The 288,358-nt window shown below is 46.5% G+C and overlaps 1 protein-coding gene and 1 long non-coding RNA gene across 2 annotated transcripts; both read right to left on the bottom strand.

Moving 5' to 3' along the window:
* Positions 1 to 96,763: 96,763 nt before the first annotated feature.
* LOC123045026 (uncharacterized) lies at positions 96,764 to 98,602 on the bottom strand. Its single transcript, XR_006420955.1, has 2 exons — positions 97,691 to 98,602; positions 96,764 to 97,532 (listed from the first exon to the last, which is right to left on the bottom strand). It is a non-coding gene; the product is annotated as an uncharacterized lncRNA (long non-coding RNA).
* A 42,688-nt stretch (positions 98,603 to 141,290) lies between these two features.
* On the bottom strand, positions 141,291 to 142,633 carry LOC123045025 (oxygen-evolving enhancer protein 1, chloroplastic-like). The gene is made up of 2 exons (XM_044467932.1): positions 142,277 to 142,633; positions 141,291 to 142,190 (listed from the first exon to the last, which is right to left on the bottom strand). The coding sequence occupies exons 1-2, from the start codon at positions 142,499 to 142,501 to the stop codon at positions 141,429 to 141,431; spliced, it is 987 nt and encodes a 328-aa protein (XP_044323867.1). The 5' UTR covers positions 142,502 to 142,633; the 3' UTR covers positions 141,291 to 141,428.
* Positions 142,634 to 288,358: the final 145,725 nt, after the last annotated feature.

Raw genomic sequence — 288,358 nt, 5'->3', positions numbered from 1 at the left:
AGGTGTGTTCCTATGCTCATGTGAGCTAGTGAGGGTGAGGATGGAATGGATCCGATCTCTCTCTATGGTGGTGGTGCTGCCCTACTTATAGTGGCCTTGGTCCTCTTCACAAATGAAGGCGGGAAGGGATCCCACAACAGCCAAATTCAATGGGAGACAACTAGTATATTTATCCTGACAAAAGTAGTCTTCACCTGCAAAGCCTCTACTCGTGATGCCATGGTGGGCTTGGAGATGACCTCCGTCCTGCCGTCCTGGCGGTCTTGGACTTGTTGCATGGAAATGGAAACCTTTGGCTGATTCCTCGGGAATCCGCGCGTGCGCTTGCCTCTTTAGCACCAAAGAGGAAACTGATGCACTGCGCCCGCTGGCGCCCGCCTGGCCTTGGTTGTCATGGCTCACGTCATCCAAACCTCACAAGGTGAGGGCTTGCATAGAGATCTCCGCCCCTCAGGAGATAGCCTGAGGAGGCCGCTCCCTCTGGGGGTCTTGGCATCGTCCGCCCCGTGAGGCTCGGCCCCTCGCGAGGGGCTTGAATTGCTGGTGCTGAAGATGGGCCGTACCAGGCCATCGATGGAGCCACGCCGTGGGCCGCAGGCAGGCAAGTCTGGGTACCCCCGTTCCCAGAACGCTGACAGTAGCCCCCGGGCCCAAGGCTCGCTCGGACTTGGCTTCGAGGCGAAGCCAAAGGGCAAGTGCAGAGCACCGCGGGACCCAACCGCCTGCAGCCTCGGTCGACGCATGGCGCTTGATGGGATGTTGGTGTCTCCGCTTCCCGACGCTGCCTCGACAACTGCCCTGGGCTAACAAAAAGGCTGGCGCCCGCCGATGTGTCTTCATTACCTCCCTTTTGTCTCGCTCCAGATTCCCTTCTCTCCCTGTTCAGAGCACCTCCAGATTTGCCGCATCTTTCCCCGAGCTCGCCACCGATGGCTTCCGAGAAGGTGAAGCCCGCCGCCTCTTCTGCGCGCTCGGCCTCCTGGTTCGAGCCGGCCCTGAGCGCGTCTACTGTTGCTGAGGAGAAGCACCTCACCACTGTGCTCCCGCTGACGGCGAGCAACGGCAACGAGGGGGGAGATACGGCGCTCCCGGTTGGCTCCGCCAAGCTAGAAACCTTGGGGGAGACCTTTTGCCCCTTCTTTCTACATAATGTCTTCGCGGGGCTCGTCCCCCCTTCTCCAGTTTCTTCTTCGCCATCCTTAACCATTACCAGATCCACACCCTTCATCTTCGTCCCAACTCCATCCTCCTCCTGTTGATCTTCGCCTTCTACTGCAAGGCGTTTGTGGGGGTATTGCCCTCTGTTGCACTTTTCCGCACTTCTTCTACCTTTGGATGGGCGGCTCCCAGTGCTTCGGGTGCGTTTGGTTCATCTCGTCTCATGGCATCAACACGATCTCTAGGGCTGGGAAGAAGGTGGAGGACTTCCGCCACAAGTGGATCTTCATGGACGCCAAGCGCTCACACGCCCGGCTGGAGTTGTCGACCGCCTTCCTGGCGAAGTAGCACCGGTGGGCTCACGAGAAGCTCACCGACCCTCGGGCGGAGCCGCTGCTGGAGAAGATGAAGGCCGACCTGAAGGCGGAGAAGCTAACAGGGGCCATGCTCGTCAGAGAATTCCTGACGCAGCGCCTAGCCCCGCTCCAAGCGCATTCACACCCGCCGTGGAGCATCAGGGGCGCGGAACACGACCTCCGGCTGTGCCCGGATGACCTGTCTGACGAGGAGCTGAGCAAGGACATCCGCACCTTGCTCGAGAAGGACCCATGCATTATCTCGGCAGCCTATCTCCCGATGTACCTCTGCGTCGACGGGGAGAAGGTAGTCGCTGCCATGCCCACCTTCAACGAGCGGGGGCTCTTGCCGCTGAACCTTCCCAGTTGTCGGTGTTCTGGATATGGGGGTTCCCAGACTTGTCCGCCTACGGCCCACTGCGTGGCTCCGTCGACGGCCTGGTACGGCCCAGCTTTAGCATCAACAACTCAAGACCCTCGCGAGGGGCCAAGCCTCGCGAGGCGAGCAACGCCAAGACCTCCAAGGCGATCGGCCTCCTCAGGCTAGCTCCTGAGGAGCGGAGACTTCTATGCAAGGTGCCCCTCATGAGGCGCAGCTGACGTGAGCCATGACGACCAAGGCCAGGTGGGCACCAAGCGGGTGCCAGCGGGCGCAGAGTACCAGTTTCCTCTTTAGTGCAAAGGAGGCAAGCAGCAGACGCGGAGTCCCGATGAATCAGCTAAAGGTTTCCATTCTGGTCCAACGAGACCAATACCGCCAGGACGGCATGACAGAGGTCATCGCCGAGCCCATTGCAGCGTCACAGGGGCTTTTGCAGGCGAAGACCACTTTAGTCAGGATAGGGTGTACTTCTTGTCCCCCTTCAAATCTGGTTGTTGTGGGATCCCTTCCCGCCAACATTTGGGAAGAGGACCAAGGCCACTATAAATAGGATTTAGCCACCACCATAGAGAGGGGACACGATCCGAACGGAGCTAAGCCATTCCTCCTTCACCAGCTCGCCCGAGCTCAAGAAAACCTCACCTCCTAAGGCTATTCATCCACTGTACTAGTTCATCCTCAGCCCCTCAAGGCATTCCACCACAAGTTGGAGTAGAGTATTACACCGCAAAGTGGCCCGAACCAGGGTAAACTGATGTGTCTCTCTGTCCCTTTGAGCTTGACGCGCTAGGCTATGTGGATCGCAAGTAGGCAGGCTGGGTAGGTTGAGATCTCTACACGTACCCCACTGTTCGAACCTCTCAAGGGTTTGTGGAACCCGAAATCCGACATTTGGCGTGCTAGGTAGGGGTGCGTTGGATCTTCTCTTCCGTTGATCGATCCACCGCTACTCTGATGCTTCCATGGCTGACGCACATCGGGCTCGCGCTGAGCGCCGGGCCACGGTTGCCGCCCGTGTCGCTCAGATAGCACTAGCAGGCGACGACTGTCCTCGTCATCCTTCGTCACCAGTGGCCAACTCCGCTACGGGCCCTGCTAGCCACGAGCAGCAGGCTTCCTCACTGCACCCCTCGGTGCGCCACGATGGGCGCACCGCCACTCCGTCGCTGACTCCGGCCGCTTCGTACTCCGGCACGCGTCGCGGCCCGGCGAACGCGCAAGCTGCTCTGCTCATGGCGCGGGAGCTCCTACGCTACCGCCTAGTCGATGACTTCTACAAGGAGTGGCTCGAGCGCATCGCCGAGCTTGTCAGCGGTGCTGGAGACTCCGCTGCGCCGGCCCGCTCACTGCCTCAGCAGCCGCCTGCCTCGGGCGACGTGGCTCACGGGGCGCCTCCACCACCTCTAGTCCATGGTGCCATCATCAAGCCAAGGCGGGCAGCGGCACGACGCGAACTGCAGCGTCAGGCGCCTTCGCGTGAAGAAGCAAGTTGTCAAGTGGTGCAGTGGCCCCAAGAAGATGCACGTGCGCTTCCAGCACCTCCACGTCAAGACCGTGCGCCGCCTGTGATGGTGGCGGTGCGCGATCACCAAGACCAGGCTCCTCCACCCCGGCAGGCGCCCGTGATCATGGCAGGGTGCCGCACATTCACCCCGGAGCTGCGCAACGTCATTTGGCTGGGCAGGTTCAAGCCTGACCTACTCCCACGCTACAACTGCACCGCCGACCCCGCCGAGTTCCTGTAGCTCTACGAACTGAGCATCGATGCGGCCAGCGCAACAAAAAATCATGGTGAACCAGTTCCCCATGGCCCTCAAGGAAGGCACGCGCTCCTGGCTCACGAATCTCCCCGTGGGGTCCGTATCCTCCTAGGATGAGATGCGCGACCACTTCATCGCCAACTTCCAGGGCACTCGCGATCACCCGTCGACCATGAGTAACCTCCGACGCATCAAGTAGCAGCCAGGAGAGACCCTAGAGAAGTACATCCAGCGCTTCAACAACGTTCACCTCAAGATTCCCAAGGTGTCGGACGAGGCCATCATCTCAGCGTTTACTGATGGTGTCCGCGACGTCAAGATGAAGGAGGAGCTCGCCATACATGAGGACCTCTGCATGGCTCTGGAGATGTTCAATATGGCGAACAAGTGCGCGAGGCTGAGGAGGGACGCCTCTCCCTCCTCGAGCTCCCCGATGTCGACCCAAAAGACAAGAAGGCCAAGGCCAATGACGTGAAGCGCAAGGGGCCGGCTGTGCTTGCGGCCGAGCCAGAGATGAAGCATAGCTGCGATCACCCTGAGTCATCCAAGAGCAGCCGACCATTCCGCGTCTTCCACTACGTGCACAACCACAACACCAACGGCCGCCAGAAGCTCAGAACCCTCCGCGATGGGCGTCTCGGTCGACGCCACGAGCGCAACGATCGAGGCTACGATCGTGGAGGTGGCCGAGGTGGAGGACGCTGGGACGGCCGCGACCATTGCCAGGAGTGGCGCGACCAGCCTCGGGAGGACCACTGGCAGGGCCAGCCTCGCGAGGGCGCCTGGAGGGACCAGCCTCGCGAGGACCGGCCTCAAGGCAATGCTGGTCTCCCTCCGCTGCCTCCTCCACCAAGAAGGAACGAAGATCATCACCAGGACGAGGGGGATAGGGGCTTCCAGGAGCCTTGAAACATCGCCTGCATCTTGGGCGGCTCCCAGGCCCCAGCCTCTCATCGGGTCTTCAAGCAGTTTGCGCACGAGGTGAACGCAGCGCTCCCCAAGCTCGAGGTGACACGCCCGCTTAGGTGGTTCAAATACACCATCACCTTCAACTCCTCCGACCAGCTCAAGTGCGCGTCCACTGCCGTTGCGCTCCCAATGCTCTGCTTGCCCATCATCAGCAACATGGTCGTCACCAAGACCTTCATCGACGGCGGAGCAGGGCTCAATGTTCTCTCTGTCCAGATGTTCAACCGGCTCCAAGTGCCATACCAGCAGCTTCAGCCTACTAAGCCCTTCTTAGGAGTGACTGATGGCTCCATGCATCCAATAGGACAAGTCCGCCTCCCTATCACCTTCGGCAAGTGCGACAACTACCACACCGAGCTCATCGAATTCAATGTCACCGACATTCGCCTGCTGTACAACGCCATCCTCGGGTACCCAGGACTGGCCAAGTTCATGGCGGCAGCGCACCATGGCTACAATGTCGTCAAGATTCCAGGGAGCGGCGGCATCATCACGGTCGCCGGCGAGGAAAATAACATGGTGTGCTCTCTTGAGCACGCCTACCAAGCTGCAGCGGTCGAGAACCCTGAATACGAGGGCAATGTCCTCCCTCCTGGGATCTCCCCCAAGACAAAGAAGTTGTAGCTGGGCTAGGAATCTCATGAGGAGGCGTCACCCGACAATGCCGCGCTGAGCCTCGCATACCTATATGGGGCGCCTTCACCTATCGCATAGGAAGGCACGCCCGGCGCCCCTCTCAGGCTAGGCTCAGGGGCTCTCCTCTTGAGGGCCTCAGACCTGGCCGACGTCACGAGGGAGGCGCTCGGGCACCATGTGGAGGCATGCTTCAGCGCACGCTTCCCAGGAGAAGGCACTATGCGCGAGGCACCAGGCGCTCTGGAATTTGTCAGCAACGCAGTCAAGGAGATTCAGGAGGCCAGGGTTCTGCAGGGCGACCGCCGCCCACCATCAGGCGTGGCTCCTTACCCTGGAGAGGGTAAGGAGTTCCGCATCTGCATTGACATCCCAGGGCTCAACAGGGCCGCGTCTCGGCAGCTCTTCTGGCCGTCCCGTGTCGGCCGATGCGAGGGTCTCCCTCACAGCTACGTTCGCATGCCCTTCAGCCTGCCGCGCGCGGCTGTTGCATTTCAGCACCGCATGCGGGACGTCCTAGCGGCTTGGGAGGCTAGGCACCGGGCAATCCTGGCGGAGATGGAGATGGATCCTCAGGAGCCCCCCAGGCCCCCGGAGCCTCCCGAGGCTCACGACCAAGGCGGCTCATGAGGAATGACTTCAGCAGCGCGCGTCTTCAGCTGCCCCGACATCTCTTCAGCAACGGTGCCAGGTGACATCTTTTAGTTCGTTCAGTTGGGGGCGCCCCTCGGCCTGCATTATCCCCAAGTCACGTGGGTCCGTCCCTGCGACTTGTATCCTTCTTGCATTCATCAGAATTGCCTAACCATCTTTCATGACCTATTTTATTACCATCACCTACATGCGTCGATACCTATCCGCCTTGCGGTCCCCTTACATTGCCGACTCGTCCTATGCTCGTCCTGCAACGGAAGCTACTCACGCTGGCATGGTGCTTGTGCTTGGGTCCATCCTAGCAACGCTGATAAACCCGAGAACCGAGCTCTGGCTCGCGACCCGCCTCACGCACGCCACCACACCAGGTCCTCGGTGCCTTCATCTTCCCACGAAAGGTTCAAGGATAGGCGGTCAGCACCATAGGGAGTTGCAATCTCTTTTGCCAGCTAACACGCAGGTTCACCTGAGGCATAGCTACGGGCGGGCCTCGGCGGTCACCACCTTGCCCCGCGAGTCGCTTGCACGTTAAAGGGGGGGCTCCTGAGCATCGCGCCTCAGGAGCTCCTACTAGCTCTCCAGCCCTCACCCCCTGGCCTTGACCACAACATCGCGACCTGGCATACCAGCGGCGACTGAGCATGCTCGAGGGCCGGGACCCGAGGACGTAGAGCACCTACGCAAGCAAGGAAAGGGAATGAGCGTTGTGGGCCCCACCTAGTGACGCTACCACAGAGGCACGAATGGGCCCCATCAAGGGGAATCACAATGAGGCTGCCAAAAGATAACTCGCTCCCGCGATAGCATGAGTCTCGCAACCCGCTCACCCGAGTCTCGCAGTCCGTCTCCGGCAATTCCACTCCCCTTTCCGTTTCTTGGGAAGCTGCATGCATGCCAAGGGGGACCTTGTGAGCATCACGCCCATGAGCTCTCACCGGACCTCGGGCCGCTCACCTCCTATCCTTGACCACGGCATCGCAACCTAGAGTACTATCAATGGCTGAAGCCTACCTGGGGACTGTGTCCCGCCAGCGTAGAGCGCTACGCTACCTAAGGGGAGGAAAGGGGGGAACCATGCCAGATTAGGATACGCAATGTCATCATAAAAACAAAAAGAACAACGCCGGAATCAAAGCATTTTGATCCTTACATGCCCCCATGGGGCTATTCATAATTCCGCGTAGGGAAACAAAAGAAGAAAAGCTTTGACCAGGCCAGCATCACCGACAACGCCGAGCGGCAGCTGCTGCCACGCTCAGGCTACAGCGGGAGCTTGGCAACACGTAGCTGTCGTTGCTAGACTCCGGAGATTCGCTGGGCTCAGGAGAATTGCTGGATTCCCAAGAGTCGTCGCTCCTGCTGGATGAGGCACCAATGGGGACGGAAGCAGGTCCGGCGCCCACGGCCACGTCCTGTGGGCTACTCCCTCTGGGGCAGCATTCCAGCCGCCGACCCTCCTCGTCGAAGACCTTGAAGAACAGGGTGGAGGCGACGTCGTACTGGAAGTGGATCACGAGTGCCCACCCCGAGCGGCAGGCTCGAGCGACCTCGCCCCATCCACGGGTCATGAAGACATTACCAGGGGGAACTACCTCGACTTCAGCCCCGGTGGGCAGGCTGCAGCACCTGGCGTGCTGCAGCCACAACTCAAGTGCCCCCCTCGGCAGCAGCTCATCGGCGAAGAACCTGGGGAGCCGGATCCATGAGGTGGGTGGTATCACCGCCCACACCATGAACTCGCGCGAGCTACCCTCGGCGTGAGTCCGTGGCTCAGCAGGCAGGGCGACAGCACCTCGTCTTTCGCCGCCTGGGGTTGCTCGACGGCGTGCGTCGCTGCCCGGTGCACGGGCGTACAGAGGAAGGGGGAAGCCGGGTGGAGGCCTTGATTGCCATGGTCTGGTCACCTCCTACCTCACGCTAGCATCACAGGGACGGCGGAACCGTTTCTTCAATGGAAGTGGATCAGGCCCCTCCTGAGGGGCTTTCCCCTTTTCTGCCACGGAAAACCTTCTGATCGGCACCATGGAAGCTACAACAGGATGGAGAAGCAGAAGGGACGAGCAGCGGGAAGATGGAGGAAGAGATGAGCGAAGGGGGCTCTGCCTCTCCCTTCATTTATAGCCGGAGGGAGGTCAACCGTCGGGCTCCACGACCTCGCGTAATGATGATCTTCTGCATGCAACATCGACCCGTCAAGTTGAACGGTTGCCGAGGCAGCATGGGGAAGTGGAGACGCCCACGTCCCATCAATTGCCACACGTTGTTCAAGGCCATAGCGGTTAGGGCCCGCGGTGCTCCGCGCTTGCCCCTTTGCTTCGCCTAGAAGCCAAGTGCGAGCACGCCTAGGGCCCAAGGGCTACTGTCGGCATTCTGGATACAGGGGTTCCCAGACTTGCCTGCCTGCGGCCCACTGCATGGCTCCGTCGACGGCCTGGTACAGCCCAACTTCAACATCAACAACTCAAGACTGTCGTGAGGGGCCAAGCCTCACGAGGCAGGCGACGCCAAGACCTCCAAGGGGATCTGTCGGTGTTCTGGGAACGGGGGTCCCCAGACTTGCCTGCCTGCGGCCTGCGGCATGGCTCAAGTGGGGGCCCAGTGCAGCCCAACTTCATCAGCTCAAGCTCAAGACCCTCGTGAGGGGCCAAGCCTCGCGGGGCGGACAACAAGAAGCTTCCTTAGGAGCAGCCTTATCAGGCAAGCTCGCGAGGAGGCGGAGAGATCAAGGCAAGGCACCTCGCGAGGAGTCCGTGACGCAAGCCATGACAATCGAGACCAGGCGGGCGCCAGGCGAGCGCCGGCCTGCGCAGTGTCCTTGTTTCTCCTTCGGTGCAAAGGGGGCAAGCACAGGCCAAGGCATCAGGCAAAGGTTACCGTTTCGGTGCAACAAGACCAATACCAAGAGAACGACAAGATGGAGGTCATCATGGAGCCCAGGACAGCGTCATCGTCAGAGCCTTTGGCAGCCGAAGACCAACTTTAATCAGGATAAGTGTACTAGATGTTTCCCTTCAAAATGGATAATTGTTGGCGCCCTTCCCGCTCATTATTTGGGAAGAGGCCCAGGGCCTCCCTCTATAAATAGGACTAGCCACCACGGAGTAGGAAAAAGGGGGGGGGGAGACGGATCGGTCAGAGAGAGAGAAGCGACTGAACTCACCCAAGCAGTTCATCGCGCCAGCCCAAGAACAGCCTCTCGCGAGGCTGTTCTCCCTTTGTACTGTTCATCATCAGCCCCTGAGGCAATCCACCACACCACACACTGGAGTAGGGTATTACACCACAATGGTGGCCTGAACTAGTATAAATCTCGTGTCCCCTGTGTGTTCTTCTTTATAGCCTAGATTCCTTGCGAAGCATCGAGACGTGAGCTGGTAGGGGAAAGATCTTTGTGCAAACCCCAGAATTCGAACCTCAAGGGTCTACCGGAACCCGAAATCCGACATTTGGCGCGCCAGGTAGGGGTGCGCCGAAGTTCTCCCTTCCGACGACCCGCTCTCCACCAACATCGTGATTCGCCCTCATGGCTGACAACGCACCGCCCGCTCCAGCAGCCAATGCTGCACTGGGGCCAGAGGGCTCCGAGCCTTGGCCCCTGCCTTGCGACAGGTGCAGTGGCCGCACAAGTTCAAGCCCGAGATGCCGCCGCGCTACAACGGTGCGACGGATCCACTGGTTTTCCTGCTGGCGTATGAGGAGGCCGTTCTCAAGGCTGGGGGCGACAACAGGGTGATGGCCAACTGGTTTCCCATGGCCCTCACTAGTGTTCCGCGCATGTGGCTGCTCTACCTACCGACGGCCTCGGTGACCTCCTGGGGGGAGCTGCGTGACCTCTTCCTCGCCCATTACGCCGCGCCAGCGCTCCCGATTGTCGTAGCTCTCCTGGGCGGCTCACAGGCACCACCTTCAAGCCACCACATCAAGCCATTCGCCCGCCAGATCGGCACCACCTCCAGGCGCCGAGAAGCCCCCCCAGGCTGGGTGGCGCCCGAGGCCGATCTGACCTTCAACTCGGACGATCACCCCTCCAACCTCGCCGGGTCGGGTGTGCTCCCGATGTTGTGCACCCCCACCATCTGCCAAGTGGCGTCACCAGGACCCTTATCAACGGTGGTACCGGCCTCAACGTGCTCTCTGTGGAGGCCTTTAGCCTCCTCCACATGCCACTAGAGCAGCTTTAGCCCAGCAGGTCTTTCTCGGGTGTCGGAGTCGGTTCCACCACCTCCTTGGACAGATTCGCCTCCCGGTGACCTTCGGCACCTACGACAACTTCCGCACAGAGCCGATCGACTTCGACGTCGCCCCCATCGGCCTCCCCTACAATGCCATCCTCGGCTACCCGGCCTTATCCCAGTTCATGGCAGCAACTCACCCGGTGTACAACCTCATGAAGATGCCCGGGAGCAGCGGCGTCCTTACCATGTCAAGAGACACAAGAGATGCACTGCAGGCGCTCAAGCTTGCTGATGGCCGCGGTGGCGCAGCCTGCCAGCATTGACACCTTCGAGCCCAAGGGGGCTGCGCCGGCTAAGAAGAAGCAGCTATTCACCCAAGACAAGGCGGAAACGGAGCAGGTACCAGTCGACAAGGACGGGTCCACTAACGCTACCTTCACCATAGGTGCCAACCTCGAACCCGAGCAGGAGGAGGCCTTGGTGAAGTTCCTGCGCGCGAACAAGAAGGTGTTCGCATGGGAACCTGATCAGCTAGCAGGGGTCCCGAGGGATGTGATTGAGCATCACCTCAACGTGTGCCCTAACGTGTGCCCCGTGAAGAAGAAGGCGAGGCGGCAGTCCACTGAGAAACAAGCTTTCATCGTCCAAGAGACCCGCAAGCTTGAGGCAGCAGGGGTTATTCGCAAGGTCCGCTACCCAGATTGGTTGGCTAACCCGGTTGTCGTGCCGAAAAAGGGAGGAAAGGAACGCATGTGTGTCGACTTCACCAACCTCAACAAGGCCTGACCGCAGGATCCATTTCCGCTCCCTCGCGTTGACCAGATCATCGACTCCACCATTGAGTGTGACCTGTTATGCTTCCTGGATGCCTTCTCGGGCTATCACCAGATCAAGATGGCGGTAGAAGATGTGGAAAAAACAGCTTTCCTGACCCCGTGTGGAGTGTACTACTATACATGCATGCCATTTGGGTTGCGCAACGCAGGCGCGACCTTTCAGCGGCTGATGCACATCGCCTTGGGCCGGCAGCTCGGGAGGAATGCTGAGGCTTACGTCGATGACATTGTGGTGAAGTCTTGGGAGGCAAAAACCCTGATACAGGACTTGGAAGAAACCTTCGCGAGCCTCAGTGAAGTGGACCTGCGGCTCAACCCGGAGAAGTGCATGTTTGGAGAACCCTCGGGCAAGCTCCTGGGTTTCCTTGTGTCCCACAGGGGCATCGAGGCCAACCCGGAGAAGGTCAAAGCAGTCGAAAACATGAGCCCGCCGAAGACCCTCAGAGAAATGCAGAAGCTCACCGGGCGTGTAACTGCACTAGGACGCTTCATCTCCAAGCTGGGGGAACGAGCACTGCCCTTCTTCGAGCTGATGAAGAAGAAGGGCCCCTTTGAATGGACTGAAGAGGCCGACAAGGCATTCCAAGATCTTAAGAGGTACCTTACCAGCCCTCCGGTGATGGTAGCTCTGCATCCTCGGGAGCCCCTGGTGCTCTACCTTGCAGCCACCCCCTACTCCGCCAGCGCAGCCCTGGTGGCGGTTAGGGAGGAGCGTTGGACCAAGGCCGCAGCAACTGTCCGAGCCGAAGCAAAGCGAAGCCAAGAAAGCCTCACGAAGATCGCGACCACAACCGAAAAGGATCAGCCACCGCAGGGGAGCGCACCCGGAGCAGAAGAGGCCTCTCCAAGCGATCAAGCGCTGGGGGCTCCGTCGTCTCAGGAGGCGCCCCAACCTCCGGAGGACGCAAGCAGCGCCAGCACCATCAACCTCGTCGAGCACCCCGTGTACTTCGTCAGCACGGTGCTACAGGACGCAAGGGCGCGGTACCCCATGCCTCAAGAACTCCTCCTCGCGCTATTGGTAGCCTCACGCAAGCTAGGGCACTACTTCCAAGGCCATCCCATCAAGGTCGTCTCAGCATACCCCTTGGAAAGGGTACTCAGGAGCCCCAACTCGGCTGGAAGAGTCGCTGAATGGAACATCAAATTGCAAGCATTTCAGCTAGAATTCAGCACGACCAGAGTCATCAAGGGAGCCGCACTTGCAGATTTCATGGCAGAATGGGCAGAGGCGCCAGGCCTCGAGGCAGGCGAGGACCGATCACTTTCCCCGAGAAGCGAGGCACCGGATGGCTGGATCATGTACTTCGACAGGGCATTCTCCCTACATGGCGCGGGGGCCGGCACAGTACTCGTATCTCCTACTCAGGACAAGCTCTACTACACCGTATAACTCTGTTTCCAGCACGGAGAAAAGGTCTCCAACAACATAGCAGAGTACGAAGGCCTGATAGCAGGCCTGAAAGCCGCAGTCGCCTTGGCGGTAAAGCGCCTCATCAACAAGGGAGATTCGTAACTCCTCGTCAACTTCTCCAACAAGATATACGAGCCGAAGGACGAGCACATGGAAGCTACCTCGCGGAGGTTCGCAGGATGGAGAAACATTTCTGGGGGCTGGAGTTGCAGCATGTGCCTCGCGGCACCAATCAGGAGGCTGATGACATCGCCAAGAGGGCATCCAGGCGGCTGCCTCAGGAGCCTGGCGTCTTCGAGGAGCGACTCTTCAAGCCCTCGGTGACACCATCACTATCAAGCACGGCGCAACCTCGGGAGGAGCTCCCTTAGTCGCCTGCCTCGGGAGCCCCGGCCTGTGGCCCGGCCTCAGGGGCACGCCTGCTCCTGGTGTTGGAGCCTTAGGAAGGATGTTGGATCGCAGAGCTCAAGAACGCAAGGGACCCTGCCGGAGAAGGAGGAGGACGCGGAGTGTGTGGCGCGGCAGGCCACGGCCTATTGCGTCAAGGATGGGGAGCTCTACCGGAGGCGACCAAGTGATGTGTCCCTACGTTGCATTTCCAGAGAGCAAGGGAAGGAGTGTTGGCAGACATACACGATGGAGACTGTGGGCATCACTCATCATCACGAACCCTCGTTGGCAAGGCGTTCCGCAGCGGATTCTAATGGCCCACAACACTTAGTGATGCCGTTGAGCTGGTGAAGGCTTGTGAGGCCTGCCAATTCCACGCCAAACAGATCCATCAGCCGGCGGGGGGTCTGCAGACTATACCCCTCTCATGACCGTTCGCAGTTTGGGGGCTGGACATTCTGGGCCCGTTCCCTCGGGCGCTAGGGGGCTGTCGCTACCTCTACGTCGCCGTGGACAAGTTCACCAAGTGGGCTGAGGTGGAAGCTGTCCGCACCATCCCAGCGGGCTCTGCAGTCAAGTTCATCAAGGTCCTCGTGAGCCGATTTGGGGTGCCTAACCGCATCATCACCGACAACGGTTCGCAATTCACCAGTAATCTCTTCAAAACGTACTGTGCTAACCTTGGAACGCAGATATGCTATGCTTCGGTAGCACACCCCCGGAGCAACGGCCAGGCCGAGCGAGCCAACGTGGAGGTCCCGAGGGGCCTCAAAACCAGGACCTTCAAGAAGAAGCTGGAGGCCTGCAGCAGGGGCTGGTACGACGAGCTCCAGTCTGTGCTGTGGTCTATCCGCACGACCGTGGCCAAGCCGACTGGCGAGACCCCGTTCTTCCTCGTCTACGGAGCTGAGGCCGTCCTCTCTCACGAGGTCAAGCGTCATTCCGCACGGGTCCTAGCGTTCGACGAGACGCAGCAGGATGCCATGCGGGGGACGGATCTCGTGCTGGGGAGGAACCCGTCGAGAGGCCGCGCTGCGAGCGGCAAGGTATCAACAGGTGTTGCGATGATACCACTGCCGCAACATCCGCCCCAGAACTCTTGAGGTAGGGGACCTCGTGCTCAGACGGGTCCTCTCCAGGGAGGGGTTGCACAAGCTCTCTCCCATGTGGGAGGGCCCATTTAAGGTTGTTCATGTTTCCAGGCCCGGCTCCGCGCGCTTTGAGACCCAGGAGGGGGTGCCCATCCAGAACGCATGGAACATTCAACATCTCCGAAGATTCTACCCCCTGAGCGAGGCCCAATGCCTATGGAAAAGGCCCGGTGCCTGTGAAGAAGGCCAATGCCTGTGAAGCTGCCGCATTTTGGGGAAGGCCCGGTGCCTGTGAAGAAGGCCAATGCCTGTGAAGCTGCGACATTTTGGGGAAGGCCCGGTGCCTGTGAAGAAGGCCAATGCGTGTGAAGCTGCCACATTTTGGAAAAGACCCGGTGCCTGTGAAGAAGGCCAATGCCTGTGAAGCTCGCCGCCCATGACACTCTCACGTAATAATGAGTGCGGCTGTACACGCCCCGGAGTCTCCGGAGTGCCACCCTCGGGCCTCGGGGGCTCCCGCCCACGCCGAGTGGTAGCACTTAGCTCCGCGTTGGTGAGAACACGTCGAAGACTAGATTAGGTGCCGGACGCGGCTTTTTCATTTGCTTTCTGCAGTTGGCTTGTTCGTTCCTATTTGAAGTTTTATTGGAGCTATTGCCATCTCTAGCTTGTGACTCTTTGTCTTTTTCACTCGCTTGCCTCCTTTTCTCTCGTGCTGGTCTCGCGAGGGAGGTACACGGGCACCCTCGCGAGTGTTTTCTTCCCCGGTCGTTTGAAGCTTTCCTATCCGGGTCCGCCACGGGAGCACCCCTTCCAGTCCGTGCCCCACGGGCATCGCAACGCGAGCAGAGGACCTGGGTCGGTCGCCCCCACAACCAAGACCGGAAGCTACCCCTCCTGACTAATCCTTGCAGGACATGAAGCACACGACGAGGCCTCGGCCTCGGGAGGCAAAGACCGCGACAAGCCTCCCCGAGCTAAGTAATTCCCACACGCGGGCACGCGACACGGAAAGATAACACGGAAATAGCAGAAACAACACGATAATTAACAGCGACAGTTCAACACGACCCCGCGGGGCCCAATACTACTTTCTTTTTGCACAGGAAAGGAAGAAAAACAAAACAGGCACGGCTTGCTCGGCACCAACCCGCGGCGAGGGCTCGTACCGCCTCCGGAGCTCAGCCAGATTCCTGCTCTCACTTCACCGGGGCACGACGGCGGACTGACCCGCTACCTTCCCTCAGGCAGGCGCGACGGCGCGGGGGCTAGTCGCGACCACCGCTGGAGGAGCTGTTGTCCAAAGGAAAGTCGCCGAAGCTTGGCGAGCCTCGAGCACCGCTGCCCACGCGCCTGCCACCATCTTCATCCTGATCAACGCCGAGGCTGGGCACACGACCGCAGTCATCGTCTTCGGGGCAGCACCCAGCACGACTGCCGTCTTCCCCGAAAACCCTCACGTAGAGGGTGGCATCGCCATCGAACTTAAAGTGCAGGGTGCACCTCCGGCTGAGGCCACGCACGCGGGCAAATGTTTGCCAGCCGCGGGTCAGGGCCGCATCCCCGGTGACGGAGACCTCCAGCGAAGCCCAGGAGGCCCTGCTGCAGCAACCGTACGCCTGAAGCCAAAGGCCGCCCGGAAGTTCACCTACGAAGAAGCAGGGGAGCTGGAGCCAGGTACTGGTCGGGTCCGCCGACCACATGACGAACTCCGGCAGAACCTCGGCTGAGCGGAAGCGTGGCCTGAGGGGTCGCGCAGCTAAGGCGTGCCTCCCATCTGCAACCGGGCGCTCATTGCTGCGCGGGGGACCGCCTCCACGACTACCGGAAGCCACTACGGGGGCCACAGGATGCTTGCGAGGGCGGCCCCGACTGCGCTTGGTCGGAGGAGAGTCAGGCCCTTCCTGACGAGCCTTTCCCTTCTCCGCGACCGAGAACCTCTTCGGTGGAGCCATGGGAGTGGTGAGTAGCTGGGATGGAGAGAAAGGAGTAGCAAGAAGGGATAGACTGAAGGGGCTCACGCCGTTCCGTACATATAGCCGGAGGAGGCCAACCGTCGGCCTCCATGATCGCAGGTAATCATGACCCATTTTTGCATGCTGGGACTTGTCAAGTCATGCGGTTGCCGAGGCATCGTGGGGAAGCGGAGACGCCCACGTCCAATCAATCGCCACATGACGCTCAAGGCCGCAGGCTATTAGGGCCCGTGGCGCTTCGCACTTGCCCCTTCGCTTCTCTGCTAAGATAAGTCCGAGCGCGCCTTGGGCCCAGGGGCTACTGTCGGTGTTCTGGGAACGGGGGTCCCCAGACTTGCCTGCCTGTGGCCTGCGGCGTGGCTCAAGTGGGGGCCCAGTGCAGCCCAGCTTCATCAGCTCAAGCTCAAGACCCTCGTGAGGGGCCAAGCCTTGCGGGGCAGATGACAAGAAGCTTGCTCAGGAGTAGCCTCATTAGGCAGGCTCGCGAGGAGGTGGAGAGATCAAGGCAGGGCACCTTGCGAGGAGCCCATGACGCAAGCCATGACGATCGAGACCAGGCGGGCGCCGGCTTGCGCAGTGTCCTTCTTTCCCCTTCGGTGCAAAGGGGGCAAGCATAGGCCAAGGCATCATGCAAAGGTTACCGTTTGGGTGCAACAAGACCAAGACCAGCAGAACGGCAGGATGGAGATCATTGTGGAGCCCAGGACAGCGTCATTGTCAGAGCCTTTGGCAGCCGAAGACCAACTTTAGTCAGGATAAGTGTACTAGATGTTCCCCTTCAAAATGGCCAATTGTTGGCGCCCTTCCCGCTCATTATTTGGGAAGAGGCCCAGGGCCTCCCTCTATAAATAGGACTAGCCACCACAGAGTAGAAAAGGGGGGGGAGACGGATCGATCAGAGAGAGAGAAGCGACTGAACTCACCCAAGCAGTTCATCGCGCCAACCCAAGAACAGCCCCTCGCGAGGCTGTTCTCCCTTTGTACTGTTCATCATCAGCCCTTGAGGCAATCCACCACACCACACACTGGAGTAGGGTATTACACCACAATGGTGGCCTGAACTAGTATAAATCTCGTGTCCCTTATGTGTTCTTCTTTATAGCCTAGATTCATAGCGAAGCATCGAGACGTGAGCTGGTAGGGGAAAGATCTTCGTGCCCACCCCAGAGTTCGAACCTCAAGGGTCTGCCGGAACCTCAAATCCGACAGGATCAACCTCCTAAGGCTGGCTTCGGAGGAGCAGAGACTTCTACGCAAGGTGCACCTCACGAGGGTCAGCTTACGTGAGCCATGACGACCAAGGCCAGGTGGGTGCCAGCAGACGTAGAGTACCAGTTTCCTCTTTGGTACAAAGGAGGCAAGCAGCAGGCACAGAGTCCTGAGGAATCAGCCAAAGGTTTCCATTCTAGTGCAACAAGACCAAGACCGCCAGGACGGTAGGATGGAGGTCATTGCCGAGCCCACCGCAGCGTCACGACCAGGGGATTTTTTAGGCGACCACCTTAGTCAGGATAGGGTGTACTTATTGTCCCCCTTCAAATCTAGCCATTGTGGGATCCCTTCCCGCCAACATTTGGGAAGAGGACCAAGGCCACTATAAATAGGACTTAGCCACCACCATAGAGAGGGGAGGCGATCCGATCGGATCTAACACTACAAAAAAATACACTTCCGTGATGATACGTGTTTGTCACAGTAGGTCGCATTTTTTGTCATGCATGCATGTACATCCATGACAATTTTATGACAGAATCAAGATAGTCATACCTGTGTTGTCGTAGAAGTGTTCCATGACATTACCAAAATTATCATCACAGAAGTTTCCACTTCCATGACGATAAATCGCGTGTCACAGAAGTCCTTTTGTCAAGGGTGACCGACACGTGGCATCCACCGTAAAGGAACGTTGTTAACCTATCGGGTCCGATTTTGGATCTGATAACCCGTTAACATCCCGGATCAATGGGGATTTTCCACGTGTAAAATCATCATTGGTCGGAGGAAACACGTGTTACCTCACCGTTGGGACAGATGTCATCCACTCATTGGACATGAGGCGCCTATGATAGGTCGACACATGGCACGGCCCAACAGTGGCCCATTCCGGTGAAAAAGGCTGGCCCATATAAGGCCTACTTGCGTTAGGTCCATTTAAGCCCACGGCCCATACGAGATGTGCCAATTCGGCCCGTCAACGGCCCGTTAAAGATTTGACACCATTGTAGCCCATTGTCAGTTCGAGCCTGTTAACAGCCCGCTATATATTTGTGCTCAATATCGGCCCGACGAGATTTCGGCCTGTTAATGGCCCATTCAATGGATGGGCCAATTTTCAGGATGTACATCTTTCGGCCTTTTAGCGACCCATTTAAATGTTGGGCTAATTTCCGGCCGGTGTGTCTTTCAGCCTGTTGACGGCCCATAAATCAGTTGGGCCATTTGTAGTCGGACCTGAGTTTCAGCCTTTTAGAGACCCATTTAAGTGTTGGGCCAATTTCTGGCCCGGTGTCACTTTCAGCCTATTGACGACCCATAAATCAGTTGGGCCATTTGTAGTCGGACCTGAGTTTTGGACTTTTAGTGACCCATTTAAGTGTTGGGCCAATTCCCGACCCTGTGTGCCTTTCAGCTTGTTAACGGACCATAAATGAGTTGGGCCATTTGTAGTCGGACCTGAGTTTTGGCCTTTTAATGGCCCATGCCCTTCATGGTCCAATACCATCCCGGTTTCTCTTTCGACCTGCTAAAGGCCCACAACACAGTTGGGCCATTTACAATACGACCTGACTTTCGGCCTGTTAGCGGCCCATGCTCTTCATGGTCCAGTACAAGCCCGCTCTCTCTTTCGGCCTGCTAAAGGCCCACAGTATAGTTGGGCCATATGTAGCCCGAACTTAGTAACGGCCTGTTAACGACCTGTGAAATTAATTGGGCCCACCAGTTGCCCCCTTCGATGTCGGCCTGTTAACGACCCGGGAGGTAAGAGGGCCGACCATTAACTTTCGGCCTAGCAACGGCCCATTAACTTAATGGGCCCACTAAAGTTCGTATATGTCTTTAGGCCAAATTAGATAATTTGAGCCCATTACGATGAGCAATTATGCACAGGACCAAAGCCGATCAAGCAAAGGTACAACATACAGGAAAAAGTGTTGCACATCCAGCATATATTACAGGAAATTACATCCACTGGGAAATCAAAGATTGATGCCAGTGCAAATAAATGAATAGAACTTAACGATCTACAACATCACAATCTGCAACCTCAGCACGAATGACGCCCATAAGCATGTGGGTAAGTTCTTGCTGCTTTGCTACACTGTCTCTGAAAACATTGACCAGTTGTTGTGTTGCACAACTCTGCACCTCTGATTCCTCCACCATTTCCATCATTGCTTCAGCCATTAATTGGTTCACAAACATACATTTTTTCCGTTGGATTCAAGATAGAGGATACTGAACAGATTTAGATGGCGATTTTGGCAGGCTTGTATTATTGATAGTGGAGAGTGTCTCGACCACTGCATCATAACATAAATTAGGAGGGGAACCAAATAGATTAATCATGATTTATTGGCATATTACCTGGCCTAGATTTATTGGAAAGAAACAATGGGGTTGCGTTGCTGTTTTCAGAGTTTGTCTTCTTATCTTCAGCAGCCTGCACCAAATTAACACACTAGCATTTCTATCATTGGCCAAGTCAGATAATAGGAAAGCAACATTGACACAACGAACGTTTGGACAACTAGCCTACACCAAATTAACACAATATGGCACAACTATCATCAGTCAGGTAAGGTAATACGAAAACAACATTGACACAATGAATGAATGGGCAACCAGAGCATCACTACAATTCAGTAATGTGCATGATATGAGATAGTATACTCATGCAGCTCAGTATGCAAAACTACCGGGTAGTTTTCTTTACAAAAATCAACATTCGCGCCTTTAACATTTTGCTATAACTAATTTTAGATAAGATAAAGGTTGGATTCACGCCGATTAACAAAATACATGCTGATGTAAAAATATAGTGATATGCAACAGGTACTTACATCAGCATTGGAGCACAGAGAATTCCCGCAAGATATTTTCCTCAAATACAATCCCAATGAAGGAAGTCTTCTATCATTTAACCTTATTTTCTAAAAGAGAGATGGGTAAGAAACATGTAGAAAATATGATCAGAATGCTATAAAATTTCATGATGCAAGGATACGCACACGCTTCTTAGAATGGAGTTGACATTCTTTTGCTGGACTGGAGCGGACTAGTTCTTTGGCCACTGGAATCTGCTTATTATCAGTGGGAGTTGGGTTTCTCTATGCTGGAGCAGTATCTATGAAAAATGGAGTTGGTTTATTATCTCCTGACATTTGGATCTTTTGCAAAGACCTGGTTTGTAACCCTTCAGAATCTAACATAGCCGTCTTCCCCTTGCATGCCTTATATAGAAAAATGGTGCTTCAATTATAAAACATGCTACAACAGAGATGGAATAGGTACTGAAGAATAGAAAGGCATGGCATATTGACATGTATTCCCTCCATCCGAAAATAAGTGGATGGGTCTAGGCGTATTTTAGTTCTAGATACATCCAGTTTTATCCATTTATGCGACATGTAATCCGGATGGAGGGAGTATGATGTAAGAGCTAGGGATACGACAGGACAACACAGTAAAAAAACACTGAAAACCCACTTCAGAACCAAAGTATTCAAACCCACTGATATGAGATAGTACACTCATGCGGCTCAGGATGCAAAACTACCAGACAGTTTTCCTTACAAAAATCAACATTGTGGCCTTTAATCATACATTTTGCTACAACTAAATTTAGATCAGATAAAGGTTGGATTCACGCCGATTAACAAAATACATGCTGATGTAAAAATATAGTGATATACAACAGGTACTTACATCTGCATTGGAGCATAGAGAATTCCTGCAAGAATCTTTCCTCACAGACGATACCAGTGCATAAATTCTTCTATCTATTAAGCTTGTTTTCTAAAGAGAGATGGGTAAGAAACATGTAGAAATATGATTAGCATGCTTTAAAATTTCATGATGCAAGGATACGCACACGCTTCTTAGAATGGAGTTGACATATTTTTGTTGGACTGGAGTGGACTAGTTCTTTGGCCACTAGAATCTGCTTATTATCAGTAGGAGTTGGGTTTCTCTGTGCTGGAGCAGTATCTATAAAAACTGGAGTTGGTTTATTATCTCCTGGCGTTTGGATCTTTTGCAAAGGCCTTGTTTGTAACCCTTCAGATTCTAACATAGTCGTCTTCCCCTTGCATGCCTTGTATAGAAGAATGGTGCTTTCATTATAAAACATGCTACGGAAGAGAGATGAAATAGGTACTAAAGAATAGAAAGGCCTGACATATTGACATGTATTCCCTCCATCCAGAAAAAATGGACGGGTCTAGGCGTATTTCCGTTCTGGATACATCCTTTTTTATCCATTTCGGCAACATGTAATCCGGACGGAGGGAGTATGGTGTAAGAGCTAGGGATACGACAAGACAACACAGTAAAAAAACACTAGTTGAATGTAAAATTGTATGCTAGCGGAATACGTACAGAAAAAACTATGGCAACATACACGTGTATGATTGGGAAACTAAGACGGCATTGCAACAGAGCACTAGAACAAGACTTCAATGTAAAAAAACATGGTATGGTAGACAGATGAAGTACATACTGATGAATAACAATGCATAAGATATTCAAAAGCATGATGTCCAAATTAAGCTGATGGCATTGCGATAGAGTAGAATGATAGTACTTGAATTTGAAAACATGTTATCATAAATGGAATAGGTACTGAAAAACAAGAAGGCATGACATATTTACATGCATGACCAGCATGCTAAGCACATGGCATTGCAATAGAGTAGATACACTCTAGGACATTATATGCATGTTGTACCCATATCACAGGCCAAGTTAGAGCAAGGACCTTGTGTGGTGAAGAGGATTCATCATCTTTCTGCAAATCTTCTGAAGAACTGCCTTTACATGTTCCATCATATTGGGTATCATTGACATGAAGTTTATTAGCATTTACATTGCTCCGTGAGGTTCTTGTGGATATATCAGTGTGTGCAATTATATCTGACATGCATGGAAGACAGCTAGTAGTTAGATTTATGTAATGAGTGCCTGTAGGAGACGACATAAATAGTAGGACTGGGGTTAACTAGCAGCAACAAGTCTCAAAAACTAAAGGGAGAACACAGATGAAAGCTACATAATATGCATCGTTTGTACTCAAGATTAACTAGATGGCACATAAAAGTATTAAAGAACAACATAGGAAATACTAGAAGTGGTATAATACTATAATCACCAGCATGTGGGATAGGATTGGCTGATGGCTGATAACTATGGAATAGTGTTACCTAAAGAACAAGTATCTTACCTTAACTATGGAACAACGTTAACTCCTGAACAAGACCCGTAAGAGATCATCATGAATATACAGTGAAATGTGATAATCTATTTTCCATGCTTAGATGAATAACAAAGCCATAAATGTTGCACACAAGTAAGATGAGGGTACAACCTATCTGTCCGCCATCCATAGGAGTGAGCATCATGTGCTGACTTGTCGATGGCCCTGTAGTTGTTGTGGCTGTCCATGTCGGGCACGCGCATTCGATGCAGGGAACTATTGAGTGGGGACTATAGCTCCCTTCTGGTGTATGCTTCCCTTGTTGGAGCAGTTGCGGTGAGTCAGAAGACGGTGTGGCTGAAGATGCAGATAACGCATAATGTTAAGAACGACACATCTCTTTGATCTGAAGAAATACACTAAGAGATCAACAACAAGGTACGAGAGTGGTCACACGTCTGTTGACTAAAGACTAGATTGGGGCCACACGATTTTATTTTATTTTGGTATTGTCCGATCTACGCAGGATGGCTTGATGACCCTCTTGTGCCTCCCGGCTGACACTATTCGGAATCTTCCCCGAAGAGCCAGCGACCAACGGTAGAGCAACCTACCTCCGCCGTCCGTGGCCCCGGCCAAAACGCCACTCCCCGCCCCACCGCACTGCCGTGGTTGCGCCACCCCCGGGCCAATCCACAAAGACACCCCGTCATCCGTATCTGGCGGCGGTAGTACCTTCGACCCACGCAACTCTAAGATAGCCATCTAAGCGCTGCTTCGCGGTGAACTTGTGGCCCCGCACCCTTATGTTAGACACCAGCCAATCAGCAGCCTAGGAGCTCCGTCGCCTCGAGGGGTGCTGCTTCCCATTGGGAATCGATTGGCCCAGAATAAAAATTCAGACAACTAACGCCTAAATAAAGTGATTTGAGATGAGGGTGCAACCTATCTGGCGGCATGATGAAGTAGGCAGGTCCAGCTGCCGAGTCGGTGAGGCTGGCATGGTTGCGGTGGCGATTGGCGGCAGGGAAACAGTGATGTCGCGACGGTCGACGGCTATGGGGAAGCAGTGCCGGGACTCTGGACGGATCCGAAGTTGGAGCCGCTCCGGCACCGTGAACAACGGCGGGGGTGAATCGGCTCCGGTACGGTTCACGTAGCCGTCGTCGAGGCAGCTCTAGCAGCACGGAGCAAGAGGCACACGGCCCAGTGCACGATGGCAAATGGACAACGTCTCTGGCATTAGGGAGGAGGGCAGCTGTGAAATTGGTGCGGTGGGGGCGGCATGGAGGAGGGGCTGAGGTTTCGCGGCTTGGGAGAAGGGAGCTTCTGGGGAGAAGGTGATTTGGCGCCCACGAGGTATGAATGGGGGGGGGGATGGGAGAGGAGTTGAACCATGTCTTACGGACGCATTTGTCTGAAATGTGAGGGGAAGTTACAGTTTTACCCCTGCCTTTAGGCTTCTCGGCTTGGGTCTGTGTACTAAGGGTCGGGGATAGTAGAGTAACTTTGCTTCTCCCCAAATAGTGGGCAGGAGTGATTTCGGGCGAGGAGGGCGTGTTTTGAAATATAGTGGGTGCGAGCGATTTCGGGCGAGGAGAGCGTGTTTTGAAATAGTGGGCGCGAGCTATTTCGGGCGAGGAGAGTGTGTTTTCCCGACCATGGTTTATTAATTATTCGGCACATGTCATTTTGGCCAAGGAGAAGGCGCGCTTGGATGAAGTTACGAACCTACCCTCGATGTACAACGGGCCAATTGATGCGCGTCCCACATAGAACGGTAATTTCACGTCTCCCATTTATTTGCTCGAGTGAATTCCACCAAGCAGAGGATGTTTAACGGTTCATTCAAATTTTGGGAGAATGAGCATCCACGTCTACCTTACCAAGTCGATTCGAATCAAATTTTGAAATATTAGATTGCCACTTCTTTTTTAGATGGAGAGATGATGCTTGGGAGTAATGTGTTTTTACTTGCTCGTTGCTAGCGATTTACTATATGGCAAATAGTTGACCCACTCAAAAACGGGAATCAAACCCAAAATGAAATATCTCGATTCAATGAAATAGCTTGTTCACTAGGTCAAAATAGTGAACTAAATCCAAAATTGAACACCTCAACCGAGTAGCATGTTGTACAGTATTATTGTACTCCATGAACATGTTGAAAGTCAAATTAATGAACTTGTTTGATATACGCATATATCCGTTCATGTGTGGATTGCAGACAACATGTTCTCCAATTTAAATATTTGAATGCAAGTTTATATCGAAACATATATCAGTCTTTGATGCATAAAACGCGACCTCCCCCTCTCTCGGACTCTCTCTCTCTCTCTCTCCAACAATCTTCAATTCTGTCACACGCATCTGACATACAAACCTTGTTGGTCCCTCTCCCTTTCTCTCCATCTCTCTCTCTCTCTTTGTGTGTGTGTGGGGGGGGGGTCTTTCTAGTTTGCATGCATATATACTCCATCTATAGGTCTCTCTCGCACACTATGTATGATACTCTAGTCCAAGCTAGATATCTTGGGTGCACTCATCGTACGCACACAAATTCCTTGGCTCGTAGCCTGTAACTCTCTCATGCACCACTCTGTCGTCTCGGAGCTCTTCCCCCTCTCTCTCAAACTCACCATCTACCTGGGTCACACATACACATGCACATCTCACTGGCACATGATAGGCCCATCTAAAACTCTATCTCTCTCCCTCATTCTCTCTCCATCTCACACGCACACGCACACACACACACACAATCTCATGCCTAGCTAGCCAAGTATGATGGTTCTCACTCAATTGTAGGCACACGTAGTCCCACCTATATGTATATGACTAGCTAATCTTAGTCTCCATCACAAACATGTGCATGGTCTATCTCGATTTCTCTCGGGGCATCTTTCGATCGCGCACGCACCTCCCTCGATCTCCCACCCATATAGTCCCCTCACGATCTCGAGGGGATCTCTCTATCACAAACACACCCTCTCTCCCTCCCCATGCGTCCATGTTCTCCATGTGTCTCTCTCGACCTTTGTTCCTTGTTGACCAGACCTCTATTGGACATGTGCTATAGGGGTGTCTCTCTCCGTTGCAAACAATCACACACTAGCTATCTTCGTGTATCTCCTCACCTCGCTTTTCTATATCGGAGATGCATGCGTGATATGTTCGCATAAGAAACGAAAAAACACACACTCTCTCTAATTTATCGTTTGTTGTCACTTTCTCTTTCACACACATACTCTTTTTGCACACTTACTCATTCTCCTTCACACGCACTTGATCTCTCTTGACTTAGGCACTCTCCTCGGTCCATAGCATATAGATTTATTGAAAAGTCAAACATCACAAAGTTTGACCATGTACATGGAGAAAAACAATTACATATAGAACGACAAACATATACCATTAGATTCACCATGAGATGTAGTTTTATATGATGTATCTTTGGTATTGTATATATAAATAACATTTGCGTAAACCTGATCAAAGTTTCCAAAGTTTGACTTCTAAATTTTTTACATGCACTACATTATCGAGCGGATGGAATATCTCTTTCCCCCTCTCAGCTATCTGACGCACCACTCAGCCTTATCGGGGCTCCTCAATCTCTCTCAAACTTTATATCTCCCTGGTTCACACATACACATGTCTCGCTTGCACTATACATATAGACCCATCCAACACTCTTTGCCCTTGTTCTCTCTTCATGTGACACGCACCCCCCTAAGTACCATAATCCCTCACTCCATCATAGGCGCAAGCACTCCCCCCCTAAGTATGACTAGTAGAATGCCCGTGCGTTGCTACGGGCTACGATGCATGAAGAAATCAAATAAATGGTTAAGGTCGTCTTGAAGGTCAAAACTCATTTCTCCCTCATACGTACATTTCTTGCTCAGACGTCCGAACGTGTTAGGACGTCCGGACATCAAATGGGCGCCCATCACAGTGATTGCCTTCTCGTCGTTGGTGCCGACCGCTCGAGGTCGCCACCACCACTCACCACTCATAGTCTCCGCCAGCTCCCCGTCGCCTCTTGCGCAATGTGCACGCGCTGGTCGACGACCACCCCTCCCCTCACTGTCCTTGGACTGGTCAAATAAGGCGTGCCTAGAGCTAATGGCAAAGTGCAGTTATGCAAGAGATCCTTATACAGTAGCTAATTATTCAAAGCTTCAATCGGGTATTTGATGTTTCAGCAATTTTTGTGCTCTAATCTCTAGTTGCGGATATGCTCTGTTGCTACGATGAAAGCAGGATCCATGTATATCAGTAAGAACTTGTTGTAATTCCATATGAAGGAATGAAATATTGTGATTTGGAATCATTTTCTTCTATCATTTGGTACAAATCAGCTGGTTAATCTTAGAAAAAGATCAACCGCATGTACAGCTGTCCGATACAGCCGTGCGTGACCCTTTGATTATCTCCATCTTCCCATCCTACTCACACAACAGGCAACACCCCGTACCCTTCCTCTCACCTCACACACTCTTCCACTCGGCCCGCACCAGCAAGCGTCCAGCACGTCCGCCACCATTCTAGCACAAAAAATACACCATCAAGCAAGCCTTCACAGAACAGCGGACGGGCACCCGCCGGTCGTCGAAGCACACCTTGTTGCCGTGGCCAGGCGAAGCATCACCGTGAAAGCATGCCTCACAGCATCGCGGTTGTTGTCAGCGATATTGTCGTCGTAACACGTCTCATCGTCGTGTTTGTTGAAGCACATGTCACAACATTGAAGTGTCCATCAATACCATCGAAGCACGCCTTGTCATCATGGCCGTCAAAGCGTCGGTGCGGCTGTTGAAGCATGCACCGCAACATTGCCACACACGTCAACATCATCGAATCATGTCGAGGTGAGATGAGTACCTGCGCGACAGAGTGTCCCGCCGATTCCCTAAGACATGGATGTGCATGTCTCCGCTCCCCATCGCAGCCTCGGCTTCGCCGCTGCGGAAGCTTACAGCCGCGAAGATTGTCGCGTCAGGATGTGTCGCCAGATCTAGGAAGCTGTAGGATTTTTTTACTCACGAGAGAAATGTGTGATGTAACCGAGCGTCTAGGTGAGACATTTTTGCCAGCAAGGAGGACCGTGGCGCGAGACAAACCAAGCGCCGCACGATCACGACCGATCAGACAGCTCATGAGGCAGATGACGCAAAAAAATAAATGAAGCATGCTTCCATGAGTGAATCATAATAAACAAGATATCTCATGTTCTTTCAAAGGAAACCAATATGATCATGGGTTCATGGTCAAGTCTCGGATTCCAATAGATCAAACAATAGTAAAGTCCAGACTGTTTATCTTCGGCTACCAAATCATTTTTCCCTGCTAGAATCTCAAACTTTGGAACTCTAAATTCATTTGAAATCACCTCAACTTTAGTGGTGAAACAGCAAGGAAGTAATCTTCAATACTACTAATTGTAAAGAAAAAGAAGCCAATTCCAGTTATTGTTACCAATATAGAGTAATAATTGCTCGAGGGCACACACCTTGCAGTGGGTTGGCTGCCTACAACAAGGGATACATCCATGTGAAACTGATAAAACTGTGAAGAAACTGCTGATCTATTTATTTTGAACCGGTCATTTAGCAGCATCGGTAAATGTTATGTTGTTTTGGACATTTTGAACTCTAACAGTAGTGACACAAGAAACAATTGTGGAAGATAAAACAATTGTGGACAGGACTTACTTGATATGCATCATGCATACCTTCTTTAGTAGCAAGTTTAGTGTAAGGTTTGAGAGAACGATAGTAAATTTTTGTTCTATTTTCATTGATTTTGAGCATGCTTTCAGATTGCGTCGGACAAACACCAACATCTTCCTCCTGCTTCCCCATCTCTATTTGCACCTTGCACATGATTAGTTTTATTTTTCCCAGGTGCACACTTAACCTTGGCAAGACGAAAAACATATTTAATATCAAACTGGTTTCGCTTTATTTCGAGCAGAAGGGAAATAATGGACACAATGTTCTAAAGTATTGGTGTTGGTCACTACTATACAACATCTATACAAATGTTCCAAAATAATACTTTTGCTTGCAGCAATTGATTTTTCTTCTGCATTTTGCAGTCACAACTAATTCTGGATATATTAACAATGCGAACTTGATAAATGAGTACAATAGGTTTATAGGGAGGGTAACTAACAAAAACAATTGTACTATACACTACAAAAATATCTGTTCTCATGAAGAAAAACATCGGTTGCGTTAATTACCAAACGAGGAAAATAGTTCATTCATACATCAGAAATAATGTAACTGAAATTGGAGCACAAAGCACTACCAAACGCTCATTCAGCTGATTGTACTATGTGCCCATGGCTTCAATGTCTCTCCTGGTCCATCCATCATTGGGACTGGTACTACCGGCCGGTGCCGCTCGCCATCACTACAACAATAATATCCTCGTGGAAGAGGCATGCAGTAGCACCAGTCCTCCCGTCACAGTGGAGACCACAGCCACGACGCGCTGCTCCTACGAGTGGCCCTCGGCCAGGCTCTACGCAGCACAGCCGCATCATGCAATGGAGGAGGCCCCTAGCACCTGCCGCTGTCGGCGACCTCAACGACGTCGATGCGGCTCGACTCCCGGCCTGCACGCGCAAGCGGCAGCCTCGGCACGCTCACCGTCCACGACGACGTCGACCCGTGACGCCCGCACCCGCACGTTGCCCCCGACGAGACGACGACCTTGGCTGCACCGACCCACTGGAGGCACGGCTAGCGCATAGTGCACGCCGTGGCCCCCAGCCCCGATACCTCTGCTCCTGGCTGAGACGGGCCCGGTGCACGTGGCAGCCAGCGGTCTGCGTTGCGCGGTGTCGCTCCCCGGCACACGGGCGTGAGGGAGCAAGGCGGCCAGGTCCGACTGGCAGAGCCCCCTCGCGTGTGGCATGGCGGCGATGGGCAGCGGTGCCATGGTCGTGTGGTCGTGTGTGAAAGGGGTCGAAGCTGCTGGGAATTTCCTATTCGTGGAACGGGAGCCACGACAAGGGAATATGTGGTGATTTGCGATGTAGGAGTATTAGGAAAGTTCTGATTCCATCATGATGCAGGAGTATTAGTAAATTGGATATTTTTTCCTTAAAGTCAGTTATTTGTTTCTTTAAAATCTGTTATTTGTTTCCTCTAGCAAATTGCATTGATGAGATGGATCGCTTGATTTGGATAAGTTAGGAAAGTTAGGATCTGTCTCTTTTTGTACAATAGGAAAGTGTTCGTTTACAAGGAAATAGTGGAGAAAAAGTAAACCGGTCGGATGGTGGGAAGGGAGACGAAAAAACCAGAGGAAAAAAAACCAGTCGAAAGTGGAGGGACTATTCAACCAACTCGTCCATTAGGAGTAGAGATTATATCTCACTAGCCATCAGGAACACATGTATTGTCTCCTTCCATCCATACGTCTATCTTGATATATCTCGGGCATCTTCTATCGCGCACACACCTTGTCACTCGATCTCCCACCCATGTAGTCCCCTCACGATCTCCAGGGGATCTCTCTATGACAAACATACACTCTCTCCTCCCCATGTCTGCATTTTCTCCGTACGTCTCTCTCGACCTCTCTCCCTTGTTTGTCAGACCCCTCCTGGCCACATGCTAGGGGTCTTGCTCTCTCGGTTGCAAACCACCATACACTATCTCCTCACCTTGCTTCCGTTGTTGAAGATGCATGTGTGATATGTTTGCATAAGACACACATGCTTTTTCACTACTTTTATCGTGTGTTGTCCATGTCTCCTTCACACACGCACACACACTTTTTTCACTCACTCTTTCTATTTCACTCTCTCTCTCTCCCTCTCTCTCTCTCTATCTCTCTCTCTCTCTAGTTAGGGACTCTGTCACGTCCATAAGCATACGGATTTTTTGAGAAGTCAAACCTCAGAAAAGTTTGACCAGGTATATGTGGAGAAAAACATTTACATCTAGAACGATCATTAGATTCATCACAACATGTACTTACTTCATATTATCATTTATCTTTGGTATTGTAGATATAAGTAATTTCTTTATAAACTTGTTCAAAGTTTCAAAAGTTTGACTTTAAAAAAAATGTTGGAACTACATTATCGAACGGAGGGAGTAGCTCTTTCTCTCTCTCTCTCTGCTATCTCTCACGGGCCTCCGCTCTCACTCGAACTCTCTATACCGACGGATTATACGCTCACTGTGTCAGCGTATGGCTCCGTATATTGTTTAGTTGACCAGTCAACCAGTCCACATGCTGCCTTGTCAGCTCGTGTTCTGTATCTTCGTGTGCTGGCCCATGTGGCAGTGGGTGAAAATAAGTAAACTAGAGGCCCATCTGACACGCGGTAAAGTAAACAAAGTTGAAACCACTTGGGGTAGCACCCCGCACGCTAGTAAATTGAGGGCGCGTTGAGGACACACTTCTTCCGCGTGAAGGATGCTCGCGCACAATTCACCACTGCGCGACGGCATGCATAGAAGGACGCACTCGCACACACCCAGCACACAACACACACTAGCACACGTGTACACCGGCGTCACCGCCGGTTGAGATGGACGGCGAGGCAACCAACAAGCGGAGGCGGCTCAAGCCAAAACCGCATCCGGCGAGCCTGGACTTCATTAGCAGCCTCCCCGATGACATGCTGCTCGTCATCATCGGCCTCCTCCCCACCAAATCTGTCGTGCGGACCGCCCTGCTCTCCCGGCGGTGGCGCCCCCTCTGGCGCCGCATCCCCCTCAACCTCACCGTCAATAGCTGCATCTGCGACGGGGATTGCAAATGCATGGCCGCAGTCTCCAAGATCCTTTCCTCGCACCCTGGGCCAGCCAGACGCCGTGACATCCGCATGTTCAGTACCAACTGCAAGGTCCAACCGAAGTTCGACGAGTGGTTCTTATCCCCCGCCCTAGATCAGCTCGAGGAGCTCAGCTTTGAAGCTGGACAATGTTGCTCTCTGCCGCCGTCCGTGCTCCACCTCATGCCAACACTGCATCGCGCCAGCTTCAACTCCTGCTATCTTCCCCAGATTAATGTCGCACCCGCCTTTATTCTCCCTCAACTCAAGCAGCTCGACCTCTTCGACGTTGTCATCTCGAAGAAGGCTACAGAGCACCTGCTTCGCAGCTGTAGTGCGCTCGAGTACCTTCGTCTTGAGCAGATCCACGGGTTCATTAGCCTCCACATCGCCTCGACGAATCTCCGATTGATTTTTGTGTCTTGCTGGCCCCGCAACAAGACATCAATTGGGAAGATATCACTCGAACTGTTCCACGTTATGGTCATTGAGAATGCGCCTTTCCTTGAGAGATTGCTTGTATCGGATCTAGAAGGTCCAACAAAAATCAGGGTCATTGACACGCCGAAATTGACACCGTTGGTGTACTCGTATGCCAAATTCTCCGAACTCTTTATTGGATCCGTAATCGTTCAGGTACAGCACTCATCTTCTTCTCCGTCTTCTTGAAATTCACATTTTTAAATTTCTTCTTGATGTATTTATGACCGTCTTCTAGAAAATGATTCCCACAAGCTTGACCCAGTCTATGCGCACGGTGAAGATCTTGGCAATAAAATATATCGGCCCCAATCTGGATCAAGTTGTTGGATTCCTTACATGCTTTCTGTGCACGGAGAAGCTACTCATCGAGGTGAAACTTCTTTCCTATTAGGAAACGGTAATCACAACGTAGCACAATTTGTTTGTAATTTTCCCAAATTACGATGACAAGTGTAGTGTTCAAAACTGCATCTACGCACTGCATTGAAAGAAATGTTTTTAGTATTTTTTCTCACGTGATCACCTGCATCTTTTTTTGTTGTACTACTATAGTAGCCTAGGCTAGTCATAGTGGAAAGTAACTTAGATTACTCCAGTAACTCTATGGTTACCCTAAGAGCAAGTACTACCTCCGTCCTGGTTTACTCTTCCTATTTTGTAGTATCAAAATCTGACCATAGATTTATCTTACAAAATGTTAATGCATGTCACTAAGAACTATATAGTTGGATTCGTATTTGAACATAATTTGAAATGGTGTAATTTTTAGTGACATGCATTGGCATTTTCTTAGGTAAATCTATGACCAAAATTTTATACTAAATACGAGGTAGTACTCCCTCCGTCCCAAAATTCTTGTCTTACATTTGTCTAGATACGGATGTATCTAACACTAAAATGTAACTACATACATCCGTATTTAGACAAATTTAAGACAAGAATTTTGGTACAGAGGGAGTACAAAAGGGGGCTATGTAGGCCAAAACATGTGCCAAATTCACTTGTGATGCATTTGGCATCGATGCCCCTCCATTGCTCACCCGGTGCCCCAATCTGGATCACCTACTTTGCTCCGGTGCCAAATTAACTCATGGAAAGAAAAAACACTTGCGTGGGAGAGAGAGGACGGAGGCAATAAAAAAACACTTGTTTGGGAGAGTGAGAGGCTGGTGTAGTTGGTTTGATTGATTTGTTTATACATGTGGGTCTGTGTGCACAACGGTGCCAACTCTCTCACATCGCGAGAGCGGTGCCAAAATCTTTTGATTTAACATCGATGCATATTATGTGGCATAATTTTGCGAAATATGGCATCGGCCACATAGTGGAAGGCAACAAATGCCCAAGCTCTTCACGTGCTCCTAGGTAAATGAGAGGAAACAGAGAGAGAGAGAGAGAGAGAGAGAGAGAGAGAGAGAGAGAGAGAGAGAGAGTGAAAAAATATCACTAGCCAGCCAACCCTATCGTATGAGCGAATGATATTGGTACCTCTTGATGACACGACAATCTTATACAGCCAGCTGCTCTAATATGTTCTCTTCTTTTGCAGATACAAAAAAGACCCGAAAGTGAAAAATGTGCTGCACTATAACAATCTCATCGAATGCCTTGATCTCCATCTTACAGAAATTGATTTGATCGACTACCGAGGCAGCACATCTGAGATTAAATTGGCTAGGTTCTTTGTTCTGGAGGCAAGTGTGCTCAAGGTAATGAGGTTTGGCGTTCTCTGGCGCAACAATGAATGGCGTGCTGATCGCCGCAAGCGTCTAAGCCTAAATGACAAAGTCTCCGCAGAAGCTGAATTTGTTTTTGAAACATCAAGTGGCCAGAGACTCGAAAACTTATTTACCCATTAGTGACTTGTCAGGGTGGTGGATTTTAGTTTGTATGATAATGCTGCATCCACCTAAAGTAACGAAAGTTCTTACATAAACTTCCTAGTAATTCCCTCTTTGTAGGTGCAGCATTACTCCTGACATTTGTAATATCAGTTTGAAACTTGTAATATTGCCGTGTCCTATTCATGCATTTTCAAAATCCTGCGAATCAAACAGGTCCTGAGTTGGTGATGATGTTGTGCCTCCCATCTTTCACCAATAGCCGTCGGATCTAGATCTGACGCATACAAACCAAACTTCTCCATTTGTGCAAAAAGATGCCCGCACTTGTTCCCTATTTACAAACAACTCCTTGTCTCTCACAATCAGCCTTATCTCCTCCCCACCACATCTAGAAGGCCATGGAAAAATCTGGCGTGATGGCCGCTGCCGGGGCCGTCCACCCCCAATCTTGGTGTTCCGTGAAATGCGCGGGCATCTACGCACGGGAAATTATGTCGAACAGGGCTAGTTGTAAGCAGGCTAGCTCTACAGCCATGATGATAGTGACTGCAGACGGTGAGGATGACTATGGTATGCCGAACACGGCGCCTATACTCAGGTGTCATCTCTGGCGCAGGGTCTTGTAACTTCACTGTGAGGAGCAGCACGTAATAATTTGACCAACGGGTAATACAATGCTAGTACTACATCGGTAGTACTACTAGTACCTCCATCTGGATTTAGGAGTACTACCACGCCCATCTGGATTTTAGTATTTGACTACCAATATCTAGTAATGCATGTCACAAAAAATGTACTACTCCCTGTGTAAATAAATACATGGTGTATTGTTTTATTCCTATCAGCGAGAGAACTTAATGTCTTTTTGCTAATTAATATGATTACATGCAATGAACTAAACACTGCATGTCATGTTTGGTAGTCTCAAGTCATTGAAAGCATGCACGACCCACATCTCTCATTGGTTGATATGTCATGAAATAAGAAACGAGGAGGGAGTTAATGTACCGTGCCTAAGTGTTTTGGGATTATTTGGTTTTCCTAAGGTGACTAACACAACATTTTTGTTTACATGCATTATCATTTTATTAGTTAAATCAAAGGTCAAAACTTGGCGCAAAATGCAAAGGGGACCAATAAACCAGTAAAAATCAAACTTCTCTCCTTTGGCCCCAACTAGAGGTCCGGTGAGATGACTATACTGCACCGGCACGGAGGGGGACGCAGCTTCATTGACTTACTGCAACTGCCTTTGGGTGAATGACACGTGGGCCCAACGGGTGGTTGGCCCACCTGTCATATAGCCAAAGGCAGGTGCAGTAGAGGGCCGAGGAGTAGATGGCCAACACGCACGTGAATTCAACGCAGTCTGCACTTCTCCTGGCCAGCCCAATCTAGTATCAAATCCTACGCACCTACACACGCTAACCAAGGGCAAGAGTGATCACTCGAATTGCAAGATCAGTTGACTAGAAGCTAAGCTAGACCCATGGAGGCGATGAGCGCGAGCATCAGCCGGCTGTGCCAGATGGTCCATGACGCCGGCCTGTGGCCCGGCATTGAGGAACGTCTCCATGTAGTGTTTGAGGCCACTAGGGAGAGGGGCCGCTTGATGATAGCTTCGTCTCCTTGGTCGACGAGGTCCTCGTTGGTTTCCTCGACAAGTTCACCATCATCAAGAAGCTTGCGGACGACTTTGACGTACGCCTCTGCCGACGTGCCCAGGCTCTGCGATGCCCGCCACCCTCAACGGCCACTATGGTGACAACCTCTTTGACGCACCGGTGGCCCTGCGACTGCCCACCGTCGTGCCGGAGAATGTCCACCTCGAGGTCGCGCTCACCGCACAGCGCCTGGTGCAACAAGACACCATCGACAAAATCACCCACGTCTACGAGCAAATCATCCACAAGGACTACTACATGCAAGAGGAGGACGATAGGACGCTAACCTTCTTGGACCGCAGGGCAACCTTGGACGACATTTTTCAGAAGCACATTGAGCTCGCCGCCAACACCGCTGCTCCTCACACGTCGGTTGGTGACCCGGCGCACTAGGGCGTGAGGACGTCGTTGATGGATCTGTATGCATTTTTATCTTTCCGCCAAATCCATATAGTAGTATATGGTACTACTAGTAATTATCTTACCTTCCGCATCAACTTCATAATTTTTGTACATACTCGATGCATGAACCGCGCCAGAACCAAACTTCTCATTACTCTAGGGAAAATCGTTATTTCTATCTATCGGTCGCGCCATGGAGCAGAACCAAATTTTACAAGTTACAAGTTCAAAAGGAAAAGCCTGCCGTGTTCGCGTCGCACCCCCACATGGTTGGTCCGGCACGCCGCTCAAGGGGGAATGCGTGCGGTGTTGCATTTTCACTTACAAGTGGGACCGCAGTTGAGAAAACCGACTATCGGCAAACCCCCACCCCGCCCACCGCGCGATGGCTGAGAAAACAGGAGGGAGAAGAGATGGCTGTAGCACAGACTCCAAGAAAATTGGTGTTGGATGGGACTCGTGTGGGTGGCGTGTGCCGTACTGCTAGACGTGAATGCTAGTTATGTCCCATGCCACCCCACTATATCGAGCCTATATCGAGGTGCTGGTTACGTAGAAAAAATTTCCTGGAGTCCGTGCTCAGCTCTCCTCTATCTCTCTTCTCAGCTAGGCAACGGATGCACGGTGCCCATCGTCTGTTTGCTCATATGCGGTCCCACATGTCAGTGAAAATGCAAGAGGACCCACTGAACCTGCACATCTTTCACCTCAACGTGCTGGTGATGAAAAACAAATCCAATAAAGATCTTCGGTGGCCGCTTTTGGAGTTACTCAAGAGTAGTAAGATTCTATTTACAGTTTAATCCAAGATGCACATCACATGGCTTCAACTACCACTTTATTTTCTTACATGACATGACCTGGATGCTGGATGTCCCACGTGTCGGCAAAAGGAGGAAGAGCCCGACCAAATCTTGTTGTGCTCTCGGATTAGACTAGTTGTGCTAACTTAAAATTTTATTGTGTAGAATGGATGCAAGTTTTGGTGTTGGGAAGAAGAGCACATAAATATAGTGATAGAGCGCAATTTAGTAGATGTTCTAGCACTTTTAGCTAGCATAGAGGCTAGAGATGAGACTAGTGCACTTATTGATAGAATAGAGGCTAGACATGAGACTAGATGCGAGGAAGCAACGTCTACTTCTTTACACTCGAAGAAGAAAGAAGCACACAAGATCGAGCCTCCGTAGATCAACAATGAATGCATCGAGAAGGCACTAATCCAACTTACAGGAGCAGTTATGGAAGTTGGATATCTCCTAAAATGTATTCTTATGGTTCTTGTTTTCTTTGGTATTGCTTTTCTAGTCAAAATTTTGGTGATGTATTTCCATGTACTGAAAAATCAATGATGAAAAAAAGATATGTGTTTGCAAAGAAAAATGTACGCGGTCGGGATGTGTCCGCCCGTTCGGCGCACGGCCACCGCATCCGAGAAATGGCCTGGACACGACCCCATTGCCCTACCCAAACGGACAGAATCCGGGCAAAACGGAAGTCCGTTTGGGGTCGTGCATTGGAGTTGGCCTTACAAGTGGGACCGTAGTTGAGGAAACCAACTATCGACAAACCCCTACCTCGCCCGCCGCGCGATGGCTGAGTTAGAGAAACGACGAGGTTGAAGAGATTGCTCTAGCACGGACTCCAAGAAATATGGTGTCAGATGGAAGTCGTGCTGGTGGCTGTGCCGTACTCCTGGACGTGAATGCTTGTTCTGGCCCATGCCACCCTACTACTCCTACCACTTATATAGTACTAGTAGTATCGAGGATTCGAGGTGCTGGTTACGTACAGCGAACACATTAACATATGGCTACAGTAAAACCACCCGCCCGACGCGCGAAGCATGTGAAGCTAGTACAAATAGTGTACTAGTATTGTTGATTGGCCTCATCCGATAACCTGTTGCAATGCACGCACAATTATGTATTCGGAAATTATTATTTTGCTTGTCGCAGCACTCACTCAGAGAAGCGACTCAAAAGCCATTCATAAATTTAGTAACTTTATCACAGGCATATCATTTTATTACATACAACAGGTCATCAACCCACATCGACAACGAGGGTACATTATAAATACTAAAGTTTTCATCACACAACAAATAACAAGCAATAAAATGAACTTCAACTCAACCAATCCTCGGCATTGGAAACACTTGCTTTGAACCACAAGTGATTCTCTGGGAAGGGCCATCCATTGTTGATCTCGAGACCAAAGCAGTACTGATCATCCAGGCTGAAGCGGCCTACTATATCAGTACCAGGGTAGGGAACCACCAAAATGTCCGAGGTATAGATACAGTTGCTTCTCGTAAATGGTAGTAATGTTGTGTGAACAACAGTTGGATCGCCTTTCACCATCATTGGATAGTTTTGTCCAAGGAAGAGTGAGTTTTCTCCAAGACTATCAATTCTGTACCAGGGAGAAGGTGTTGGTGCTAGCACACTAGTATCCATCCCGAATACCATGCAACGGGTGTTGGAATAGGTCCGGAGAGTGCGACCATGGGAGACAACACCTACTTCCTTAGTAGTAACATCAGCAGTGGGCTATATACAGACAAGAAGGGGTGATCCATCGGAATAAGTTGCCAGGCACCACTTAGTATATGGGCCCTGCTTGTCCTCATGCTCGTGATCATCACCATCTCCCCCTTGGTTATAAAAAATTTCAAGTATAGGTGGTGGAATGTTCACAAGACCTTGGAAACACAAGAAGAAGGTTAATTAGTAAAGTGAAACTTGCTAACCCGCATGCATGTGGATGAAACAATTATAATTACGGTGGAAGACAAACGTACCAAAACTACGAGGATCCCATGCAAAAACAGTGCCATGAGTGGTGGAAGCAAACACAAGACCCTCGTATTGAATTGCATCACAGTACTCATCCGTGTACAGAAACTAATTTTTGAGCAATATCCATCCAGTCGAACCACGAAGGACGGCAACAAGCTTGTCGAAGATAGCAACAACTACATAGTTCCTGTAATTCCAAGAGCGGTTGGGAACTCGGCAAATTGCTATCTTCCGTAGAAGACAGTCACCATGATCATATTTGAACATGCGTAGAATACCAGTGTGCTCAACCTCTGGGCAGTCTGCTGAGATTTTTGGAAGTGGAACCCGGTAATGAGTGTACACATTCACAAGTTCCCACTCGCAGTTGTACCCAATATAAACAACCCAATCACCATTTGCGCCTGCCCAAGCCTTGCCCTCAAGCGATGGCATCTTAACATCATGCGTATCATTATCAAGCGTCATCAACTTGCACAAGGCGAGGCCTCCGTCGTCCCCGCGCCAGTCATCAGGGTCACGGCGAAGAAGATAGGGGAGATCAAACCGCTCCTGGACCCTTGGGTTCCTTGTAATGATGTTATTAGTTGAGTCGAGAATGGTCTTGAACGAACCTTTCATGCTAGCCGAGGTGATGATGTCGCACAGATGAATTAGTTCTTCCACCATGTCATCTTTTAGATCGGGGCAAGAATAACGGGGTCGTTTCCGGCCTGTTCCCTCCATGGAGAAGACGATCGAACGATGGCAGAAGGAAGGGTGAAGGCAAATGGAGGAGGGAGGAAGATCGTGCGATAGCAGTTCCAAATCGAGAGGGAAAGGCGAAGAGTCGGTGGACGGTTGCCAGTTTGCTACGATACACGAAGAGGCGCCCCGGCCTACACGTCCGTTCGGAAATACTAGTAGAAAAGGACTCGTCGTCGTCTCACTGACATGTTGGAACGAGACCACATGTCAATGAAACATGGTGTGTAATTTCTCGTGCAAAATGTGATCTAGCCGTGTTGGCCCGAGGTGCCACATTAGTTATCGACCTTTATTTTTTTAATGGCGTGCCGTTCAGTTTTGAAGCACAACTAACTGGTACTGTATGCAGAGAAAATATAAACTACTCTACCACTACTCCACCTCTAGTACTAGTAGTATAAAAAAGATATATAGGCTGGAGCTTCAGCGCTTTCTTGCTAAGGGCTGCCCACTTGCTTCTCACACTATCACCCTCTCTCCAGATTTAAAAAAGATGGCCTCCCTCTCCCTCCTCACCGGTGGTCATAGATCCGCTGGGGAAGAAAAGGACGTGCAGCGTTGACGCACCTGTCGTCGGCGAGCGAGGTCACGCACTGACGACAAGGCCGTCCTCTCATACCTAGCGCCCGCGCGGGATGACCTCTGTCCCCAAGCTCGCTGCCATAGTGTGTGCAGAGGACGACGACCACGAGCGAAGCAACTATCGGATTTCGGGTTCCGGCAGATCCTTGAGGTTCGAACACTCGGGTGCGCACGAAGATCTTTCCCCTACCAGCTCACGTCTCGAAGTCTCACAAGGATCTAAGCAAGAAGGAAGAACACATAAGGGACACGAGATTTATACTGGTTTAGGCCACCATTGTGGTGTAATACCCTACGCCAGTGTGTGGTGTGGTGGATTGCCTCAGGGGCTGATGGTGAACAGTACAAAGGGAGAACAGCCTCGCGAGGGGCTGTTCTTGAGCTGGCACGATGAACTGCTTGGGTGAGTTCAGTCGCTTCTCTCTCTCTCTCTCTCTCTGATCGATCTGTTCTCTAGCTGCCTCTACCCTGTGGTGGCTAGTCCTATTTATAGAGGGAGGCCCTGGGCCTCTTCCCAAATAATGAGCGGGAAGGGCGCCAACAATTGGCCATTTTGAAGGGGAACATCTAGTACACTTATCCTGAATAAAGTTGGTCTTCGGCTGCCAAAGGTCTGGTGATGACGCCTTCCTGGGCTCCACGATGACCTGCATCCTGCCATTCTGCTGGTCTGTGTCTTGTTGCACTGAAACGGTAACCTTTGCCTGATGCCTTGGTCTGTGCTTGCCCCCTTTGCACCGAAGGGGAAACAAAGACACTGCGCAAGTCGGCGCCCGCCTGGTCTCGATCGTCATGGCTTGCATCACGGGTTCCTCGGGAGGTACCCTGCCTTCATCTCTCCGCCTCCTCGCGAGCCTGCCTGGGGAGGCTACTCCTGAGGAAGCTTCCTGTCGTCCGTCCCGCGAGGCTTGGCCCCTCGCGAGGGTCTTGAGCTTGAGCTGATGAAGCTGGGCTGCATTGGGCCCCCACTTGAGCCACGCTGCAGGCCGCAGGCAGGCAAGTCTGGGGACCCCCGTTCCCAGAACACCGACAGTAGCCCCCAGGCCCAAGGCGCGCTCGGACTGGGCTTAGCAGAGAAGCGAAGGGGCAAGTGCGAAGCCCCGCGGTCCCCAACAGCCTGCGGCCTTGGGCGCCGCATGGCGGTTGATTGGACGTGGGCGTCTCCACTTCCCACGATGCCTCATTATACGCCCGGCTAGGCGGACCCGTGGTTGCACACAGCTATCCCCCTTTCGCCATCCATGCGCTCCCCACCCTTCCTTCTTCCTCCGGCTCCAACCTCCGCCTGCAATCCGGCTCGAGCTCTCCCCTCTTTCGACCACCATGGCGCCAACGAAGAAGGAAAAGGGGAAGAAGCCCGCGCCTTCGTCCTACTCGCCTCCGACGGTGGCCCCCGCCATCGATCGGTCAATCATACTCAATCCCAAGGCTTTACGCAAGATCCGTTCTGCTCTCGCCACCATCTTCAATGAGTGTGGCCGGACCACGGTCTGGCCTGCGTCCCATGCTTCCATTGATAGGGTCGTCACAGAGGTCCGGTTCTTCGCCGACGCCTTGTGGGCGGGTCTGGTTCCCCCTTTCTCCGCTTTCTTCAATGCGGTGCTCTCCCATTATCAGATCCACATGATGCACCTCGGACCTGAGTCCATCACCCTCCTGGCTGTCTTTGCTTTTGTTTGCGAGGCAATGGTGGGCATTCCTCCTTCCGTTGCCCTGCTGCGCCACTTCTTCTCTTTGCGCCTGAGCGACCCCACTCAATGCTCGACATGTGTGAGCTTCCTCGCCGTGCCAGAGACGGCTGCTTCAAGGATCGACTTTGGCCTTCCTCCCTTTGAGGCCAAGTTCAGAGAACGGTGGCTGTATGTGGATGTCGGGGTGCCCAGCCCCTGCTCTCGCACCCAACCTCGCCTGCTGTTCCCAACTCAGGCTGGGGTCATGAGGCGCTCGTGAGCCCCTGGCTCGTCTTCGTCTGGCGCTGCTTCGAGACCTTGAGGGCGCTCAACGTGACGGCGCCCAAGGTGGTGAAGGAGTTCCTCCAGTGTCCCATTGCTCCTCTCCAACGCCACTCTCGCCGGATGTGGGACTTTGCGGGGCACAAGGACGGCATGCGGCTCCAGGAGGAGGACCTGGCGCCTGAAGCGCTGAGGATGGTGCTCAAGGTCCTGACTGGCGATCCTTCCCCAAGCAGCCTTCGACATGATGGTGCCCTCCTGTATCTTTGTTCGGGCAGGGCCGATTTCGTGAAGCAGATGCCCAGCTTTGACAAGTGGGGGCTGCGCCCGGCTGGCCTCAGGGGCCCCCGTGAGAATCCTGTCACCGTGGTTGCTCTTCCGGTTGCCCAAAGCGGCCCTGTCTTAGGCGATGGAGCAGGGAGACAAGAACCGCCGGGAGCTGAAGGGGATGATGTTGAGGTGCTAATGCCGTGTGGGGTTTCGGAGGCGGCATCTCCTGAAGCCCGCCCTGGAGCAGTGGCAGGCGAGGAGTTGCGGCCTACGGCTCCCGAGGCCCCGGTCGTTCCTCATGAGGTGGTGCCTAGTGATGCTCCTCAGGCCGGTCCCCTTAGCGCTGATTGCCTTGATGCCTCCTCCATGCCATAGACCGACCCCTGCGCCAAGCACTTGGGCCGGTTTCGCGTGGATTTCGAGGCCCTCCGGAAGAGAAAGGAGACCTTGGGAAGTGACGATCGCCCTTGCCGTTTGTTGAAGCGCAGGAAGTACCTTGCCATGGACGAGTAAGTCTTCTTCTTTCTTTGCTCCTTTATTTCTCTATTCTTGTAGCTGACCGCGGCCTCTCAGGGCCCTTCCTGCTGAATTCGCGGAGACGGCCAAGGAGACATCCCTCCAAGCTTTGTCCTCGCTGCTGACCCTTGGCGCGCCAAGCACGAGCAGCGCCCCTGCCGCCCGAGCAGTCAGAGAAGTGGCCCGTCCCGCTGGGCATCTTGAGCCTGCACGCCTGCTGTCCTCCCTTCACGAGTTCTCCTGGGGCACGACCAGCTTGCCCCGTGCTCCTTCCTTGATCATGAGTGGCGACTGGCTGAAGTCAGTCTTGAGCTCCTCTTCTGGGGACGGACTGGTGCCAGGCCGAGCTCCTAGCGAGGCCCGTCCGGCGATTGCTGGGGCACCAGCCCCCAGCCCTAAGCCGGGAGGGGGCATGCCGTCCCAGTGCCCTCCGCACTCGCCAGTGGCGGAGGGTGATGCGCATGACGTACTCAGGCGTGCTCGCAAGCACCGCGCCCTTCGCCAAGAATTCCTCCAGGGGCGGCGGATGCGGTGAGCCGGATCGGGGCGGAGCTTGCTGGAAAGGATGCGCGCCTCGAGGCCGAAGGCTTGCGCCTTGCTGAAGAGAGGCGCAAGCTGAAGGTAGCCTTGCCCTTGCGCGTCACCAGAGTGACCTTGACAACGCGAAGGCTGAAGCGTCACTAGCGGCCTCGCAGAGGCCTGCTCTCAAGCCGTCAAGGAGGCTCGGGGAGCAGACCGACGGCACAAGGATGCGGAGGAGCGTGTGTGGGAGCTCCAAGCCTGGAGAAACTCTCTGGAGGAGCAAGTGGAACTATGCCAGGCGACCCTTGTTTCGCTGAAGGAGGCTTCCGTCGACCAGGCGGAGCTTCAAAAGCGCGAGGAAGCACTGACGCTGGAGGCCGTTGAGCGCAACCTTGACCTTGAGCGGTTGGAGACGAGGGAGCGCCTGGTGGCTCAGGCGGAGGATGACGTCGCCGTGCGCGAAGCCCGAGCCCAGGCAGAGGTTGACTGCCGCATGGCGGAAGCTCGCTCGGATCTCGAGCGCCAATATGAAGCGAGGTTGGAGCTGATCAGAGCCGAAGCTGAGGGTAGGACCGCGGCCCTCAGGGGCAAGGCTGACCGAAGTGACGTGGGGTGCGGACTCCTCCGCAGCCGCCCTTGGTGCAGCGCAGGCGGAGCTGGCCTCTTCCCGCGTCGAGTTGCTTCTTCTCCGATAGAGGGTTGATGGCGCCGAGGCCATCACACGACAGAACGAGGACAAGATCCGTCAGAGGCGGGTTCTGGAGCATGAGCATGCCCCCATGCTCCGAACGCTCAGGGAGCGGGCTAACACGACCCTGGGCAACATTTGCGAGGCCGCTGCCGAGGTGCCGCATGAGACCAACTATGCCGGCAACCTCCAATATTTCACTGACGTGGTGATGCTTCTGGAGAACCGCTCTGAGAGGTCTCGTTGGCTTGTCGAGGAGAGGAGCCGAGCCTTTCTCGGGCGTGCCTTCTCCCGTGTCTTCAGCCATCTGCAGAACAGGGATCCCCACTTCGATTTCGATGCCTCCATTGCACCTGTGCCCATAGCCATTCGGGGCAACCTGGCGCAATGGGTGGAGGACAACATGGATGCCCTCGTTAGGGCCTTCGCATCCGATGATGATGGCATGATCGTGGCCGCCGATTAAGGCGGCGTGGTGGACGCGCCTGGCGTTGGCGGAGGTGTTGGTGGGGATGGTGATGATTCCAGCGATGCCTCTGGAGGCGCCCCAGATGACGCGGCGAGTGATATGTCCGACTGATCGTACATCACCGTTGTTCAGCCTGCGTGAGGAAGTTTCGGGCTTGGCCCTGAAGACTATAAGAGCATTTTGGGAGGGGAAGCCCCTCATGTAAAGGTTTGCGATCGATATCCTTGTAAACATAGCGCTGCGTGTGAGCTTAGCTACTGGCCCGGTGATGGGTCAGCTGACCTATTTACCCTTTGACCCCGACGAATCCCGAGCGGGCCTGCAGGGGCCGCAACGCCTCGAGTGTCTTCTGGGCGACCCCATTGATCCTGCGATGAGAACCTCCGGAGAGGGTGCGGCGATAGCGGTTCGGATTGTAGACGTGCTTGGCCTAGCCCGGCTCGCGAGGGGCTCGCGAGGGGAGGCAGCTGACGCTAACTTGGACGTAAAGCCGAAACCAGATCACGAGAGATTGCTCAAACGAGACTAAACACCCCTTCCCCAGACACACGCAAGTCTCAAGCTCAAATCCAACTTAATTTCAAATCGAAGAAACTTGTCGACAGAGGAAAAGGCAAAAAGCAAAAGAGCCGCGTCCGGCACCTAGTCTAGTCTTCGACGTCTTCTCACCAGCGAGGAGCTAAGTGCTGCCACTGGGCGTGGGCGGGAGCCCCCGAGGCCCGAGGCGGCTCTTCGGAGACTCCGGGGCGTGTACAGCCCCACTCATTATTACGTGAGAGTGTCACGGGGCGGCGAGCTTCACAGGCGCTGGGCCTTCTTCACAGGTACCAGCCTTGCTTCATATCGCCAGACGAGGGCCCCGCCTTGCGCCACACTCTACCTCCATTGACGGCGACCAGAAACCAAGGACGACGCAAATGAGATGGAGCGGTCGCCAGCGGTTCCCTCGACGACCACGGGTCCTCTGCCGGGGGCAGGCCCTATGGCACCTCCCCGGCAGAGGGCCTACCTCTGGAGAACGCCTTGCGCCGAGCACCGGGGGGACGAACCCGGATCCCGGTCCCTCTGCTGCAGCCCCCGGTGCCCTCCTCCAGAGGGGTAAGAGGCTGCAGCATTGGGGCATCCCTCTGCCGCGGCGACCTATACCTCCTGCGACCCATGGTTAGCATAAGCTTGCTCCTGAGGGATTAGTGGTACCAGATAGTTGCTGCCACCGGCACGGCCGTCGAGGCCCTCTTGGGGCTCCTGAAGGAACTCAGCTTTTGGTGGCTCCTCGCCCCAGCCTGGGTCGAGGAACGAGCCATGGTCTTCTTCCATTGCGCACTATTGATCCACCATGTGGGGGCACATAAGCCTCTGGGACCACCGCCCCACCGTTCTCGCCGTAGTATCCCACATGCCACGCAGTCCGGCCTGGAGCGTTGTCTTGGGGGTGATGGCGCGGTGGCCCGCTGAGGCCGAAGGCCGCGGCGTGCGCTCCTTCGCCGGCCAGAGATGGGGCCGGCGTGACTTGGCGCCTGGTGCTGATGGACGGGTTGGCGTTGAGTAGGGCCTGGAGTCCGCCTCATAGTTGTGTGGGCATGTATGGGGCCGCCATACGGCCCGCCCTGGACCTGGGATGGCAGCTGGACGCAGAAAGGAGGTGCTCCCGAGGCGGCAGCGTCCAGGAGTTCGGCTACTCGCTCCAGCAACACGTCATGGCCGCCCTCCAGCAGCCGGCACCGTAGCAGCTCTCGGGCCACCGTGAACGCGGCCCTGGAGTTCGCCTACTCCCGTCGGGTGTGCGGCGCTGTGGCTGCGGCGTGGTTTGAAGCTCTTGCTGCTGACCGCACCTGCCGTGGTGTGAGGGCAGATGGTGTTTGGCCGCGTTGCCCGCGCCCCGCAGCGCCCTGCGGAGCGCGAGCTGCCTGAGGCGCAAGGTTGAGGTCGCCCTGGGCCGGCGACACGGCATGGACGGGCCACGCCGCCCAGCGGTCGGCGTTGGCAGTCGGGTCACTTGACATCAGGGCGGCAAGGCGACGAAACGCGAGGCGGCGGAAGAAGGATTCCGGTGCACCCCTACCTGGCGCGCCAAATGTCAGATTTTGGGTTCCGGCAGACCCTTGAGGTTCGAACACTCAGGTGCGCACGAAGATCTTTCCCCTACCAGCTCACGTCTCGAAGTCTCACAAGGATCTAAGCAAGAAGGAAGAACACACAAGGGACACGAGATTTATACTGGTTCAGGCCACCATTGTGGTGTAATACCCTACGCCAGTGTGTGGTGTGGTGGATTGCCTCAGGGGCTGATGGTGAACAGTACAAAGGGAGAACAGCCTCGCGAGGGGCTGTTCTTGAGCTGGCGCGATGAACTGCTTGGGTGAGTTCAGTCGCTTCTCTCTCTCTCTGATCGATCTGTTCTCTAGCTGCCTCTACCCTGTGGTGGCTAGTCCTATTTATAGAGGGAGGCCCTGGGCCTCTTCCCAAATAATGAGCGGGAAGGGCGCCAACAATTGGCCATTTTGAAGGGGAACATCTAGTACACTTATCCTGACTAAAGTTGGTCTTCGGTTGCCAAAGGTTCTGGCGATGACGCCTTCCTGGGCTCCACGATGACCTGCATCCTGCCGTTCTGCTGGTCTGGGTCTTGTTGCACCGAAATGGTAACCTTTGCCTGATGCCTTGGTCTGTGCTTGCCCCCTTTGCACCGAAGGGGAAACAAGGACACTGCACAGTCCGGCGCCCGCTTGGCACCCGCCTGGTCTCGATCGTCATGGCTTGCGTCACGGGTTCCTCGTGAGGTACCCTGCCTTGATCTCTCCGCCTCCTCGCGAGCCTGCCTAGGGAGGCTGCTCCTGAGGTAGCTTCCTGTCGTCCGCCCCGTGAGGCTTGGCCCATCGCAAGGGTCTTGAGCTTGAGCTGATGAAGCTGGGCTGCATTGGGCCCCCACTTGAGCCACGCTGCAGGCCGCAGGCAGGCAAGTCCAGGGACCCCCGTTCCCAGAACGCCGACAGCCACTTCCTTCCGACCCTCAGGTATGCTACCTCTTTTCAAACCATACCCTTGTTTTATTGCCCCATCTTCCACGTCACTGCTTGTGGATCTTTTTCCACTCCACCATATTCCCAATTTGCTATCCTCTGCTATGTTGGTCATGCAAATGAAAACCTTAATTTGCACTATTAAAGGAAACCCTACTTCATGCAGACTAATCCATGTCTGGGTTGAATAAGGAAAGGAAGGGAGACCTATACTGTCCAAGAGAGTAGGCATCGAACCCGCATCTAGGTTGAAAATGGGAAATCAGTAGCTAAGGAACGAGTCTTGTGTCTTTTGGTTGAAGAAGGGTAGAAAGGCATGACAACGCAATAGAGAATGACTAGGTCGATCGGTTTGTTGTCCTCACATAGGAAAAAGGTAGCTAAAGAGAACAAAAATGGGATGTAATCCACATATGCTGCCTGGATATTTGTTGCTCTGGGCAACCATACCTCCCTCACCACTCTGCGTCCGTGGAGGTACATCATACTAGTGCGCCCACTGTCCAAATGGGCCTCCCATGCTCTTAACTACTAAAGTGATGCCACATTTAACTAATGCCACACTCAGTCTAATGCCACCGATAAATTTAAGCAATGCCATTTAATGTCACTGGATTATTTCAAGGTTAGCTTTTGATTATGGATGTATTAAAGATTTTTAGCTAAGGCATTCTAATGCTGTTGCACAGCTAGTATACCAATGATGAAACTTGTTACTACCTTCAGATTTTTGCACTGTTAATGCTTATAGATTACACACCTCACTTTCATGAGATAAGTTAATTTTTTTGTACAGTGTCATCAAAATTCCAAGGCGCCGATGTCATTTTATTTTGGTTAAACTCCACAAAAAATTATGAAGACAAGAGGAAAGGTCAAGAGTGGGCACCTCCTCCTCCGGCTTTTCTCTTGATTCGTTCGATCAAGTTTTTATGTTTGTTCGATTATCAAGATTGGGATAGCAATTTTTAAGGTCCCCCCGAGTTCGAAATGATATTTACCTTGGAGGTACATGGTTTGCAATTTTTTTATACTGTCATTAGTTAATAATGCTAGTTACCTTCAGACTTTTGTATTTGGTTTAATGCTCATGCACAGCTAGTATACCAATGCTGAAACTTGTTACCTTTACATTTTGTATTGTTAATTCTTATAGAAATCTTGCAGTGCTAGAGTTTATTGAAATTTGTTCAGTAAAACCATTGTACTGTACCCTGTAATAAAATAACTAGTCTACTGTTGCACTAGCCACTGGATTAGTGTATATTTGTAGTATTCGAATGGTGTTGCATTAGTGTATGGACATAAATAAAGTGTGGCAAGCTTTCCCAGATATGTGCTTAAGAAAACTACTACCTGTTTTTCTAAATACTAGATGTTTGGGTACTTGAAATTGAACCGCAAAAACGTCTTATATTAAGGAACAGAGGGTGTAGAGTTCACTCAAATTATCCCGATAAAGCTAGTCACACCTTTGTTAAAATTAATGTTCATTATGTATCGAAGGAGGTCTGTATGTTTGTCTCTAATGCCTGTCGACTACATACCCGGCATCATGATGTAATGTTAAGTCATTTCCTTTTGTACAGTGTCACTGAATTGTCAAGGCGGTGATGGCATTTTATTTTAGCTGAACTACACAAAATATGCTTAAAAGAAGAGGAAAGGTCAGGAGTCAATCATTCATTCAGAAAGAACTATATATGCCTTTCTGACATCAGCCGCTGTTGCCTTATTTATTCCTTCAAACAGGTGGTTAGAAACAGTCTTGCTACCTTTTCCCATTAAGAAATTGGAGTGCTTATATTTGTGAGTCTATGCTTCAAGTAGTGTCATTTTTATAGTAATCACACTTTCAATATCTATGCAAACAGGGATGCTCGGTTTTAGTGGAACTGCACAAAAAGTCCAACTGGTTCAACATTAGGAGCATGTTTTCTTCCAAACCTTTATATCCAATTGGTGGCATTATGTGTTGGAAATATGCCCTGGAGGCAACAATAAAAGGATTATTATTATATTTCCTTGTTCATGATAATTGTCTTTTATTCATGCTATAATTGTATTATCCGGAAATCGTAATACACGTGTGAATACATAGACCACAATATGTACCTAGTGAGCCTCTAGTTGACTAGCTCGTTGATCAACAGATAGTCATGGTTTCCTGACTATGGACATTTGATGTCATTGATAACGGGATCACATCATTAGGAGAATGATGTGATGGACAAGACCCAATCCTAAGCATAGCACAAGATCATGTAGTTCATTTGCTAGAGCTTTTCCAATGTCAAGTATCCTTTCCTTAGACCATGAGATCGTGTAACTCCCGGATACCGTAGGAGTGCTTTGGGTGTACCAAACGTCACAACGTAACTGGGTGACTATAAAGGTGCACTACAGGTATCTCCGAAAGTGTCTGTTGGGTTAACACGGATCGAGACTGGGATTTGTCACTCCCTATGACGGAGAGGTATCTCTTGGCCCACTCGGTAATGCATCATCATAATGAGCTCAAAGTGACCAAGTGTCTGGTCACGGGATCATGCATTATTGTACGAGTAAAGTGACTTGCCGGTAACGAGATTGAACAAGGTATTGGAATACCGACGATCGAATCTCGGGCAAGTAACGTACCGATTGACAAAGAGAATTGTATACGGAGTTGCTTGAATCCTCGACATCGTGGTTCATCCGATGAGATCATCGTGGAACATGTGGGAGCCAACATGGGTATCCAGATCCCACTGTTCGTTATTGGCCGGAGAGCTGTCTCGGTCATGTCTGCATGATTCCCGAACCCGTAGGGTCTACACACTTAAGGTTCGGTGATGCTAGGGTTATTAGGAAGACTTGTATGTGATTACCGAATGTTGTTCAGAGTCCTGGATAAGATCCCGGACGTCATGAGGAGTTCCAGAATGATCCGGAGGTGAAGATTTATATATGGGAAGTTGTCATACGGTCACCGGAAAGGTTCGGGGGCATATCGGTATTGTACCGAGGCCACCGGAGGGGTTCCAGGGGTCCACCGGGAGGGGCCACCTCTCTCGGAGGGCCTCATGGGCCGTAGTGGGCAGGGAACCAGCCCCTGGAGGGCTGGGTGCATCCCCCCCTTGGGCCCATGCGCCTAGGGTTGGGGGGGGGAAACCCTAGTGGGGGCGCCCCCCTTGTTTGGGGGGCAAGCCCCCTCCCCTTGGCCGCCGCCCCCCTCTAGATCTCATCTAGAGGGGGCCGGCCCCCTTCCCCCTTTCCCTATAAATAGAGGGGCGAGGGGACGGCTGCATACAACATCCAAGGCGCAGCCCCTCCCCTCCCCAACACCTCTCCTCCTCCGTTAAGAGCTTGGCGAAGCCCTGCCGGAGTACTGCCTCTCCACCACCACCACGCCGTCGTGCTGCTGCTAGAGCTCTCTTCCTCAACCTCTCCTTCTCCCTTGCTGGATCAAGAAGGAGGAGACGTCACGCTGACCGTACGTGTGTTGAACGCGGAGGTGCCGTCCGTTCGGCGCTAGGATCTTCGGTGATTTGGATCACGACGAGTATGACTCCCTCAACCCCGTTCTCTTGAACGCTTCCGCTCGCGATCTACAAGGGTATGTAGATGCACTCCTCTCTCTCGTTGCTAGATGAACTCATAGATTGATCTTGGTGAACGTAGGAATTTTTTTATTTTATGCAACGTTCTCCAACAGTGGTATCAGAGCTAGGTCTGTGCGTAGTTCTCTATTGCACGAGTATAACACAAATTTGTTGTGGGCGTAGATGTTGTCAACTTTCTTGCCACTACTAGTCTTATTTTGCTTCAGCGGTATTGTGGGATGAAGCGGCCCGGACCGACCTTACACGTACGCTTACGTGAGACAGGTTCCACCGACTGACATGCACTAGTTGCATAAGGTGGCTAGTGGGTGTCTGTCTCTCCCACTTTAGTTGGAGCGGATTCGATGAAAAGGGTCCTTATGAAGGGTAAATAGAAGTTGACAAATCACGTTGTGGTTATTCGTAGGTAAGAAAACGTTCTTGCTAGAACCCTATTGTAGCCACGTAAAAGATGCAAACAACAATTAGAGGACGTCTAACTTGTTTTTGCAGCAATTGCTTTGTGATGTGATATGGCCAAAAGTTGTGATGAATGATGAATGATATATTGTGATGTATGAGATCATGTTCTTGTAATAGGAATCATGACTTGAATGTCGATGAGTATGACAACCGGCAGGAGCCATAGGAGTTGTTTTAATTATTGTATGACCTGCGTGTCAATGATTCAACGCCATGTAATTACTTTACTTTATTGCTAAACCGTTAGCCATAGTAGTAGAAGTAATAGTTGGCGAGCAACTTCATGGAGACACGATGATGGAGATTATGATGATGGAGATCATGGTGTCATGCCGGTGACGAAGATGATCATGGAGCCCCGAAGATGGAGATCAAAGGAGCTATATGATATTGGCCATATCATGTCACTACTATATAATTGCATGTGATGTTTATTATGTTTATGCATCTTGTTTACTTAGAACAACGGTAGTAAATAAGATGATCCCTCATAAAAATTTCAAGAAAGTGTTCCCCCTAACTGTGCGCCGTTGCTAAAGTTCGTCGTTTCGAAGCACCACGTGATGATCGGGTGTGATAGATTCCTATGTTCACATACAACGGGTGTAAGACAGTTTTACACATGCAAAAACACTTAGGTTAACTTGACGAGCCTAGCATGTACAGACATGGCCTCGGAACACAGAGACCGAAAGGTCGAACATGAGTCGTATGGAAGATACGATCAACATGGAGATGTTCACCGATGATGACTAGTCTGTCTCACGTGATGATCGGACACGGCCTAGTCGACTCGGATCATGTAACACTTAGATGACTAGAGGGATGTCAAATCTGAGTGGGAGTTCATTAAATAATTTGAGTAGATGAACTTAATTATCATGAACTTAGTCTAAAATCTTTGTAAAATATGTCTTGTAGATCAAATGGCCAACGCTCATGTCAACATGTACTTCAATGCGTTCCTAGAGAAAACCAAGCTGAAAGATGATGGCAGCATCTATACAAACTGGGTCCGGAACCTGAGGATCATCCTCATAGCTGCCAAGAAAGCATATGTCCTAGAAGGACCGCTAGGTGAAGCACCCATCCCAGAGAACCAAGACGTTATGAACGCTTGGCAGTCACGTGATGATGATTACTCCCTCGTTCAGTGCGGCATGCTTTACAGCTTAGAACCGGGGCTCCAAAAGCATTTTGAGAAACACGGAGCATATGAGATGTTCGAGGAGCTGAAAATGGTTTTCCAAGCTCATGCCCGGGTCGAGAGATATGAATTCTCCAGCAAGTTCTATAGTTGTAAGATGCAGGAAAATAGTTCTGTCAGTGAGCACATACTCAAAATGTCTGGGTTGCACAACTGCCTGTCCCAGCTGGACATTAACCTCCCGGACAAGGCGGTCATTGATAGAATCCTTCAGTCGCTCCCACCGAGCTACAAGAGCTTTGTGATGAACTACAATATGCAGGGGATGGTGAAAACTATTCCTGAAGTATTTTCAATGTTGAATTCGGCAGAGGTAGAAATCAAGAAAGAACATCAGGTGTTGATGGTCAATAAAACCACAAAGTTCAAGAAGGGCAAGGGTAAGAAGAACTTCAGGAAGGACGGCAAAGATGTTGCCGCGCCCGGTAAGCCAGTTGCCGGGAAGAAGTCAAGGAATGGACCCAAGCCTGAGACCGAGTGCTTTTATTGCAAAGGGAAGGGTCACTGGAAGCGGAACTGCCCCAAATACTTAGCGGACAAGAAGGCCGGCAACACTAAAGGTATATGTGATATACATGTAATTGATGTGTACCTTACCAGTACTCGTAGTAACTCCTGGGTATTTGATACCGGTGCCGTTGCTCATATTTGTAACTCACAGCAGGAGCTGCGGAATAAGCGGAGACTGGCGAAGGACGAGGTGACGATGCGCGTCGGGAATGGTTCCAAGGTTGATGTGATCGCCCTCGGCACGCTACCTCTACATTTACCCACGGGATTAGTTTTAAACCTCAATAATTGTTATTTAGTGCCAAGTTTGAGCATGAACACTATATCTGGATCTCGTTTACTGCGAGATGGCTACTCATTTAAATCCGAGAATAATGGTTGTTCTATTTATATGAGATATATGTTTTATGGTCATGCCCCGATGGTCAATGGTTTATTCTTAATGAATCTGAACGTAATGTTACACATATTCATAGTATGAATACCAAAAGATGTAAAGTTGATAACGATAGTCCCACATACTTGTGGCACTGCCGCCTTGGTCACATTGGTGTCAAGCGCATGAAGAAGCTCCATGCTGATGGACTTTTAGAGTCTCTCGATTATGAATCATTTGACACATGTGAACCATGCCTCATGGGCAAAATGACCAAGACTCCGTTCTCCAGAACAATGGAGCGAGCAACCAACTTATTGGAAATCATACATACTGATGTGTGTGGTCCAATGAGCATTGAAGCTCACGGAGGATATCATTATGTTCTCACTCTCACTGATGACTTAAGTAGATATGGGTATGTCTACTTGATGAAACACAAGTCTGAGACCTTTGAAAAGTTCAAGGAATTTCAGAATGAAGTAGAGAATCAACGTGACCGAAAAATAAAGTTCTTACGATCAGATCGTGGAGGAGAATATTTAAGTCACGAATTTGGTATGCACTTAAGGAAATGTGGAATCGTTTCACAACTCACGCCGCCTGGAACACCTCAGTGTAATGGTGTGTCCGAACATCGTAATCGCACTCTATTGGATATGGTGCGATCTATGATGTCTCTTACCGATTTACCACTATCATCTTGGGGATACGCTCTAGAGACAGCTACATTCACTTTAAATAGGGCTCCGTCTAAATCCTTTGAGACGACACCATATGAATTATGGTTTGGGAAGAAACCTAAGCTGTCGTTTCTAAAAGTTTGGGGATGCGATGCTTATGTCAAGAAACTTCAACCTGAAAAGCTCGAACCCAAGTCGGAAAAATAGGTCTTCATAGGATACCCTAAGGAAACCATTGGGTATACCTTCTACCTTAGATCCGAAGGCAAGATCTTTGTTGCCAAGAACGGATCCTTTCTGGAAAAAGAGTTTCTCTCGAAAGGAGTAAGTGGGAGGAAAGTAGAACTCGATGAAGTACTACCTCTTGAACCGGAAAGTAGTGCAGCTCAGGAAAATGTTCCTGTGGTGCCTACACCAACTGGAGAGGAAATTAATGATGATGATCAAGGTACTTCGGATCAAGTTGCTACTGAACTTCGTAGGTCCACAAGGACACGTTCCACACTAGAGTGGTATGGCAACCCTGTCCTGGAAGTCATGTTGTTAGACAACGGTGAACCTTCGAACTATGAAGAAGCGATGGCGGGCCCACATTCCAACAAATGGCTAGAAGCCATGCAATCCAAGATAGAATCCATGTATGAGAATGAAGTGTGGACTTTGATAGACTTTCCCGATGATCGGCGAGCGATAGAAAACAAATGGATCTTTAAGAAGAAGACAGACGTGGATGGTAATGTTACCATCTATAAAGCTCGACTTGTCGCTAAGGGTTATCGGCAAGTTCAAGGGGTTGACTACGATGAGACTTTCTCTCCCGTAGCGAAGCTGAAGTCTGTCCGAATCATGTTAGCAATTGCCGCATACTATGATTATGAGATATGGCAGATGGACGTCAAAACGGCATTCCTTAACGGCTATCTTAAGGAAGAACTATATATGATACAGCCAAAGGGTTTTGTCGATCCTAAGAATGCTAACAAGGTATGCAAGCTCCAGCGATCCATTTATGGGCTGGTGCAAGCATCTCGGAGTTGGAACATTCGCTTTGATGAGATGATCAAAGCGTTTGGGTTTATGCAGACTTATGGAGAAGCCTGCGTTTACAAGAAAGTGAGTGGGAGCTCTGTAGCATTTCTCATATTATATGTAGATGACATACTTTTGATGGGAAATGATATAGAACTTTTGGACAGCATTAAGGCCTACTTGAATAAGTGTTTTTCAATGAAGGACCTTGGAGAAGCTGCTTACATATTAGGCATCAAGATCTATAGGGATAGATCGAGACGCCTCATAGGTCTTTCACAAAGCACATACCTTGATAAGATATTGAAGAAGTTCAAAATGGATCAGTCCAAGAAAGGGTTCTTGCCTGTATTGCAAGGTGTGAGATTGAGCTCGGCTCAATGCCCGACCACAGCAGAAGATAAAGAAGAGATGAGTGTCATCCCCTATGCCTCAGCCATAGGATCTATTATGTATGACATGCTGTGTACCAGACCTGTTGAAAACCTTGCCGTAAGTTTGGTAGGTAGGTACCAAAGTAATCCCGGCAAGGAACACTGGACAGCGGTCAAGAATATCCTTAAGTACCTGAAAAGGACAAAGGACATGTTTCTCGTCTATGGAGGTGACGAAGAGCTCGTCGTAAAAGGTTACGTCGACGCTAGCTTCGACACAGATCTGGATGACTCGAAGTCACAAACCTGATACGTGTATATGTTGAATCGTGGAGCAGTAAGCTGGTGCAGTTGCAAGCAGAGCGTCGTGGCGGGATCTACATGTGAAGCAGAGTACATGGCAGCCTCGGAGGCAGCGCATGAAGCAATATGCATGAAGGAGTTCATCACCGACCTAGGAGTCATACCCAATGCGCCGGGGCCAATCACTCTCTTCTGTGACAACACCGGAGCTATTGCCCTTGCCAAGGAGCCCAGGTTTCACAAGAAGACCAGGCACATCAAGCGTCATTTCAACTCCATCCGTGAAAATGTTCAAGATGGAGACATAGATATTTGCAAAGTACATACGGATCTGAATGTCGTAGATCCGTTGACTAAACCTCTTCCGCGAGCAAAACATGATCAACACCAGAACTCTATGGGTGTTCGATTCATCACAATGTAACTAGATTATTGGCTCTAGTGCAAGTGAGAAACTGTTGGAAATATGCCCTAGAGGCAATAATAAAAGGATTATTATCATATTTCCTTGTTCATGATAATTGTCTTTTATTCATGCTATAATTGTATTATCCGGAAATCGTAATACACGTGTGAGTACATAGACCACAATATGTCCCTAGTGAGCCTCTAGTTGACTAGCTCATTGATCAACAGATAGTCATGGTTTCCTGACTATGGACATTTGATGTCATTGATAACGGGATCACATCATTAGGAGAATGATGTGATGGACAAGACCCAATCATAAGCGTAGCACAAGATCGTGTAGTTCGTTTGCTAGAGCTTTTCCAATGTCAAGTATCCTTTCCTTAGACCATGAGATCGTGTAACTCCCGGATACTGTAGGAGTGCTTTGGGTGTACCAAACGTCACAATGTAACTGGGTGACTATAAAGGTGCACTACAGGTATCTCCGAAAGTGTCTGTTGGGTTGACACGGATCGAGACTGGGATTTGTCACTCCGTATGACAGAGAGGTATCTCTGGGCCCACTCGGTAATGCATCATCATAATGAGCTCAAAGTGACCAAGTGTCTGGTCACGGGATCATGCATTACTGTACGAGTAAAGTGACTTGCCGGTAACGAGATTGAACGAGGTATTGGGATACCGACGATCGAATCTCGGGCAAGTAACGTACCGATTGACAAAGGGAATTGTATACGGGGTTGCTTGAATCCTCGACATCGTGGGTCATCCGATGAGATCATCATGGAACATGTGGGAGCCAACATGGGTATCCAGATACCTCTGTTGGTTATTGGCCAGAGAGTTGTCTCGGTCATGTCTGCATGATTCCCGAACCCGTCGAGTCTACACACTTAAGGTTCGGTGACGCTAGGGTTATTAGGAAGACTTGTATGTGATTACCGAATGTTGTTCAGAGTCCCGGATAAGATCCCGGACGTCACGAGGAGTTCCGTAATGGTCCGGAGGTGAAGATTTATATATGGGAAGTTGTCATACGGTCACCAGAAAGGTTCGGGGGCATATCGATATTGTACCGGGGGCACCGGAGGGGTTCCGGGGGTCCACCGGGAGGGGCCACCTCTCTCGGAGGGCCTCATGGGCCGTAGTGGGCAGGGAACCAGCCCCTGGAGGGCTGGGCACATCCCCCCTTGGGCCCATGCGCCTAGGGTTGGGGGGGAAACCCTAGTGGGGGCGCCCCCTTGCTTGGGGGGCAAGCCCCCTCCCCTTGGCCGCCCCCCCTCTAGATCTCATCTAGAGGGGGTCGGCCCCCTTCCCCCTTCCCCTATAAATAGAGGGGCGAGGGGAGGGCTGCATACAATATCCAAGGCGCAGCCCCTCCCCTCCCCAACACCTCTCCTCCTCCGTTAAGAGCTTGGCGAAGCCCTGCCGGAGTACTGCCTCTCCACCACCACCACGCCGTCGTGCTGCTGCTGGAGCTCTCTTCCTCAACCTCTCCTTCTCCCTTGCTGGATCAAGAAGGAGGAGATGTCACGCTGACCGTACGTGTGTTGAACGGGGAGGTGTCGTCCGTTCGGCGCTAGGATCTCCGGTGATTTGGATCACGACGAGTATGACTCCCTCAACCCCGTTCTCTTGAACGCTTCCGCTCACGATCTACAAGGGTATGTAGATGCACTCCTCTCTCTCGTTGCTAGATGAACTCATAGATTGATCTTGGTGAATGTAGGAATTTTTTTATTTTATGCAACGTTCTCCAACACTATGAGCTGTTCATTACGAAGGTACATGGTTTGCTACTATCTTGCTACTCTTTTTGTACTGTCATTAGATAGTAACTAGTGGTTTGCATATGAATTTATTGGCATGGTGGACCTACATTAGAGGTGCAGGACATGATTGAATGATTGGATGCTCAATTTCGGTTGTACCGATTTCACCTCTTCTATCACTGCGAACATGGATATCCTTGGTCTGGTGAAGAATAGGTGCTGTATTTCTGCTCTGAACCAGCAAATTAATTCAGTATGAAATTGTCCAGTTCAAAACATAACTGTATCAAATTGTCCAATGCAGAACATGACATATGCTAAGCGGAAGACACATGTTTAAACCGAAAATACAAGGTGGGGTATATGTTTACTAGCTGCTTGATATTTGTGCAGACAGAGATATCTACCCATTGCTATTTGGCAAACAAACAAAGTGACCGCAATTTTGGTTGAACTGCACAAGAGAATAGTATAGTCACTACATGCAGTGCCATTTGAAAATAGACACAGAACAATTGGATAGTCACTTCATGGACTGCAGAAAAGTAGTACTGTACTATTTATTGGCCAACACTAGGTGCTTCATTGCTTTGGTCTGATTATACAATGGGAATCATTTTTCCTAAGTTAAAGTTTGTATTCCGAATATAGTCTCGCCGTGTGATCGAGAGAAGACCAAATCATATTGAAGTGGATGTTCCTCCATCATCTGTGGTTCATTCTCATGGTTCCAGCTGTTGGTGAAACCACTTACGTTTGCAAGAGGAATTGTAGACTTCACAAACAAATTTGTCTTTCAGTCTATACTGAATGTTGGCCAAGAGAAGCACCCATGTTAGTAGGAAGAACAAATGTTTTTTCTAGATGCTTGCTTTTGGAGCAACATATTTGTATATGATCTGTGAATCATTGAGATGCATTAACATGTTGATCTTATGTATGGGAATCATACTAGTTGGTTTTAGTTGCCACGCAAGATCCGAAGTAGCTGATCTTTGCTTTTGGAGCTACATATTTGTATATGATCTGTGAATCATTGAGATGCATTAAAAGTTCCTTATTTCTGTTCGCTCAGTGTTTACAAGTTACTGATCGATCACTAGCTAGCCTACTAATGCGCTCCTGGCAGTTTTAGTTGCAACACAAGATCCGAAGTGGTAGTTTTTTTGAATAAAAATGCATACCTATAAAGAAACTAACAAGATACACTATCCGACCTACTCGATCCTACACGGATAAATAGCGGATCATGCACGTACTACCTCCTTTCCGGTTTGCAGGGCTCAATTCAAGAAATGACCTACTCGATCCTACACGAATAAATAGCGGATCACACACGTACTAGTACCTCCTTTCCGGTTTGCAGGACTAAATTCAAAAATCTCACCAACCACGGTACTCCCTCTGTCCGGGTTTATTAGTCCCGTGAGCAAAGCAGCAAGACCAAGGCATGGCAATAATTAACTGCATGCAGAAGTTTAAGCCTAATTAATTCCAGCGATTTAAGTGGCTGCATGCGTGCCCTCATCTGTGACTCGTTGCATGCTGCTCCGCGTACTGGCTGCGAGCGATTCTGAGTGCCTGCATGCAGTCGGCCATAATTAAGGCAGCTAACTGATGCAAAGAAGATACGCTTTAATTGTTGCGGGCCTTTTAAATCCGTGGAATCATTATTAACAAGGAGGGAGATGATTCGAGTGCACTCGTTTGACTGTCATGCCGGCGTGCGACCCAGCATGGATGGGACGGGATGACACCGTCATAATTTCAGTTTCTCTAGTTTTCCACGACAAGCTGGCGCACTAAGCCATGCTTGCTTATGCATTGAATTCTGATGACCGTCACGCTACCTTCCGCCTATAAGTACTGTTTCCCGGCCTTCTCCAGTGGCACCGTGACCCAACTCGCCATATCCTCATAAGCCCCCACCAGCCGGACGTCGCTCGCCACTTATCCTCGCTCTCGCCACGTCCGCCATGCCCCCGCCCATCTGTGATAGGCGAGGCCGGAGGCGGTCACCGCCGGAACTAGTGTTCGGTTTTTCACCGGAAGGTGGACGAAGGGAGGAGTCATTCTATCGGTCTTTAGATGGCAATGTGGAGATCGAGGACTTGTTGGAGCATGACCACCAGGCAGAGGAGCAGGAGTTGTTGGAGCGCCACCGCCTGGCGGAGGAGCAGCGTATCACCGATTTGCCGCTATCAGGACATGGAGCAGCAATGGACCGATGCTCTGAGTCGCAAGGAGAGCGCCCGCAACTGGGCCGACTACGTGGAGGCCGGCGCCCAGCAAATAGCCCTGGAGGCTGTCGGGCACGCACGCGTTCGCGATGCTGATTTTACTACCAGCTCGTCAAGTGGGTTCCCGCTTAGAAGCCGAAGCTTTGGTGGACCACACCGGCATGGAAAGGGCCAACGCGCGCAAGCAACACGCCCTATTGCACCTCTGGCAAGTCCGAGGCGAGGGGGAGGACGCCAGTGCCGGCGTTTAGTGTGTACCGCAGATGGCGGTCGGCATCATCTAGTTAGCTTAGAGTAAGTTAGTACTTGTACGGTACTAGAGTATTAGTGGGAGTAGATAGTTAACTTGGCTATGATGGTTGTCAATGTGGAAGTTCAGTACTCTATATGTGGATCAGAGCTATTACTTTGCTCTGAATGTTGAACTTTCCATTTGAATGAATGGAATGGGCTGTTGTATTTTTAAATGGGTTGTATTTGTCCTCCACGGGTTTAGAGGCTGACTTGTGCGCCCACCAAGTTGATGCGTACACAATTAGGAGATGATTGTACGTGGAGAGGATGACAGCAGGGACCCGCCAAGGTCATGGCAGTACGCAAGCAAGTGCCTCCTTATTTCAAGCCAATAAAAAATGGCTCCTCCTAATGGATTTCTGACATCTGGGTCCCATGCCATTGTCAACATAGTCAATAAACGAGAGAATTGCACAATGAGTGGCTGACACCAGGGACCCAACAGCTCGCCCAGTTATTTTTGTTTTGGGTTAATTTGATAAATGCCACTCCAAATCTAGTGTTTATGAGAAATGCCACTGCAATTTCCAAACTTTGAAAGATGCCATTTCATGCCATTTCTAGTGGCATTTTTTGAAGTTTGGAGTGGCGTTTTTTAAAGTTTCCAAATTGCACTGGCGTTTTTGAAAGTTTGCAAAAATTGCAGTGGCATTTTTCAAAGTTTGGAAATTGCAGTGGCATTTTCATGAATTGCCATAATTGGAGTGGCATTTATCTAATTTGTGTTTTACACAGAAGCAGGGTGTCAACTGGGCTGTGCGGGGCACTCTAGCCTGTCTAGACAGCCTTCTCTTTTATGTTTACCATAGACCAGCCCAGTAGTTTTTTTTCTTTCTGAAAATGGCCAGCCCAGTTTTTTTGTGATTTGTCAAGTAAGTCGCTTTGTCAGGCCTGTTGGGCTGCAAATCTTTCAAGATGAGGAGAGCTTCATTCGGCTGGCCGAGAAAATGGCCTATCAGTAATGAGAAATGGGTTGTACATTTTAAAACACATCAAACCGGCAATTTGTTTCAAATTTCTTTTTTTCATTTCGAGATTTTAAATTGCATTGATTTTTATGCGTGGAAAATTTATTGGACTTTATATTGATATACATTTATTTTAAAAGTCAGTTTGAATGTGACTCGAAATTTGGGGATTAAAAATAGTTCAGACCGCACAGACATATGCAAAATTTCGTATAATTTTTTAACCGTGGCCACAATATGGGCTGTAATGCTAACAAAAAGAATATGGGCTCCAAAAAACCCGTAAGAATTAGCAAATGGGCTATACATTATTAGAAATAATGGCAGATGGCCTGGATGCTGTTTTCCACAGATTTGAGGCTTTCCTAAAAAAAGGTTGACGCACAAGCAGTGACTGTTGGATGTCCATCCAATGGCCGTCGTGCTTCTTCAATGTCTGCTCTTCCTGCTCTAGCCGCTCAAACAATCGCCGACGGGACTTCCTGCTCCCTCCTCCCCGCGGCCAGCTGTGCTGCCGCGCGGGCCTCACCGCCCCACCATACTCCCATCGCTGACCTAGCCATCCTTCTACTCACCCACACCTGCTATTATTCTCCGGCGATGGCAGACGAACCAGTAAACCCCCGTACAGTCATACTCCCCTTCGCATGGGAAACAACTGTCGAGTCTTCCCAGGCTCCATGTTGTTCCCTTCCTAGGCCTCGCCAATATAGACAAGCTCCCCATAGATGTGTCCATTCTATAGATGTGCTTTGGACTGCACAACACACCCACTAGGATCAACACTCCCCCTATATTTTATAGACAAGGCAATCCTAGCAAAAATAAAAGTGACACCAAGCATGGAAAATAATAAGACAAAAGAGCATAATCTCACGTACATAGGGACATAATAAGGATAACCAGCGTAGCATATGTCTTACACCATATGATAGAGTCTCACACCAAACCAAAGCAAACGAAGGAAAAGAGTTCACAAGCAAAAACACACAGAAGCAATAAGAACCAAGCTTGTGACTCAACAACACCCTGCAGAAAGACAAATTGCCAGTCCTAAACATCTCCCCCTTTGGCATCGAGACACCAAAAGGGGGGCAAAGACTAACCTAACGCAACTCCAGATGGAACTAGTCTCCTCCCATGGACTCGTCATACTCCTCAGAATCAGACCCATCAACAGACTCCTCCTCAGACTCGTCGGTCTTCTCCTCGATCTCCTGATCCTGAGCTGGAGCAGATATAGCAGCATTAGACTCATCCTAGTCCGTCCAGTGAGAGTGCGAAGAAATCCACTTGTCCTCCGGAGTGATACGGTCCTCAGAGGCATCCTGAACTAGGATCTCAAGCTTCCTCATGATAGCCTTCCTCTCTCGACGAGCCTTATTAGCATCCACATGTGCCAAGTACATCTTGTGCTGAACATCGGTCTGAAGGCAAAAGAGCTTCTACACCTTGTGCTTGAGCTTAGCCGCCCAACTTGAGTGACCAGAAGAATTATCTGTCCGGGGAGCAAGACCACCATCATCACCCTGATCCTCTCCATAAGCAGACGACACTGCCGCCTCAGAACGAGTAGTAGAGGCCCAAAGCTCCTTTTCAAGCAAGTTGAGGACGTCATGAGGAGTCAAGGGTCCGGTCTCAAGAGGCACACCAGGGAAAGTGGAGCTCCAGGTAGTCTGAATCAACTTGAAGATGAAGGGAGCATAAATTGGGCAATGATCTCCATAGGTAGCATTCACTAGCTCCTTCCACCTGACATGAGAGAAATCCAAGACCGCATTCGTGCCCTTCTTAGAGTGGCACAACAGGAGCATATCCACAAGGTGCCCATGCACCATGTCCAAGTTGCCAATGCGAGGAAAGAGAGTTTACCGGAAGATGTGATGCATAATGTCAAAGAATGGCTTCAGCTCCTTCTTGACTCCTTTCTATGTCTTAGTGATAATCATATGAGGCTTCAGCTCATCCTTGTGAGTAGGCCCCCCTCATGGTGATGGCAAATGCCAAGAGCCTTCCTCAGCCCCTCGTTAGGATATCCCAGAAGCGACATAAAAGCACTCCAAGTGGTGCGCAACTGCCTGTCATTGGTCATCCAGATCAAAGTGCACTCTCGGTTTGTGCCATACCATATGGTTGCAAAGAACTGTGCAACCAACTCTGCATTGAAATCATAGTTGAGGGTCATGAGGGGCACGATGTTGAGATGATCACAATGGGCACGACCTTCTCCAAAGTATGCCTGGTACTTCTCCATGTGATCCCGGTTGATTGACTTGGTCTTCACAAACAGGTTCTTCATTCCCTTGATTTGATCAAAGTACACTAGAGATTGGTCCTTGTTCTAGACCGGTGAGCCAACAAGAGAAGGATCCCGAGGAAGGATGTAGGGGTTTTGCTCACGGTATTGCCGATACTCATTTTGGTTCAATTCAGCACCGTCTTGACCGGTTCCTTCTTCTTCTTGCGAGCAGCAGTTGACTTGACATTGGATTTGCCCTTGTTCTTGGCAGACTGACGACGAGCAGGCGGTGGTGTGGGGGCAACCTCTTCTTCATCTTTGGAATACACAACTCACCTTGTATGCAAGACACAAGGCCTTTCTCAAGTTGCTCATTCAAATTGGAATTCTCCTCCACAAGATGCACATGCTCACAACATGGGTTAGTAGCATTTTCATTATCAATTAAGACCATATGAGGAAATGTGGCTTTCTCCTTGGTTAGCTTCAATTGGAGTTGATCATGAGACTCCTTGAGGCTAGCATGAGTACCCTTCAAGGCCTTGTGAGCCTTGTCAAATATATCAAACTCCTCCTTGAGTTTAGCATGGTCAACCCCAAGTGTGGCCTTCTCAGAATTGAGCACATGAGACACAACAAGAGCATGATAGAGATCTTTCTTTCATTTAGCATGACCATCGTTGTGTGACTCCTCAAGAGCCAAACAATGACCATGCTCTTCCTCAAGTGCATTAGAGAGATCCGATATCTCATCGGCATAGTCATGACTATGCCCTTCCATCTTAGAGATGGTTTCTTCATGAGCCTCGATCATGTCATTGGCTTCACCAAGTTGTTCCAAGAGAGCAATGAAGTGCTTCTTGGATTTTCCCTTGAGCTTACTCATAAAAGACTCAAAATTCATTTTATTTCTCTTTCGACCCCTCACTTTCATCAATGCAATCCGTCAAAGAAGGATTAGTAGTGATGGTAGTTTGATGTTGGGGGTTACCTTGTTGGTGGCTTTAGCCATGAGGCACTTGGCGGTGATGTTCTCGTTGGGTGAATTGAAGAGGGACACCCGTGGCATTGTCGCTATGGAAAACAGAGGCCATGGAAACCGTTTCACCGTCATCATCATCAACATCATCCTCATTGTACTCTTCTTGTGCCACCAACCCATTGGGAGGAGTCTTCTTGGTGAAGTTGTTCTTGTTGGGGAAGGACTTGGCCTTGTCTTTTCGGATAAGCTTGCCACTATTGTCTTCCCTCTTCTCGTACGGGCAATCCGCAACAAAATGGCTCACATTGCCACAATTATAGCATGTCCTCACACGTTGCTTGCCCTTGGCGCCACTTGTGTTGTTCTTGTTGAAGTTGGGCCTAGAGTTCTTCTTGCTCCAAAATTGCCGAGAAGCGAGAGCCATGTGCTCATGATAAGCACACTTAGTGTCTTCGGGGCAACACTCCTCTTCTTCCTCTTCACCCTCTTATTCCACATTAGCCTTGGCCTTCAAATCAAGGTTGGGCTTGTTTGATCATTGGGAATGCAACATCGTGTTTTCGGCGGTCTTGTCCAAGATCCTCATAGCAACAAACTCATCCAACACTTTGCTTGAGGACAAGGCGTGAAAGTCCAGCCTTTGACGCATGACAAAGGACATGGCCTTGTGGTAGGGCATCATGGCCTTGAGAAACTTGTGCTTGATCCAATTGTCATCCATATCCTTTCTCCCATGATCTCGGAGTGAGACCTCGAGAGTGGTTAATCTCCGGTAAAAGCTCATGAGGTTCTTCATCTTCATTCATTGCAAACTCATCGGCTTCATCTTGCACCACTTCAATGTTGGATCGTTGAATGCTTGCGCTTCCCTTGTAAATGGAAACAACATGTTGCCATGCTTCCTTGGCCACGGTGAAGGGTCGGAGGTGTGGAATATCTTCGGGAAGAATTGCTTCTTGGAGAATGAAGAGAGCGAACTCATTGAATTGATGGTCCGCGGCTTCTCTAGAAGTGAAGTTGCTTGGGTCGTGCGGGTAGAAACCTTGCTCAACAATTCTCCAAAGATTAGTAGAACTATGATTTAAATGGCGTTTAAAGCGATACACCCAAGAAGCAAAATCCTCATTTTTCACAAGCTTAGGAGGACGACCAACATGATTCATATGCGTGGAGGGAACCGGTCCTCCATAAGTAAGTGGAGGTTCAACATGGGCAAAGATGCCGCTCCCAATCCTACCACTAGGCAAAGGAACTTGCTCACTACTAGCTTCCCCCTTTTGGAGTTAGCATCCACCACCTTGTTAGAGGGATCAACCACTTCCAACAGTTCGGTGAATAATTTAAGCCCATCAAGAAACTCCTTAAACATGCCTTTAACCTCGGCCGTCATGGAGGTTTTCAATGTGTCCATAGCCGCATTGAACTCCTCACAAGAGACCGAGGATCCCCCATCGGGTGCAGACAAAGTGGGATTCGCATCGGGGTGCTCCTCCACCTTGTCCGTGGTGTCAACCATACTCTTCGGACGGCAAAGTCCTTAATAAAGAGACGAGGCTCTGATACTAATTGAAAGGATTGATATGGTTGACTAGGGGGGTGAATAGGCAAGTAACAATTTTTGTCTTTTCTTAACCAATTTAAACTTAGCAACAAAATAGGTTGTCTAGATGTGCAACTAGGTGAGCAACCTATATGGTGCAACAACAACAAGCTCACAAGCAAGCAAGGGATACAACATAATAAAAGCTTGCACAAGTAAAGGTAATAGATAACCAAGAGTGGAGCCGATGGAGACGAGGATGTGTTATCGAAGTTCCTTCCCTTTGAGAGGAAGTATGTCTCCATTGGAGTGGTGTGGAGGCATAATGATCCCCAAGAAGCCACTAGGGCCACCGTATTCTCCTCACGCCCTCACACAATGCGAGATGTCGTGACTCCACTATTGGTGCCCTTGAAGGCGGCGACCGAACCTTTACAAACAAGGTTGGGCCTCTCTTCACAACTGAATTGGAGGCTCCCAACGAAACCACAGAGCTTCACCACAATGGAATATGGATCTGAGGTGACCTCAACCGTCTAGGGTGCTCAAACACCCAAGAGTAACAAGATCCGCAAGGAATTAATGGGGGGAATCAAATTTCTCTTGGTGGAAGTGTAGATCGGGGCCTCCTCAACCAATCCCTAGAAAATCAACAAGTTTGATTGGCTAGGGAGAGAGATCGAGCAAGAATGAGCTTTTGAAAGGCAATGGAGCTTGGGGGAAGAGGTCAACCCTAGGAAGAAGAAGACCCCTCCTTTATATAGGGGAACCAAAATCCAACCGTTTTGTGCCCAGGCCCGCAACTAAGCGGTACTACCGCTCCTAGGAGCAGTACTACTGCTTAGGCGGTACTACTCCACACAAGCCTATAAAGACACATAGTGTATTACGATAGTGCCGCTGGAGCGGTACTACCGCTGACCCCGGTGGTACTACCGTCTAGGGTTTTAGACCTGGGGAGGCAGCGGTGGTAGAGGGTGCCAGGGGCGGTAGTACCGTGCGAAGCGGTACTACCGTCCTAGTGCCGCTCTACTACTGCTTGGAGCAAAATGGGAACAGAACCTTGCAAGAAGAAAACCCCGCAAGCGGTAGTGGAGACGGTAGTATGAGCTGTAGTACCGCTGGAGCGGTACTACCACGCTACTACCGCCCAACTACCGTGAATTGAAGACCGATAACAGAATGTTGCACGCTCGGGGAAACCCTAAGAGGTAGTGCCACGGAAGTACCCAGTGGTACTACCGCTGGCAAGATGCTGAAAACACCACAGAAAACATTAGAAAGCTCGAGAGAAGGGAAAGGAGGTTGTGGGTGCATATGGGGCTGTGTACGTGTTGAATCCACCCATACCTTTCCGAAACGGACCCCCTCTTAATAGTACGACTTTCGTACGACTCAAATCCATAGAAAAGAAACATAGAGAACCACCGCCTTTGATAGGCTCCGAGGGGCATTGAATCGTCTAGTGCCTAGACATGAGATATCTTAAATGCTCAATGCACACGATTAGTCCGCAAATACATTGTCATCAATCACCAAAACCACTTAGGGAGAAATATGCCCTTACAACTGCTGCACTGCGCCTGCTGGCACCTGCTTGCGCCTGCTTGGCCTTGGTCGTCATGGCTCATGTCATCCGAACCTCATGAGGTGAGGGCTTGCATAGAGATCACGGCCCCTCAGGAGCCAGCCTGAGGAGGCCGCTCCCTCCGGGTTCTTGGCGTCGTACACCCCGTGAGGCTTTGCCCCTCGCGAGGGTTTTGAGTTGCTGGTGCTGAAGATGGGCCGTACCAGGCCGTCGATGGAGCCACGCCATGGGCTGCAGGCAGGCAAGTCTTGGTACCCCCGTTCCCATAACACTGACATCATGAGAGCCCCGCCAACATACTATAATCGCGACCTCTTCAAGTGACTACAACTCCTGAAGCAAGGAACAAAGAGCGTTGAAGAGTATACAAAGAAATGGAGATTGCCATGATACGAGCTAATGTCATGGAAGATGATGATCAAACTATGGCACGTTTACTACCAAATCTTATACCAATGCGCTCGTATCAAGGTGGTGAATGGAAAACCGCTTTTAAAACCAAATCCGCATACAAGAAGGTGATGAATGGAAAACCAATTTTAAAACCAAGTTTGGCTTGTATGAATGGTTGGTCCTGCCAATGGGCTCATCCGAAGCACCCGGTACTTTCATGCGAGTCATACATTTTGTTCTTGTGGTCTATTTCAACAATATTCTTGTACTTAGCAAATCTCTCAAAGATCATGTCACCCATCTTAGAACTATTTTGCAAACTCTTAGAAAAGAGTGCGTTTATGCTAATATGGACAAATGTCTTTTCGGTGTTGATAAGCTTGTTTTCTTGGGTTTCGTTATATCTTCTAAGGGTGTTCATGTAGATGAATCTAAGATCAATGCTACTAAAACTTGGCCCCAACCTACCAACTTACAAAAAGTGCGTAGTTTTCTTGGTTTAGCCGGCTTCTATCGTAGATTCGTTAAGGACTTTAGCACTATTGCATCCCCTTTACATGATTTGAGTAAGAAAAATGCACCTTTTGTTTGGGGACCATCTCAAGATACCTTAATGAACTTAAGAATTTTCTTACTCATGCTCCCATGCTTGCATTACCCAACTTTGACAAAACTTTTGAAGTTCATTACGATGCTAGTGGTAACGGCATAGGAGGTGTGTTAACGCATGAGAAGCGCCCCATAGCTTACTTCAGTGAGAAACTTTCCGGCGCGCAACTCAATTATCCCATCTATGACAAAGAGCTATATGCTTTAGTGCGAGTTTTGCGTGAGTGGGAACATTATCTTTGCCCTCATGAATTTGTCATTCATACCGACCATGAAACGCTTAAGTACCTTAAGGGTCAAACTAAGTTGAACAAGCGTCATGCTAAGTGGAGTGAATTCATTGAGTCTTTTCCCTATGTCATCAAGTACATCAAAGGCAAAGAAAACATTGTCGCGGATGGGATTTCCTACAAATGCATGCTTGTTACTAAACTTGAATTGAATGCCATTATATTTGAGCACATAAAAGACTTGTATGCGCATGATCCTACTTTTGCTATCCCTTATGCCAAATGTTTGACGCATACATCTTGGGAACGCTATTATATCAAAGATGATTATCTTATGAGAGCTAAGAAACTATGTATTCCCGAGTCTTCTCTTTGTTTGTTACTTTTGCAAGAATCTCATGGAGGAGGACTTATGTGACACTTTGGGCGTGACAAGACATTTACCATGCTCTCCAAGAACTATTTTTGGCCCAAGATGTTCCGCGACGTCTCACGTTTCACCAACTGATGCTCTACATGTCGCAAAGCTAAGTACAAAGCTCAATCCCATGGTCTCTATATGCCACTTCCAATTCCATATAACCCATAGGAAGATATTAGTATGGACTTTGTCCTTGGGTTGCCTAGAACTAGAAATGGCAAAGATTCCGTGTTTGCTGTGGTGGAACGATTCTCTAAAATGGCTCATTTCATCCCATGCAACAAGATAGATGATGCTTCACATGTTGCAGATCTTTTTCGTAGATAAATCTTGCGCTTACATGGAATGCCAAAGACTATTGTCTCAGACCGCGACGTCAAGTTCTTGAGCTACTTTTGGAAGACCTTATGCGCCAAGCACGGAATCAATCTCTTGTTCTCTTCCGCATACCATCCTCAAACCAACGACCAAACAGAGGTGACAAACCAAATTCTCTCCACTCTACTACGCGTGGTGATCAAGAAGAACATCAAGGAGTGGGAGGAGTGTCTACCCATCGCTGAGTACGCCGACAACCGGGCAAGACATAAGACTACCAGCAAGTCCCCCTTCAAGGTCATCTATGGTTTCAATCCGTTGTCCCCATTGGACATTCTTCCTCTACCACTATAAGAGCGCATCAACATCGATGCGAGTGCACAAGTGAACTACCTCAAGAAGATGCATGAAGATACAAGGCACACCATCGAGCGCCAAGTACAACGAATCGCGACCAAGCTCAACATCAACAAGCAACCCATGATATTCAATATCAGAGATCTTATTTGGCTACACCTTCGCAAGGAATGCTTCCCCAACAAACACAAGTCCAAGCTTCTACCTCGAGTCGACCAACCCTTCAAGGTGCTAGCATGCTACAACAACAATGCTTACAAGATCGATCTCCCGTGCGACAAGTCCAACATGAGTGACGTCATCAATGTCAAAGATCTCTCTACCTACCACGGTGATGAAGATTTTGATCCGAGGTCGGATCTTTCCCGATGGTGGGGGGATGATACAGAGCATCCCAAGGTCATCCCCATGGTACTACCTATGTCTCCCATGACACCACTTGGACCAGTGATAAGAGCTCGAGCAAGAGCTATCGAAGATAAGGTGAACTTGCTCCTATCCGAACTACCACTTTCTACACATGAGCCATGACTACTACCTCAAGCAGAGACCTTATGTGTGATCAAGTGCTTGGAGGAAAGCCACGGAACAAGTACACCCAATGGACAAGACGGCGAGGACACCAAGTACAAGGACCAAGAGAAGAAGTTGCCTGAAGCTGACAGCCATCGAACGACCGGTACTTGTCGGACGTCTGACGCCTGGGAGCTCCAGCCAGCTAGCCGAGCCCCAGCCTGCACACGCTCTAGCGGCCGGACGACCGACACCAACCGGACGTCTGACACGCTCCAGCCCCCGGATGATTGAGCCCCTCCGGACGACCGACACCGCCGTCACAGAACCAAAGCATCAGAAGTATGGAGACTACTAGACGACCTACACCCCGGACATCCGACGCCGGCCAGAAATTTGACACCGGCCATCCCGAGCCAATACGTCGGACTTCCGACAAGTACCGGATGTCCGGACCCTCGTGAGTCACCGGACGACCGGTAGTTGTCAGACGTCTGACACCTGTGTGTTGACAGCATATTAGGCCGAGGCCCATGTACCCCTTTGTCCACTTAGACTATATACACTCCTCCTCCTCGCTCTTTGTAGGGTGAGCATTGTGATAGCTCATTTGAGAGATAGAGCTTTGCTCATCCATCCGGATCTACTCCATCGAGAGAGACCGCGACCTCTACGGAGAAGATCCATCTTGGATTCAAGACCCCTGACGGGAAGACCCTCAAGAACTCCTCACGGAGAAGAACTTGCTACTTGTAGCATCCCTTGTTGATCGTGGATTGTGTATCTCTTTGTGTTTCGAGGATCTAGCACATGTGTAATCGAATCTTGTTGCACATGTGTAATTGAATCTTGTTGGTTTAAGTGACTTCTCTCATTTTCCCCTCATTTTTCCCTTGTGTTCTTCATAGGACCCGCTACAATCGTGAAAGATCACCCCTAGGGTTCCACACTACATCAGTTCATGTTGATGAGTCTAAAATTGAAGCAATTAAAACTTGGCCACAACCCACTAATTTGTAAAAAGTGTGTAGTTTCCTTGGTCTAGTAGGATTTTATCATCGCTTTGTGAAAGACTTTAACACTAATGCCGCATCGTTGCATACTTAGAGTAATAAGAATGCACCCTTTGTTTGGGTTTCATCTCAATTTACCGCATTTGATGAGCTCAAATCTTTGCTTACACATGCCACAATTCTTGCATTGCCTAATTTCAACAAAACTTTTGAGGTTCATTGAGATGCTAGCGGTAATGGAATTGGTGGAGTTTTGAAGAAAGAAAAGCAACCCATTGCATACTTTAGTGAAAAACTTTCCGGTGCTCAACTTAACTATCCCATATATGACAAAGAATTGTATGCTTTAGTTTGAGTATTGCATGTTTGGAGCATTATCTTCGCCCACATGAATTTGTCATGCACACAAATCATGAGACACTGAAGTACCTTAAAGGGCAAACCAAGTTGAATAAATGACATGCTAAATGGAGTGAATTTATTGAATCTTTTCCTTATGTGATCAAGTACATTAAGGGTAAAGAAAATGACGTGGCAGATGCTCTTTCCCACAATCGTATGTTAGTTGCTGAACTTGAGTTGAATGTTATTGGCTTTGAGCATCACTGTTATGCGTCGGTGCTATTTACACGGTTTGTACTGCAAGGTCATTTACAGTGTACATCGCTAGCATGTTAAGAGACCTGCAACACTGAACTATTGAACCTCTTTTTTGTTTGTGTGTTGGTGTTCTGATCTAACTAGTTTCAATACCTGGTTTGGTACTGAAGAAAAATAGGTGGAACTATCTAGTCTTAATAGCTAACAAATCTGAACAACAATACAAATTATGTTTGTATATGTTGATACTACCGAACAAATTGATGGAAATATACATTCAGATGTGGATCTGCAAGCTAGAGTGTGTCAAAACTTGCGAGGGGGAAAACACACCCAACTTTCCTTCATGTCTGCAGGTTTGAGGCGATGAAGAAATGGTGTCTGAAACCCCCTGTTGGGTATCATCAGGCACCCGAGCATGTTGCGCCACTCCTTGTTGTTGAGATCTAGACACTCTGCGTACATGCATGTGTCCGCTACTAGTGCCATCCTTGCCAAACACCCGCACGAACAGTCCATGGCGGGTTGAGTGGAATTTCAGAGAAAAGCTGGGGATGGGAGGAACCCTAGGTCTATGATTTGAAGAAAAAGAGGAACGGGGGGAAGAGTTGTATCAGTGTGGAGCATGAATGGATAGGTTTTTATGCAGCCAATCGAACAACGGAAGTAATAAATGTTGTGGTTGGTGTTAGGTGGTGGATTGATTCTGATTCAGTCTACGCGAATGCGTTTGAGAAGCAACAGCACTGCTTATTTGCATCTAGCAAACTGCACCTGTCATATTACAACGAACTACAGAATGCGTGGATTGTGTTTGTTTTTTATTTGTCTAGTTATTGTTTATATTTTTATTGGGCCGTGGTTTTTTGTGGTATGTGGGAATTTTAAAAAAAATTAGCGGCCTCTCTTTTGCGTGTTGGGCCTGTGTTTTGGTAGCAAAAATGCATTCGGCCTGATTAGGCCTGCCAGCATGGCTCGCTCCCGGTGCGTTGTGTGTGGGCGGTATAGTTTAGTCCCACCTCACCCGCGGAGAGTGTGCTCGACCTGTTTATAAGCATTTGCGAGGCAGCCGTCTCAAACTCCTCTGGTTACTTATTTGGGCGCTTATACATGGCACTCGCTGCAATATCCTCTCTGACCTGTGGGCCCATGTGTGCCCGGCCCTATGGATCGTGGCTCATAATGACTCGACTACTGAGGGCGCAGACCTACTACGAGACTGGTTGGGGCCGGTTGCACTTGGGTGGTCAATTTTTTTTAAAAAATCCCTCTTACGTATATTTTTCAAAAGTAGGGGTGTGCACTGCTTAGTAAATCATCTTGCACTTATTTGATCTTGCACTGGATTGCTTATTTATTCATGTATGTATTCAGAAACTGTATTTTCTAATGATACGACACTGATTCCTCTAACCAAATGCACTGCATTTGTCAGAGCTGGGTGCTGCATCTGGTTTTGTGTGTACTTGCTGCAGTCCTTAGCACGGGAGGGGGGGTCCCCCACATTTTTTTAATTTTGAGCGGCCTCTCTTTTTGCATGTTGGTCCTGTTTTTTCCTCTTACGTATTCTTTTCTAATATACGGTATGCAGTGTTTTCTTAGTTCTATGTGTACTGCATTCATCATATTCATGTACTGCATGTGCCCACATTCTTGTTGTACATATACAGGAGCATTTTTGCTCTGAGTTTATGATGTTATGTGTACTGCATGTGATCACATTTTCCGCATTTATACATGCAGGTGCATTCTTTGCACTGCATGCATTCTATTTGTGCACTGCATACTTATCTAATTATTCTTGTTTTTCCCCTCTTACGTATTTATATTTCTAATATACAGTGCAATGTTGTGTTTAGTTTTGTTTGTACTGCATTCATCAGAGTGTCGTACTGCATGTGCCCACATTTTGCACTACATGCATCCTATTTGCGCACTGCATCTTCGTGTGTTTTGTGCACTACTCGAAATCACATACTTTATGTGCACTACAGTATATTCTATTAGTTTCTTGAACTCTACTTTTGTAATTGAAATAAAGTTCTTCATAACGTAAGCAAAGTTCATCCTTACAGGCCATTCTGGATTACAAGCAAACTAAGTTCAGCGAAAGCAAATGATCACAAGAAAACTAACCATACATAAGCAAACAACATAAAGCAAATTTGATGATAAATCTAAAACGAGTCCAGCATTGTTGGCTCTTGGCCGGCACCATCTACTTCTTCACCAGGCGGAGTCTCCCCAGCCCCAGCTGCTCCTGGCGCTTCTTGGGGGGCTCCTCCTTCTCCAGCTTCGCACGACGAAGCCCGTCCTGGGTGAGGGTGATGCGGTTCCATATCTCGAACGTTGCACATGCGTCCTTTGCAGCGTACTCGATGTGCCTCATGGACAGAGGCGGGTCGGCCCAGTGCTTGTGTTCTTGGTCAGTGATCTTCTTCTTCATGTTGTTGTAGTAATCGTCGATGAGCATGCCGGAGACGTCTCCAAGGGAGTCCAACTCCTTGGTGGCCTCGGGTACCCTCCACTCCTTCTGGATGTCAACGAAGTTGGCGACCTCCAGATTGACGTGCTCTAGCCTGATTTTGTCATCGTCGATGGAGAAGCCAGCAAAGGTGTACCTGTGGTCGGCGAGGAAGTTGTCGAAGACGGTGCGCCTTTCAGCGGTGCTCAGTTGGAAGAGGAGCACCGGCTAAGTCTTGCCGACGGAGAGTTGGACGAGGGCGGGTTTCTGCGTCACTTTAGGCTCGTTGTTTTACTCGAGATCAATCCCGACATTGTTGTGGCGCTGGAGCCTGAGGTGGCGGTCGTACTACACGATGGAGGTTGCCATATGCTTCTTGTCATTGGTGTAGATGACGGCAACTTGGTGTTGCCATGGGCCTCCACCTCCCTGTACTCGTCGGAGAACACCATCGCCGGCGGTAGGGCTTGGTGTTTTCCGTGGAGATCAATGTTATGGAGCGATTTAGTGGCAGCGCAATGGATGAGGAGGCCTTTGGCAGGGGTTTGAATTTAAGGGGGGGAGGGGGCGGGATGGCCGCATCGAATGAACTACACGATCTCGCTGACGATGTGGTTGTGCAGATCGTGGGTTGGTGCTGCGTCTATGATCATGGGTTTGTGGCAATGGAACCGCTCGGATTGGGTGGTTGTATGCGAACATGCAGTTTTTTTGACGTGGATTTATTTTATTTTTCATTAGTAAAATCTTTTTAAGCACCACTTTCTGTGCGAACGGGTTGTTGTCACGTTTATATGTAATCGCCCGTGTTCTTCAAACTGCATTGATTATTATACCGGACTGCATCGTCTAAAGAAAAGAACTGCATTGCTTATTTATTCATCTATGTGTTCCGAAACTGTATCGCTTATGATACCACACTGCTTCGTCTAACCAAATGCACTGCATTTTGTCAGAGCTGCGTACTACATATGTTTTTGCATATAGTTGTTGCAGTCCTTGGCACGGGAGGGAGGGAGGTTGCCCCCCCCCCCACACACATTTTTTTTATTTTTTGTGACACTTGTTTGAAGGTAGACTTATTTCGGACGTGGTATCTTAACACGTGCGTTGTTTTTGAATTTAACCTTTTTATGAACCGCATGTTTTTATTTGTTTTACTGACTAAACTTTGTTGTTATTCAGAGAAAACTGCATCGTGTATTAACTTATTCGTTTGGATGTAGCCCGCCTTATTTGGTTGGGCTATTTTGGGCCGACCCATTTTATGTAACCCTTTCCCACGCGGGCCTCGTATGTGGCCCTCCCAGGCTATCCCATTGCTACTCTCACAGGGAGAGACCAAGAAGAAACCTCTCCCCCTCTCTTGCAGCGGCTTCCAAAGCATCTCTCCCTCACCACCGCACGCAGCAACCGCCATCGCTCGCGGAACCGCTGTCCGCAAGAGGTCCTTAATCCTGCAATCCGCGTTGCCGTCCGCTCCGCCAGCCTTTCATGCTGCGCTTCCGCAGTCCTTTCCTGTCCGTTCCCGCCCCCGCTCCTCATCGCCGTTCATCCCCTTTTTTGTGGTATGTTCCCCTTCACCTCGGTCTTGATGGTCTCCTTGTCTAGTTTTGTGATTCTCTTAGTTGCTGCTGCGTTTTTTGCTTATGTATTTTTTTCGTAAGCAGGTGATTTTATCTTGATTTGAATTCGGTACTCATTTATGCTGTGTAGGCAGAGCAAGGTTCATCTAGGGTTTCATGATATTTCGCCGATTTTGTTGCTTATATTTGTCACTTTGTCCTTGTGCTACAGGCAAACGCCATGTGTTCACCGAGCAGAGTGGAAGGAGGAGTTCAGGGTACGTGCACTGCTTAGTTTGGCTTTGTTTATTTTGTTTATTTTTTATCTAGTTTCCTAGTTCATCCTGCATATTTGTTTATGCCGTGTTAGTCGTCAGCGTTCCTTTGCATTATTTGTCATGTGATGATGTTTTGTAATTTCTATTTCTGGTTTTTATTGAATCAAGTAGGTGATTGCAGTGGTCATAATGATACCCCAATTGGCTCTTGTTCTCCTAGTGGTAAGGATCATGGTGGTGAGGCAGGACCTCAAGTGAATTCGCCAATTGAATCTTCTCCCATAAGCGTGGCTCCTCATTCTAGTATGTTTTTGTTTTTTTTTCTTATTTTTAATTTGCTAATTTTTTTGTGTATCCCTATTTCTGTTCTAAATTTCACGTGTGTCTTGTGAGTTTTCTAGTGGGTTTTTCTTATAAATACCTGCTATTTTTAGATGTGAATGCTTTTTTTATTTTTGTATATGTTGCTTACTTTATGTTGTACAAATTGGTGTTGCCTTACTATATCTAGTCTGGCATTTTGTTGGGAATAAACGTGAAGTTAGTGTATGTAGCACTGCATTTATATGTATATGTGAACTCCACTACATGTTTGTGTGAACTGCATTATTGTTTTGGTCAAGTCTTTATTACAATGCATTGTTTTTTATTTAGCTTAAGATTGGAGCACTGCATTTATATGTTTAAGTGTACTGCATTTGTGCTTTTTGTGCACTTTTTAACGACCATAGTTAAACTTCATTTTGACACAATGTCTGTTTTTCATGCTGGGGCGCCTGGGTTTGAGGAGGTTACTCAATTGATTGACCATTATTTTGCAGAGGGTGATGTTGGTGTCAGCTTTCACCAGAAACGCCCCGTCTTGCGTGAAACACGATCTCAGTGTATTGATGGTACAGAGGAAGTTACACAGGATTGGATGGTCTCGGAACATCTTCATGCATATGAATTGAAGCAAAGGAATAAGAAGTTGGGGTTTGAAAGTGACTGAAAAGAGTATGCAGAGAAGGGGAAGCAGAGGAGAGCTATAGATGGTGCCAAGAGTGCCAAATTTGTCAAATACAAGCAACCTGCTATGTAGAAGAACTGGTTGAGTTCTGTTGCTGAGGAAGGTGGTACTCCTAGGCGGAGTCCACGTGTTGCTGGCATGAACAAGAATGTTGGTAAGAGAACTGCTGAAGCTGGTGCAAAGGATCCTCAGCGCAAGCGGCTACATGTCAGTGAAGGTCCAAACCGTGATGATGACGACTTTATGCTTGCTGATTTTGTGAAGGATGTTCATGCTGGTAGACGGAAAGATTGTGGTTCATCTAAGAGTGTACCCAAGCGTGCCCATGATGATGATGATGAAGGTGTTGGTGCTGAATCTGGTGGGGAGGCGGATGTTGTTCCAAAGGTTTGTTGAAGTGGACTGCATTTGTTTCCTTCATTGTTATGCTATGTATGTTTTTTCTCTTTCTTTTTTATGGATAATCTTCTAATGTGGACTGCATTTTCCTTTACACAGAGGAAGAAGTCTAGTAGGAGCAATGCAACGGAAGCTGATGCCTTGGGAGATGATTCTCGATTTAACAAGACCATACGTTTGTTGCTACCCACTGTTTGCAAAGCTACTACTTTATTGAAAGACGCACACTGCAGACGTGTTCCGGATGCTGGACTCGGTGTTGTCTTTGAACTGTCAGTAAAGAAAAACGTGTCCCGCATTCTTATGTGCTATCTGATGGGAGTGATTGACCCTGCCATGATGATAATGGACTTTGGGAATGGCAGGGTTCTTCGAATCAATCATGATGCAGTTCATCACATTTTTGATTTACCTATGGGACGTCACACTGCACCCATGCATGCTGCCAGCAGCCATGATGACTCATTGACTGCCCTCAAGGATGAGCTTGGCTTTGACCGTTCAAAAAGTATAGGTGTCAAGGACTTGCTTGAGAAGCTGAAGGTGTTGGTGGAGGAAGATGATCATGTTACTGTTGATCTTGCTGTCAAGGTGTTCTTCCTGATACTTTATCAGAATTTGGTGTGCCCTGGGCCTGCAGTTAGCTTGGGTAGGGTTGCTGCAATGGTTTAGAACATGGATTATGCGGCTATGGTGCAGATAGACTTTTGTCAACTTGTTTTTGATGAGTTGCAGGCAGCTGTGGTGAGGTGGTAGACAGAAGGCAGCAAGCAGAATTGTGCAGAGGGTTGTGCCATTGTCCCCCTGATTGTGTATCTTGATTGCTTGAAGCTTCACAAATTTTCAGTTATGCACACGTTGAGCCACGTGCGTCATACCTGACGACCAAGGACCTGATGAAGTTATACAACGAGGATGTGCTTGTCAAGGGAAAGATTTATTTGGAAACTTACAAATTTGGGAAGCTGCCGGTTAGTTCATCTGAGTTCTTAATATCAAAGTTTAAAAAAAAAAGTTGTAGTCATTATGAATCTGAACTTTCTACTACTTAGATGTGTACTGCTCTTCCCTTTTTTTGTAGTGGAAGGCTTGGGGTGATATTGTGTACAACAATTTTGCTGCAGTTCTATGTGGCAACTCTGATGCGGGGCCTAGTACTCATGCTAGGTTTAATGAGCCTATCTGTAGATAGCTTCCTGCCTGTGATGATGAGGCGCCGCATACTCGTGGTTTCACGACTCGTCGTATGTTTGATGATAGAAGCTCTTCTAAACAGACATTTGTTGGCGACAAAAAAACATGAGGAGATAGATGAACTTCTTCTGAAGGTTTTGAAGTTAACTAACGACTTGCCAACCTCTGGTGATAGGTTGAGAATAGTTGCTGGTTTTTTCCTGTTGGCCATGGCCCACAAGATGAAGATATTGTTGCTGCGCACAATTTTGATTGCGGCATGGTTGAAAGCCTGAGGATTGCAGTGACGAATATTCGATCTTCTTATGCTCAATTGAAACATTCACAGGAAGAAAAATGCGCTCGGTATGAGAAGGATGCTGAGCATATTTTGGATGAAATAAACCATCAGGACGCTAGCGTCGGCGCTTATAATGTATGTTCTAGGTTTTTTGTGCATTTGAACCTCTTTTCTGTATTATGTTGACTGCTCCTCATTGTTTGTTTTTATTTTTTATTTTTTTGTGATAGGCTGGGGTGGAATCTTTTGGTGTCCATGGGTCTAAGGACGATGGAATTGGTCAGGTACAAATACTTCTGACGTGTCTGTTTTGCCTTGTGCCTCTCTTCTTGTACTTGCATTTTTTGCTTTCCATTTATTGTTTTTTTTGTACTCACGATTGTAAATTGTGTACTGCTTGTGCATAGTTGAAGTTTTTTTCTTTTTTTTGTCGTTACCATCTTATTTGTGTTTCTGATTTGTTCTATGCCTATAGACTGGAGTTGCTGCTTGTGATGTGCACAAAGATTCCTACAATGGCTCTGGGAAGGATGAGGACTTGGCTGGTGCATCGTCCCCTCCGGGTGTTGTAGCTGATAAGATATAGTGGAATTACTTTTTCTGTTAGTGGGTTGTAATCTAATTTTTTGTTGTTGTTCTAAGCTTGATGTATGAAGTTCTATTCACTCATGTGCATTTCTTTTACATGTGTGAGCTGCATAGTTTTACATGTGTGAGTTACATAGTTTTTCATGTGTTTGCTTCAGTCTTTGATAGAAGTGAACTGCAGTTCTTTTTGCATACGTGGGCCGCAGTCTTTTACATTTGTAAGCTTCAGTATTTAACAGAACCGGAGTGCAGTTCTTTTTTTCATATGTGGGATGCAGTGTTTGACAAAGTGAACTGCAGTTCTTTTTTCATATATTTACTGCAGTTATTTGACACATGTGGGCTGAAGTGTTTGACATAAGTGAATTGCACTTGTTTTGCATATGTGTACTGCAGTCTTTTGTATAAGTGACATGTGTGTTGTTCTGTTAATTATTCTCCATGCTCATTTGTGACATTGTGTCTTTAAAAAAATCACAACCTGGACATGAAAACGTAGAAGTTCATGTTGATGTGAACCAGGGGGATTGTGCTGTTGTGGGTGGTGGCAGTGTTGAAGCTTCTGTATCGGTTGTCGTCGTCAATGCAGAACCTTCTGTAGCTCGGGAATCCCACGATGTTCTTTCCCCTAGTGGGCAAGAAGATTCTGATTATGGCATTGAAAAGCCGGTGGAGATTGTTGTTCCTGTTGGTAGAGTTGCTGCTTCTCTTGTTTGTCTGGTGCCCAGCGATGTTCCTGATGTATTTAGAGCGGAGCCCCATGTAGCTGAAGTATCTAAGGACGTTGTGGTTGACCATACTGTCGTAAATCCAGACAATGTTGATGTTGCTACAGAAGGGCAGTCTAGTGTGGTTGTGGTGGATTTGTCGCAACCTAGCCAAGTAAATGTTTTGGTCAGCTCTGAAGAACAATAGCATGAAGACTCTGACACTGAAGGCAAGGGTTTTGTTTCAAACAGTGAACTTGAAGTTTTTCTCATTCATTTTTTAATTACTATTGTAGTTGTATTAGATGTTTAATGATAAGTGAAACTTCATCCTTTTGTTGCTGATGTTCCTGATGTATTGTAGTTTTGTTTCCTTTATCTTAATATTGAACTTCATTTCTTTTGATAAGTGAACTTCATGTATTTATTACAGATGACGAACTTCCTGTTGTGACACCATCGAGCATTGATCCAGCACTTCTGAGAAGATACAATGAGTTGTATACTGCTGTTACGAGGTCTCGGAGGGACAAAAAGAAGAAGTATGGCTTTTTAAAAATTGTTTTGTTCATATGTATTTACTATTTTTGGTATTTACCCTTTTTGTTGTGGTTATTTCTTTATTATCTTATGCTTCAGATTTTCATGAAAAATTCGGGGACATGATTGCTTTTAAAACTGAGGTGGTTGATATTACCATTGGCAAAGTTGGTCAATCTTTTTGGGATAATGGGATGCTCACTACAAGCCTTGTAGATCTTGGGGTTTCTTTGTTGGTAGATAAGTTTAAGGGATCTCCGACGATGGTTGTCCTGTACCCTATTTGTGTAAGCATGCAGAAATTTTTGTTTTATTTTTTTATTTTCTTTTCTGATTTCGTGTGATAACCTGTTTGCTTGAGCACTATTTCTTTTTGTGTTTTCTTTGGGTACACAAGTATATGGAATGGTGGTACTGTAGGCAGGAGTGTTAAAATGATGTTCTCTTCAAAAGCCGAGGAGCGTGTTGATACAAAAGATATGGTGAGTAACGTTTTTATGTGTCGAAAACCAATTTTTTGTGTTGGTTTTTATAGTGTTCAATTTCTTCTTCTTGTAATAGTTTTATTTATTTTTTTACTTCCAATAGGTCCTGTTTGCAACATTTGATCCGTCAGAGATGAGGGATGGCGTTGGTCATTATTGGGCAGTCGCCTTAAATTTGAAAGAAAAGAGGTTTGAATTTCATGACTCGCTCAATAAACCTGGCAGCTCTAATGCGATTAGGATTGTTAGGAGGATGGTTAAAAATATCAAGCGTGCATGGAAAGAAGGTAGCTCAAGTTCTGACAAACCGCTAAATCCTCCGACACTTGATGGATTTGTTTTGAAACATGTCATTGTCCCACTTCAGCCAAATGGGTATGTTCCTTACAATCCCTCACCATCATACTGATCAACTGTTCTTTTTATATTTCATTATGTGAAACTGATGGTTTTTTGTTCTTTTATTACAGGCATGATTGTGGATTCTATATGTTTCAATTCTTGCAGACTTGGGATGGTTTTCGAGTTGCTCAGTTTGGGGGGGGGGGAGCACGTTGGCTACATCAGAAAGGCGATGCTCTATAGTTGGCTCACATCGACAAAGTGTTGCCTTGATTTATCGTTACTTTTAATTTTTGCAGATAAAGGTTGTTTTAGTGAACTTCTTTATTTCCCTAATTTTTTTCTATTGCTTGCTTCAGGCAAGTGAGTTGCATTGTTATAGGAATGTGAGCTGCATTGTTATAGATACGTGGGATGCATTTTTCTTTATAGGTGGGCTGCATTGTTCTTGACAAGTGGGCTCCATCCTCTTGTTTAGTGAACTGCATTTTTATATTATTGTGATACATTCAATTTTTTTGGGTTTTGTTTTTTGTGCTGAGTGTTTCCATGTTTTTTGTCCATGATTTTAGGTTTTGATGGGGGTCTTCATGGAGGTTGTACATCACTGTTTGAGTCCCAGGATTCTGAGGTAGTTATGGAGGATTGTACCATTGAAATCTCTCCAGATAATTCTGGTTCTTCGGCTGGAGATGGTTTGAGCATAGATGTGGCGTCTGCTTCTCGATCTGGCTCTCCGCATGATGTAGTTGATGTTGATGATGATTATTTCGTTATGCCGTTGCTACGCGTCACTAGGACTAGGAGTGCAGCTATCATTCGTCCTCGCTTAGATGAGGCTGAAGTATTCTCAAACAAGAGGGCAGGTGAGAGGGCTTTTAAGCTGAGAGGATCTTTAGAGAAATTGAGGCCTCCGAGGTTCAGATATATTGATGATGCGAGGATAATAAAGGATCTCAGTCTCAGCAAAGATTTTGTAAGCAAATACTGCGAGTAAGTTTTATGTGTGTGCTCTTCATTTCATTTGTGTGTTTTGTTTTTAACTTTATTTTTTGATCCCATCAATGTATGTTTAATGCAGAAACATGTTCTTGATGGGGAATAGTCCTTTTGGTGATGTCGAATCAATCAAAGTTGGCTATATCTTTAATACATTTGGCAAAGGAGCTTTAATGGACTCGTATCTCATGGATTATGTCATTAAGTACTGGAAGCAAGACGATGAAATGAGTTCAGTTTATCATTCTGGTGAACGGGTGCTACTTTCACCTTTATTTATCACGATAAATGTGTTTGTTGTTATGTTTATTTTTGCTTTGGTGCATTTTTTTGTCTTGTACAAAATTATTTTATGTCCATGCGTTCATGCAGGTTTTACTCTTTTTTCATGTCCTTTTTCTTCTTTTTCTATCCAGTATGTCCTTCAAATGGAAACCAATGTGAAGAAAGATGAGGATGAACATCCTCTGTTGCCAGTTGTGCATAACCCATTCGTTTTAGAAGATGAAGTTAAGCATTTCAAGGTTTTTGTTGACGACGAAAACCTGTTGGACGCAAACTGGTAAGTCCATCTTTTTATTTATTTTCTTTGTTGCATTTCTTTTTATAGTTATTTAAAATAGTTAATACGGAGAATCCTTCGACCATCACCATGGACATCACACCACCATCGCAAGCATGGAAAGGACCTACAACGAGAGATCGCGCACGTGTTGTTGAAACCGAGGTGAACTCCTTCCTCTTCGAGTTTCATTCGGATTCACACAGGAGTCGGATTCTACCTCAAATGGAAACTCTATGCACTCGTAGGTACCAAGAAGAAGATCGTGAAGAGGCAAGGATGGAGACACAAGCAACTATGGAGGAGAAGAACGAGGAGAACCGGAGTCCCCTGGACACACCGAGTGCCCGGCCCCCACAGCCCCGGGTGCCCGGCCCCTCCACCTGGGCGCACCCCGGGTGCCCGGCCCTCCTCCTCCCAGGCGACGCCCCGGGTGCCCGGGCCCTCAAACCCCGGGTGCCCGACCCCTGCCCCAGCCGCCAGCCACCGCACCCGGGTGCCCGGCCCCTAGGCCCCGGGTGCCCGCGCCACCTCCCGCGTCGGCCCAGTACGCCCCCGGGTGCCCGGCCGAAGCCGCCCAGCCCCCTGCACCGACCCCGGGTGCCCGGGCCTAAGTCCCCCGGGTGCCCGCACCACTCTGAGGCATGTGTGCCTTTTGGGCTTTTTGCCCTTGTATCCCTCTCCCCTCTCCCAACTCGTCCCTAGGCTATATAAGGACATCCCCTAGCTCATTTAGAGGATAGCAATGCTCCATGGATCAACTCCACTAGGAGATCAAGACCTCCTCTTGGAGTGACCAAACATCAAGACCTCCTCCTTGGGGAAGGATCCCCATCATAGGATCATCAAGCCCTCATCTCCTTCATAGGATTTGGGATGAACTCTACCATGTATCTTATTTCCCTTTAATTTTTCATGTACCTTGTGGATCTTGTGTGATTGTTAGTCTAGTGGATGTGTGATTGGACTTGTTCTTGAGTGTTCCTTTTGTTTTATCTCTTGTGTTCATCTTGTTCTTGGGGATTCCCCCTCCAATTCGTGAAAAATCTTCACTTAGGGTTCCACCCTACAACATCTTGGTATCATGAGCCATGGTTTCTCACAAAATTGGAGCCCCCCTTGTTGTTCTCTAGCCTAATTTTGTTGTGTTCTTCCCCAAATTCGAAAATTCCTCACCAAAAATAGCCCCAATTTTTTTGCGATTTATTGCTTTGATGAGATTTTGTTGGATTTGATCCATGGATTTTCTTGGTTTCAAGTGGATCTAGCATTCCCCCATCCATCTCCACCTTTCCCTCCACAAAATCCACCAATTTCTTGCATCTTCCCACGAATTTCCGCCCAAATCCGACACCCCCGGGCACCCGGACCCCCCCACGCATCCCCGCTGACCCCCCGGGTGCCCCTGCACCCCAAACCCCGGGCACCCGCACCCCCGGGCTGTTTGCCTCGGACCACCCCGGGTGCCCGCACCCCCAAACCCTAGGCACCCGCACCCCCCGAATCAGCCCACTCCCACTCACCATTTCGGCCATAACTTTTGCTTCCGGAGTCCGATTTTCACGTTCTTTAGCTCGTTGAGTAGCTATTGACATCCCCCATCCATATAGATAGGTTCCAACACCATTTGACTCCATAAAAAATTAGCATTTTGGCATCTTTGCATAGTGCCATCCACCATATCATATGCAAAACCACCATCGCTTTCCGCAACCTAACCCGTTTTGGACCCATATAGCATTTGTGGTTGCTTAAGTGGTGACTTGAGTCTCCTAAGGTGTTTCGAGTACTTAGGGATGGTTGCTTTGTCATCAACCACCACCACCATTTCCGTATTGCTAACTCCGGAACCACCAACGCATTTCGCTACCACCATTTGATATTTTCCTTGAGATTTTGAGTTCACGGTTTTTTACCGTTTCCTAAGGTGTTTCGGCTACTTAGGGACGGGTCTACATCATCTTGGTATCTACATCAAGAACACCGCCACTCATCATCGCCACGAGGTCGTCATCGACATCGACCACTTCACCATTTTGACAACCTAACCGTAAGCAAAAACGGTAACCTCCATATCACCTTGGTATTGTGGTATCCCTTCATTGTACATTCTTGCCATTACATTGCTAACCCCTTAGCCCATTTTGCGTCACTTGCCTATCGAGACTAGCCATTTGAGTATTGTCGGCAACGTTACTTGTGCACATTAATGATCCATACCTTCCATTGCATACATACCATATCATATTGGTATCATCGTGGTATCATCATATCATCCCTTGTGTCACAAAATCGTTCCTGCATATACACAATTGCTATCTTGGTTTGTGCATTTCACATAAGTGGCCATATCAAAAAAAAGAATAAGCTTTTAAGCAAAAGGAAAAGAGAGCAAATAGCTCGTGCGCAAGAGCCATAGCATCATACCACATTGCACATAAGATTGTCATATCCGATCATCTTGGATCATCTTGAGAAGAACATCGGGAACATCATACACATAGCATACTTGGGATAGAAAGCTCATACATTTTGCATCTTCAAGGTTGTGCACAAGTGTCGTATCCGCCTATTGAGCAATCGTGCTAGCGTCTCTCTTGAGTTGTGCAACATGAGCGTTTTCCGTGGATTCCACATTTTGTGCTCATTCCTTGGTTGCATGACCCCATTTATCTATATGTGTGTGTGTTTCTGTGTGCCACATATTGCTATTGGTCTACTTGTTTCACTTGCGAATTTGTGAATCTTTTCCAACATTATTGACTCTTGCTAACATTTTGCATCAAATTTTTGTGCCACTATCCTCACTGAGATCCACCATAAGCTTTACTTGATAGGTGTGAGTGAACAAGTCCGGTACCAATTCCACTATTCTTTCATCTCACATTGAGTGAAACGGGATACATCCTCAACTTTGGGAAAAGGTAACTTGGTATTGTTTATCTCATTTCCTATTCACCTCTATCGAGTCTTGTGATGGATAGGCAAGGCATTTCATCACCGGTCTTCCACGACAACAACGACATGAACAACTACATCACCAAAATGTCCATCTTCGGACTACAACGAGCAATGCAAGGCATTGAGCGACTCGCCATCGACATTCGCCAACACGAAGCAAGGATAAGGGACTACCTCGACACCAAGTTAGCCGAACAAAGGGATCAAGTACAAGACATGATGGCCAACTACAAGTCTTCTTCCCCTTCGTCATCTTCAAGGCGGCGACGCTCAAGTGGCCAATCTTCGGAACGTCATCAAGCTCAAGCACTACAACACCATCAAGATAAAGCTGCTCGCGATGCGTACACCTACAAGTCCCAAAAAGCTCTACATCAAGCTACGGCCAGACATCATGAGCACAAGAGAAGACCGCGAGACAAGCACCACCAAGACGGAGCTACAACTACTACGACCACTTCGGCATCTTCGCCAAGTGTCATCAAGGCATCTTCGCCTTTCGGCGTATGGCATGTTCGCCTACCTCCGACGAGTACGCCTACTTCGGCCTTCCTCCACGACGACGATGACAAGATGATCGAGCATGGGATTTTCCCTTCGGTCATGGAGGAGAGCGATGATGTGCCATCTTCGGCCTTCATCACGGTGACAACGACGAGATGGTTGAGCATGGGATTTTCCCTTTAACCACGGCGACGTATGATGACTTGAGTGACTTGTGCCACCATATTGAGAGTGAGAGTGACTTCACCACTAGCCCCATATATGATGAGTTGCCACAATTTCCATGTGAGGAGAGCCACCAACACCACAACTTGAGTGATTTGAGTGACTCCACCATATGTGACACTGAGTGCACCTACCTTGAGGGAGTGAGTGAGCCACCACCACATAGAGAGAGTGAGGAAGTTGATAGGGAACGTGAGGCCATTTCGATTTCTAACAACTTAACCTCTACCTCTATTGTGTCTTCTCATTTGGTGCTAGGTCCCATATATGATGATGCGCCGATCCACGACGACTTCGTCCTTCCTATGGACAAGACAATGGCCATGGTGGAATATGATGCACCCCCCACATGGTTCCATCAAGATGAAGATGATGACCACCATTCTGTCTTTCCCACCTCACCTACACCACTTGAGTGGAACGAGAAAGGTAACATAGGTGAAGGTGATGCTCTTGTCCCACTAGTGGACATTCTTGACATTGATTGCTTGCATGATGTTGATCCACCTATTTCCATGCTTCATGCTAGTGCGATTATCCCATGCGATGATTTGCCCATTTATGATGAGTATGATGATTCTCATGTGGAGTCTATTAGTTGTGATGCCATGTTACATAGGATTTCTTGTGATAATTCTCTTGGTCACAACATGTTTGATAATCCGCTTGACTTGCCATATGCTATGCATGAGATCAATCATATGTCTTATTTTCAATCTCATCATAGTGACCATGCATATGCCATTAAAATTAATCCAATTTGCACATGTGGCATAGATGACAAGCCCATGGTTATTGGCATTTGTTTTTCTTGTGATGATATTGATATGCTTCCTTTGCATCATTTATCTCATATGCCATTCCATGACCACCTAGCTTCGGATATGCATTATTTTGGATGTTCTCCATTTTCTCCATATGATGTTTCCGCTATTACTCATGAGGAGACCCCCATAGTTTCCTCATACATTTTAGGAGATTTTGATCAATCCTATCCTTTGCATAATACCAATACTTGTGTGCACAATATGCTTCCCATGAATAAACATGATATTGATGTGCCATATACTTTTCATACACAATAACTATTCTTTCATGATGGATGACATGTTCTTATACCATGCATCAAATTTCTTTGAGCGATGCTTATCTTGTGCTAACTCACATGTGCACATACACATCATGATGGATGATGTGTACATTTACCACGCGCACAATTTCTTTGGTTTGTGTTTCTTTTGTGTAGGTACCCATGAATACTTGTCAACCTCACAATCCCATGAGTTGACAATACGAGCTCTAGAGAGCAATGATGACTTGGGATGACATGGATTGTCTTTCCCACCACTCTCTTCGCGCAAGGACTTCGCGCATTTCTTCTACATGGCTCTCACTTGGTTATGGGTTATTTACCACTTCTCACTTTATGCCCATATTGCCATGTTCACTTTGCATGATATGCTCATTCCTAGGCCTTTGCCATGCATTTGTGACACATGCTTTGCATTACACATGATGATTGACTCTACTACTTGTATGTGTATTTGCAAGCTTGGTGGAGATATTGCTTGTTATTGTCATGTTTGCTATGTGCCCCATGCCTACGATGATACTATGATCTTGCTTTGTGTTCGTGCTCGCGATATGTCATGTGCATTGCCTATGCTTATTAAATGCTCACATGACATGATTGCCATGAGTTCCTCTAGTGTGATGCATCTGAGCTCCACTAGTTCACATGACTTGATTCCTATGCTTTCTCATGTTGCATCCAATTCTTGGATTACTTGGTCCTATAACATGCTTGGTTGCAACAATGTCATTACTTCACTTATGCCATGTCCCATTGCTTGTCACATGATTGATTTGATTGCCTCACACATGATGAACAATTGCTCTTGCTATTGTGTTGAGTGCCACTTGATTTTCACTACACCCTATGCACATTATGCTTGGATTGTCTTACACTTGACCCATGTGTTTAGACATTGCCTTTCATTTGGTATTGTGAATGATTATTATGCATACCATAGACCATTTATTGAGCACTTTATGCATGTTTGCTATGATCTTGAGGTCGATGCTTGCTATCTTGTCAAACATATTTGCATCGCTACCTCATATTTCCATGCTTGTTTCCATGATGTCCTTGATTGTGCTAAATTTATGTGCTTACATGCTATGCCACACTCCCTTGTCACACCATATGCTATGCTTGATGACAACACTTGTTGGGTGAATCACCTCTTGAATGCTTGGTTTTGCTTTAATGCCAATCACATTTGTTTTTCCAAGTGCTTGTTATCTTTGCTCCTTTTGAAGGAACTATAAGACGGTGAGACATTGGAGAGTGCCCATTTTGAGCTTCCACATGACAAGTGCTTGGTGGTTATCCACTTCTACACGGCGATGCCATCTCCTTACCATGGTGATGAAGATCACGATCCGTGGACGGATCTCTCCCAAGGGGGAGGAGATGATGTGGAGCATCCTTCGATCATCACCATGGACATCACACCACCATCGCCAGCATGGAAAGGACCTACAACGAGAGCTCGCGCACGCATTGTCGAAACCGAGGTGAACTCCTTCCTCTTCAAGTTTCATTCGGATTCACACAAGAGTCGGATTCTACCTCAAATGGAAACTCTATGCACTCGTAGGTACCAAGGAGAAGATCGTGAAGAGGCAAGGACGGAGACACAAGCAACTATGGAGGAGAAGAACGAGGAGAACCAGAGTCCCCTGGACACACCGGGTGCATGGTCCCCATAGCCCTGGGTGCCCGAACCCTCCACCTGGGCGCACCCCGGGTGCCCGGCCTCCCAGCCCCGGGTGCCCGGCCCTCCTCCTCCCAGGCGACGCCCCGGGTGCCCGGCCCTCAAACCCCGGGTGCCCGGCCCCTGCCCCTGCCGCCAGCCACCGCACCCCGGGTGCCCGGCCCCTAGGCCCCGGGTGCCCGCGCCACCTCCCGCGTCGGCCCAGTACGCCCCCGGGTGCCCAGCCGAAGCCGCCCAGCCCCCTGCACCGACCCCGGGTGCCCGCACCACTCTGAGGCCTGCGTGCCTTTTGGGCTTTTTGCCCTTGTATCCCTCTCCCAACTCGTCCCTAGGCTATATAAGGACATCCCCTATCTCATTTAGAGGATAGCAAAGTATTTGATAGACATTTGTGAGCTTTGCTCCATGGATCCACTCCACTAGGAGATCAAGACCTCCTCTTGGAGTGACCAAACATCAAGGCCTCCTCCTTGGGGAAGGATCCCCATCATAGGATCATCAAGCCCTCATCTCCTTCATAGGATTTGGGATGAACTCTACCATGTATCTTATTTCCCTTTGATTGTTCATGTACCTTGTGGATCTTGTGTGATTGTTAGTCTAGTGGATGTGTGATTGGACTTGTTCTTGAGTGTTCCTCTTGTTTTCTCTCTTGTGTTCATCTTGTTCTTGGGGATTCCCCCTCCAATTCATGAAAGATCTTCACTTAGGGTTCCACCCTACAACAGTAGTGGTCCTAATGCTACGAGCCGAATGAACTTTTGTTTAATTTGTTTTTTGATGTGATAGATTATGATGTCGCGCTCCAAGGATGGGCATTATTCATTATACATGATGAACCAACATCACCAGACCATCGATGTCCATGACACCGGGAAGTACACTGGGCATCTTGATTTCACGACAAAGTGGCGCAGGACTGACTACCATTCAGATTGCACTGAAGTGGTATGTCATTTTTTAAGCCAAGTGGAAAGCTTTTTTTTTTTGTTTCTTGTTATGCATATTTTTTTTAAACTGCTCATGCATTGTTAGCACACGTAGCACCACACTTTGTTTATATATTGCACTACAACATATGCGACACAGAACTGCATTTTTGTCCAAACACACCCATTTTTGTGTAAAAGAGTAATAAAACAAAATGACCTCACATGCATTTAAAAGAGTGACCGTCTATAGGTTTAGAAGAACTTGTACTTTTGCTTTCGTGTGACCTCATATGCGACGTGTGTTTTTTACTTTGTGATGCCTTTCCACTTTTCGCCAGATAAGGAGGATGACTCAACTGTTGAAGAGCATTTATGGTGATAAGTTGTAGAACTCCAGGAATTACCCTGACTGGATTAAATTGGCAGAGAAGCCCTCTTACCCGACTGTGCCAGTGCAAGGAACAAACGAGTGTGGAATCTATGTTCACAGGTTGACACAGGTGTATGACGGTGTGCGTCTGATGAGGACATCAATACCATTGTTACACCCATAGCCCCTGCTGCTATACATACTGGACCAATTACTAGAGCTCGCGCACGCCAACTAAATTACCAGGTACTTTCGTTTCTTGGTAATGATTCTAATGTTCATGAGAATATGATGCTGCCTAAATTGGATACATTTGTTTTGCTTACAAATGAAGGGCCTAGCTTGGAGAAGGATGAACATTGGAGCAAGAACAAGCCTAGAGATGATGGCATGCGCAAGGGGAACAAGAACAGAGTTACAAGTGATGATTTCAGGTCTTTGAAGCCACCATAACGACTGCATGAAGCCTTGGACGAAATATACAAGATGTCACTTCATAAATTTCGTCCAGAGGCTATTATAGGTGCTGCGTCACCTTTTTATTGGGCCAGGCCCATGTAATTTGAAATACATAAGTATAGGCTATTTTTAGAGTCCGTGTGTGTGGGGAAACAAGAGATAGGGTTGATTTCGGACCCCTCCACCAAGGGCCACGAAATTCCCCCTCTCTTCCTCCATATATACAGCCCTTAGGGCACCGTTTAGACTTTGGGTTTTGTTTAGATTAAAGTTTGCCATAGCTGCAACTTCGCGTACTTCGTTTGTGTTCAACGACCAGACAAAGGCGTCACAGAACCCCACCTTGATCAAAAAAAAGCTTTCATCTTATATTCGCAATATCCAGATTGGAATCTCAGATCCTTGCTTGTTCTTCGTTTGCTCGCAGGAATCAGACCCTCGTGGTCAGGTTGATCGTGCTTCGGCGTGGTCAATAACCTCTCGGAGTTGGTTTAGCGATTGCTAAGGCGCGACGTCCTCGCACGTTCGTAGTTGGATCGTCAAAGTCGACTTCCACCAAAGCGAAATCCATCATCTCATCGAAAGACGGGACACCTCCGCCTCTATCAAGTGGTATCAGATTTCCAGGTTGCTCGGTGAGATTTTACAGTTTTTCGTAGTTTAGATCGAGTCTTTTCTTCATACCGATAGTCCACGAAAAAGCCACAAAAAAAATTAGGGTTAGTTCATCATATCCGAACCAGTCTGAGCCATTGCATAATCTTTTTAGGGTTTTGCTTTGTTGGATTTGCGGTTGCATCGTCGTGTCTAGTTGCTGGTCTTAGAGTCTAGTCTTTTAGAGTTTCGAGTTCTGGTCATAAGTTGTCACACCGCCGCCGCACCATCATCATCGCCCCTGCCTTCTACCACCACCGTTTATCCGCCACCGCTTCAAATCCGTATCCATATACCACCACCGCTGCCATCTACCACCATATATCCACCACCAATCCGAGTTCTTGTCATATTAGGTTTGTTTTCGAGATCCATCTAGATTCCGATTCGTGTTTCCTTGCCGGAGTAGGTTTCGGAAAAAAAGCACCCTCCGTTTAGGCCCAAAATTTTTTGAAAACGCATTTTTCGAAAAAATTTCTAGCTATCCTATTTTTAGGTGTTTCTGAGCGTATTGAGACAGGTGCCATTATAGGAAGTTTTTTTGAGCCGTTTCCAGTTTTTGGGTCCGGGCAGTCGGAAAAAAAAATTGGTCAACAAAAATTTCGTGCCCATCCTGTCAGTTTGACCTGGGAAGAGTTTTGAGACAATCGCCATTATAGTGATTTTTCGCAAAAAAAAAAGCAACGCAAAAAAAAAGAGCAAAAAAAACCCAGAGTGTGCTTTTCCCTTGTTTACGTGCAGCGCCGTGATTTTGTTAGTGTTCTAGGCTCGCGTCTCTAGTACAGTCTAGCCTAGGACCAGCACAGTACCGTCGTTGAGCGTTTATTCAACTTTGCATCTCTGAATTGATTATTGCTGATCCTTTTTTTTGCTACCATATTATAAGCCTTCCCAGCTCCACATACATCTACGTCATGCGTTTAACTCTCCCTGGTAATCGCTCTATCCAAGCTTTGAGAGTTTTGACTACAACGGTTGCCGATCACCACCTGCTGCTGGGTAAGAACTGGTAAGAATTTGAGATTTGCTTGACGGGTTTGTGATACACCACCACCACTTCTTAGTAGTCTGTAGGATCATATTCTTGTGTGTTTCTATTTGCTGCTAACCATGGTAGGATCACAAGCCGATGAGACTGATTGGGAGAACCTGATGAACAAACAGCTACATGATAAATTTCAGCAAATGATGAGTGGACAGGTGCAAGATGTGCTAAACAGATTTGACGAGGCCATGGAGAAGGTAGATGGCATTGAGAAGACGTTCGAAACGAAGCTTGATAGCAAGTTTAATGAATTGCTCGCGTGTTTTCCACCACCACCGCCGGCTGCACCTATCGCACCTCTGCAACAACAACAACGCCTGTTTCCAAATCAGTATGGACGAGCGAAGCGTGTTCCTATTGTGGATGGCCAAACTTCTGGTGTTGCTGTTCCTATTGTTGATGCTTCCTTGGCTCCTTCTACTGTTGCTGCTGGTACCCAGGAGGATGATGAGTATGCGGGCGATTATGAGGATGAGGTTGATCAAAATCAGCACTACGTGCAGCCACCTGCACCACCACCAGCAGGTCGACCTCAGGTATATATTCGTAATGATAGGCCTGCACCACCACCTCAGGTACGAGATGATGTCCATATTCCTAAACTGAAATTGAATATTCCACCATTTGAGGGTAGATATGTTCCTGACTTGGGTCATGATAGTGTGTATGAATAGATTCAGACTTGGCAGCGGCGTATGTGGATGAAACTGTGTGTGTTTTATTTTATATAAATTCCTAATATAAACACTATTTCAAGTCCACCATATATATAAACACTATTCTGATCACGGGGTCGGAATAATATTCTTATCACAACATGAACTTTCCGAGTAACGCGCCTGACCTTCCCCGAGTGCTAGGTTGAACTTCAGCTAAAAAGTGTCCAAATTGGGCTTGCGATATACGGTTGGAAAGCTATGGACACGACTATCATGACCCAAGTTGAATTTTTGGCAAAATGTAAGCGGTTTAAGAGCAGTTTTGAAAACCGTTTTTTCCTTCATACAAAAAACGTGAATCGTATTTTCAATCGCATTTCTAAATAGTTTTATTGGAATGAGACAAATAATATGGTGTTGGAAAGATGATGCAAAACCGCTCCTTCTACATGTTAATAGTTTTCTATAATTCCTTATGGTTAAAGAGTAATTTGAAAAACCGCAAAATTTCACAAACCAAACAGCCGAGTTCGTATTTTCGATGTCATTTCTAAACGGCTAATCCGATTGAGCCAAATGATATGGCGTTGGAAATCTTGTGAAAATGCGCTACTTTTTCATGTTGAATGTTTTTTCTAATTTTGAGAGGTGTAAAAGAAATTTAGAAAATAATACAAGTTCTAACGAATTTGTATTTTCGAGCTAATTTTTTGACCGTATGTTCGAGTACAGCAAATGATATAGCGTTGGAAAGCTTGAGGAAATGCGAAAAACTTTTGTATCTATTATTTCTCCCGATTCCTTATGGTTTTAAGTCATTTTTTAGAATGTCCAAAAACATATTTTTGCCGTAATTTCTACAAACTTTATCGGATTGGGGCAATTAATATACTCTTGAAAAGCTACGGAAAATGCGTAACTTTTTGATGTTGATGGTTTTCTCATATTCCTAGCCGTTTTTAAGTAATTTCAAAAACGGACAGATCATTTGTTCTGCCTCTATCGCGGAACAGATTCTTCGAAAATGCACCACATGAAGAACTTGAACTTCTCGGCATGCCTACTTGAACTTCACTCTGTTTTCACGTGCTTTTTTTGCCCGAAGCTCTCCATCCACTCATCAGAACACTCACCGGAATTGAGCAAGTAATATACCAGTGGAAAGCTGTTGTGAACACGCAACTTTCTCGTGTTGAACGTTTTTTCATACCCGCGACGATTTTAATAGTTTTTCATATGAAATTCATCCATTGTAGTAGTTGAACTTCCTGTTGTTTTCAGTTGAACTTCTATGACGTATTTTGTTTGTAATTTTCTCATCCATTCGTCAGTGTTACACAAATGATATTCCTTTTGTACAAATCTCTCTCACAATAATTTTTTAACTTTCTCCGACGAAGGACTTGAACTTACAACAACAAAACTTTCAGACTTTGCTTTTTTATTCTTTTTTTAATACAAAATCACACCGTGTAGTACACGAACTTCTGGCACTTATCAACCTGATCTTCTCTCGGTTACGTGAAAATATTTAAGTTTTTTTTATGAATTTTTAATTTGATTTTCTTAATCTTTTTTTATGAATTTTGAAGCGCTCTATTTTTAGTAGTTGAACTTCGAGTTATTTTATTTTTGAACTTCTTGTTTCCATTCTTTAATAACGAGGAAAATCTGAGTTTTCGATAATCATCAACTTCTCCATGTTTTTAATATGGACTTCCTGGTTTTATTTCTTAATCCTTTTTTATGAAATTTTGAAGCATTATATTTTTAAAAGTTGAACTTCTTGTTTTTTATTTTTGAACTTCTTGTTTCCATTCTTTAATAACGAGGAAAATCTGAGTTTTCTATAATCATCGAACTTCTTCATCTTTTTAATATGGACTTCCTAGTTTTATTTTCTTAATCTTTTTTATGAAATTTTGAAGCACTCTATTTTTATTAGTTGAACTTCTTGTTATTTTATTTTTGAACTTCTTGTTTCCATTCTTTAATAACGAGGAAAATCTGAGTTTTCTATAATTATTGAACTTCTCCGTCTTTTTAATATGGACTTCCTGGTTTATTTTCTTAATCCTTTTATAAAATTTTGAAGCGCTCTATTTTTAAAAGTTGAAATTCTTTTTATTTTATTTTTAAACTTCTTGTTACCATTCTTTAATAACAAGGAAAATCTGAGTTTTGTATAATCATCGAACTTCTCCATCATTTTCAGAAACATGGAAAAACCCATTTTTATGAACCTTTTTTAAATTTGAACTTCATGCTCTTATTTTTTTAGAAACATGAAAGAATGATTTTTATAAACTAGTTTTACTATATGTGAATGTGTGCTTTTTATATTCAAACACCTCACATGATTTCCACGTAAATGGTATTTTTTAGTGTGATTGACATCTTGATATTTTTTTCATGAACTCCCCGGAAATTGAAACATTTATGCTTCACTACACATTTTTATCGTTCTTTAATTGCAATAGTTTTTACTATGTGTGAATGTGTGCTTACATTTGAACTTCCCACATGATTTTCATGTGAACTTTAAAAAGAAATTGATTGGGATTTTTTTGTTCTCATTTTAGCTAACATTAAAGGCAACAAAATTACACAGCTCACACTTTTGTGCTTGTTTGTACATCTTGCATGCATTCGAGAACAAAACTGGGTTGCAAACATATGCCATTTATTTGTCCAAATTTTCTATAGAAAACAACAATCATCTGGCCAATGCACCACCTGTCGCATTCATATAATGAAGATGTTTTTCTATCATTTGAATTGCTCAAATATACGCACAAGAACTTCTGTCAAGAACATGTTGACAGGTACATATACAAACAACACCCACGTGCCCCAAATGCTACACATCCTTAGTAGCTCAATAAGCATCATTTTCTTTCTAAAGTTTTTTTCTTCTATTTCCTGTAACTTGATTCACGTAACTCCGGAGATAAAAAGAAGAAATAATAGCAATGGCAGCTAATCTTCTCCCCTTGCTCACCTCACCATTCAGCAGCAACAAACGACAACACTTTATAATCATAGAAACATGCAGAGATCACATGCAGTGTATACAGAAGAGAAACAAAATATGGGCGAACAATCGGCTATTCTTTGGCACAGCAATGATTGGGGCACTTCAGGAGTGGTGCTAGCTGGAGTAGATGTGAACATCAGTCTGAAGAAGTGGCCGGCCGGTCTGAGTAGAAGGCCCTCCTCTCCTTCTGTACCTACGTACTTAGACCAAGTTACATAGTTCTACGACTATATATACAGAACTGAAGAAATGGAATACGCCCCTGAGTGAACACTGACGGCACTAGACATGAGTACATCGCCTGGCAAAAACCACCTGGGGAGAGGGCCTTATTTGTATGCTTCTAAAAGTATTTCATCTCTGATTAAATGGACCGTCGGCTGTCATGCATTTTGGAGATAAACTTCTAAGAAAACTCAAGTTTTCCATTACTGAAGCTCCTGTTAAACTGAAATCAACGGACCAAAACACCAATTTCTTTGCAGCTGCAGATAAGGTTGACCTTCAGATATCAAATCACTTAAAAACAATACATATTGGCCAGGAGGAAGGAACCAACGCTTGGCTGAAGACGCACATGTGCCAATGGCTAGAGCATGAGGAATAGTAGAAAAGCGAGATGAGGGAGGATGCGAACATGTACCAGTGGCTCGACGGAACGTTTGCTGAAGACACACCAAATGATCTTCAGATTTCTGCACTTCTACTGGCAGAAGCTTTGACACAAAGGAGCACGGACAAAGGAACTCGGACGGACATGGGTGGGGCACTCGGACTGCCGAAGAAGCGGCCGGAGCAGCATCATACGGCGGTGGCTGGGACATCCTAGATCGAAGCTGCATGCACTGGATCAGGGCCGTACGTGCACATCGCTCACTGGAGGTACAGGGGCTTGAAGGCGGAGGATCCGGTGGCACGACGGTGGGATCCTAGCGCCGCCGTAGCGAGGCATGGTGGAGGCGCAATGGCTTGACGGTGATGGTAGCCGGATGGCAATGCTCAGGGGTGCACGGATCCGTGCACGAAGGAGCTCGCCGGAGCAGCAACACCTCCCACGCGTGAACATCCGCGGATCCAGCGGCTAGCGCTCAGATCCGAGGCCACCATTGGTGTATCGATGCAGTACATGGGCAGGGGCGACGTGTGGGGTCTGACAGCGATTTCAGGCGGATGTGGATGATGTAGCGTGCGAGGGTGGGGATGCGGGCGTCACGGCGGCCGCGTCGGCTGTTGGAGGCGATGGCGTGGGAAGAAGCCGTGGGCAGGGAGTAGGCTGGAGATGGGCCACAACGGCGTCCTGACGGCTGTGCTGTCGGTGGTGGCGGATGGCCGCGGCCGGAGAAGCTGTCGGGTGGCCGCGGCGGCCGGGGAAGCTGGCGGATGGCCGCGGTGGCCGAAGAAGCTTGCCGGTGGTAGCTCGGTGGCTCCGTTGGAGCGGGAGATTGGCGCCAGAATTGGGGATCGAGGCGGGTCGACAATGGGCGGTCATGGGTGTGATTTCTTCTTTTTTTTCTGTGGGTTCAAGAGTTCGGGAACGACCGGATCGCTCCTATATACGGCGCCGCATGATCAGAATAACTATTCTATCTCAAAATAGTGTTACTCTCTATATATATATATAGGATAAATTTTTCCTACTACCGGATGTAGTTACACCCATTTTTATTTTGTATGTTTTAGGTAGTATCTACCATACCGCAGTGTATGTATGCGTAGTATGTAGTATGTAAGAATATTTAGGTAGTATGTAGTATATTTTTAGCATACTTCTTTTTACATACAAATATGTACGTATTTTCACAAATATGATAAAAACATGGGCTCACATGCAATTTTTTCACATAACTCGCTTTGGAGTATCTTAGATATAGTATATGAACATACTAAAAATGATAAAATAGTATATATACTACCACATAGTAGTATATGAGAAATGGATGTAACTACACCCGGTAGTAGGATGCATTTTCCATATATATATATATATAGACGGTCTATTCTGCTAATATTAGCAGAATAACTATTCTGCACACCACTTCCGCACTGCACGCTGAACGCAAGTGCACGTCATTCTTCAAAACAAGTGTGCTGCAGTACTGGCACGAGTGAACTTCTCGTCGGAAAAAACTGCAAGCGTTATTCTTTTAGTACTGTTTTCGCTCTAATTTTTTAACCGTTTATCGGAATGAGGCGTGTAATATACCGTTGAAAAGCTATGGATGATGCGCAACTTCGACATGTTGCACACTTTTCGAGATTCCACACATTTTAAGAGCAGTTTTGAAAATGGTGCGGCCCATGACGAGTGGCAGCGAGCATTTTTTTTGTGATTTCTTATAAACCGCTCATCCGAATGAATCAAACGATACGCCGTTGGATAGATATCATCGAGACACATCTTTTTCATATATAAATGTTTCTTTAATTCCTTACAGTTTAAGAGCAGTTTCAAATTTACTAAATTGCGGAATTCTGTTTTTCAAAAAAATTCAAATTTTCGGTACTGTTTTCACTCCAATTTTTGAACTGTTTGTCAAAACGAGGCGTGTGATACGCCGTTGGAAAGATAAGAACGAGGCGCAACTTTCATATGTTGAAATATTTTTGAAATTCCTTACGGTTTTAAGATAATTTTGAAAATTGTGCGGCGAACGACGAGTGGCAGCGGCCGTTTTTGGCAAAAAATTTGCAAAACGCTGGTCGGAATGATTCATACGATACACCGTTGGAAAGATATCGATGATACGCAATTTTTTCATGTAGAACACTCTCTCTAATTCTTTACGATTTAAGAGGAATTTCAAATTTACCGAAATGCGGACACTCTGTTTTTCGCGACACCCAAATCGATGTGGGTACTTCATCCAACTGAAAACCGCACTGCAACAGACGAAAAACCGCACTGCATCACATGGGTAAGAGAACAGCTTGGTTTTTTTATTCAAACGTAATTTTTTCAAGAACGATAAAGTATAGTGCACTTCACATCGGGTGTAAATGAGCCACAACACTATCAAGAAGTGAACCGCATTACTTTTTTTTTGCTTTCGTAACAATTTTTTTGCTCTTACGGGATGAACAACATCATATGGCCAACCGCACTGCTTCAGAATGAAAACCGCACTTCATCAGATGGGCAAGCGAGCTGCATAATTTGTTTTGTCGGACGTTTTTTTCTCATACACAAGTGAACAACATCACTTTCAAAAGTGAACGACATTCGAAGACCGAACGCACTGCAAGTGTTGATGTAATCGACTGAATTCTATGACACACGAAAACATCTTTGCAACACTCTATTTTTCGTGACACCAAAATCGGCGAAGAAACTACATCAAACAGGAAACCGCAATGCTTCAGACTGAAAACCGCACTGCATCATACAGTCAGGTGATCTTCATGGGTTCTTTCGTTATTTTTCTAACTTTTATATGAAACATGAAACACCTTTGTGGGATGAGTGCAGTGCACATCAAAGGTAAAGTGAACCACAACACAAATCAAAGTGAGATGCACGACTTTTTTGTCATTTTCAAACTACTTTTTTATAAATACTTTCGCACTGAATTACCAGGCTAGGGTAATGCATTTTTTAAACGCATTTTATGAAGTTTGCATGGTTGAGAGTAGTTAACTGCACTATTATTTTTCATTTCTTCTTCTCACTTTTTTATGAATGCCAAACACACACACATACATACATACAAAAAACCAACACTGTCGCTAGCCAAACTTTGAAATTGAAAGCCCATCACTCGTGAACCGCAGCTATGGGGGAAAGCAAGCTGCTATTGGGAAAGAAGATAAGCACACACACCATCGTAGTCGGTGAATTTTCTAGGCTGCACGTGCACCCGCAAACGAACTGCACACAAATATATTTTTTGGTCTGCACGATAACATGCAGAGAACTGAATCAAAATCTACGACACAACAGCCAACTGAATTGCACTAGGCAGAGAACTACACCGAGTAGTTTATCTTTTTACATTTCTTATTCCTGTTTTATGTCCTCCCGCTAAAAACGACAAAACTGAAATTGGTTAATACGAACTACGGGGTCGAGAGCAATGGATTGCACTGGCTTTTTTACTACTACAAACTTTTTATAGAGGGAATAACTGTGAATTTTAAAACTGATACCGCGATGAGGTGCCCTGGGCACACGACCAGGGCAACACTTGTTTTAATCATCCACATCGACTTATCAGAACTGCACAAGCGACACAAACGACATGCCCAATGCACCGCGCGCACCACCCCGGCGAACTGCACACATGGTGGCACAGGATGCGGCACTCGCGCGCGACATGATGCAGGCGAGCCTTCGCCGGCGTATCTCCTGCAACAGAGAAGATTTGGAGAGGTGGATGAAAGGAAAATGGGGAACAGGGGCGGTGGTCACCTGAGGATCCCCACCGGCCAGTACTAGGATTCCACCCACTACTGCACTGTCCCGTGTTACTTACTTCTTGCCCCCGTGGGTTGAGCTGCACGCGGCGCCCGTAGCGGCCGACGCTGATAGCCGCGCCTGGACACAGACAAGACGAGAACAAGGGAATGAGCAGGACTCCGGCCGTCACAGATCCAGTTTCGGTGGCCGATGGCGGTGGTTCCGGCCAAATCTCGTGGATCCGGCAGGGGGTGGTGATGCCCGGTGCTCCCGTCCAGGAGAGGAAATAGAGGGGAGGAGGGGGCCGTGGACCGGCGAGTCTGACGACAGAGGAGGTCGCAGGATCGACGGATCCGCCCATGATGGTTGGTAGAGGAGGCCGCGGGAGCCGCTCCTTCCCGTCTCTGACACGCGGGACCTCATCGGCCCTGCCATCCGGCCACCTCGCGTGGGAGGGCATGGATCCGTGAGGAGGGAGGGGCCGCGCTGCTCCCGTGCTGTTGATGGTGGAACGCGGTGGCCGCGACCCGGAGCGGCGCGCGCAAAGGAAGGAAGGGGCTATGGGGGATCCGTCAACGGAGGGAGTTGGACGGGCGCTTGACCAGCACCGGCATGGAAAGGTGGAGGGTAGGTGGGAGGGAGGGGGTCGGTGATGGAGGGAGGCGTTGATGGGAGATGCGGGGGCGCACGATGGGGGGAAGACAGTGGGCGGAGTGGTGAAGTGGAGGCGCGGCGGTGCAGGCCGGGAGGAAGAGGAGGCACAGCGGCGCCGGCCGGGAGGAAGAGGAGGCGGGGCAGCCTCGGTCGCGAGGAAGAGGAGGCGGGGCAGCCTCGATCGCGAGGAAGAGGAGGCGGGGCGGCATGTGGCCGTGGGGTGGGGGGGCTGCGCGGGAGGATGCCGGCAGGGCTGGGCGGGCCGGCGCGGGGGGAGAGGTAGGAGGTGGCTGTGGGAGGAAGGTGAGGCGAGGGCGTGGGGAGTGGGGATGTGCGCTGCAGGGGAGAAGAAGGTGGGTAGGTGGAGGAGTGGGCAGGGGTGGTGAGGGAGTTGCCTCGGGGTGGGGTTTGACCGAGCGCGGGTGGGAGTGTGTTAGCAGAATAAGGTTTTGAGGTGCATAATAAGGTCTTAAGGGGTGTTATTAGAATAGACCCACCCTATATATATATATATATATATATATATATATATATATATATATATATATATATATATATATGCGAACCCTGTTTTCTTTGTTTTGTATGTGTGGTTTCTGTGCGAACTACATTGCTTCTAATACCGAACTGCATTGCTTTTTTATTCATGTATGTGTTCCCGAAACTGTATTGCTTATGATACCGCACTGCTTCGTCTAAGCAAATGCACTGCATTTTGCCAGAGCTGCGTACTGCATCTGTTTTTGCGTGTAGTTGCTACTGTCCTTGGCATGGGAGCGAGGGGGGTTGGGGGGCCCACATTTTTTTGTGACACTTGTTTGAAAGGTAGACTTTGGGGTTGCGTGCAGTGTTTGGATGGAAAATAGAGTAACTACACTGCGCCTGTCAACCTAGCCCACTGCGTGCGTTAGGGCGAGGCTGAGCAGGGGGGAGACTGTGACCCCCCCTCCCCACCCCGTGAGAGGTTGAACCTGGAACAATCCGGAGCAGGCGGCGATGCGGCGTGCCGCGACGCCGCATGCGGAGGCGAGTCCGTCACAACCCGTCGCCCCTGTCTATCTTAGGGGTGTGGCTCTAGGGTTGCATGCGTTGTTTGGAGGGAAAATAGAATAACCGCACTGCGCCTGTCAACCAAGCACACTGTATGCGTTAGCGCGAGGCCGAGCAGGGGGGAGGGGGTCATGACCCCCCCTCCCCACCTCCTGCGAGGCCGAGCCTGGAACGAGCCGGAGTAGGAGGCGACGCGGCGTGCCGCGGTGCCGCATGCGGAGGCGAGTCCGTCACACCCCATTGCCCCCTGTCTATCTTAGGGGCGTGGCTCTCGGGTTACGTGTGTTGTTTGGATGGAAAATAGAATAACTGCACTACGCTTGTCAACCTAGCGCACTGCATGCGTTAGCGCGAGGCCGAGCAGGGGGGAGGGGGTCGTGACCCCTCTCGCCACCCGTACGAGGCCAAGCCTGGAACGAGCCGGAGCAGGCGGCGATGCGGCATGCCGAGGCGCCGCGTGCGGTGGCGAGTCCGTCACACCCTATCGCCCTGTCTATCTTAGGGGTGTGGCTCTAGGGTTGCATGCGTTGTTTGGATGAAAACAGAATAACTGCACTGTGCCTGTCAACCAAGCGCACTACATGCGTTAGCGCGAGGCTGAGCAGGGGGGAGGGGGGTCGTGACCCCCCTCCCCACCCCCTGCGAGGCCAAGCCTGGAATGAGCCGAAGTAGGCGTCGCATGCGGAGGTGAGTCCGTCACACCCCGTCGCCCCCCTGTCTAACTTAGGGGTGTGGCTCTGGGGTTGCTTGTGTTGTTTGGATGGAAAACAGACCCCCTCCCCCCTGCTTGGTCGAGCCTGGAACGAGCCAGAGCAAGCAGCGACACAGCATGCCGTGGCGCCGCATGCGGAGGCGAGTCCGTCACACCCCGTCGCCCCCTGTCTATCTTAGGGGTGTGGCTCTGGGGTTGCGTGCGTTGTTTGGATGGAAAATAGAATAACCGCACTGCGCTTGTCAACCAAGCGGCACTGCGTGCGTTAGCACGAGGCCGAGCAGCGTACTGCAGTGCGTTCTTCTGGGATCAATTTTTTTATCTTTCCTTATTACAAGCATTTTTTTCGTTTGGCACTACATGTCTTCGTGGCAGTACAAATTATATCATTTGCACTGCTTGTACCAACATTGCGCACTGCAGTACACGTATTAAGTCTGTGATTGTGCATTGCATGAAAGTGACTGCAGTCCCTCTTGTGCTTCATTTATGTATGTACTACAGTTCTTGTACACACATTCTGAACTTCCTGATTCTATTCTCTTGAACTGCATTCCCATTTGTTTAGATTGTTGTGCGTGCTATAAGTTTTCAGAAATATGAATATTAATGATTTTTCTTTAATTACTATTATGGACTGCATGTACACACTTGGCGTTCTGCTTATATTTACCAATGTGCACTGCATTCATCTTTCTTTTTATGTCATGAGTTGCAGTCAGAGTGCTTAATTTTTTTGTTGAACGTTGTTTATGAATCAGATATTGTTATGTTTTGGTATCACACATCATATTTTTCAACCTTGTATGTATACTTGTTCTAATACATAGTCAACAATCTTTACCTAGTGCAATGACATTGTTTTACAAGGAAACATTCGATATGAAGCAACGTACATAAGCAAAACCTAGCTGATAGGAAACAAGGAACAACACAAGTACTAAAGTAAAATGAAACTAAACATAGCCCTGTTCATTTCTAGTTGCTATATGGGATTACAACGTTGCTCTTGTTCTCCGCTTGTTTTTCTCTTTTTGCCATATATAGTCCCATTATCATATCGTAGATGATTCTCCATGACTCGTAGGTTGCAAATGCATCTATTGCTGCATACGTGATAAGCTTGTCTAGCAACGGGCAAAACCCCCACAGAGTATGGTCCTCCTTGCGGTTGATTTTGTTCTTCATGTCATGGTAGTGAATGTCGATCAGCCTGCTGGCAACATCAGCCAAAGAGTCAAATTCATTTTTGTTGTATGGGTCTCTCCATTCCACCTGAATATCAATGTAGTTGTTGGAGTTGATCTCCAAGCCAGATAGTTTTAGCTTGTTTTTTTTCTCCTTCAATGGCGAATCCGGCGAAGGTGTATTCATCATTCATGAGGAATTTGTCAAGTTCCATTGGCCTGCAAGATGTTTGTATGAACTGGATATAGTGAGACAGTACCATTTATTGTTGAGAACTACCAATGTTATTTTTATTCTGAAACTGAAGTGCAATATGAATCCCCTGAATCTGTTGCAGTGAGTAGCTGTTAATACTTTCTGCATGTTTGTTGTCTTGAATTAAATTTCATACATGTTTTAAATTGTTTGGACTATGATCTTTTTTACCTCCAAATCCATACAGGATTGAATGTAGGCATTAGTGGAGTAGTTTTTTATTGTTCAGGTAGATAATTTGTATTTGTAAAACAACATAAAACTATGTGGATTGCTAGATCATCTAATTCAAGAATTGAACAGATGAGTAACATGGAGCCAGATGAAAACTGTCAATGAATTCCTATGCCATGCTTTTGAAATTGACAACCAAAGTTTATATAATGGAAATTGCGATGAAGAATTTTTTAAATCAATATTGACAAGCAATAGTACAGATTGATAATTATTCTCACTTGTCTTTAGCAGCAGAGATGTCGTAGACAAGGCATTCTTTTTCTACGCATAGCTGGAGCACTGCTGCCCGCTGTGGCTTCATGTTGTGTGTGTGCTCAACATCAACGCCGACTAGTTTTACGGGCATTCCGCCGAGCTTCCTCCTGAGCGTGGATAACATCTTGTCCACGTCTTGACCCTTGCTTGTGAAAACGACGTGCAACTTGTGGTTGTTGTGGAGGTCGATGTTGTGGAGCTACCTGGTGTACCTGCGGCGCTGCTTGTACAGAGGTGCATCCGCCATCGATCTCCTTTGCTCTCTCGCGTTTGTTCAGGAGAGAGAGGTAGTGAAAGGAAGTGGGGAGAAGAAGATGCAATGGGTTTTGGGGGGATGAAGCAGTTGTGTTTTCTCCTCTGCTCTCCTCTACTCTCTGTGAAAGGACGTGGGAGTGGTGGAGCGGGGTGGTAGCATGGTGGAACTGTGTTTTCAGTTACGTGGCAACTAAAGTGAGGTTCTGCTATGAGGAGGCTGTCTTCGTGCATTGGAAATCCGGAACGTCGTCGCCTCTTTTTTTGTGACAACTTCAGGAATGCACGCAACTGTCAGAAAATGTGATGATTGTGTTTTTGGTGAATTTTCCTATTAAGTGCACTTCTTTGGTACCTTGATAGAACTGCCTATGTCCACAACTTGTACTGCATGGAAGTTATTTTTATTCTCTATATACTATATTATATCGGATCAAGATTCATACAGATGTATGCACATTACTTTTTTGATGGAGTACTTTTTTATTTTCTCTTTTTTATAGGTGATGGTAATGCAACTTTTGTGTGTATGGAGGGTAGTGTTTAATAAGGGTACCAGACTGCTTTGCTTACCTAAATGTGCTGCATTCTTCATTTTTAGCCCTACTACAATATAGCAGAAAGAGAATTGCATTTCAGAAGTAGCAATACTTCATGCTTCGACGTGACGAACTGCATTGTTGTAGGTCGCGTACTGCATTTGTACGTTTACTTCGAGCTTCCTGCATTTTATTTATGAGAGCGAACTGTAGTTTCTGGCAGTGCCCACACACATTTTTTTGGTTGTTATTCATTTAAAAATGTTTCTTATTTTTCTTCAATCTTTTATTTTTGTAGTTATTGTTTTTTTAGTGGCCATGTTATTTGAACTACTCTAGTGTGTTGGGCCTGTGTTGTTAGAGGCCTGTGTTGTTAGAGGAGTGAAAATGCATTCGGCCCAAGTAGGCCTGCCAGCATGGCTGACTCCCGGTGTGCTATGCGTGGGCGGTATTGTTTAGTCCCACCTCGCCCATAGAGAGAACGCATGACCTGTTTATAAGCCCTGGCAAGGCATCCGTCTCGAACTCCTCTGGTTACTTATTTGGGCGCTTATACACGGCACTCGCTGCTCTATCCTCTCTGACCTGTGGGCCCATGTGTGCCCGTCCCCATGCATCGTGGCTTAGAACGACTCGCCTACTATGGGTGCAGACCTACTACGAGACTGGATGGGGCCGGTTGCACTTGGGTGGTCAATGTTTTTTAATTTTTCCCTCTGACGTATATTTTTTAAATGTAGGGGCATGCACTACTTAATAAACCATCTTGCACTGCATCCATCTGGTTTGTGTACTGCATGAGTACACATTCCGCACTACACATTTTTATGTGCACTTCATGCTGGTCGCATTTTTCTTTATAGTTTTTCCTCTTATGTATCCTTTTTCTAGTGTACGGGTATGCACTACTTTGTTCGGTCTGTTGCACTGCATTCGTCAGAGTCTTGTGCTGCAGGTGTACGCATTTTGTACTGCGTGCATCCTTTTTTGCGTCAATGTTGTGACTGCTTGTACCAACGTTGCGGACTGTATTTCTTGTATTTACGGACTGCATTACGCGCACTAAATCTATTCGTTTGTGCACTGCACGAAAGTGCATCTCTTGTGCTTCATTTTGAGCATGTACTGCACTTCATGCACACATATTTTGTGAACTGTCTGATATTACTTTGAAGAACTGCTATCACTTTTATTTAGAATGGTCTGCGGATTATAATTTTTTAGGAATATAAATTTTTAATTATCTACGGTTAGTTTGTGGGAAGTATTGAAGTCAAAGTACACCTTTTTTGGGTCCTTTTTCTTTGGTAACATAAGCCTGCATTGATTGTCCTTCATTCTTGGTAACATAATTTTCATTAACTCTTGTTTAATTTTCAGTTTTGACCTTTTTGTATTCCTCTTCTATAAATGTAGGCCAACTTCTACCCTTCCTTTGCAGTTCATTTCTCCTCTGGCCGCAACTTCTCTCCTTTCTCCAGCCTCTCTTTATTTATTTTCATTTTCTAGGTTTTTGTTGTGATGACTCCAGGCCCCTGCGTGAATCTCTCCTGCTACGGTCATGGTTATGGTGTGCCGACGGACTGCGATGGCTCAGCTTGTTCCCAGGCCCATCGTGCTCGCCAGGGCGGCAAGGTCTTGTGCCGAGTTGGGAGAGCAGAGCAGCTTGCATATGGCACAGTATTCACGGGAGGATTGGATATGGGCTACATCAACGCTGTTGTGTTCTATTCCACCCTGCTTCGACATGGCCTTGGCCGCACAAGTCCTTTTGTCTATCAGCTTACGCCAACAGACGTGGAGACTCACTACAAGATGGTATTTTTCGTTAGATATGATTTTTTTTCTTTGTGTTTTCTACTTTTTTTGGTTTCCATTCTATTCTGAACTTCTAGTATGTTAGGAACACACTTTTTTTTGAAGTGTACTGCACTGTGTTCTTATTTCTTGTTTTTATTTTTTTGCTTGTGTGCATGGAGCTTGTGTTTAGTTTGCATGGTTACAGTATGTGAACTACTTATATATTAGCTGAGCACTACATGTTTCCACAATTTTACCCAATTTGTACGGTGTGTACTACATGCAGCTAGTCTCGAGAACTGCATGATAGTTCAAAGCGTACTACATATTTGCAAGTTCTGTACTGCATATTAAATTGTGTTTTATCTGTACTGCTTGTTGGACTATTGTGCACTTCATCTAGCTCGTGTCTGTACTGTGTGTAGGTTTTTACTGCTCTGTGCACAGTATGAGAATTGTACTGCTAGTATCGTTCTCAAACAGTTTTATTATTTTTTTTGCAGAAAATCCCCCAACGAGCTGTTAGGTATCTCCGGCTGAAGAAGAAGGGAATTCTCCAAGTTGTTCTTGGCAATGGACACCTAAAACCAGCCAAGTACCATGTAGGCGTTGATGGGCGGCTGTATCTGCAGAAAGGCTGGAAGGAATTTGTCATTGAAAGTGACCTGAAGTCTGAGCAAGTTGTTTTCCTCAACTTCTTTGAACTCGAGGATCGTACGGTTAGAATCACATTTGACATGATTGGTTAAGGTTTATGAGGTTAATTGTAATAAGTACTTTTGCGTATCGAATGCTTCAACTTTTCATGTGTTTTCTAATAAATACTTTTGCGATCTGAACCGCTTGAATTATAAGTCAGAACTTCGTGCTGCTTGTGAGCTAACTGCATTTTTTATGGGTTGTGAATCAAAATGTGTCAATGTTTACTCTATACATCATTTATCTCAATATGGTTTAGCCTATGCATCATTTCTCTCAATATGCTTTAGTTAAAGAACTCATAGTCAGTGGGAGATTTGTGTTTACACAAAATTTAAACTGATACATAAGTCGTACAGATATGCAAACTGCTATGTATATTAGTGATTCATTGAACTTCATCTATTTGGTCGTTAATTTGCTGCTTCTTCGCGGTGACTGGAGTGTGTCTAATGTCGCACTTTCTTTGGTTTTCCGTGGCGGTGTTGCTGGTTCTTGTCTTTGCACCATTGTGTTTGTAGTCCCTCGCGTGCTTGTTGATGGCGGCTTTTGTTTTCCAGCACTGTGAACTGCATCCTTCTTTGCTCCTCGCGTATTGGTTGATGGCGTCTTTTGTTTTCCAACGCTATGAACTACATCCTTCTTTGCTCCTCGCGTGCTGGTTGATGGCGGCTTTTGTTTTCCAACGCTGTGAATTGCATGCTTTCGTCCTCCTACCTGTTTTTTTGTATGTGGTGTTGTTCTCGGTTGTTTCTGTACAGCAACATTCCCTTGTGTTTTTTATCTTTTGTTTGGTGGTCTTGTGGGCATTGTTTCATCGTGTTCTTCGTCATCTTCACTCTCTTCTCCCTCTTCTTCTCTCCTTCATCTGCTTCTTCACAACCCTCTCTTTCTTCAGTTTCTCCACGTTCTTCGTCCTCTTCACTCTCTTCTTCTTCCTCCTGTTCTTCATTTGCTTCTTCATAAGCCATTTCTTCTTCAGTTGTGTCACCATCTTCTTCTGTGATTTCATCTTCTTCGTCTTCCTCGTTTTTTGATCTTGTTATTTTGGGCCAGGTTCTTGAATTGTGTCTCTTCCTCTTTTTGCAGATGCTGCAACATCTCGGTTCCATCCATTTCTTAATGTTGTGACTAGAATTTCTGTTTGGTTGTGCATCGCCATGTTCTCAGTTTTCTTGTTCATGTCTTTTTTTGTACATGTCCTCGAATTGTGGCCGCTGATTTCGTTACATGTCTTACACCTTCTTATTCCTAGTGGGTGACCATCACTGTCCAGCTCAGGCTGTGGCTTACTGTTTTTGTCATCATTTTTCTCCTTGCATGCAACCTTTTTCTGGGTTGCGTCGCCCCCTTTCTTCCTTCCTCTTGTGTTTGAAACGGGAGACAGAAGAATTGTTTCTTTTTTGATAGCACCAGTTGCATTGTGTTCTGTATTTTTCTACTAGCTCGACATTATTGTCATGTTGGGATTTCTCTGCTTGCTTTAGTTTTGCTTCTTCTTCTTCTTCTTCTTCTTTGTTGAGCACATCAACTTCCTTGATCAGTGCCCTCATACCAGACAACGCTTTGTGGCACTTAGCGTCGGACCTTGTCGCTCTGTTTCCAAGGTCCATTGCTGTTTCTGTCAGCAATTTCCTACGGCAAAAAAGTGAGCTTCCATCTGGTGTTGTTTGTCCATAGTCTCTTCCGTCAAAAGTTGCATTTGATCTTGCGTTCTGGGTGTATCTTTTCATGATGTACACCTCAGGAATCTTGAGTACTCTTGGATGAGAAATCATGCATAACACATGGACGCAAAAGAGCCCTACAGATAACACATTTTTTCTTTGTTTTGTAAGTGAACTGCATGAAATTAATAAACACTTTTGTTGTTGTTATTATTTGTTAATTCTTAATGAAGTGAACTTCACTTGGTCTTGTGAAGTACTCATGCATGTGTAATTTTATAGTTCAGTAGGTGAGGTTTCATGCATGACTACCAGAAATTAGGATATTTTTTTGTTAGCGAGTCGCACCTGTGTGTGTCCAGAGCTTGCACTCACATTCATAGACACCTTTCTGTTCGCTGGCGACCACTTGGAAATTATGCCTTGCCCGGTCAAATGAATCCGTTCTGTTGTAGTGGTGTACAAGGTACTTTGTCGGGTTCTCAGGGCACCGTTCTGCTCTGAATGCGGTGCTGCGGTAGAGTGTTTCTTTGAAATCCGCAAAAACTGCTCCTGTATACACTTTTGATAGCTGAACTTCGAACCAAAACTGGGTTGTTGTCTTTACCTCCGACTGCATGATCAAAAATGCAGCGTTACGAATAAGAGAAATGAAAATTTTGTTAGTTTTTGTAGTTATATTTAGCAGTTTTTGATGGACATTTTTATTTACCTCATTTGCTACTGTCTCTGCGTGCTCGACGACCTTCCTGGTCTGAATGCACTTGTCCACCTGTTGAGCAAACAGATGGAGATCATGCTTCTCTTTGACTAAGTTTTTCTTCAATATGCGGTTCATGCTCTTGCTTCTCTGTGTGGAAGTCATCCGAGAACAGAAAATTTCCTTGTAGTAAGCTGAGATCCACTCGTGCCTGTAATCCCACAGCGAATTCATCACTTCGTCGTTTTGCAAGTTGTAATTCTGAATGAGGACCTTCCATGCCCGTTCAAATTCTGACGGCATTAGTGGGTGGTTCAGCACCGCATTGAGTTCATCCTTTAGTTTCTCGTGCGCCTTATGCAGCAAGGCGAGGTAGTCTTTGTACTTCTTCATGATATACCACCGACACAACTTATTAATGTATCTGGGAGGATAGTTTTTAATGATGCCTTCATCAAAGAACATTGGTCTGAAAAGGCACAAATAGTGTTTTTTCATTAAGTTGTTTTGTGTGTAAGAAAGACAGAAGAAATAGAATTGTACAAAACAAACGTAAGTATATAGGTGTTTTTTTGTACCTGCGAGTATGCAGATTGGCGGCTTGTTGTTCATACAGCTGAGGAATGTCTTGAAAACCTACTGGAATGACGGTATTGTTTCATCTCGCACAAGGGCGACAACAAATATGGTACTCTGTAGATGGTGGTTCACTCCCACGAAGACTCCAAGTGGCATGTGGAATTTGTTAGTTTTATATGTCGTGTCAAATGTAACGCAGTCTCCAAAATCTTCATACGGTCCTTTGCAACTTGCGTTGGCCCAAAAGACGTTTCTTACACGGTTATCTGCATCAACGTCTTAATCTTAGAAGAACTCTGGGTTTATCTTTTGCATCTTCTCAAAGAAATCCAGAAGTTTCTTGACGTCATCTTTCGACTCTTCTCTGGCAAACTTTTGTTTCCTGCATTTCAAATGCAATGCAAACTCAACTCATCAAACAAGAAATATTTACCGACAGAATGCTCAAGCGATATGGTCTGTGACGTGCTTACTTGTTGACCCAGTCACGGCTAGTATGTCACATATACTGCAGACCACCGGACATACACGACAACATTGACATCATCTGCGCGTGTGTGTGGTTGTCTAGCTGCATGTCCTTCACCAACTGGTCAATCAAAGGATCCTCTCTTTTGTGCAAGCGCATGTGCAGAAGCATCCCGGGGCTTTCCAGCATCTTGTGATTGTGATTTAGTTCAACCATGTCTATCACAAATTTGCCATCCTTCCTCTTTTTGACTCTTATTTTTGCCTTGCAGCCAATCCTTTTTGATGTCTTCTCACATTTCCGGTCATAATCTGACACAGTCTGCTTGTGCGCCCCTTCTCTTAAGCAGACAATGTAGGCATTTGTCTTGTATTTTGCCCTGTTGCGTATGCCAAACCCTGCATATCTTGCATATGTGTTGTAAAAGTCCCATGCTTTGTCGTACGTGGTGAACTTCATTCCAGCGGCAGGTATGAGGTTCAGCGGCATGTTTTTATCCTGCATCAAGTGCAGTGCTCTATGAGATAAAGTGTTATGTTCTATTTAAATATGAGGAGTGCATACGAGTTTAATAAAGCACTGCAATGTTCCTAAGTTTCCAGAAGAATCGGCTATATTAGATGTTAGGCCAAACCTCACAAGAAATATTAGTGTCCACTTCAATGTTATCTGAATATACTGCAAATATTATTTTCAGGACATAAATTTACATGCGTGTAATATCGTTCATCTGATGGCGTTTGCAGCTAGCCAGGTTGTATTGGATATGGCGGGGTTATAGCAGATCTGTGTAGTTGAGGATCTCGCAGCGGCAATAGTGAGGAGGATTTGTACCTGCCGTCGACTTTTGACCGAGAAGCCCTTGGTGGTTGCATTGTCAAAGTTGATGCAGCAGGTCTTCTTGGAGCTCTGTTTTTCGGTGCGGCAGGTGGACAGTGAGCTCTGTTTTGTGGTGCAGCAGGTGGACACGGTGGTAATCCTGTCACACCCTGCATTTTGTAAAATATCATTTGCATTATTAAAGCATGAAAATTTGGACCAACAATTTTTTTGCATTATTTGGCTTTTATTTGGAGTTGGTTTTCTCTCTGTGATTTTTTAAGTGCTCTTTAAAGTCAACACAACTCCACCCTATATACTTCATCTCCTTGCCCCAAACTTCTGCCCAATGATCATGCCATGTGTATAGTGCAATATAATATTTTCATACAAAAATAATTTGGCCAAATAGTATTTTCAAAAATTAGTCTTTCCAAAAACCCCTAAATTGAGGTTTGCACTGCAAGTACTTGATTTGGGATATGAAAAATATTTCAAAGTGTATATTTGAAACCTATTAGATATAGGACTCCCATGAACCACAAAAATATAATTTTTAAAACTTATTTTCCTATTTTATTTAAAAGCTTCTTCTTAAGGCCAGAAATGGTCTTTAATAGGGAAAAATTATTTTATTGTTTCAAAAATATTTGACAAAAATCAGGAAAACTCAGTGGACATATATTATCCATATATAAGAGTTTCAACACATGGTCATGTTAAAAATATTGGACAAAACCTCCCAAAACCATTTCTGCCCATTTCAAGGATTTGAAATATTTCTACAGGAAATATTTTCATAAAAATCCAAGGAAAATCCAGCAAGTCACAAATGAATATTGTGATCACCTTGCAAAGACTCATGTCAATTAAAGTCTTTTTGGTTCACCAAAATGCCCCAAAACCCTCTCTGACCAGAACCAAATTTGAACAACTTTGTACTACCAACTTTCTCTCCTTGACCCCAACTTTTGTGAACATGATCACCTGAATAAATGAGGCCACCACACCAAGTGGTGCATCAAGGAGAAGTGATTTGCTCAACTAGATCTGCACAAGTTCATTGCTGCCAATTTCTAGGGTTTACAAAAGTTGCATTGGCAACTTTGCCCAAATGAGCTCAAAATGGGTGAAAGGCCCTAATTATATGTGCCATTTAACCCTGTGGAGTCACATGACAAATGGGAATCATCTACTTGCCCAAACCAGCATCAAACACCTTCTGCCACTTTACCAGAATCCCTTTTTTGGCCTCTCCCACTAATCTCCATGAGCCTGCTTTTTATCACAACCCCTCCTAGTTCCCCTCTATCACCTGGATGCTTTCCTGCCCGAGGAAGCAATGATGAAGGGAGGGGGAACCCCATTTTTCTTCTATGGACAACAGATTCCTCCCTCTCTCTCAACCTCCTTCTCTCCCCTTAGCTTTCCAAAGCATCCAAGGCTCTCTCCAGCTTTTGCCCATGCCCCCTCCAGTTGCCAGACACAAGTGGACGCGCGCGGACGCGGGAAAACCGCGGATGCCGGCCAAAGTCGCGCTCTGGAGCGCCTGGCAGGGCACCCGACCGTTGACGCCGCGTCCCCCGACCACCTCGAGCCTCCCCCGCGCGCCAGTCGATGCCCCTCGATGTCCGCTCCACGCCAGCAGGCTGTCCACTTGCTCCCGCGCCCTCCTCTCTCTCCTGCAGCTCGCGCCAGAGCGCCGCCCTGATCGGCCAATGCTCGCGCCGCTCCTATGGCCCGCCCGCGGCTCGTCCCGCTCCTCTTCCCTCTCCCTAGCACCCTAGACCACCCCCACGAACACCCCCGAGCCCTCCATTCCCTCTCTAACGGCCACCCGAGCCGATCCCGCGGGCACCGTAGGCCACGCCTACGGTGGACCTCGGCCAGCCTATATAAGGTGACCCCGAGCCCCTCTCTCACTCCCTGTCGCTCCCCCACTCCTAATCAACCTCCCGCACCCCCCATTCACCTCGAGAGCCGCCCGAGCTCGACATCGAGCTCGAGCCCCGCCGCCTCGGCTCGTCGGCGTTCGCGCGGTACATGCCTCCTCCACCCCCATTTTCTCTCGATCTGGAACCGCGCGGCAACGCTGGCCCTTTCCCCTCTCTTCGCCACTCTTTTTGCAGCCGGGAACATTCGGAACCAACGACGCCCGAAGCACCTCCACCGTGTGACCTCGTCACCGGTCACCAGGCTGCTCCGGTGACCATCTCCACCACCACCCGAACGTCGACACCTCCCCGAGTCCAACGGTACCACCCACGCATCCCCTCGTGCCCTATATCACCGCGGGCGAGCTCGCCGTCGCCTCTGGACGAAGGTAGACAACGACGATCGTGGGCCCTGCCCGTCAGCCTCACGCCCTGATGGGTGGGACCCACCTGTCAGGTTTAAAAACACATGCGCGCGCACCGGTTCGCCCGTCGGCTGAAGGCGTACTCCGCCTTTACGCCTTCGACGTGGCGGCCTTGCGTGGGCCGATTTCCCCCTGGGCCTGCTGCACTGTGGCCTTTCTGGCCCAGTGGCACAATGCCATTTTTCCTTTTTCTTTTCGGTCAAACTTACAAAAATTCCTCTGGACTAAATATTAATCCAAATGAAATAATTCCAGTTCCTAAATTCTTGTAAAAAACCACCTTTTTAATGGTGCAACTTTCATTCAAATCCAACAACCTTTTCTTCACTGTAAATATTTAAATGTGATTTTAAGCATTTAAATATACCTTTGTAAATCCATTTCTCCTGTTATGCCACTCAAAATCCAAAACTAAGAATTTTTCTCTTCTTAGTTTTCACCCCTAGTATTTTACAAAAATAAGTTGACATTTTTTTGAGCACTTTGACTTTTCTGCTTTATTATTGTCTTATTTTTCCGTTATTTTCTTGCGACGTTTAGATCCCGTATTTGACAAAGTAGCTGAAGAAGAAGGAGGAGAAGGATTTGAAGACCTCGAAGAACAAGCCAATCAAGGCAAGCAGCCCTTTGACCATGTCTATGGAACCCTTTTTATGCATGTCATATAGCACCATATTGTTGTTGCAACGGAATCATGATGAGGTGGTAACCACTTTAATGGTTTGCCACCGTTCTTCCTCGTTGATACTTGCATTGTGCATGACCCTACCTTCTTATGAGGGTTATGCCGGTGGGAGTAGATAGGATGCTAAAGTAGTTGTTACGCAAAAGGGGCGGGAATATGCATGGTGATGGAGACAAAGTATTTTCAAAAGACTTATCGAAAATCCCATCGGGTGCCACTTATGCCCGGGGGGAGATGATGAGTTGGGTAGCCACTTGATGACGGAGTGGTGTACCGAGGCAAGTGTGTGTTGTTTTCAAAACGGATTGGTTTAAGTTGCGACTGTTATTCCAACCTTACATGTGCAACCACTCTACCCTTGTATGGGAAAGGGCATTATTGATTACCTAGGCCGATACTAGCTTGGAGCCCGCATTACTAGTGACGGGGTAGAGTTGGTGCTCTCTCTCGGGACGGGGTCGTGCCAGGTAGGGCGGCCATGACTGTTTTCACAGGGCACCGGATACACCGTTGTGTCCCCTCTCGGGTGTTACGATCTCGAGTGAGTCTCGTATGATGTACATCATGAGGGTATGGAACAATGAGGGGACTCCTTGTTAGTGTCGTCTAGGGAAAGGTAGTGATCGGGTGCTTACCTCGGGTACTTGAGGTATCGCGGGTCGTGAATGACACGGAAGTTCCCTGGATCTTGTGGGTAAAGTGTGCAACCTCTGCAGAGTGTAAAACTATTCGAATAGCCGTGTCCACGGTCAAGGACAGTTGGGTAACCGCTCTTGGGCTACGTCCACATGTTTACAAACCAGTGTGTGTTTGGATAAGTGGGAAGGTCTACTTGGGTCAAGTCAAAGGACTTGACATGATTGAGTTGGGTTGATGCCCATTCTATTTATGTTGATATCTGTAACATGTCCTCATGGTTACTTGAATCCTCCGGATGCATGTCTTACAAGTTGTTGAACATGTCATTGCACTCAAAACTAGCTTTCTGCAAAAATTTACCTATATCATGCATTGTTTCATCTTGGACCAAAACATGGGTTGCTTGCGAGTACATTCAAAGTACTCATTGGCTTGCCACTGGTTATTTAATTGGCCAGGCATGGAAGAACAGGAGTTCGAAGAAGAGTTCTTTGGAGACGAACATGCGAACTAGGACGTTTCCCAGTCAGAATGCCTGTAGGGTTAAGGCAGATGGCATGGGTTCTACTTATCGACGAAGATTTCCGCTGCTTAAGTTTATTTGGTATTCAGCCCTTGTGGCTTATCTATGTAAGACTTGACCATAATGGTCATAATTTGTGTAAGACGGTATGTATGGATGTAAGACTCTTGTTATTCATCTTCTGTGTGTTCAGTGAGCATTGATCTCTGGGATCACTGTACATGTGCATTCGGTGATGTCGACTTATGGTTCGGGGTCCCCACAAATCCAGTGTTGTGTTGATCTCTCACTGGATTGGTTTGAAAATTTGGAGCGGCAGCACACCATCATAATCATCATCTGCTGCAACATCATGTTCCACTGCATCATCATTGTCTGTTCGGACATGATGTCCAAATGTAGTGAACTCGTGCTTGTACTCTGGTTTGAGAAGTGTTATTGGCTTATCTTCATCGTCATCATCTTCATCATCCCGTCGGTGAGTGCACTCCCACACGAAGGTGACATCATCGTCATCTTCGACTACCTCTTCTTACCTGGAAAAAACCTCTTCCAGAAAGTATTGCACCCTGTTTGTTGTAGTGTAGAATCCTCAAGGAATCTCAGGTGTAACCCAGCCAGTGTCTCTTTCAGAAGAAGTTTTACTCTTCTGAAAGTTGTTGTTCCCAGGGTTGTCAATTATGCATGGCATTTTGTATCTGTTGAACATCATTTCCTGCACAAAATGGTTGAGCTGCATCGTCAGGTTAAATGAACTGAATCATCCGAACTGCAATGTGTTCGAAATAGTACTGCAAACAAATGCACGCTGACTGCATAACCCCGCAAGGTGAACTGAAGTAACCGCACTGCATCATTGTCCATAATGAACCTATACAACCGTATTGCATGTCCCAGCAAGCGTACTGCAATACCGAGAAACTGCACTGCATTTTTTTTCACGGCGAACTGAAGTAACCACACTACATCGTTTTTGGAGGCGTACTGTACTCCTTTGTCTCGAATAAGCAAATTGAGATAGTTGAGGAAGTGTACTGCTTACCTCATGTTGCAATGCTTCCTTGCATTTGCAGGAAGAAGTTCCCTTCTCATCCGCCTGCAGAACTTTTGCATTCACCCGTGTAGTCCACTTGCCCTTCAGAAGTTCATGGGCGGTATTGACGTTGCTCAAGGTGAGTGGTGACGGAGGATTTGCTCTTAAGGTGGTTGCAGCCTTAATCCAAGAAGATGTAGTGGATGAATGAAACTTGCGCACGGTCCTCCTTGCTCGAATTGGTGCAATGTCGAGGCAGCACCAATCCACATCTGATGAAGTGCAGTTAATTGAAGATTCTCTCCTCAATGTTGTGGTACTTGAAGGCCCGGAGGAGATCTGCGGTGGCGCTCCCTGGCCGCTACCGCGGTAGAAGGCCGAGAGGGGAGGGGCGGCGGCGCCCCCTGGCTGCTGCCACAGAAGAAGGCCGGGAGGGGAGGGGTGTCGGCGCTCCCTGGCGGCTGCCGCGGGAGAAAGCGGGAAGGGGAGGGGCGGCATCGGTCCTAGGCCGCTGCCGCAGAGAAGGCCGGGAGGGGAGGGGCGGCGGCGCTCCCTGGCCGCTGCCGCGGTAGAAGGCCAGGAGGGGAGGGGCGGTGGCGCTCCCTGGCCGCTGCCGCGGTAGAAGGCGGGCAGAAGAGGGGCGGCAGTGCTCTGGTGGGGATGTGCAGAATAAGCCAGGTGTTATTTGAATAAGGTCTTAAGGGGGTGTTATCATAATAGACCATATGTATGTATGTATGTATGTATATATATAGGGTGGGTCTATTATGATAACACCCTTAAGACTCTTATTCTGCACACCGAAACGTCTTATTCTGATAACACCTCTATACTCCGACAACCACTGGCATGCCCCACTACCCACCACTCCCCACGAGCCTGAGGGCCACAACCTCCCTCCCCTTACGCATCGGTGCCCCGCACCACCACCACCTACCCCAAGCCCGGCCGCCCACCACCACTCCCATAGCCGGCGGCCACCGCGGCGCCCCACCCCACCACCACCACCAGAACCCCGCCCTTCTCCCACCCCACCCCGCGCACCACCAGCCTCCCCCTGCTCTGCCTTCTAATCCCACGCACCGCTTCCAGACCCCTCTCCTGCAGCTAGACCGCCCCAAAGGATCTGCCACGGCCACCAGCAGCCACGGATCTGTCGGCCGCGAGCACCCAATCGGCGACCAGAGCCTTGCCCGCATCGGATCTAACCGCCCCGGTCCCATGCGCTGCCATCTGGCTTGCCGGTGCATGGCATTCAGCCGAGCTGCCGCCCTCCCCTGTGGTGGACGGATCCGGCATGATCCCAGTCATCGTGATGGATGCTCACCGGCCAATTTCTTGTCACGGCGGCCATCCCTGAGACCCAACGCCCAACGCCCGCCTTCCTATGGTGCCTGGAGAGGCCCTCGTGGCAGCCCGCCTTCCACCACCGGCCTCCGTGCCATTCACGAGGTGAAGCCACCTCCCAGTTTGCAGGGGTGTGCGCGTGCAGCATGACAGGCGTGATGGTGCAGTCCGGCAGGGTAGCTCATGCAGTGCTCACACGCCACAGCAACACCACCTCCGCCCCCACACGGTGGGGTACTATCGTGCAGTTCGCCCCATCCTCTGGATCCGCGGCCATGGGCGTCGTCCTCGTCGTCAGCAAAGGACGAGGGAGGCAACAGAAGTCTGAATCGTTGGTAAGAATCGGCTAAGCTCTCTGCGATTTCTATTTTGTTAGTCTTCCTTCCGTGCTCAGGTGTCAGTTCTAGCTATGATGTGCGTTGATTTCTGTTTGACTGGCTTTCCCGCAGATGAGGGGGATGGATTTATGATTTGTACTATGGTCATCTAACCATGTCTCCAATTTCTGTTTGGTTGGCTTTGATCAGGAGGAAGGATTTGGAGGCATGGAGCCTGCAGCCGACCGTCAAGGCCGGGCTGCTGGCTAAATGCCGAACAAGCCACCCGGGAGGAGCTCCTCGAGTCCGACATGTCGGACACACTCGCGGTGAGCTATCCATCCCTCACGTTTCCGCCTCTGAAGGTTTGCAGCTGCTCGTGGCACGAGGAAGAAAGGCCTATCTGCCTTTGGAACTCTATCGCCAGACCACCCCGTCGCAGCTTTGTTCTCCCCAACATGTACTTCACCCTGTCGTAGCTCGCGGCTCCCTCCTCCAACTGCAGTTCATTTGATTTTAGTGTTGAAGCTCACTGAATCTTGTTTTGTAGTTCGCTGGGGGGTGGTTTGCCGTTTGCACAGCTCGGGTCGGGCTGTCCGCAGCATGTGGAGTCGCGAGCATGGGCGTGCAGTGCGACACGTCGGTGCGTGCAGTGCAGCGTGTGGGTGTGTGTAGTGCTCAATGATGGTTGTGGAGCACCAGGGGACGAGCACCACGTCCCCACCCCCTGTGTTGATGGCCAAAGTCGAAGGAACCCCTGTGCACTACGGTGCTAGTTGTTCTTCTTCTACGGGTCAAACGAGCTAAGAAAAGTTGGGGTCAACACCACTCTTCCGCATGCAGTGCACTTCACCTCATGAGTGGTTGCAGTTTAGAGCGTGTGTGCGAGCAGAGGAGGACATGTGCTTGCAGTTGAAAGCGTGTGTGCGTGCAATGCGCCCGTTTTGGTTGACTTATTCATTTTTCGATGGGGTTCACTTTGTTTGTAGCAGCTCACTACCCCTTTGTATGAAGTGCAATTTATTTCATGTGTTCCAAAACTCACTTGGCTAAACTCAACACCTGCAGTGCGTTTGGTCCTCGGATGTGGTTCACTTTTGAGAGTGATGCTGTTCACTTGCGTATGAGAAAAAAAACGTTCGACAAAACAAATTATGCAGCTCACTAGCCCATCCGATGCAGTGCGGTTTTCATTTAGAAGCAGTGTGGTCGGCCGTATGATGTTGTTCATCCCGTAAGTGCAAAAAAATTGTTACGAAAGCGAAAAAAAGTAATGCGGTTCACTTTTTGGTACTGTTGTGGTTCATTTACACCTGATGTGAAGTGCACTCTACTTTCTCGTTCTTGAAAAAAATCACGTTTGAATAAAAGAAATCATGCAGTTCTCTTAACCGTGTGATGCAGTGCGGTTTTTCGTCTGTTGCAGTGTGGTTTTCAGTCGGATGAAGTACCCACGTCGATTTGGGTGTCGCGAAAAACAGAGTGTCCGCATTTCGGTAAATTCGAAATTCCTCTTAAACCATAAAGAATTAGAGAGAGTGTTATACATGAAAGAGTTGCGTATCGTCGATATCTTTCCAACAGCGTATCGTTTGAATCATTCCGACCAGCGGTTTGTAAAAATTTCGCCAAAAACGGCCGCTGCCACTCGTCGTCCGCCGCACGACTTTCAAAATTAACTTAAAACCGTAAGGAATCCGAAAAATATTTCAACATATGAAAGTTGCGCCTCGTTTGTAGATTTCCAACGGCGTATCACACGCCTCGTTTTGACAAACGGTTCAAAAACTGAAGCGAAAACAATATCGAAAATTTTAAAAAACTTGAAAAACAGAATTCCGTGATTTAGTAAATTTGAAACTGCTCTTAAACCGTAAGGAATTAGAGAAAGATTTATATATAAAAAAGATGCGCCTCGACGATATCTATCCAATGGCATATCGTTTGCTTCATTCCGACGAGTGGTTTAGAAGAAATCACGAAAAAAACACTCGCTGCCACTCGTCATCCGCCGCACCATTTTCAAAACTGCTCTTAAACCGTGTGGAATCTCGAAAAGTGTTCAACATGTCGAAGTTGCGCCTAATCCATATCTTTTCAACGTTATATTACACGCCTCATTCCGATAAACGGTTAAAAAATTAGAGCGAAAACAGTACCGAAAAAATAACGCGTGCAGTTTTTTTCGACGAGAAGTTCACTCGTGTGAGTACTGCAGCACACTTGGTTCAAAGAATGACGTGCACTTGCGTTCAGCGTACAGTGTGGAAGTGGTGTGCAGAATAGTTATTCTGCTAATATATATATATATATATATATATATATATATATATATATATATATGATACTAGCTAGCTAGTCTATGATATACTAGCTAGCTCTACCTCACTAATGCATAGTATCATAGAGTAGTATCATCTAGTACTTTATTTATTGTCATGCATGACACATAGTAGCATAGCATTTATTATGACATGGTTTCATGATATGATACTTAACCCTCTCTTTCTTCATTTAATTCTATGACAGCTCATCAAAATTGCCTAGTTGGTATGACACTAGCTATGATATCCCATTACGACCAGCCTAGCAAAGAAGGTGTACAGATCATTTGTGCGTCGCTTTGCAAGTTTTCATCCGTTTGTTCAAGAAGCGGGAGAAGTTTCAAACATTTCGGGCGCGAGGTGCGGCCACTGGCGTAGGGCTAGTTGATATTTTAGTTACAGTAAATTCAGATGGAGTCTGGACATCATCAAAATCGATGCGTGCCTGTGGCGTGCTATCACGACCTCGTGAAAAAAATTTAGTAAAGTTTGGCACAAGTTTTGATGATCGCTCCTTCCAAACCGGAGCATCTCACATGAAGGATCATGGTTTCCCAAAGGAGACGTGTCAATTCAAACTCCTATGGCCGGTGACTTCATCGTTTGTCCTCATAAATATTTCCATGGTACGCAATCACCGTTATACCACGGGTTTTATTTTCTGGCGCATTTCAGGTATCGTTAGCTATATTTAAGACATTTTTTGAATTTAACGTGCATTTTGTGCATAAAAATAACATTACAACCGGAACTGCCTGTGCTGTCGAAAGGGATGAGGATCGTAGTTCGATCTGGGAGCATCCAATGGTGTAGACGTATGATCCGTGGGGTGTGGATTCTGGCCAATCAGAACGCACGACTCAGATCATGGGCGGGGTTTTGTCGGCACACGACTTTCATCAACAAACCATGTGCTATTCGCAAACCAGATTGCATACATATTTTTGTTCATACATACTGTAGTGAGATCAATTGAGTGTGTACATCAACAGAAAACCAGACATAACTCACAAATTTAGTACACGCGGCAGTTCTAAATTGAACGAATTAAGTTGCAGGGTAGGCATAAAGACTAGTCTTACAGCTTAATTCCCATGTACATGGGGGAACTGGGATCATTACGTTGACCCCGAATGAACTTGGGTTTTCTGATGATTTTACGCTTCTCTGTTACACGTGTGCGTGATCCCTTGGCTGGCAACTCATCAAATTCATCGTACTCGTCCTCATCGGCAACATCGTCGACACCCAGTACCCTCCTCTTCCCATGCATCACTACATGGCAGTTCTTATGCAAAGGGTCTTCCGCAAAGAAAATCTGTGTAGCATCGCTGGCAAGAATGAACGGCCATCGTTGTCCTGTGAACACAAGTCTTCCTATAATCATCAACCTTTACTTGACCAAGAGGGATCCATGAGCACCTAAATAATGCCACCTTAACTTTCACATAGTCAAGCTCCCAAATCTCTTTGATTGTTCCATAGTATACCCTTTTATCAGCTTCATCTATAGTCATGCATTCTATTCGAACAGAGTTGTTCTGATGTGAGGTCTTCTCATCACATTCATCAGTGTAGAACGTGTATCCATTTATGCCATATGCTTGGTTCGTCAACACCGCAGGTGATGGCTTTTGTGCCTACCACGTAGCAATGTCATCGATGGATCCTTGTGCCAAACGCTTCTTCAGCCATTCGTCGTAGTTCTTAGTGTGCTCCTTCATCTCCACATCTGATGAAGGCACCATTGGTAAGAAGCTTTGGCGTATCTCCGCCAAGTGTTCTTTGGCGTAAGCGCTGAGAACTGGGCTGTTAAGCAGTATCGTCAAATGGGCTTTCTTTGCCAATTCTCCGGGTGCAGCCATTTGCGTGCCAGCAAGGACCGGCTTACCTTTCAGCCTTCCCTCGTGGCGAGAGAGGGGCAAACCTATAGGTCATTGTTTCATGTATTCGGTGCAAAACTCAACCACCTCCTCTGTGGTATAACCTTGAAGGATGCTTGCCTCTGGATGGTTTCGGTTATGACAAAAGCGTTTCAGTATTCCCATGAACCACTCAAAGGGATACATGTTGGGAAGAAACACAGGACCACAATACTTTATCTCGTCGACAAGGTGCATAGTGAGATGGACCATGACATCAAAGAATGACGGTGGAAAAAACATCTCTAGGTTGCACAATATTCTTGCAATATCATCTTGCATATGATCCAGCTCTTCAGGATCTACAACTTTCTGTCATAGTGGGTTGAAGAAATCACGGAGCTCAATGAGTGTGTTCCTTATATGTTTGTCCAACAGTTCCTGATGGCCACCGGGAGAATTTGTGTCAACATTACGTGGAAATCATGTGACTTCATGTGTCCCAACTTCATTTTACCTGAGCTCACATCCACGAGACTTCTGATGTTTGTGGAGTAGGAAGAGGGTGTCTTAACTAACAACAAATAGGTGAAGAACTGTGTTGCTTCTTTTGTACTGAAATTGTAACTCTGGCGAGCTTTGATGAATTTGTCATCATCTTCTGCGTCACTCTTTCCTTTTGATTGATCAGCAAGCATCTCGAGCCGTGAACCCTCACCATCCTTTCTTTTACCTTTAATCTTGAGCAGAGTACCAAGGATGCTTTCACATATGTTCTTCTCAACGTGCATGACATCGATGCAGTGACGTACACATAGAATCTCCCAATAAGGTAATTTCCAGAACACCAATTTCTTCTTAAACACTTGACCCTTGGGTGTTTGTTTCACCGTCAAAGCGTGATTCTTGCCAAGCACAACATTAATTTGTTTAGCCATGTTGTGGGCCACCTCCCCATCATAGGGTCTTGGGCCCACTTCTACCTCTGCCATACCATCAAATTCAGCTTTCATCTTTTGGTATGGGTGATTTTTCCGTAAGAACCTACGATGACGCAAATACATGGTTTTGCATGAGTTGGGAAGTCTTCTGCTAGCTATCCTATCCATGCATGTGACACACCCTACATCTCCCTTTGTTTTCTGCCCCGATGTGTTGCCTAATTCCGGCATATCTTGAATGGTGTGCACCAGCATCGCATGTAGATCGAAAATCTCCTTTTTGTAAGCATCATAACATTTTACATTAGGTGCATCTATCCACACTGTCAGCAATTCTTCTACCAGTAGCTGAAAGTAAACGTCAATGTCATTTCCAGGTTGCTTCGGCCCTTGGATAATCATTGACATCATAATGTATTTTTTTCTTCATACACAATCAAGGAGCTAGGTTATATATGCACAGAAGCACCGGCCATGTGATGTGATTGGTCCTAATATCGCCAAAAGGATTCATCCCATCGGTACACTCCCCGAGCCGTATACTTCTAGGATCCTTGGCAAAGTCTTCAAACTTGTTCTCGATTAATTCCCACTGAGCCCCATCTTTCGGGTGCGTCATATACTTATCCGCAATTTGCTCATCATGATGCCACCGCAACCTCTTTGCCTCTCTAGGGTTTGAAAACAAATGCCTCAACCTTGGAATTAAAGGCAAGTACCAAACAACCTTGAACGAGATTCCTGTCTTGATCTTGTAGTCCAATCTGTACTTGTCCTTTGCTCTCTTGCGCTTGTATCGTGCATGCTTTTATTCGGGACATGCACGCAAATCTTTGTACTCACCAAGGTACAATATACAATCATTCACACAAGCGTGTATCTTCTGTACTTCAAGTTCCAATGGCAAAAAAAATCTTCGCTTCATTCGTGCTTCTGGGGAGCACATTATCTTCCGGAAGAATTTCTTTGAAAAGACCTAACATATCTGTGAAGCCTTTGTTTGATAAACTGTTTGCTGCTTTAAATCTGAGAAGCGCCAGGGTGGCACTCAACCTGGAATATTTCCTTTTGCAACTTGGATACAATTTTTTCTTGGAGACCGCATCAATGGTTGGCAGATCCTTGTACCCAATCCTATCCTTTTCTGGGCCCTTGAAATCTACAATCATAGTAGCAAAATCTGGCATATCAAGATCGTCGTCATCTGCATCGACGTCTTGGTTTTCCAGTGGGCGTTTCGGCTTTCCGATGTTCCATTGGTAGCTTGACGCCTCTGTCCCGATGTTAGATTCAACACCCATGTGACACTGATCGGGGTTTGGCATCTCGTAGCCCTGGCTATCTTCATCCGTGACCTCCTCTTCACCGTGTCTGGTCCAACGTGTATATCCATCCATGAATCCCAGAGAGACTAAGTGTCATTGGACATCTGCAACTACATGTGACTCTGTATTGGCACAATCAGTACATGGGCACATGATGTAATCCGCATAACCAATTCTCCTCTTTGTACTTTCAGCCAAATTCATGAACTTTGTCACGCCACTGATAAAATCTGCGGTTTTCCAATTCTTCATCCATTCAGATCGTTCCATCTGCACCACACGAATGGTAATTAAAAACAAAACAACAACATTAATACACAGATTAACTGCTGCCCAATGATGCGTGCATAAATCATAAGGCTTTATTTTCATAATTACTGAGGGCGCTCCATATTGTCATCCAGACATGGAATGACAAAAATTAATGGCCAGTCAATTTACACGCAGAGTACTAGTACAAAACTACCCTTAGGAATTGGATACCTTAATTAAGTGACTCACAAAAAGAATACCTTAATTAAGTAGCCGCGCGGCGATGTCAACCCAACAGAGAGAGAAGCGCGATGCGGCGGCATGCCGAGACAGCAGGGTCGAGGAGCAAAGCTTAGTGCGGCTGCCGCCTGAAGTTCGACCTCCACTATACCGCCATCGACCGCGATGGATGTGCTCGAATCACGCCGACGACGACCTCGACAGCTGAGCTCCTCCTATCCCCCGCCATAGACCAAGGATTGACCTCCTATGACGCCACCGCCCACCGACCGAGGATTGGCCTCTTCTCTGGTACCCTTGCTTAGGCCGCCGCCGCCATCTCTAGATGCATACCGGCTGTTTTTTTACGGATATCCGCAGAGCGGCTGTTTACACGGTATCACTCTAACTCAATTATATGCACAGGGTAGTACATCACATACGGTTATGTAACGATAACCGTGTCTCACCTACGTTGTCTTCTCTCACACGGTTTGGTGCACAAATCGTGTGTGACGTTGTAATACCTGACACAAACGACATGTATAAACAATGTGACGTATACTCCAACATATAGTGCCATAAGTAGTTCCTGACCGTTAGCTTATCCCCACAGTTTCCCCATTTCCCCCAAATCCATACATAGCCTCCAAATTCCCTCGCGTGGAGCTGACATTGGGGGAATGCGGGCGAGTGGTGCTGATGGTTTCGGTGCAGCTGCTCCTGCTCGTATCGTCGCCACGACGGCGGTCGCCGCCGGGCACTTGCCTAAGGTCATCAGAAGGTAGGTGTACTAGGGATCCAAATCGTCCTGTCAGGTTCCAATCTATCCCGATCTTTTTTAGCGTGCCCAAAGTAGCTCCTTGCAGAATCCGTCCTAAATTGACCCCCCCCCCAGGAAAGCGATCGCCGCCCGATCCGGAGCATGACTCCAGACTCCCACAACATGAGTTGGACTCCGAGTTTTGCGCCACCGAGAAGTAAGAAAAGCTGAGTTGTGTGTACGGAGACACTCCTGCTCGACGTGTACGCACGAAGGGATTCGACATCGGCAGGCTGATTCTCAGTTGCCCCTTAGAGGTTAGTGCTAAGTTCATCATTTTACTTGAGTTAATGCCACCGCTCATCTTGAATACTACTTAACATTGGCAGGGATATGAGGCTTGTGCCTTTGTTAACTGGATGGATGAAGAATGGCATGGCAGGGCTCAGAGAGTTATCACCAAGCTCGCAAAACATAACGTTAAGTTGAAGAGGAAACTGGTTGATCTGGAATGTACAATCAGTACGACGAAGCAAGAAAGAATCAATCACAGGCAACAGATGAAAGCAAGAGACAAGAAGGAACAAGCATATGTAGTTGTGGTTGTCATTTGCCATGTTATATGCGCTGTTTGCAATGATGATTAAGGGTTTTGTTTGTGAAAGCACAAGTGCTCCCTGGGTGATTTTGGTAATTAATGTCAATATATCTCTTATTGGACGAATACTTTCATCAAGTATATTTCAGATAATCCCAATAGTGGAGTGGCATGGACAAGAGGATGTGGAACCCCTTCAAGATGCTAAGGACAAAGGATTGGCTCAAGCTCAAAGCTCAGGACTCTACATCTTCTATTTTCAGTGATCCAAGATCACATTGAGTGTATAGGAAAGCCAATACTATTAAAAGGGGATGAGGTGTTGCCTAATGGCTTGCTTGCTCAAAGTGCTTAGTGATATGCTCCAAAGCCCTCAGCCATTTTCTCATATCCACATATGTCCCAAACCAAAAGTCAAACTCGGCCCCACCGATTTGATCCATCCGACGCCACCGAGTTCGTTTGACATAGCCACTGCCAAAAACCCTAAGCCATTCGGTCACACCGATGGGATCTCGGTCTCACCGAGATGGGCTTGCAATCTCTCTATTGTCTATTACAACATTTTGGTCCCATCGAGTAGATGTAATCGGTCACACCGAGTTTGTGTGACCAACTCTCTATTTTACTTATTACCAAATCGGTCTCACTGAGTTGTGTAATCGGTCAAATTGAGATGAGGTTTTACCCTAACCCTTGCACATCGGTCCCACCGAGTTGATCATGTCGGTCCCACCGAAATTGCCTAACAGTCACATATGTACTAAATCGGTCCGACCGAGTTTTCTGATTCGGTCCCACCGAGTTTGGTATAATGTGTGTAACGGTTAGAATTTGTGTGGAGGCTATATATACCCCTCCACCCTCTCCTCATTCGTGAGGGAAGCCATCAGATCGTGCCTACACTTCCACTACCCATTTTCTGAGAGAGAGCCACCTACTCATGTGTTGAGACCAAGATATTCCAATCCAACCATATGAATCTTGATCTCTAGACTTCCCCAAGTTGCTTTCCACTCAAATTATCTTTCCACCAAATCCAATCCTATGAGAGTGAGTTGAGTGTTGGGGAGACTATCATTTGAAGCACAAGAGCAAGGAGTTCATCATCAACACACCATCTATTACCTTTTGGAGAGTGGTGTCTCCTAGATTGGTTAGGTGTCACTTGGGAGCCTCCGACAAGATTGTGGAGTGAACCAAGGAGTTTGTAAGGGCAAGGAGATCGCCTACTTCGTGAAGATCTACCCTAGTGAGGCAAGTCCTTCATGGGCGATGGCCATGGTGGGATAGACAAGGTTGCTTCTGCGTGGATCCTTCATCGGTGGAGCCCTCCGTGGACTCACGCAGCCGTTACCCTTCGTGGGTTGAAGTCTCCATCAACGTGGATGTACGATAGCACCACCTATCAGAACCACGACAAAAACATTCGTGTCTCCAATTGCGTTTGCACAGTCCTATCCCATCCCTTTACTTTCTTGCAAGTTGCATGCTTTACTTTCCACTGCCAATATACTCTTTTCATGCTTGCTTGATTTGTATTGTGAATGGTTAAACTTGTGCTTAAACTCCACCTAAACTTGAAAACTTAAAAACTGCCAACTTTGTGTGTTAAGGGTCTATTCACCCCCCTCTAGACACCTCTTCTCGATCCTTTCAATTGGTATCAGAGCTTTGGTCTCCATTGCTTTGGTTTAAACACCATTGGAGGAAGATGGATGAGTCTACTTTGGGGAGTCTTAGACATAGAGTGCCTATACTTGGAGAGTACTTTCATGAGTGGAAAAATGAGATGCTTGAGATTTTAAATGAATATCATTTGAACAAGTACATTACTAGACCTTGTGTACCTCATGTTGATCCTATGAATCCTACCCTTGATGAGTCAATTGACATGATTCACAATCTTAGAACTGTTAGTCTTATCACTAGAGGTTTTCCTAGAAACTTGATAGGTTGCTTACCTACTCTTAAGTGTGCCTACACTATATGGAAATTTCTTGAGGAACGATTTCCAAATTATTCCTTGCAAAATCTAGATGAGATTCTTCATAAGTCTATTGCCTTGAGTAAGATGAATTCCAATGATCCTAAGTTTGGTGATTGTCTATTTGAGCTTAGAAATCTTATGCGTGCTAAAGGAGATGTTAGAATTATTAGCAATATTATTTCCGAAGCTATTAGAATTCATAAAGGAGATCATTGTCAAACTCAACTATCTAATGAATCACCCTCTCTAGGAATTGATCCACCACATGACTATGTTGAACATGGATACTATGATGAGGATGATGATAGTGACTTTGATCTTGATGATGCAATGAGACACTTTGGTCTTATGGAAAATCTTCGGGGATACATGGCAGGAGGAAAGGAATGGGTTCTTGATAGTGGATGTACCGATCACATGACCGGAGATAAAGATATGTTTCGTGAGCTTGCTGAAAACGACGGCCCTTGAAAGTATGTCACTTTTGGTAATAACTCAAAGGGTAAGGTGGGTGGCCTCGGTAAGGTGGCCATCTCACATGATAGCTCCATACAAAATGTCATGCTCGTTGAATCTCTTGGCTATAATCTGCTTTCTGTTTCTAGACTAGCTGACTTTGGCTTCAATGTTCTATTTACCAAAGTAGATTACCAAGAGTTTCATAGAGAGTCCCCTTCTTCATGGACATAATAATACTTAGCTCATGGGCTATTTGGATTTCCAGAAACAACAAGATCTTTGAACATATCCACCCCACATTTCAAGGATGGAAGAACATTTTCTTGATGGAGCTGAAGTTACTCAAGCACAGGATGAGAACAAAACATGCCAACCAATTCAACTCATGGTTGGATTTCAAGGATAGTTTTGTTCTTTCTCTTTGGCAGCTCCTTCCTGCCTAGGTCTTTAGCTTTAGCTTCAGTTATAGCCTTAGTCTTAGTCTTCTGTTTTGTTTTTCTAGCTTCTTTAGTTTCTTCTCTTTCTTCTTCTTCTTTTCTTCTTCTGCTCTTTTAGGGTGCTTCTCTCAAGCCCTTGCTGTTTTCTTCTTTCTTTGTAGCTCTGGACCTTGCACTTGCTTAGTTATTTATAAAAATTGCAGTGGGGTGTTTTACCCTACTGTTTATAGTAAAAAAAAGTGTTTCGTAGAGATAATCATAAAATGGTCTTTACCAATATACGCAAAGGTGATCTATACATTGTTGATTTCACTTAAAAGGCTCAACCCAGAACTTTCTTAATTGCTAAATCCTCTAAAGGTTGGTTGTGGCATAGACGGTTAGGTCATGTGGGCATGCGAAACCTTGACAAGCTTATTAAACGAGATCATATCCTTGGTGTTAAAGATGTCATATTTGATAAGGATAGACTTTGCAGCGCTTATCAAGCAGGTAAATAGGTTGGAGGAAGCCACCCCGTGAAGAACATCATGACCATAAGGAGGCTGCTGGAGCTGCTTCACATGGATCTTTTCGGTCCTAATGCTTACAAAGGTCTCGGTGGAAACTCATTTGGTCTAGTTATAGTTGATGATTTTTCAAGATTTACGTGGGTGTTCTTTCTCGATGATAAATCGCGGTCCAAAAGATCTTCAAAAACTTCGCTAGGAAGGCCCAAAATCAATTTGAAGTGAAGATCAAGAAGGTTCGCAGTGACAACGGAACGGAGTTCAAGAACGCAAATGTGGACACCTTTCTTGACGAAGAAGGGATTTTACATGAGTTCTCGGCTACATACACACCGCAACAAAATGGAGTTGTTGAGAGGAAGAACCGGACGCTCATCGAAATGGCACGAACAATGCTTGATGAGTACAAGACGCCAAAGCACTTTTGGGCGGAAGTGGTTGAAACAGCTTGTCATGCGACAAATCCTTGTATCTTCACAAGCTACTCGGCAAGACGATATACGAGCTCCTCACCAGTAACAAATCCCAAGTTGGATACTTTCGAGTATTTGGCTCAAAGTGCTACATTCTTGATAAACTCGCCGTTCTAAATTTGCTCCAAAATCTCATGAAGGTTTCCTACTTGGTTATGGCTCAAACTCTCACACTTGCCGTGTCTACAACAATTTCACCCGAAAGGTTGAGGAGACGGTAGATGTGAAGTTTGATGAATCTAAAGGCTCGCAAGTAGAGCAATTGCCAATTGATGTAGGAGATAAAGATCCTTCGAAAGCAATCCAAGACTTGTCGATTGGCAAAGTTCGTCCAACAGAGGTGAAGGAGAGTACCTCGTCCATCGAAGTGGAAGCTTCTACCTCACGACAAGGTGAACCAAGAGTTGATATGGAAGCATCCACAAGTGGGACACACCAAGATGAATAAAACAAGGAAGTACACCAAGATGAACCACATCAACCTCCTTCTCCACCACGACAAGGGAATGACAACGTCAACCATGATGAAGGCCAAGAAGAAGAACGAGATGATGAAGAATATGTTCCACCCCGATCAAAGCAAAATCTCTCATGAGTTCGAGCAAGAGTTGCTAGAGACCATCCCGTCGAGCAAATCTACAATGGTATCCAAACCGGGAGAATCACTCGCTCTAAATCTCGTTTGGCTAATTTTTGTGAACATTATTCATTCATCTCTAGCATTGAACCTATGAAGGTTGAAGAAGCATTGGAAGATCCGAATTGGATAAAAGCCATGCACGAAGAACTACACAATTTTGAGAGAAACCAAGTATGGACATTGGTCGAGAAGCCCGACAACAACCACAACATCATCGATACCAAATGGGTGTTTCGCAACAAGAAAGATGAAGATGGACAAGTAGTTTGCAACAAAGCACGCCTCGTCGCCCAAGGCTACACTCAAGTTGAAGGTATGGACTATGGTGAGACATATGCCCCCGTTGCTAGACTTGAGTCCATTCGCATATTACCTGCCTATGCTAATCACCATGATATCACTTTATACCAAATGAACATTAAAAGTTTTTTTTCTAAATGGTGAAATTGAGGAGGAAGTTTATGTTAAACAACCTCCCGGCTTTGTCAATCCTAAGAAACCCAATCATGTTTACAAGCTTCACAAAGCTCTTTATGGTCTTAAACAAGCTCCTAGAGCATGGTATAAATGCTTGACCAAGTTCCTCATTAAAAAAGGCTTTGAGATTGGAAAAATTGATTCTACTCTTTTCACTAAAAGGGTTAGTGGAGAATTATTTGTGTGCCAAATGTATGTTGATGATATAATATTTGGATCAACTAACCCTCATTTTAGTGAGAATTTTGGGAAGCTTATGTCGGAGAAGTTTGAGATGTCTATGATGAGTGAACTCAAGTTATTTCTTGGTTTGCAAATCAAGCAAACTAAGGAAGGCACCTTCGTCTCTCAAACGAAGTACACCAAAGACTTGTTCAAGAAGTTCAATATGCAAGAATGCAAAGGTATGAGTACACCCATGCCTACTAGTGGACATCTTGACTTGACCAAAGATGGTGAACCCGTTGATCAAAAGGTTTATCGCTCTATGATTGGTTTACTATTGTATCTATATGCCTCTCGTCCCGATATCATGCTAAGTGTGTGCATGTGTGCACGATATCAAGCGGACCCTAAAGAGTGTCATCTTAAGGCCGTGAAAAGTATAGTGAGATACTTAATCCATACACCAAACTTTGGCATTTGGTATCCAAAGAGGGCCTCTTTCAATCTTGTTGGCTACTCCGACTCGGACTATGCCGGTGACAAGGTTGATAGAAAGTCCACTTCGGGTACTTGTCAATTTCTTGGTAGATCTCTTGTATCTTGGTCCTCCAAGAAACAAAACTCGGTATCCTTATCCACCACCGAAGCGGAATACATTGCCTCCGGTTCATGTTGTGCTCAATTACTTTGGATGACCCGAACTCTTAAAGATTATGGGATATATGTGAAACATGTTCCTTTGCTTTATGACAATGAAAGTGCTATTAAGATTGCTCACAATCCCGTGCAACACTCTCGAACTAAGCACATTGAAGTTCGCCATCATTTCATTCGAGATCATGTTACTAAGGGTGATATTAACCTTAAGCACGTTCACACCGACAAGCAGTTGGTGCATATATTCACTAAACCACTTGATGAGAAAGTGTTTTGCAGGTTGAGAGGTGAATTGAACATCATTGATTCCTCAAACTTGGAGTAGGAACTCCATTTGGATATATGCAAGACATGAGCCTATGACTAATCCTTGATATTTCTCTCATGATGATGATCATATATCTTGGATACATTTGCACCCTTGCATGTTATCTAACCCATGTAGGTACTTGGATGGATCTAAATCTATGAGATTGCAACTCATTCACATCTTGAGCAATCTCTACATCACCAAGTCTCTACTTTACGGTGGTTGAAGACAAGGAAGCATGAAACCCTTCAAATATATCCTTTGACAAATTCCTATATCAGATTTCATGATTATCATTTTGGATACACAAGTGCTTTTCCTTGCAAATCTAATCCATGTAGGTAGATGAACTCCAATTACAAGTGGTGCTCCAAATGAACTACATCAACATTGAGCATCCCACACAAGTTCAACTACATGATTCAACACCACCACCCAAGGTATGTTATTCCATCTTAGAGAAGCTTTACCCCAAGACATGGGTCCAAGCAACTCAACAAGATGTGAATACATCAAGATGCTTAAACGAAAAATGGCAACCCCATTTTGAGCTTAAACAATGAGTATGACCTATGATCAAGTGTCCTCACTTGACTCCTAAGTAAATATACTCTAACATAGGGGACCTTGTCGCCGACCAATTCTAGATGAAGTTCTCTAGTATTTTCTTTTCTTGCATTCTGTCTCATGCATTTTTGTTAAAAAACATCATCTAGATTTCTTCTTTTTTATTTTTGTTCTGCATTTCTCTGCATCCAATTCATTGCAAATCCTTGTGAGATCATTCTTGCCTAGTGAGCTAAGGTGAATAGTATTTTCTCTATGATGAACTCAGACAAACCGATTTGCCTCTTTCGGTCAAACCGAAATTTTTGGTGCCACCGAAGGAACCAACTCGGTTTACCCGACTTCAATACTGAGAAATCACTCTGTCACATGCATTCTGTACACTTTGTTCCAGCTCCACTTGATGATTCTTATCCTCTACCAGCATCATATTCCATGTGCTTCTTTGCTCTGTGACTCAAGGACCAAACCTATTTTGACTCACACTCCAGAAGGCCCTTCTTGGAAATTGATGTCAAAGGGGGAGAGAGAGTTCACATCAAAGCTTAATTACTCCATCAAAGGGAGAGAGCAATAGGGGGAGAGAAACATTCTTATCTAAAGAGAGACCCCAGTTGTTTGTTGTTTTGCATTCAAAGAGGAGAGAAGTTACATGTCTTTAGAGGGGAAAGACATGTTTATGCTGTTTTGTGTTTGCTTTGCTCTGATTTTCTTTTCCTTATTTTCTCCCAACATCCATTATAAGATTCAGGGGGAGTAAGACATCTAAGGGAAGGAAATCTTAAAATTCATTGCACATTTTTACCTTTGGGGACATGTCTACACTCAAATAGAGTACCTAGTACTCACTCTATACATGTCATCCCAATCTTGGTACTCTTGTGGTTTACTGCTCTTGCTCTGCTTAGTAAATGTTTCTGTGTTGTCTAACCTTGTTTACTCAGGTTCATCTCTTCCAAAGCTAGTTATAGACCACAAGGTAAGTATATTCATCACACTCATGTACATGAGGATCTCTTGCTGATGTACATATTATTTGCAAGAAGGACTGATGAGCATGAAGGTACATTTCTGATGTTGACACCATTTGCTCTGATGCATATAGCCAAGATACATGTAACTCATTCCTTGCTCTTTCATGATTATGCACTCACATGATCTTATGTTCTATATTTACATGATTGCATACATGTAGGGGCAGCCTATGCATGTTACATGTCTTTCCAAAGCTTTACTTGCCTTTCTCTATATCTTTATCTAAAGCTTTGATGTATGTTGTCATCAATTACCAAAAAGGGGGAGATTGAAAGAATAAGTGCTCCCTAGGTGATTTTGGTAATTAATGTCAATATATCTCTTATTGGACGAATACTTTCATCAAGTATATTTCAGATAATCCCAACAGTGGAGTGGCATGGACAAGAGGATGTGGAACCCCTTCAAGATGCTAAGGACAAAGGATTGGCTCAAGCTCAAAGCTCAGGACTCTACATCTTCTATTTTCAGTGATACAAGATCACATTGAGTGTATAGGAAAGCCAATACTATTAAAAGGGGATGAGGTGTTGCCTAATGGCTTGCTTGCTCAAAGTGCTTAGTGATATGCTCCAAAGCCCTCAACCATTTTCTCATATCCACATATGTCCCAAACCAAAAGTCAAACACGGCCCCACCGATTTGATCCATCAGGCGCCACCGAGTTCGTTTGACATAGCCACTGCCAAAAACCCTAATCAATTTGGTCACACCGATGGTATCTGGTCTCACCGAGATGGGCTTGCAATCTCTCTGTTGTCTATTACAACATTTTGGTCCCATCGAGTAGTGTAATCGGCCACACCGAGTTTGTGTGACCAACTCTCTATTTTACTTATTACCAAATCGGTCTCACTGAGTTGTGTAATCGGTCAAATTGAGATGAGGTTTTACCCTAACCCTTGCACATCGGTCCCACCGAGTTGATCATGTCGGTCCCACCGAAATTGCCTAATGGTCACATATGTACTAAATCGGTCCGACCGAGTTTTTTGATTCAGTCGCATCGAGTTTGGTATAATGTGTGTAACAGTTAGAATTTGTGTGGAGGCTATATATACCCCTCCACCCTCTCCTCATTCGTGAGGGAAGCCATCAGATCGTGCCTACACTTCCACTACCCATTTTTTGAGAGAGAGCCACCTACTCATGTGTTGAGACCAAGATATTCCAATCCAACCATATGAATCTTGATCTCTAGCCTTCCCCAAGTTGCTTTCCACTCAAATCATCTTTCCACCAAATCCAATCCTATGAGAGTGAGTTGAGTGTTGGGGAGACTATCATTTGAAGCACAAGAGCAAGGAGTTCATCATCAACACACCATCTATTACCTTTTGGAGAGTGGTGTCTGCTAGATTGGTTAGGTGTCACTTGGGAGCCTCGGACAAGATTGTGGGGTGAACCAAGGAGTTTGTATGGGCAAGGAGATCACCTACTTCATGAAGATCTACCCTAGTGAGGCAAGTCCTTCGTGGGCGATGGCCATGGTGGGATAGACAAGGTTGCTTCTTCGTGGACCCTTCATGGGTGGAGCCCTCTGTGGACTCGCGTAGCCGTTACCCTTCGTGGGTTGAAGTCTCCATCAATGTGGATGTACGATAGCACCACCTATCAGAACCACGACAAAAACACCCGTGTCTCCAATTGCGTTTGCACACTCCAATCCCATCCCTTTACTTTCTTGCAAGTTGCATGCTTTACTTTCCGCTGCCCATATACTCTTTGCATGCTTGCTTGATTTGTATTGTGAATGGTTAAACTTCTGCTTAAACTCCACCTAAACTTGAAAAACTTAAAAACTGCCAACTTTGTGTGTTAAGGGTCTATTCAGCCCCCTCTAGACACCTCTTCTCGATCCTTTTAGTTTGAAAGTATTGCTAAAGCACATCTAGATGTGCTCTAAGTAATGCACATCTCGGTCCTATGCCATTGATGTTACGCGAAGATTCATGCAGATATTTTCCTTTGTCCTTTTCTTTTCCTTTCTAGTTTGGTTATTACTGGCTTTATCAATAATAAGAGCTTAATGTATTGCTTGCCAACTGTCCTACTCCGTTCATACTGTTACCGGTGCATAATCCCAAAACCCGTTCCTTGTTTTTGTCCTGAAAAAGGATACCAGCCAAATAGCCAATAGGAGTCCTGCGCAACCCCAGGAATTTGGAGTGACTGGGTACAAATAATTGCGGTTAGATAATACGTCAACCCCCGCTTCAATTGGCAGTTCCTCTTCTCTGCATACCTCTAAGTGTCCACCATCTTCATCGTCCCCGGCAGGCCGCGCTACATAGTGGCACACACTCTGTAGCCATGTCGAGCGACAGGGAGGACGACAGTTCGGCCAGTAGTCTGGCGCCCGATGAGAGGTTAACATCGGAATCATCCCGCTCGTCTTCCATGAGTCCGACGTCGAGCCCAGACCTCGATTATATCCGGTTCATGGAAGGGACGCCACCTCCGGAGTTGTCAGACAACAACTAGCCGGATGAGGAGCTGTTGGAGGACGAAGAAGAGGACGACGATGAGGAGGAGGAGGATGACGACAGCAACGACGATGACGACAGCGGTGGCGATGAAAAGCCAACGGTCAGCGACAAAAAGCGTCCTCGCCAAGACGATGTCGTGGGGCCATCCAACAACAACAACAACAAGAAGGACTAAATTAAGCAGACTGTATATATCTTTATTTATCCTGTCAATCTCATCGCAGACGATTAGTAGTATGTATTCGACAGAGATCTTCTACATTATCGCCCATAGGTTGGTTTGTTGAACTGTGTGCCCTGACAAACACACAATTCACAAAAAAGACCATATGGGCTGTCTATAATGATCGCACACAATTCTGATTACCGACTTGTTTGCCGGGTATCACACACATCTTGTTATGCCGAATCGTTTGTGTTCACCTCAATCATCGCAAACGGTTCATCGGAGCAAACTATATGTCGTATATTGCACACACCTTGATCTGGCTGCCCGTTTTCTGTTGTTCTGTCTCATCGCAAACTGTTCGTGCAGACCAACCGTATGCGCCTCATCGCACATGCAACTAAAATCTGAACCGTGTGATATGCATTCGTCATCGCAAACCTTTTGCCCATTTTTGACGGTTTTCTTGCACCATCGTTTGCGATTATTGCATTGCACACAGTTTCTTGAAGGGTATCTCATCGTAGTGTCGCGTTAGCAGCATCCTGCAGTAGTGCATGTTAAAGATCTTTATGCACATGATCCTATGTTTGCGACTCATTATGCCAAATGTCTTGCTAACACTGGTCGGGAGAACTATTATCTCAACAATGGCTACCTTATGCACACTAACAAGCTTTGTATACCGAAGTCTTCGCTTCATTTGCTACTTTCGCAATAGGCCCACGACAGAGGACTTTTGGGATATTTCAGGCGCGACAAGACCTTTGCCACACTCTCCTTCAAGTACTTTTGTCCAAAGATGTTCCGCAACGTGGCACGATTCATCAACAAATGCTCTACATGCCGCAAAGCTAAGTCACAATCTCAATCTCATGGTTTAGATATGCCACTACCAATTCTGTATCAACCATGGGAAGATATTAGTATGGATTTGGTGCTTGGTTTGCCTAGGACTCAAAAAATGGAAAGGATTCCATATTTGTTGTTGTGGACCGATTCTCAAAAATGGCACATTTCATCCCATGTAATAAGATAGACGATGCTTCACATGTTGCAAATCTCTTTTGTCGGGATCTTGAGGTTGCATGGAGTGTCAAGGACCATTGTGTCGGACCGCGACGTCAAGTTCCTAAGCTACTTTTGGAAGACAATATGCGCCAAGCTCGGCATCAAGCTACTATTCTCGACGGCCTATCATCCCCAAACCGATGGCTAAAGGGAAGTCACCAACCGGACGCTATCTACTCTCTTACGCGTGTTGATAAAGAAGAACATCAAGGAGTGAGGGGGGATGTTTACCCATCGCCGAGTACGCCTACAATCGAGCTCGGCACTCTACTACCGGCAAGTCCCCCTTCGAGGTTGTCTACGTCTTGAACCCATTGTCCCCATTGGACATTCTACCTCTTCCGCTCCAAGAACACGCAAACATGGATGCAAGTGCAAGGGCAAGCTTTCTCAAGAAGATACATGAAGATACAAGGGCAACGATCGAGCGTCAAGTACATCACATTGTCACCAAGCTCAACATCAACAAGACACCAATGGTGTTCCAACCAAGAGATCTTGTATGGCTTCATCTTCGCAAGGACCGCTTCCGCAACGAGCGCAAGTCCAAGCTACTACCACCAGCCGATGGACTCTTCAAGGTGCTAGCACGCTACAACGACAACGCCTACAAGATCGACATCCCACGCTACAAGTACAACGTAAGAGACAAGTGAATTCCTCTTTGTGTTCTTGGTGTTCATCCCTCTTTCCCCTCCAAGTGTGAAAAGATCCATCTTAGGGTTTCACCCTACAACAGAACGTTTCCTCCTAGTGACGCACGTTGCTGGAAGGCCTGAAATAAATCTGGAAAAATGCGAACACCAATGTAAGTCTAAAACTTGAACTCTGTTGGGTTAGAGATATCACTGTCCTCCTAACCATCCAATTACATGTTGGTTTGGCATAAATCTTTTTTTTATCTATATGAAATGACAGTGCCGTCGTCTAACAAAAGATGCTAGCTCAAGTGAAGTGCATGAACATGCTCTCAAAATTAATGGCCCATTTATATATTTATATCAATGTCCCTTTACCTTTATTTCTACTAGTCTTAAATTATCACAAATAATAAGTACCACATGTGTGGCACAATGCGCTCCAGCCTGACGTTTTTTACAACTAAAGTTGTCATTTAAAAGAAAACTTACCATTCGAAAAGAAAGTTGTCATGCTTGACCATTAAAGTTATCATACTCGCATCAATAAATTTGCCGTGAAAATATTCAGAGTTGCTATGTGTTTGACCATTAAAGTTGGTCATACTTGCATCACTAAACGAAGAAAGTGTCAACAAATAATTTTGTGAACATTCATGGAGGGTCAATATCATGAGTTGGCGAGGAAGAAACAATAACAGAAGCTAAAATATAAACCGACACCCTGGGTTTAGATTACTAGATACACACACAAACACACATTGTTGCCTCGATTGTTTCCTCTCCAACGATCAACCCACGTACGCATGCACACAAGATGAGCATCTTCACTTCTGCTCTGCTCTAGTTAGACTCGAGCTGCGCGTACCACACACCCTGGATCTTGACATCCTTGGGCGCCTTGGCGCCGAGGTCGGTGTCTGACGGCTGCACGCTCTCGAAGACGCCGATCACCTCGCCGGTCTCCGGCTTGCTCTTGGTCACGCTGAGCGTGATGTTGCCTGTGGAGGAGGACGCGTTCTTCACGTTCTCCTTGGCCAACTCCTCCTCGTCTCCTCTGCCTCCGGCGGGTAGCGCCACGGCGTTGTCGTAGCCAGTAGAGCCACCACGGCCCTTTGGGTCGAGGAAAGACGAACCCCTGTAGCTGGGCACAAGGAAGGGCCCGCTGAAGCTCTCGGGCTTGCCGGTGGCGACGAGCTGCTTGACGGTGAAGAGGAAGGGCACGCGCTCGCCTCCGGGGAGCTGCACGGTGACGGCCGCATAGTCGATGCCGTCCTTCTCCTCGAACTTGAGGGTGCCGTCGGCGCCGACCTCGAGCGGGCCTTCCATCTCGTCAAGGGTGTAGGTGAGACGGGTCATGAGCTTGGTCTTCTGGAAGGCCGGCGGCTCGTTCTTCTGGATGCCCTCGGCCTTGACGGTGAAGGAGGTGGGCTCCAGGCAGAACTTCTTCATCTCGTACTTGCCGGCCTTGAAGGGGAAGGAGTCGACGCCGCCGTCGATGGTCGGGCACTGGTTCGCGGTGCCGGTACCCTTCACCTCCATGTAGGTCTTGCTCTGGATCTCGTCGAAGGTCAGCCTCTTGGGCGCCCCCTCCGCGCTCGCGCCCTGCACCCACGCGCGTCACTCTAGCTAGCTGGACTGGAGTGGAGTAAACGGCCACGGACGGCAATAGAACGGATTAGTCAGCTTACGGAGACGAGGAGGGCAGAGGTGGCGAGGGCGAAGCCGGCCATCTTGGCGGCGTCGGCGCACTTGCTTGCGACCTCCCTGATGTCGGACTGCAGGGAGCAGGTGATCCTGGCGCCAGCGTCGACGCCGAACGCCCGGGCGACGTGCGACGACGGCCGCGCGGAGGAGGCCCGGCCGCCGATCTTGGCCGGCATCAGCGTAGCCGCGGCTTGGAGAGACGCTGCCATGTTGGTCGGTGGCTTGGCACGCGGGAGGATCGATCCCACTCGTGGTTGAGAGGCGTGTTGTCAGGGCAGGCAAGTGTTATCTATGCGAGGCGCGGATAAGAGACGGCCTCCCATTGGTGGCTTCCGGATAAGAGTATCCATTTGTTCCCATGCACGCATACGCACCAGCCAGTCATTCCCCCTCTGCCGATCCAGCACCAGTCACAAGGTTGGGCCGCGCCCAGAGCGCGCGCCGGCGCACTTGGCCCGTCGCTATCACCGTCCTTACATCCCGTACTCATCATTGTCAGCTCACCAGCTGCGAAGCCGCTATTGTGCCACGCACCAGCGCACCAGCGCGCCACCTGCTCGGCACGGCCGAGGTGCAGTGATCTTTGCCGCCGCCCAGCACGACGCACAGCGTGTTCCCTTAATCCATGAATGCACATCCGCCATGAACGCCACTGTGCGGAACCGCCCATGCCGCCGGCCTGGCTTTAGGACCTCCATCCTCAGTCTGTGCTCTGAACAGCCTGGCTTTAGTGACGCAATCGGCAAAATTGACAATTTTGACATGTGGACGCAATGAATTCACGAAATGAACCGAGCGTAAAACTATTTCACGCGCTTGACCTTTTCGTGTAGCGTTCGACACGCAGCCGCCACACCCTACGGTGCAGCGCCCACCTCTGGGGCGTTGCACACCTGTCCACCGTGGCAGCCCTGGGCCCGCACCAAAGCAGTGCAGCACCTCTGAGCTAGGCGCCACAGTTGTAATGTGCAGCGGCTAGCCCTTAGGCGCTGCACTGTCTGTTACTAATTGCCCAGGCCCCCCTCCCCCACTCCCCCCACACACACCCCCACCCCACACACAGCTCACCCGAGATCTGCCCCCTCTCTCCCCCTCTCAAATCCTTTCCAAACCCTACAAATCTGAAGATTTTGTTCGTGGATTTCGAACTCCTTCGCTCGCTGAAGGTAATCTTCTCCGATCCCTTTCTTTTGATCCAAGTAATGTTAACAAATTGGTCATTTGTTGCTAGTTTGGGGGAACCCTGGTTTTGTATGGATCTAGAGATTTGCATCGATATGTGAGATGCTTGTTTGCCAATTTCCTATGATTAGACTTGTTAGTATGTTAGGGTTATGGTTAGAGTTAGGGTTATGGTTAGGGTTATGGTTGTTGTTTCATATATATGTTGGTGCTAGGGTTAGGGTTAGGCTTATGGTTGTTGTTTCATATATATGTTAGGGTTTCTATTCCGTGTTAATCTTTGGATTAGTACTCATGGAAGAAATGTTACGTTGTGTTGTTTGAATGCTTATAGGGATGGGTAGAACATGTGTGTTCGTTTATCATGGGGACAAAGACGCCTTCTTAAAAGGCAATATTGAACCGGACCCGGATGAGGTTGACATGGTGTTTGATAATAGTCCTAGCTATCCGGAGCTTTTGCAACAAGTGAGGAAAGATTTAAATTGGATGGACCCTAGTGATATTATTGAGTTGGAGGGAAGGCATAATGTAGGTTTTGGAATGCACCTTCGTTGGAAGACAATGCATGTCAACTCGGAGCAACGTTGGGTTGCATACAAGGAGACGGTGGCCGAATCACTAGACAAGGCTTTGAAGTTATTTGCAACGAAGAAGGTTGATTCAAGTTTGCATTTGGACTTGAACCGGAACCCCTCCCCTTTGGTTGCTAGTAGCCCCCACCCTTGAACCGAGATGAAATTGTTGAACCTCATATGACCCAAGAAGTGAGGCCAACATTGAGCCCTTTTCCAATACAAATAAACTAAACTAGGCCTACTTCATACAAATAACTTTTCCATAATAAAAACATGCCGATCTATGTATCCAACCATATCTTTTCAATAAACTAAACTAAACTAGGGTTCCACAAATCAAACAAACAAGGGTTGTAATACATGCAAAATTCTAATACATGCAAGATTCAAATCTAATCAAATGAAACAAGGGTTCCCCAAATCTTCAAAATACCATATTTTCTATGGATAGAAAGTAGGGGATCGGAGGAGAGTACCTTCTAGGATGGATTGGTCTAGAAATCCACGGACCAAATCGTCGGATCTGAAGGATTTGGGAGAGGGGATGAGAAGGGGAGAGGAGGAAGCCGCCGCCGCGCCTGTTCTGTAACCCCCTCCTGGAACGAATGGGTGGGTGGGGGGGAGCGGGCGGCTAGCATCTAAGTCATAGTGCATCGCCTATGGGCTAGGCGCTGCACATTACAAGTGTGGCACCTAGCTCGGAGGCGCTGCACTGCTTGGGTGCGGGCCCAGGGCTGCCACGATGGACAGATGTGCAACGCCCCAGAGGTGGCGCTGCACCGTAGGGTGTGGCGCCTGCGTGTCAGGCGCTACACGAAAAGGTCAGGCCTGTGAAATAGTTTTACGACCACTTCATTTCGTGAATTCATTGCGTCCACAGGTCAAAATTGTCAATTTTGCCGGCGCAATCACCACGAACACCACGGCTACGCACTCATGGTCCGCAACAGCAATCAAATCGATCAATATACACAAACATTAAATCTTGCTGTATAGTTTCTCTTTCTCTCTCTGCCATCCGTCGCTGACGTGAGCCACCGGCGTCCCGCGCCAAGCCGCGGCACAGAGGGAAACTGAGCACATCAACCATCTACAACCATGGTAACGTAATTTGGTGCCCTCTATGCCCGTGGGAGTGTCGGGGCGTGTCCGCTGACAGTGCCCGGACAATATCCAATTTGCCCTCTCCACAACCACAACCATCAAATTCAGATACCCTATTTCATACAACACCATACGGTCTACGTAAATCATAGAGATAGCATAAAAACGTAAGCAATTCGGACATCGGAATGCAATTTGTTCATCCAAAAGGGTCGAGATAATTCAAAATCAAACTAAAACGAAAATAAAACAACTAGAATATAAATATACCAAGACACGCGGCTGGAGTTCACCACTTCGCCGGTCCTTGCCCTTACGGTCGCGGCATGGCGGTCCGTCTTCTTCGTTTAAACGTCAGCGGTAGGAGGGTCATCGTTGTCCATGGTGCCGCCGTTCTCCAATGCGGACAAAATGTAGCCGAAGAGGCGACGGAGGAGGCACTGTTGCTCCTTCGCATTACGGGCGGCCTTGGCGGTGGCGGTCTCCTTCTCCCGTGGGAAGCGCTCGGGTGCGAGTGCCTTAGCATTCTTGCATAGGAGGTGCCGCGCATTGGATTCCACCGTGGTCAGCGACAGCGACATGATCTCGCGGAGGAGTGCCTCCTCCGAGTCGACGGGGACGGAGCGCGCTTGTTTGCGGGAACAGCTGGCCTCCGCCGTGGCCGCCTTCGCCTCTGACTCCGGCATGAGCATTTGCACGAGAGCCGCGGGCACGAGTATCCACCGCTGCCTGGGCGGATCTGGACGTGCAGGCGCGGGACAGATGGGCGCGGCCCGCATTCCATCGGTGGTACATGGAGTAGCTAGTGGCGGATGCAACAGAGCTCAAGCTCCAGCTAATGTCCACGTGCGAGCAATGGCGATGTGGAGCGTGAGATCCTCCTCATCCGGCATGTCGCTGCTCGATCCGCCATCCACCTCCTTCATGAGTCCGTCCTAGTCCATGGGATCAGGTTCGCTGTCAGAGTCCTGACCGGAGTTGGCCATGGCGAGGGGAGGTGATGAATTTGGGAGGAAGCGGAGGCGACGAGGGAAGTGGAGAAGATGAGTGTGGAGTGAGAAAGTGAGGGTTTGACTAGGGTTCATTCGATGTGGTGGGTATTTGTGGGGGCATCATCAGGGGAGGGGGCTAGCGGGACAGTCCGATGTATTGGGAGTGCCAGTCAGTTCGGTCGTGTGGGCTGGATATGGGGAGCCCGGTTGGGTGGCATTTTTTTGCTCGGACACTGAACTGGCAGTCGTCGGGCGTTTGGGGCGGGTATGGGCCCCCGGTTGTAAATGCTCTAGCCAGCTAGGTTCCTACCTCTATTACTTAGTAAGGGCATCTCCAATGGTGACACCCAAAATGGACGCATCCGCAGGCGCGCACGATGATACGAGAGCAGGCCATTCAACCATGCCCGCATATATTTCAAACTGTATTTGAATGAACCAAACAAATTACACAGGAACTGGATAATTTTCATCTAAGCTGGAGCACATTCATTAATTTTCAACAAGTTTCATTAAAAAAGTGACCATACCTAAACCTAGACTAAATCTAAGACGATGCACGTCCTTTGAGTCTTTGTTATTCCCATTCATTCCCATGTCGGGCGCGGGTGTCCGTGTCCGATGGCCAGCTCAGCCCCATGGAGTAAAGGTGCGGCCACCGACAAGGAAGAGTAGGACATGGAACACGAACATGCTCACATGACTTGAGGCCTAACTGTCTCCCATGCCCTACTCCTTGTTGGAGTACACGACATGTCTGTCACCGGTGGATGTGAGGCCGATGATGTATGTGGATGGGCCGGCCTCGTTAATGTGCCCGTTCCATTGAAGCGTCATTGGTGGCGTGAATGACGCGCAACTATGTTCTAGTCCATGATCGCCAGCGCCGCCAGCACCGTCAACGTTTCCGACTATACTGTGACCGCATTACAGGCGGCACGCGGCCTCGTACAGCCCATGCTACTCGGAGATGAAGTTGGGGTTCCCCGCGGCCATGGCTACCACGACCTTCTTGCTCTCGAGCTCATCATAGATTTGGCCCTCTGCCAAGCTGTGTTGCTCAAGGTGAGAGAGGTCGTGTCACTACTCCTCATAGGCCGACGGAAACACCGACAATGGTTGTGGTGCCGGCTACTCCTCCGCCATGCTATTGTTGATTGAAGTGCACATGTGTTTGTCGGAATCAGGGATCCGGGGACCCTATTCGTAACTCTGGGGCACACTCGTTCGTGCCGCCCTATCCTACCTTGCAGCTAGCCACTGCGAAGCTACAATGAGAGTGAGCTAGCGAAAGCAGACCGAAGACACAACAGTTACCCAGGTTCGGTCCACCCTTGCGGTGTAAAACCCTACTCCTGCTTGGTGGTTGGATTGCACTACCGAAAGAGCTCGAGTGCAAGTGTTGGGGAGGGGGAATCGTGTACCTCCTCTACGACGGTGCCCTGCCCTCCTTTTATAGGGGGCATGGGCGCAGTCTATCCATACGAAAGGTGGTCTTCGCTTGCAAAGCCGCCGTCCATGACACGCCGGTGGCCTCGGTGATTACCTCAGCCCTATGCACCCGTCGTCTTGGTCTTCTTGCACCGATCATGCAACCTTTGGGGATCGCTTTAGGAACCTGCGTGTTGGCCCTGCTCCCTTAGCACCCAAGATGAAATCCTCCTCGGGGCCTGCTAGCACGATGTCTGGCGCATTTGTCGTTGCGTGCGTCACCCACGTGAAGGCACGAGGCCAGCAACCGGCTAAGCAGCTCCTAACTTGCTTGCCTCCACGAGGGGGCCTCGGGAGGCGGCTTCGAGAGACTGCCTTGAGAGGCTCTAGTGCAGCCGCCTAGTCATCTCAGGGCGCCTGCCAATGGGGGCATCCCGAGGCAAGGGCCCCACGAGGGGTCTTGCTCATGGTGTTTGCTGGTGGGCCACTGGTTGGACTTTTTGTCATGCGCCGGCCCTGGGCTGAAGGAAGATGGGTCTGGTACCCCCGATCCCCCGGGCCCGACAGTAGCCCCCGGGCCCGTGGCGCGCATGTATCTGCCCGTTAGGGGGGGGGGCAAAACAGCACGGGCCCGAACCGCTTACGGGCCAGGCGTGTCGTGTGGCGCCCGATGAGCGGGGGACGCCCCCACTTCTCCCACGACGCCTCTGCAACCGCCTGGACTGACATAAATCCTGCCCGCGCCAGAAGCCATCATTGCCTTCCTTACCCCACATATGCCTTCCTTCTCGTGCACAGTTCCTTCTTCCTTCTTCAGGTCCCCGTCGCCTCCGCCCCAGCCGCTTCACCATGGCACCCCCTAGTAGGAAAAAGAAAGCAGCGAGGGAGATGGCCGGGGAGGCGGTGCCGGAGCCTGCCCTGGGCAGGTCCACGGTCATCAATGTCAAGGGGCTTGATAAGGTTCTCCCAATGACCGCAGCCGCCTCCAATGAATGGGGGCTACCTAAATCTGGTCAGCTTCATGCCCGACCACCGAGCTCGACGCTACCTGCATCGTTGTTCCCCTTCACACGCTCTTCACCGGCTTGCTACCTTCATTCTCTGATTTCTTCAATGCTATCCTCTCTCACTACCAGGTCCATGCCTGGCACCTCGACCCGACCTCCGTTCTTCTTATTTTTGCCTTCACCTTCTTGTGTGAAGCCATCGTGGGCATCCCCCCTTCGGTGGCACTCCTTCACCATTTTTTCAGCATGTGGTTGACCGCCGCGAACCAACGCTCTGGATGCGCATTGTTCTGCATCACTGAGGATACGAGAAGCGATGGTATCAACATGGAGCTTGCCCACGAGGCGGAGGGCTTTAGGCGACAATGAGTGTACGTGGACGCAACCCAATGCAGCACCCTACTGCTGATTTCGATGTCCCCAGCAGCGAGGAGCTCTAGATGGGAGCACAAGATGCTCGTCGACCCGAGACTAGCACATGTCTGAAAGAGGTCGACCGTCCTGAGGGTGGCGGAGGTAACGATGGTCACGGTCGTGAGGGAGTTCCTCCACTGGCGCATTGCCCCCCTTCAGCGTCACTCCTGCCCGATGTGGGCTTTCACTGGCCTGGAGGACCCAATGCGGCTAAAAAAGGGTAGCCTGGCGCGTGAGGTGTTGAGTGGGGTGCTTCGCATCTTGACCGGGGAGGAAGAAGCGGACAAGCCTCCCGAGGCGGGGCTCCCCCTGTATCATTATCAGAACAAGGAGGCATTTGTCGGTGTGATGCCACACTTTGACCTGTGGGGGGGCCTTTCGGAGGACCACGAGGGGCCCCGGTGAGGGAGTCCTGGATTATGGGGTCCTCGGGGAGCCGACCTATGTGACATGGGTCGGACTGATGGGCCGTGAAGATACGAGACAGAAAGCCTTCTCCCGTGTCTAGATGGGACTCTCCTTTGCGTGGATAGCAAGCTTGGCGTCCGGATGTGTAGCTTCCTTCCTTTGTAAACCGACTTTGTACAACCCTAGTCCCCTCCGGTGCTTATATAATCCGGAGGCTTTAGTCCATAGAGGTAATCATAAATCATATAGGCTAGACATCTAGGGTTTAGCCATTATGATCTCGAGGTAGATCAACTCTTGTAACCCCTAAACTCATCAAAGTCAATCAATCAGGAAGTAGGGTATTACCTCTGCTACGTCTTGAGCTTGCGTTGGTTTTCCTTGAAGAGGAAAGGGTGATGCAGCAATAGTAGCGTAAGTATTTCCCTCAGTTTTTGAGAACCAAGGTATCAATCCAGTGGGAGGCTCCTCAAAAGTCCCATGCACCTATACAAACAAACAAGAACCCGCAACCAACACAATAAAGGGGCTGTCAATCCCTTCACGGCCACTTGCGAAAGTGAGATCAGATAGAGATAGTATGATAAGATAAATATATTTTTGGTATTTTATAATATAGATTAGAAAGGTAAAGATGCAAATAAAAGTAGATTGAAATATTATATGATAAAAGATAGACCCGGGGGGCATAGGTATCACTAGTGGCTTCTCTCAAGATAGCATAAGTATTACGATGGGTGAACAAATTACTGTTGAGTAATTGATAGAAAAGCGAATAATTATGAGATTATCTAGGAATGATCATGTATATAGGCATCACGTCCGTGACAAGTAGACCGACTCCTGCCTGCATCTACTATTACTCCACACATCGACCGCTATCCAGCATGCATCTAGAGTATTAAGTTCATAAAGAACAGAGTAACACATTAAGAAAGATGTCATGATGTAGAGGGATAAACTCATGCAATATGATATAAACCCCATCTTTTTGTCCTCGATGGCAACAATACAATACATGCCTTGCTGCCCCTGTTGTCACTGGGAAAGGACACCGCAAGATTGAACCCAAAGCTAAGCACTTCTCACATTGCAAGAAAGATCAATCTAGTAGACCAAACCAAACTGATAATTCGAAGAGACTTGCAAAGATAACTTAATCACACATAAAAGAATTCAGAGGAGATTCAAATATTCTCATAGATAAACTTGATCATAAACCCACAATTCATCAGATCTCGACAAACACACCGCAAAAAGAGTTACATCGAATAGATCTCCAAGAAGATCGAGGACAACATGGTACTGAGATTCAAAGAGAGAGAAGAAGCCATCTCGCTAATAACTACGGACCCAAAGGTCTGTGGTAAACTACTCACAAATCATCGGAGAGGCTATGGTGTTGATGTAGAAGCCCTCCGTGGTTGATTCCCCCTCCGGCGGAGCGCCGACAAAGGCTCCAAGATGGGATCTCGCGGATACAGAAGGTTACGGTGGTGGAAATAGTTATTCGTGGTTGCCTCTGATGTTCTCGGGGTACGTGGGTATATATAGGAGGAAGAAGTAGGTCGGTGGACTCCCGAGGGGCCCATGAGATAGGGGGGTGCCCTCCACCCTCGTGGCCTCCTCGATTGTTTCTTGACTTCCACTCCAAGTCCTCTGGATCACGTTTGTTCCAACAAGATCGCTCCCGAAGGTTTCATTCCGTTTGGACTCCGTTTGATATTCCTTTTCTTCGAAACACTGAAATAGGCAAAAAGACAGCAATATGGGCTGGGCCTCCGGTTAGTAGGTTAGTCCCAAAAAATGATATAAAAGTGTAAAGTAAAGGCCATAAACATCAAAAATAGGTAATATAATAGCATGGAACAATAAAAAATTATAGATACGTTGGAGACATATCAACCTCCATTAAGAGGGCCCGAACCTGGGTAAACATCATGTCCCTGCCTCCTATTACCTTTGATTCTCAGACGCACAGTTCGGGACCCCCTACCCGAGATCTGCCGGTTTTGACACCGACATTGGTGCTTTCATTGAGAGTTCCTCTGTGTCGTCGACAGAAGGGTTGATGGCTCTCCTTGTCATCAAGGACAGTATCACTTCCGGAGGAGCCCTAGCTTCAGGGCAAACCTTCCGGCTTGGCAACTTCACCATGGGCACTCGTTCGGCCGTTAAGCCAAAGGTAGCCCAGCTTGTCACCGAAAATCATCTCCGCGTCGGCCCCGAATACTCCGATAAGATGGATCCGGCAGATGTATCATCCTTGAACGAACTGCTAGATTGCATCACCGCCCTGGGGGTCGCAACTGACTATGATAGGATTGGGCTTAAACCTGATCAGAGAGAAATCAAATCTCCACCGATCACCCATCAGGTGGCGGTTGTGGAGGAACAAGCTGACAATAACTCTCCTCCTACGTTGAGAACAAACTATGTTCGGATTTCTGAGGTCGGAGATCCGGACACCCATCTTCGGGAGGACACTTCCTGTCCTCCGAACATAGAATCGGGTGTTGAGCCTGAGAACTCACCGGACACTCCAGAGCCCGGGCTGGTAGCCTCGGAAATTCTTCAAACTCCGGACTTCACAGTGGGCCAGGGTTCGGATTTAACCCCTTCCACCCACCATAAGCAATATTCCCCAAGAAATTCCGGTCCTCCAGATATATGCGACCTAATGTACGTGCGATAGTAGCCTCATGAAATAGTCCATCACTTCTGGGCCAGATTCCTCCTTGTTAAAAACAAGATCAAAGATTGTTGCGACGACAATGCGATCTCAGTATTTTGTAACAACTGTACGGATGAGAGAATCCTTAATGCCCTCAACCACCATCGCGTACTACACTTTACAGATTTGGCACACGTAGTACAGAAGTACTGCGCAATGGAAAGTGCCTGGAAAACCCAGACAGCCTACTGGGAACTGCAGGCCTTCAGGCCATCTCCCGGATAGGCAAACAGGATGCACCCTCGCGGGGCACCTGATCATCATCCCGGGGACAAGAAAATCAAGGCCTTTACGGGACATAGAACTATCCTCGAGGAAAGGCTCGACAGGCCTTGTCCAATTCACATGACGCCGAATACTGAACCAACGCACAGCCTCCGAGCATGTTGGATACTCTGGCAAGTGGCCAAGAGCGGCGAGGGTATCCTCACCAACACTACCCTAGAGAACTACTCTTCGAAGGACGACGATCTCAGAGTATTCACGGTCTTCGAGACCTTTTCATCAAAGAATCTACGCAAAAGGGCACTTCGCGACCTTGCCGAAGTCTGCCAAGTGGCAGCAATAAATCCTTGGAACCATACGACGATCACTTTCAATGCCGATGATGAACCAAGATCCCGCTTAGTCCGGGCACCAGCCGCTTTGGTCCTAAACCCAATCATGGACAACTATCGGCTCACTAAAGTGCTAATGGATGATGGCAGCGGACTGAACCTCATTTATGAGGACACGCTCAATAAAATGCAAATGGACGGGAGTCGCATTGAGCAAAGTAACACAACCTTTTGAGGCATTATCCCCAGTCGGGAAGCAAGATGCTCGAGGAAAATCAAACTCGACGTGGTATTTGGCATGCCGAAGAACTATAGGTCCGAAGAGTTACTCTTCCATGTGGCACCTTTCAACAGCGGGTATCACGCCCTGCTGGGGCGAGACACATTCAGACGCTTCCAAGCCATACCCCATTACGGGTATATGAAGCTCAAAATGCCCGGACCCAAAGGAGTTATCACTATCGCCAGTGATCCGGACATAGCACTCTGTGCCGAAAACAAAACCGCCTCCCTGGTCCTTGAGGCATTATCCGAGGCCCTTGGGGCTGAAGAATTAACCACCCTACGTTCCACAGTGGATAGGGACAACGTAATCCTCGATAAGAGACCTAAGTCCACTTCCTTGAAATCAGCAGATGAAATAGTCAAATTTCAAGTCCACACGACGGACCCCAAGAAGACAACTTCCATTAGGGCACAGCTGGATCCGATACAGGACAACAGGTACTAACAAGAGAAAAGTAGCGGGCAGCATATTTGCGATATCCTGTAGTTCTTTTCAAACCGGAATTCTTCTTCGAGCAGATTTCCTGCAAAAAAGATCCGTATGGCACATGTGGAAAACTAGAAGTTCAAATTGTCATGTGATTTCATATACAATACCTCATCCTGGGAACAAGACCAGTGCATAACAAGGTTTTTCCATTCAATGTCTTCTAAATTTAGAACAGGAGACTTCACTAGAAATTTGTTTATAGACTTGCCATCAAACTGTGATTTCCTCAGGTAACACCGATACTGCTGCAATGCTTCCTTGAAAAGCAGAAGCAAGCTTTGCTCGTCATGACTATCCAGATTGACCCTCGCCTACTTACAACAATGTAATGTAAATCATTGATGCATTCAATCACCAGAAAACAGGAAAATAATAACCATGAATAATAGCACTTACAAGTAAGTTGGACAGGAAGATGTGAAAATGGTGTTTGTCTTCACTATAATCTTCCCATGATGGGAATATATGCACGTAGTCCCTAACAACATTGAAAGCATTGTCTTTTAAACTGGGAATAACTAGAATGGGGTTCCAATATACAGGAATTGGCCGTCTCTGCAGTTGGGATAGGTCTTCGGCTGGTGGACTTGCTGTACTTTTCGCTGGAGTGGAATTTTTCTGTGGTACGGCTGGTGCTATGGCAACTGAAATCGGTATACCTTTTGCTGGAGTGCAGGTCCTGTGTGGTGGGGCTAGTGGTGTGGCCAGTGAAGTATGGGTACAGTCTGCTGGAGTCGGTCTTACATTTTGTGTCACTTGTTGTACAACCAATATAAGTGGGGTGTTGTCTGATTTCTCCGACACCACCATGTTTTTCAAGGACTTTGCTGGTGCTCCTTCAGGTTCGGCAATCACCCTCTTCATTTTTGATGTCTGATGCACAAGAACAACATTTGAGTGGAAAAACATGGTATGATGACACATGGAATATGTATTTATAGTGGATGGGCATGGCATCTCGACATATATGATGAGTAAACTAAGCAGATGGTGGTGCAACAAAGTAAAAGAAATGCAAGCAAGATACGCGCAATCAATAAAACCTTGCCAAATTAGAACATGCACCTTGATGGGTGAACAGGACAGGCCATCTGCCTTTGACTCCTCGAGGTTAGAATAGTCATTAGGATCATATTGTGAACAAGAATCAACAGGTGGGGAGCGTATGAGTTTCATTGCATCCAGAATGGCACTCAATGCCTTGGTGCCAATTTTGTAAGCCATTGCAGTGTTTAGCTTCAAGAGTGGACTGCTGCTAGTGTGACACAAGTCAGCTACACAGATCATAGTGTAGATATAATGGGAAACCGTAAGCATCAGAGTAAAATCAGCAAAGTGGAACTTGCTGGAATATATGTGCTAGTATTGCCGGTATGGCTAGAAAGGCTTCGGATACTAGCTCTCTTCAACTGAAGGTGCGGTACTATTAATATCAGTGTAACTCTCAAAGGCGACACAACTCCCCGCATTTCCTTGCTATTCTTATAGGATTCAAGTGGCAGGCCACTACAAATCCTATTCCTATGTTTACAAAATCCTACGAACCAAAGAGGCCCGAAGAGTTCAAAGTGTCCATCACAACCGACCGTATAGACCTCTACACTGCAAATGTCCCTGCTCATCTTCACTACAAGGAACATACTGTACTACTATCATACCCCCTCCATTCCAAAATATAAGTCTTTGTAGAGATTTCCACTATGGATCACATACAGATGTATCCAGATACATTTTAGAGTGTAGATTCACTCATTTTGCTCCATATGTAGTCCATGGTGGAATCTATACGAAGACTTATAGTTAGGAACGGAGAGGGTACTTATTAAAGAAGAACGGAAGAGGAACATGCTAAAGAAGAGCAAGCAGATTTTGGATAATAAAATGTTCATTGCGCAGTGCCCACACATGATGAACCAGAGCGCATTAAGAATGCAACTCCCTGCTGTCTCTCAACCATTTCAGACGGTTGGATGAAGATCCTACGTCTCCTAACCCTTCTTCTTCCTCGTCTCCGATTCTTCCCATACAGAATACCGCACGGGACGCCGGCCGGACCATCGGCCCCCACCGCCTGTGTTCCTCCGCCACCCCCACTCCCCACCCGCTCCCCCACCCGCGTCGAGTTTTCTTCGTTCAGCGAGGCCCCACCACCGCCCCCCCACAACCACCGTCCCCACCCGAGCACCTTTCTTTGCACCGGCGAACTCCGACAAGCTCTGAAAAATCGATCCCAATTTTGAAATTTAGTGTACTGTGATTTAACTAGTGTGGAATATAAAAGGGGAAAACTATAAGCATTGAGAGTATAGTGTTGAGCGTGCCATGGTGGATCCGAAGGTGCAAACCGGACAAAGGCAACTTCACAACCAATGTTTGCTTTCAACTAGCAAGTAAGTGATGGACAAGAAATCAGAGTAAAGCAGTGGTGATCTATTTTCTTGCTGCGATAAATAAGTTGAGCAGATACGAAAGAGTACCGCCTCTGGTGCGGCGCCGTGTATGCATCTGCTGAGAATTTGACGGTGCTGCGGTAGCGATGGCTGTCGGCGGCGTGGAAGCAGATCTAGGAGGGTAGACAGTGGCGGCGGGGCACGGTGGACAAGACAGTCGTAGGAGCAGCGCCGGCAAGGTGGACGACGGCGGGGATGAAGCAAGAGGACGGGATGCAAGGATCCCGGTCTGAAGCCGTGGATGAGAGAGGTCAATCTCTTGTAATGGACAGCGGCGTCGGGGTATCAGCTCCGGCATGGTGGAGGAGGACGGCGGTGTATGGGGTGGCGGACGGAGGAGGCTGGGGTGGAGAGGGTGTTTTGGCACCCACGGAGTATGAATGGGGAAATGGAGGTAGAGAGGAAGGGGGGAACCATGTCTTCAGGGCGCGCTTGTCTCAAATGCAAGGAAATTTACAAACTTAGCCCCCGTTTCAAATTTCCTACATCACAGCAATATTAGTCGGTTGGGGATAGGATGGTAATCTCGCATACACCGAATATTTCCCGATGAGAGTTTGTTTTTGGCGCGCATCGTGTATGAATCGGGGAGGGAGTCGATTTCAGCCGAGGAGACACTGTGTTTTGGCGCCCACCGTGTATGAATCCGGGTGAGAGGCGGTTATGTCATGTTGAGTGAAATTACAAACCTACCCCTATCAAAACCTATAGAAATCGAGCAGATAGGCTTTGCGTGGCAGGGATAGGCAGTAGTAATTTCCATCTCGCAGATTTTGGTTTCGGGCGGTTAGTGCGACTTTCCCCGCTTTGTTCAAATTTTGCAGAGTGCACGTTTACCGTGCCAACTCAATTCAAATCCCGTTTGTATTCTATTTTTTCGGGCAGGATCCATTTTCGATTGGAATAAAATTCTATATACATCATTATATATATATACTTTAAAAAGCACAACAAAAAATCTGCTCCTTTATATGTATAATACGATTTACAAATACAATGATCTCAAAATCATAAGGTTGAATTCATGAAATTTAAACCAAATTATGTTCTACTAAAATGTATGGATCAATAATATCTACATATTAAATAACATAGATGCGCGTGAATTCATATGAGTATGCATGTTTGATAGATCATTTTTTGTTCAAAAGTATGGATTACATGTATCATCATCTCAAATTCAATTATTTGAATCCCTTTTATGTTCACTCCTTTCACGTCCATCTCTCTCGCATGCATGCTCCTTCATGTAGCTGTCACGCTCTTTTCTCCAGCTCACCCGCACACTCAATTCATGTTTCTCCTATCCTCGCAAACATGGTCTCTCGACGTCTCCCTTGAGAAGTGTCACACTCTCCCTATCATTATACATTACACAGTTTTCATTATCTCTCACGTCTCTACCGTTCTCTGGTATCACTAGGTACCTAAGCTTTCTTTTTCACTGCCACACACATAGTCTCCACTCGTCTTTCACTTTGTCTTTCTCTCTATGTGATTCTCTCACACACCCTATATGTCTCTAGATATGACTCATACCACTTAAATTACTCTCTCTATCCTGTAGACACAACATTTGTTGCGGTCTCCTTTTCGTCTCCATCCCAGACTGGCATTATTCATTTGTTTACCCATCAGACAAACTCCGCCCTCTCTCTCTCTCTCTCTCACACACACACACACACACAACTCCTGCTTCCACTCCCCTTCCCGACTACCGTCTCTCTCTCACACACACAAAACTCTCGCTTTCGCACCCCCGACTCGTATTTATCTCACAAACATTTATCGACTAGCCTCTAGATAGGTTTATACACCCGCACACTCATGCTTCCACTATCGCATACATGTCTCTCTCCCGCTCCTTGTATCTATGTAGATTTTTCTTCCCTTCTTGAGACACGCCCTCTCGATCGTGAACACACACACTATCACCTCATTTTAAGCTGATACCTCTCTCACACACACACTCTTTGTGTCTTTGTCACACATGCACTCCGTCCTCCTCCTCTCTCCCTCTCTCTCTCTCTCACATGTGCTTTTTGCAACAACTAGCAAGATGCCCATGCATTGCACCGGAACATCAAGATGTATTTGTATGAGTAGTTTATCTTGTGGGAGAAAAGGATGAACGAGGGAAGGACTTATTTGCAAATGTGGATAGGGGTGTGGGATCTTTTTGCAAAATTGCCATAGTTTCCGCTAGATATAGATCGGACGGCCTATATTGTAGGATGGCAGGCACACGATCATCGCCGACTAAGCTTTTTATAAGAGTAGGGATAAAAACAGAGTTGGTGATGATGGTGGGCCTACCATCCTGCAATATAGGCCGTCCGATTTATATCTGACGGATAGGAAGGAAACTATGACAATTTACCCGCACTCCTTTCCACATTTGCAGATATGGCCTTCCCTCATTCATCCTTTTCTCCCACAAGATCTTGATGTTCCGTGCAATGCACGGGCATCTTGTTAGTAAGAGTAGAAATTAGACATATACCACTTCTCGAATCTTGAAACCAACAACATTCCTCCCTTATCTCATCAAAACCGCCAAAGGAATATATTTTGAGTGAAACATAAAATATTTTTGGTGATATACGTATTTCAAAACTAGACTTTTTATCTATCAAATTGGTGAATATGTATTAATCTACTTTGATCGTGTGGCAACGCATTGGCACATTGCTAGTAGTTATTATAATTTTTTGGACACCAAACAAATGGTGGAGTACATATACGAAGAGAAGAGGCATGCGCACGCAGTCGGTTTCTCGCTGTCTCGCACACATGAGAGTTATGTAAAGGCAATGTTAACAAATAAACCCTAAAACCCTAGGTGCACGATTGCTGCATTCGCGGGTACCGGGTACGTGGTGGAGCGCACCTTTGTAGGAATAGTCAGCTCGCGTGATAATTTGATCCATAGGAGTTGATGGTCGGGACCACAGGTGAATGACTTGGACGTGGTGGCCTGCTAGTTGCCACAGATCGAGTAGCCACATTTAAAATATCCATTTTTAGCACGGTTAAGAGTTCTGATTTTCAATGGCGCGTTATAAGTACTAAGTAGTTTTTAGAACGATTGGTATGGAGCGAAAATGGAATTCATAACTACTACTACGTACCTCCTTGGTGTATGGTTGTATGGGTTTATGTTGCGAGATGTTGAACCTGATAGTTCTAGGGCAAATACTATGGTTTAGATTTAGAAGTTGGTTTTCAGTAATGAAAATCAGAAGGGGGAAACCCTTTTTTGATTAAAAAAACTACTACCTCCGTTCTGGTTTACTAGTCCCCATCGTATTTTGGGTCAAAGTTTGTCCATGAATTTTACTTGTAAAATGTGAATGGAAAACAAGATATTATTATACCCAAACAAAAAAGGACTGGAGGGAGTGATTGCTCTGACACGGACGCGACCTCTCATAGCGCAGGCATTGAACCGACACGCAGTCCAAGAGGACCCCACTCGCTGCAGGCCCGGCTGAACACGCCACCTCGCCGCATGCAATCGGCTTCAGACTGCCTCACCTGCCTTCATTGAATCCGCGCGTGTGCCGACAACACGTCGTTCCGCGAGCTGGACGGCATTTTAGAACACAAAAAATGACCAAAATATAATTAATTACGCATGGTCTTGACTTGTTGTGCTCACACTGGTAGCAGGAACTAGAGGTTTTTATTTATTTATAACTCTCCTCACATTTTTGTTTGGCTTTGAAGTGAATCATGGTTGTGGACATTATGTATGAATGTGCAGATATCTATGGACACGAGTTTGATGTGGAAGTTGAACTTGGAATGTTGGGCTTGTGCGTGAACTATACCATGTCCAATGCTTCGTCTGTTATTGTTTGGAAACTAATTGTTGTTATTACATGACCCAAAAAAAGAATATTTTGTGCCACATCAGTAGATGCACGAACATCACAATAGGCATGCTGACTGGATAAACATTTGAACCTCGCTATTATGAAGGAAATTTTGTATTGGCAACAGTTTGAGATAGCAGGAGATGCCAAGCCTGCTCTGCCTCTGCTAGCTTATTTCTGGCTTCTTCCATCTCTTCTTTGGCTTGGGTGAAGAGAGCATCTGATTGCTCTTTTCGCTTCTTCAGGAACTCAACTACATTCTCAAGGGTTGTTGCACGCTTTCTTTCAGCCTTTACTAGAGCCACGAGGACACGAATAGCTGACGACTCCACCTGGCTTGTGTGTAATCCAGCATCATCTGGGAATTTGCACCTTGTGTCTAATCCAGCATCACTAGGGAACTGGCACCTTGTGTGTAATCCAGCCTCATTTTGGAAACATGATCTCGAGGTTGACCATACTTCCCTCCTCCCAGGAACTGCATCCTGACATGAAGTTACTTCTTTTTTAGATCAATACTCATAGCAACCCAGATCCATTTAGTAGAAGCCAGATAAACAGAACTCGGGGAAGTGAATTCAAAAGGAAAAAATAAAATAAAAACAGACTACAAGGTGACACCACCCACTTCCTACATCAAGCTAAAAATGGAAGCATTAGCACGATTAAGACTCTTCTTATTACACATCGAGGAACACGAGGCTAAGAGAAACAGAAACTACAACATATACATATCGAAGAACACGAGGCTAAACAAAAGTAATTGAAAGGGTGTTACTTACCAAAGCTCGTTTTACAGATTCGGTGCAGCTCCTCTTTAACTTGCCACGCTCCTTGAAGATGTACCCAATATCCCGTGTTTGGTCCTCATTGCTCCTCTGCATGTTCGCACTCGTGATTTTAAAATCTCAACATGGCAAAAAAATATATTACTAGTAATACTCGCGCATCTTGTGGGCACATTAAAGCACTCGTCTGCCATGTTAGAGCATCTCCAACAGAATCGCAATGCGCAACGCTTTAAAAAAACGTTTACAGTGCTGAGATCGAGAAGTAGAGATAGAGGGTAGAGACTAGAGAGTAGAGGGTAGTTCTCAGCATAGATAGATAAAAAATAGATAATTCAACTACTCCTCATCGTCCGACTCCTCCTCGGTGATGTCCTCCTCCGACGTCTGACTGTAGGCGTGAAGATACCGATCGTCACTGGATTCCCAGGACGACGCTGCTCCTAGCCTCATGTTGAATTGAGCATCCGCTTTTCACCTACGCTTGTCCTCGTGATAGGCGGCTTGCTCCTCCCTCCTCCTATCCCTCTTCGCCCTCCTTTGCACGTAGAACTCACGCTCGTTGATGATGTCTCACGGGAAGCGTTGGCACCACAGTGCCATGGCTTCCTCGTCCATCTCAGCGATGCCGACACGGTGCTCCCGCCGTCGGTTATCGCGACGATACTTGTCGGTGATAAGCCATGGCAGAGGCGCGAGATCCTGTGCCCATTCCTGCGTCGGCACGTTAGGGAAGTTTAATGTACTATGAGGCCACTGGAGGCGCCGCGCTGCCGCGTCGTACGCGCGGGTGGCCTCGTTGGCAGTGTCGAAATTGCCGAGGCCGAGGCGCATCCCGCAGAACCAAATCTCAGCGGAGAAGCCGCCTAAGGGGTGTGCGCGGACTCCCTCGGTATCCCCAAGTTTCCCGGCGACACGGCGGCATGGTGGTGCGGCGGCGGCGAGGCGAGAAAGAGCGGGGAGAGAGCGGTGGCGAGGCACAGAGCAGGGAGAGAGCGGTGGCAAGGCACAGAGCGGTGGGAGGGCTATGGATTTTATAAAGTGGGCCGGACACCGCGCGCCAAAACTAGCGAACTCCCGACCGCTTTTTCCCTCGCCCGCGCGATCCTTTCCCGACATCTCTGCTATGTCTACTCTCTTCTCTACTGCTATATTTATTTTATATTTAATAATCTATCTCTACTTCTCTACTCTCTACTTTTTTTCTCTACTCTTATAAAAAACAGAGTTGGTGATGATGGTGTGCCTGCCATCCTGCAATATAGGCCGTCCGGTTTATATCTGACAGATAGGAAGGAAATAATTGCACTTTTGCAAAAATATACCCACACCCCTCTCCAGATTTGCAAATAAGGCCTTCCCTCGTTGATCCTTTTCTCCCACAAGATAAACTACTCATACAAATGCATCTTGATGCATGCAACACATGGGCATCTTGCTAGTTCTAAAAAACTTTCCATCATTTGCCACACTACTGGTTGCAGATGAAAAACCTACCCAAGCACAACGCGATACAGGAGCAACACACAATTACAAGCTGATATTCTGTTGGACAATGGAGGCTATAACTAATTACTTTTATGGGAACAATAGCAACCAGGAAATTTGAAGGGTAGGTATCAACAAAATTGGAACTGCACATGTATTGCTAAGTGATTCAATACACACATTACCAATCGAGGAGGAGAACGATGATCACAGTGGCCTTTGTGAGTCATGGTCGGCAACGGGAGTCAGTTCATTGTCCATGATGATGGTGCTTATGCGCTTGGCGTCGGCTTTCGGGAAGCAGATCCGAGACTGTGGAAGACGGTGCCAGGGAAGAGGCTCCGTGCACGACAACGACGGTGGACCGGCTCTAGTGCGGCGTACGAGGTCGTCGATGAGGCAGATGCGCTGCGGTGGACGAGTGCGCCGATGTAGAAGGGAAGGAGCATGAAGGCTGCGGTGCCGTGGAGAAGTCTATTTTACGGTGGGGATAAACAATGGGGAGTATTCATGTGTACTACTCTGGGTGCCGGGGTGGGGTTGTCTGGGTAGGGTGAACCTGAAGTTACGAAAACAACCCCCTACCAAGCGTCATCCGTAGGCCTGTTCCAAAGGCTATGATGGTAACTTCCCACTGCTCGAATCAGGGCCGCGGGAGATTTTCCCGCCGACCTAAAAAATTTGTGAAACTGAACTCCCTGTGTGGCGTGTTGGGTGATTGGCTAAGCAACTAGCAAGTAGTACTAGTAAACTCTGCATATTAGGTTTGACCGAAGTCAAACTTCCTAAAGTTTGACCAAGTTTATAGAAAAATATAAACATTTACCATAACAAATATGTATGATGTGAAAGTACATTCAAAAATGAATCTAATGGTATTTATTTGTTATTGTATATGTTAATATTTTTTGTTGTAAACTTTCTGAGAGTTTACAAAACTTGACTTTGACCAATGCTAATACGCGCACTTAAATAAAAACCGAGGGAGTACACATTTATTTTCTTAGTTTGTAGTGAATTAATCATTTGTTGAAATTGTGAAATAAATATATCAGGCTACTGACTTCGAATGTAATGTTCTATACAATTCAATAGTTACAATCATTGTCGAATTCCAAGATGTATACGAGGTCTATAGTACTTCACAACATGCTCAAACTCACATAATCCCAGTCAAATGAGAATCTAAATGCATTTCATAGTTATTACTTTGTAGGATGCAACAAAACCAACCATAACTCTACATCAGCCATTATAAAAGCAACATTTTGAACATATCCCAATGTGTGAACGAAACGTGTAGAGAGAGCTCGCGAAGATGGAGCAGATAGTGCGGGAAAGATTGTAAGTATGAGGACGAGAGAGTAGGAGACAAACCTAACGAGAGAAAGAGAGAGAGAGAGATAGAGAGAGAGAAAGAGAGATGAAGAAGTTAGGTCTGTGAGAAAGATGGAGACATGTAATATACGTGAGATGCATGTGCATCCAGATTTTGTACACATGGAAGGAGAATAGACAACAGGTTTGATGAGAGAGCTGAAAAAACATGGACGAGAGGGGAAGGATCTCATGGGTTGAGGGATTGATAATTTTCTGCGGGGGAGAGAGGGATTGGTAATTTTGTGCGAGAGAGAGAGGGTGGGGGGAGGAGTCAATCAGCCGTCGTCACATCATCTTGCTTCCAAATCGCCCCGCATTCTCTAGCGCAGTGTGGTCGCCGTCTTCGATCTCCTCGATGCCCTCTTTGAAGATTGAGGTGTTGTGCATGCTGGGTGCAGAGAAGCACGAGCGAGATTGGTCGCCATATAACCTTGGATGGGGATGAATTGTGTGCTCGGGGGAGGGGGTGTGTTTGTGTTGTGTGGGTGCGTGTGTCAGATATTGAGAGAAAACAAACCTAAGGAGAGAAATGTGTGTGTATGTGACGGAAAGCTACATGCTAAATAGGGTATTCACGAAGAGATTGTGCGTGCGAGATAGAGAGCGATGTGCGGGCCTTGAGGTGGGCAGGGGCCGGGTGAGGGTGTCAAAATGTGCGCGTTGATGCATGTGTTACATGCGATCGTGCGAGGGACGGACGAATCGAGAGAGATGGTTGTTGTGTTACGGATACTCCTCTCTCTCTCTCTAACACACACACACACAGACAACTAAAATAGAAGACCGTTCTCTCATGTATACACAATGTATCGGCATCTATCTATGTCTCACTCATGCATGATCATTTGCACATTCACACCTCTCTATGTCTCTATCACACGCACACGGTCTCCACATTGCCCTTCTGCCACAACACACATATGGACACATACACATGTTCTCTCTCAGTCGCACACACAAAATCAGTATTAAAAAAATAGGGCGCACCTAAAACGCCCAATAAACACGACCTGGAGCTAAATTCAAATATATGGAAATATTGTAGCGTCAAGAACTTTTCCAGGAAAAAAAAGTTGAGTAATATTCAGGGATTGTTTTCACACACACAAAAAGGTTCAGTGGATGTCCTTCGAGCGCGACACGGCGATGCACCGTTCGGTCGACCGCGCGGCCGCGGTTCACGCGCTTGCACAGGATTCCGTGTCATGGCTATGGTAACTAATATAAGCGCTGCCTAAGTCTAATGTGTTTTCTTTTAAGTTTGACCAACCCTATATAAAACTAAACTAAGCTCCTATACGCGCACTCATCAATATGTCGCCCCGTTGCACATGCCGGCGCCTGCCTGCTTCGGCCAACAATTTCTCGCCCATCACCCCGTGTCGCCGCCATCCCTGTGCCATGAAGCTGAAGGCTCGCCCACTCACGTCGTCTGCAGTCCCTCCTCGTGATGCCGCCGCACTGCCAAGCACGTGAGCAGCTGGTGGAGCCGCGTCTATGCACGCAACGTATGAAGAGGACGACGAGCATGTGATCCAGCACGCCGGCGAGGAGGAAGTAGCATGTCATTGTCGTCTCCCCCTGCGTGGAGGAGGCGCGCATGGTGGCTGTCGCGACGGAAGCCGGTCGCGCGCGCGTCGGGCCCACATACCGGGTGCGGACGCGAAATCTACCTTCGAGACCTTGAATACCACGTGGATCCTGCAATCTGAAGGAGCAATTTGGGTCAGTCGACTCTTGTGAGCCATTTGATGCAACATGGATGGCTAGAAGGGCTTCTTCAACCTCCGAAATTGATGCACGATTCATCTTCTCAACCCGCCACACGCCTAACCGCCTGCCGCCGCTCCGCCCTCACCCGAACCGCCTGCCATCGCCTTGCTCCCCCTACCCCTGCCATCCGTTTAACCCGAGCACGATCCATTTTTTCCGGCGAACTGCATTCCACACCGAACACTCATAAGATAGATCATGGGCACCCTGCCACCCTAATATCAATACTAGGGTAGCTTCTCTGTCGTCTTATTCCTTCGCTCCATCGAACTTCTTTCACAAATCGACTGACCCAATTTATACTACTAGTACGAACGTATTAAGTACAGTAGGAACACGAAGATACGAGCAGTAGTACCAACTGCAAGAAGATCAGTAATAATACATAGTACTAGTACTACTGTACATACTAAAGAGTTCAAATAACGAGAAAGAACATAAACATAGTTCTGCTGGGGCCTCAACACAACACACCCTTGAAAATAAACTAAGCAACTAGTCCGCTTGACACTGTAGTAGAACCAGCATGAGCGGCGACACTGCCACCTACTCGGAGTCCGAGTCCACGTCCTCGACTTTGTCCTCGTCCCTCTTAATCTTCCTCTTCATCGACGCTTCTTTGCTTGAACCGAACACTGGGCTCTGCTTCTTCATCCAACCCTTGTAGGTATTTAAACAAAGGTAGGCATCCATTGCTGCGTACATGATGTGATCTTCATCTAATGTCTTTGACTCCCATGCATGATGAAACTCGTGGTGAGGTTTCTTTAGTTTAGCATACAAAGGATCAATCATGGCTACTGCCAGGGTCAGCATTGAAGGCTGAGAGGGGGACACCAGGCTTGCCTTCTAGAGATCGAAGGGTTGGCCTACAACAAGGCCTATGCGACTCAGGACATCCCTGTAGTTCCGAAAGTCTACAGTAACGAATTTCACTCTTTCGTCCTTGAGGAAGTTCTTAAAATCCTGGCACTCAACGTCGACATGGCATATGTGGTAGACCAAGCACGCATTATGTACGCAAACCTGGATCATGGCGGGCTTCTTCTTCTCTGCCTCCTTTAGAATCTTCTCTCTTTCCAGGACTGTGGTGTACTCAACATCTAGCCTAGCGACCCACTCATCCGTTGAATTGTTGAACATGCGTAGGAAGCAAGCAAGGCATGCTTTCACCGTCGTGGATCCACGTGTGTATATGACGATGAACTCATCACCGGTGATGGCTCTAACCTGGTACTCAGCGGTGACCATGGAGATTTGGGAGGCCATGGATTTTGGAGGAGGGTTCAGAGGAGTTGAACTGGTGTAATGTGAAAGGACGGGACGACTAGGAGCGAACTGTTGTAAGGTACTGTACTAGTAGAAGATGGGGACAAGTAGGGCGTGCGAACGGTGTGGGGTTGCTGGCTTGCCCGGTGGCTAAACGGCTGCAAGCCCCTAAAGTGTTCTCGAGAACTATGCGAGACCCACTAGATGTCATGTCTACTAGACCCATATCGTAGGCCTGACGGTATAGCTTCTACCTATTCGCACGCCATGCCGGCGCGTGGATGTAACTTCACTTAATTCCGTCAACCGTCGTGCCTCCCATGACCTTTGCCTCCCTCTCGCAGTCGCGCCCTTTGAGACTTCGACCGACTATAAATGAGCACTTTTTTTGCCTACTCCGCTTGCATGATACTCCCTCTGGTCCTTTTTACTTCCGTCAACCGTTTGCAAAGTGTTTGACCAAATTTATACTAAAAATATCAATATCTACAATACTGATTATAATGAGTATAATAACTACGTTTATAATGAGTATAAAAATATTGATTTGACATTGTGAATGTTGATACATTTTTCTATAAGTTTGGTCAAAGTAGAGGTACATTGACTTCAGACAAAACTTAGATACACAATGCAGACTAGTTCCTCCGTCCAGGTGCGTGCCATGTCCTATCTTGTCATCACAACGAGGTTAGCTATTAGAGTACTACTACCTCCCTTCTAGTTTAAAGGGCTCGATTCAAAATTTTCACCTACTCTTAGCAAGATAGAGGTGGTGGAATAGTTTTTGTAGTCTGCAAAAGTACTCAACTAATGCTATCGTTCTTCACAAAAAAATGTGTTTACAATTCATGCATGAACACTAGTTACTCTAACCCCCCTCTCTTCTTTAATTCATTGCCACATTAGCATGTTTGATGTTCCTGTGTGCATGATACCAGCTAAGATACCACCATTATGGCTAGCCTTAATCATCGCATGCAATAATTTAGTGCACCTTGAAATATGAACATGTGTGGGGCGCGTATGTTTTTAATGACTTGAGACTATACCTAGCCCGGCATGCAAGATGACTTATTATGCACCGTTCCCCATACCTTCAGGAAGCCCGTTCATCTCCAAATCTTGTCCTCTCCATGTGTGGAAGCAATATGCCTGCCAGACTCTCCTTCTCCCTCCGGCGGTCCCACCACTCCACCCCGTGTGGAAAAAATCTGCATGCATGACTCTCCTCCCCCCACGCTCGTCCAATCCGTTGTGACCAGCAATACTTCCACCCCTTCCCTCCCTCGTAATTTACTCCAACAAATATGCCCATGTAGTTGTTACGTTAATCAGGCAACATATCTTCCGGGACGCTGCTTCAATTACTTAACTACAGGTGCATTGGGTCACTGACATATGGGCCGAACAGGAGTCTGGCCCACATGTCAGTGACGCAACTGGACCTGCAGTTAAGTCAGTGCAGCTCAATCCATATCTTACGTAGGTGTGCCATTGCTCGCTATAAATACTACGCCTCCCACAACATTCGTAAGAACGCTCACGTTGATCGCTATCTCCCCCCTCCCTCTCACGTCGACCACCATGGCATCGCCCCTCCCAAGCCCTAGGCGCCCCTCGCTGCACCGCCCGGACGGTCACGCGTCGCCATTCCATTCCTCGCCGCTGCTAGTCAAGGAGGACACGTCGGTGTTCCACTCCTTGCCGCGACACATCGACATGGATGCGTCGGTGTTCCCAATCTCGCCAGCACGCGCGTCAGAGGACGCGTCGGCTCCCCGCTACGAGGAAAATGCCGCGCCGCCCGCCGAGCCCCCCCAGCCTTGAGGAGCTTTGGAAATAAATGGATGCTGCCATGTGGGAGGCTTTGCCGCCGGCAGAGCATGCCAAAATAGAGGCGGAGAAGAAGGCCGAGGAAGAGAAGCGCGCCGCAGGGCAAGCTGCCTGGCAGGTCTATGTCGCGTCCGAGAGAGTCATGCAATTGGCTCTTTGGCAGAAGGCTCGTGCAAGGGCCGTGAGGGTGGCAGAGGACACCCGTGACAAAGCCCTGAGTGTAGTCGGGCCCAAGCGCCTCATCTACGCTTGGCGGTATGTGGACCGGGTGCACGCTTCAAGCGAGTAGGAGTACCTGTTAGCGCTGGATCACCACACCGGTGAGATCGCGCTCACCCGCCGGCAAGCCGCCAGTAAGCACCTCACGAGTTGCGAGGCTAAGGAAGAGGCGTTGTGTCGGCGCGCTGGGAAACGGCCGCGCACCAGGGCACTCGTGGCGCGCCGCAAGTGCTCCTGCGAGTGTCGTGGCTTTTAGTAGGAGTATAATTTAGTTTCATAAGGTGATCTCATTAGTCATGGAACGCAAATGATAAATCCCGAACGTTCAGGAATTATTAGCGTCCTTAATTAAGTATGTAAGAGGGAAAGTTTGGATACTTGTGTATCCGTACGCATTTTGTAAGTAGGTGCATATAGCACAAACTTTACTATATACTATCGCAGTACACGTCTCTCTCTATATATGCTTGCAGACTGTGCTACCCCCTCCGTCCAGGTGAACAAGTCATCTTTGGTTGTGCACCATGACTAAGAAGGAGGGAAGACTTTATACACCTAGACGGAGGGAGTACTACTATTACTTATGTACGTGCAAATGCACGTTTTAACATTACGATGCGGTTTTTGTAAAAGTAGAAAAATAGTACTAGTCAAGTTTGTGAAACGATTCAATGCAAAACAAATGCAAAAATGCTCGTTTGATTGTTTACTTTTATCTTCCTTCTCTGTGGTCATTTCTCTGTCGTACTTTGCATGGAGTATCTCACTGGTCGGGAAGGCATGCAAATTCCCAAACCGCTTCCTACACCATGTATCGAATTTTTTGCCTAACAAGTTGTGCCGTGCAATTGGAATTCCAACTTGAGTACTAGTACTACTAGTAGGAGTACCAGGGGCCAGTTCGTTTAGGCTTCTAGATTAGTAGTAATCCTATTACTACTAGCTCTGTCCTGGTTTATTGGTCCCCATTGTAATCTGTGTCAAATTTTGATCATAAATTTAACTAATGAAATGTTTGTGCATGTCACATGCACTAACATTTTATCAGTTAAATCTTTGGTCAAAATTTACCAAAAATTACAATGGTGATGAATAAACCAGGATGGAGGTACTAGTAGTAGTTTAGAAGCCCAAATAAATGAGTGAGGCACCTTAATGTTACTCTCCAGTGTGACTAGTCTTATGGGAAAAGTTGGCGAAGAGATGGCTTATTTTTTAAGCCGCCAAAAGAACTGGCCCTAGGAGTAGTAGCGGATACTAGGAGTAGTATCTAGGGATCGAGTGTGCGAGATGAACCGGAGACAGTAAATGCAGAGAGATGAAATGCAAAAAAGGCGGAGGGATGTGATGGTTGCTTGTCCGTTTATTTTACTAGGCCACTTATTACTGGCAGTGGTTGGGTTTTGTGATATGACGGCTTTACTGCCACGCCACGAGCGGGGTGAGACTCCCGTGCAGCGCCGCCCTCTACACTTGTACTACATCGTCGTGGTTTATTAGTCCCCCATTGAATTTGACTGAAGATTTAACTGACAAAATGTTAGTGCATGTCAACAAAAACTATATCGTTGGATTCGTATTTGAATATAGTTTTCAATGATATAATTTTAGGTGACATGAATCAGCATTTATCGTACTATATATAATATTAATTCAATTTTTGGTCGTACTAATCTATAGTAGTAAGGTGCCTGTGCGTTGCACGAAATAGTGAAATGCATTGATCGGGGAGTTGTTTATTTTGACAAAGGATGTGGGTTCATCTCATGTGTAACGGGTATCGATAGGTTTCTTCGGATATTATTTCATCTCTAGAGCTCACAAACATCCGGGTGAAATAGATAAAAAGGTATCTTTTGCAAACAAAAGCGTTCAACTGTTCAACCTGCATCCAAAACTCGTGAAGAAATAACACTTATTGTGCTTTGCAAGAAATGATCTTTAAGAATTAGTTTTTGAGTATCAATTGTTATACATGTTGGCTACAGATGACTTGGCACTTTCTTATAGTCAACAGTTGGCTATACTATTAAGTATTAACCAAGCCCTTATACACCTAGACGGAGGGATTAAATTAGGATGACTTGGAAGGGGCAGAGGAGATGTAAGAAATGGTTCATAGTAAGTCTTTCACCAGTATTGTAGTAAAAATTCATACATGGAAGATTCTAGACTAAACTATAAATGGATAGACTTTTATTCATGCGGGATACTCCAATAGAGCAAGATCATGCATGGAAGTCTCCACATGCTTAAATAGCGGATTACATTGAGCAAAGACTAATGATCAACATTTAACGTGATAATGTGTATGTCCAGGTGAACCTCCTTGGAGTCCCCGTGCACCACGTTAGGGGTAAATAATACCATGCGTCTTCCATGTCCACATCGGCGGGAAGGTCCCAGCTCGGCAGAGTCCAAGTCAGTTTGATTTAGCCGGTGTTGCCGCCCATGTAACTCAGAGGGGTAGTAACAGTGAGCACGCACCCATACATCGGCTTCGTGTCAGTGTCAGCATCAGCGCCGTCGCCCCTGACGCACACTACAGAGACAGGGCGGCGGCCTGCGCGAGCCTCGCCGGTGCCCACGATCAAGAGGAAGACGCTGATGTCCTCCTCCAAGACTAGCAGGCGGTGGTGATCCTCCAGCGACTCCGGCATGGTGAACGGGTAGCACGTCTCGTACTTGATGTTCTCCGCCAAGGGCCAGTAGTGACCCCTGCACGCATCCGTGAGGTGATGCACGATGTCCGCTGGCGAGCCCCAAAACAGCATCGGGCACTCATAGCAGTAGACGAAGGGCTCCTTGGAGACATCGACCAGGCCGTCCATGAAACGGGAGTGGCTGTAGGGGACGTTGCGCCAGTTGAATATATGAGCAAGTTACTATGAGATTTAATCCGAATAAGCACAAAATAAATCATGACGGCTATAATAGAGATTAAACTAATCATGTGGACTAGCATAGTAGATGAACAGATAGAATGTAGTAGGATACAGAGTAGAAACATGAATTCTACCATGATTTCGAACAGGAAGGATAGAAACACATATGCTGCAACGGGAGCAGCACCGTGGCATTGAGGTTGTCGCTCATGTCGTTGCGGAAGAGGTTGCCGAGGTTGGGTAAGAAGTCGTCTTCGGTGAAGTCATGGCTGCTAGGAGTCGTGAGAGTGCGCTCCCCAAATTTCAACAGCGCCCGCCGAATGGAGCGCAGGAGGGAGTGGCTGTAGGGGACGTTGCGGCCGCCGAATGGAGCGCAGGAGTAGCACACGAAGCAGTAGATGGTGCTCCTCCCTAAGTCTCTATCTCTACTCTTATCTCTATCTCTACTACTCTTCTTTGTTTTTTTATAACAAATCGAATAGTATTGCACCGTCCGCTGCACGCCTGGCTGAACACGCCTCCTCGCCTCCATCATCACCAACTGAGTCTTTTATAGGAGTAGGAGTAGATAAAAAACCGAGTTGGTGATGATGGTGTGCCGTGCAATGCATGGGCATCTTGCTAATTTTTTTTGCGTATAATTCCAAACACCACGTAGACACGGTCTTTGACCATTCTACAACTATGTTATTATCACTGTTAGTGGCGAGCCGGTGCAAGTTATAGCCTCGGGTGTTTTAACCTTTTTTTCCAGTAATGATATCTGGCGATTGTTCGGCACGAGCTCAATCCTGGCGAATCCCACGTAACCGTCAGATTTCCATCCGACAGTGGCCTGTTTTTAAGCCATAGTATTTGGCAAAACCGCCACCCTTACACACGTACTGTAACTACGTCGCGGGCATTTGCAACTGCCATGTCTCCCAGCAAACGTTTGCTAGGGATTGGAGTTAGCACCGATGGTGGTTCGTAGTCGTTCCACGCTCGGGCATTGAAGTTTATAACTATTTTAGATTAGAATATACTACTCCTCTGGTGCTAGTTGTAGAGAAGAGTTCTACTCCACTACTACTCTACTCAAGTAAGTTAGGGCATAGTAGTAGGTACTATAGGGAGTACCAGTACTGTGATCACTCAAGCTAGTTGTCTGACTTCAATATGACCCTACGCTGCTGGTATGTGTCTCGTAAGTCAAGCGGCATGCTGTAGTCATCATCACCTATCCACTTCCTGCAGCACATATTCGCTTCTCCATCTTTGTCCGCACATAATCTCGTCCAATCTTCCATCCCCGCTAAGGCGCCTCCTCCCCTCGTTCGAAACCCAAGCACTAGCAATGGCAGAACCGAGCAGCGTCCGCCAAAAGAGTGGCTGGAATTTGCTCCCCACAGAGGTAATCAAGCTCATTGTTTCGCGTGTGGACAATCTCATTACCATGCCGCTCACCGCGTGCTCGTCGGGGTTGTACCTTTTACTCAAACCCTTCAGGACGGAGCTTGTTAAGCCAGCTCCTTGCTTGCTGATGCCACCTAATCTTCAGAAACGGTGTGTCACGCAACATAACGATCGTAGGGTGGCGAGCATCAACCCCCTTGACTGCGATCGATCCCCGTCACCCTCAACTACATTAACGGTATGTACTGGGTCGGCATGAACACGTCTTGGATGGTGCTCGTCGATGGTCGCGGCAGTTGGATGCTCGTGGAAGTATACACCCGGTGATTGACCCCCTTCCTTCGATTAACACTTTACTACTTTGGCACCGCGGCCCAGAATACTCGGAATCTTAAGTAGCCAACATGATACCAAGTTTGATTTGCTCAAGGTTGTAATTTGCCAAGTTTCCACAAGATCTGCAAATTATAAAGACTTTAGGCTAATTGCGTTCTTCAACCGCGGTATCGCCTATCTGACAGCTCACTGCGGTAAGTGGATAAATCTGCACGTCCATCGCAGGATCATACATCCTCCATGGTTCTCTGATGCCATTGAACATAAGGGCTTCATTTACATTGTCGACTCCTTCTATGGCTGGACGTATTGCTGGCCTACTCCAGTCATCACTACAGACGGTTGTTACAGCAGTATGTTACTTTCCTATGATATCATGATGGCTTGCTTATATTACTGTCAACATTTACTGAAAAAATATTCATGCTCATAACATGTTGTTCTTAAGATTGACTACATTAAGAGCCCTTTTTTATTTGACTCCAACTTGATATGATGTTGTAGGCGCCTGGTGTCCCTACCATTCCTAATCTCAGAACCTTTCAAAGAAAAGCGGCATGGCAGTTGCAGGTGGTTCCTGGCTCGATTAGATGATGGTGAACGATTGATGATCGTTTGCACGTACCGGACGTGTTGTTTTGCGGAATACAATCACAGTCACTGCAAGGTCTTTGAGCAGGATCCCAGCTTCTCCGGGCCTTCGGGAATTTTTGACTGGAGGCTGGTAAGTAGCCTTGGTACATGCTCTCTGTTTGTCGGACTAAATTATCTAATTAACCAGGAGATAACCGACGACAAGGATCGTGATGGCAGTGCAGTTTCGTTCATCAGGCAAAACTGTGCGTACACACCGTACCATGCATCTCTACATGCTCCATACCCTGATATGTGCCGCCACGCTCTGCAGCCCAAAGTAGGAGAGAGGGTCGCAAGTATCAGACTTCGACGTGCTGGTTGGAGTTTCCCCCGTCAGGCACCCATCTGGTTCAAGCCGTCAGCCAATCTCCACAGCTTAATAAATAGTAACGTCTAACTAAGCTAGTTAGTTAGATGCGTACACTTGGTGTAGTAGGATCTTTATTTAGTTTGATGCATACATTTGTTCTTTTTGGTAGCCCTTTTCTAATGATGGTTCATGTTTGGTTTGGAAGAGAGAGCTGTGTCTTTACTCTTCTGTCTTGCTTGCTGCTTCTGTTGCTCCCCCAGCACTGGTTGCTGCTACTGCTGTTTTCAATGTACGATTAGTAGTACATTTCGTCTGTTGGTTGAATAAATGTGTTGTTAGAACGACAAACACAATGTTTTGGAAGTCGTTGCACGGTTCGATCCTTTAGTGCCCCATACCGTAGGTAGCGCATACTATTTTTCGTATGGAACACATTTTCCACTTGTTGATAACATGTAGCCCACTGATGAAGGCCCAATAGAGGAGCCCATAATTAACTGGAAGGGAGGCTCTCACATGAATCCGGCCCAGGTACATGCTCATGGTCCCCTAAACATAAATAAGTAAATAAATAAGTAAAGCTAAATGCTCATGCACTAGTTCTTTAAATTCACGATTTAATAGGAGGATATTATTTCCTATGATAGTGTCGTTACATTCAGTCGATATTATTCTTAGGCAAAGATAGCGACCAGTCTTCTTTGTCCCAACATTTTCTTCCTGCAACCAGCAGACCCATGCAAATCGTAGTCAATGTCGTAAATAGTTCTGGTCCATTTTTTCTAATAAGAATGTCCAACCCAGCCCAGCACATTGGCGACAGCACTTTATCCTCCGCCTTGGTGCCCTCGCCGCGGCGCCACCATCCGGCCCTGTCAACATAGTTTTTTTCGAAACGGTCCCTGTCAACATAGTGAATCAGGAGAGGACTGTAGTTGTGAGTATGACAGTACGGACCCACTGAGGGAGTCCTGGATTAGGGGGTCCTCAGATAGCCGGACTATATACTTATGCCGGACTGTTGGACTATGAAGATACAAGATTGAAGACTTCGTCCCGTGTCTGGGTTGGACTCTCGAAGGCAAGCTTGGCAATTCAGATATGTAGATTTCCTTCTCTGTAACCGACTCTGTGTAACCCTGGCCCCCTTTGGTGTCTATATAAACCGGAGGGTATAGTCCATAGGACAACAACAATCAGAATCATAGGCTAGCTTCTAGGGTTAGCCTCTATGATCTCGTGGTAGACCAACTCTTGTAATACTCATATCATCAAGATCAATCAAGTAGAAAGTAGGGTATTACCTCCATAGAGAGGGCCCGGACCTGGGTAAACATTGTGTCCCCTGCCTCCTGTTACCATTAGCCTTAGATGCACAGTTCGGGACCCCCTACCCGAGATCCGCCGGTTTTGACACCGACATTGGTGCTTTCATTGAGAGTTCCACTGTGTCGTCACCATAGAGGCTTGATGGCTCCTGCAATCGTCTACAACGATGCGATCTGGGGCGAGGTTTTCCTCCCCGGACAGATCTTCATATTCGGCGGCTTCGCACTGCGGGCCAACTCGATTGGCCATCTGGAGCAGATCGATAGCTACGACCCTGGCCATCAGGTCAGATTTGGAAGCCTGAACTACACTGCCAACATCCGCGGAGACTTGATCTTCGGCGGATTCGAGCCCAGGACAGGTGCGCCCCACGGTTGCGATGAGCATGACTTAGATCTGTCATCGAACGGTGTTTGGGAGATCGCACCTACAGCTGCCCCGGCTTTAAATCCAGAGCAGATCGTGCCATCCGAGGACGGGTGGATGGACCCCGCCATGGAGGCCGCACACTCAGCGGCGATAGAGCCGAACACAGATCTCACTTCCAAGGAGGTTTGTGTCTTCGGACCCTTGGACTCGTCTCCGGCCGTAGGCTCCGAACCGTGTACATCCGTTCCCATTAGACCTAGCTGGGCACCGATCATGGAGTTTAGCTCCGCAGATATCTTTCAGCACTCGCCCTTGGGCGATGTGCTAAATTCTTTACAATATCTCTCCCTATTAGGAGACTTTTGGCCGAACTATTTCCGGCTTGAGTGGGAAGCGGAAGACAAAGGAATTCGTTACCCACCCACCAACCACTTAATAGCCAATGTCGATGACGTAACCGACATGCTTGATTTCGACTCCGAAGACATCGACGGTATGGACGACGATGCCGGAGAAGAACAGGAACCACCGCCCACAGGGTGCTGGACAGTCACCTCATCATATGATATATATATATGGTGGACACACCTAAAGAAAGCAATGGCGATGAGGCAATGGAGGATAATCCCCTTGAGAAGCAATCTAAGCGCCGGCGTCAGTGGCGCCGCTCTAAGCCCCGCCATAGCAAAAATAGCGATACCAGCACAAGAGACAATAGCACTCCGGATGATGCCAAAGATGAAAACAATCCCGCCCAGCCAAGCTTCAAGCCAGCGGACAGGAGGATGGGCAAGCTAGCCCTGATGAATAGGCAATGGATAGAGACTCGGAGGATGACAATTACATGCCCCTCTCCGAAGACGAGGTGAGCCTAGGCGACGAAGAATTTATCGTGCCTGAGGATCCCGTCGAGCAGGAGCGCTTCAAGCGCCGGCTTATAGCCACTGCAAAGAGCCTGAAGAAAAAACAGCAGCAGCTTCAAGCTGATCAAGATCTGCTTACTAACAGATGGACTGAGGTCCTGGTAGCCGAGGAATACGGACTCGAGCGCCCAACTAAAAGCTACCCGAGGCACAGGTTGTTACCTCAATTCGAGGATGAGGCACTGGAGCCTATACTACCAGCGCATGATGCAGCTGACAGGCCACCTCGTGGCCGAGACAAAGCGGGGTATCATCCCGAACACCAGCCTGCACCCCGTCGCCAAACAAGTAAAAACACGAAGGCTCGGGGCTACACGCAGGACCCGCGAGATGAATTGGAAAATAAAGCAGGACAATCAAGATCGACCTACGGATCACGGTGGGGCTCCCCAACGCATGACGATGACCGCCACGCCGGATATACTAAATACAAATCCAGCCATGCCGAAAATAGCAGACCAGACTCATCTGAACTGCGTCGTGATGTAGCCTGGCATAGAGGCGCCGCACACCGCGATGGTTCACTGATGAAGTAATCGAGCATGAATTTCCAGAAGGGTTTAAGCACATGAACATAAAGCCATATGATGGGACAATAGACCCCGCGGTACGGATCAAATATTTCCTTCTCCATATTCACATGGCCCGCGGCGATGATCTACATGCCATCAAGTACCTCCCACTAAAACTCAAGGGACCATCTCGGCATTGGCTGAATAGCGTGCCGACAAACTCCATTGGCAGTTGGGAGAACCTGGAAGACGCATTCCTTGACAACTTCCAGGGCAGGGCACTTATGTGTGACCACCAGATGCTGATGATTTAAGTCACATAACCCAACATCCCGGAGAGTCAGCCAGGAAATTCTGGACTCGGTTCCTAACTAAAAAGAACCAAATTGTCGACTGTCCGGATGCCGAAGCCCTAGCAGCCTTTAAGCATAACATCTGTGACGAGTGGCTTGCCAGACACCTCAGCCAAGAGAAGCTGAAGTCCATGGCAGCCCTCACGACACTCATGACCCGCTTTTGTGTGGGCGAGGATAGTTGGTTGGCTCGTAGCAACAACACATCAAGAAATCCTGGCACCTCAGACGCCAGAGATAGCAACGGCAAGCCCCGGCGCAACAAGCACAAGCATCGCAATAATGGCGATAACGCTGAAGACACGGTAGTCAATGCCGGATTTAGTGGCTCCAAGTCCGGTCAGCGGAAAAATCCATTTAAAAGAAACAATCCGGGTCCGTCCAGTCTAGACCGCATACTCGATCGCTCATGTCAAATCCACGGCACCCCCAATAAACCAGCCAACCATACCAACGGAGGATGTTGGGTATTTAAACATGCCGTCAAGTTGAATGCTGAAAACAAGGAAAAGGGGCCGCATAGTGATGACGACGAGGAGCCCCGGCCGCCGAACACAGGAGGACATAAGAAATTTCCTCCCTAAGTAAAAACGGTAAATATGATATACGCCACCCATATCCCCAAGCGGGAGCGGAAGCGTGCACTAAGGGACGTCTACGCGATGGAGCCAGTCGCCCCAAAGTTCAAGCCATGGTCTTCTTGCCCGATCACCTTTGATCGCAGGGACCATCCGACCAGTATCCGTCATGGCGGTTCGGCCGCACTGGTCCTTGACCCTATCATTGACGGATTCCACCTTACACGAGTCCCCATGGACGGTGGCAGCAGCGTGAACCTGCTCTATCAGGATACAATGCGCAAAATGGGCATCGATCCCTCAAGGATCAAACCCACCAAAACCACCTTTAAAGGTGTCATACCAGGTGTAGAGGCCTGTTGCACGGGCTCAATCGCATTGGAAGTAGTCTTCGGATCTCTGGACAACTTCTGAAGCGAGGAGTTAATCTTCGATATCGTCCCCTTCCGCAGTGGCTATCATGCACTGCTCGGACGAACCGCATTCGCCAGATTCAATGCGGTGCCGCACTATGCCTACCTTAAGCTCAAGATGCCTGGACCTCACGGGGTTATAACAGTCAATGGAAACACAGAGCGCTCCCTCCGTACGGAGGAGCACACTGCAGCCCTTGCAGCAGAAGTACAGAGCAGCCTTCTTAGGCCGACCTCCAATTCGGCAATAAAGCCTCCGGACACCGTCAAGCGAGTCCGAAGTACTCTGCAACAAGATCATCCGGCCCGTCCAGAGCTCGCCTAGCAATTCGGCCTCCGTCCCAGTCCCAGTCAGGCGATGAAATTTGTGCTGCGCGTACATAATTATGCACTTAAAATACCATGGGCATAGATGGAGGCACAACTAGAATGTGGTCCACAATGCGACTCAACCGCCCCAGGATCCCTATACCTTCACGCTTTTCTTTCTTTCAGGTCCCTATCTTCTTAAGGCTATTCCGATAACCTGATTATCGGACCCATCACGGGACGAAACACCAAGGAGGCAAGGAGCTTTGCCGTACAATCGAATCCCCAGGTGGTCTCTGATAACGATCGCTATACCTGTTTTACATGCCCATATGCAGCTCGCTCTTGGTTAGGACGTGTCAAATAGTCCTATTTTGCTTATCGCACTACTTGTATACATATGCCTTGACGTATCATTCAACTAACAATGGAAAATAATGTACAACATCAGCTTATTATTACATTTATTTTTCTTTTTCCTTGACTGTTTATTTATTACAAATCACACCCGTACAATCTGGTACGTTCAGTTCGCCAGGGGCTTCAGTGTACCCCATAACACGGCAAGAAAGTCTGAACACTTTCGACAGTGCGGCACCCCGAACTTATAGCATTGTATGCATCAGCTCTGAATCATGTCTTGGTTCAATAGTTGTGTTGCCCGGCTCCTGTGCTTTCTACCCTATGTTCTGCTATATCGGCTAGGGTAGTAAAGGGAGAACTACTGCGATTGTGTCCCGGTTCTTCCGGACGAGCACCTCAGTAGAGAAAGCCGAAAACTGATTGTCATGATGCGGTGAGAGCTGGTCGCTGTTCGAGAGGTTTCAAATCCTTAAAGATTTTTTCCGCTTCAGGCGATGAATCGGTCTTTGTTCGATTTAGGCGTGCATATCGCCCCAAGTTCGGCCTTCCGAATACCAGGGGCTACGCCAAAATTTAAAATTACAGAACTTCTATGGCTAAGTGAGGGTGATAAAGCTGTATAGTCCGATTGCCTTGTTCGCTGCGCTAAACACCTCCTTAAAGGACCAAACATTTGGGTAAAGTGTGTTTAGATTTATCCTGAACACCCCTGTACTAGTTACATGGGGGCAGAAGCTGACGACAGGCCAACTCTCAGATTTTATAAATGGCCGCACAGGAGGTAAAATTTTAAATCAACAAGCGTTATATTGTGCACATGAACTTGTTTCATATTACAGGATAAAATGAGTGCATTCACTCAAAGATTACATCCTTAGCACATTGCTCTGCCACAAGGCGGGAGCCCTTGAGGACACTGTCATAATACTTTTCGGGCCGGAGGTGCTCCTTGCCCTTCGGTGGCCCCTCCGTCATCAGCTTCTCGGCATCCATCTTCGCCTAGTGCACTTTTGCGCGGGCGAAGGCCATGCACGCACCTTCAATGCAAATTGACCGCTTTATGACTTCAAGCCGCGGGCAGGCACTCACAAGCCGCTTTACGAGTCCGAAGTAGCTGTTGTCCATAGGCTCGGCAGGCCACATAGGGACTATGAGGTTCTTCATGGCCAGTTCGGCCGCCTTGTGCAGTTCGACCAGTTGCCTCAGCTGGTCGCTCAAGGGCATCGGATGTTCTGTCCCAAGATACTAAGACCAAAACAACTTCTCCGTCGAGCTCCCTTCTTCGGCTCGATAGAACTCTGCGGCATCAGATAGAGGACATCAATACCATTGTTACACCCACAGCCCCTGCTGCTATACATACTGGACCAATTACTAGAGCTCTGGCACACCAATTAAATTACCAGGTACTTTCATTTCTTGGTAATGATTCTAATGTTCATGAGAATATGATGCTGCCTAAATTGGATACATTTGTTTTGCTTACAAATGAAAGGCCTAGCTTTGAGAAGGATGAACATTGGAGCAAGAACAAGCATGGAGATGACGGCATGTGCAAGGGGAAAAAGAACGGAGTTACAAGTGATGATTTCAGGACGTGGAAGCCACCATAATGAGTGCATGAAGCCTTGGACGAAATATACAAGATGGTACTTCATAATTTTCGTCCATAGGCTATTCTAGGTGTTGCGCCACCTTATTATTGATCCAGACCCATGTAATTTCGAAATACTTGATTATAGGCTATTTTTAGAGTCCGTATTTGTGGGGAAACAAGAGTTAGGGTTGGTTTCACACCCCTCCCTCAAGGGCCACGAAATTCCCCCCCTCTTCCTCCATATATACAACCCTTAGGGCTAAAGTTCGCCATAGCTACAACTTCGCGTACTTCGTTTGTGTTCAACGACCAGACAAAGGCGTCACAGAACCCCACCTTGATCAATAAAGCTTTCATCTTATATTCGCAATATCCAGATTGCAATCTCAGTTTCTTGCTTGTTCTTTGTTTGCTCGCAGGAAATAGACCCTCGTGGTCAGGTTGATCGTGCTCCGGCGTAGTCAATAACCTCTCGGAGTTGGTTTAGCAATTGCTAAGGCGCGATGTCCTCGCACGTTCGTAGTCGGATCGTCAAAGTCGACTTCCACCAAAGTGATATCCATCATCTCATTGAAAGACGGGACACCTTTGCCTCTATCAAGTGGTATCAGATTTCCAAGTTGCTCGGTGAGATTTTACAGTTTTTCGTAGTTTAGATCGAGTCTGTTCTTCATACCTACAGTCCATGAAAAAGCCACAAAAAAATTAGGGTTAGTTCATCATATCTGAACCAATCTGAGACTTTGCATAATCTTTTTAGGGTTTTGCTTTGTTGAATTTGCGGTTGCATCGTCGTGTCTAGTTGCTGGTCTTAGCATCTAGTCATTTAGAGTTTCGAGTTCTGTCACAGTTTGTCACGCCGCTGCCGCACCATCTTCATCGATGTTGCCATATACCACCACCGCTGCCATATCCCACCAACGCTGCCTTACACCACCATCGCTGCCATATACCACCACCGCTGCCATATCCCACCAACGCTGCCATATACCACCGATCCATATCCATATACCACCATCGCTATCATATACCACCACCGCTGCCATATCCTACCACCATATATCCACCACCGATCCGAGTTCTTTTCGTATTAGGTTTGATTCCGAGATCCATCTAATTTCCGATTCGTGTTTCCTTGCCTGAGTAGGTTTCGAAAAAAAAGTCTGGAGACCCCCGGGCAGTTTTTAGGCCAAAATTTTGGCGACCGAAAATATTTTTTCCCTATCCTATTTTTATGTCCTAGGGAGTGTTTTGAGACATTTGCCATCATAGTGATTTTTTGTCGCACTTTTTCGTCGTCGCTGCCCTGATTTCTGAAAAAAATTGTCAAAAAATTTGCATGCCCATCCCGTCAGTTTGACCTGGGAAGAGTTTTGAGACATTCACCATTATAGTGATTTTTCGCAAAAAAAAGAGCAGCGCAAAAAAAATAGAGCGCAAAAAAAAGCAGAGCGAAAAAAAATTCCAGAGTGTGCTTTTCCCTTGTTTACGTGCATCGCCGTGATTTTGTTAGTGTTCTAGGCTCGCGTCTCTAGCACGGTCTAGCCTAGGACCAACATAGTATCGTCGTTGAGCGTTTATTCAACTTTGCATCTCTGAATTGATTATTGCTGACCCTTTTTGCTACCATATTATAAGCCTTCCCAGCTCCACATATATCTACGTCGTGCATTTGACTCTCCCTGTAATCGCTTTATCCAAGCTTTGAGAGTTTTGACTACAACGGTTGCCGATCATCTCCTGCTTCTGGGTAAGAACTGGTAAGAATTTGCGATTTGCTTGACGGGTTTGTGATACATCACCACCACTTCTTAGTAGTCTGTAGGATCATATTCTTGTGTGTTTCTATTTGCTGCTAACCATGGCAGGATCACAAGCCGATGAGACTGACTGGGAGAACCTGAGAATAAACAGCAACATGATAAATTTCAGCAAATGATGAGTGGACAGGTGCAAGATGTGCTAAACAAATTTGAAGAGGCCATGGAGAAGATAGATGGCATTGAGAAGACGTTCGAAACAAAGCTTGATAACAAGTTGAATGAATTGCTGGCGCATTTTCCACAACCACCGCCAGCTGCACCTATCGCACCTCTGCAACGACAACAACAAGGCCCCCTTCCGAATCAGTATGGACGAGCGAAGCGTGTTCCTCTTGAGGATGGCCAAACTTCTAGTGTTGCTGTACATGTTGTTGATGCTTCTTTGGCTCCTGCTACTGCTGCTGCTGGTACCCAGGAGGATGATGAGTATGCGGGCGATTATGAGGATGAGGTTGATCAAAATCAGAACTACGTACAGCCACCAGCACCACCACCAGCAGGTCGACCTCAGGTATATAATCGCAATGGCAGGCTTGCACACCACCTCAGGTACGAGATAATGACCATATTCCTAAACTGAAATTCAATATTCCACCATTTGAGGGTATATATGTTCCTGATATATATCTTACTTGGGAGTTAGAAACTAAACAACGTTTTACATGTTTGCAATATCCCAAGGAGAGATGGGTTGCTGCTGCTGTTTGTGCTTTCACTAGTTTTGCATGTGTATGGTGGTCTGAACATTGTAGATTATATCCCATTCTAGCTACTTGGGCTGCTTTCAAAACTGCTATGCGTACTCGTTGGGTTCCACCATATTATCAACGTGAATTGCTTCAAAAATTGCAGCGTTTAAGACAAGGAAAAAATTCTAGAAGAATATTATCAGGAATTACAAACTGGCATGATTAGATGTGGTATTGTTGAGGAGAATGAAGCTATGCTTGCATGTTTTATGGGTGGATTAAATGGAGAGATTCAGACCATTCTAGAGCATAAGGAGTATACTAATATCACTCGTTTATTCCATCTTGCTTGTAAAGCTGAACGTGAAGCGCAGGATCGACAAGCAATGGCGGGCACTAACTTTTCTGCAGGTCGACCTTCCTCATGGACACCGCGTGCATCTTCTACTTCCACTGCACCAGCACCTCCATCAGGTGCCACCTCCAACTGTGATACAAGAAAGCAGGCACAACCACCACTATCTACCAAGAGCGCACCTGCCGGACCTACACAGAGCTCTTCTTCTTCCATGCCATCAACAGGGCACACAAGTGATATTATTTTTCATCGTTGTAAGGGAAGAGGTCATTATGCGCGAGAATGCAAATCTCAGCGTGTGATAATTGCTACTAAGGATGGTGGGTATGAGTCCGCTAGTGACTATGATGAGGAGACTTTGGCCCTTATTACACATGAAGAACATGGTGGATATGATTCTGATCATGAGACACAATACATGGCTCCTGAAGACGCTGACAGGTATGAATGTTTAGTTGCTCAACGTGTTTTGAGTGTGCAGGTCACACAAGCTGAGCAAAATCAGAGGCATAATTTGTTCCATACAAAGGGAGTTGTTAAGGAACGTTCTGTGCGCGTTATCATAGACGGAGGGAGCTGCAACAACTTGGCTAGCATGGAGATGGTGGAGAAGCTATCTGTCACCACAAGACCACATCCACATCCTTACTACATCCAATGGTTCAACAACAGCGGTAAGGTTAAGGTAACACGTACTGTTCGTGTGCATTTTAGTATCTCTTCATATGCTGATTATGTTGATTGTGATGTGGTACCTATGCAAGCATGTTCCTTATTACTTGGTCGACCATGGCAATTTGATAAAAAATATGTCCACCATGGTAGAAACAATCAGTATACTCTTGTTCATAAGGATGAAAATATTACTTTGCTTCCTATGACTCCTGATTCCATTTCGAAAGATGATATTAATAGAGCTAATAAAGAAAATCAGGAGAAGAATAAGAGTGAAAATGAGATTGTGGCAAAAGAATTTGAGCAAGAAATAAAGCCTAATAATAAACCATCTAGTGTTGCTTCTGAAATTAAATTGAAAAGTGCATGTTTACTTGCCACTAAATTTGATATTGATGAGCTAGATTTTAGCAAATCTGTTTGCTATGCTTTTGTGTGCAAAGAGGCATTATTCTCATTCAAGGACGTGCCTTCCTCTTTGCCCCCTGCTGTCACTAACATTTTGCAGGAGTTCGCTGACGGCTTCCCACAAGACGTGCCATTGGGATTACCACCTATTCGAGGGATTGAGCATAAAATTGACTTAATTCCCAGTGCATCGCTACCCAACCGTGCACCATACCGTACCAATCCAGAGGAGACGAAGGAGATTATGCGTCAAGTACAAGAGCTTCTCGACAAAGGTTATATACGCGAATCCCTTAGTCCTTGAGCTGTTCCTATTATTCTAGTGCCGAAAAAGGATGGTACATCACGTATGTGTGTTGATTGTAGAGGCATTAATAATATTACTATTCGCTATCGTCATCCTATTCCTAGGCTAGATGATATGCTTGATGAATTGAGTGGCTCTACAATATTCTCCAAAGTTGATTTGCGTAGTGGATACCATCAAATTCATATAAAATTGGGGGATGAATGGAAAACAACATTTAAAACTAAGTTTGGATTATATGAGTGGTTAGTCATGCCTTTTGGGTTAACTAATGCACCTAGTACTTTCATGAGATTAATGAACGAAGTTTTACGTGCTTTCATTGGACGATTTGTGGTAGTTTACTTTGATGACATATTGATCTATAGCAGATCTTTGGAGGAACATTTGGAACATTTACATGCTGTTTTTATTGCTCTACGTGATGCACGTTTGTTTGGTAACCTTGGGAAGTGCACCTTTTGCACCGACCGAGTGTCTTTTCTTGGCTATGTTGTTACTCCACAGGGAATTGAAGTTGATAAAGCCAAGATTGAAGCTATGGAGAGTTGGCCGCAACCCAAAACGGTCACACAAGTGAGGAGTTTTCTTGGCCTCGCTGGATTCTATAGGCGTTTTGTGAGAGATTTCAGCACCATTGCTGCACCTCTCAATGAGCTTACAAAGAAGGATGTGCCTTTTGTTTGGGGTACCGCACAAGAAGAAGCCTTCACGGTATTGAAAGATAAGTTGACACATGCTCCTTTACTCCAACTTCCTGATTTTAATAAGACTTTTGAGCTTGAATGTGATGCTAGTGGAATTGGATTAGGAGGTGTGTTATTACAAGATGGCAAACCTGTTGCATACTTTTCTGAAAAATTGAGTGGGCCTAGTCTGAATTATTCTACTTATGATAAAGAATTATATGCTCTTGTTCGGACTTTAGAGACATGGCAACATTATTTATGGCCAAAGAATTTGTTATACATTCTGATCATGAATCTTTGAAACATATTAAAAGTCAAGCTAAACTGAATCATAGACATGCTAAATGGGTTGAATTCATTGATACTTTCCCTTATGTTATTAAACACAAGAAGGGTAAAGAAAATGTTATTGCTGATGCATTGTCTCGTCGCTATACTATACTTCCACAACTAGACTTCAAAATATTTGGTTTGGAGACCATCAAAGATCAATATGTGCATGATGCTGATTTTAAAGATGTAATCCAGAATTGTAAAGAAGGAAGAACATGGAACAAGTTCATTATTAATGATGGCTTTGTGTTCAGTGCTAACAAGCTATGCATTCCAGCTAGCTCTGTTCGCCTTTTGTTGTTGCAGGAAGCGCATGGAGGAGGATTAATGGGACACTTTGGCGTGAATAAGACGGAGGACGTACTTGCTACACATTTCTTTTGGCCAAAGATGAGACAGGATGTTGAGCGTTTTGTTGGTCGCTGCACTACATGTCAAAAAGCTAAGTCACGACTCAATCCTCATGGTTTATATATGCCTTTGCCTGTACCTAGTGTTCCTTGGGAGGATATATCGATGGACTTTGATTTAGGTTTACCTCGAACAAATAAGGGGAGGGATAGTATATTTGTTGTCGTGGATAGATTTTCAAAAATGGCACATTTTATACCATGTCATAAAAGTGATGATGCTACTAATGTTGTTGATTTGTTCTTTCGTGAAATTATTCGCTTGCATGGTGTGCCAAATACAATTGTTTCAGATCATGATACTAAATTGCATAGCCAGTTTTGGAGATGTTTATGGGCTAAGTTGGGTACTAAACTAGTTTTTAGTACTACATGTCATCCTCAAACTGATGGACAAACTGAAGTAGTCAATAGAACTTTGTCTACTATGCTTTGGGCTGTTTTGAAGAATAACAAGAAAATGTGGGAAGAATGCTTGCCTCATATTGAATTTGCTTATAATCGTTCATTGCATTCTACTACTAAGATGTGCCCTTTTGAAATTGTGTATGGTTTCCTACCTCGTGCACCTATTGATTTGTTGCCTCTTCCATCTTCGGAGAAGGTTAATTTTGATGCTAAACAACGTGCTGAATTGATCTTAAAAATGCATGAGGTAACTAAGGAAAACATTGAGCGTATGAATGCTAAATATAAACTTGCTGGTGATAAGGGTAGAAAACATGTTGTGTTTGCACCTGGAGATCTTGCCTGGTTACATTTGCGTAAGGATAGATTTCCTGATTTGCGCAAATCAAAGCTAATGCCACGTGCTGATGGTCCTTTTAAGGTGTTAGAGAAAATAAATGATAATGCATATAAACTTGAGCTGCCTGCAGATTTTGGGGTTAGTCCCACTTTTAACATTGCAGATTTGAAGCCTTATTTGGGTGAGGAAGATGAGCTTCCATCGAGGACGACTTAATTTCAAGAAGGGAAGGATGATGAGGACATCAATACCATTGTTACACCCACAGCCCCTGCTGCTATACATACTGGACCAATTACTAGAGCTCGCGCACGCCAATTAAATTATTAGGTACTTCCGTTTCTTGGTAATGATTCTAATGTTCATGAGAATATGATGCTGCCTAAATTGGATACATTTGTTTTGCTTACAAATGAAGGGCCTAGCTTTGAGAAGGATGAACATTGGAGCAAGAACAAGCATGGAGATGATGGCATGCGTAAGGGGAACAAGAACGGAGTTATAAGTGATGATTTCAGAACGTGGAAGCCACCATAATGAGTGCATGAAGCCTTGGACGAAATAAACAAGAGTCAGGGTTTTTTCGCACCCCTCCCTCAAGGGCCACGAAATTCCCCCCTCTTCCTCCATATATACAGCCCTTAGGGCGTCGTTTAGACTTTGGGTTTTGTTTAGATTAAAGTTCGCCATAGCTGCAACTTCACGTACTTTGTTTGTGTTCAAAGACCAGACAAAGGCGTCATAGGACCCCACCTTAATCAATAAAGCTTTCATCTTATATTTGCAATATCCAGATTGCAATCTCAGTTTCTTGCTTGTTCTTCGTTTGCTCGCTGGTAACAGACCCGCATGGTCAGGTTGATCGTGCTCCGGCATGGTCAATAACCTCTCGGAGGTGGTTTAGCGATTGCTAAGGTGCGACGTCCTCGCACGTTCGTAGTCGGATCGTCAAAGTCGACTTCCACCAAAGCGATATCCATCATCTCATCGAAAGACGGGACACCTTTGCTGTGTGGCAGATCTGCGAACGCTCCTGGAGAGCTCCAAATTCAGGTAAGTAAAAGGAAAGTCTCCTTCACATGCTTGCTTTGCATAATGAATGCCTTACCCGCCGCAATCTTCTTGGCCGCCTGAATCTCCTGGAGGGCCTTTTGGGCTTCGGCTTTGGCGTCTTGCATGCTCTGGAGGGCCTTAGCAAGCTCGGACTCTTGAGTCTTAGAGTCATGCTCCAAGGACTCGTATTTCAGGACGAAATCCTGGAGCTCTTGCTGGACCTCATTGACCCGGGCCTCTTGCTTCTCGCGCACAGCGCGTTCCTTGGCCGCTTTGTCTTCGGCCTCGGTCAGCGCCTTCTTAAGGGCCGCCACTTCGGTCATGGCCCCTATTAAAGTTGATGACGCTTCTGTCAGCAGAAACCATTTTTCCTTTATAAATGTACAGACGGGGTATTACGTACCTTGATTTTCCTCGAACTGTCTCTTCATGAGGCCGAGCTCTCCCTCGGTCCGCTCCAGGTCCCGCTTCAGTCCGGTGATCTCCACAGTACGAGCGGCAGCGGCCAGCAGCGACGCCTGCTTATTCACATAGACATCTTTTGTTAGTCTACTACGAATGATATTTGATCCTCTGTTTGGTTTTTCTTTCAGAACACCAAACAGAGCATCAGGTGCTACTGTCTATACTGTGATATTCTCTTACAAATTCAATTACTTACCTCAAAGCCTGTTAGAAGGCTAGCGCAGGCTTCGGTCAATCCGCTCTTGGCGGACCAGACCTTCTCAATCACCGTACTCCTAAGAGTATGGTGTTCTTCATTAATGGAAGCGCCGCGAAACACTTCCAGCAAGTTGCCCGATGCCTTTGGATGGGCAGAGGTCATCGGTACAGGCGGCTCGCCCCCCTTAGAGAGAGGCTGCCGGCCTGAATCCAGAACCACTTGGGTTTTCGGAGCCGTATTCGGCTAGGGGCCAATCTTGCGGCGGCCCCCATTATTGGAGTCCATGGGGATCTTCCCTCCCATGTGCCCGGCGATTGGGATTTTTCCTGGGGGCGTCTCCAGAACTGTCTCCCCTTGGCCCGATATCCTTTGAGACAATACCTCGGCGTCTTCCATGGGTCTGGGGGAGGAGGTTGTCGGGAGCGAGTCGTTGTTCATCGCCGACGGGCCTAGAGACCCCTCCGAAGAGGAGGATACATCGACGCTGGATTTGGCTGGACTGCAAGTACGCATCTGGCATGACAAGAAGCAGTAAAATAAACATACCGGAAATGCTATTGTGTCCGGATACTTATGATTTGGCCAGGGGCTTGTCCCTGGGCTCCCACTCCTCGCTGCTGTAGGTGCCGATGGTGGAATAGTCCGGGAGGAGGGTTTTCCCCCTCTTGGACACCTCGGCCTCCCCATGCGGGTCGACCTTCCTCTTCTTCCTCCCCCGGTGGGGGGGGGGAAGGTATTTCCTCTTCCTCCTCCTTGTCTTTAGAGGAGGAGGGCGTCTCGACATCGTCGGACGTCATGTCCGACGTGACCTTGCGGCGGAGACCTTCTCTGGTCCCCGTGGTTTTCTTCTTGGTCTTCTTCTCCGGCACCTCATAGGGCACCGGAAACAACATCTTCATCAGAAGAGACGACTCTGGATCTTCAGGTAGCGGAGCCAGATAGTCAATCCGCTCTGCTATCGCTACCTAGTCCTGTTGAATTGGCATGGGGGCTTAGATTCCTCCCGCAAATGTGTTGGTAAAAGGCACATCTTGCAAAATATAAAAATTCACCGGATTGGCGGGGCGTTTTGCGCTTAGTCCGCGATCTTCGGTTATGGGCGGTGGTACCTCGGTGGCCTTGAAGAGCACATTCCATATGTCTTCGTGCGTCATGCCGAAGAGCTCCTGCAGCATCTGGTGTTCGGCTGGGTCGAACTCCCACAGATTGCAAACCCTTCTCTGACACGGAAGGATCCGGGGGAGTAGCATAACCTGGACTACGTTCACGAGCTTGATTTTCTTGCTTATCATATTCCGGACGCAGGTCTGAAGTCCGGTTAGCTCCACCGCTGAGCCCCAGGCTAGGCCCTTCTCTTTCCAGGAGGTGAGCCACATAGGGACGCCAGATCGAAATTTAGGGGTCGCCTCCCAGTTGGCGTCGCGCGGCTCGGTGATGTAGAACCACCCCGATTGCCACCCCTTCACGGTCTCCACAAAGGAGCCCTCGGGTCAGGTGACATTGGGCATCTTGCCCACCATGGCGCCCCCGCCTCCGCTTGTTGGCCGCCCACCACCTTTGGCTTCATGTTGAAGGTCTTCAGCCATAGGCCGAAGTGGGGCGTAATGTGGAGGAAGGCATCGCACACGATGATGAACGCCAAGATGTTGAGGATGAAGTTGGGGGCCAGATCATGGAAATCAGCCCGTAGTAAAACATAAGTCCGCGGACGAACGGGTGGAGGGGGGAATCCCAGTTCGCGGACGAAGTGAGAAAGAAATACTACCCTCTTCTGGGGTTTCGGGGCAGGGATGCTCTGCCCTTCATCCGAAAGCCGGTGCGTGATGTTTGCGGGCAGGTATCCGGCCTCCCAAAGCTTCATGATGTCTTCCTCCGTGACGGAGGAGGCCATCCACTTGCTTCCCACTCCAGACATGTTTGGAATGATTTTGTGGAGAAGGTGAAAGCTTGGGCGCTAGAGCTCGAGCGAGAGAATGGATGAGCAGAGGAAGAGGAAGGCGTGGGTGAAAAAGGGGGAATCCTTATCCCTTTACAAAGGCGGTAGAAACTATGCGCCTCCCCACTTGCCCTATAAACTCGCTTATTCCCCAAGCGCCGTGTTGATGGCGCGGTTGGGTTACCCACACCCGTATTGATGAGAATCTCGTGATAAGGGGACACGATCTCTGCTTCGACAAGATGTGCCAATAAAACTGCCTCGCAAATTGTGCAGTAGCAGGTTGAGAAAAACGGTGCGTATGATGACCGGGCCGCGGCGTGATGTGACGCTATGAAAAAGTTGTCAGCAGATTAGACTTGTGGAATACTATGCTCTCTATGGTGGTATGTGGAATTTGTTTTACAGAGCTGAACATGATCCTTGTGTTCAAAGATCTTGATGCGGAGCATCCTTCGGTCATCCCCATGGACCTTCCATCGTCTCACCAAGCACCAAGGGGACCCATGACTAGATCACGAGCTAGAGCTCTCGAGACCGAGGTGACTTCTGTCCTTAGTGATATATCACATGATCCTCTCAATACATCGATACTACCTAAATCAGGAATGTTGTGCATGATTAGGTACCAAGAGGACCCTCCCGAGGATGCACATGAAGATGGTCAAGACCCCAAGTCCACGGAAGAAGAGAACCAACAAAAGAAGGCAAGAACAGCCTCCAGGTACCGGGCATCCGGCCAGGATCCCGGACATCCGGCCCCTGGAGATCTACACGGCCAGGAGCCTGCAGACGAAGCTACACGGACCGGACATCCGGCCCCCCTCACCGGAAATCCGGCCTCCGGCCCGAACATCCGGACAAGGCGTCCAGGGAGCACAGAAGGTTTCCCCATCAGCCCGGACATCCGGTCGCCACCCCGGACATCCGTCCCCTCCGCCCGGACATCCACCACCGCCCATCCAAAGAACAGCATGGCCATCTCCACTAGCCCGGACATCCGTCCCTTCAGCCCGGACATCTGGCCCCTCGCGAGCCACCGGACATCCGGCCTGATGCCCGGACATCCGGCCTTCCCTGTCTGCGAACAGTGTAAGGGCTGAAGCCCATGTACCCCCTTCGCCCCTAGACTATATATACTCCATCCCCACCTACATTTTAGGGTTAGCATTGTGATAGCTCATTAGAGATAGAGCATTGCTCATCCGTACCGGATCTACTCCTCGTGAGGGACCGCACCTCTTCGGAGAAGATCCATCCGGATTCAAGGCCTCCATCCGGAGAAGACAATAAAGACCTCCTCACGGAGAAGAACGGTTACTATTGTATCATCCCTTGTTGACTTTGGATCTCGTGTTACTTTGTGCCTCGATGATCTAGCACTTGTGTGATCAATTTCGTGTCGGTTGAGTGTTTCTCTTGTTTTCCCCTCGTGATTTCCCTCGTGTTCTTCCGCGCGTTCTTCGTGTTCCCCGTAGGATCCACTCCAAACGTGAAAGATCGGCCCCATAGGGTTCCGCCCTACATCATCTTGGTATCATGAGCCACGTTGATCACGTTTTTGGAGCCCCTACACCGTGTTTTCTAGCTTGATTTTGTTGTTTTCGTCCTAAATCCGAAAATTCCCCACCAAAAATAGCCCCAAATTTTTTTGTGATTTATTGATGTGATGAAGTTTTGTTGAATTTGATCCATGGATCTGCTTTGCGTCGAGTGGATCTAGCTTTTCCCCATCTCTCCTGCGATTTCCATCCACCAATTCGTCCGAATTTTGCCCCGGAGTTGCCCTTTTTCCTGTGGAGTTCATTGTGTTCATCCCCGATCCAGGAGCCCGGACATCCGCCCGTGTCCACCGTACATCCGGTGTCTCGGACATTCAGCCACTGGCCCGGACATCCGGCCTCTGGCAGCAGCAACTCCATCTGCCGCGTCCATTTCCGCCTAGTTTCACCCAATTTTGCCCCGGTGCCCACGCTTACTTCCGCATACCACCACCGCTTTCCACAAGCACCACCACCGCTAACCGCTACATCCTACGATGATTTTGACACGCTTGGGTCTTTGAGATTTTGGGTTGTGCTTCCCGTGTCCTATTGTGTTTCGGCTATATAGGTACGGTTCGACGTCAACATCACCACCGCTCATCTCCATCGACTGCTCATCATTGCCAAGGACGGTAACTTCGACCACATCTTTGTCATACCTTGCAATTGCATTGATACCCACATGGCCTTACATTTGCGTAGCTTACCCATCGAGACTAGCCATTGAGTATTGCCGGCAATGTGACTTGTGCACATTAGTGATCATACTCCATAGCATACATACCATACCACCGTGGTGCATATCTTGGCATCAACTTTTGTGTCACAAAGTTGTCATAGCATACACAATTGCTATCTTGGTTCGTGAAGTTTTGCATGACAAAAGAGCTCAAAAGTGAAAGAGCCACCCAAGCTTTTAAGCAAAGAGGAAAGATAAGCAAACAGCTTTTAAGCAAGAACCATAGCATCATACTACATTAAGATTGTCATATCCGATCATCTTGGATCATAGCACCGAAATACCATACATATAGCATACTTGGGAAAGAGGTCGTTGCATTTTTGCTTAGTAGGTTGTGCACAAGTTCCGTATCCGCCTATTGTGCAATCGTGCTAGCGTCTCTCGTGTATTGTGCAACAAGAGCATTTTCATGGATTCCACATTTTGGCTCACTTTTGGTTTGCACAATCCCACTTATCTATTTGCGTGTGTGTTTCCATGTACCACTACTTGCTTGGTCTACTTGTTGCATTTGCAAATTTGTGAATCTGTTCCAACATTATTGAAGCGCACTTAGAATTGCATCAAATTTTTGTGCCACCATCCTAACCAAGCTCCACCATAAGCTTTTAGTTGTGTAGGTGTGAGAACCGACAAGAATTGGTACCAATAGTGCTATTTCATTGTCCGCATTTGAGTGAACTTGATTCATCGTCAACATCGGTCAAGGTACAATTGGTATAAGTTCTTCTCCTTCTACCACTCACATTTTTTCTTGGAATGATGGATAGGCCAAGTACTTCTACCAACCCACTCTTCATCGAGCAAGACAACGACATGTCATCATTCGTCACCAAGAGCCACCTCTTTGGTGCACAAGGAGCGTTGCATCAAGAGCAACAAGCTATGACCGACCGCATCGACAACCTCGCCACCAACTTGCACCTCTCCGAGCAACATACCAAGGACTACTTCGACAACAAGCTCGACACTCACAAGCAAGAGAACGATGCAAGAATGGACGAGATCCGCGCCTTCTTTGTGAACCGTCCTCCTTCTACATCTTCATACTCAAGACAGAGCCACTCAAGTCGACACTCCGACGACACCTTCTCCGGCTCAAGTACACCGACATCGAACAGTCTTCGACGAGCCGTGCGTCAAGACCGTCATGCATCTCGCAATCTGCTACATGACAAGCATTCACAAGAGCAAGTCGACGAGCCAGAACTTCGTCTTCCACCACATCAAGTTGCGTTTGCTCAAGCTCAAGAACGACAATGTCAATGTCGCCAAGAGGAAGAACGAACGCGTCTACACCAAGAGGAACAAGACGCCGAGGCTCAACGTCTTCAACAACAACAACAACGTGAAGCACAAGCTCTTGAGGCGCAACGTGCCCTTCAAGAATCAAGTCGAGCCATTGCTAAGTGCAACCGAGACCGGCGCAATCAAGAGTAAGCACTTCGAGAAGAAATCCAAGAGCGGAACTAGCAACCGCGAGTGCAACATCAAGTTCCTCAAGCTCCTCCACAAGCTCGACAAGATCCTCCTCAACCTCAAGGTCAACAAGAGAAAGTTGATCATGGACTTCCTCCACGCCAAGAGAAACATGAGGATGATTATCCTCCACGTCAAGGGCGTCATCATCACCATCGCCAACAATGCAATGAAGAGCAACGCCATGGCAAGCTAAAGTTTACAATGCCCAAGTTCAATGGAAGCAATGGTCCCGAAGAGTACCTCTCATGGGCATTGAAGGCCGACAAAATCTTTTGTTTACACAACTATGAGGAAGAGAAGAAGATCGCTATGGCATCACTTGAGTTCCAAGACTATGTGCTCGTATGGTGGGAACAAGTCCTTGAGCGCCGAGAAACAAGAGGTGAACCACCAATCACCACTTGGGCTCAAATGAAGGAAGTCATGCGAGCACGTTTTGTGCCCACATACTACAACCGCGATCTCTTCAAGAAACTCCAACTCCTCAAGCAAGGAACAAAGAGTGTTGAATAATACTACAAGGAAATGGAGATAGCCATGATTCGTGCTAATGTCATGGAAGATGATGAGGAAACTATGGCACACTTCTTGAATGGCCTCAATCATCCCATCAAGAAGATCACCGACTTCCAACCCTACTCCAACCTCATTGAGCTCGTGCATCAAGCTACAAAGGCGAAACGTCAAGTGCAAGATGACTTCAAGTACGCCAAGTACTCGTCCAAGACCTACGGCTTCTCCAACAACCAAGCTTGAACGACTCCTCCAACTTCTACCTCAACCAAGCCATCTACAACCAACAACGACAAGTCAAGTTACAAGAAAACTTCGACTAGCTCAAGTCATCTTCCTCCTACTACAAGCAACTTCAAGTCGCGTGCTTCATCATCTACTCCGACCGATGAGACCGTCAAGACAAGCTCCTTCAAGTGTTTCACTTGCGGCGGCCGAGGACACAAGTCTTTCGAATGCACCAACAAGCGCACCATGATCCTCAACGATGATGGAACCTATGACTCCATGAGTGACGAGGAGATGGAAGCCCTTGAGCAAGTGGCCATGCACCGGCGTATGAACGAGGATGAAGATGATCAAGTCTTTTGTGATGAGGATTCGAGCCCCTCTCTTGTTGTCTCCGAAGTTTTGACTCTTCAACATCAACAAGAAGAAGACCAACAATGCCACATCTTCCACACAAAGGCCGGCATCAATGGAAGGTCCGTCAAGGTCATCATCGATGGAGGTAGTTGCCACAACTTGGCAAGTGAAGAACTATGCTCCAAGCTTCAATTGGTCAAGATGAAGCACCGCACCCATACAAAGTCCAATGTCTAAGTGACTCCGGCACTATACGAGTTGAGCATACTGTCCAAGTCTCCTTCAAAATTGGTGCACATGAGGACACTTTGGAGTGTGATGTCGTCCCAATGTCCGTTTGCCACCTCCTTCTTGGTAGGCCATGGCAATTCGACCGTGGTGTCATCCACAACGGGCGTACCAATCACTATAGCTTCAAGATGAAAGGGAAGGAGTATGTGCTACGACCTATGTCTCCTAGTTAAGTGATAGCCGACAAGCAAGCCACCCATCATGGAGAGAAGAGTGAGAAAGTGATCCACCAAAAAGTGAGTGAGAGACACAAGCCAAACTTGAGTGCCTCTTCGCCTAGAGAGAAAAACCTAGTCCTATTTGCCACCCAAAGTGAGATGAGAGAAGTGTGTGAGAACCCATCGAGTGTTATGCACTTTGTCCTTGTGTGCAAGGATGGGGACCCTAAAACTAGCACCTCTCACGAGCTACCTTTAGTGTTTCAATCTCTTTTGCAGGAATTTCAAGATGTTTTCCCTGATGAGCTACCTCCAGGTCTACCTCCTCTACGAGGCATTGAGCATCGAATCGACCTCATCCCCAGAGCGCCCCTACCAAACAAAGCTCCATACCGCATCAACCCCGAAGAAACAAAGGAGATCCAATGGCAAGTCCAACATCTAATCGACAACGGTCATGTACGTGAAAGCCTAAGCCCTTGTGCCGTTCCGGTTATACTTGTCCCTAAACAAGATGGAAGTTATTGCATGTGTTCCGATTGTAGACCCATTAATTCCATCACCGTTCGCTATAGGCATCCCATTCCTCGCCTAGATGATATGCTTGATGAACTTAGCGGTGCCGCCATTTTCTCAAAAATTGATCTTAAAAGTGGCCATTATCAAATCCGCATATAGGAAGGTGATGAGTGGAAAACCGCTTTCAAAACAAAATTTGGCTTATACGAGTGGTTGGTTATGCCCATGGGTTTATCTAAAGCTCCCGGTACTTTCATGTGTCTTATGCATTTTGTGCTTCGACCTTATATTGGAGTGTTTGTTGTGGTTTATTTTGATGATATTCTTGTGTTTAGCAAATCCATGAAAGAGCATCTTAATCATGTTAGGTCTGTTTTGCAAACGCTTCGCAAGGAACGTCTTTATGCCAACATGAAAAAGTGCATGTTTGGTGTTGACAAGCTAGTTTTCTTGGGTTTTGTCGTTTCTTCCAAGGGTGTCCATGTTGATGAATCTAAAATTGAAGCTATTAAAACTTGGCCCCAACCCACAAATTTGCAACAAGTGCGTAGCTTTCTTAGTCTTGCGGGTTTTTATCATTGCTTTGTGAAAGATTTTAGCACTATTGCCTTTCCTTTGCATGCCTTGAGTAAGAAGAATGCTCCTTTTGTTTGGGGATCTTTGCAATCCACCACTTTTGATGAGCTCAAGTCTTTGCTTACTCATGCTCCGATTATTGCTTTGCCCAACTTTGATAAAACTTTTGAGGTTCATTGTGATGCAAGCAGTACCGGAATTGGTGGAGTTTTGATGCAAGAAAAATGAGCCATTGCATATTTTAGTGAAAAACTCTCCGGTGCTCAACTTAACTATCCCATCTATGACAAAGAATTGTATGCTTTAGTGTGTGTGCTACATGTTTGGTTAAACAAACGTCATGCCAACTGGAGTGAATTTATTGAATCTTTCCCATATGTGATCAAGTACATTAAGGGTAAGGAAAATGTAGTTGTGGATGCACTTTCACGCATATGCACGCTTGTCACTAAACTTGAGTTGAATGTTATTGGCTTTGAGCACATAAAAGACTTGTATGCTAATGATCCATCTTTTGCCACTCCTTATGCTAAATGTTTGACGCATACATCTTGGGAACAATATTACATCAAGGATGGTTATCTTATGAGAGCTAACAAACTATGCATTCCCAAGTCTTCTCTTCGTTTGCTCCTTTTGCAAGAGGCTCAAGGAGGCGGACTCATGGGACACTTTGGAGGCGACAAGACATTCACCACGCTCTCCAAGAACTACTTTTGGCCCAAGATATTCCGCAACGTCTCACGCTTCACCAACCGATGCTCTACATGTCGCAAAGCTAAGTCTAAAGCTCAATCACATGGTCTTTACATGCCTCTTCCTATTCCTTATCAACCTTGGGAAGACATTAGCATGGATTTTGTACTTGGTTTGCCTAGAACTCGAAATGGAAAGGATTCCGTGTTTGTTGTTGTGGACCGATTTTCTAAGATGGAACATTTCATTCCTTGCAACAAGATAGACGATGCTTCACACATTGCAAATATCTTTTGTAGGGAAATCTTGCGACTCCATGGAGTACCAAAGACAATCGTCTCCGACCGCGACGTCAAGTTCTTGAGTTACTTTTGGAAGACGCTATGCGCCAAGCTCGGAATCAAGCTCTTGTTCTCATCCGCTTACCATCGTCAAACCGACGGCCAAACGGAGGTGGCGAACCATACACTCTCCACTCTACTTCGTGTGTTGATCAAGAAGAACATCAAGGAGTGGGAGGAATGTCTACCCATCACCGAGTACGCCTACAACCGTGCAAGACATTCGACGACCGGCAAGTCCCCCTTCGAGGTCGTCTACGCCTTCAACCCGTTGTCCCCATTGGACATTCTACCTCTCCCTCTACAAGAGCGCACCAACATGGATGCGAGTGCCCGCACAAGCTACTTCAAGAAGATGCATGAGGATACAAGGCACACAATCAAACGCCAAGTACAATGACTCACGACCAAGCTCAACATCAACAAGCAACCCATGATATTCAACATTGGAGATCTCGTGTGGCTACACCTTCGAAAGGACCGCTTCCCCAACGAACGCAAGTCCAAACTTCTACCTTGAGACGATGGACCCTTCAAGGTGCTAGCACGCTACAACAACAACGCTTACAAGATCAATCTCCCACGCGACAAGTACAATGTGAGCGACATCTTCAACATCACTGATCTCTCCCTGTACCATGGTGATGAGGATTTCGATCCGAGGTCGGATCTTTCCCAAGGGGGGGAGATGATGCGGAGCATCCTTCGGTCATCCCCATGGACCTTCCATCGTCTCCCCAAGCACCAAGGGGAACCATGACTAGAGCACGAGCTAGAGCTCTCGAGACCGAGGTGACTTCTCTCCTTAGTGATATATCACATGATCCTTTCGAGACATGGCTACTACCTAAATCAGGAATGTTGTGCATGATTAGGTACCAAGAGGACCCTCCCGAGGATGTGAAGATGGTCAAGACCCCAAGTACAGGGAAGAAGAGAACTAATGGAAGAAGGCAAGAACAGCCTCCTAGTACCGGACATTCGGCCCCTGGAGATCTACACGGCCAGGAGCGTGCAGAAGAAGCTACAGGGCATCCGGCGTCCAACCCAGACATCCGGCCCCCCTCATCGGATATCCGGCCTCCGGCCCGAACATCCGGACAAGGCGTCCAGGGAGCACAGAAGGTTGCCCCATCAGCCCGGACATCCGGTCGTCACCCCGGACATCCGGCCCCTCCGCCCGGACATCCGGTGCCGCCCATCCAGAGAGCAGCACAGCCGTCTCCACCAGCCCGGACATCCGGCCCTTCAGCCCGGACATCCAGCCCCTCGCGAGCCACCGGACATCCGACCCGACGCCCGGACATCCGGCCTTCCGTGTCTGCGAACAGTGTAAGGGCCGAGGCCCATGTACCCCCTTCGCCCCTAGACTATATATACTTCATCCCCACCTACATTTTTGGGTTAGCATTGTGATAGCTCATTTGAGAGAGAGCATTGCTCATCCGTACCGGATCTACTCCTCATGAGGGACTGCACCTCTTCGGAGAAGATCCATCCAGATACAAGGCCTCCATCCGGAGAAGACAATCAAGACCTCCTCACGGAGAAGAACGGTTACTCTTGTATCATCCCTTGTTGACTTTGGATCTCGTGTTACTTTGTGCCTCGATGATCTAGCACTTGTGTGATCAATTTCGTGTCGGTTGAGTGTTTCACTTGTTTTCCCCTCGTGATTTCCCTCGTGTTCTTCCGCGCGTTCTTCGTGTTCCCCGTAGGATCCACTCCAAACGCGAAAGATTGGCCCCACAGGGTTCTGCCCTACATCAGATCTTCTTTGGAGTATTCGGAGAAGGAACCCGCCTTGCAATGTCGAAGACAATTTGCGCGCTGGACTCATCGTCATTGAAGCCTGGTTCATGGGCTACCGAGGGAGTCCTGGATTAGGGGGTCCTCGGATAGCTGGACTATATACTTATGCCGGACTGTTGGAGTATGAAGATACAAGATTGAAGACTTCGTCCCGTGTCCGGGTGGGACTCTCCTTTGCATGGAAGGCAAGCTTGGCAATTTGGATATGTAGATTTCCTTCTCTGTAACCGACTCTGTGTAACCCTAGCCCCCTTCAGTGTCTATATAAACCGGAGGGTTTAGTCTGTAGGACAACAACAATCAAAATCATAGGCTAGCTTCTAGGGTTAGCCTCTACGATCTCGTGGTAGATCAACTCTTGTAATACTCATATCATCAAGATCAATCAAGCAGGAAGTAGGGTATTACCTCCATAGAGAGGGCCCGAACCTGGGTAAACATTGTGTCCCCCACCTCCTGTTACCATTAGCCTTAGAGGCACAGTTCGGGACCCCCTACCCGAGAATCACCGGTTTTGACACTGACACCCACCAGGTCCACTCCCGAACACAAGCAAGCGCCTCTTTTACTACTCAGATGCACCCCTCGTTTTTTTACTCTAATCCACCCTGCTGATATCTGGGACCCACATCATTTTCAATGTATACTCAATTAACGACAGAATTGCACAACTTTTTTTGAGTAGTAATTCAGAGGAGTAGGCTATAAACTGGGTTGTGCGGTCTCTGTGGCCCGTCTAACAACATGACCAGCCCAACAGTTTTTTCTTTGGGAAAATAGGTAGCCCGGTATTTCTTTTTGAAGAATACCCAAGCTAGGCCTATTTGTTTTCTCTGAATTACTGGGCTGCAAATCTTTCAAGACAAGGAGGGATGCATTCCGGCCTGGCCAAAGAGTATGGTCAGTCTTTGTTAAAAGTAATATCAAAGGGGTTGAAAATTCCAAAAAAATTATAGCAAATGGGATATTAGTTTCTTTTTTTGTTTTTGTTCTTCACTGATATTTTATACTCCCTCCGTCCCAAAATTCTTGTCTTAGATTAGTCTAGATACGGATGTATCTAATACCAAAAGGTGACTTGATACATCTGTATTTAGACAAATCTAAGACAAGAATTTTGGGACGGAGGGAGTATTTCATTGGATTTAACATGACATTGTACTAATTTACTTTTAAATTTGTTTTAGTATGGCTACTAATTTTTGGATTAAGAATATTTTGTTCCCTAGCAAAAATTTGCGAATTTTCAAAATTTCGCACATATTTAGTTAATTTGTTTAACCCTAGTACTGACCAGAAAATGGGAGCGATTCTAAAAATGGAAAATGGGCTGAATAAATTCCATATGAATTAGAGAATGAGTAAAAATTATAAAAATAATAGTAAATGGGATGTACACGCCATAGATTTCGAGGCTAACTTGTTTACGCAAGGCTTTGTCAGTCAACACACGATTCTAGGAGCAGTGACTGTTGGATGTCCATCCAACGGCCGACGTGCTTCTTCAATCTCTGATCTTCCTGCTCCAGCCGCCTAAACTAGCGCCGACGGGACTGCCTGCTTCCTCCTCTTGTGGCCCGCTGTGATGCCGCGCAGGCTACACCGGCCCACCCTACTCCCTCTGCTGGCCTGGCCGCACGCAATCAACTGCCTCTTTATTACGCGAAAAAATGATTCCACCCACTGACATCTGGGGCGCACCGGTTGGGAGGCTGACTTGTGGGCCTACTAAGTTGATGTGTACACAGGGCTTGTCAACTTAGTCAACAAATGATTCTAGCAGCAGTAACCGTTGGATTTGGATCGAATGGTCCTGCTGCTTCTTCAATTTTTGCTCTTCTTGCACCAGCCACCCAAACCAGCGCCGGCGAGACCGCCTGCTCCTGCCTCTAGTGGTCGGCTGTGCTGCCGTTGAGGCCTCACCGCCCCTACTACTCCCACCGCTAGCCAGGCCCTGCGGCGACGACAGCCTCATACCGCAGCCGAACCAGTGAACCCTCGTACTCCTCTTCGCATGGGCATCCACTGCCGCGTCTTGCCCGGCTCCGCGTCTTCCCTGGCTCCGTGTCGTCCCCTTCCTAGGCCTCGTCGTCGCCCACCGCCTGGTGCTCTCGGTGCGGCGTGGTCAACGTGGTCAAGGAAAGACTTCCATGGGACGTGGACTGTACGTGGACAGCTGGGTCCACGGCCACACACAAGGAAATGCCTCCTTATTGTGCGCAAAATAATGATCCTCCAGCTGACATCTGGGACCGACCGGAAGGGCCTCTGTATTTCATGAAAAAACGTTCCCCCCGCTGATAGGTCGGACCCACCAGCTATACTTTGCATGCAAGGAAGTGCCTCCTTATTACGCACAAAAAAAATGAATACTCCCCTGCTAGCTGGGACCCAGCATAGTGGGATGCTGACTTGTGGGCCTGCTAAGTTGACGGGGATGGAGGGCTTTATCACCTTGGTCAATATGAACAATTCTAGCTCCAGTGACCGTACAATGTCCATCCAACGGCCGTAGTGCTTCTTCAACCTCTGGTCTTCTTGCTCCAGTCGCCCAAAGTAGCGTCGGTCGGTCTGTGTGGCAACAAGGAAGTGCCTCCTTATTACGCGGAAAATAATGATTCCTCCACCTGGCAGCAGGGACCCACCGGACGGGCCACCATATTTCGTGAAAAAAATGTTCTCCCCTGACTGCTGGGACCTACCTGCTACATCTTCGCACGCAAGGAAGTGCGTCCGTATTATGGGGAAAAATGATTCACCCCCTGACTGCTGGGACCCACCAGCTACATCTTCACACTCAAGGAAGTGCCTGACAGTCAGGACCCACCTGGTCAAAGCGTACGTAGCATTGTGATTCAGGTTGCGAACGTCTATGTACATACTGGTCGATGTAGAGGCGTGCACGTGTCGTAGTAGAGGCCCTCCACAGGGTCGTCCTGTTCATCCAGCCCTCCACAGGGTCCTGTTCATCCATCCCAAACTGGCTCGATCGATCGGTGTCCTGTTCATCCAGCGGCAACACCACGGGGAACTGTTCATCCCAACCCCCAAGCAATACTCACTATTCATCCACCCCCCCAGCAACACTCACTGTTCATCCAGAGGCAGCATCGATCGGCTTCAGTTAGCAACAGTAGCGAAGGAATCGCTCTATCGCTTGGGTTCAGTAACGTGTAGCATGCAGTGCAATCGCTCGAGTTCAGTTAGGCGATGCCTCGCTCGGGTTTGGTTAGATCCCAACACCTCGCACACACGCGCGTATGTGTACGAGAGAAACACGCATCACTCGGCCCCGACTACCCACCGTAACCGGGAACTCCCTGACATTTTCCTTGCCCTTGCTTCTACCACTGTTTTTTCCGTCATGGACGGCCCAAAGAATGTCATGCAGCTGCGTCTCCGGCCCGCCCAGGACGAAAAGCCCATTTTCCGTCATGATTTTTTGTCATAGAAGTAGGAGCCCGCCACATCTATGATGATACCGAGTTTTGTCACAATTATCATCATAGATGTGTCATAAGTATGGCAAAAAAAGTTTCATTCGACCCAAAATGTCACGGACGTGTATTTTTTTGTAGTGCTCATATAAAATTGCAATAATGATTACTGGTGTAGTCATCAATTGCGTAGGGACAAATCCTTCTCTTGTGTTACAAAAAGTGTTCAGCTAAACAACTAACTTTTATTGTCTTGCAAATTAGTCGTAGTTTTATTCCAGATAAGTACTTCTAGTTTTATTCTTGCAAACATATCCTATTACACCTACAAAGTAGTTTTGTTCTTGTTCTAGTAAAGTTAACCTTAAGTGTGTGTAGAGTTGTATTGGTGGTCGATAGAACTTGAAGGGTATATAAATTCTACCTTTAGCTCCTCGTTGGGTTCGACACTCTTAGTTATCAAGAAAGGCTACAATTGATCCCCAATATTTGTGGGTTATCAAGACCTTTTTCTGGCGCCGTTTCCGGCTAGCAATAGAGTGGCATGAATACTCTTGTGTGTGCTTGATTGCTTTATCTCTAAGTAGTTTTTATTTTTGCTCTTGTTTTCTATCTTTAGTTATGGGTAGGAAATGCAAAACACCAAAAAAAATACTTGTACTTGCTAACCTAGTGGTTGAGGAACCACCCAAAATCTACCAAACTACTGAAGCTTTTTTACTTGGATCATTTGTGCTCGTGTTGAAAATCCAACTAGCTTAGTTGAGGGAAAATCATTAGATGAACATGCTTATTTTACGCGACACCGCTTGTCTCAAAAAGGAAAACTCTTATGGCATTAAAATAATAGTTTGCATTTCTATGCTTGGAATTTGTGCGAATACATGATTTTACTTGTTGCTTCGAAGACCCTAAAAACACCTTCCCTTCCAACGTGAACTTAGGGATAATGGAATCTTATCTTCTTATGTCAAAGGTGTTTATAGTTACTAGGATGAACAAACTGAAGAATTTGTTTCTTTCAAGGGTGCCAATGAAATTGCTTCTTTGATTGAAAAGTATGATGCTACTCTTTACAAATTGAAATTTTGCCATACTTAAATATTGGCTTGAAAACTATGCTTCTCATGCTTATGCTAAAGAATATATTGAGGGAGCCTCTGTTGTCCAAGAAGAGATTAACATTTCGTATAAATCTATGGAAGAAGAAATTGCTGAAATTGTGAGCTCATTAGATGAAAAAGATGAGGAGGAGAGCCAAGAACAGAAGGAGGAAGAGCGGATTGATCACCGTGCCCACCTTCTAATGAGAGTAACTCTTCAACTCGTATTTATTTAATTTCCCTTCATGTTTATCGAAGGATGAATGCTATGACGATTGCTATGACCCCATGGATTCATTTGAAATACCCTTTTTTGATGAAATTGATGCTTGCTATGCTTGTGGCCATGATGCCAACATAAATTATTCTTATGGAGATGAAATTTCGATAGTTCCTTATGTTAAACATGAAATTGTTGCTATTGCACCCACACATGATACTCCTATTATCTTTTTGAATTATCCCAACTACACTATATCAGAGAAGTTTGTGCGTATTAAGGATTATATTCATGGGTTGCGTTTTACTATTACACAGGATGATTTTGATGAATATAATATGCATGCTCTCGTTTCTCATCATTGCAATTATTATGAGGGAGGAACTACATCCGCCTTTCTATGTCTCCAATACAATAGAATTGTAAGAAACTGTATATGCTATGTATCGACCTTTGTTATGTGTGCATGAATTGTTCTTTATGACATGTAGATGCATAGGAAGAGAGTTAGACTCCGTTGTTATGTGATATATGTTGCTTTCACTCACTAGTAAACTATAAATCATTGTTAATTAAAATTGGCTTTGATATACCTTGGGATCCATGTGGATCAATTACTTGAGCACTATATGCCTAGCTTCATGGCTTTAAAAAAAGTGATGCCTAGGAGACAACCCAAATGTTTTAGAGGTCATTTTATTATGTTGTGTGCTTTTATAAAAGTTGAAAAACAAAAAAAAGAGGGGAACCTAAAACTGCTAGAAAAATAAAAGTGGAAGTGTCAGAGATGAGCAATGTGGAAGTTGGGGCTAGCCTTGAACTTTGTTCATGCCCATGGAAACTTTGTGAAACTTGATTACAAAAACTTTTCAAAAAAACTAATTATCACTTTTACAAATCCATTGTATTATAAAATTAATGTGCCAAGATTTACGTTTAGGGTGTTTAAATTGTTGGTTTAGTGTGTCTTGTGCAAAAATAGAAACTTCCTCTCTGTAGCATGGATTTTGGTAATTCACTGGAACGTCGAAAAATTCTGAATTTTTTACACAGTACAACTATGCAAATTTTTTATTTTGTTCAGAAGTTTCAGAATTATTTGAGTTACAGAAGTATATGTACCATCTGCATCTTTACACACTATCCTGTCTTCGTAGAATGTTGTTATAGTTTCTTTATTTGATTATGTTTGAAATCTTGTTGACCCCCATTGACTTGGAGCCATAGAATTGTGATAGAATGCAATGGGTAATTGAAACATCTCCAATGTATTTACAATTTTTGGTTGTTCCATGCTATTATAGTATCAATCTTGGATGTTTTATATATCATTTTTGGGACTAACCTATTAAATTAGTGCCCAGTGCCAGGTGATGTTTTTTTGCCTATTTTTGGTTTTTCGGAATGTCAATACCAAATGAAGTCCAAATGCCATAAACCTTTTTTGAGATTGTTTTCGAGACAAAAAAGACACTAGAACCTTCGGGAGAAGACCAGAAGATGAAACACGGGCCCATGAGCCACCAGGGCGCGCCCAGGGGGGTGGTCGCGCCCTGGTGGCTCGTGGGGCTCACGTGGCTCCGTTTGACCTAGCTCCGCTTCTATAAATTCTCTAAAATCAAGAAACCAACAAAGACCCAGCCAAAATATTTTTCCGCCGCCGCAAGTTCTAGAACCACGAGATCTACTATGGAGGCCTTTCCCAATACTCTGACGGAGGGGGATTCGATCACGGAGGGGCTCTACATAAACCTTGCTGCCCTTCCGACGATGTGTGAGTAGTTTACCACAGACCTATGGGTCCATAGTTAGTAACTATGTATCTCTCTTGCTCTTTTTGATCTTCAAGACAATGTTCTTCTCAATGTTCTTGGAGATCTATTTGATGTAATGACTTTTTGTGGTGTGTTTGTTGAGATTCGATGAATTGTGCGTTTATGATCAGATTTGTCCATGAATATTATTTGAGTTTTCTCCGAACTCTTTTATGCATGGTTGCAATAACTTCGTATTTCTCTCTGATCTATTTATTTGGTTTGGTCAACTAGATTGCTTTTTCTTTCAATGGGAGAGGTGATTTGTAATGGGTTCTGTTGGATTTAGGGCTCCACGGACCCAAGAAAGGTTCGAACTCTAGGGCATGTGTGAAGAACTCAACCTATCCAGCCAACCAGCTTGTCGCGCCATAGCCTAGCTTGATGAACAAGGAAGAAGGTGGACACTGCAGTTTACCCTGGTTCAGACCACCTTGTAGTGTAAAACCCTACTCCTTCTTTGTGGTGGACTGGCCTCACGAGGGGCTGAGGATGAACTAGTACAAAGGATGAACAACCTCATGAGGTCTGCTCTGGTGAGGGAATGAGTCGACCCCTTCTATAGTGGTGGCTAGCCTATACTTATAGTGGCCTAAGTTATCTTCCCCCAAACATAGGCGGGAAGGGATCCCACAATGGCCAATTTGAAAGGGGACAAGTAGTACATCTTATCCCGATGAAAGGTGGTCTTTGCATGCAAAGGCTCTAGTCGTGACGCTACGGTGGGCTCGGTGATGACATCCATCCTGTCGTCCTGGCGGTCTTGGTCTAGTTGCACTAGAATGGAAACCTTTGCCATATTCCTTGGGAACCCGTGCCTGCGCTTGCCTCCTTAGCACCAAAGAGGAAACTGCCTCTTCTACGCCTGCTGGCGCCCGCCTGGCCTTGGTCATCATAGCTTACGTCAGTGCAACCTCATGAGGTTGGGCACCTGCATAGAAATCTCCGCTCCTCTAGAGGCCGCCTGGGCTGGCCGCTCTCTTTGGAGATCTTGGTGTCTACCGCCTCACGAGGGTCTTACCTTGATGGTCTTGTAGATGGGACGTACCAGGCCATCAATGGAGCCACGTCATGGGCCACAGACAGGCAAGTCTGGGTACCCTGGTTCCCAGAAAACCGACAGTAGCCCCCGGGCCCAAGGCGCACTCGGACTTGGCTTCGAGGCGAAGCCAAAGGGCAAGGGCGAAGCACCGCAGGCCCCAATCGCATGCGGACCATGCTGACGCGTGGCACTTGATGGGACGTGGGGGTCTCCACTTCCCCACGCCGCCTCGGCAACTGCCCGACTTGACAACTGCCTGGCGCATGTAGAAAGGTCATCATTGCTTGGAGCATGAGAGGCCGGCGGTTAGCCTTCCTCTGGCTAAAAATGGGGGAGTGGGCGAAGCCCCCAGCCCATCTTGGTCTTCTCGCCGCTCGCTCCTTCTTCTTCTTTGCTGCGATGCCAACTCGCTAGAGCATCCATGGCGCCAGTAAGGAGGTTCTCCACCCCAGAGAAGGGAAAACCCCGCATGTGGAACTAGAGCTGCTCCTGCTGAAGAAAAAGGTGTGATTTCCCTGGCGATGCCACTGCAGTGCCCATGGCAATGCAACCCTGGAACGACCGTGCTCCACCGGGCTTCCCGGTACGCGTGGATGTTCACACGCATAGCCCCGCCCATGGGAGCAGCCGCGGAAGCCGCGGGGAACGGAGTCGTGTAGGGGAACAAGCGGTGGTCGCACGGCCACCTTGCCCGCAAGACCATGCGTGCGACACGGCCCGCGAGTTCATGGTGAGGATCGCAATGCCGCCACGCACGTGGATCCGGCTCCCGTGGTCCCTGACGGGGGAGATACCACTGAAGGATCATGTCGAGCTGTGGTTGCAGCAAGATGACTGCTGCAGCTGAGCTTCAGAGGTGTAGGTCAAGGCCGTCCATTCCGGCGTCGTCTACATGACCTGGGGATTGGGCATGATCGCCTGCGCTTGCCGCCCGGAGGGTAGGCACACCATCCAGTTCAAGATCTTCGGGGAGGATGGCCGACGTCTGAAGTGCTGCCCCAGGGGAGGCGATCGAGACGACGACCATCCTTTAGATCGGCTAGGCGGCGAGGCCCCTCGCGGTGAACTTGCCCTTGGCATTGTCGACGACTCCTCTGGCAGTAGCAGCGCGCCCTCCAGATCAAGCTCAAGCGACGACGACAGCTACAAGCCGCCGCGTCGCTGCGACCGGGCCTAGGGGAGGAATGGTTCTACCCTGACATCGTGCGTGATGCTGCCCGAGCCGTGATCCTCAGGAGGCCTTTTTTCCTTTTGTTTCATTCCTGCGAAAAAACCATGAAGGGCCCTGTGGGGGTGTATAAAAACCGTGATACTTTTGCCTTAATGTTTGTGTCCCCAACTTATGTTGTGTTTGTGTCTCTCGCTTTGGCATGGTTCCCCCCTTTTACTCTCACGATAGCTTAGTGCTCTACGCCGTCCTCAGGCAAGCTTCGGCCATCGCTGGTATGCCAGGTTGCGATGCTGTGGTCAAGGCCAGGAGGTGAGCGGCCCGAGGTCCCGTAAGAGCCCCCGAGGCGCGATGCTCAGGAGGTCCCCCTTAGCACGCAGGTAGCTCTCGAAAGACTAAGAGGGAAGTTTCCTTGCCCGAGTGAGATCACACAAAACAAGAGCGTCGGTCATGAGGTTCGCGCCTGTGCGTGTGAGGTGACTTATCTTGGTGGATCTAAGGTGGTTCCCTTGCTGCGATGGCGAGCTTCTTCTGCGACGTCAGGCTGCGCCCTTCTCCTGATGGTGCCCCCCTTGGGGCTCCTACCGACTCCATCTCCCCCGCTCATATGGGTGCTCTACGTCCTTGGGACCCAGTTCTCGAGCGAGGCTCGGCTGCCGCTGGTATGCTAGGTCACGGTGCCATGGTCAAGGCCAAGGGGCAAGGTCTCGAGAGCCGGTTGGATCCCATGAGGCGTGCAAGTGACCTGTGCAAGAAAAGAGTAGCTGGCTCCGAGGGGGTGCCTAGGAGGGGTTGCGCCCCTTGGCACGTAGCCTGGCGCCCTTCCATGGTGACGAGGTGTTGGCGAGGCCTCTCGTGGTCCTGCCTCTGAAAGCTCCTGCGAGTTAGCCGTAAAATATAATAGGCTGCCACGCTTGCTATCCTACCGGTGATCTTTCCGCGAGAAGACGAAGGCACTAAGGACCTGGAGACGTGACGTGCGTGGGGCTGGCCATGAGCCAGAGCTCAGTCTCTTAGGTTTCTGAGCACTGCAGGGACGGACCCGAGCACGGGCGCCGTGCCAGCAGCCCTCGAGGCGGGATGAACGAGAGGCGGGTTAGCAACGCGCCGAGACCGCAAAGGGCAACTTCATAGACAATGAGTCGACAGACGTAACATTAATAACCATAATAACTTGAGCATGCATAACTGATCCGGGTACATGAGTCAAAATGACGCAACTGTAGGGGCGAGCCCTAGCAGCCTGAGGATAATGCAACCTGAGGGGAGCCCTCAACTGAACAAACCAAAAAGTCACTTGGCTCCATCATTGTAGAAGCGTTGGGGTAGCTAAAGGTGTGTGTTGCAGAGATTGCTCCTCACGGGTCACCCGACTCCTAAGGCCCGGGAGGCTCTGGATGTCTGATAACCCACAAGTAAAGGGGATCGCAACAATTTTCGAGGGTAGAGTATTCAACCCAAATTTATTGATTCGACACAAGGGGAGCCAAAGAATATTCTCAAGTATTAGCAGCTGAGTTGTCAATTCAACCACACCTGGAAACTTAGTATCTGCAGCAAAGTGTTTAGTAGCAAAGTAATATGATAGTGGTGGTAACGGTAACAAAAGTAAAGACAACAAAAGTAAAGTTTTTGGTATTTTTGTAGTGATTGTAACAGTAGCAACGGAAAAGTAAATAAGCGAGAACCAGTATATGGAAAACTCGTAGGCACCGGATTAGTGATGGATAATTATGCCGGATGCAGTTCGTCATGTGACAGTCATAACATAGGGTGACACAGAACTAGCTCAAATTCATCAATGTATTGTAGGCATGTATTCCGTATATAGTCATACATGCTTATGGAAAAGAACTTGCATGACATCTTTTGTCCTACCCTCCCGTGGCAGCGGGGTCCTATTGGAAACTAAGGGATATTAAGGCCTCCTTTTAATAGAGAACCGGAACAAAGCATTAACACATAGTGAATACATGAACTCCTCAAACTATGGTCATCACCGGGAGTGGTCCCGATTATTGTCACTTCGGGGTTACCGGATCATAACACATAGTAGGTGACTATAGACTTGCAAGATAGGATCAAGAACACACATATATTCATGAAAACATAATAGGTTCAGATCTGAAATCATGGCACTCGGGCCCTAGTGACAAGCATTAAGCATAGCAAAGTCATAGCAACATCAATCTCAGAACATAGTGGATACTAGGGATCAAACCCTAACAAAACTAACTCGATTACATGATAAATCTCATCCAACCCATCACCGTCCAGCAAGCCTACGATGGAATTACTCACGCACGGCGGTGAGCATTATGAAATTGGTGATGGAGGATGGTTGATGATGACGACAGCGACGAATCCCCCTCTCTGGAGCCCCGAAGGGACTCCGGATCAGCCCTCCCGAGAGAGATTAGGGCTTGGCGGCGGCTCCGTATCGTAAAACGCGATGATTCTTCTCTCTGATTTTTTCTCCCCGAAAGCTAATATATTGAGTTGGAGTTGCCGTCGGAGGGCCACCAGGGGGCCCACGAGGTAGGGGGCGCGCCCAGGATGGGGGCGCGCACCCCACCCTCATGGACAGGGTGTGGGGCCCCTGGTCTTCATCTTTGGCGAGGATTTTTTATTACTTATTCTAAGATATTCCATGGAGTTTCAGGTCATTCCGAGAACTTCTGTTTTCTGCACATAAAACAACACCATGGCAATTCTGCTGAAAACAGCGTTAGTCCGGGTTAGTTCCATTCAAATCATACAAGTTAGAGTCCAAAACAAGGGCAAAAGTGTTTGGAAAAGTAGATATGATGGAGACGTATCAACTCCCCCAAGCTTAAACCCTTGCTTGTCCTCAAGCAATTCAGTTGACAAACTGAAAGAGAAAAAGAAAAACTTTTACAAACTCTGTTTGCTCTTGTTGTTGTAAACATGAAAAGCGAGCATTCAAGTTTCAGCAAATATTATGAACTAACCATACTCATAATAACACATAGGTCTCACAATTACTCATATCAATAGCATAATCAGCTAGCGAGCTATAATAAAAAAACTCGGATGACAACACTTTCTCAAAATAATCATAACATGATATAACAGAATGGTATCTCGCTAGCCCTTTCTGAGACCACAAAACATAAATGCAGAGCACCTTTAAAGATCAAGGACTGACTAAATATTGTAATTCATGGTAAAAGAGATCCAGTCAAGTCATACCCAATATAAACCAATTATAATGAATGCAAACGTCGGTGTGCTCTCTAGCGGGTGCTTTTAATAAGAAGGATGATGACTCAACATAAAAGTAAATGGATAGGCCCTTCGCAGAGGGAAGCAGGGATTTGTAGAGGTGCTAGAGCTCGGTTTTGAAATAGAGATACATTATATTTTGAGTGGCATACTTTAATTGTCAACATAACAACTAAGAGACGACGATATCTTCCATGCTAAACAAATTATAGGCGGTTCCCAAATAGAATGGTAAAGTTTATACTCCCCCTCCTCCACAAGCATCAATCCATGGCTTGCTCGAAACAACGAGTGCCTCCAACATTCAACGGGTCCCAGGGGGAGTTTTGTTTGCAATTATTTTGATTTAGTTTGCATAAAGCATGGGACTGGGCATCCCGAAGACCAGCCATTTTCTCGTGAATGAGGAGCGGAGTCCACTCCTCTTGAGAATAACCCGCCTAACACGGAAGATAAGGGCAGCTCTAGTTGACATATGAGCTATTCGAGCATGCAAAACAGAATGTTTATTTGAAGGTTTAGAGTTTGGCACATACAAATTTACTTGGAACGACAAGTAAATACCGCATATAGGTAGGTATAGTGGACTCATATGGAACAACTTTGGGGTTTAAGGAGTTTGGATGCACAAGCAGTATTCCCGCTTAGTACAGGTGAAGGCTAGCAAAAGACTGGGAAGTGACCAACTGAGAGAGCGACAATAGTCGTAAACATGCATTAAAATTAATTTACACAGAATACAAGCATGAGTAGGATATAATCTACCATGAACATAAATATCATGAAGGCTATGTTGATTTGATTCAACTACATGTGTGAACATGTGCCAAGTCTAGTCACTCAATTCATTTAAAGGAGGATACCATCCCATCATACCACATCATAATCATTCTAATAGCATGTTGGCACGCAAGGTAAACCATTATAACTCATAGCTAATCAAGCATGGCACAAGCAACTATAATCTCTAAATGTCATTGCAAATATGTTTACTTCATAATAACTGACTCAGGAACGATGAATCATCATATTTACAAAAACAAGAGAGGTCGAGTTCATACCTGCTTTTCTCATCCCAATAAGTCCATCATATATTATCATTACTGCCTTTCACTTGCACGACCGAAGGATGTGTATAATAATAAGAGTGCACGTGCATTGGACTAAGCTGGAATCTGCAAGCATTCAACTCAAGAGAGAAGACAAGTAATATGGGCTCTAAGTTAAATAAACAATCATGCATATAAGAGCCACTAAGCATTTTCAATATAGTCTTCTCGACCCCCAAAAGAAAGAAAAGAAAATAAAACTATTTACACGGAAAAGCTCCCCACAAGCAAAAGAAGAACGGGAAATATTTTTGGATTTTCTTTTTAATTACTACAGCAAAGAAATAAACTACTACTAATTTTTTTTGGTTTTTCCTTAAGGTTTATCAAACACACAAGAAGAAAGCAGGAAAAAGAAAATAAACTAGCATGGATATTAACAGTGAAAGAGTATGAGCACCGACATCTAGCAATGAGTGTGTGTGAACATGAATGTAATGTCGCTGGAAAATACGTACTCCCCCAAGCTTAGGCTTTTGGCCTAAGTTGGTCTATTGCCAGAGATAGCCTGGTGGATACCCGTAGGTTAAGCTGGGGTCATACTGCGATGCAGCGGCTATCACCGTCTGAGCTGTAGCGTGGCGTCGAGCAGCCTCCGCTCTCATCTCGTACTCATCTGCCTCCTCTCTGGTAATAATATATCTTCCTTTTGTCTGAGAATCAAAGAAGGCAGGAGCAGGAAGAGCAATATGGACTACATGTCGTTTGTTAAAGATTAGTCAATACTGGAGAGGTGGTTTAGTCCTCTTAACAAACTGGTGGGAAACCATAGAATCAAAATCTAAATAAGTAGGGGGTAACTCCATATCACCCTCACGAATGTCTATCTCAAGAAAATTTGCTAAGCGGGTTGCATAAATTCCTCCAAAGAAATCTCTGTTATGTCTAGTCTGATGCAACCTGCGAGCTACAAAGGCTCCCATATGATAAGACTGGTCTCCTAACATAGCACTCCTGAGAATGTTGAGATCAGGGACACACATGTGACATGCTTCATCCTTAGCATTTATGCATCTACCTATGAAGAAAGCAAAATAATGTATAGCAGGAAAGTGAACGCTCCCTATAGTGGCTTGTGTTATATCTCTAGATTCCCCCACAGTTATTCTAGCAAGAAAGTCTCTATATTCAGATTTAGGGGGATCCCTGACACTACCCCAAGATGGAAGTTTGCAAGCAGAAGTGAAATCCTCTAAGTCCATGGTATAAGATTTGTCATAAAGGTGAAACATGACTGAAGGAGAATTATGCGAAGATGAAAACTCAAACCTCCTCACAAATGAACTTGTGAGATCATGATACTGGGGCATTTGTCAGCTTCAAAGTCCTCAAGACCGGCGTTACGCAAATATGCACTAAATTCTTCTTTGATTCCTGCTTGATTCATAAAAGTTTTCGATGACCATTCACAGGGCCTCATAGGAGCGTCTCTTGGTGGTTCCTCGTCAGCATCACGCATTGCAAGCCTGGGACCTTGCTTCCTTGAAGAACCACCTTGGAACATCTTCCTAAACATATTGTTTCCTCTGAAAGATTTTTGAAATTTTTAGTAACTTCAAATAAAAGTGAACCAACTTCAATAAAATTGATAGCAACAACTCCCACAAGTGCCTAGAGCCTATATCAAGCATTAGAACTACTTAGAACCATATAAATTTGACATGCAAGCTCAAGAACATGGTCACCTATGCAGCACAAATTTGCAACCAGTAAAGCACTAGAACAAAAACTAATTGGACCAATGGAGGAGTTACATACCAAGGAACAATCTCCCCAAGCAGTTTTGCGAGAGGTGCTTTGAGCAAGGAGATCGAAAATCACAGCAACGAGGGCTGGAACTCGTGCTTGAGTTGGTTTTTCGTGTTTGTGTGAGGCATAGGAAGAAGATGGGTGCAGGGATAAGTGGAGGAGGGCCACCGTGGCCCCACGAGGCAGGGGGGCGCGCCCAGGGGGGTAGGGCGCGCCCTCCACCCTCGTGACTAGGTGGTAGCTCCCCCCGCGGTAATTTTTTCACAGTAAATCCTCAAATATTCCCGAAAAATCATATTAAATTGGCATGGCATTCTGAGGACTTCTATTTTCGGGATATTTTTATATTGCACGGATAAGTCAGGAGACAGACAAAAAAAATACTCTTTTACTTTATTTCTACTAAATAACAGAAAATATAAAAAGGGTACAGAAGGTTGTGCTTCTAGTTTCATCCATCTCGTCATCATCAAAATGAACCCACTAACAAGGTTGATCAAGTCTTGTTAACAAACTCATTCCGAAACATCACGGAACCGGAGAAATTTCGAATAACACTAAGTTACCTCAACGCGGATATGAAAATCCCCAACAATAAGAATATCATACTTTTTCTTGACAGTAGGGAGAGGAAATTCAAAACTTCCAAATATAATCGATGGAGTTTTTCCAATAGAGTTGATACTATAAACTTGAGGTTGCTTCCTTGGAAAGTGTACCGTGTGCTCATTGCCATTAACATGAAAAGTGACATTGCCTTTGTTGCAATCAATAACAGCCCCTGCAGTATTAAGGAAAGGTCTTCCAAGAATAATAGACATACTATCATCCTCGGGAATATCAAGAATAACAAAGTCTGTCAAAATAGTAACGTTTGCAACCACAACAGGCACATCCTCACAAATACCGACAGGTATAGCAGTTGATTTATCAGCCATTTGCAAAGATATTTCAGTAGGTGTCAACTTATTCAAGTGAAGTCTATGATATAAAGAGAGAGGCATAACACTAACACCGGCTCCAAGATCACATAAAGCAGTTTTAACATAATTTCTCTTAATGGAGCATGGTATAGTAGGTACTCCTGGATCTCCAAGTTTCTTTGGTATTCCACCCTTAAAAGTATAATTAGCAAGCATGGTGGAAATTTCAGCTTCAGGTATCTTTCTTTTATTAGTAATGATATCCTTCATATACTTAGCATAAGGATTTGTTTTGAGCACATCAGTTAATCGCATACGCAAAAAGATGGGTCTAATCATTTCAGCAAAGCACTCAAAATCCTCATCATCCTTTTTCTTGGATGGTTTCGGAGGAAAAGGCATGGGTTTCTGAACCCATGGCTCCCTTTCTTTACCATGTTTCCTAGCAACGAAGTCTCTTTTATCATATCGTTGATTCTTTGATTGTGGGTTATCAAGATCAACAATAGGTTCAATCTCTACATCATTGTCTTTGCTAGGTTGAGCATCAACATGAACATTATCATTAACATTATCACTAGGTTCATGTTGATCACCTGATTGTGTTTCAGCATCAGAAATAGAGATATCATTTGGATTCTTAGGTGGTTCAGCAATAGGTTCACTAGAAGTTTGCAAATTCCTAACATTTTTCTTTTTCTTCCTTTTAGAAGAACTAGGTACATCAATATTATTTCTCTGAGAATCTTGCTCGATTCTCTTAGGGTGGCCTTCAGGATACAAAGGTTCCTGAGTCATTTTACCAGTTCTAGTAGCCACTCTAACAGCATAATCATTTTTCTTACTATTCATTTCATGAAGCACTTCTTTCTGAGCTTTAAGTACTTGTTCTACTTGAGTGGTAACCATAGAAGCATGTTTGCTAACAATTTTAAGTTCACCTCTAATATCAGCCATAAAATCACCCAAGCGTTTAATCATAAAGGTATTCTGTTTTAATTGTCTACCAAAATAAGCATTAAAGTCATCTTGCTTAAACATAAAGTCATCAAACTCATCCAAGCACTGACTAGCAATTTTAGTAGGAGGAACTTCAGCTTTATCATATCTATAGAGAGAATTTACCTTTACTACCCGTGTCGGGATATCGAGATCAGGAGGTTCTTCAGTGAATAAGTAATTGAGATCATATAGTTCTTCAACAGGCGGTAAATTAAGATCATGTATTTCTTCAATAGGAGGTAAATTCTTAACATCTTCAGCTTTAATACCTTTTTCTTTCATAGATTTCTTTGCCTCTTGCATATCTTCGGGACTGAGAAATAGAACACCTCTCTTCTTTGGAGTTGGTTTAGGAATAGGCTCGGTAATTGGCTCTGGAGCTGGCTTAGGAGGTGCCCAATTATTTTCATTTGTCAACATATTATTCAATAGAATTTCAGCTTCATCCGGTGTTCTTTCCCTGAAAAGAGAACCAGCACAACTATCCAGGTAATCTCTGGAAGCATCAGTTAGTCCACTATAAAAGATATCAAGTATTTCAGGTTTCTTAAGAGGATGATCAGGCAAAGCATTAAGTAACTTGAGAAGCCTCCCCCAAGCTTGTGGGAGACTCTCTTCTTCAATTTGCACGAAGTTGTATATTTCCCTCAAAGCAGCTTGTTTCTATGAGTAGGGAAATATTTAGCAGAGAAATAATAAATCATATCCTGGGGACTACGCACACAACCAGGATCAAGAGAATTAAACCATATCCTAGCATCACCCTTTAATGGGAACAGAAATATTTTGAGTAAATAAAGGTAGCGCGATCTCTCATTATTAGTAAACAGGGCAGCTATATCATTTAACTTAGTAAGATGTGCCACAACAGTTTCAGATTCATAGCCATAAAAAGGATCAAATTCAACCAAAGTAATTATATCTGGATCAACAGAGAAATCATAATAATCCTTATCGGGAACACAAATAGGTGAAGTAGCAAAAGCAGGGCCGGGTCTCATTCTATCTCTAAGAGATTCTTTACTCCATTTAACTAGCAACCTCTTAAGTTCATATCTATGCTGGCAAGCAAAAATAGCTACAGAAGATTCCGCATCAAAAAGATAAACCTCGGGAATAGCAGGCATATTTTCATCATCACTCTCATCATCATATTTAGATTCAATAATGTCTCTTTCTCTAGACCTAGCAATTTGTTCATCAAGAAATTCACCAAGGGCCATAGTAGTATCAAGCATAGAAGTAGTTTCATCATAAGTATCATGCATATCAGAAGTGGCATCATCAATAACATGCGACATAGCAGAATTCATAGCAGTAGCAGGTTTAGGTGTCGCAAGCTTACTTATAATGGAAGGAGAATCTAGTGCAGAGCTAGATGGCAGTTCCTTACCTCCCCTCGTAGTTGAGGGCAAAATAGTAGTTCGATCGTCTTTCAAGTTCTTCATAGTGTCCAGCAGATATAAATCCCAAGTGACTCAAAGAATAGAGCTATGCTCCCCGGCAACAGCGCCAGAAAAAGGTCTTGATAACCCACAAGTATAGGGGATCGCAACAGTTTTCGAGGGTAGAGTATTCAACCCAAATTTATTGATTCGACACAAGGGGAGCCAAAGAATATTCTCAAGTATTAGCAGCTGAGTTGTCAATTCAACCACACTTGGAAACTTAGTATCTGCAGCAAAGTATTTAGTAGAAAAGTAATATGATAGTGGTGGTAACGGTAACAAAAGTAAAGACAACAAAAGTAATGTTTTTGGTATTTTTGTAGTGATTGTAACAGTAGCAACGGAAAAGTAAATAAGCGAGAACCAGTATATGGAAAACTCGTAGGCACCGGATTAGTGATGGATAATTATGCCGGATGCAGTTCGTCATGTAACAGTCATAACATAGGGTGACACAGAACTAGCTCCTATTCATCAATGTAATGTAGGCATGTATTCCGTATATAGTCATACGTGCTTATCGAAAAGAACTTGCATGACATCTTTTGTCCTACCCTCCCGTGGCAGCGGGGTCCTATTGGAAACTAAGGGATATTAAGGCCTCCTTTTAATAGAGAACCGGAACAAAGCATTAGCACATAGTGAATACATGAACTCCTCAAACTATGGTCATCACCGGGAGTGGTCCCGATTATTGTCACTTCGGGGTTGCCGGATCATAACACATAGTAGGTGACTATAGACTTGCAAGATAGGATCAAGAACACACATATATTCATGAAAACATAATAGGTTTAGATCTGAAATCATGGCACTCAGGCCCTAGTGACAAGCATTAAGCATAGCAAAGTCATAGCAACATCAATCTCAGAACATAGTGGATACTAGGGATCAAACCCTAACAAAACTAACTCGATTACATGATAAATCTCATCCAACCCATCACCGACCAGCAAGCCTGCGATGGAATTACTCACGCACGGCGGTGAGCATCATGAAATTGGTGATGGAGGATGGTTGATGATGACGACGGAGACGAATCCCCCTCTACAGAGCCCCGAACGGACTCCAGATCAGCCCTCCCGAGAGAGATTAGGGCTTGGCGGCGGCTCTGTATCGTAAAACGCGATGATTTCTTCTCTCTGATTTTTTTCTCCCCGAAAGCCAATATATGGAGTTGGAGTTGGCGTCGGAGGGCCACCAGGGGGCCCACGAGGTAGGGGGCACGCCTAGGAGGGGGGCGCGCCCCCCACCCTCGTGGACAGGGTGTGGGCCCCCTGGTCTTCATCTTTGGCGAGGATTTTTTATTATTTATTCTAAGATATTCCGTGGAGTTTCAGGTCATTCCGAGAACTTTTGTTTTCTGCACATAAAACAACACCATGGCAATTCTGCTGAAAACAACGTCAGTACGGGTTAGTTCCATTCAAATCATACAAGTTAGAGTCCAAAACAAGGGCAAAAGTGTCTGGAAAAGTAGATACGACGGATACGTATCAATTTCCGGGGGGCTCGCGAGGTTCCGGTACCTCCTTCATCAAGACCGCCTGGCACCTGGCCTCGTGAGCTGCCAAGACACCCTGCATGTAGCGTTGGTGCGAGGCAGCCACGTTCAGCAGGCCGAACGACATGCGGACATAGCTGCAGGGGTAGCCCCCACTCCAGACGATGCGGGACGGCCAGAAGAGCTCCTGAGAAGTATCCCTATTGAGGCTTGGGATGTTGTCGCAGATGCGCAGCTCGCCACCCATGTCACGGGAGACAGCTGCACTGGATGGTGCGGGGCGACGCTCGCCACACATGGCTCGCGCCTCCTGAAGCTCCTCTATTGCCTGGGTGATGAACTCCTGAGCACCTGGTGATGACCCACAAGTATATGGGATCAATTGTAGCCTTTTCGATAAGTAAGAGTGTCGAACCCAACGAGGAGCAGAAGGAAATGACAAGTGGGTTTCAGCAAGGTAATGTCTCCAAGTTCTGAAATTGTAAGTAACAGAGTAGTTTGATAGCAAGATAATTTGTAACGAGCAAGTAACGATAATAGTAACAAAAGTGCAGCAAGGTAGCCCAATCCTTTTGAGGAAAAGGACAGGCCAAAACGGTCTCTTATAATAAGCAAAGCATTCTTGAGGGTACACGGGAATTTCATCTAGTCACTTTCATCATGTTGGTTTGATTAGTGTTCACTACTTTGATAATTTGATATGTGGGTGGATCGGTGCTTAGGTGTTGTTCTTACTTGTACGCAACAATGGATGCCTACCTTTGTTTAAATATCTACAAGGGTTGGATGAAGAAGCAGAGCCCAGTGTCCGGTTCAAGCAAAGAGGTGTCGGCAAAGAGGAAGAGGAAGAGGGACGAGGACGAAGTCGAGGACATGGACGAGGACTCCGAGTAAGGTGGCGGTGTTGTTGCTCATGTTGATTCTACCGCAGTGTCAAGCGGACTAGTTGCTTAGTTTTATTTCAGGGGTGTGTTGTGTTGAGCCCCCAGCAAAACTATGTTATGTTCTTTCTCGTTATTTGTACTCTTTATTAGTGCGTACTAGTATGTCTTACTACTGTTCTTCTTGTAGTTGGTACTACTACTCATTTCTTCGTGTTCCTATTGTACTTAATACGTACTAGTAGTATAATTTGGGTCAGCCAATTTGTGAAAGAAGAAGTTTGTCGGAGCGAAGGAAGAAGACGGCAGAGAAGCTACCCCATTATCTATACTCGGGTGGCAGGGTTCCCATGATCTATCTTATGAGTGTTGGGTGTGGGATGCAGTTCGCCAAAAAAATGGATCATGCCCGGGGTTAAACGGATGGTGGGGGTGAGGCATCATGGAGGTGGCAGGCGGTTCAGGGGAGGGTGGGGTGGCGGCGGCACTAGGCCTGTGGCAGGCTGGTGGCTCGATAGTTGAGAGATAAGATGAACGGTGCATCATTTTCGGAGGTTGAAGAAGCCCTTCTGGTAGTCCATGTTGCATTCAATAGCTAACAAGAGTCGACTAACCCAAATTGTTCCTTCATATTGCATGATCCACGTGGCATTCAAGGTATCGAAGGTAGATTCCATGTCCGCGCCTGGTTTGCCGGCTTGGCACAGGCGCGACCGGCTTCTATCGCGACAGCCACCATGAGAGCCTCCTCTGGGCAGGCGGAAATGACAATGACACGCTAGCTCTTCCTCGCCGGTGTGCTGGAGCATGCGCTCGACCTCCTCCTCTTTGCACGCTGAAGGCATAGATGCGGCTCGACCTACTCCCGCACTTGGCAGCGCGGCCTCATCGCGAGGAGGAACTGCAAACGACATGAGCGGGTGAGGGGTTGAGATCCTCTATAGTACCATACGGTGTTGTAGTGTGGATGACATGTGGGTCCGGGACCCACATGGCAACGATAGTACTGCACCATACAGTACTGCAGCAACTGTACACATGCACAACAGCGGTGGCGGCATACTAATGAGCTTATGGGAGCTTGGTTATAGGGTTGGTCAAACTTAAAAGAACACCATACTAAGTACACCTAATCCTGTGCAAGCACACACATGACGACCGCACTTATACACCATAGTAGTTAGCACAACATTGATACGGAATCCTACGCAAGTGAGTGCATCGCGGCCGTGCGATCGATCGAAAGGTGCATCATGGTGTTGCGCTGGAAGGACATGGACTGAACCTTTTGTGTGTGAAAACAATCCTCGAATATTAATCTACTTTTTTGCTAAAAAGTTCCTCATGCTACAATATTTCCATATATTTGTATTTTGCTTCAGTTCGTGATTATTTGGATTTGGACATTTTAGGTGCCCCCTACAAAAATAATAATAGAGATTCTGTGTGTATAAAGGAGAGAGAACGCGTGTATGTGTACATGTGTGTTGTGGCGGAAGGGCAATGTGGAGATGGTGTGTGTGTGTGTGATAGTCATGGAGAGGTGTGAATGTGCAAATGATCATGTATGAGTGAGACATAGAGATATACCGAGATGTTGCGTATACATGAGAGAACAGTCTTCTATTTATGTTTTTTGTGCATGCATGTGAGATAGAGAGAGGAGCATCCGTAACACAACAACCATCTCTCTCGATTCGACCGTCCCTCACACAATCGGATGTAACACATGCATCAATGCACACATTTTGACAACCTCACCCAGCCCCTGCCCGCCTCAAGGCCCCTACATTGCTCTCTATCTCGCACACACAATCCCTTCATGAAAACCCTATTTGGCATTCATATACCTCTCTGTCACATACACACCATGCACCATGCACACACATTTGTCTCTCGCTATGTCTCCTTGCCTAGCAGACACCCTCCACATAGTCATATCTTTGTATCTCGCACAAGATGTCTCTATATTGCTTAAACATTGATGCACATGATGTATCTATCTCGCACCATTAGCCTCTCTCGCATGCTCACTATGCACACACATTCTCACCATAGGTTTGATTTCTCTCAATATTTTACACACCCCCCCCCCCGCCCCACCACCACCACACTATCCATCCCCATCCAAGGTTATATAGCGACCATTGTCGCTTGTGCTTATCTGCACCCCCGCATGCACACCACCTTGATCTTCAAGGAGGGCATCGGGAAGAATGAAGACGATGACCAGACCGCACTAGAGACCGCAGGGCCATTTGGAAGCATGATAACATGGCGACGGCTGAGTAACTCCTCCCCCGCCCCCTCTCTCTCTCCCTCTCCCTCCCTCCTGCCCAAAATTATCATCCCTCAGCCCACAAGATTCCCCTCTATTCCATGTTCTGTTGAGCTCTCTCATCAAAACTTTTGTCTCTTCTCCTTCCACATGTACAAAATCTCGATGCACCGGCATCACACTGCTTACATATTACATGTCTCTATCTTACTCACACACCTTACTTCTTCCTCTGTATACATCCCTCTCTCACACACTTTCTCCCTCCCTCTCTCTCTCCCCATCTATCTCTCTCTCTCTCCGTTTCTCTCCTACTCTCTCGCCCACATATATACAATCTTTCTCGTCCTCTGTCTCTTTCTTCCACTAGGTGTATATTTTGTCTGTTGAGCGCACACATCCCTCTCCACCATTGCTCCATCTCCACAAACTCTCTACATTTCATTCACACATTGGGATGCGTTCTAAAAATTGCTTTAGACCGGATCATGTAGAGTTATGGTTGGTTTTGTTGCACCCAACAAATTAATAACTATGAAATGCATCTAGATCTTCATTTGAGTTGGATTTTGTAAGTTTGAGCATATTATGAAGTACTATAGACCGGGTATTCATCTTGGAATTCAACAACGATTCTAAATATTGACTTGTACAAACCATTACATTCAAAGTCAATAGCTTAATATATTTATTTCACAATTACAACAAATGATTAATGCCATGAGAAAATAAGAAAACAAATTTGTGCTCCCTCCATTTGTATTTAAGTCCGCGTATTAGCATTGATCAAAGTCAAGTTTTGTAAACTCCGACAAAGCTTATAAACAAAAAAATTAACATACACAATAAAAAATCAATACCGTTAGATTCATTATTGAATGCACGTTCACATCATACATATTTGTTATGGTAAATGCATATATTTTTTCTATAAACTTGGCCAAACTTTATGAAGTATGACTTCCGTCAAACCTAATGTGTAGAGTAAATAAAATGGGCGCAAGTACTAGTAGACTCCTAGCTGCTCAGCCCAATCACCCAACACACTAGACGGGGAGTAGGGAGTAGTACAGTGCTACAAATTTTTAGGTCGGTGACAAAATCTCCCGCTTCCATCGAGATCTCCCGCGACTGAGATTCGACCAATGCAAAGTTATCATCATACCCTTGGGTAAACAGGCCGACATATGTTGGTTGGTCGGGGGCTCTTTCGGTAACTTCACGTTCACCCCACCCATCCAACCCCACCCCGGCACCCAGAGTACTCCTCATTACTCCCCATTTTCTATCCCCACCGCAAATAGACTTCTCCATGGCAACACAGCACCTTCGTGCCCCTCCCCTTCTACATCGGCACACTCATCCACCGTAGCGCATATGTCTCATCGACGATGTCGTATGCCGCATTGGAGCCGCTTCCCCGGTGCCGTCTTCCACGGTCTCGGATCTGCTTCCCAGAAGCCGATGCCAAGTGCAGCACAACCACCGTCGTCAACAATGAACTGACTCCCATTGCCAATCATGATGGACAGACGCCGCCATGACCTTCATACTCCTCCTCGATTGGTAATGTGTATATTCATTCTCTAAGTAGTACATGTGCAATTTAAATTATGTTCATACCTACTCTTCAAATTTCCTGGGTGCTATTATTTGGGTAGAAGTAATTGGTTATAGCTTGCATTGTCCAACATAATATCTTCTTGTAATTGTGTGTCTCTCCTATATTGCACTGTGCTTGGGTAGGTTCTTTATCTGTATCTAGTAGTGTCGCAACTGATGGAAAGATTTCTAGAATAGCAGGGAGGTGACCCCCCCTGTTCTATTCACTCAAAATGAAACCACAACGTAGTTCTAGAAAAGTTGAAGATCCACATAGTAGGATATTAAAAATCACTTGTACTAACATGGCAGATGACTGCTTTAATGTTTCCCACAAGATGCGTGAGTATTACTATATTTTTCTTGCCATGTTGAGATTTTAAAACTACGAATGCGAACATGCAGAGGAGCAATGAAGACCAAATACGGGATGTTGTGGACATCTTAAAGGAATGTCGCAAGTTAAAGAGGAGCTGCACCGAACCTGTAAAATAAGCTTTGGTAAGTAACAACCTTTCAATTAGTTTGACATTGAGAACCTGACTAGCAGTGGTGGATGTTTTGTGTGTCCTTGATGGTTTCGTTAATGAAATCGGAGGGAGCCCCCTCTTTTGACTATTTTTTTACTTTGCCATGGTATGTGTCTAGCAGCAGTAGTGAACACAGGACCAGACCAGGCCCTGGGCAAGCCCTGAGCGGAAAACAGCGTCAAACCACATTGTCTGCTTGGCTAGGGTTCTTGCCATGCAATCCAGTAGTGTGGCAGATTATATAACAATAATAGGCAAGACATACAATTTCCTATACACTTGATTAGGCTCTCAATCATTTGTAGGATCTCAATTTACTCAGTGGACCCACCATGCCTTTGGATGAATCTTTTGTAATTTAGTGTTGAAGCTAGTCAGTCAAACGTGCATACAGACGGCCTAGATATCATCTGGTTGCCGGTTGTTTTGTTGTAGCAACCCTTGTCTTAGTGCACCTCTCTGCTGGTTTTTCTATTTCTCTCAGCCTTGTGTTCTTCGATGTATATGCCGTAGTTTCTATAAGTTGGGTCTGTTTGACATGTAATAAGCACAGTCTTAATTGTCCTAATGCTTTCCTTTTTAGCTTGATGTAGGAAGTGGGTGTTCTCACCTTGCAGTCTGTTTTCATATTTCTCCTTTTGAATTCACTTCTCCTAGTCCTGTTTATTGGACTTCTACTTAATGGATATGGGGAGCTCTGACTATTGATCTAAAAAATACGTAACTTCTTCATGTCAGGAAGCAGTTCCTGCGAGGAGGGAAGTATGGTCCACCTCGAGATCATGTTTCCAAAATGAGGCTGGATTACACACAAGGTGCCATTTCCCTAATGATGCCAGATTAGACATAAGGTGCAAATTCCAGATGATGCTGGATTACTCGCAAGCTAGGTGGAGTCGTCAAGTGTTCATGTCCTCGTTGCTCTAGTTAATGCTAAAAGAAAGCATGCAACAGCCCTTGAAAATGTAGCCGAGTTCTCAGAGAAGCGAAAAGAGTAATCAGATGCTCTCTTCACCCAAGCCAAATAAGAGATGGAAGAAACCAGAAAGAAGCTAGCAGAGGCAGAGCATGCTAGGCATCTCCTACTATCTAAACTGGAGGATTTTTTTTCCTTTGGTGTCACTTTCAAAGAAAAATGTAGGAATTTTAATATCCACTTGGACGACCTTTTCAAATTAATATGCATGGAGAACACGACTAATTGCATTACTAGCATAATAAGATTCTTATTATTTTTTCCATTTTCACGTGGTTTGACTTTAATTTTACCATGTTTCTCCATTTCTGTGTTCTTCCAATTCATGTGAACCAAACACCCAGGTTGACAGAAATCCTATGTTTGCAAATGCTCTGTTTTGCACGTGCATTCCTATCTGATTCCTGTGTTTTTCCTGTCCCTGTGTTTATTTAATCCTGCAATTCTTAGGAGCCCTTACAGATTTACTTCATTTTCACATAGGTGTCAAAGAAAACTCTGTGTGTTATGTCCTGCTCCTGCTGTGCCGTCATCCACCCCACCTGAGGTGCACCATCAATGGAAGCGTTCACTGCAGTAGAGATTCACCCTGTAGACTTCCTTTCGCCGCCTCAAATCATCTTCCCCGTTGCCGGCAGCCACGCCAACTGCATTAACATCATCGACTGAGCAGATGAACCTGAGGACTACACAGTTCCGGAAGAGAGGTCACACTTTTTCATGTCTGCTTACGTTACACATCGGTTATTATTACCTGCTACTTTATTGTCCTGTTCACCTCTTAGACTCCGAGTCAGGTCCAAACTAATGTTCAAACTTGAGTTTTAAAATGCCTGTGGGGCACATATCGAGGCAACAATGAATAGTATCTATCTACTATCTGGTTCATCTGGGGTGTTCTATGTGGTTCATGTTGGGTCAGTAGATGATCCATCGTCTATCTTTTTAAACTGGAGCTATAATCTACTTGCTATCATTTGTTTTGGATCTATCCACTCGTTTGCTACCATTTGTCTTGATTTCTGCATGCACCCTTTAGGCCTTACGTAATCTAACTATGTTCTTTTATTATGCATGTCAGTTATTGTACACAATTGTACTGAACATGTAGAGAAAAAGAGAAGACCATTGCATGGGAATATAATGTCATGTAGACGCCGCTCCATGGTGGGCGAAGTGCCCTCGCCCCTCCCGCCATTCCCGATTGTATTCCAGAGGAAGATAATTGCTCAGAGGGAGCTGACCACTCCTATTTACCCCCTGAGGTGTTTGCTCTAACCTGGCATGCTGATGTTGGTCACATCATGCATATGGTGCCTCGGATTGCTTACTTTATACATCTTATATGTCATCAGCTCAGTTTGGATTTGCTTTGTGTGAATGCCACCTGTTAGGTTTCTATATCATACTCCCACCCTTCCTAAATATTTGTCTTTTTAGAGATTTCAACAAGTGACTACATACGGAGCAAAATGAGTCAATCTACACTCTAATATATGTCTATATACATCTGTATGTGGTAGTCCATTTGAAATCTCTAAAAAGAAAAATATTTAGGAATGGAGGGAGTATATGGGAATTATGCAATGACATCTTCTTTAGCCAGGCATCATATACGTGAATCATGCAATGCCTTCATGTTTAGCCAGTCATCATATATGTGAATTCTATTGTGCCATATTTTTTTCATAATGTATACCAATTGTCAACAATATTTGTACGTTCATCTACTCTTCTTGTGCATCAGCCATTTGAATCGGTCATGGGAAAATCTGGAGTGAAAACAAGGTCTTTTGAGCAGTCAGTGATACCTGTCAATGCAGATTTCTTGGTGGTTACAGATAGCTCCTCATAGGAGGATTCAGAGACAGATGACCAGTCGTATCCCCCCCCCCCCTTCAAGGTGCATGCTCTAACTTGGAAGGGTTATATTGCTCATATCATGCATTTGGTGTCTTGCATTTCCATGCCATCTGCTTAGATTGGACATGCTTTGTGTGAATGCCTCTTGTTTGCTTTCTATATCAGGTATGCGAATTATGCAATGCCATGTTTTTCAGTGAGTTATCATATATGTAAATTATGCCAGGCATCATATATGTTAATTATGCCAGGCATCATATATGTGAATTATCTCATGCCATCCTTTTTTTCATTACATATTCCATTTGTTGACAATCTGTGTATATTGAACTACTCTTCATGTGTATCAGCCATTTCAGCCAGTTATAGAAAAACATTAGTGAAATAAGGTCTTCTGGGCAGACAATTGTACCTGTTGAAGCATATATCTTGATGGTTACAGGTAGCTCCTCAGAGGAGGATTCAGGGACAGATGACCAGTCCTATATCCCACCTGAGGTGTATGCTCTAATCTGCAATGTTTATATTTCTCATATCATGCATATGGTGTCTTGCATTGCTTAGTTTAGACATCATATGCACAATATTCAGTTCCATCTACTTAGTTTAGATATCATACATGCGAGTGCCAGCTGCTTAGTATATGTATAAATTATGTCAATTATATCATGCCATCCTATATACTTAGACAACATGTATGTGAATTATTTCATCCTAGACTATTTTAGAAAGACATCATATAGTTTTGTCATGTCATCCTGTTTAGATACTCCTCATATATTGAATTATGCTTTTATATCCTGTTAAGTTATCCATCATATATCTGAAAATGTGTCATGCTATCCGGTTTAGTTATCCATCGTATATGTGAAATTGTGTCATGCTGTCCTATTTGGTTAGACAACATATATGTGAATTACCACATCTGTCTACCATACAATTTCTGTACGTTCAATTTCTTTTCTTGTTTATCATCCATTTGAATTGGAGGGGGTGATGGCAGTATCTAAGGGATAAAAAACCCATTCTTCACAAAAGATGGTGCTACCCGTTGATGCAGATAGAACCATGGTTGTACTGGCCCACTAACTAGCTGAGGGAGTCCTGGATTAGGGGGTCCTCGGACAGCCGGACTATATACTTTAGCCGGACTGTTGGACTATGAAGATACAAGATTGAAGACTTCGTCCCATGTTCGGGTGGGACTCTCCTTTGCGTGGAAGGCAAGCTTGGCAATCCGTATATGTAGATCTCCTTCTCTGTAACCGACTCTGTGTAACCCTAGCCCCCTCCGGTGTCTATATAAACCGGAGGGTTTAGTCTGTAGGACAACAACAATCATAATCATAGGTTAGCTTCTAGGGTTTAGCCTCTACGATCTCATGGTAGATCAACTCTTGTAATACTCATATCATCAAGATCAATCAAGCAGGAAGTAGGGTATTACCTCCATCAAGAGGGCCCGAACCTGGGTAAACATTGTGTCCCCCGCCTCCTGTTGCCATTAGCCTTAGACGCACAGTTTGAGACCCCCTACCCGAGATCCACCGGTTTTGACACCGACATTGGTGCTTTCATTGAGAGTTCCACTGTGTCGTCACGATAAGGCTTGATGGCTCCTTCGATCACCTGCAACGATGCGATCCAGGGTGAGGTTTTCCTCCCCGAACAAATCTTCGTATTTGGCGGCTTCGTACTGCGGGCCAACTCGCTTGGCCATCTGGAGCAGATCGACAGCTACTCCCCTGGCCATCAGGTCAGATTTGGAAACTTGAACTACACCGCCGACATCCGCAGAGATTTGATCTTCCACGGATTCGAGCCCATGGCAGGTGTGCCGAATAGTTACAATGAGCATAACTTAGATCTGCTATCAAACGGTGCTCAGGAGATCACACCTGCGACTGCCCTCGACTTTTAATCCGGAGCAGGTCGTGCCATCCGAGGACGGGTGGATGGACCCCGCCACGGAGGCCGCACACTCCTCGGTGTTAGAGCCGAACACAGACTTCACCTTCGAAGAAATCTGTGTCATCGGACCCTCGGACTCGTCTCCGATCATAGGTTCCGAACCACACGCATCCGTACCCGTCGACTCTGATTGGGCACCGATCATGGAGTTTACCTCCGCGGATATCCAGCACTCGCCCTTGGGCGACATGCTAAATTCATTAAGGTCTCTCTCTCTGACAGGGGACTCTTGGCCGAACTATGTCTGGCTTGAGTGGGAAGCGGACGACGAACAAATTCGTTCCCCACCCACTACCCACTTAATAGACACTATCGATGACTTAACCAACACGCTTGACTTCGACTCCGAAGACATCGACGGTATGGACGACGATGCTGGAGAAGAACAGGAACCACCGACCACAGGGCCCTGGACAGCCACCTCATCATATGATATATACATGGTGGACACCCCCAAGGAAAGCAATGGCGATGAGGCAATGGAGGATAATCCCCTTGAGAAGCAATCTAAGCACCGGCGTCATAGGCGCCGCTCTAAGCCCCGCCGTAGCAAAAACAGTGATACCGGCACAAGAGATGATAGCAATACGGATGGTGCCGAAGATGAAAACAATCCCGCCCAGCCAGGCTTCGAGCAAGCTGAGCGAGAGGACGGGGAAGCTAGCCCTAAGGAACAGGCAACAGATGGAGAATCAGAGGATGACAATTACATGCCCCTCTCCGAAGACGAAGTGAGCCTTGGCGATGAAGAATTCATCGTGCCTAAGGATCCCGTCGAGCAGGAGCGCTTCAAGCGCTGGCTTATAGCCACTTCAAAAAGCCTGAAGAAAAAGTAGCAGCAGCTTCAAGCTGATCAAGATCTGCTAACTGATAGATGGACTGAGGTCCTGGCAGCCGAGGAATACGGACTTGAGCACCCAACCAAATCTTACCCAAAGCGCAGGTTGCTACCTCAACTCGAGGAGGAGGTATTAAAGCCTACACTACCAGCGCACGATGCGGCTGACCGGCCACCTCGTGGCCGAGACAAAGAGGCGTATCAGCCCGAAGTCCAGCCCGTTGATACGTCTCCAACGTATCTATAATTTTTTATTATTCCATGCTATTATATTCCTCCTTTTGGATGTTTATGGGCTTTATTTTACACATTTATATCATTTTTGGGACTAACCTACTACCCGGAGGCCCAACCCATATTGCTGTTTTTTTGCCTATTTCAGTATTTCGAAGAAAAGGAATATCAAACCGACTCCAAACGGAATGAAACCTTCGGGAGTGTGATTTTTGTAACGAACGTGATCCGGAGAACTTGGAGTGCAAGTCAAGAAGCAAACGAGGCGGCCAGGAGATAGGAGGGTGCGCCCACCCCTCCTGGGCGCACCCCTTGTCTCTTGGGCCCCTCGAGTGGCCACCGACATACTTCTTCCTCCCATATATACCTACGTACCCTGAAAACATCCGGGGAGGCAACGAAACACAATTTCCACCGCCGTAACATTCTGTATCCGCGAGATCCCATCTTGGAGCCTTCGCGGGCGCTCCGCCGGAGGGGGAATCGACCATGGAGGGCTTCTACATCAACACCATAGCCCCTCCGATGAGTTGTGAGTAGTTTACCACAGACCTTCGGGTCCATAGTTATTAGCTAGATGGCTTCTTCTCTCCTTTTGGATCTCAATACAATGTTCTCCCCCTCTCTTGTGGAGATCTATTCAATGTAAACTCTTTTTGCGGTGTGTTTGTCGAGATCCGGTGAATTGTGGGTTTATGATCAAGTTTATCTATGAGAAATATTTGAATCTCCTCTGAATTCTTTTATGTATGATTGAGTTATCTTTGCAAGTCTCTTCGAATTATCAGTTTGGTTTGGCCTACTAGATTGATCTTTCTTGCCATGGGAGAAGTGCTTAGCTTTGGGTTCAATCTTGCGGTGTCCTTACCCAATGACAGAAAGGGTTGCAAGGCACGTATTGTATTGTTGCCATCGAGTCTAAAAAGATGGGTTTTATATCATATTGCATGAGTTTATCCCTCTACATCATGTCATCTTTCTTAATGCGTTACTCTGTTCTTATGAACTTAATACTCTAGATGCATGCTAGACAGCGGTCGATGTGTGGAGTAATAGTAGTAGATGCAGGCAGGAGTCGGTCTACTTGTCATGGACGTGATGCCTATATACATGATCGTGCCTAGATAATCTCATAATTATTCGCTTTTCTATCAATTGCTCGACAGTAATTTGTTCACGCACCGTAATACTTATGCTTTCTTGAGAGGAGCCACTAGTGAAACCTATGGCCCCCGGGTGTATCTTTTATCATATAAGCTTTCAATCTACTTTTATTTGCATCTTTGCTTTTTTTCATCTATATTATAAAATACCAAAAATATATTTATCTTATCATACTATCTCTATCAGATCTCACTTTCGCAAGTGGCCGTGAAGGGATTGACAACCCCTTTATCGCGTTGGTTGCGAGTTCTTTGTTTTTTTTGTGTAGGTGCGTGGGACTTTTGAGGAGCCTCCTACTGGATTGATACCTTGGTTCTCAAAAACTGAGGGAAATACTTACGCTACTATTGCTGCATCACCCTTTCCTCTTCAAGGAAACCAGCGCAAGCTCAAGACGTAGTAAGAAGGATTTTTGGCGCCGTTGCCGGGGAGGTCTTTGCTCAAGTCAAGACATACCAAGTACCCATCACAAACTCATCTCCCTCGCATTTACATTATTTGCCATTTGCCTCTCATTTTCCTCTCCCCCACTTCACCCTTGCCGTTTTATTTGCCCTCTCTTTCCCAATCTTCTCCTCTCTTTTTTGCTTGCCTTTTTCCGTTTTCTCGTGTGTTACATTGTTTACCTTGTCGTTATGGCAGCTCAGTCTTTATCCCTTCGTCTCCCGAATTTGAAGTTCTCCACTTCAAGCAAAGACAAGGAGAAAATTTAAAAGATGCTTGGTTTAGGATGTTAGAATCTTATCGTAGTTGCGCTATAGAAGGAGATTTCAAGATTTTAATTTGCAATTTTTATGTTGGATTAACCTTACCCCACAAACAACTCCTTGATTTCGCTGCAAAAGGGGAATTTATTGAAATTGATCGTAGTTCCGCTTATGAAATTATAGAGGGGATAGTAGGAGTACTTCCCCTATGAAAAGGATCACCCTTCTCTCTTGATGGAACCCAAATTTTAGAGAAATTACTTGAATTACAAAAACTTGTTGAACCACTTAAGAATATTGGTGGGAGTATCAACCGCATGAATAATTTGATCACACTTTACAATAAGCGGTTGGATGCCTTAGATAAAAGGATCTCTGAGCATGAAGGGAAACGCAAAGAGCCTCCCGGACTTGAGCATAACTCCATTAAAAAGATGAGCGCCAAAGATGGCACTACTTAGATCTATCTTCGCTTTTATGCCTAGCTAGGGGCGTTAAACGATAGCGCTAGTTGGGAGGCAACCCAATTTTATTTGTGTTTTTTTTGTTACTGTTTAGTAATAAATTTTGCATCTACCTTCTGTTTAGATGTGTTTTTATCTTTTAATTAGTGTTTGTGCCAAGTAGAACCTATAGGATAACCTATGATGATAGTTGATTTGATTCTGCTGAAAAACAGAAACTTTGCACGCACGAATTTAGTTTTGTTAAATCACCGAAACGTGCTTTCGCGTTGATTCTTTTTTCTGCTGATCAATAGAAAAATAGTACATGACTTCCAATTGTGGTAGGATTTTTTGAGTTCCAGAAGTTTGTGTTAGTTACAGATTGCTACAGACTGTTCTGTTTTTGACAGATTCTGTTTTTCGTGTGTTGTTTGCTTATTTTGATGAATCTATGGATAGTAAAATAGTTTATAAACCATAGAGAAGTTGGAATACAGTAGGTTTAACACCAAAATAAATAAATAATGAGTTCATTACAGTACCTTATGTGGTGGTTTTCTTTTCTTTCACTAACGGAGCTTATAAGATTTCCTGTTGAGTTTTGTGTTGTGAAGTTTTCATGTTTTGGGTAAAGCTTTGATGGACTATGGAATAAGGAGTGGCAAGAGCCTAAGCTTGGGGATTCCCAAGGCACCCCAAGATATTCAAGAATAGACAAAAGCCTAAGCTTGGGGATGCCCCGGGAAGGCATCCCCTCTTTCGTCTTCGTTCATTGGTAACTTTACTTGGAGCTATATTTTTATTCGCCACATGATATGTGTTTTGCTTGGAGCGTCGTGTATTATATTAGTCTTTACTTTTTAGTTTACCACAATAATCCTTGATGTACACATATTTTGGGAGAAGCCCATTTGATTAGAATTTGCTAGAATACTCTATGTGCTTCACTTATATCCTTTGAGCTTGATAGTTTTTGCTCTAGTGCTTCACTTATATCTTTTAGAGCATGGCGGTGGCTTAATTTTGAAGAAATATCTAGTCTCTCATGCTTCACTTATATTATTTTGAGAGTCTTTTAGAACAGCATGGATTTGCTATCTTTATAAAATTGGTCCTAGAATGGTAGGCATCCAAGTTGGGTATAATAAAAACTATCATAGAAAGTGCATAAAACACTAGGATCAATTTGATATTTGATAATTGTTTTGAGATGTAGAGGTAGTAATGTTAGAGTCATGCTAGTGGGTAATTATGAAATTGAGAAATACTTGTGTTGAAGTTGGCAAGTCCCATAGCATGCATGTATGGTAAAAGTTGTGTGACAAATTTGTTGCATGAGGTGCTCTTTTAATTGCTTTCCTTATGAGTGGAGGTCGGGATCACGCGATGGTTAACTCCTACCAACCCTTCCCCTAGGAGCATGCGTAGTAGTACTTTGCTTCGAGGGCAAGTAGACTTTTGCAATAAGTATATGAGTTCTTTATGACTAATGTGAGTCCATGGATATACGCACACTCATCCTTCCACTTTGCTAGCCTCTATTATACCGCGCAAATTTCACCGGTATCATGCACCCATTATTTACCTTCCTCAAAACAGCCACCATACCTACCTATTATGGCATTTCCATAGCCATTCCGAGATATATTGCCATGCAACTTTCCACCATTCCGTTTATTATGACACGTTTCATCATTGTTATATTGCTCTTTGCATGATCATGTAGTTGACATCGTATTTGTGGCAAGGCCACTTTCATAATTTTCATACATGTCGCTCTTGATTCATTGCATATCCCGGTACACCGCCGGATGCATTCATATAGAGTCATATCTTGTTCTAGCTTTGAGTTGTAATTCTTGAGTTGTAAATCAATAAAAGTGTGATGATCTTCATTATTAGAGCATTGTCTCAGTGAGGAAAGGATGATGAAGACTATGATTCCCCCACGAGTCGGGATGAGACTTCGGACTTTAAAAAGAAAAAAAAGAAAAAAGAGAAAGGCCAAAGAAAAAAAAAGGCGAAAGGAAAAAAAGAAAAAAAAGAAAGAAAAAAAAGAGAATAAATAAATAAATAAAATGAGAGAAAAAAGAGAGAAGGGACAATGCTACTATCTCTTTTCCACACTTGTGCTTGAAAGTAGCACCATGGTCTTCATGATAGAGAGTCTCCTATGTTGTCACTTTCATATACTAAGTGGGAATTTTTCATTATATTCCAATGATGGGCTTCCTCAAAATGCCCTAGGTCTTCGTGAGCAAGCAAGTTGGATGCACACCCACTTAGTTTCTTTTGTTCAGCTTTCATATATTTATAGCTCTAGTGCATCCGTTGCATGGCAATCCCTACTCACTCACATTGATATCTATTGATGGGCATCTCCATAGCCCGTCGATACGCCTAGTTGATGTGAGACTATCTTCTCCCTCTTTTTTTCCTCACAGCCACCACCATATACCACCATAGTGCTATGTCCATGGCTTGCGCTCATGTATTGCGTAAGAGTTGAAAAAGCTGAAGCGCGTTAAAAAGTATGAACCAATTTCTTGGCTGACACCGGGGTTGTGCATGATGGGAGTATTTGTTGGGGAACATAGCAGAAATTCAAAATTTTCTACGCATCACCAAGATCAATCTATGAAGTAACTAGCAACGAGATAGAGGGGAGTGCATCTTCATACCCTTGAAGATCGCGATGCGGAAGCGTTGCAAGAACACGGTCGGTGGAGTCGTACATGACGCGATACAGATCACGGCTGAATCCGATCTAAGCACCGAACAATGGTGCCTCCATGTTCAACACACGTACATCCCGGGGACGTCTCCTCCTTCTTGATCCAGCAAGGGGAGAGGAGAAGTTGAGGGAGAGCTCCAGCAGCACGACGGCGTGGTGGTGGAGCTTGCAGTTCTCCGACAGAGCTTCGCCAAGCACTACTACTACTACGGAGGTGTTGGGGAGGGAGAGGGCTGCACCATGGGAAGGGTTGCGACTCCCATGTGCCTCCCCACTATATATAGGGGTGGAGGGGGCTGGTTTCTTGCCCTCCAAGTCCATTGGGTCATTGGCAAAGGTGGGGAAAAGAAATCCCATCATTTCCCTTCCCCACCGATTGTTATCCCCCCTTTTTAGGGATCTTGATCTTATCCCTTCGGGATATGATCTTATTCCTTCTAAGGGGGATCTTGGTGCGCCTTGACCAGGGGTGTGGGGTCTTGCCCCCACTACCCACGTTCATGTGGCCCCCCCCCATGCAGGTGGGCCCCACTCCGGAACCTTCTAGAACCTTCCCGGTACAATACCGAAAAATCCCGAACATTTTTCGGTGGCCAAAATAGGACTTCCCATATATAGATCTTTACCTCCGAACCATTCCGGAACTCCTCGTGACATCCGGGATCTCATCCGGGACTCCGAACAACCTTTGGTAACCACATACTATTTCCCATAACAACTCTAGCATCACCGAACCTTAAGTGTGTAGACCCTACGGGTTCGGGAACCATGCAGACATGACTGAGACATCTCTCCGGCCAATAACCAATAGCGGGATCTGGATACCCATATTGGCTCCCACATGTTCCACGATGATCTCATCGGATGAACCACAATGTCGGGGATTCAATCAATCCCGTACACAATTCCCTTTGTCAATCGATATGTCACTTGCCCGAGATTTGATCGTCGGTATCCCAATACCTCGTTCAATCTCGTTACCGACAAGTCACTTTACTCGTTCTATAATGCATGATCCCGTGACTAACTACTTAGTCACATTGAGCTCATTATGATGATGCATTACCGAGTGGGCCCAGAGATACCTCTCCATCACACGGAGTGACAAATCCCAGTCTCGATTCGTGCCAACCCAACAGACACTTTCGGAGATACCTGTAGTGCACCTTTATAGCCCCCAGTTACGTTGTGACGTTTGGCACACCCAAAGCATTCCTAGGGTATCCGGGAGTTGCACAATCTCATGGTCTAAGGAAATGATACTTGACATTAGAAAAGCTTTTAGCAAACGAACTACACGATCTTGTGCTATGCTTAGGATTGGGTCTTGTCCATCACATCATTCTCCTAATGATGTGATCCCGTTATCAATGACATCCAATGTCCATGGTCAGGAAACCATAACCATCTATTGATCAACGAGCTAGTCAATTAGAGGCTCACTAGGGACATGTTGTGGTCTATGTATTCACACATGTATTACAGTTTCCAGTTAATACAATTATAGCATGAACAATAGACAATTATCATGAACAAGGAAATATAATAATAACCATTTTATTATTGCCTCTAGGGCATATTTCCAACAGTCTCCCACTTGCACTAGAGTCAATAATCTAGTTCACATCACTATGTGATTGTAATGAATCCAACACCCATTGGGTTTGATCATATCTCGCTTGTGAGAGAGGTTATTAGTCAACGGGTCTGAATCTTTGAGATCCATGTGTGCTTTACAAATCTCTATGTCATCTCCTAGATGCAGCTACCACACGCTATTTGGAACTATTCCAAATAACTGCTCTACTATATGAATCAGGTCTACTACTCAGAGTCATCCAGATTAGTGTCAAAGTTTGCATCGGTGTAACCCTTTACGACGAACTCTTTTACCACCTCCGTAATCGAGAAAATTCCTTAGTCCACTAGTTACTAAGGATAACCTTGACCGCTTTCCTGTGATCCATTCCTGGATCACACTTGTACCCCTTGACCGACTCATGGCAAGGCACAATTTAGGTGCGGTACACAACATAGCATACTGTGGAGCCTACGTCTAAAGCATAGGGGACGACCTTCGTCCTTTCTCTCTCTTCTGCCGTGGTCAGGTCTTGAGTCTTACTCAATACTCACACCTTATAACATAGCCAAGAACTCCTTCTTTGCCGATCTATTTTGAACTCCTTCGAAATCTTGTCACGGTGTGTACTCATTTGAAAGTACTATCAAGCGATTTTGATCTATCCTTATAGATCTTGATGCTCAATGTTCAAGTAGCTTAATCCTGGTTTTCCATTGAAAAACACTTTTCAAATAACCCTATATGCTTTCTAGAAATTCTACAGCAGTTCTGATCAACAATATGTTAACAACATATACTCATCAGAAATTCTATAGTGCTCCCACTCACTTCTTTGGAAATACAAGTTTCTCATAAACTTTGTATAAACCCAAAATCTTTGATCATCTCATCAAAGCGTACATTCCAACTCCGAGATGCTTACTCCAGTCCTTAGTAGTATTGCTAGAGCTTTGCCTACTTGTTAGCATGTTTCAAGATTGACAAAACCTTCTGGTTGTATCACATACAACCTTTCCTCAAAAAATCATCGAGGAAACAATGTTTTGACATCCTATCTGCAAGATTTCATAAATAATGCAGTAACTGCTAATAAATTCCAACAGACTCTTAGCATCGCTACGAGTGAGAAAGTCTCATCGTAGTCAACTCCTTGAACATGTCGGAAAACATCTTAACGACAGGTCGAGCTTTCTTAATGGTGATACTTACCATCATTGTCCGTCTTCCTTTTAAAATCCATCTGTACCCAACAGCCTTACGACCATCAAGTGGTTCTTCCAAAGTCTATACTTTGTTTTCATACATGGATCCTCTCGGATTTTATGGCCTCAAGCCATTCACAGGAATCCGGGCCCACCATTGCTTCCCCATAGCTCGTAGGTTCATTGTTGTCTAGCAACATGACTTCCAAGATAGGATTACCGTACCACTCTGAACTAGTACGCATACTTGTCAACCTGCGAGGTTTGGTAGTGACTTGATCTGAAGTTTCATGATCACTATCATCAGCTTCCACTTCAATTGGTGTAGGCGCCACAGGAACAACTTCCTGTGCCTTGCTATACACTAGTTGAAGTGACGGTTCAATAACCTCATCAAGTCTCCACCATCCTCTCACTCAATTCTTTCAAGAGAAACTTTTCCTCAAGAAAGGACACGTTTATAGAAACAATCACTTTTGCTTCCGGATCTGAAATAGGAGGTATACCAAACTATTTTGGATGTCCTATGAAGATGCATTTATCCGCTTTGGGTTCGAGCTTATCAGGAAAAACCTTTCACATAAGCGTCGCAGCCCCAAACTTTTAAGAAATGACAGCTTAGGTTTCTCTAAACCATAGTTCATACGGTGTCATCTCAATGGAATTACATGGTGCCCTATTTAAAGTGAATGCGGTTGTCTCTAATGCCTAACCCGTAAATGATAGTAGTAATTCGTTAAGAGACATCATGGTATGCACCATATCCAATAGGGTGCAGTTATGATGTTCGGACACACCATCACACTATGGTGTTCCAGGTGGTATTAGTTGTGAAACAATTTCCACAGTGTCTTAATTGTGTGCCAAACTCGTAACTTAGATATTCATCTCTATGATCATATCATAGACATTTTATCCTCTTGTCCCGACGATCTTCAACTTCACTCTGAAATTACTTGAACCTTTCAATAGTTCAGACTTGTGTTTCATCAAGCAAATATACTAAGAATCTACTCAAATCATCTGTGAAGTAAGAGCATAACGATATTCATTGTGTGCCTCAGCACTCATTGGATTGCACACATCAAATGTATTACTTCCAACAAGTTGCTCTCTTGTTCCATCTCACTGAAAACGAGGCCTTTCAGTCATCTTGCCCATATGGTATGATTTGCATGTCTCAAGTGATTCAAAATCAAGTGAGTCCAAACAATCCATCTGCATGGAGTTTCTTCATGCGTATATAGCAATAGACGTGGTTCGCATGTCTCAATCTTTTCAAAAACGAGTGAGTCCAAAGATCCATCAATATGGAGCTTCTTCATGCGTTTTATACCAATATGACTCAAGTGGCAGTGCCACAAGTATGTGGTACTATCATTACTATCTTATATCTTTTGGCACGAACATGTGTATCACCACGATCGAGATTCAATAAACTCATTTTAGGTGCAAGGCCATTGAAGGTATTATTCAAATAAATAGAGTAACCATTATTCTCCTTAAATGAATAACCGTATTGCGATAAACATAATCCAATCATGTCTATGCTCAACACAAACACCAAATAACAATTATTTAGGTTTAACACCAATCTCGATGGTAGAGGGAGCAGGCGATGCTTGATCATATCAACCTTGGAAACACTTCCAACACACATCGTCATCTCACCTTTAGCTAGTCTCCGTTTATTCCATAGCTTTTATTTCGAGTTACTAACACTTAGCAACTGAATCGGTATCTAATACCCTTATGCTACTAGGAGTACTAGTAAAGTACACATTAATATAATGTATATCCAATATACTTTTGTTGACCTTTCCAGCCTTCTCATCTACCAAGTATCTAGGGTAGCTCTGCTTCAGTGACCATTCCCCTCATTTCAGAAGCACTTAGTCTCGGGTTTGGGTTCAACCTTGGGTTTTTTCACAAGAGCAGCAACTGATTTGTCGTTTCATGAAGTATCCCTTCTTGCCCTTGCCCTTCTTGAACTAGTGGTTTTACTAACCATCAACAATTGATGTTCCTACTTGATTTCTACTTTCGCGGTGTCAAACATCGCGAATAGCTCAAGGATCATCATATCTATCCCTGATATGTTATAGTTCATCACGAAGCTCTGGTGGCTTGGTGGCACTGACTTTGGAGAACCATCAGTATCTCATCTGGAAGATAACTCCCACTCGATTCAAGCGATTGTAGTACTCAGACAATCTGAGCACATGCTCAATGATTGAGCTTTTCTCCCTTAGTTTGCAGGCTTAAGAAACTCGTCAGAGGTCTCATACCTCTTGACGTGGGCACGAGCCTGAAATCCCAATTTCAATCCTCAAAACATCTCATATGTTCCGCGACGTTTCAAAATCGTCTTTGGTGCCTCAATTCTAAACCATTTAACATTACTGAACTATGACGTAGTTATCAAAAGGTGTATGTCAGATGTTCGCAACATCCACAGACGATGTTTGAGGTTCAGCACACTGAGCGGTGCATTAAGGACATAAGCCTTCTACGCAGCAATGAGGACAATCCTCAGTTTACGGACCCAGTCCGCATAATTGCTACTATCAACTTTCAACTAAATTTTCTCTAGGAACATATCTAAAACAGTAGAACTTAAGTGCGAGCTACGACATAATTTGCAAAAACCTTTTGACTATGTTCAGGATAATTAAGTTCATCTTATGAACTCCCACTCAGATAGACATCCCTCTAGTCATCTAAGTGATACATGATCCGAGTCAACTAGACCGTGTCCAATCATCACGTGAGACGGACTAGTCATCATCGGTGAACATCTTCATGTTGATCATATCCACTATACGACTCATGTTCGACCTTTCGGTCTCTTGTGTTCCGAGGACATGTCTGTACATGCTAGGCTCGTCAAGTCAACCTAAGTGTTTCGCGTGTATAAATCAGGCTTACACCCGTTGTATGTGAACATTAGAATCTATCACACCCGATCATCATGTGGTGCTTCGAAACAACGAACTTTCACAATGGTGCACAGTTAGGGGGAACACTTTCTTGAAATTATTATGAGGGATCATCTTATTTACTACCGTCGTTCTAAGCAAATAAGATGCATAAACATGATAAACATGACATGCAATCAAATAGTGACATGATATGGCCAATATCTTTTTGCTCCTTTTGATCTCCATCTTCGGGGCTCTATGATCATCATCGTCACCGGCATGACACCATGATCTCCATCATCGTGTCTCCATGAAGTTGTCTCGCCAACTATTACTTCTACTACTATGGCTAACGGTTTAGCAATGAAGTAAAGTAATTACATGGCCTTATTCAGTGACATGCAGGTCATACAATAAATAATGACAACTCCTATGGCTCCTGCATGTTGTCATACTCATCGACATGCAAGTCGTGATTCCTATTACAAGAATATGATCAACCTCATACATCACATATATTTCATTCATCACATCCTTCTTGGCCATATCACATCACACGGCATATGCTGCAAAAACAAGTTAGACGTCCTCTAATTGTTGTTGCAAGTTTTTACGTAGCTGCTACGGGTTTCTAGCAAGAACGTTTCTTACCTACGCCAAAACCACAACATGATATGCCAATTGCTATTTACCCTTCATAAGGACCCTTTTCACCGAATCTGATCCGACTAAAGTGGGAGACACTTTCACCCGCTGGACACCTTATGCAACAAGTGCATGCCAGTCGGTGGAACCTGTCTCACGTAAGTGTACGCGTAAGGTCGGTCTGGGCCGCTTCATCCCACAATACCGTCGAAACAAGATAGGATTAGTAACTGTAAGCATATTGAAAAAAATCAACGCCTACAACAACTTGTGTTCTACTTGTGCATAGAATCTACGCAATAGACCTAGCTCATGATGCCACTGTTGGGGAACGTAGCAGAAATTCAAAAATTTTCTACGCATCACCAAGATCAATCTATGAAGTAACTAGCAACGGGAGAGAGGGGAGTGCATCTTCATACCCTTGAAGATCGCGATGCGGAAGCGTTGCAAGAACGCGGTCGGTGGAGTCGTACACGAAGCGATTCAGATCGCGACCGAATCCGATCTAAGCACCGAACAATGGTGCCTCTGTGTTCAACACACGTACAGCCCGGGGACGTCTCCTCCTTCTTGATCCAGCAAGGGGAGAGGAGAAGTTGAGGGAGATCTCCAGCAGCACGACGGCGTGTTGGTGGAGCTTGCAGTTCTCCGGCAGAGCTTCGCCAAGCACTACTACTACGGAGGAGGTGTTGGGGAGGGAGAGGGCTGCGCCAGGGGAAGGGTTGCGACTCCCATGCGCCTCCCCACTATATATAGGGGTGGAGGGGGCTGGTTTCTTGCCCTCCAAGTCCATTGGGGCGTTGGCAAAGGTGGGGGAAAGAAATCCCATCATTTCCCTTCCCCACCGATTGTTATCCCCCCTTTTAGGGATCTTGATCTTATCCCTTCGGGATATGATCTTATTCCTTCTAAGGGGGGATCTTGGTGCGCCTTGAACAGGGGTGTGGGGTCTTGCCCCCACTACCCACGTTCATGTGGGTCCCCCCATGCAGGTGGGCCCACTCCGGAACCTTCTAGAACCTTCCCGGTACAATACCGAAAAATCCCGAACATTTTTCGGTGGCCAAAATAGGACTTCCCATATATAAATCTTTACCTCTGGACCATTCCGGAACTCCTCATGACATCCGGGATCTCATCCGGGACTTCGAACAACCTTCGGTAACCACATACTATTTCCCATAACAACTCTAGCGTCACCGAACCTTAAGTGTGTAGACCCTACGGGTTCGGGAACCATGCAGACATGACCGAGACATCTCTCCGGCCAATAACCAATAGCGGGATATGGATACCCATATTGGCTCCCACATGTTCCACGATGATCTCATTGTATGAACCACAATGTCGGGGATTCAATCAATCCCATACACAATTCCCTTTGTCAATCGGTACGTTACTTGCCCGAGATTCGATCGTCGGTATCCCAATACCTCGTTCAATCTCGTTACCGGCAAGTCACTTTACTCGTTCCGTAATGCATGATCCCATGACTAACTACTTAGCACATTGAGCTCATTATGATGATGCATTACCGAGTGGGCCCAGAGATACCTCTCCGTCACACGGAGTGACAAATCCCAGTCTCGATTCATGCCAACCCAACAGACACTTTCGGAGATACCCGTAGTGCACCTTTATAGCCACCCAGTTACGTTGTGACGTTTGGCACACCCAAAGCATTCCTACGGTATCCGAGAGTTGCACAATCTCATGGTGTAAGGAAATGATGCTTGACATAGAAAAGCTTTTAGCAAACGAACTACACGATCTTGTGCTATGCTTAGGATTGGGTCTTGTCCATCACATCATTCTCCTAATGATGTGATCCCGTTATCAAAGACATCCAATGTCCATGGTCAGGAAACCATAACCATCTATTGATCAACGAGCTAGTCAACTAGAGGCTCACTAGGGACATGTTGTGGTCTATGTATTCACACATGTATTACGGTTTCCAGTTAATATAATTATAGCATGAACAATAGACAATTATCATGAACAAGGAAATATAGTAATAACCATTTTATTATTGCCTCTAGGGCATATTTCCAACAGTATTTTGTGTAATGAAAATGAAGCATGGCCTAACTATATGATTTTGTAGGGATAAGCTTTCTTTGGCTATGCTATTTTGATAGGACATGATTATTTGTTAGTATGCTTCGAAGCATTATTATTTTTATGTTTTATAAGCTTTTATCTCGAATCATTTGGATCTGAACATTCATGCCACAATAAAGAAAATTACATTGAGATATATGCTAGGTAGCATTCCACATCAAAAATTCTGTTTTTATCATTTACCTACTCGAGGACGAGCAGGAATTAAGCTTGGGGATGCTTGATACGTCTCCAACGTATCTATCTTTTTTGATTGTTCCATGCTATTATATTACCCCTTTTGGATGTTTATGGGCTTTATTTTACACATTTATATCATTTTTGGGACTAACCTACTAACCAGAGGCCCAACTCGCATTGTTGTTTTTTTTGCCTATTTCAGTATTTCGATGAAAAGGAATATCAAACGGAGTCCAAACGGAATGAAACCTTTGGGAGCGTGATTTTTGGAACGAACGTGATCCGGAGAACTTAGAGTGCAAGTCAATAGGCAAACGAGGCGGCCAGGAGATAGGAGGGCGCGCCACCCCTCCTGGGCGCGCCCCTGTCTCCTGGGCCCCTCGAGTGGCCACCGACATACTTCTTCCTCCTATATATACCTACGTACCCCTAAAACATCCGGGGAACCAACAAAACACAATTTCCACTGCCGTAACCTTCTGTATCCGCGAGATCCCATCTTGGAGCCTTCGCCGGCACTCCGCCGGAGGGGGAATCGACCACGGAGGGCTTCTACATCAACACCATAGCGCCTCCGATGAGTTGTGAGTAGTTTAGCACAGACCTTCGGGTGCATAGTTAATAGCTAGATGGCTTCTTCTCTCTTTTTGGATCTCAATACAATGTTATCCCCCTCTCTTGTGGAGATCTATTCGATGTAAACTCTTTTTGCGGTGTGTTTCTCGAGATCCAATGAATTCTGGGTTTATGAGCAAGTTTATCTATGAGAAATATTTGAATCTCCTCTGAATTCTTTTATGTATGATTGAGTTATCTTTGCAAGTCTCTTCGAATTATCAGTTTGGTTTGACCTACTAGATTGATCTTTCTTGCCATGGGAGAAGTGCTTAGCTTTGGGTTCAATCTTGCGGTGTCCTTACCCAGTGACAAAAAGGGTTGCAAGGCACGTATTGTATTGTTGCCATCGAGGATAAAAATATTGGGTTTATATCATATTGCATTAGTTTATCCCTCTACATCATGTCATCTTTCTTAATGTGTTACTCTGTTCTTATGAACTTAATACTCTAGATGCATGCTGGACAGCGGTCGATGTGTAGAGTAATTGTAGTAGATGCATGCAGGAGTCGGTCTACTTGTCACGGACGTGATGCCTATATACATGATCAGGCCTAGATAATCTCATAATTATTTGCTTTTCTATCAATTGCTCGACATTAATTTGTTCACCCACCGTAATACTTATGCTATCTTGAGAGAAGCCACTAGTGAAACCTATGGCCCCCGGGTCTATCTTTTATCATATAAGCTTTCAATCTACTTTTATTTGCATCTTTACTTTTTTCATCTATATTATAAAGTACCAAAAATATATTTATCTTATCATACTATCTCTATCAGATCTCACTTTCGCAAGTGGCCGTGAAGGGATTGACAACCCCTTTATCGCGTTGGTTGCGAGTTCTTTGTTTGTTTGTGTAGGTACGTGGGACTTTTGAGGAGCCTCCTACTGGATTGATACCTTGGTTCTCAAAAACTGAGGGAAATACTTACGCTACTAATGCTGCATCACCCTTTCCTCTTCAAGGAAAATCAACGCAAGCTCAAGACGTAGCACCCGCACCCCGTCGCCAAACAAGTAAAAACACGAAGGCCCGGGGCTCCACGCATGACCTGCGAGACAAATTGAAAAACAAAGCAGGATAGTCAAGATCGATCTACGGATCACGGGGGCGCGACCCGATGCGTGACGACGACCGTCACACTGCATATACTAAAAACAAATCCATCCGGGCCGAATACAACAGATCAGACACATTTGAACTGCATCATGATGTAGCCCGGCATAGAGGCGCCGCACACCCCTTATGCTTCTCCGACAAAGTAATGGATCATGAATTCCCAGAAGGATTTAAGCCCATAAATATTGCTACGTCTTGAGCTTGCGTTGGTTTTCCTGGAAGAGGAGAGGGTGATGCAGCAATAGTAGCGTAAGTATTTCCCTCAGTTTTTGAGAACCAAGGTATCAATCCAGTAGGAGGCTCCTCAGAAGTCCCACGCACCAACACAAACAAACTGAGAACTCGCAACCAACGCAATAAAGGGGTTGTCAATCCCTTCACGACCACTTGGGAAAGTCAGATCTAATAAAGATAATATGATAAGATAAATATATTTTTGGTATTTTATAATATAGATGCAAAAAAGTAAAGATGTAAATAAAAGTAGATTGAAAGCAAATATGATAAGAGATAGACCTGGGGGCCATAGGTTTCACTAGAGGCTTCTCTCAAGATAGCATAAGTATTACGGTGGGTGAACAAATTACTGTCGAGCAATTGATAGCAAAGTGCACAGTTATGAGATTATCTAGGCATGATCATGTATATAGGCATCATGTCCATAAGAAGTAGACCGACTCCTGCCGGCATCTACTACTATTACTCCACACATCGACCGACTCCTGCCTGCATCTACAATATTAAGTTCATAAGAACAGAGTAACGCAGTAAACAAGATGACATGATATAAACCCCATCTTGTTATCCTCGATGGAAACAATACAATATGTGCCTTGCAACCCTTTCTGTCACTGGATAAGGACACCGCAAGATTGAACCCAAAGCTAAGCACTTCTCCCATGGCAAGAAAGATCAATCTAGTAGGCCAAACCAAACTAATAATTCGAAGAGACTTGCAAAGGTAACTCAATCATACATAAAAGAATTCAGAGAAGATTCAAATATTATTCATAGATAAACTTGATCATAAACCCACAATTCATCGGATCTGGACAAACACACCGCAAAAAGAGTTTACATCGAATAGATCTCCACAAGAGAGGGTGAGAACATTGTATTGAGATCCAAAAGGAGAGAAGAAGCCATCTAGCTAATAACTATGGGCCCGTAGGTATGTGGTAAACTACTCACAACTCATCAGAGGGGCAAGGATGTTGATGTAGAAGCCCTCCGTGGTCGATTCCCCCTCCGGTAGAGTGCCGGCGAAGGCTCCAAGATGAGATCTCGCGGATACAGAAGGTTACAGCGGTGGAAATTGTGTTTCGTGGTGCTCCTGGATGTTTTGGGGGTACGTAGGTATATATAGGAGGAAGAAGTACGTCAGTGGCCGCCCGAGGGGCCCACAAGACAGGGGGTGCGCCCTACAGGGGGGGCAGCCTCCTATCTCGTGGGGGCCTCGACTGCTTCTTGACTTGCACTCCAAGTCCTCTGGATCACGTTCGTTCCAAAAATCATGCTCCGAAAGGTTTCATACCATTTGGACTCCGTTTCATATTCCTTTTCTTCGAAATACTGAAATTGGCAAAAAAACAACAATATGGGCTGGGCTTCTGGTTAGTAGGTTAGTCCCAAACATGATATAAATGTGTAAAATAAAGCCCATAAACATCCAAAAGGGGTAATATAATAGCATGGAACAATCAAAAATTATAGATACGTTGGAGACGTATAAAGCATCCCCAAGCTTAATTCCTGCTCGTCCTCGAGTAGGTAAATGATAAAAAGAGAATTTTTGATGTGGAATGCTACCTAGCATAATTCATAATGTAATTTTCTTTATTGTGGCATGAATGTTCAGATCCAAATGATTCAAAATAAAAGTTCATATTGATAAAAGAAATAGTAACACTTCAAGCATACTAATCAAAGTAATCATGTCTTCTCAAAATAACATGGCAAAAGAAAGTTCATCCCTACAAAATCATATAGTTAGGCTATGCTTCATTTTCTTCACACAAAGATGTTCCCAACTTCTATACCCCCACTGACAAGCCAAGCAATTGTTTCATATTTAAATAATTTCAAACTTTTTCAACCTTCACGCAATACATGAGCATGAGCCATGGATATAGCACTATGGGTGGAATAGAATATGATGATGGGGATTGTATGGAGAAGATAAAAAAAGGAGAAAGTCTCACATTGACGAGGATAATCAATGGGCTATGGAGATGCCCATCAATTGATGTCAACATGAGGAGTAGGGATTGCCATGCAACAGATGCACTAGAGCTATAAATGAATGCTCAACAAAAGAAAACTAGTGGGTGTGCATCCAACTTGCTTGCTCATGAAGACCTAGGGCATTTGAGGAAGCCCATCGTAGGAATATACAAGACAAGTTCTATAATGAAAGATTCCCACTAGTATGAAAAAGACAACTTATGAGACTCACTATATGAAGAACAAGGTGCTACTTTGAAGCACAATATATGAGACTCACTACATGAAGAACAAGGTGCTACTTTGAAGGACAAGTGTGGAAAAAGAGATAGTAACATTGCCCTTTTATTTATTTTCTTTTCTTTTATTTTTTCTTCTTTTTTTTCTTCTTTTTTTGGGCCTTTCTTTTTTTTCTTTTTTTCTTTGGGCAATGTTCTAATAATGATTATCATCACACTTCTATTGATTACAACATATGAATTACAACTCGAAACTAGAACAAGATATGACTCTATATGAATGCCTCCGACGGTGTACCGGGATGGTGCAATGAATCAAGAGTGACATGTATGAAAAATAATGCATGGTGGCTTTGCCACAAATACGATGTCAACTACATGATCATGCGATGGCAATATGACAAAAGTAAAGTATGTCATGATGATGATGAGCGGAACGGTGGAAATTTGCATGGAAATATATCTCGGAATGGCTATGGAAATGCCATAATAGGTAGGTATGGTGGCTGTTTTGAGGAAGATATAAGGAGGTTTATGTGTGATAGAGCGTATCCATGGATGCACCGGCGAAGTTTGCACCAACTCTCAAGGTGAGAAAGGGCAATGCATGGTACCGAAGAGGCTAGCAATGGCGTAAAGGTAAGAGTGCGTATAATCCATGGACTCAACATTAGTCAAAAGAACTCATATACTTATTGCAAAAAATTTAGAAGTCATCAAAAATCAAGTACTACGTGCATGCTCCTAGGGGGATAGATTGGTAGGAAAAGACCGTCGCTCGTCCCCGACCGCCACTCATAAGGATGCACAAGCCAGGTACACTTCATGTTTCAAATTTGTTACACAACTTTAACCATACGTGCATGCTACGGGACTTGCTAACTTCAACACAAGCATTCTTTAAATTCATAATCACCCAACTAGCATGACTTTAATATCACTACCTCCATATCTCAAAACAATTATCAAGTATCAGATTGATCATAGCAACCAATTCACTTCCTATGATAGGTTTTATTATACCCAACTTGGATGCCTACCATTCTAGGACCAATTTTATAACCATAGCAAATACCATTCTCATCTAAAAGACTCTCAAAATAATATAAGTGAAGCATGATAGACTAATAATTTCTTCAAAATTAAGACACCACCATGCTCTAAAAGATATAAGTGAAGCACTAGAGCAAAAACTATCAAGCTCAAAGGATATAAGTGAAGCACATAGAGTATTCTAGCAAATTCTAATCAAATGGGCTTCTCCCAAAATATGTGTACAGCAAGGATTATTGTGGTAAACTAAAAAGTAAAGACTAATATAATACACGACGGTCCATGCAAAACACATATCATGTGGCGAATAAAAATATAGCTCCAAGTAAAGTTACCAATGAACAAAGACGAAAGAGGGGATGCCTTCCCGGGGCATCCCCAAGCTTAGGCTTTTGGCTATTCTTGAATATCTTGGGGAGCCTTGGGAATCCCCAAGCTTAGGCTCTTGCCACCCTTTATTCCATAGTCCATAAAAGATTTACCCAAAACTTGAAAACTTCACAACACAAAACTCAACAGGAAATCTTATAAGCTCCGTTAGTGAAAGAAAACAAAACCACCACATAAGGTACTGCAATGAACTCATTCTTTATTTATTTTGGTGTTAAACCCACTGTATTCCAACTTCCTTATGGTTTATGAACTATTTTGCTAGCCATAGATGCATTGAAATAAGCAAACAACACACGAAAAACAGAATCTGTCAAAAACAGAACAGTCTGTAGCAATCTGTAACTAACGCAAACTTATGGAACTCTGAAAATATTACCAAAATAGGAAGTCCTGGATAATTTGTTTATTGAACAGAAGCAAAAAGAATCAACGCAAAATCACATCCTGTGATTTAACAAAATTATATTCGTGCGCGCAAAGTTTCTGTTTTTAGCAGAATCAAATCAACTATCATCGTAGGTTATCCTATAGGTTCTACTTGGCACAAACACTAATTAAAAGATAAAAACACATCTAAACATAAGGTAGATGCAAGATTTATTACTAAACAGGAGCAAAAACAAAGAACATAAAGAAAATTGGGTTGCCTCCCAACTAGCGCTATCGTTTAACGCCCCTAGCTAGGCATAAAAGCGAAGATAGATCTAATGGGTGCCCTCTTTGGCACTAAATTCATAAGTAGCCCGCATGATAGATTCATAAGGTAATTTGACTTTCTTTATTGGAAAGTGCTCCATGCCTTTCTTTAATGGAAATTGGAATTTAATATTCCCTTCCTTCATATCAATAATCGCACCAATCGTAAGGAAAGGTCTACCAAGAATAATAGGGAAAGAAAGATTGCAATCTATATCAAGAACGATAAAATCTACGGGCACCAAATTTCTGTTTGCAACAATAAGAACATCATTGATCCTCCCCATAGGCTTTTTAATGGTGGAATCCGCAAGGTGCAAATTTAAAGAGCAATCATAAAGATCATGGAAACCTAGAATATCACATAAAGTTTTTGAAATCGTGGAAACACTAGCACCCAAATCATACAAATCAAAACACTCATAATCTTTAATTCTAATCTTTGTAGTAGGTTCCCACTCATCATTAAGTTTTCTAGGTATAGAAACTTCCGAATTAAGTTTTTCATCATAAGATTGCATCAAGGCATCAACGATATGTTTGGTAAAAGCTTAGTTTTGACTATAAGCATGAGGAGAATTAACAATGGATTGCAACAAGGAAATACAACTTTTTAAAGAACAATTATCATAATCAAATTCCTTGAAATCCGATATGGAAGGTTCAATATTTTTAGAAGTTGAGGATTCTCCAATCTCACTTTTACCAAATTTAGCATCAAGATCTAAAGACTCCGAATTCTTGGGACGCCTTCTAGGCAAAGCTGATTCATCATCAGTCCCATAATCATCAAAATTCATATTGCAAAACATAGATCTAATCGGAGACGTATCAATAACTTTAAGATCCACATCGTTATTTTCATGTAATTTTTCTGGTTTAGCGGCCATCTTATTGACTAAGGTGGCTTGCTTGTCATAAATTTTGGCTATAGCATTTCCAAGCCGGGTAATTTGAGCGTTAACACCATAAAATTCTTTATTCATATCATCAAGCTCTTTGTTCATAAACCCCAAAAAACTTTTTTGTTCCTTAAGTTCTTTTCTAAAGAAATTATTATGCTCAAATTGCAAATTCATAAAGCTTCTAATATTTGATTCAGTCTCATCCATCCTTCTGAGAAGGTGGTCAGGACCCTTAGGCGAAGCCATAAGGTAAAACAAGCACACAAGCACACAAAAGAAGGCGAGCGAAGAAGAGAGGAGGAGATTGGGAAAGAGAGGGCGAATAAAACGGCAAGGGTGAAGTGGGGGAGAGGAAAACGAGAGGCAAATGGCAAATAATGTAAATGCTAGGGAGATGGGTTTGTGATGGGTACTTGGTATGTCTTGACTTGAGCGAAGACCTCCCCGGCAACGGCGCCAGAAATCCTTATTGCTACGTCTTGAGCTTGCGTTGGTTTTCCTCGAAGAGGAGAGGGTGATGTAGCAATAGTACCGTAAGTATTTCCCTCGGTTTTTGAGAACCAAGGTCTCAATACAGTAGGAGGCTCCTCAAAAGTCCCAAGCACCTACACAAACAAACTGAGAACTCGCAACCAACGCAATAAAGGGGTTGTCAATCCCTTCACGGACACTTGCGAAAGTGAGATCTAATAAAGATAATATGATAAGATAAATATATTTTTGGTATTTTACAATATAGATGCAAAAAAGAAAAGATGCAAATAAAAGTAGATTGAAAGATAATATGATAAGAGATAGACCCGGGGGCCATAGGTTTCACTAGAGGCTTCTCTCCAGATAGCATAAGTATTACAGTGGGTGAACAAATTACTGTCGAGCAATTGATAGAAAAGCGCATAGTTATGAGATTATCTAGGCATGATCATGTATATAGGCATCACGTCCATAACAAGTAGACCGACTCCTGCCTGCATCTACTACTATTACTCCACACATCGACCGACTCATGCCTGCATCTAGAGTATTAAGTTCATAAGAACAGAGTAACGCATTAGGCAAGATGACATGATGTAGAGGGATAAACTCATGCAATATGATATAAACCCCATCTTGTTATCCTCGATGGCAACAATACAATATGTGCCTTGCAACCCTTTCTGTCACTAGGTAAGGACATCGCAAGATTGAACCCAAAGCTAAGCACTTCTCCCATGGCAAGAAAGATCAATCTAGTAGGCCAAACCAAACTGATAATTCGAAGAGACTTGCAAAGATAACTCAATCATACATAAAAGAATTCAGAGAAGATTCAAATAATATTCATAGATAAACTTGATCATAAACCCACAATTCATCGGATCTCGACAAACACACCGCAAAAAGAGTTTACATCGAATAGATCTCCACAAGAGAGGGGGAGAACATTGTATTGAGATCCAAAAAGAGAGAAGAAGCCATCTAGCTAATAACTATGGACCCGTAGGTCTGTGGTAAACTACTCACAACTCATCGGAGGGGCAAGGATGTTGATGTAGAAGCCCTCCGTGGTCGATTCCCCCTCCGGCAGAGTGCCAACGAAGGCTCCAAGATGAGATCTCGCGGATACAGAAGGTTACGGCGGTGGAAATTGTGTTTCGTGCTGCTCCTGGATGTTTTCGGGGTACGTAGGTATATATAGGAGGAAGAAGTACGTCGGTGGCCGCATGAGGGGCCCACGAGACAGGGGGCGCGCCCTACAGGGGGGGGCTCCTATCTTCTGGGGGCCTCTACTGCTTCTTGACTTGCACTCCAAGTCCTCTGGATCACGTTCGTTCCAAAAATCATGCTCCCGAAGGTTTCATTCCATTTGGACTCCGTTTGATATTCCTTTTCTTTGAAATACTGAAATAGGCAAAAAAAACAGCAATATGGGTTGGGCCTCCGGTTAGTAGGTTAGTCCCAAAAATGATATAAATGTGTAAAATAAAGCCCATAAACATCCAAAAGGGGTAATATAATAGCATGGAACAATAAAAAATTATAGATACGTTGGAGACGTATCAAATATCGAGCCTTCCGACGGGACCACAGACCCCATGGTATGCATAGAAGATTTCTTTCTCCACATTAACATGGCCCGCGGGGATGATCTACATGCCATCAAGTACCTCCCACTAAAACTTAAGGGACCGACTCGACATTGGCTAAATAGCTTGCCGGCAAACTCCATCGGAAGTTGGGAGAACCTGGCAGACGCATTCCTGGATAACTTCCAGGGCACGTACGTGCGACCACTGGATGCTGACAATCTAAGTCACATAACCCAACAGTCCAGAGAGTCAGCCATGAAATTCCGGATTCGGTTCCTAACTAAAAAGAACCAAATTGTCGACTATCTGGATGCCGAAGCCCTAGAGGCCTTTAAGCACAATATCTGTGACGAGTGGCTTGCCCGACATGTCGGCCAAGAAAAACCGAAGTCCATGGCAGCCCTCACGACACTCATGACCCGCTTTTGTGTGGGTGAGGATAGCTGGTTCGCTTGTAGCAACAACACAGCAAGCAACCCCTAGCACAACAGAGGCCAGGGATAGCAACGGCAAGCCCCGGCGTAATAAACACAAGCGTCGCAAAAATGGTGATAACGCCGAAGACACGGCAGTCAATGCCGGATTCAATGTCTCTAAGTCTGGTCAGCGGAAAAAGCCATTCGAAAAGAACAATTCGGGCCCATCCAGTTTGGACCGCATACTCGATCGTCCATGCCAAATTCATGGCACCCCAGGAACACCAGCCAATCATACCAATAGAGAATGCTGGGTCTTCAAACAAGCCGGCAGGTCAGGTGCCGCAAACAAGGAGAAAGAGTCTCAAAGCGATGATGATGAGGAGGAGCCCCAATCACGAAACAAAGGAGGGAAAAGGAGATTCCCCCCGCAAATCAAAACGGTGAATATGATAAACGCCGTCCACATCACCAAACGGGAACGGACGTACACTTTTAGGGATGTCGACTTAATGGAGCCAGTCGCCCCACAATATAAACTATGGCCGATCACTTTCGATCATATGGATCGTCCGGCCAATGCCAATCAGGGCAATTCAACCGCACTAGTCCTCGACCCAATAATTGACGGATTCCACCTCACACGAGTCCTTATGGACGGAGGCAGCAGTCTAAACCTGTTGTATCAGGACACAGTGCGCAAGATGGGTATAGATCTTTCGATAATCAAGCCCACTCAAACCACCTTTAAAGGTATTATACCAGGCGTGGAGGCCCATTGTACAGGCTCCATCGCTCTTGAGGTAGTCTTCGGATCACCGGACAATTACCGCACCGAAGAGTTAATCTTCGACATCGTCCCCTTTCATAGTGATTATCAGGCACTGCTTGGACGAACCGCGTTCGCTCGACTCAATGTGGTGCCACATTATGCCTACCGTAAGCTCAAGATGCCTGGTCCGCGGTGCGTCATCACGGTTAATGGCAGGGCTGAACTCCCCCTCGGTGCTGAAGAATATACCGCCGCTTTAATGATAGAAGCAACAAGTGGCATCTTTCAATCAAACCTTGAGTCAACGGCCAAGCTCCCGGACACCGTCAAAGGAGTCCGAACTACTTCACGGCAGGATAACCCGGCTCGTCCGGAGCCCAATTAAACACTCCAGCAAAGGCTAGGACAGACCACTGCGGCAAAACCGCTCTGTGGCACACAAACATTTCTTGCAATTTCTTTGCAGGTTGACCTTTGCGTAGGCCAGGACTGGCGATATGGAAACAACTCGAACGTGTAAGGGGATCCTTAGAGATGCCCCTTGACGACCATCCGGTTACACTCCGGACCCGCACACAGCCTCCTCCCACTTGATCTCCGCAGGTTCCACAGTCGTATTTCTTTTTTATCACATTACTTGTATTCATACGCCTTGGCGTATTATTCAATTACAACATGTGGCTTTATATGATGTTTATCTGTTGTTGTTTCTTACTAACACTTTTTGTCAAAATGGCATCCGAACATCGTGATATGCCTTAATATGCCATGGGCTTCTTCGTACCCATAATAACGGCAATAAAGTTCGAACACCTTCGCGGATGTTCGACACCCCAAACTTATAGCATTATATGCATCAGCTCTGAATCAAGTCTTGGGTCAATAGTTGGGTTTGCCCGGCTCCCATGTTTTGGTACCTTATGTTCCGCTATATCGGCTAAGGTATCACATGGAGAACTACTGCGATTGTGTCCCGGTTCTTCCGGACGAGCACCTCAGTAGAGAAAGTCGAAAACTGACTGTCATGATACGGCGAGAGCTGGTCAGCTGTTCGAGAGGTTGTAAAATCTTTAAGGATTTCTTCCGCATAATGCCATAACTAATGCAGCGTGCGAAGGATCAGATTTTCTTCCGATAAGGTGCTTATAGAGCCCCTCGTGCGGCCTTCCGAACACCATGGGCTGCGCCTACCTTCCTTTTGTCAAACTCCTATGGCTAAGTGAGAGTGATAAAGCCCTATAGTCCGATTGCCTGGTTCGTTGTGCTGAACACCTCCTTCAAGGACCCAAAACTGGGATAAAGAGTGCTCAGGTTTATCCCGAACACCCCTGTACTTCTTACGTGGGGGCAGAAGCTGACGACTGGCCAACTCTGAGGATTAATATACTCCCTCCGTTCCTTTATATAAGGTGTATTTGTTTTCTGATAAAATTCCACACTGTAAGGTGCATTTCTTCTAAATCCTCCTAATTCCCTGTCTAGCCCTCCAGAAAAAGGAAAGTATATTTCTCCTGATTGCATGTATCTCTCCTTGTTGCAAAATAAGGAAAGAATCTCTCTCTCTCTCAATTGCATGTATCTCTTACTTTCCTGCAGTCACTGATTTACTTGCCACTAATCAATAAATTTGCCAAGGGTAATTTTGTCCTAACACCTATATATTTGTGCACCTTGGTCACCGCGCCAAAAATAATACACCTTACATAAAGGAATGGAGGGAGTATATAAAACGTCCGCACAGGAGGAAAAACTTTCAAATAACAGGCAATAAACAATAGAAATGACCTTGTTCAACATTACAAAGGACGACATGACTGTATTCATGGAAATATAATGTCCTTGGTGCATCACTCTGCCGCAAGGAGGGCTACTTTCAAGACACTATCATAATATAATTCGGGCTTGCGGTGCTCCTTCCGCTCCGGCGGTCCCTCGGTCATCAGCTTTTCCGCATCCATCTTCCCCCAGTGCACCTTTGCGCGGGTGAAGGCCATTCACGCACCCTCCATATAGACCAACCGCTTGATGACTTCGAGTTGAGGGCAGGCACTCACAAGCCACTTCATGAGCCCGAAGTAACTGCTTGGAATCGGCTCGGCGGGCCATAGACAGATAATTAAATCCTTCATGGCTAGTTCGGCTGCCTTATGCAGTTCGATTAGCTGCTTCAGCTGATCGGCAAATGGCACCGGATAATTTGGCGCCAAATACTGCAACCAGAAGAGCTTCTCCGCAGTACTATTTTCCTTCGCTTGGTAGAATTGGGCGACATCAGATATGCTGCATGGCAGCTCCGCAAACACCCCTGGAGAAATCAGAATTCAAATTATCAACTTGATTTTCTCCTTTCAAATACCTGCTTTGTATAGAAAAATCCTTACCGGCCGCAATCTTCCTCGCCTCCTGGATTTCCTTCAGGGCACCTTGGGCTTCCCCCCGGGCATCACTTGCGGCTTGGCGAGCTTGGGAGAGTTTGGATTCTTTCCCTGATAAACTCTGATCCAAGGTCTCGTATTTCTTCACAGCCTCCTGAAGCTCTCGCTCACCTTCAATAACCCTGGCCTTGTGCTTTTCGCGAAGAGCCTGCTCTGCGGCTGCCGTCTTCTCGGCTTCGGCCACAGCCTTCTTAAGAGCCTCAATTTTGGCCGTCGCCCCTAGAGCACATCATAAAAATATTTTCATCATGCACACTTATTCATTTGTGCTAAATGAACAAGGTTTCTGCATACCTTGGTTCTCCTCCAACTGCTTCTTCATTCGGCCAAGTTCTCCTTCGGCCCGCTCCAGACTCTGCCTTAGTCCGGATACTTCCGCAGTATGAGAGGCGCCAGTCGCTACAGACGCCTGCTTATAAAAGAAGAGAGATATATGTCATCAAGTGAGTCTCCTGCGAACATAAATTTGATCCTTTGTCCGGTTATTTCTTTCACTGAACAGTGTATCACAGGTTACTATCTATACTATGACACTCTTCGAAACCTCATAAAACATACCTCAAAGCCTCTTATAAGGCTGATACAGGATTCATTCAGTCCACTCTCAGCGGACTGAATCTTCTCAATCACCGCACCCATAAGGGCACGATGTTCATCAACTATGGAGGCACTTTTCAACGCCACCGATAAAGTATCCGGCACCTCTGGTTGGACAGAGGTTGCCGATGGAACAGGCACACCCCCTCCAGCCAAGGGAGGCCGCCTACCTGATTCTAGAGCCGTATTGGTCTCCGAGATTGCGTCCAGCTGGGGGCCGAATTCAAGATCGCCCCCACCGCCGACGTCCATGGGAGCCTTCTCTCCCATATGCCCGGCCCCTGAAGTTCGACCTCTTGGCGCCGCCTTTACGATCTCTTCCCCCACTCCTTGGCCTGGGTCCTCCTAGGACGAAACCTCGGCGTCATTCACATGTTTGGGGGAAGGGGTCCTCGGGGGTGTCCCTCTCTCCATAGCATCCGAACCCAGCAAATCCTCCGACGAGGATTGTTCGGTGCGGGACCTCGCCGGACTACAAAAAAGTATTGCTCAGATATTATGCCATGACGAGCCTGGACGCATAAGCGTGTTCGGATTTTATACACTCACGAGTTCACCAGGGGCTGGGCCCTGGGATCCCACTCCGGGCTGCTATCGGCGGCGGCGGTGGACTCCTCTGGAAGAGGAGTTTTCCCCCTCTTAGGCGACTCGGCCTCCAAGGATGTGGAGGCCGTCCTTTTCTTTCTTCCCCCCGCTGGGGATTCGTCTTCCTCCTCCTTCTCGTCCTCTTCGGAGGAAGAACGGGCATTGGAGTCTTCGGATTTTGTGTCCGAGGCACCGCGGCGATGGAGGCCGCCCCTGGTCTTCTTGACCTCCTTCTCGATCTTCTTCTTCGACGCCTTGTAAGGCGCCGGCACCAGCATCTTCGTCAGAAGTGGGCCGACCGGTTCTTCTGGCAGTGGGGCCGGACAGTAGATCCGCCCCGCCTTCTTCGTCTAGCCCTAGGAGAGTTGTGGAAAACACATTAAGCATTTTCCTCAGGATATGCGAACAGAACATACAAATAGCCAACATAACAGTGACTTACCGAACTTGCAGGGCGCGACAGTTGGTACCCGCGGTCCTTGGTGGAGTCCGGCCACGATTTGCCGGACTTAAAAAGCACCTTCCAGATGTCCTTGTGCGAGGAGCCAAAGAGCTCCAGTAGGGTCTTGTGCTTGGCCGGGTCGAATTCCCATAAATTGCAAGCCTGATGTTGACAAGGAAGAATCCGACAAACTAACATCACCTGGACTACATTGACAAGTTTGATATTCTTGTCTTCCATATCCTTGACGAGCGTGTGGAGCACCGATAGTTCGTCGGACGAAGACCAGTTCAGGCCCTTCTTGGGCCAGGACGTAAGCCGCAGGGGGGCTCCGGATCAGAATTCGGGAGCAGCGGCCCATTCCGTGCCGCGTGGCTCAGTGAGGTAAAACCACTACTGCTGCCACTCCTTGATGGAATCATTGAAAGTACCTGTTAGCCATGTGACGTTGGGCATCTTGCTCACCATGGCGCCTCCGCACTCGGCATGCTCGCCGCTCACTACCTTGGGCTTCACATTAAAAACCTTCAGCCATAAGCCGAAGTGTGGCGAGATGCGGAGAAAGGCGTCGCACACGACGATGACTGTCGAGATGTTGAGGAAGGAATTGGGGGATAGATCATGAAAATCGATCCCGTAATAATACATGATGCCGTGAACGAATGGGTGGAGGGGAAACCCTAGCCCGCGGAAAAAATGAGGGAGGAATACAACCCTCTCGTGGGGTTCCAGAGTAGGGACAATCTATCCCACCGTCGGAAGACGGTGACCGATTTTCTTGGCCAGATACCCGGCCTCCCGAAGCTTTTTGGTATCCTTCTCCCGGACGGTAGGGGCCATCCACTTACCTCCTGCTCCGGATTTGAACATTTTCGGAAGACCTTTTTGGGCGGAGAAGATGAACGCTTGGGCGCTAGGGCTCGAGCGAGGGGGAATGGATGAGCAGAGGAAGAAGAAGGCATGGGTGAAAAGGGGAGTCCTCATGCCCTTATAAAGGCAGCAGGGATCCTGCGCCTCCCTACTTGCCCGCTGAACTCGCTTATTCCCTAAGCGCCACGTTGATGGCACGGTTGAGTTACCCACACCCGTATTGATGAGAATCCCGTGATAACGGGACACGATCTCTGCTTCGACAAGACGTGCCAATGAAACCGCCTTGCAATATGTGCGGTGGCAAGTTGAGGAAAACGGTTCGCATAATGACCGGGCCGTGGCATGATGTCACGCTATGAAAAGTTGTTAGCAGATTAGATTTGTGGAATATTGTGCTCTCTGCGGTGGTATGTGGAAATTATTTTGCAGAGCCGGACACGATTCTCATATTCAATATCTTCTATGGAGTATTCGGAGAAGGAACCCGCCTTGCAATGCCGAAGACAATCTGCGCGCCAAACTCATCGTCATTGAAGCCTGGTTCAGGGGCTACCGAGGGAGTCCTGGATTAGAGGGTCCTTGGATAGCCGGACTATATACTTTGGCCGGACAGTTGGACTATGAAGATACAAGATTGAAGACTTCGTCCTGTGTCCGGGTGGGACTCTCCTTTGCGTGGAAGGCAAGCTTGGTAATCTGGATATGTAGATCTCCTTCTCTGTAACCGACTCTGTGTAACCCTAGCCCCCTCCAGTGTCAATATAAACTGGAGGGTTTAGTCCGTAGGAGAACAACAATCATAATCTTAGGCTAGCTTCTAGGGTTTAGCCTCTACGATCTCATGGTAGATCAACTCTTGTAATACTCATATCATCAAGATCAATCAAGCAGGAAGTAGGGTATTAACTCCATCGAGAGGGCTCAAACCTGGTTAAACATTGTGTCACCCGCCTCCTGTTATCATTAGCCTCAAACGCACAGTTCGGGACCCCCTACCCGAGATCCACCGGTTTTGACACCGACACTAGCCCCACCACACATAATCGAGACTCTTCCAGATTGCACACTTACACCGTTGGATAGAGAACCAGCTACAACCCATCTAACCCCAACCCCAGCGGATAGTAACCCACTTCTAGATGACACAGTACCATGTCCACCACAGAGTACCCCCACACGAGTAGTTTGTAAAGCAACTGCAGTGCCCAAAGCACGAAGACCACCACAGCAAACCTAAACTCCACGTTTAAAGCAGAAGAGCAACCGTTCTCGGGTCAGATTCCGTAGCTATGGTCCATACTCCTTTGCTCTTGCATCACTGTATTTACTGATACCAACTACTTTCCAATTTGAAGGATCCAATTGAAATCAGGTATGTTTTAAACCTATTTCTTTAACTGATTGTTTTTCTAACTTCTTGCTCTATGTTCATTTTAGTTTTAGTTGTATAAATAGTTATGTTCTCATGTGATGCACATTACAAGTGCTGCCAGTGTTGTGTAGTTTCTCACACTTATATTCTGTCTATGCTGTTGTTTCTTAAAAATATATGATTTGAATTATGTCTCTATCTTGATTTGGAAACATAAACTAGAATGATAGGGACAATACAATGACCATAGTACATAGATATATGTTTGTTCCATGTTGTTATCCTGTCCACCATACTACTGAACCAGTTTACCAAAATGAGTTACGTATACTACATGCTAAACCTATGATGTGTGTGCTTGTTTCTCTTGTAGAATGCGAACAGAATATTGGAGAAGAGCACCCCACTATGCACTGGTAGAGAAAGTAATGTAGATAAGGTTCAATATAGTGAGGCAACCCTGTTGGTCTCCAAGAAAGGTGATAAAAACGATCTTATAGACAGTGAGACAACCCCACAGTCATGCGTTGATGTAGTGTTTGAGTTGCTCGCCAGTACCACTGGCACAAGCTCTTCGAAATCGCTGCCTGAATCACTTTGGCTTCTTCAGTCTGAGCTACAAGCTGAAAGGCATCAGTCAGCTGTGCTACGGCAAGAAGCCGAAGGACTGAGGAAGTCCCTATAGAATTCAGATGCATACTTTCTGGTGTAACAACAAGCGCTGGAGGATTTAAGCGCCAAACAAGAGAAAGTTAATAAGCTTGCTAAGCATCTTGCCACAATTATGGGTACCCAGGATATTGTTTCTTGAGCTCTTCTGAAGTGATTTCAGTTCTGGACTTGTTTTGCCGCAGAGTGTATTTGCACTGGTCGCCAACTTTGACAACCAGTGTATGTGATATGCTGCTTTGTTCCCTATATTTGCACTGGTGGCGAACTTTGATGCCTAGTGGATGTAATATGAGTAATAGCCATGATAGCCTAGCGTAAGTTGCTTTCTTATTTATTTCCTTGTTGTCTTCTTTATTTGTTTTCTTGTATTTAGTGTAGTTCTTTTTCCACTGTTTGCTAGTGGCCGCAATAACCTATTTTTTTTAAAACTAGGCCACAATAACCATGGGATACATAATTACTTTAGTGACCATGGGCCTCCTACGGGCCATAGAAACAATGGGCCTTCTACGTGCCGTAGAAACAACGGGACCTCCATGGGCCATAGAAACAATGGGCCCTCGACGGACCGTAGCATCAATGGGCCTTCTACGGGCCGTATGATCGATTGGACAAACATGGGCCAATAACAGACCACATTATGGGCCGTAAATGGGCTAGAGTTGGAATCGCCCGTTCATGGGCCGACCATAACAGGCCATCATTAACCGGCCGTATTTGATGTCGCTATGAAAACGGTCCAAAGGATTAACGGGCCACAAATGGGCCGACTATAACCACAGGTTGGATTTGGCCCACAAGCAAAAAAGGCTAGTAACGGGCTATAAGTAAAAACGATTGCTAGAAATGAGCCCAAGAATAAATGGACCCTCTGAAGGCCGAAAGATAACACGGGCTGGAAACGGACCAATGGAATAATGGGATGTTAATGGGTATAAAGCGGTACACTGTTTGTTATGGGCCAGTTTCACCACGGGCCGTTAATGGGCCAAGAGTTACAAAGGGCTCATATGGGCAGAAAGACATCATGGGCCATACATGGGCCGGAAGTTAAAACGGGCTGGAATCATATTGGACGGCCCAGATGATGCTACTGGGCCTAATTTGAATAGGCCGTAATGGGTCGTGACTTCGCGGACTTTAAATGGGCTATATGTGAACAGGTCGTTAATAGGCTTTCCATGGGCCGACCCTCTACCTTTTGAACAAGTCAAATGGGCCGGCCTTTTCACAAAAATGGGCCTCTGTTGGGTTGGGCCACGTGTCCGTATCATAGGCGCCTTCGGTCCAGTGAGTGGATGCCATCTATCCCAATGGTGAGCAGACACGTGGTTTCTCTGGCCAATGAGAAATTTACACGTGGAAAATCCCCATTGGTCTGAGCCGTTAGCGGGTTATCGGATCAAAAACCGTACCCGATAGCTTAACGGTGACCCGTTACGGTGGATGCCACGTGTCGGTCACCCTTGACGAATGCACTTGCATGACGCGCCATTTATCGTCATGGAAGTGGACACTTCCGTGATGATAATTTTGGTAATGTCATGGAACACTTCTACGACAAAACATGTATGAGTATCTTGATTTTGTCATAAAATCATCATGGATGTACATGCATGATAGAAAATGTGACCTACTGTGACAAACACGTATCATCATGGAAGTGTATTTTTCTTTGTAGTGTGAGAGACTAGACTGATAGTAATAGTAGCGCACCTTCAGGTAAATAGAGTTGGCATGTAGGTGATCAATAGGCTTTCAATTAGTAGCGGCAATACAACCCTATATTTTCCAGCCAGTTCCACTTCCCCAATTTATTCATGATGCTTATGGTGTCCCCCTTTTAACGACATTACAATCTAGCGTAGTGGCTTTGTGTCATATTAGCAGCACTCCATCCTTCAAGCGAAACTACATGCCACTCATATTTCCAAAGCTTACATTTAATTGGTCAGCTAATGTTACTACGTGAGTTTTGAAATGCATGTGCGCCACATATAGAGACATGTTGGAATACTATTTCGCTGTGCACTCTCGTTGTCATGGTTTTGCAATAAACTTTCAATACAACATATTATGAACCTATCATCTGCCAACTATCCTTACTTCTGGAGCTCCCAATAGGGAGCCTATTTTTTTGTGTAGGTGTGCCAGATTATATTATTGTATGCACCAAATTACAGCACACAAGGGCTCTCTCATCAGAATCCAGTAATAGCGCACAAGGGTTTACAAGGACCCCCTATTATATTAGAAAATCATCTGCATTACAAAGATAATCTCACTACTATTTATGTTGTCATGCTTCTTGGATATTGAAAAAAATCACAATGAATATGAGAATGCGCACATTAGAAGAGTATCGCAAAACAGTGCAATGACTAACAAACATGGCATCGAGGCATTGAGTTCCATTGTAGATGGAATGAAGCCCACACGCTTCGCACCTACAGATTCGTGTTCAAAATATGATCCTAATGACAATTCTGAGCTCAAGGAGTTAAAGGTAGATGGGCTATCATGTTCACCCTACAAGGTGCCTATTCTAATTTGGCAAGGTTTTATTGGTTGCACATAACTTGCTTAAGCTGTCTTGCGTTTCTTCTGCTTCTTTGCACCGCCATGTTCTTAGTTTACTCATCATATATGTGAAGTTTCCATGCCCACCCATTATCAATATGCATTCCATTTGTCATCATACCATGTTTTTTCATTCAAATGATGCTCTTGTGTATCAGACATCCAAAAGGAAGAGAGTGGTTGCAGAACCTGAAGGAGTAGTAGCAAAGTCCTTGAAAAAGGTGGTGGTATCGCAGAAATCAGACAACACCCCACTTATATTGGCGATAGAACCAGTGCCACAAAACCTAGGATATCGCAACTATGCTGCTCGCTGCTTTGCTCTTGCTAGTACATGTTGCCTTGTATCGCCGTACTTACATTCATACCTGGTTGATTATGTGACATCAATGTGCATGATAACTTGCATATCCACTGTTCTGTCCTAATTATCATATCTATATTAATGCTTACATTAATGTAGAATAAACCCAATGCTTATGAAGAAGTTTAGCTCTACATTGTTCTTGTAAGTATGTGTTGTCCTTTATCATTGTACTTATATTGTCACCTAGTTGTTCATGTACCATCACTTCGCAACTTATTTTCAATTGGCATCCATTTTCTACACATCTGATCTATGTTTAATCTTACCGAAATGTTGAATAAAACTAATGCTACTGAAGATGTTTAGCTATGCATTACTCTTGTTAGTACCTTTTGGTTGTATGGTGTACCTACATTTATAGCTAGTTGATTATGTAGTATCACTTTGCATCTTAGCTTAAATAATCTCCATTTGTTCCTATATTATCACTTCTATAGTTACTCTTAACAAAATGTAGAATAAAGGTAATGCTTATGAAGAAGACTATGTGGTAAACTTCTTTTATTGAGCCGGTCTTCATTACTAACGTATGTTTGTCCTTCTCGAACCTTCAAACTTTGTTGTGTATATTTAGATAGCAATGACTGCAACTGCTATTTAGTTTTGTCATTTGCATCAAATTGCATGTTTAAAGTTTATTATGAAGAAGTTCATAAACATAAGTTTCTCCTCAATTTCATTTTTTAGTTGTACAACCTAGTTCCTTATTCGTACCATGTAAATTAAACTAAACATAGTAGATATATTACTCGCACCATGAGAAGGAAGAGAAGATCTAACCTCTCCACTTGACACCTCTGAACCAACTTCATTCCTAGCTAAAATAGGAAAGCTGAATTTTATTTTTTAGTTGTACAACCTAGTTCCTTATTCATACCATGTAAATTGAACTAAACATAGCAAGTGATCTTTCTTAGCACTACATGTATGCTTGTTGATATGTAATCCAATGGTGTGGTCAAATTACCAACTCAAGGACAATGTCATATCCTGCTATGTCTTAACAATGAGCAATGCATATTATGTTCATGTTATTTAAATCGTGTCTCTTTATTTACCAATCTGAGACGGGATAAACTGACAGTACACTCACCATCGATGCTTATACATTCTTTAGCACTGCATGTATGCTTGAGTTCTTAATCTGTAATCCAGTGGTATGGTGAAGCTGGCCACTCCTGCATAATGCCATTTCCTGCCATGTCTTAAGTGTGAATTTTTTTATTCTATTATAAGAAATGGGAAGAATCGACAACATTGTTGCTTATATGTGCAAAGCATGTTATCAGTCTGCTTTTTTCTCTTTCAGGGTGATATCGCTGATGCCAAGAACTGCCATTGATGCTAATGCAGTTAGAGTTGGATATAAACGTCAAACAAGTGCAGTCACCAGCTTGCTCAGCTGCTTGCGCTACAACTCCCAAGCATGGCTACCCTTTCTTGAACTGTGTTGAAGTGTTGTTGGTTCTATATTATTTTAGGAGGCATGTTTATTTGAACTAGTTGTGTGCTTGGATGCCCAGTGTATGTAATCTGTTGTTTGGTTGCGCTTATATTATCGCTGGCGGCAAACTTTTATGCCGAGTCCACGTAATATGCAGTAGTTTCTTTCTTGTATAGTCTAGGTATATTCTTCATCATGATGCTGTAATTTAATTTGTGTGTATGCTGTCGTTGCTCCCTGAAAAGGTCGTAAGCTTTGGCAGAGCGCAATGGGCCTAAACGTTCAGTTTATTATATAAAAAATTACGATACTAAAACTGGTCGGCCCACCAATGGATGTAAATGGGCTGAAACGTGGGCCTACAATCAGGTCCGACATATTGCAGGCCTAGACGTAAACTCACCAACTATTAGTTTTGGGCCTTTAACAGGCCGAGTAAACCGGTGGCCTAAGTTGGGCCAGAAAAAGAATGGGCTTTAACAGTTCGAAAAGTAGATTGGGCCTGAACATTGTTGGAGGCCCATGATTGGATAAACAACAAGACGGGTCATTAACATGCCAAAATATTTGTAGGGCCATAGTTGGCCGAGTAACGTAACGGGTCATAAGCAGGCCGGATGCAAAGCGGGCCATCATTAGGCCCAGTTATCTCACATGCCTTTAATAGGCCAATAGTCAGGTTGGGCTAAAATATATCCATGAAGATTACGGGCCTTTAAGAGGCCTTAAGTCACATCGGCCTAGAACTAGGCCCACATGCAGCATAGGTTGTTAAATGGTCGAAAGTGAAATCGGGCCGACAATGGCCCATATGTACCAATGGCCATTAACAGGCCAAAAGTAACATTGGGATGAAGTATTACATGGGCCTTTAAGAGGACCTACTTCAAATGGGCCCCCAATGGGGCCGAAAGCATAGTGCTTGTTAACGAGCCATATCATATATGGGCCGTAATTTGGCCCAAAGAATGTCAGAGAGTTAATGGGCCGGATCCTATATGGGCCGTCATTTGGCCCAAAACTTGGCAGACTGTAAGCGGGCCGGATCTGATGTGGGCTGTGATAACCTACAAGTATAGGGGATCGTTTGTGGCCTCTTCGATAAATAAGAGTGTCGAACCCAACAAGGAGCTAAAGGCGGAACAAATATTCCCTCAAGTTCTATCGACCACCGATACAACTCTACGCACACTTGACATTTGCTTTACCTAGAACAAGTATGAAAATAGAAGTACTTTGTAGGAAAGGTTTGCAAGACAAAAAAACGGGAAAATAAAAGTTAGATGCCATTTAAATAAAAGTACAAAAAGTAAATAAAGCGAGTGTGGAAAAGTGGTGGTAGGATTTGCGTAATTGTCCCTAGGCAATCGATAACAAGTACCGGTAATCATTCTTGTAATTTTATATGAGGGAGAGGCATGAGCTAACATAATTTCTCTACTTGGATCATATGCACTTATGATTGGAACTCTAGCAAGCATCCGGAACTACTAAAGATCATTAAGGTCATGAAACCCAACCATAGCATTAAGTATCAAGTCCTCTTTACTCCCATATGCCATGACCCACTTATCCACGTTTAGGCTGCTGTCACCCCCGCAACATTGACAATAATCAAACCATGAACATATTGCAACACCCTACAGCGGGGGGCCCTCACGTTTGTGCGAGAACAGAGGGCACCGTAGGACAGCACCAAAATAAAATATACAATCATACCACCAAGATCACAATTAGCCCATAGGTCAACAAAAATGTACTCAAGCATCATAGGATGGCAACACATCATTGGATACTAATATGAAGCATAAAGCACCATGTTCAAGTAGAGGATACAGCGGGTTGTGGGAGAGTGGACCGTTGAATATAGATGGGGGAAGGTGATGGAGGTGTTGATGAAGATGACGGAGTTGTTGGCACTACTAGGAAAAGGGCTATAGATGAAATTGACACTAATGCCGCACCAGAGAAGTGGTGCACCACTACTATATACTAATGGCGCACCATTTGGTGATGCGCCATTAGTGTGGAAGACACTAATGGAGCACCAGACACTAGGTGCGCCACTAGTAACAATTCTTTTTCTTTTTTCCAAACATACTAATGGCGCATCCGGGCGAAGTGCGCCATTACTAGTTCTAACTAGTAATGGCGCACCAGCCAGAGAGTGCGCCAGTACTGTATTTTTTATTCTTTTTTGCAAAACTACTAATGGCGCACCGTGGCACAGTGCACCATTACTAGTTTAAACTAGTAATGGCGCACTATGCTACGGTGTGCCATTAGTATATATATATATATATATATATATATATATTTTACTTTTTTCAAAACTACTAATGGCGCATGGATGTGTGGTGCGCCATTAGTATGTTGTGTTACTAATGGCGCATGTCTGTGCGGTGCGCCATTAGTAACCTGGGACCAGCTAGATGTTTTGGACAGCCACACCTACACACTCACTTTCCCCACTTCATTCCCTCCACCTCCTTCTCCAAGCTTGTCGGCTGCCTCCTCCTCCTCACCTAATTTGCACCATAGATTCATCAAAATTAAGTGGTGAAATTACTTTTTTTTGATAGGTAAGTAAGGGGAAAGCTATCTTCATGTTGTAGATCTACTTTTTTTCCTCCCTAGCTCACTCCAACAACGTGCACATGCACTTTTTATGGCCTAGCTAGATCTATGTATGTTTGTGGTGTTGCATATGTTTGTGGTGTTGCATATATGCTTGTGTTTGCAGGTACCGGTATTTGAAATGCGATAGTTGCCAATATTTTGCCGGAATGTTGATTCATTTCTGTTTCGGCGAGAATTTTGGCACTATGCATTCTTTTTGGTCCTATTTTTAGGGAAGGTCATGCCAAATTTTTTCTTGGTTCTAAAATATCGTTTTGCTCTACCCCGCAGGCGACCATGGTCCGCACAATGACCGAAGGCATCTCGAATAGGTTTTTGAGCTCCGCGAAGGCCGAGATGCTTCAGAACATCATCACGATGAAGAATCTCCAGAACATCATCACGACGGTGATGCTGTACACAGTCATCATGTAGAAGATGCCGGACATGATGATGAGGAAGATCAAGACGAAGGGCATGATCATGAAGATGAAGATGCCGGAGCATACGACGATGGAGGCTGGGTGCAGGACCCTCATATTCAAGAGCTGCTTCTCAAGCAGACGGATAACGCAAGAGCTGCCGCCCGAGAGAAAGCCAAGCTGGATCAACTGGAGATAGACGCGGTTACTCCATTGTATGAAGGATGCAGGCCCGAGGATACCCGCCTGAAAGTAACGCTCATGGCTCTGGATATGAAGGTAAAACACAAAATGACCGACGCATGCTTCAACGAGAACATGTCATTCTGGCACAAACGTCTTCCCAAGGGGAACAAGTGCCCGACCAATTTCGAGGAGGCAAAGAAAATCGTGTGTCCTCTGGATTTATCGCACGTGAAATACCATGTGTGCATGAACAATTGCATCATTTATCGGGACGAGCACGCGGAGTCTACCATATGTCTGGTGTGCGGCGTCACTTGATACAAGAAGAGGAAGAAAGCTCCTCAAAAATCGGTGTGGTACTTTCCGATCACTCCTCGTCTGCAGCGGTATTTCGCGGACCCTAAGGTAGAAAAGCTCCTGCGTTGGCACGCAGATAGGGAGGAGAAGAAGCGGGAAGATGACGGAAATGATCCGGAGATAAATAAAAAAGACAAGATGTTGAGTCACCCTAAGGATGCGAGCCAGTGGCAAGCGTTGAACTTCGAAGACCCAGAATTTGGGAAGGATCCAAGGAACATCATGCTGGGCGCGGCACCGATGGATTCAATCCGTTTGGCAGCCAGAGAAGCACACATAGCACCTGGCCTGTGTTGGTGTGGATGTACAACCTTCCCCCCTGGTTGTGCATGAAGAGGAAGTACGTTCACATGAGTATGCTAACTGAAGGGCCAAAACAACCAGGGAACAACATCAATCTGTATCTGGGGCTGCTGAAAGAGGAGCTAGACACGCTGTGGAAAATGCCAGCCAATACGTGGGACGCCATAGAGAAAGAATATTTCCCTATGAGAGCCGCACTGCTCACGACGGTGCACGACTATCTCGGTTACGGATATCTCGCGGGGCAGGTAGTCCACGGATTTTCTGGATGCATAAGGTGCATGGATGACACAACGTATCGCGAGCTAGATAGAGATCCCGGGTCTTCGAAAACCATGTTCATGGGACATTGAAGGTGGCTTCGCGACAATGACCCGTGGAGGAAACGCAAGGATCTGTTCGATGGTGAAACCGAACCCCGAAGATGCCCGCGTACGAGGAGCGGTGAGGAAATAGACGAGCTATTGAAAAATTGGAAAGATTGCCCACTGCCGGGAAAGAAGCAAAAGGCGCCAGAGCCGGGAAAGAAGCGAAAGGCGCCAGAGCCGCTGCTAAAGGTATGGAAAATGAGGTCTGTTTTCTGGGACTTGCCGTACTGGAAGATCCACCGTGTGCCTCACAGTCTTGATGCCATGCATATCACGAAGAACGTGTGCGAGAGTCTGCTCGGTACCCTGCTCAACATGCCAGAGAGGACCAAAGATGGGACAAAAGCAAGGGCAGACTTGAAATCAATGGGCATCAGGCAGGAGCTTCACGCTAATGATGATGATGATGATGATGATGATGGTGAGGCAAAGCAGGACACAGAAAGTTGTCGCAAAGCCAAAAAGGCCAAGAAGACCGGAAATGACTACCCTCCCGCGTGCTTCACTCTAAGTCAGGAGGAGATCGAGCAGTTTTTCACCTGCCTCGTAGGAGTAAAACTCCCTTACGGTTACGCGGGGAAGATAAGCAGATACCTAGACCCAGCGAAGCAGAAGTTCAGCGGGATGAAGTCTCACGACTGTCACGTGTTGATGACGCAGATACTTCCAGTTGCAATCCGTGGGATCATGGACGCGCACGTCCGTGAAACGCTATTTGGCCTATGCAACTTTTTCGACGTCATCTCTCGGAAGTCGATTGACGTGAGGCAACTCAGAAGGCTACAGGAAGAGATCGTGGTTATACTATGCGAGCTTGAGATGTACTTCCCGCCCACATTCTTTGACGTTATGGTGCATCTGCTGGTCCATATCATGGAGGATATCATCCAACTCGGGCCGACGTTCCTGCACATCATGATGCCGTTCGAAAGGATGAATGGTGTCATCAAAGGATACGTTCGCAACATGTCACGTCTAGAGGGAAGTATAGCCAGGGGCTTTCTGACCGAAGAGTGCATCTTGTACTGCATGAATTATCTAGGCATCGAGAACCCCGTTGGTCTGCCCGTCAACAAGCACCTCGGCAGGCTCGCTGGATGGGGTCACCGTGAGGGTCGCCGTGAAATGCATGTCAACTTCAAGGGTCGACTCGCCGACTTTGAAAGAGCAAACCTAGTCGCGCTACAACACATAGACATGGTCGATCCTTGGGTGGTAGAGCACAAAACCTTTATTGAGAAGACGTACAATGACCGAGGCCAACAGAGGACGGACGGAGATATAATCAAAGAGCACAACTCATGTTTCACGCGTTGGTTCAAGCAGAAGCTTCTGTCGTACCCTTTACATGAGGATTCTTCCATGGAAGAACAACTCATATTCGCCTTGTCACAGGGTGCCGAGCACAACCTGATGACCTATGAGGCGTACGATATCAACGGCTACACATTCTACACCGAGGTAAGGACATGAAGAGCGATGGTTATCAGAACTCCGGGGTAACGATGGAATCCTACACTAGTAACAACAAGGACAGATACTACGGAAGGATCGAGGAGATCTGGGAGCTGAGCTATGCTGGAGAGAAGGTCCCAATGTTCTGTGTCAGATGGGCCAAGAGCGTCCTAAAAGAAGACCGGTATTTCACCACCATGGCTATACACGAAGCCAAATCCAAGACCGCGGGCGCAAATGTCACCGCGAAAAATGAGCCATGGGTACTGGCTTCCCAAGTGGACCAATGCTTCTTCATTACCGACCCATCAAAGCCCAGTCGTGTTGTCGTGAGCAGAGGCAAAAGGAAGATCATCAGAATGGATGGAGTAGCCAATGATCAAGACTTCGACAAGTACGGCAACCCGAAGATCAAACATGACGACGACGATGAAGTAGCAGCACACACCACAAGAAGGAGTAGGACCACCCTACCTAAAGGACGTCCGTTCCATAGAAGAACTCCATTTGTGAAAAAGAAGGGCAAGAAGATTGTGAATAGATAGCTAGCTAAGATCGATTGTATTTAAATCGTAGTCTTCATTTCTCGATTGTATTTCATGGGCACTTTTTGATATCATGAATATTTTTAAATTTCATGGGCACTTTTTGAATTCATGAGGACACTCGATCTCGATCCCCCTCCATCTCGATCTCGATTCCCCCTCCATCTCGATCTCGATCCCCCTCCATCTTGATCGCTATTCCCCTCCATCTCGATCTCGATCCCACCCGCACCCTCCCCCGCTAGCTCCACCGCCGCCGACGACCCACCGCACCCTCCCCCGCTCCACCGCCACCGACGAGCACCCCCCCCCCCCGCGCACCCTCCCTCTCTCCACCGCTGCCAACGAGCACCCCCCGCACCCTCCCCTGCTCCACCGTCGCCGCCGATGATATTTTCAAGTAACAAATTTGATGATATTTTTTAAAAAATTATTACTGTTTTTATAAAAAATTATTACTGTTTCATATTCATATTCATTTTCTAAAAAATAATAATAAAAAAGTGTAGACTACAATCGTTGTTAAACAACAATTATTACTGTTTTTATAAAAAATTATTACTGTTTCATATTCATATTCATTTAAAAAAACATACTAAAGGCGCACCGACCAGGTGGTGCGCCATTGCTATCTAAAAAAAGATTTCTAATGGCGCACCGACGGGGGGTGCGCCATTGCTATCTAAAAAAAGATTTCTAATGGCGCACCGACTGGTGGTGCGCCATTAGTAAGCTTCCCCCTAGCTAAGTCCTCCCTCTCCCTCGCCAGATCCCCTTCGTCCCTCTCTCCCTCGCCAGATCCACCCGCCGCTGCCCCGACCCACGACGCCGCCGCCCCGAACCCCGCCGGACTCCACCCCCGCCGCCCCCGCGCCCCCATCCCCGCCGCCCCCACCCCCGCCGCAGCCACCCCCGCCGGACTCCACCTCCGCCGGACTCCACCCCCGCCTTCCTCCTCGCCGTCGGCGCCGAGCAGCGACACAGCACCGTACGCCCCCCCCCCCCGACCCTCCTCCTCCCCTTGCCCCTCCTCCTCCTCCCTTTGCCCCTCGCCTGCGCAGCTGACGGCCCCTTCCCTGTCTCACAGGGCAAGGTCTCCGGCGCCTCTACGACACCGACGCCTCCACCGTCTACGGCGTCCGCGCCTTCTTCCACCTCCGGCCACCGCGGCCTCACCGTTGATCCACGTCACCTCGTCAACCCCGGCCCCAGACGAGCTCTCCATCGTCTTCCTCTCGGTGAGCTACACCGGTTCACCTCCCCCCTTCGATTTCATCGTCGTAGACTGTCACACCACCGTGCCCTGTGCTCCCCTCGGCCCCTGGCCGCGCCCTGGCCCCGCCCAGGCGCGCTCACCGCACCGCGACCGCGCCTCCACTACGCTCGGGCCGTGCCTCCACTATGTATTTTGTCTAGCCATTGTTTTTAGTGCAAATTTCTCGTGTATGTGTGTGTGATCAATTCTATTCTGCTTAACCTTGTGTCTTGTGTGATCGAAGCATGTATTTTGCAACAAAGCACTGAGATGCCGCAAGTGTGCATGCTAATATCAAGTCTGCCTTCAAGAATGCCGCAAGTGTGCACCCAAGACATCCCTCTGTTACGGTTTAGTAGCCATGCATAATCACATCGCTATTTGCTTTATTTCATAAATATTGCGTTTTCCCTTGTATGTAATGTTTAATTTCTTGAGTACTGTAAACCTGATACACCCAGTTTGATGCATGAATGAATACTCCGAAGATGAATGTATATTGCATTTTTCTGTTGTATGTACATGAATGAATGAATACTCCATAGTATGTCGATCAACACTCAACAGGCCCTTTGACAAATGATCCAGACGTAGAGTCTGGAAATGTTCGTCCCTAATAAATCCTGCCTCTGCTTTAATAATATATGTGTGTATACACTTTTCAATCAACGTACTTAATTATATGGTGCCAATGCATGGTCGGTTCTGTATCTGCTCCATGATTCTAGATTCAGATTGGTAGACCCACTTTTACTTATCTTAACGTTTCGGTCAGGCTGGAGGGATACTGAAACTTAGCACGAACCTTTCTGTACCGCGAGATCAACAGAGGTGACATGAATCGGCAATGGATAGCCGAAGGCTTTATTTGTAATTTTCATGGAGTAGATTAGGATGATGTTTCAGCAAGCTTATAAATATATATAGGTCTAATCAGCCTGAAAAAGCATATTATGGGGAGGTGCTTTGTTGCAAAGTACTACATGCTATGATGCTTGATTTCATTCTACACAAGATTCTATTCTGCGCCTCCACTACTACTGTATTTCATTTCAAAGTTCAAAATGCTGGTACTGAGATTTTCATTTCCAATGAGTGATGTTTTTCCTAGCAGTAGAAAAAACATAGCAACTTCTCTAATTTTATAAAGTTGTTCTTATATGGGTGAAACTTCACTTGTTTTTAGGCTAGTGCAGGGTGTTGCTTCTTCTGTATGGGCCAACTATGTCACAAATAAATTGTTCCTTCTTCTGTATTTGACAAGTAATGACTTGCAAAGATGATGATCATCTTGCTAGTTTGCTGGGTTTTGTCTCCGACCATTGTGTCGTGATGATATTGTAGGTACCCCGAGAGGCCCTTGAGTTTGCCGGAATGTCGATTAACTTCCGTTCCGGCAAATTCGGGTACTCCATATATCCTATTTTCAGCAAAGGTCATGCTGAAATTTTCCGTGAATTTTAGCATGACTTTGCTAAAAATAGGACATATGGGGTACTTGCGACTAATGCATGGGCCGGGGTATCTTAATACTTAGTTAAGTAGGATCAACTGCCCCGCTATTCTTGCTGCATGAAAGCATAGGTGGCAATAGAGCCAAGTGATTAGGCCCAACTTAGAATTCTCCTTAGCATCGATAAACCCTAGATGATAAACCCAACATAGCAGGCGGCAATAGAGCCAAATGATTAGTGCCAAGTGATTAGGCCCAACCTAGGGTGCCTCGGCATCGATAAACCCTAAATGATGAAAAATTAACTTGGCTGCCCCGGATGCCTCGGTGTCGATGAGAACCTAAATGATGTACGCTTAGGCTTTTAGGGTGCCTCGGCATCGACAAACCCTAAATGATAAAGGCTTAGCTTTTAGGATGCCTCGGTGTCGACAAACCCTAAATGATGAGACCATGATCTTGTTCCTTGACAATAACCAACTTTTTGACCAAACTTTTTTCCTATTTAGAGCGAAACATGGCCCACAACAATGAGGCCGGCGGTTCGGGCGGCAAGCAATTCTGGGAGCTGTCCTAGGAGTTGGAGAAATAACATCACTGCTATGAGGACACCGCGGAAGACACCGATCCTAACTACACAACACCTAGTGGCGTCGGGGATGACACCACTGATGGCGCCGCCGAGGATGCCACCACTGATGATGGCGGCGCACGCACATATGGCAACCAACCGAAGAGGCAATGGAAGGACCGGCGCCCGAGCGTGCTCGGCACCATCAGGGAGGAATTTACTTAAGTGGACTCCGACGGGAATCCGACGGCGCCCAAACAAGTAGTCAAGGGGTACTCGGTTCAGCTCGGGTGCATTCTCCGGAGCACCGTATCGATCAACACCGAGAACCTAAGGCATAAGGACCATGGGAATTTGTGCAACTTCCTCTTCACGAAGCTGCACGAGCGATACAAGTTCCCCGCTGAGTTTGCAAACACGCGCCGCTCAGGGAATAAAGTGAACGTACCGCCCTCACGAGGATGAGCCCGGCCCTGTCTACTTTGCAGAAGCACGATGAAGGCAATGATTGAAAAAGGTGATAGTTATGACAAGATCAAGGCGAAATATCCTTTGATGAGCAAAGATGAGTACAAGGAGTTCAAGATCAAGTGCGAGAGCAGCGCAACCTCCGAATCAAGTCAGTGGGGGAAAGAAATGTGGCAGTTGAACTTAGGGGTCCACCAACTCAGTCCCGGCGGTTACAGAGTGGCAGAGCCTATATGGGACAAGGAGGACGCGGAGCGTGCCGAGCAAGGCCTACCGCCCCGCTTCGAGAAATACCGTGACAAGCAGACCAGGAACTTTCTCAGGGCCCGGAACAAGGAGGACCCGGTAACAAAGGAGCTTACCACGGATCCAAAGATCAGGGCGCTCGAGCTTGTTCTGGTAATGAATACACCCCCGCGTAATTAGCTCCATATGGTTGCATTCTAATTAATCCCCAATATTTCTAAATGGTTCACGTTCCTTCCGCAGGACACTAAAAGCAGTAGCGCGGGGTCGTCTCAGAGCTCCCCTTTTGACACCCCTTTAAATAGGGCATTGAACGTAATGAAAAACAAGGATAAGCTCAGTAAGCCTACGTCAGCTAGTCGTGTGGCCGGCAAAGGCTTGTCCACAAAATGGTCGTCATACTATATCGCTGGTGGGCGAAAGGAGAAAAAGACCAGCTCGGAAAGCCAGTCGCGCGAGGTTGAAGCACTCAAGACACAAGTGGCACGGATTTCGGAGCTTGTCCAAGAGGAAGTGGAACAACAACTGGGAACGAAGCTCAAAACCATGGTGCCTACGTTGATTCATGGGCTGACAACGTGGATTGCGGGCGGCCAACAGGGGCCTCCCCCGGTTCCCAGCTTCACGGCTAGCAACTCGCATAGCGTGTAGGCGGCGCCATTGGTGTCTCCGGCGGAGGCGGTATTCGTGTCTCCGGCGCCGGCACGGGCATTGGAGCTTAGTGCACCCGGATGTACGCCGGCCGGCACCTCGCCAGCAAGCGGCCCCTCCGTCAGTTGCACGCCCGCCGTTGGCGGTGCCTCGACATTAGCCGAGCTCGACGGCATCACGGTAACTAAGCCTCTCGGCCGAAGACTTCATCTCCTTGCCTTTGACTGGGCATCCGTGACGCCCTACATGTTTTCGCAGGGCGCCGTCGACGTTCCTTGCACTCTTCTGCACTTCGTGGGCGGCGAGTTGGTCGATGTCGCCAAGGGCAGAATCGTTCAACTGGGCACCCCATGTTCCACGGTAATCTGATGCCACCCACAGTGTATAGGGTTAAAGTGGTTCAGGTGCTGCCAGGCTGCGACGAGCTGTTACCTCCGATTCGACCCGCTGGGGCCGACGACGAAGATGAGATGACCCTCAGCGCCTGCGTAAGCTGGCCCCTACTTTGGCCGAAGAGCCAGATTCGTTTGGGGGTGGGGGACACCACCCCACAGACAAGACCGCCAGTCGTGCCGGCGCCAAGCCATGGCAAGAACGCCGCAACACTACCGGCCCTGTCGGACATCCCTATGCCAGACATCCCTATGGTACAGGATCCGGACATGCATATGGCACAGGATCTGGACGACGACGACAATGACGCCGGTACATTTACCAATGTCGATAAGTACTTTGCCAAACATGGGTACGCTGACGAGTTCTGTGGGCCTCTTTCTCAAGAACCCAACCAAGACGACCGCGATCTAGCTGGTACGACGGAGAAATCCAATTGCAACAAGCATCGTTTGGCGTTCAGTTCTCAGGAGACGCCTCTAGCTCCTGCCTTCATCGAGCCTCAGATAGCTGAGCTGCGAAATATTATCAGCCCCAACACACTCAAGAAGGCGGTCTATGAGCAGAACTCGGTCCCATTATAGGAGATCAAGAAGAAGGGATGGAAACGAAAGACTAACGAGGGCGCCGGTGTGAGCCAGCCGGCACCGAGTTTGATCCGTGCTCAGGACGGGCCACCTTCACCTAAGGATATCTCGAGGAGGGTGCATGTGGTGGGTAGGGCGATGCTACCAACAAATATGCTCAATGCTGCAATCGGTGCTATGCGGAGTCTGCACGACAGTGTTCTTTCTTTGGAGAAGTGGCGTCTCAGAGAGAATGATGTGGCATACCCGGTTTTCATGGCCAAGGTGCCAGAGGGCAAGGGCTTTGTGGATGGCGACATCGGGGGTACGATCGTCCTGGGGTTTGATGACATCTTTGCTATGTTTAACCTTCATCCGCTGCACTACACCTTCGTTCGGCTGTTTTCGCTGAGTATGGAGATGCGGATCATTAGAGACAAGACCCCGGACATCGTGATAGTCGACCCCTTCTACATGCGTGCCAAGCTCTTGAGCAGCGCTGGGGACCGCCAAGTCGCGAGTTCACACCTCGAAGGCATCATTCTGGCAAACCCAGATAAGGATAACTTCCTTGTGGCTTACTTTCCCGAGTAAGTCATCCCTTAACCACCCCGTAACATATGATTTCTTAGATTTCGATTGTTCTTTTTTTTCTAACATTCCGTGTTCTGTGTAGTGACACACATTGCACACTCATCCTCTTAAGCCCGAAATATTCCATGGCCACGTATTTCGACCCGAACCGTAACTCCAAGATAGACTACACAAATATCAAGAAAGTTCTTGATGATGTTCTCCCCGGTTATGCCAAATCTGGAGGCACCTTCACCAGGGCAGTTCGTAAGTACGACAAGCACATGTTCTCCCACAATACGAAGTTATGCTGCGTCAAGCAGCCGCCTGGCGGTCAGAAGGATGCCTACTACGCCCTCCATCACATGCGGGCGATCGTAAGGGACAATCATCACCTTCTGCTACCAGATAATCTCAAAGATTGGGCCGCGAGCTTGTCGGCAATCCAGGACATGGACATCAGACAAGAATTCTTTCGCATCCAGTCGGAGTTTGCGGACATCATCCATCAAGATGTCCTTCATACCTCGGGGCAGTTCTTCCTTAGATATCAACTGTCCAACAGTGAGATAGACGGAATGCTACAAATGCAGGCTGGCAACGACCGCGATTTCATGACCATCATGACAGACGGCGGCTTCATCCATGCTCCTGTCCCATGAGTCGAGTCGAAAGTAGTGATGTGTAGTTCTGAAACATTGAATGGCTCATGTTGTAATTAAACTTTAATGAATTTGTATGCCTCTTTGGTTTGGACAGTCGTTCAACTTAGATGTAACCGATGCTATTTATTAGTAGGACCATGAATTGTGCTATTAATGTCTTGCTTTTCTCTTCCGATCCTTTTGTTGCATACTTACATATTGCTTATGTATTGTCTGTTGTTTGGCTTGTGCATAGAGATGCCGTCGTATGTCATGTACAAGGGTAAGGTTCCCGGAGTCTACGATGACTGGGAGGAGTGCCGGAGACAGGTTCACCGTTTCAGCGGTAACAATTACAAAGGGTACACCACTAGGGCGGAGGTGGAATCTAGATACGCCCGCTATCTAGCGGGAGAGAGGAGGGAGCGTTGGAGGAACCGGATGAAGACCAGTTTGATCGCGATGATGCTCATCGTGATGACCGCAGCTCTCTTCTTTGTGATGGTAGTTTAGATGATCGATATCGACTTGTAATGTGAAGACAAACTCGATACTCGTGGTCTTGAGACTTCTAATGTTTTATCTTTGTTCGGTCATTTGAATTCGAAGACTAATATGATGAATTTTATTCGGAGACTAATCTTCTATTGTATTCGATGAATCTGCTGTTGTTGTGTGCTGTTGTCTATATTCTGTCCAATAATACATTTTGTAACCTGTGCAAAAATCAGAAAAGTAAAAAAAATAAAACCTAATATTCATACTAATGGCGCATCACCTCAAGGTGCGCCATTAGTATGCCAAAGGATACTAATGGCGCATCACTACAGAGTGCGCCATTAGTATGACAAAGCACATGGTTACGTGTGCCCCCTGGGAGGCATACTAATGGCGCATGGTGTTCCATACTAATGGCGCACTGCGTGGTGCGCCATTAGTATACCAGATACTAATGGCGCACCAGTGGTGCGCCATTAGTAAAAAATACTAGTGGCGTGGTACAAGTGGCACACCAGTAGTGTGCCATTAGTAGGCAAAACTGGTGCGCCACTAGTAGGCCTTTTCCTAGTAGTGTGGAGTAGATCGCTGTCACATGATGATTGCCCCGACGGCGTTCCGGTGCCACCGGGAGAGAGGGGGAGAGAGCCCCCATCCTCCTTCTTCTTCCTTGGCCTACCCCCTAGATGGGAGGAGGGTCCCCCCTCTGGTCCATGGTCTCCATGGCGGTGGAGGGGCAGGAGCCCCTCCGATATTGGATCTCCCTCTCTGTTTTCTTCTGTTTCGCGCTCCCCAGATCTGGCCGAAAACCGTTTCTTATATTCCCGGAGATCCGTAACTCCGATTTTGCTGATCTTTTTACATGATTGTTTCCTGATATAAGCTTCCTTGCTCCCGAAGTAGAGATCCAACCGACGTTCAAGGAGGGTAACACCCACCACCACGCGGCAGGGGCCTAGGGCGCGCCCTGGTGTCTCGTGGTCCGTGTGGGCCTCCGTTTGCGGCGATTCCAACTCCCCCAAATAAGAAATATTCCAAAATAATTCTCTATGGAGTTGCATCACGTTTGGACTTCGTTTGATATGTATTTTCTATGATGCAAAATAGGCAACAAACAGGAACTGGAACAGGGCACTGGATAAGTAAGTTAGTCCAAATAAATCATATAAAAAGTTGCCAAAAGTATGTAAATGTTGAATAATATTGGCATGAAACAATGAAAATTTATAGATGCGACGGAGACGTATCATTATCTCCAAGCTTAATCCTTCCCGTCCTCGAGTACGTAAATGATAAAAAGATAATTTTTGATGTGGAATGCTACCTAACATAAACTTGATCATATGTCTAGTCATGGCATGAATATTAGGACATAACTGATTCAAAGCAGTAGTCTATAATTTGACATAAAGACATCAATACTCAGGCATCCCAATAAACAATCATGTCTTTCAAAATATCAATGCTAAGAAAGCTATCACTACAAAATCATATAGTCTTGTCATGCTCTGTCTTCTTAACACAAAGTATAAATCATGCACAACCCCGATGACAAGCTGAGCAATTGGTTCATACTTTTTAACGCGCTTCAGCTTTGTCAACCCTCACGCAATACATGAGCGCAAGCCATCGATATAGCACTATGGGTGGAATAGAGTATGATTATAGAGGTAAATAAAAAGAAGACAAAAAAATAAGAAAGTCTCACATCAACGCGGCTAACCAACGAGCTATGGAGATGCCCATCAATTGATTTCAACGTGAGGAGTAGGGATTTCCATGAAACGAATGCAAAGAGCTATAAGTGTATGAAATCTCAATATGAAAACTAAGTCGTTGTGCATCTAATACTATAATGAAAATCTCCACTAGTATATGAAAGTGACAACATAGGAGACTCTCCATATGAAAAACATGGTGCTACTTTGAAGCACAAGTGTGGTAAAGGATAGTAACAATGCCCCTTCTCTCTTTGTTTATTTTTTCTTTTTCTCTTCTTTTTCTTTCTCCTTTTTTCCTTTTTCTCTTTTTTTTCTTTTTCTCTTTTTTTCATTTAATTTTTTTGCTCCCATTGTCCGAAGTCTCATCCCGACTTGTTGGGGAATCATAGTCTCCATCATCCTTTCCTCACTGGGGCACTGCTCCAAAAATGATGATCATCACACTTCTATTTACTTATAACTCAAAAGGAATAAAAACTACAACTCAATACCTATAACAAAATATGACTCTATATGAATGCCTCTGACAGATGATCAAGCGTAACATGTATGAAAAATGATGCACGGTGGATGAGCCACAACTACTATGTCAGCTATATGATCATGCAAAGCAATATGACAATGAATGCTCAAGTCATCAAACAGAAGCGGTGGAAGTTGCATGGAAATATATTTGAATGGCTTTGGAAAAGCCACAATAGTTAGGTATGGTGGCTGTTTTGAGGAAGATATAATAAGGCTTATGTGTGATAGAGCGTATCATATCACGGGGTTTGGATGCACCTATGAAGTTTGCACCAGGTCTTGATGTGAGAAAGGGCAATGCACGGTATGGTAGAGGCTAGCAAATTGCGGAAAGGTAAGAGTGCATACTATCCATGGACTCACATTAGTCATAAAGAACTCACATACTTATTGCAAAAGTTTATTAGCCCTCGAAGCAAAGTACTACTACACATGCCCCTAGGGGGATAGATTGGTAGGAAAAGACCATCGCTCGTCCCCAATCGCCACTCATAAGGAAGACAATCAAGGATAAATCGCGCTCCAACTTTCATAGCATAACGAGAGACTATACGTGCATGCTTAGGGAATCACAAACCTTAACACCAATATTCTTACTAACCACAACCATTTACTAGTACTTCCCACATACTCCATCTCTATATCACAAAACTATTGCAAGGAATGGAACATATCATATTCAGTGATCCATAAGTTTTATGTAGGATTTTGTGACTAACCATGCAAATGACCAATACCATTTGTCTCTCTAAATAGATATAAGTGAAGCATGAGAGTTCAACTCTTTCTACAAAAGAACATGCTCTAACAAATATAAGTGAAGAAAAAGAGCATTCTACGAACATCGGTTTTCTATGTGAAGAGAAACAGGCAATCCACACTTCAAATGATATAAGTGAAGCACATGAAGCATTCTATAAAGCCATACTCAAAAGATATAAGTGAAGTGCAATGAGCATTCTATAAATCAACCATGGACTATCTCATATCAGTATGGTGCATAAAATAAAAATGAAAACTAAATGCAAAAGACGCTCCAAGATTTGCACATATCACATGAACGAAACGAATCCGAAAACATACCGATACTTGTTGAAGAAAGATGGGATGCCTTCCGAGGCACCCCCAAGCTTAGACGCTTGAGTTTCCTTGAATATTTAGGGTGCCTTGGGCATCCCCAAGCTTGATCTCTTGCCTCTCTTCCTTCTCCTCATATCGAGACTTCCTTGATCTTCGAACACTTCATCCACACAAAACTTAAATGAACTTTTAGTGGCGGGGTTAGTGAAAATGGCAATAAAATGTCATCATGTACTGCCGCAACATTATTGCATAATTATAAACAAACATTAACCACTATATGCTTTCACAATTCTATGTTCCTAAGTCAAGGAGGCTTCAACAAGAATTTAAATATACGGAAATAATGAAGCTATAACAGCAATCTATGAAAACTGGACAGTCTGTAAAGATTTGAACATCCACCATACTTCTGTAACTCTAAAAATTCTGAAAAAATTAGGAAAAAACAATTTGTATAGAAAGACAGTACAAAAGGTTTCAGAACTGTTTGATGTTCCAGTAAAAAATGTAAAATCGTGCACTACAGCCGAAGTTTCGGTTTTGCACCGCACAAACCAACAAGCAATTTAAACATCCTAAAGGCAAATCTTGGCACATTATTTTTATAATATAATGGAATTGTACAAGGGGGTAATTATTTTTGTTGAAAAGTTTCTATAATTAAGATTCACAAAGTTTCCGTGAGCATGAACAAAGTTCAAGGAGCTCCCCCACTTCAATAATGCTTGTCTCTCTCACTTTCACTTTCCTTTTTGAAAAGTTTTGTGCTCCCCTCTATATTTTTTGTTTTTAAACTTTATAAAAGTACTCAAGAGAAATAAATGACTCTCTAAAACTTCCAGGTTGTCTCCCTGGCAGCACTTTCTTTAAAGCCATTAAGCTAGGCATAAAGTGCTCAAGTAATGAATCCACCCGAATCCCAAGGTATATCAAAGCCAATTTTAATTAACAATGATTTGGCATTTAGTAGTGAGCACAAAGAAACATATATCAAGTAATGACAAAGTCTAACTCTCTTCCTATGCATCGGCATGTCATGCAATAACAAGTCATGCACATCAAGTAATGGCCAATACATAGCATAAATAGTTTCTTGCAAATTTTTCATTTTGGAAACAAAAAGAGGCGGAGATGTAGTTCCTCTCTCATAATAATTGTAACTAGGAGTAGCAAGCACATGCATATTGCATTCATCAAAATTATCACGTGCAATGGTAAAAGGCAACCCATCAATATAATCCGTAATAAGAGCAAACTTCTCCGATATAGTGTAGTTTGGAGAATTCAAAAAGATAATAGGACTATCATGTGTGGGCACAATAGCAATAATTTCATGTTTAACAAAAGGAACAATAGCAAGTTCATCTCTGATACGTCTCCAACGTATCTACTTTTCCAAACACTTTTGCCCTTGTTTTGGACTCTAATTTGCATGATTTGAATGAAACTAACCCGGACTGGCGTTGTTTTCAGCAGAACTGCCATGATGTTGTTTTATGTGTAGAAAAGAAAAGTTCTCGGAATGTCCTGAAAATCCACGGAGGCACTTTTTGGAATTAATAAGAATTTCTGGGCGAAAGAAATACACCAGGGGGCCCAGGGCCTGTCCACGAGACAGGGGGGCGCCCCCCCCTGTAGGGTGCGCCCCCCTATCTCGTGGCCCCCCTGGACCTCCACCGACCTCAACTCCAACTCCATATATTCACGTTCGGGGAGAAAAAAGTCGGAGAGAAAGTTTCATCGCGTTTTACGACACGGAGCCGCCGTCAAGCCCTAATCTCTCTCGGGAGGGCTGATTTGGAGTCCGTTCGGGGCTCCGGAGAGGGGGATTCATCGCCGTCATCATCATCAACCATCCTCCATCACCAATTTCATGATGCTCACCGCCATGCATGAGTAATTCCATCATAGGCTTGCTGGACGGTGATGGGTTGGATGACATTTACCATGTACTCAAGTTAGTTTTGTTAGGGTTTGATCCCTAGTATCCACTATGTTCTGAGATTGATGTTGCTACGACTTTGCTATGCTTAATGCTTGTTACTAGGGCCCGAGTGCCATGATTTCAGATCTGAACCTATTATGTTTTCATGAATATATGTGTGTTCTTGATCCTATCTTGCAAGTCTATAGTCACCTATTATGTGTTATGATCTGACAACCCCGAAGTGACAATAATCGGGAAACTTCTCGGTGATGACCGTAGTTTGAGGAGTTCATGTATTCACTATGTGCTAATGCTTTGTTCCGGTTCTCTATTAAAAGGAGGCCTTAATATCCCTTAGTTTCCGCTAGGACCTCGCTGCCACGGGAGGGTAGGAAAAAAGATGTCATGCAAGTTCTTTTCCATAAGCACGTATGACTATTTACGGAATACATGCCTACATTACATTGATGAACTGGAGCTAGTTCTGTGTCACCCTATGTTATAGCTATTACATGAGGAATCGCATCCGGCATAATTATCCATCACTAATCCATTGCCTACGAGCTTTTCATATATTGTTCTTCGCTTATTTACTTTTCCGTTGCTACTGTTACAACTACTACAAAAAACCCAAAACAATTATCTTTACTTTTGCTACCGTTACCTTTATTATCATACCACTTTTGCTACTAAATACTTTGCTGCAGATACTAAGTTATCCATGTGTGGTTGAATTGACAACTGAACTGCTAATACTCAAGAATATTCTTTGGCTCCCCTTGTGTCGAATCAATAAATTTGGGTTTAATACTTTACCCTCGAAAGCTGTTGCGATCCCCTACACTTGTGGGTTATCAAGACTAATTTCGGGCGCCGTTGCCGGGGAGCATAGTTCTATTCTCTGAGTCACTTGGGATTTATATCTGTTGATCACTATGAAGAACTTGAAAGACGACCGAACTACTATTTTGCCCTCAACTACGAGGGGAGGTAAGGAACTGCCATCTAGCTCTGCTCTAGATTCTCCTTCCGTTATTAGTAGGCTTGCGACACCTAAACCTGCAACTGCTATGAATTCTGATATGTCGCATGTTATTGATGATGCCACTTCTGCTATGCATGATGAAACTACTTCTGTGCTTGATACTACTTTTCCATTAGGTGAATTTCTTGATGAACAACTTGCTAGAGTTAGGGGGAATGAAATTACTGAAGAACCTATTATTGATGATAGTGATGATGAAGGTTCTCCCAATGATTATGTATTGCATGTTGTTCCTAAGGGTTATGTTATGAATGAAGAAGCTGCTAGGGAAATCTTTGCTTGCAATGATAGATATGATCTTAAGAAATTATTAGCTAAATGGAAGCAGCAGTCTCTTAATGCTAGAATGAAACCTGACCCTGCTTTTGCTACTTCACCTATTTGTGTTACTGATAAGGATTATGAATTCTCTGTTGATCCTGAGATTATTACTTTAGTTGAATTTGATCCTTTTTATGGCCTTGAATCTGAAAATGTTATGGCACATCTTACCAAGTTAAATGATATAGCTACCCAATTTACTCATGATGAGAAGTCTCGCTACTTTTATATCCTTAAGATATTTCCGTTCTCATTAAAGGGTGATGCTAACACTTGGTATAATTCTCTTGCTCCTGGTTGTGTGCGTAGTCCCCAGGATATGATTTATTGCTTCTCTGCTAAATATTTCCCTGCTCATAAGAAACAAGCTGCCTTGCGGGAAATATATAACTTTGTGCAAATCGAAGAAGAGAGTCTCCCACAAGCTTGGGGGAGGCTTCTCCGGTTACTTAATGCTTTGCCTGATCATCCTCTTAAGGAAAATGAAATAATTGATATCTTTTATAATGGACTAACCGATGCTTCCAAGGACTACTTGGATAGTTGTGCTGATTGTGTTTTTAGGGAAAGAACAGTCGACGTAGCTGAAATTCTATTGAATAATATGTTGACTAATGAAAATAATTGGACTCTTCCTGAGCCAGTTCCTGAAGCAATTCCTGAACCAATTAAGCCAACTCCTGAGCCTATTTCTAAACCCACTCCGAAGAAGAGAGGTGTTTTATTTCTCAGTCCTGAAGATATGCAAGAGGCAAAGAAATCAATGAAAGAAAAAGGTATTAAGGCTGAAGATGTTAAAAATTTACCTCCTATTGAAGAAATACATGGTCTTAATATACCGCCTATTGAAGAACCACTTTGTCTTGATAACCTGACACAGGTAGTAAAGGTAAATTCTCTCTATAGATATGATAAAGTTGAAATCCCCTCTACTAAATTTCATAGCCCATGGTTAGATGAATTTGATGACTTCATGGCTAGACAAGAAAGTTTTAATGCTTATGTTGGTAGAGAGTTAAAGAATAATGCTTTCGAGGTAGGACGTGTGAGCGATAATATGGCTAGAGTTAAAGATGAACTCAAACTCGTTAGCAAATATGCTTCTATGGTTGCTACTCAAGCTGAGCAAGTACTTAAAGCTCAAAATGATTTGCTTGATGATTGAATAATAAAAATGACTTTGCTGTTAGAGTGGCTACTAGAACTGGTAGAATGACTCAGGAACCTTTGTATCCTGAAGGACACCCTAAGAAAATCGAGCAGGATTCTCAGAGAAATAATTTAGAGGCACCTAGTTCTTCTAAAAAGAAGAAAAAGAAAAAGGATAGAACTTTGCGTGCTTCTAGTGAACCTATTGTAGACACACATGAGAATCCCAATGATATTTCTATCTCTGATGCTGAAACTCAATCAGGTGATGAACATGA

Source organism: Triticum aestivum, chromosome 2B (genome assembly GCF_018294505.1).
Source record: "Triticum aestivum cultivar Chinese Spring chromosome 2B, IWGSC CS RefSeq v2.1, whole genome shotgun sequence".
NCBI lineage: Eukaryota > Viridiplantae > Streptophyta > Magnoliopsida > Poales > Poaceae > Triticum > Triticum aestivum.
The sequence above is the reverse complement of the archived record's forward strand: the minus strand, read 5'-3'. Positions and strand labels throughout refer to the sequence as shown.

Excerpts from the sequence above, each read along its gene's own strand:
- LOC123045025 (XM_044467932.1), bottom strand. The coding sequence starts at position 142,501 with ATGGCAGCGTCTCTCCAAGCCGCGGCTACGCTGATGCCGGCCAAGATC. Across the intron at positions 142,191-142,276 it reads CCTCTGCCCTCCTCGTCTCC|GGCGCGAGCGCGGAGGGGGC; the intron begins GTAAGCTGACTA and ends GCGTGGGTGCAG.